General features: G+C 39.5%; 15 protein-coding genes and 1 non-coding gene across 17 annotated transcripts; 10 read left to right on the plus strand and 6 right to left on the minus strand.

Moving 5' to 3' along the window:
• The first annotated feature begins 7,979 nt into the window (after positions 1–7,979).
• si:dkey-33i11.9 (synapse differentiation-inducing gene protein 1-like) lies at positions 7,980–27,191 on the plus strand. The gene is made up of 3 exons (XM_053326647.1): positions 7,980–8,269; positions 9,252–9,479; positions 25,949–27,191. The coding sequence occupies exons 1-3, from the start codon at positions 8,132–8,134 to the stop codon at positions 26,093–26,095; spliced, it is 513 nt and encodes a 170-aa protein (XP_053182622.1). The 5' UTR covers positions 7,980–8,131; the 3' UTR covers positions 26,096–27,191.
• A 3,191-nt stretch (positions 27,192–30,382) lies between these two features.
• On the minus strand, positions 30,383–38,063 carry sdha (succinate dehydrogenase complex, subunit A, flavoprotein (Fp)). The gene is made up of 15 exons (XM_053326894.1): positions 37,988–38,063; positions 37,105–37,185; positions 36,672–36,833; positions 36,352–36,495; positions 35,860–36,024; positions 35,595–35,743; positions 35,330–35,454; positions 33,756–33,924; positions 33,456–33,651; positions 33,167–33,338; positions 32,708–32,826; positions 32,468–32,579; positions 32,234–32,364; positions 31,875–31,988; positions 30,383–31,768 (listed from the first exon to the last, which is right to left on the minus strand). Exons 1-15 carry the CDS (start codon positions 38,048–38,050, stop codon positions 31,682–31,684), a joined length of 1,989 nt encoding a protein of 662 aa, XP_053182869.1. The 5' UTR covers positions 38,051–38,063; the 3' UTR covers positions 30,383–31,681.
• A 230-nt stretch (positions 38,064–38,293) lies between these two features.
• On the plus strand, positions 38,294–41,511 carry LOC128366340 (coiled-coil domain-containing protein 127-like). Its single transcript, XM_053327020.1, has 4 exons — positions 38,294–38,395; positions 38,878–39,018; positions 39,836–40,080; positions 40,193–41,511. The coding sequence occupies exons 2-4, from the start codon at positions 38,889–38,891 to the stop codon at positions 40,643–40,645; spliced, it is 828 nt and encodes a 275-aa protein (XP_053182995.1). The 5' UTR covers positions 38,294–38,395; positions 38,878–38,888; the 3' UTR covers positions 40,646–41,511.
• Positions 41,512–44,803: 3,292 nt separating this feature from the next.
• LOC128366859 (coiled-coil domain-containing protein 127-like) lies at positions 44,804–46,135 on the plus strand. Its single transcript, XM_053327627.1, has 2 exons — positions 44,804–44,933; positions 45,657–46,135. Exons 1-2 carry the CDS (start codon positions 44,804–44,806, stop codon positions 46,133–46,135), a joined length of 609 nt encoding a protein of 202 aa, XP_053183602.1.
• Positions 46,136–47,783: 1,648 nt separating this feature from the next.
• Positions 47,784–48,507, minus strand: zmp:0000000930 (uncharacterized). The gene is made up of 2 exons (XM_053327195.1): positions 48,374–48,507; positions 47,784–48,175 (listed from the first exon to the last, which is right to left on the minus strand). Exons 1-2 carry the CDS (start codon positions 48,505–48,507, stop codon positions 47,815–47,817), a joined length of 495 nt encoding a protein of 164 aa, XP_053183170.1. The 3' UTR covers positions 47,784–47,814.
• Positions 48,508–50,475: 1,968 nt separating this feature from the next.
• On the minus strand, positions 50,476–53,205 carry mrpl32 (mitochondrial ribosomal protein L32). Its single transcript, XM_053327029.1, has 3 exons — positions 53,045–53,205; positions 52,621–52,811; positions 50,476–51,203 (listed from the first exon to the last, which is right to left on the minus strand). The coding sequence occupies exons 1-3, from the start codon at positions 53,145–53,147 to the stop codon at positions 50,952–50,954; spliced, it is 546 nt and encodes a 181-aa protein (XP_053183004.1). The 5' UTR covers positions 53,148–53,205; the 3' UTR covers positions 50,476–50,951.
• A 1,045-nt stretch (positions 53,206–54,250) lies between these two features.
• On the plus strand, positions 54,251–58,722 carry psma2a (proteasome 20S subunit alpha 2a). The gene is made up of 8 exons (XM_053326926.1): positions 54,251–54,309; positions 54,842–54,918; positions 55,679–55,811; positions 56,506–56,628; positions 56,714–56,795; positions 56,973–57,046; positions 57,542–57,599; positions 57,711–58,722. The coding sequence occupies exons 1-8, from the start codon at positions 54,269–54,271 to the stop codon at positions 57,825–57,827; spliced, it is 705 nt and encodes a 234-aa protein (XP_053182901.1). The 5' UTR covers positions 54,251–54,268; the 3' UTR covers positions 57,828–58,722.
• A 940-nt stretch (positions 58,723–59,662) lies between these two features.
• LOC128366529 (ATPase family AAA domain-containing protein 2-like) lies at positions 59,663–76,198 on the plus strand. Of its 2 annotated transcripts, none has more exons than XM_053327261.1 (30): positions 59,663–59,872; positions 61,441–61,595; positions 62,086–62,141; positions 62,285–62,471; positions 62,651–62,732; positions 62,863–62,944; positions 64,072–64,263; positions 64,963–65,083; positions 65,425–65,439; positions 66,605–66,706; positions 67,179–67,287; positions 67,378–67,493; positions 67,665–67,839; positions 68,092–68,180; positions 68,561–68,720; positions 69,044–69,134; positions 69,443–69,620; positions 69,759–69,895; positions 70,120–70,243; positions 70,694–70,880; positions 71,521–71,706; positions 71,786–71,921; positions 72,569–72,765; positions 73,064–73,223; positions 73,392–73,514; positions 73,943–74,116; positions 74,205–75,023; positions 75,298–75,431; positions 75,556–75,684; positions 76,037–76,198. In XM_053327261.1, the coding sequence occupies exons 1-30, from the start codon at positions 59,675–59,677 to the stop codon at positions 76,067–76,069; spliced, it is 4,647 nt and encodes a 1,548-aa protein (XP_053183236.1). In that variant the 5' UTR covers positions 59,663–59,674; the 3' UTR covers positions 76,070–76,198. The 2 variants fall into 2 exon arrangements, with proteins under 2 accessions (XP_053183236.1, XP_053183237.1); XM_053327262.1 differs by having other exon boundaries at positions 64,075–64,263.
• Positions 71,044–71,177, plus strand: LOC128367158 (small nucleolar RNA SNORA5). Its single transcript, XR_008321923.1, has one exon. It is a non-coding gene; the product is annotated as a small nucleolar RNA SNORA5 (small nucleolar RNA).
• A 3,848-nt stretch (positions 76,199–80,046) lies between the features above and the next one.
• On the plus strand, positions 80,047–85,586 carry LOC128366421 (zinc fingers and homeoboxes protein 1-like). Its single transcript, XM_053327129.1, has 7 exons — positions 80,047–80,254; positions 80,414–80,877; positions 81,605–81,808; positions 82,055–82,270; positions 82,761–82,925; positions 83,174–84,412; positions 85,240–85,586. The coding sequence occupies exons 1-7, from the start codon at positions 80,047–80,049 to the stop codon at positions 85,522–85,524; spliced, it is 2,781 nt and encodes a 926-aa protein (XP_053183104.1). The 3' UTR covers positions 85,525–85,586.
• A 12,733-nt stretch (positions 85,587–98,319) lies between these two features.
• LOC128366860 (snaclec convulxin subunit beta-like) lies at positions 98,320–99,861 on the plus strand. Its single transcript, XM_053327628.1, has 3 exons — positions 98,320–98,381; positions 98,660–98,805; positions 99,521–99,861. The coding sequence occupies exons 1-3, from the start codon at positions 98,320–98,322 to the stop codon at positions 99,859–99,861; spliced, it is 549 nt and encodes a 182-aa protein (XP_053183603.1).
• A 736-nt stretch (positions 99,862–100,597) lies between these two features.
• Positions 100,598–106,017, plus strand: zgc:101716 (uncharacterized protein LOC492784 homolog). Its single transcript, XM_053327122.1, has 8 exons — positions 100,598–100,779; positions 102,184–102,285; positions 103,277–103,420; positions 104,140–104,190; positions 104,326–104,470; positions 104,904–105,030; positions 105,132–105,264; positions 105,415–106,017. The coding sequence occupies exons 1-8, from the start codon at positions 100,675–100,677 to the stop codon at positions 105,583–105,585; spliced, it is 978 nt and encodes a 325-aa protein (XP_053183097.1). The 5' UTR covers positions 100,598–100,674; the 3' UTR covers positions 105,586–106,017.
• A 1,094-nt stretch (positions 106,018–107,111) lies between these two features.
• LOC128366861 (protein FAM83A) lies at positions 107,112–110,843 on the minus strand. Its single transcript, XM_053327629.1, has 7 exons — positions 110,552–110,843; positions 110,316–110,456; positions 110,066–110,184; positions 109,705–109,869; positions 108,362–108,486; positions 107,514–108,160; positions 107,112–107,209 (listed from the first exon to the last, which is right to left on the minus strand). Exons 1-7 carry the CDS (start codon positions 110,841–110,843, stop codon positions 107,112–107,114), a joined length of 1,587 nt encoding a protein of 528 aa, XP_053183604.1.
• Positions 110,844–111,825: 982 nt separating this feature from the next.
• tbc1d31 (TBC1 domain family, member 31) lies at positions 111,826–120,502 on the minus strand. The gene is made up of 23 exons (XM_053326784.1): positions 120,018–120,502; positions 118,852–118,992; positions 118,492–118,607; positions 118,028–118,206; positions 117,686–117,837; positions 117,414–117,573; positions 117,114–117,314; positions 116,842–117,006; positions 116,620–116,699; positions 116,348–116,494; positions 116,100–116,233; positions 115,871–116,004; positions 115,567–115,746; positions 115,240–115,472; positions 115,059–115,131; positions 114,893–114,972; positions 114,645–114,780; positions 114,106–114,198; positions 113,576–113,704; positions 113,232–113,426; positions 112,881–112,950; positions 112,610–112,768; positions 111,826–112,230 (listed from the first exon to the last, which is right to left on the minus strand). Exons 1-23 carry the CDS (start codon positions 120,086–120,088, stop codon positions 112,076–112,078), a joined length of 3,183 nt encoding a protein of 1,060 aa, XP_053182759.1. The 5' UTR covers positions 120,089–120,502; the 3' UTR covers positions 111,826–112,075.
• A 653-nt stretch (positions 120,503–121,155) lies between these two features.
• derl1 (derlin 1) lies at positions 121,156–128,438 on the plus strand. The gene is made up of 8 exons (XM_053326613.1): positions 121,156–121,468; positions 124,536–124,647; positions 124,746–124,810; positions 125,717–125,743; positions 126,524–126,619; positions 126,819–126,871; positions 127,092–127,202; positions 127,963–128,438. Exons 1-8 carry the CDS (start codon positions 121,316–121,318, stop codon positions 128,111–128,113), a joined length of 768 nt encoding a protein of 255 aa, XP_053182588.1. The 5' UTR covers positions 121,156–121,315; the 3' UTR covers positions 128,114–128,438.
• A 427-nt stretch (positions 128,439–128,865) lies between these two features.
• On the minus strand, positions 128,866–156,219 carry zhx2a (zinc fingers and homeoboxes 2a). Its single transcript, XM_053326612.1, has 13 exons — positions 155,939–156,219; positions 140,206–140,747; positions 139,140–139,859; positions 138,416–138,628; positions 137,477–137,740; positions 137,045–137,260; positions 136,746–136,830; positions 136,305–136,490; positions 135,001–135,407; positions 133,629–133,881; positions 133,332–133,488; positions 132,839–132,958; positions 128,866–131,198 (listed from the first exon to the last, which is right to left on the minus strand). Exons 2-12 carry the CDS (start codon positions 140,302–140,304, stop codon positions 132,841–132,843), a joined length of 2,718 nt encoding a protein of 905 aa, XP_053182587.1. The 5' UTR covers positions 140,305–140,747; positions 155,939–156,219; the 3' UTR covers positions 128,866–131,198; positions 132,839–132,840.
• Positions 156,220–286,827: the final 130,608 nt, after the last annotated feature.

A 286,827-nucleotide genomic window follows, 5' to 3' on the forward strand; every position in this document is an offset into this window, starting at 1 on the left:
ATGAATGCAACATAAAATGAAGACATCAAAAAACAGGAGGTGTAAACTAGATTCACACTTTGCTCTTTTTAAAGGTGGAATTTGAAGTGTATCTAAATGTCTAAATGAGAAGTATGAAAAATCAGGTTTCAAAGCAATAATTTTTTAGGTAAATATACACAGGACCCTGTCTGATACTGTATTGATGATTGATGAAGTGTATAAATTATTCTATAGATAGACACTTTTGATAAGCATCAGTTAAATGTGTTTGTGAATTGTGACAAAGATGTCGGCTAAGCTGAACATTTTATAGCTGAAAAGTGCTCTCTGGTGGACAAACTGTGTTATAGCAACACTATTTCTGAATATGTAATTTCTAGTTAACCATTATGCACACTGATACTGGTGTGCTGATATCAGATGATTTATGAAGCTGTCGCTGAATAAATAGACAGTAAAGGCTGTCTTGTTAGGCAAAGAGAAAATGGTTCATGTCTCTTTAGGAATTTTCAAATGTTTGCATATGTCACGCGGCGAGCCCAACCCACCTCCTGCCAGGTGATAGAGAAGATGCGAGCCAGGTGTGTGAGGGCAAGTAAAGGAGAGGACAGGACAGGCGCCAAAAGGCAGGAGGAGCGGATGGACAAGAGGAAAGAGCTTGAGAGAACCACGGGGTGCCCAGGAGAACGATAAGAGTCCCGGTTGGTCGACTGCACCAGGAAGAAGCAGCAACAGAGAGACCATTTGTGTCCGGCTGCTACGGAGAGGGAGACACGCGGGAAAGTGGAGGGGCGAATGCACACTTCACCCCTCCTCCAGTTAAAACTTGAATATGTAGAATATGTATTAAAAGCTATATTTTTTTTTAAAAATAATACAGCCACGGGGCGTTTTGAGGGGTACAGAATGAAAGTATTGCTTTTCCATAAAAAAAATATTTAGTCTGAATTAATATTTTTAAACATTTTTGACGGGTTCGACAATGACGTTCTGACACTTCTGTGTACACTGTACCAGCCAATTAGCGGCCGGAATTGCGGGTTGCCAGGGTTGTCTGTTGTTCCTGCGCAGCTACTGTAGGCTGGCACTGGGTGAAATGGAGTTGTAAACAAGTACAGCCGTGTTGGACTTACTAAAACCAGCGTTTTTTGCTCTCAAGTACAACTTTTCATCACAAAACTTCGAAGGTAAGACAGAATATCTGTTAGTCGCTGTAAATAAGTGGTTGTTTAACTTTGTATTCTTTGGCTGCTGGTTCACTGAGTTTTAAGCGCAATAATAGTGGTACTGCTGAACTCGCCAGGGTCTTAGCTTTCATATGAGATGCTATTTGTTTGTGTACCATGAAGTATCAAAACGGTAGCAATGGAAATGTGGAGAGTGGGTTGACTTTCTGACGCTATTCGGATTTTGATATTTGATCATTAACCTCTTAACGCACGCTGTTCCGTTCACGGGACAGGACGGATGTTAGGAGGTAGTCACGCGTTCTTCTGAATGTTTTAAACACCAACCCTTAAACATATATATTCTTGCCGTACATTGTTGGAAAGCTTAGATTGTTCTGATTCATTCAAGACCACTCACGACTTATATGGTTGCTCACAGCCGTAATAGTATTAGCGATTAGCTTGGCTAGCCACTCAGCTAAGTGAGAAAAGCTATAATGCTACATACCTTCAAAGTCTTCCCTTTATCCACAACGATCATCTTATGACTCAGCACTTTCTGTACAGCTCGCCAAGTATCCATTCTTGTGAAATATGAAATCCGTTTTCCATAAAACCGGAATACTTTCCTCAATATGTCCATGTATTTAGTCCAACACATAACGTAATAACACAAATAACAAACCATATACGGTCCGTTTACGTCATTTCCTGACCTGCGCGTCCATCTCAGAGTACACGTGACTAGATGTTTACGACCGTGAGCCTCTCCTGCTTCTGACGACACCACACACAAGCCAATCGGTGTTTAGGATTAGGCAGTACATGCAGAGACATTGCTGCTACTCCCACTGGCGTTACAATGTAATGTACCTCGGTGGTTTCAAGTCAGTTACAGCAAAGTCCTTCTAATTAATGTCTCTGGTTACAGCGAGGGTATGTTCGCTTCCTGTTTTCAAAATAAAAGCACCAACTCTATCGTTATGGTTTTCTTAATAATAAAAGGCAACGGGTGTTTTATTTTGTGAAAATGACCGGAAGTGCGTTACTCGCTACGGCTAACTTGAGTGGCTCCGAATTCGCAGGAACAAAACTTTAAGCAGATGTTATTTGGACAAATTAGCGTCACATTGTGGATCTAAAGGGCTACTTTCTCGCCTAAAAAGGTTAGACATGTGGATAAAGTGGTATATTTACAGAGTTAGAGCTAAAATAAAATCTGGCAACCCGACTGCTGGAATTACTTTTTGGTTGTTGCGACTACGATCTCGAGACATTAGATGGCGTTGTTCTGCTCATTCTACATATTCTATCTTTATAAATCTTCCTCTTCATTCTTTCTCTATTCTACCACTGACTATAGTGGGGTGCCTAGGCACTCAGTCATTTCAAATGTATGCAAAAGTTTTGTTTTCTCTTCCAAATTGAAGACACGGGTATATGGAACAATTTTGGTCCGAGGGTCAAGAAACCAGATAGAAAGAAAATTGTTCTTCCCTCCCTCATTTTCGAAAATGGCCACAATCGAATTTATGAATTTTTAAATTTTATTAAATTTGCTATGTAATATTATTTTTATTGCTGTTTCAAGTCAGTACTGTGTGGGGAATCAATATTATGGTATGGCAAAAATCAAAGATGGCTGCCAATTTTCATACCTTTTTCAAATTAATAGCTACAGTATTGCTGCTATGCTGAGGAAGACATTGCTTTCATTTTAATTCCTAACTTACTAACTGTACAATGTCCTGAGTATTGTGACTAAGGGAAGGTGTTTATTATTTATTCTATTTCATATACATTATTTTGGTATAATGTGTGTCAAGATTCCATAATCTTACAAAAACTCCATGCCCTTGAGTTATTTCTTTTGTTATTTCTGATTTCCTTATGTTCTCTCTTCTACTGCTTAGAAGAACACATGCATCTGTGTGCCTCATTTGCAAAGTCCATTCAGTCCATGCAGGAAGAGTGAATAAATGCCTGAAGAATACAGTTTGCCCTACAAATTTGCATCCATGCATTTTTACAGTTGCAGCCCTGGATAACCTGGATCATAATCCCACATCACGTACTGCAACCTCATCCTTCCATGGAACTGGGATTTCACTTTTTCAGTTTCCTACAACACAGAAGCCTGGTTGGACCAAGAATGTCTACGAATCAACTCACAGAAAACAGAGGCAGGCAGCAGTGGACCAATCCTGCCACGCTTGTATACAGTTGTACCTCCTGTGGCCCGAAATCTAGTCACCCAACCTCAGGTAAAACATATGCAGCCAGTGGCCACTGGTAAATGTTCTGTACTTATAAAGAGCTTTGGAGTGGTCCAACCACTCTACAATCTTGCAAAGAAAATGCAGTGGATCTTCCCTGACATCTTTGGGGAAGACAAGTTTGTGGTGATGCTAGGTGGGCTCCACATTGAAATGGCTTTGTGGAGCACCATGGGAAATCTCCTGCATGGATCTGGATGGCCTGAAGCCTTGAAGGAAGTTGGGCTACTAAAGTCAGAAGCAGCACTTCTGAAAGCTTCCAATGTAATGAGAATGAGATATGCCCATCAAGTTACTGTTGTGGTACTTGACTGCCTTCTGTAGCGAGCATATGAGGACAGTGGAACCAAGATGGCCCTTAAGGACTGGATTGTGGACGTTTCCGAAGAGAGCCCAACTTTAATGGCCTATGATTTTCTGTCTATTTTTGAGGTTATGCTCTGATACTGAACAAAATATGGCTTATATCGGCCATGTGCTAGAAATATCAGTTGCTACTCCTGATCCTGAATCAATACATACTCATTAAGTTCAGATCGCATAATCTGATCAAAAGTTATAACAGTTACCATATTCTGTTAAGGCTGTTGGTGGGTCGGGAGCCATCAACGCCCCCTAGAGAGCAATTTTTTGATTGGCTTGCTTGACCCTCGAAAATTGATCTATAGACCCTTACAATCAATTTAGAAGTGAAAACAAAACTTTTGCATCAATTTGAAATGAAAATGAGAAATTACCCATACATGGAACCCCACTACTATGCTCAACTCACCAAACTGCTAATTGTGTCAGAAGAGTTTACCTACCGAACTGAAACTAAAAGGGTAGGGCCGCTAGTTATTTGCATGTTTATTTTGGTGTATTTTATTTGTGATTTCTCTCATTAATTTACCTAAGTTTGTGTGACGATTTTTGCTTAATTTGTTTAGTGTAGCCTATATAATTTCATTGTGATTTAGTATTTTGTTTTTTTTTTTGTTTCACTAGTTGGCCTAACCCTAAAGTAGATCAAGTTAGTTCATTCTGTAAACACACCTGAAGATGATCATGAGTGAGTGAGGACTGAAAGGTCTGCTGATTTGGGTTCTCTCTCTCCTTTCCCTCCTTTACCTGCTAGAATAGAATAGATCTTTATTGTCATTGTCACAGGTACAACGAAATTAAAAGTGCTCTCCAGTCAGTGCATCATATATAAAATAAAATAACTAAAAAAATAATCAATTAAATTAAATTAAAATAAAATAAAATAAATATATATCTAGACACATTCACCCCTCCACATATACATGCTAGAGCCAGATGCTGCACGTGACAGTGGACACCAGAGGGGTATTGCACAAAAGTAGAATAAATAAATCCAGGATAACTGAGCAAGCGCAGCTTGATCTAGCCTGCCCGGCGCATCTTGGCTTATTCGGTTGCACGTTTGCTGAGCCAGGATGAAAAGGCGCGGCTATGTCAAGCCAGGTGTATATAGCTGGGATAAGTGCATGTTCACGGCATTCTCAAATAGACCCATGGCATCGATCACAGAATCACAGATTGGAAAATGGAAAGGTGTCGCACGTCATTCTTCACGGCCGCTGAACAACAGCTCCTGATGGAGTTTCATGATGAGGTTAAAGAAATGATAAGAAAAAAAGGCAACACAAGCACAAAGCACTGTAATCAAGGAAAGGGAGAAAGCCTGGCAGACAATCGCGGACCGGCTCAATACGTAAGTAGTGCAATTAATGTGCAATTAATGGGTTAAGCATAGCTCAGTGGGAAGAGCACCTGCCCCATGTGTTGCGGCTACAGCCCTAGCTGCAGGCGACCCCGGTTCAAATCCCGCACCAAGCACTCCTATCCTGCATGTCATTCCCCCTCTCTGTCTCCAGTTTTCCTGTCTCTCTCTACTAACCTGTACATCAAAGGCAAAAAGCCCAAAAATATACTTAAAAAAAAAAGTACAATTAATACAACAGTGCTCCACTAGAACTGTCAAAATTACAATTAAAGGACTAAAGAAGTTACTGTCCAAGCCCACTAATCAACAGTTGTACACTTTGATTTAAATGTGGCAAGTAAAAGTGCATGCTTCTCAGGAAATATAATTAAGTGCAAACAATTAATATAATTATAATTATTATATAATTATATTAGTGTAGGGCAGGGGGAAGGCACATCTGCAGCTGCAGGATGCACTTCTGCAGATGAGGAGACAGCGTTGCTGGACTCCAGGCTTGAGGTATCATGTCAATTTTATGGAACTGTCTTGCTCATTTAGCCCATAATGGATATGAAGTCAGTGATTAGGTGCTAATAGAAAATAACATGTGTAACAGGACCCAGATGCTGCTCAGCCTCAGAAGCAGCCAAGTAACATTGTGAGTATCGGCTAGTAAATAGTACAAAGTAAATCTACTGTACATTATACACAATAATGATACCACATGAATGACTATAAAATGACTGTTGCAATTAAACAGTCAACAGACTTTAATGAAACTACAATATAATTTATCTGTAGTATTTTAATGCAGGATAATTGAAATGATGCAACATATTTAGAAAGACCGTGGAAATGCTGTAAAACCCATTAATTTGTCACACGATTGACAGTAGAACTGCCAGATGAATCCCTGAGAATAATCTTAGCCTGGTTGTTAGCCTGGTCTGGAGCAGGCTAGCTGCAGAGAATAAATTACCATAGTAACTGGGCCAGGATAAATTTAACCTGCTTTCATGCAACCGATTTGAGGCTAAATTCAGCCAGGATACCTAATTTATCCCGGCTTAATCCCTTATCCTGGTTTCGTGCAATACCCCTCAGGCCTCCAGGAGTAGCAACCACACCATGGACTTGTAGGCACCTTGCACATTGGACCCTGGGACATTGTTGACACCCATTGGACTGGTTTTTAACCTTGTTTTACTCTGTTTTGTCATTTATTTATTCTCTTTTAAAATACAACTGGTCTCCTGTGAGCTGGCGTGTGTGTTTGAGTCAGCAAATCTCCCCAGTAGAGTTCTTTTTTTTTCTTATTATTTAAGGGAACTTTAACTTCTAGCCACCCTCATGGGTGTGACACACACGATATATTTGCAATTCAAAGTAAACCATGACATAACTTAGTCTGTTTTAGCTACTGAGCTGCTTACATTGGGGGCGTTTTGTTTATTTGCCACACAGTCCATCAGTTATACATGTACAGCACTGACAGAGGAGATCTAATCAGCCATGAGTGAAATCACCTGTGGGGATGACTTTGTGGGGGATTTTAGTTTGAGCTTTAACGTCCTTGTTTTTGTTTAGTCATCTATTAGAACGTCTTTGGCTCCATCTAGTGGACACTTATGTACCTGTATCATATCGGTGATGATCGAGTGCTGCCAGGATTCACATCTTCACACTTTTCATCCTCTTCCCGTTTGAAAGCATTTGCAGTAGTTAGGTTCATTCACACAGTCTCTATACAAAGTGTATAGAAGAGAGGCAGCAATGCATGACGTGTGAAATGTAAAATTGTAAATGAATCTTGAATGTAAGAGTCACTTTAAACATACCTACACGAAGAGAATTGAGCTTGTTTTATTTAATATGTTTTGCAGTAAATGGTCACTCCATTTTCTCGGAAGGCCCACCCTTGTCTCCCACGGCCCCTCCCTCTTCATTGATTGGATAAGGGGAAAAATAAGGGAATGACAGTCAAGCTAGCCTTCAAAAGCCAGAGCAACACCGGAAGTTAAATGTATTGAAATTAAAGATAAAAGCCTAAAATGTTTAATGGTCAGGTTTACTCTTATCTTTTTGTTTTGTTACATCTTCCAGTGTCTGCTGATGTGTTTCATGAAGCATCTTTAAATTAACTCAAGTTATATCCTGTAGTAAATCTGATATCACATAATCACATACAGCATGTTTCCATATACAGTATATTCCCATACAGTGGGACTATGGGAATATTCTTAAAACAACGCCTATGTTAATCAACCCAATGCCAGGTACACAAACACACATTGCCACATAGAATATTTTATTAAAATATATACAAAACAAATAAGTTATATAGGCCTAATAAAGCAATACATTATTATGATAAAAGTGAGTTTTCAAAAGCAATTTAAAAGATACTCGATTTGCAAGTCTGACATTCTCGCTTTGTTACAGTGGTGCAAAGACAAAAAAAAGGCTCTTCTGTATCCTTTTACCCCAGACCTGTAGATAAGTAGTACTAGTAGATGTAATCGGGGGCCATTAAGTGCTTCAAAAGTAAAACATAAGATCTTAAAATCAATGCACAGGCAGCCAATGAGAGAACATTATGCATTTAAAATATTTGATATAATTATTAAACTGTAATAATAGTGGTTATTGCATTTACACATTTAATTTCCCCCAATACAGTCAGTATTATTTAAGCTATGCAGTCCGATCAGAAACTCAGGCTCATGGTCCGCTTTTCATTTGAAACGCCCTACCGGAAATGTATCGTTAAAAACTGTGATTGTTGATTCACCTCCAATGAGAAAAAAAAAAAGTTGTAGCCTCTCTCTCTGCATTGTGACAGTTCATCGCTGACCAGCAGGAGACCAACACCCAATACACAGGGGGCGGTGGTGGAAATTTACCTGAGAAAAATTGTAAAGGAAATATATCTATTTTTTAAAGGGCAGTTTTCTTTGCTGTGACAACACAGAGAGAAAGCAAACTGTTGCAGGATGGACCCTAACAAGTCTGCGAGCGCTCCACCGGCGGGATGGACCGACGAAAAGGCGTCCATGGCTCATGCGCCCCCTCCACCCTACCAGGACTTCCCGCAGCCCGGCCTGGGATACCCACCTCAAGCTCAACCTCAAGTAAGCATGAAACTCCAGTTATGTTGCACAGCTTGAATGTTGCAGTTTTTCCATTAATTGAACCGAGTTAAATATGATACCTAATTGGAGCCACCGCCACTTTTAAGTACATTTTAATTCCTTTTTGTGTGTGTGCTAGAGGTAAAGATTTTTAAAAACCAGCGATTCTCAAAGTCTGAAGTAGTCTTTCAGGGGGTCCGCATTAAAAAAAAGAAAAAAAAGAAAAGAGGAATCATATATTTTCACTGTGATTCCATCCATAAATACCATAATGATATTAATAATATTTTGGTCATGGGTTTTAAAACATCTAAAGAAAAAATCTTATCGGTTCCCTGATCTAATTTGTATCAGTTTTTGGGTCCTCCATGTGAAAAGGATTGAGAACCACTGATCTAAACAATTTGAAAGGAATACAAATAACATTAGTATTTTTGTAGAACATTTTAAGCTCCTCTCCCCTATGATATTTAGTCTATTATCATGATATGTACTGTTAAAGCACAGTAATATGTGAGTTTTGTAAGGTTATTCAAATGCACCTTTAGTATCTTGGTGAATAAATGAACAAGCTGTTAATTATTAATCTGTTAGCCATGAACTTCCTATCAAAGGATACAACTTGTTTGTTTGTCTTTATAGTCTTTCACTGTTTGTGTAAAAAAAAAAAAAAAAAAAAAACCCACATCAGTTGCAGTAAAGGTGAAATTGAGGCCTGTTTGTCATTCTGATGATGAGACTACCCAGACCTCCACCATGCAAGCAAAAACATATTCACAGCAACTCAACAAACTGCCTATGGTGGTAAAATACACAACAGTAACATTAATACTGTAACATTCATAACTAAACACTCAAAATGTGTTCAGTTCAGTTTCACAGCTGCCATATCGGATGATCTCATCATCAGAGCTTGTGTGCCAAGTTTCTTTTCCCTGTAAATGACAAGTATTGCGTGTGTGTGTGTGTGTGTTGCCAACAGGTCTATGGATCCCCACCACAATATGCAGGTCAAGGATTCGGCCAACCACAGTACCCCATGGGTCAGCAGTACCCAGGACAGCCAGAAATGGTCACTGTGCAGCCCACAGTGTATTTGGCTAGAGGCCCACTGGCTCAACCTGTCAATGACTACCTGTGCTACTCCATCTTCACCATGCTGTGCTGCTGCCTGCCACTGGGAATAGCTGCCCTCATATACTCCATCTCCGTGAGTCAGATTAATGAGTATTTACAGTGTATTCTTTTCACGACCTGGTCCTGGCACAGCCATGGATACACAGAACAAATCAACCAGTCATTAAATCTTGAATATGTGCCAGTATCAGTGTTATATTTCCAGATCACAATCCCTATGAACTAAACAGACTGCATCATAATTTTTCTATAGTTTTTCTTTTAGAAAAAAAACAGAAGAAAAAATAACTAAATAAATAGCTCTTATAAATAAAAATAAGGATCGATCCAAGAAGGCAGGTCACTTTTCAAATTAAAAGACGTGGAAAAATATATTGTACTGCCACTAAAATGAAACAAATAATTCCAATTGTGTTAGTATAGACATAAGTGAATAAAGACAGTGGATTGATACAGAGTAAGCGGATGATGAATCCTCTACCATCCCGTGTCTAATGCGTCACAGCTGCACACCAGATCATGAGGTAAATGAAACCTCTTCCTCTTGCAATAACACACATTAAAGATTCAGGATCTGGTCGTAAGTAAATATGTACAGTGTAAATTCTGGTGTTGCGGACGCGATGTGTTGCGCAAGAGCCAAGTTTGGGGAAGTGATTGAGTTTTGCGGGAAGGGGCGGAGGTCTGTTAGGAAAGGAGGGAGAGAGAGAGAGAGAGGGAGAGGGAGAGGGAGAGTGGGAAGAAAAGGTTGGCAGGAAGAAAAACAGGTTCTGTGTTCCTGAATGTTGTGCCAGCTCAGAAGTACTTTACCTTTTACGTATCTGACCTTTATGTGGGTTATGCCCCCACCACCTACGCACACATACCTTCAGACATCATTTTCCTCTTCTTCTTTTTCATTTTCTTCTTTTTCTGAGATGTGGACCTATATTAAATTACAACATCCAGAGATAAAGTAACAAACACTTAATTCACTTTCACTTTTTAAATAAGCTTTGCATTGATTCATGTTTGTGGTTTTATGCTGTTTTGTATTATAGTTCTATTAGTAGCAATAGTTGATACTAATCTGTACATTATTATCAAGTTTTCTCTGTTCTAAAATAATTACAGTTGTGGGGAAATCAGTTATCAAAAGTTGTACATTACCTCAGTTTTAATTAATATGTAGTCATGTGTTTTCGCCCTGTGAGCTCATTGGGAGAGTTAATGAGTTTATTTTTTAACCTCTGAGTCATTGCAACGGCATGATGTTAGGAAAGCGTTCACTTCCCTTCGAGGATCGTTTCCATACTGTTGGCTTTAATCCTCACAGTGTGGAAAAAAAGTGTTCCGTGGCTTCCTGCGCATTTCTTCAACTAGTTAAAGCGCAAATCAAAAAATTTATTTGGCCTCTCAGCTTTCAAGCACCACCAACATTTACAGCGGAAGTTGACTTTTTTTTTTTAACAGTGCAGTGAAATTGCTTTGATATAGTAATTTTCTCATGTGGTTAGACATGTTTCCAGACGTGTGGGGTGATGAATACTTAAATATCAGTGACAGTTCAAACTTATTCTAATGTTGATCCACTGAAATGAGATGAGGTGACGTTTTCCCAAAAGCCTGTATATTTATATACTGCACATACATATGCGCTGTGTTTGATCTGTGTTTGGTGTGTGTGTGTGTGTGTGTGTGTGTTGTCAGGGGCTGTGCAGCTAACAAAGAACGTAGTGTGGCATACCTTCTATAGCAACAGATGTTAAACTCTATTTCAGGCTCAGTCCACATTTAGCATCCACTTTAGCTTGACGCATGAAAGTGACACACAGAAAACATAGTCCCAGTCAGTACTGTTCATGAAGCCATTGTTTTCTGATCATTGTTACAGTACATACCACAGTCAGTATATACCACAGTCCCTTCAGACCTTTAATGAACAGACCATGACCAATATGCACGCGGCACACTCCATTAGAAGACAGTTATTCTTAATTCATGGCCAGTGGATCGTCTGACTGGTGCCTGTCTGCATCTATAGAGCTGGGAGCAGTCACCAAGCCTGCAGCCTTATTTGGTCTCTGCTTCCAGGACTTTTATAGTAATGAACTGATCAGAGGGGTATTGCACAAAAGTAGAATAAAGAAATCCAGGATAACTGAGCAAGCGCAGCTTGATCTAGTCTGACCGGCGCATCTTGGCTTATTCGGTTGCACGTTTGCTGAGCCAGGATGAAAAGGTGTGGCTATGTCAAGCCAGGTGTAGATAGTTGGCATAAGTGCGTGTTCACGGCATTCTCAAATAGACCCACGGGATCGATCACAGAATCACAGATTGGAAAATGGAAAGGTGTTGCGCGCCATTCTTCACGGCCGCTGAACAACAGCTCCTGATGGAGTTTCATGATGAGGTTAAAGAAATTATAAGAAAAAAAGGCAACACAAGCACAAAGCACTGTAATCAAGGAAAGGGAGAAAGTCTGGCAGACAATCGCGGACCGGCTCAATGCCTAAGTAGTGCAATTAATATCCAGTCATTGGGTTAAGCATAGCTCAGTGGGTAGAGCACCCGCCCCATGTGTTGAGGCTACAGTCCTTGCTGCAGGCGACCCCGGTTTAAATCCCGCACCAAGCATTCCGATCCTGCATGTCATTCCCCCCTCTCTGTCTCCAGTTTTCCTGTCTCTCTCTACTAACCTGTACATCAAAGGCAAAAAGCCCAAAAAATATACTTTAAAAAAAAAAAGTACAATTAATACAACAGTGCTCCACTAGAACTGTCAAAATTACAATTAAATGACTAAAGAAGTTACTGTCCAAGCCCACTAATCAACAGTTTTGATTTAAATTAAATTAAACACTTTGATTTAAATCTGGCAAGTAAAAGTGCATGCTACTCAGGAAATATAATTAAGTGCAAACAATTATTATAATTAGGTGTAGGGCAGGGGGAAGGCACATCTGCAGCTGCAGGATGCACTTCTGCAGATGAGGAGACAGTGTTGCTGGACTCTAGGCTTGAGGTATCATGTCAATTTTGTGGTAATGTCTTGCTCATTTAGCCCATAATGGATATGAAGTCAGTGATTTGGTGCTAATAGAAAATAACATGTAACAGGACCCAGATGCTGCTCAGCCTCAGAAGCAGCCAAGTAACATTGTGAGTATCGGCTAGTAAATAGTCCAAAGTAAATCTACTGTACATTATACACAATAATGATACCACATGAATGACTATAAAATGACTGTTGCAATTAAACAGTCAACAGACTTTAATGAAACGACAATATAGTCTATTATATCAACATATTTAGAAAGACCATGGAAATGCTGTAAAACCCATTAATTTGTCACATGATTGACAGAACTGCCAGATAAATCCCTGAGAATAATCTTAGCCTGGTTGTTAGCCTGGTCTGGAGCAGGCTAGCTGCAGAGAATAAATAACCATAGTAACTGGGCCGGGTTAAATTTAACCTGCTTTTAATGCAACCGACTTGAGGCTAAATTCAGTCAGGATAACTAACATATCCCGACTTAATCCCTTATCCTGGTTTCGTGCAATACCCCTCTGGACAGCGCTGCAGGACTGAGAGACACTTTTAGATGAAAAATGCACCCATTTTTAATGGCAGTACTATAGACTGACATTGTCCATAGCTACTTAAACTAACATTGAGCAACTTTAGCAACAAGTGACTAAAACACATGAACTTCATCATGTGAACAGTTACTTAAGATGGCGTCAACAAACTGCACTCTGTATGTTTATACTGCTCGGTCAGGGTTTAAGTGATACACACTATCCCAGCATTTCTATTTTTACATTCTTACTGACTAACCTTCACATATTGATAAAACATCTGTGATAAACCAGAATCCATTTGTTGTTATCCAAACTTTAGTTTTGTTTACGAGTCAATCCACGGCCATGGAAATGAATGGAAAGTTAGTTCCTGTTTTCACTGTCATGGATGTAGAGATAACAGTCACTGGATTATGATTAGAGACGCCAGAGAGAAAGTCTGAATTTTGGGATTATAAGACATAAACACATTTTTCAACACATGTTTGGACATTAGTCTTCAGTGGAAAGAGGAGATACTATGATTACTGGAAAGATCTAGTTGATTTTAATCAATGTGTGTATTAACTCTGTCCTTACTGTTTGTCAATTTTGGTGCAAAGGGGTCAAATTACTTACTAGAAGAAGCTGTTTCCATGAATCATATCCTGACAATGCTTCTATAGAAAAGTGATGACATGCTAACCTATATGTGACTCCTTAATCAAACTTCCCTTTCGGCCACTACACACAGTACTGTGTGGGTGAAAACGCCTAATTTAGGGATAATCTATGAAACAATTTTCCATGGATTATCCGAAAAGAGCAGAGACTGGAAATATATAGTTTTTTCCATCCACCTCCTTTGTGTTGGGGTGGAAACAGAAAACTGAGAGATAAATATCCAAAATTCCTCTAAAATAAAGGTTGCTGACTCCAGTATTTACACATTCTTTAGTCAGCACTTCCTGTAAATGTTTCTGACCGTCTTAGACTTTGATTTCAGCAAAGTTCTTGTGTTTAGACAATATTTTACACTTGATTGAAAAAAAGGGGATTTTGATGATAATTTGATTATATTAAAAAAGTATTGAACACAGGCACAGTTGTTAGCAGCTTTGGTAAAAACATGTGGGAGTTGGTAATTGTTTTCTTCTCTTTCCTTCATCACAACTGAAAACAGCTCATCTGTGCTGCATTAAAACATGATTTTCACTCTCCCCACAAATGGCCTGGACCATGAACGTCACATCCTCCACAGGTGCAGTCATCGTGGAGGTCCCGTGCATTAAATGTATATCTCTGCAGCTCGGTTTGGGACTTTGGGAAAATAATCCGATGTTTAATCCTTCGGGGCATAAAACTAAGCCTTTGTGACTGTTGAGCAGACACGGCAAGATCAAACGTGTCATAATTGTTGGTGTACATCCAGCTTTCAGTTAAGCCTCATGGAAAACCCCAGTATAACTGACTTAGAATCTGGATACCCTTCTCTCCCTCTTCCAATCTCGCCAGTTTTATTTCTTCCTAAATGGTTCCTTCTTCTGTAGCAGTTATAATGTCACAGATATGATATGCAACTACGTTTCTCTGTGTGTCAACTTACCCAGAGAAACGTCTTCTATAAAAAATACTTCTTGCTTCTTTGCTCTCTCTTCAGGAACTGAACCTAAATAGTCAGTTTGAGAAATTCTATCCCAGTTTCAGATGTTATGATAACACATGACACTAGACCTAGTGTTTAGTTACAATATCTGCAACAGCATCAGCTATCACAAAGATGTCATTTATTGAAGTAGTCACTTTATAAAATAATTCATTTATAGGGTTTTATTTGTTTTACAACTGCTTAAGGCTATTGAAAAGGTCAAATACATTTCAGAATTCATATATGAACATTTAATTAAGACATTTAAATGATTTAATCGTTGTAGAAGAAGATTAGGTAAACATTAAAAACAAATTTGATGTAAAAATGTGCTACTGGGAATAAAGAAAGTGCTCGTTTTCTCCCTCCCTCTCTGTCTTATACACACACAAATGGCACTTTTCCACTACAAAGTTCCAGCACTACTCGGCTCGACTCGGTTCCAGGAACCTTTTCCATTACAAAAAGGTACCTACTCAATGTGGGCGGGGTCGTCATGGCACGGCTCAGCAATACTGCCATGACTTCGTTTTATACGCGACACAAACACATACACAATGGAGGCGATGGTGTACTTGCTGCTGTAGGTGGAAAATTGTGCCGTATGGCTGTTACGCTGTTGCCGGTATTTAAAAATGCCGGGTTTGATTCTTGTGTGGGACGGCTCATGACTCTTCCAGCGACAACTCTTCTGACCAATCAGCGGCCGGCAGTCTGTTGACATCACAAAGTAGCAGGTACCAGGTACTATCCCTAGTGGAAACGCAAAAAAACCCGAGTCGAGTCGTGCTGGAACTGTATAGTGGAAAAGCGCCAAAACACAGTTTCTCTGCAGCACTCTTTATCTCTTCACCCATCATACATGTTTACAGTAATGCTAAATTATCTGTGCCACCTTAAAAATAACTGCTGATACGCAGGTTTGTGAGTTATGACAATATTTACATTGAGACGAAAGGAGCCTCAACTAAACAGGATCTTTTCGATTTCCATTCTCACTACTTATCACGACGTCAACGGACAGCAAACTTGTACACCAACAGGTTCGTCGAAGGTGCCACGGCAACTCCACAGTCGACAAGGCTGAAGTCGTGCATGAAAACTGCAGGGAGATGATGAGGGAATGTGTCTGGAAAATTCACAGATAAGCTCTTGGTATATGCAGCAACAGACATACAGGCATGCTCTTATCAAATCAAGTGCGCACGTAGGCACAACACACACATTTTTGTTCTTTTGGTTTTTTTGAATGCTGGAATTCTTCTTCTATATAATCTAGCTAGTGATATGGTGGCCTGGCCCTATGTGTTTCTAAACGGATGTGGCCTTATTAAGTGGTTTCTACGACCGTGAAAAATGTCCCCTCAGTGGTTGAAATTACAAGAAAAACACCAAGATGACCTCAATGTTAAAACTGATGAAAGGACAAAGATTGTTGCAGGGTCCACCATCACATTGCCTTGTTGGAGCGGGAGACTAAAACACATGGAAGCATTTCCCAGATCTAATTACTTAAAAGGCTTACCTCATCTCTTCAGCTGCATGATTGAGAAGCAGAAATCTTTCAAAAGCCTCAACCTTGAGTCACCTTCTCTGAGCTGAAAAAGGACGGTGAGAATCGGTTCCTCCTTCACTCACGTCGCTTTGAAGCTGAAGAATAGATGTATGTCTGAACCCAACGCTAACAAGATGACCATATGTATGTTGGCAGTCCATTTGTATCACATTGCTTTCCATATGTTTCCACTCATTCGATGTACAGCGCAGATGTCACGCAGATAACTAAATTAAATTTGCAGTTAGCAGTCTGGGACATGAAGAGAACAATTAAAAAGTAAACACTGTGTACATATTGTATCTTAGCTGTTATGTACACAGCTGCAACAGATTGCACTTTCCATGATGTGTTAACACTCCATTGAGCAGCTTTCTAGCTTTCTCTAGATAAGACGCTATAAAATTGCATTTATCTCAGCGTTGAGTCGATAGCAACTGGAGGGCGACTGAGACTGGTAGGGAATCGATAAGAATATTTGTGCTAATTAAACGTTATTCTTTCATATTAGTTTAGAGATTATCTGGCAGTAGACTAAAAATTAAGAGTACTTAGATTTGTTCTTGATTGTGGATGTTGGATGGAGAATGTTGAATAAGCCACTTGTACCACCTGCGTAGTTTTCTTTTACGCATTTTATACTTTGCTTCATTCATAATTATTCTAGGAGACATTTTGCCACACAGGTAAAGTGTAAGCTGCAGCTGAAAAGTTGATCCCAGCTTATGACAATAATAACAGCATTTCAAGGTGAAACTTAAGGATTTAACTGCAACAATTGAGTGGTAGAGTTAATGATATATATGCAATAGTCTTCAGTATGTGCTACATGCTAAGATTCACACATACCTGGGAATTTTTCCTTTTTTTTTCCTGGGAAAAGGAAGAACCAGTTGACGAGAATGGCACTGTGCAGACAGTTTGTCTCCTAGCCTTAATTAGTCATTTTCATGTTGCTGTTGTGTTTCCTGTTGAACTCTCTCCTGCTTTTTCAGTCAGTCCACTCTGCAGATCTCAGTCTCCCTCTCTGCCGCAGTCTGTCTCAGTAAATTATCTGGCACACAGACAAGTCACCCACCCACATTCTCTAACATTAATGAGCCCACTCCGACACACACACACACACACACACCAATAAAGACTAAGCCAAGAAACGAAATGGATCACTGCAAAGAGGAAAAGACACCTACCTACTGCAAGTTCCCTGCAAGAAACGGCAACACAGAATTAAGTCTAATAATCTGAATCTGGTGCTTTAGGGATTTACGTCACGTTCATGCTGTTCTTATAACATTGCAAAAGTTTCCAGTGCACATGACCACATGCACCACATGAGAAGCACAGAAAAACAAACCATCTGAAAGTTGTCTATAACGGACGCAACAAACCAGCAGGAAGGATGAGACTGACTTCCTCAGTTTGTTCTCTTATCAGATACTCACTCACTAATCTGCTTCCTTCTTTCCAGTATAGTATTAACAGTGTATGGCAATGGAATTCCCAAACATATTTTTTTCCCGGGTTTGTTATTGCTTCGGAAAACAGTCAGCAACAGTGTGCAACATTCATTTTTCTGTCTTCACTGCAGCTCTTGGAACAAACACTGACTTTTCTGTCTTGCTGAACAATTTCAGCAAAATGTCTGAGCAGTGATCACATGGTCATGTTTAATTAGTTTGCCGGTATGGAAACCCTCTCTCGATTTCCCTAATCTTCTACAGAGTTATGTTGTATTGGTGGGCGTGGATCATTCATCTCTGTCACATGACCGTCTCTTATCACTAACTATCTTTTAGAAAGAGTCAGGTCAGGTCAAATCCTTCCTTCTTTATTTCTGTGCCAGTGCAGAGCTGCTCTGCTGATAAATAGTTTGAGATCTCCTGAATTTCAAGCAGGACTTGAGGCTGTGTTTTTACTCTTTGTGAGCTTTTATGTGTTAAAACTCACCCACAAACTGACAGAACAGTTGTCATTTATCACGCTGGAAGGAGAAATTTACAAGTTCAGGCAGTTAAGAGATAAGTTTGTTGAATCCCATGTAGAATTTGTTCTTATAGCCTCGGGCAAGAGCAAATATCTCTATATAAAGAAAGGAATGTCTATATATATATATGTCTATATATATATATATATATATATATATATATATATATATATATATATATATATATATATATATATATATATATCCTTTGCATATCTCAAGGAGCTGTCATTCGATCTACTTCTTACCTGGCAGGTGGATTGCTGGAGAATCAAGGAAGTGCGATGTAGATTGTGAAGTTGTTTGGATGAGCAGTTCCCCAGAAATATATAAATACACCTCGTAAACAATTAGCTTCTTCTACTCCTGCCTGTGGAGTCAATGAGCAGAAATACGCCACTCTGCTAATGCAATCCTCATTGTGGTCAAAGATGGTATTACATCTGTAGTGATAAGAACTATCACACAGAATGAATTGAAAAAGTGTATTCCTGTTCTTCACACGCAGGACCTTTGTATATATGTTCAAGACATAGTAATGGATGTAGCCTCCAGATATTCTGCATGTGAGGCGTTAATGGAGCATCTGTAAATATTAGCATCTACCAATTGTCTGCATGAGAGGCATTTAGGGGATAGGCACTGTTCTCTATAGGTATTGAAAAATCAGCCAGATCCAAATAGGCATGAGGCCCAATGTGCGTCCATTATCCTCCTGTAGGGTCACATAATGAGAGAGCTGGATGAACCGGCATGAGATAGAAGGATTAAGATGACAGGGGAAGAATTGAAAGAGAAATGGAGATTGATTGTGAAATAGGAGTGGACATGTAGAGTGGACAGAAAGACAAGAGGGTAGAGGGAGAAAGCATTCGGATGTGCCGATGCGTCATCTTGACAGTGTAGTTTGAAGGGCAAACGGAACAGAAGGCAGAGACGGAAACCAGATAGATTGAAAATAACAGGTCGTGGAGGAGCAGTGAAGAGATTTGGACCTCGCTGCTGGGAACTGTCTCACTTAAAATTCTCTATCTGACATTTCAAGCACGATGGCCAAGAGAGCAAAGCTACCACTACAACAACTCTATTTGGAAATTAACTGATGTTTATATCCTGTTAGGGAAAAGCTACATTTTCGACAGTGGAACAAGAATGAATCACTTACTAATCTGTTCCACTCATCAGCGACGTTGATAATGTCAAGGAAATGAGAATCATTTTCTTTTGGACCCAGGATGAGACTTCGAGATTTGGAATTTTGCTGGGCTGTCCAAACAAGTGAGGCTTTTGTCAGGATGAGACAGCAGCACCCTGCGTGACAGCACCATCAAACAGTTCTTTGTTCCCCACAACAGCAGCTTTTCCTCACAGCTTAGCTCTCACTGAGGATCACTGGGAGAGATACTTACAGTGTGAAGCCATGTTTAATACTTCCCGTCCTTCTGAAGAGCCCCTCGCCTGCAACAGTAGTGTTATTCATCATCAACAAGTGTAGGAAAATTTCTTAACACGCTATAATGTTTAAAAATCACATTTCTGATTTGAAAGTGATGATTCTACAGCCACTGAAAAACATTACTTCCATTTAAAATATGCTGACTGTTTAAAGGCCTGTTGATTATTGACAGATTAAAAATGTCTGGTAAAGTATTAATCAAAGTACATTCACACTCTGGAAATGATTAGATAAACCCCATATAACATTCCAGAGGGCAACTATAAATGCACTTAATGTGGTCATTTTATCATATTTGTATATTTAACAAGCATACTGTGATCATTTCTCCTTCTTTCCCTTAACACACCGCTCACAACAAATAGTGTTCTCGTGACTCACGGATAAACATGTGAGAAGTCAGATCAGAGTCATTTTGCAAGCAACACTTATTTGCAACAGCTGATGTTGACACCACATGTAAGCAGTGAGTGTAGTTTGCATGCTAGTAAACTGCCAGTTTTAGGGATTCAAGTCCAACTGAAGGTTCATGTGTTAAAACCACTGAGCTGAGAAGGCAGAACACCTGCTGCTTGCCAGTCAAGATGGCTGTGTGGGTCATGGAGTGCTGTGAGTGATGTCAACTGAAATACAATACAACTACATGGCAAGCTGAAGGTAAAACATCAGCCACAACAAAGTCTCCTGTCACCTTGACAGATAATATTTACCATCCAGTATTTATTTCAAATATAAACATATTTTACAGGCAACAGTGGAAAGCATTATGACATGTACAATGAACACGTAGCTGTGAGGACAGTAAATGTAAATGTTTATTTAATAGGGTTTTACCCGGCTCTGTAGAAGGTCAAAGCAGCAACTGGTTTCATTACGATCATTATGTGTGTTTTGAGATTTAAGAAATAAGTGCCTGCAGCTCTTCATGTGAGCTTTTCCTTTGGGAAAGGCTCTCCTGCAAACTGTAATTTCCAAATGTAGCTTCAGACTGACGTTGTGTAATCTGAACTGCTGCCAGTTACTATCAGATGACTCTTACTGTAAAAGCTGTAATCATTGCTCTTAAAAACAACTCTTGATTTCATTTTATTGTCAAGTTTTATAGGTTGAATAAACCACATTCAACAACTGAAAATCATCAGCTTATATTAAATCAAGTTCTGATTCCTTAGAGTTGATAAAAAAAATATGTTTTGGCAGGCCAGGTTTATAATTGGCAGAATGTACCAGCCCTTTTCATTCCTATTTATTAAACACAACGCTGACATATCATCACCTCACTAAGATTTTAGGGCAGCCCCCTGAAAGTCTATGAGTCCTATCATTCGTCAGAGACCCCTCAGTCCACTGAAAGTTTCTTCAAGTTTTTTTTTTTTGTTAGTCAAATCTTGAATTTCAGTTGTTTAATTTGTTACAGCTGGGTTGATGAGGGCGAGGCTGCGGGCTTCAAAACCAAAACAATGAGCCTTGGACTTAAAAACGTCCACAGAGGAGAAGAGAAACGGCCTAGTCTGATCCTAACTCTCTGAGGATTTGTCACAGAAGGCGACTTGTCATCTTTTAATGCATTGATACTACAAAATTATTTATTAATGCAGCTTCCACATAGGAGTTAATGAATCACTCCCGCCTGGCCTCTCATGGCGCCGCTGTTTAGACAATGTCTCATAAGATAACAACATGTAGCTTTCGTTTTTTCAGGATAGGCACCAACCAAATGCTTGTGCCTTCTTGTAGGTCTCAAACCAGAAAGCCAGACTATGATGAAAACCAGATGGGTGGGTTTTTTTTAAGACCTACCCAGTGGACCTTTGAAGCTGCAAATCACACAGAGCTCATTTTGAGGGAGCAGGCGTCTCTGAAATAGCCTGTGGCTTGAGAGGGCGGGCATCCCTGATATAGCCTGTTTAATCTGTAGTAACATCAGTAAACACGTGAGCTCTGGGGACCTAAAAAGTAGCTGCAGGACTCAGAACCTGTGTTTGTGCATCTGTCTGTTGTTGGGTTTAGTGTGCAAATAGCAACCTATGTGTTAACCAGCAGTGCAGAGCAAGATCAGCACTTCCCCTGTTGATCTCTCTATCAGCCAATAAGACAAAGTCTCAATACAGATTCAGGGTCAAACTGTGGGAGGGAAAGTTGAGGTGGGGTTGTGCGGTTGAGGTGTCAAGAAATGTTCCACCAGAGGTTCAAAGTGATGCTTAAGGTCAGGGAGGAATGACAGTTGGGGAGTGATAGATTCAAAAAACCAAAAACATTTTACTCTTAACTGGAATCAAAGTGTGTGAGTCAGGCCCTGTAGGCTTTTGAAATCTGTTTTTTCCTCTCTTTCGTCAGCTGTACTCAGTTCTACCCCCTGGTATTTTCTCACACGTATCAGCCCCTGCTTTCTCCTCCCCATCGTTCATCACAACACAGAGGGGCCCGCCGACCAGTCAGGAGCAAAGCCAGAGCAGGCAGATAATACTGCAGAGGACAAACAAGACAGGCAGCCAATTGGGCAACAGCAGGGAGCAGAGCCAACTGGAGAAGGCTCCTAATAAAATTTAAGCAGTGGTGTGTGTGAGGCAGCGTAATCTAATTTGAGGACATATTGGCCAGTAGGATATGAGGATACATTAAAGCAGCAATTCTGAAGAAGCACTTAACATTGACCAGAGCCAAGATTTGTATTTATTTATTTATTTATTTATTTATTTTTTGTATAATACAGCACTACTTCATTCCTAGATGCTGTTATTTAAAGCTTTTACATTAAGTCACGTCAGAAAATGCACTTTACAAAAGTGACTTTGGACTACATGAATTAAAAAAGGACCGAAATTGTGAGCCTACAGACATTGTTCATTGACTGATATCATAAGTTTGTTATAATGGAGAAGTCACTTTAGCAGAACTGATTACAACTGGGTTTAACGGTGGTTGTAAATTAACTTTCACTTCCTGAAAATTGATTGAAGAGGGTGTGCACTGCTTACAGGATTCACAGCAGCAATTTCACTTCACTGAATGTTTTGTTTCCTCTATTACACGATAGTAGTAATATTTGTAGACCCTTTTAAAGAGGCATGTTCTTGATGAAGCCAATTACCAAAAAAAATCCTTTAAAATGTTATATGAATATATTTCTTCAAGTTTGGTTTAATAAGTTGTTATATCTACACATACAAAGCACATTGATAGCACTTTAAGTTTTAAATACACTGTTAATGTTAGAACCATTTATAAAACTCAAAGACACAGATCACCAAACTCAACTACTATGTATACCATATGTTTAAGATTTTTAACTTATTCTTACCATCTTGAATTCAACTATGAAATAATTATAATTTGGAAGTGACCAAAGACACTCACCAGAGATTGTTTCACATGTTTTTTTATCGCTCTAGGTTAGATTATAGTTGCAAGTGAAAATGTGTGTGTGTAACTCTAGTCATACATTCATTGTGAAATATAGGAATGTAAAACTAATATGAGTTTTTGAGTGTAGTCACCTTCTCAGGGCGGTTTAGGGGATTTCCACAACCTCGCTTGTATGCTGTAAATTCATTCTCTATGCAGTAGTGATGCACACATGATGGTCTGTCTGTCACTTACTATGAGTACTTCATTCATACCTACCAGCATATCCATGTTAAATAAGACAACTAAGACTGAATAGCACATTGCACTTTAGTACTGAATAACTGCACTTTAGTATTGTACTGTATTTAAGTTGGGTTTTTTGTCCTATTGTCAACCTGTCTTTTTGTCCTGGGAGGGTGGGTTTATGGTTTGTCTATTGTGTTCTTGTTTATTGTAATGTCTCTGTACTTGTATCAGATGCACTGAAAACGACACAGAACAATTTTCCGAAAGGATAAATAAACAATCTATCTACTGGGCTTGTTGAAAAGACCTTTTAATAAGGTGCTGAATACCAGCTCCAGCTACCGGGCAACAGCTAACCTCTGGGGGAGCACTGGGGGGGGAGGGGTCAGACACCACTGATGAAGGTGTCTCTGGGACTTTTAATTGTGGATATGTGTTTCTGCATACATTTTTGAACATGATCCTAATCCTATTGATAATGTTCAAGTTTCCATTTTAACAACATTAAAGGCATTGTTTACAGCTGTTATCATTACTGTAAATCTCCATCACTGACTAAATATTGAAACTGAAACAATAGAAAAGAAAAGTAGAAAAAATAAGAGGTGGATGTTAATGAACAGGATTATGAATGTGGTTGTTGGTGTTATCTATAATTATAGCTATTAGAAGTGATTTACCAGAGCAGAATTAAGGCATTGACCACAGAATATATAAAACATCATTTTCATTTTCATTATTATTAGATAACGTGATGTTACAGTAAACATCCTAATTCTAAACAAGCTCCACACCTATTATTATTCCTTCAAAAGTTCATAGAATATATTTTCACAAAGGCGCATGGGGGGAAAAAAAGTATAAATTAAACATAGCAATTTGAACAAGTGACTCCTTTTCAAACACTGAAATGATTTAACTGTCAAATCTCACTGAAACAGCACAAATCATATCAAGATTTTTCATTAGCTAAAAACAACCGGGTGATTAAGACGATGAGAACATACTGTAGCGAACGTGACAGTTTAATGATCCAGCTCATATTGTGAAGATGTTATCAGCTTTTTGACATGTTCCAGTCCTCTGGTCGTTAACATGCTCGAGCATTTACGCTTCTGGAGTGACAAATGAATAGCGATTGTGTTTGTGAGTGTTGTTGGTACATCAGGCGGTACAGTTTTGATATGCGATATCGCAGATCAAAATACATGCAGTCAAATTTCTACTTTTCATATTTGAAGGTGCAGCCGTAGAGTACAGCGTTGCCTTGTACTGTATAAATCATGCATGGCCACGACGACAGTGCTGCAGTGTTTGGAGCAGCACACAACCGTTGCTGAACACGAGCCAAACAGCTGCTAGTAATCATGAACGGCTTCAGTACAGCAGACGGAGCCTTCTCACGACACGAACAAAACACACACACACACACACACACACACACACAGCCGTATGCGCACACTCAGATGCAGTCAGATACACACAGAGATGTTATAGGGTGTGGGAGTTTGATTTGATTAAGTCTGAGGGCTGCGCTCGTGTTAAAGGCACAGAGCTCCAGATATTCTCAGAATAGATCACGGGGCCTCTTGCTCAACTCAGACAGCATATTATGTTTCGAATAAATGATCATGATGAGAGTAACCGCTCTTATCATTTTACTCTCTCAGTATTGAGGTGTGCCCTCTTTCACTTTATCTCACAAACATCTGTATTTAATCTTTCTTTTACACCATTCACACACTATAAAGGCTCTTTAAATAATGGGAATTAAAACTTGCGTTGTAAAACTGACAAATTTCCTAAAAAAGGAACATCTAACCAGTGTCTATTACTTAGTTCCTCTTCCACCACTACACAATTGCATCAAACAGACACTGGTTGCACCCTCACTCTGTGTAATCCAGTATTTCTCCTGCACAGGTGATCCAGGTGATGGTTCACATTTCTTTCTATTTCTGTTTGGCAGAGAGCTGCACAAGCATGAAATAGTGATGACATCATAGGTGAAAAGTAATAACCACTATATCTGGGAAACTATAGTAAGACTGGAAAATCAAGTCACTGATGCAACATAATGTCGGTAAAAGTATTTCTCTGTCATACATGAGCCAACACTAACATACGTGTGATGAATTCTGCAACTCAAATGTTGTAAAAGTAAAAAAAAAAAAAAAAACTGAATGTTAAAGAAACGGTCTTATTATATTTAAATATATTTTTTATATTAACAATGGATCACGTGACTACTTGTATAGACAGGTTGGCTGGTAGTGCTGATAGCATCTTTCAGCTCATTGTTTTGGTTTACAGTCCACAACATTACTGCTTTTGTTTCATTCTCATTGCTCTCGTAGCCTTTCATTGTTTTTGGTGGCAGCTGTTCACATTGAAACATTGTCTCTAAAAAAAAAAATCGTGCTCTCCTCAGGAGAGCCAAAACAAGAGGTAAACACAGAGTAAATGTTGAATCATTAGCCAGAGGGTCAGAGACACAAGTCCAAATGAATGCTACTCTTACTACCTAAATGATATAGACTGTGACACCAGGCTCATACATACATACTGTACATACAGGATTTTGATCATGTGATGCACATTTTAGGTTATCACTGATTGCATTCTAACCTTACATCAAAAAACGTCACTTCAAAGAGAATTAGTTGGAATTTAATTTTTAAAAATGTGATTTAGTAGTTGATGTTTTTTTAATCTTCACTCCGCCATGAGTCCAATTTAGTTTTTTTCTTCATCTTCAGGCACGTGAAGCCAACCACGTTGGGGACCAGATGGGGGCTGAGCGGAGCAGCAGGATGGCGAGAAAGCTGAATCACGTGGGCCTGGGACTTGGCATCGGGGTCACCATCCTCTTCATCATTTACACAGTGGTTATGTCAATGGGTTAGGGTTAGGGTCTGTTTCAGCAAGTTTCCTATATTCTTATTTTTCATTCTACACCAGGTATTAGACCAAAAGGAACATGACAAGAATATGTTTTATTTGAAAATGTTAACCCTGAAGTCTCCTGATTGTCTAAAACAGCTTTAGAAAAGTTACTGATATTTCATCAGGGAAAGATTTTTAGCTGTTGACCACCTGTACTATTGATCTATCAGCAATCATATACAGTACATGTGGTGAGATTAATTTAAAGAGGAGAAGCTCTTTACATGTAATCCAATGACTTCAGCATGGTAGAAAGTTACCCAAAGATTCATATTTCATCTGCATTTTTAAAAAATGTTTGTTCGCTTTATATGTTACCACATATCAGAAATTTATATGATTTTTTACGAATAATTTCAACTTTGATGCCTTAAAAGTTATCCGCTGTTCAGCCTCTGTTCATTCTTGCTCTACCGCTCACGCAGATTTCAAGTATTCCACAACTTGTTAAAATAGAAAATTATAATCCATACAATGTTTTATTCTGGCGTGTAACCAAAAGAGATTTACCTGATTGTACGATGGGTGAAATATTGCTGCCCTTTCAACAGAATTTTTGGCTGTAAATGTGCACTAACACTTCCTATCCCTGTTAGAAGTATGCTAACATTAAATTACATTTTAAAAAAAAACATAGTATTTGGAGGATACTAGCAGAAGGAGAGATGTGGCTTTGTGAAGCTTGTGTTGAACAAGTTATTTAAAAAAAAAACTGAATGTGAGCTTGATTGTCATCAAAGAGTATCATATCTGAGAGTGCATACTATCATCTCTGTATTCTAGCTGAGTACCAAAGTCCTCCTGCTTTATTCCAGCTAAACAGGAATGCACAGCTTCTCATAAAATCAGTAGTGGAGCCAATATGGCAGCCAGTTGCTCAATCAGTGGCTCCAGCTCAGGAATTTTGAAAGCTGTAGCGTGTCATGTATCACTGGCCTGAGTGTTGTTTGTCATGCAATGTCTGTATGCTCTTTTCTTAACCAAAGCTGGAAAAGGAAGATTTTACTGCTTACCATATTTCTTTATAAATAAATTCAAAGTATATGAAACAAAAAACACTTGTGCTTTCTGGTATGTTTTACACAGTTTCATCAGACTAGTGCTATCCTGGAACAAGTTTTGTCCCACTACATGAGAACAAAGGTTGGTCACAAGCAGAGTAGTCAGACACAGTATATTCACATATAGGGGAATTTAAAATGTTGGTTCCTCAAGTTCTAACCTGACGTTTTTCTGCATAAACATGACACTAGTTTTCCCACAAAGTTAAAGTTGAAGTGAGACAACTGTCCATCTTTGATTTGCAGTATTCTGAAGAAAACCAGAGGACCTGCAGGTGTATCAGGATTTCACTTCCCTTATTTAACAAGTGCTGTATCTTCACGTCAACAAACTTTCAGCTGCACTTTAAAGTCAGTCACACATTGCCTTTAAATTCTATACATGAACAGTGTATAAACAGTGTATTTTAAACAGTTTTTAATCATGTGAATGCACCCTCCATGTTAAGTAAAACCATACTGACATTGTAACAGAAACAAAGACCGTTCACAAGTCATTAGGAGTTACTGTAAATGTTCCAAATCTGTTTCGGTAAATGTTTTGTCTCGCTTTCCAGCTCTCCTGGCCCCAACCTCACTTCCCCGTCACGCCGCCCCCTCTATTCCTTCCCCTTCTCTCCGACATCCTCTTTTCCCTTCCTACTCCTGGGCATACCTTTTCCTCCTTGTTTCAAAGCTGCACCTCTGTCTGTCATACCATCCATTTTCATTGTATCTGTCTCTCATACTACTTTGTTTGGGGCACAATTGGTTGTGTGATTTTGGAAGAAAAAAAAACTGGAATCCTTTCCTCTTTTTTTTCTTTTATATAACACTGTCCCAGTCAAGAGTATTCCCTATTCATTCTCTGTATGCTTCCCTGAAGTCATCCATTGCCACAGTCACCCACTGTAATACTAACTTGACCCATGTCCCAAACTGATGCCTCATTGATCCCTGTCACACACTATCCTCTCATTAACTGTTGGTTTTATGTGTTCCTTGTTGATTTTAATAACAGTTTATGAAACATAATTTAGTGTATTCATGGGTAATCAGGTGGCTTTCCTTTGGGTTATATCTAGTTTAATATTATATTTATTTTAGTGGTTTCTATTCAGATTGTGTTCATATAACTTCCTATAAGTTTCTATAGTTTTCAATAGACTGTATTTATTTTAAAGCCAATATGGGAACAAGTATAACAAATGAACTTAGGCTATAAATGGCATGATATGCTGCATGAGTTATCTGCTGTGGTGTGTGCCAAGGTTATTATAGTTTTGAAATTTTCTTTAGTTTTTATTTTTATTTAGTTTTTCAGTTTGCTTTTTTTATTTCAGTTTAGTTTTAGTTAGTTCATCAAGTGATTTAGTAGTTTTAGTTTAGTTTTTATTTTGAGGAATTGACTAGTTTCAGTTTAGTTTTTTTTTAGTTTTAGTCTTAGTTTTAGTTTTTCAGGTATTGAGAGAAAGCCTTGACTTGTAGAAGCTGAAAAGGATGAAAGAATGTGTGACACCAAATATGGTTTATCATATCATATATAAGTCCTTTTAATTTCATTCTTTAACCACGGCTGCTGCAGGACAGGAAGTAATCGAGGGAGAAAACGAAACAACAACTAAAACGAAGCTGAATTTATCTGCAATTCAGTTTAGTTTTAGTTAGTTTTACATTGTTCATATTAGTTTTTATTTAGTTTTCGTTTTTGTTTTAATTGTAGTTTTTATTTTAATTTCAGTTAACTAAATTAATTTTTCATTGCTAGTTTTAGTTTTAGTTTTAGTTTTCATTAACTATAATAACCCTGGTGTGTGCATGATTTGAATTCACTTTTCTCTCGCTCAGTGCTTTAGTGAAAGTGTAAAGCGCTGCAGTGGTTTGCCCTGGTGCCATTAATAACAGCTGATATTCTTTTTTTTTACCTTAAATGTTTTAGAGAAGGCCCTGCATCATATACTACACCATCTCATTTTGCAAGTGGGAACTGCTTTGCAATAAGCTACTGTGGTTGCACTGGGCTCACATGTTTTACGGTGTTGAAACTCGCCTTTGTTGAGTGGGTAGTGGCGATGTCATGTCTTTGTGGATGCTTCATGTCTCAACTTTGAGAAAAGCAAATCTGCAAGAACCACATTGTGGTGGGCGCTCTCAACCTCCACATTGTACTCTTCAGAAATACAGGGCTGAAAAAAAATCTCAGTGCAATAACATTTTTACTCTGTAGAGTGTATGGTTAAGTTAAAGAGTTTGAAGAATACATATGGTAAAAATAAATAAAATAATACTTAATAATACTTTTTCAGAATGCATACTCAACAATGCTTAAAAACTCAGTGGGTAATGTCATATGGTGAATACTATGTCATGTCATGACATTTTGTAGTTTCTGACTGTGTAGTTATGTATTTGAACGAGTTTCTTGGATTTAACCCAATCACATTATGGTAGACAAATCATCTACTATATTAGCCTCGCCCAGCTGGTCTAACCAGGTGAAAGCTTAACATAAAAATTCTCAGTCAAATTTTCCTCATGGAGATTATACTAATGCTGAGCATGTTACAGAAACTACCTGAAGCAGGTAGATAACTGCTGATTCAACAAGGGAGTGGCATAAAGGTGAGCAGAGTATTGTTTTTCCTTTATTTTCCCCTCCAACAATCCTTTTCATTAGTGCTGAAAGCGAGGGTGCCGGTGCCAACTGCCTCCATCCCTGCTAGCTCTGACCTTTCTGGGACTTGGCTTGTACAGCTGTTCAGGATATGAAACAGGCTCAGGTTACTTCAGTGTTTGTTTAGTGATTATTGACTTCCTCTGCAGCATTTCCAATAATTCACTTCAGAGCATGGCTGTTGGTTAATACAGAAACTGCACCTCCCACATTACCGCCCTTTATATAAATATATATATATTATATGCAAAGCAGTGACATGGCTTCAGCAGGATGGTTAACAGACAGCACAATTGATGAGCTGTACAGTAACATGTACTGTACACACATTTTTTACACTGCTGTGGGGCCTCTGAAACACTATTGTGCTTCTGCTGCCACCTGGTGGTCAATAATTAGACTTGGAATTAATGAAAGTGAATACTGCTAAACTCTGTGGCCTTGAAACAAAAAGAACTGGCACTTTCACTGCATAATCATGTTTAGTCTTCATTGTGTCTACACTGCAGTCATTAAACAAAGAGAAACACACAGCATAGTCTACAATTTATTGAACATATGAAAGTATAAATGGCAAAACCAAAAGTGAACGGTCTCAAATAAATTAACCCTTTGAGTGATACAGTACAAGCATGGCATTTGAATATGTTAAATACTTCAGGTGACAACACCTAGTAGGCGTAAGGCTTTCGTTAGTCATCCATCGTCATTTCCAGAGTTGCCAAACACATGGTGAACTCCAGCCTGTGGCCATTTCTCCGTCAATTCCACATCACACGCAGCTTTGTTTTAATGGAAACCACTCGTATCGCAGCTGCTCTTGAAGCACTTAAAGCGCAGCACTGATGTTGGTGCTTAGAATAATTCATTGTTTCTGGAAAAGACTTTTATCAGCAACCTAAAAAAGCCCCAATAAATCAAACAGCTTTGAGTGCTTCGCTGACCCTTGCTGGAATTCATCCCAGTGTTCAGTTAAAGCAACAGCAACACCTAGATTTATATAAAGAAGCCATTGTTTCATATTCAAGCACTGAAGTAGCTTTACATGGCTGAATAGATTTCAAGCTGCATCATTTTGTTAAGAATTGCAGAGTGAAGAGCTATAGAGCTTAAGCTTAATCAAGTCTTTGTAATAGCTTTGGACCACACAAATCACAAGCAGTATATACTATCCAAGGCCATAGTGAGTAAGAAAAAAAACAAAAAAACTACATTATACTTTAACAAGTACATACAGTATAATTCACCATGTTTATTGTACATTTATGCAATATTTACATTACGAAAACTTCCCTCCATGGCTTGTTAGTGACGTGTGCATTTCATCATTACAATCTCTTCCCTTCAGAAAGCCAAAGGAGGGAAGTTAAAGACGCATTCAAAGCAATGCAAAACTAGTAAATGAGAGTACGGTATCATCACGAAAAAGCTGAGCTTGAGTGGTGCAACATATGTTACTGGAAGATATTTGCCTTTTTTTTTCTCTTCCTTTCTTCTTTAGTTTAGATACTTCAAATTACTCAGTCACCCATGCATCTTGAGTGACTTATAAATATACAAAAACCAACTCAAGAACTCAAGAATCATCTGCTGCGAAACAGATTTAAATCAAGGCAAAACACACATGAAGGAGAGCAGCAGGAAGATGACACAAAGGGTTTGAGGTTGAAGACAGTTGTGTATTTAAACTATGCTAAGATGGATACAAATGTGCGACCAACAGCATAATTTGTTCGAAAATGTCAGCTCTATTATAGGAGCATTTACTAATGGGTAGGGAAGGTGTGGGAGAGGAGAGGAGAAGAAAGGAAAGGAGAAGAAAGGAGATCTTCTTAATAGGAGCGGATGGCAGGAGGGACGTGGGCGCAGTCCTGCTCATCCAGAGAGGTGTCAATAACAGGACGGTACTCCAAAGTCACCTGTGATTGGACAAAAGCAAAAAGATACGTCAGACAACATGGACATTTAAAGCTAACACTGTTCACACGATGTGATAAATCATGACAAACTGAAATAGGAGTATACCTTTCCAGTCTTGGGGTCAACGTATGACAAAGTGTGCTTCCTCCAGTGCTGTTCGAAGGGCTTCTTCTCCTGACCCTGAGTGGGCTTGGAGTAGTCGTACTCATCAATACGGGTCTGGAATATAATTATATCATGTAAGAGGCTGGCTGAAGTCAAGAGTGAGAAAATATACTTGCTTCATCGTCCACAAATTAAAAAGTACAAAGTAGGTTTGGAAAAGAAAAGATGAAAAGAGGAGTTATGAGTTAGGTGCTGAAAAAACAGAAAAAAAGCACTGAAAGCATAGATAGATAGATTGAAAAATAGGAAAAGAAAGAAATAGTGCACTAATTAACACTGATGAAATGTGTAACTCAGACCTTGAAGTCCTCTCTGGCGTGGGCTCCCCTGCTCTCCTTTCTCTGCTCAGCTGAGTTGATGGTCTGGACGGCGTTCAGCATCAGATTCTGCAGCTCCAATGTTTCCACCAGGTCTGTGTTCCACACAATTCCTGAAGGGAGAAAGAAAGGAGAGAACATTTTAAAAAATAGGAGATTTCAGCAGGAGGCAGAAGTGGAAACGGAGAGAACCTGGCTTGCAGAATGGTGCCGTACCTCTGTCGAAGGTCTTGACGTCATCCAATGTCTGGTAAATCTCATCCATCTTTTCGCATCCCTCCTTCAGAACTGGGCCGGTACGGAACACTGCAGCGTGGGACTGCATGTTCTGGATGGAGAGACGGGTGATAATGACAATGTGTTCATTTACATATGTTTCTGAAGGGCTTACTGAAGGAACCACACTATTACTATCAATAGATTTTACTTTGTACAGTAAATATTTATTTTTTTTACCTTCTGCATGTTAAGCCTGATCTCAGAGGTTCGCAGACTCCCGTTGGCAAACCTCAGCTTATCCAGGTTGGCCACAGACTCCTCTCCTGCACTGGACTTCAGAGGGGACAGTTTCTCACCTGAAGAGAAGTCATAACACCAGTGTCACATGAGGTCAAACAGGTAACGTATACTGCAAGACTTGAGAGTATGAAGGATCTGACAAAGTAGAGGTCTTATTTAATACTGAAAACAAAAGACTGTATTATTTTCCCTCTACATTGTACTGTAGTTATTGTCTTGAATCACTGTGTTTTTGATAACATTTAGTCGTACATTCATTTATTCAGTCATTTATTATTATGTATTTCCTCAAAAGAAGTAGGTCAACGTATTCAGAGTTCAAGATTTTCAGATATAAGACTGATTTATTAAATTACATTATTTATTAATCAATGGAGGTTGTGCTGAGGTCCTTACCAGGTTTGTGCTCCTCGGCGATGGTGAGGGCACAAGCTCTGCCGAAGACAACCAAGTCCAGCAGAGAGTTGGCACCAAGCCGGTTAGCGCCGTGAACGCTGGCACTGGCTGCTTCACCACAGGCGTACAGACCAGGAACCACCTTGTCCTGTCCATTAGTGTAAGTGATCACCTAATGGGAACAATGAAAGGTGTGTTGATTAAGCACATGTCATTGTTTGCTGGGGTAATGTTCACAATTAAATACTAGGTAGTGAAGAGGAAATGTGTGTGTGCACAAGTGACCTACCTGCCCCTTGAAGTTTGTGGGTACTCCACCCATGTTGTAGTGGACGGTGGGCAGGACAGGGATGGGCTCTTTAGTGACGTCGACACCAGCAAAGATCATGGCTGTCTCTGAGATACCGGGCAGCCTTGTGGCCAGCTGCTGAGGTGGGAGGTGGTGGAGCTGCAGGTACACGTGATCCTTGTCTGGACCAACTCCCCTGAAGGAATAAAGACAGACTGAATAACAACAAGTAACAGCAGTGCCTTACAGCACAAAAAACATAACATTTCACCTCACACAACACACAAACTCTGTTCATACCTGCCCTCTCTGATCTCTATGGTCATGGAGCGGGACACCACGTCTCTGGAGGCCAGGTCCTTAGCATTGGGTGCGTAGCGCTCCATGAATCGCTCTCCCTCACTGTTGATCAGGATCCCTCCCTCACCACGGCAACCCTCTGTGATCAGGCAGCCAGCTCCGTAGATCCCTGTAAGGATTCACGAGTAAACAAGGTAAGTTTGTACTACTCACATTTGGTTGACTGTACGAAATACAGTTCAGTTATTTACCAATGCATATATAGCACACAGTGACACCAAATAGATGTTAACAGTGATTTATAGGATTCCTACAAGTCCAAGAATGATAATCCATCAATTAAAGTCAATTTCGTGAACATAAAATCTGAAGACCTTTGATGTTCTGACACAATACTGCATCAATAAAAAAAAATGATAAGGTGCTTCATTCATATCGACCAGCAATAAGTCTATTTACTTTGGCATTTACACTGTAATTTCATTCCAAAAACTCTCTGTAGAACCAGAATAATGTTTTACTCTTTACCTTCAATTTTAGAAATTATTCTAAATTAGCATTATTTTAGTGCTCATATTAATTTAAGTGTTATTACTCTTTAAAGATCAATATAAACAGTAGTAATTTGGTTCTTTCTGATACAATACTCTAAAAGTGTCTTCTTCAATTAAAAAAACATTGACATTTTTATAGTTTACTGCTGTCAATAGCCAGGTGTTATTTTCAGTGTTGTGAGCTCACACAAAACAGTCTATAATTATTAATCTAGTCTTCACACTGAAAGGCTTTTATGGGTAGCTGATATAGCTTCATAGTTTATATCAAGATGTTCTGCATCTATGTAAGTAGACACTTCAATTGCCAAGTTGAAAATATTCTGTATTATTAACTCAACAACCTCAGAATGAATGACCGTAGATGAACTGTCACAGGCCACATCACTAAGCCCCTTCATACCTAACCAAAGAGTTTGGTGTCGAATATCCAGCAGGAACAAAAATAAAGATGACCACTTGACTTTATGTAAGTGAGGTCTATTATTGGAGCTAAATGTAAACAACATGTGGACTCAATGTCCAGCAAAATGTTTAAAACTTAAATCCTTTGAGTTTAAATGAGGCAGATGTGTTATTGTACCCTACAGCAGATGGGACAAAAGGAAATGTTATAAAACAATCTATATTCATTATCCCTCCCCCAATGTCACAAATCATGATATTTTCAGTCAATTTAGCAGCAAATTCTCACTATGTATTACACTACTGATAATAACTGCTTACATCTCAAAATTGCAACCCTTAAATTTTCTGTGATAAATTTACAATGCAAAGGAGATACTTCTGTTAAACATTATACATAAGGACAAACAGACTGAGAATGAAGGAGAGATTGCACAATTTAAATGATGTCTTATCACACCTATTATGTAGACGCAATAAATTAATAGACTAGAATAAGTAATGCTGCATGTCTTTCCTGCATGTATGTAGCTGCTGTTGAGTTCTCAACACTTTCATGCTTCAGTAGTAGAACTATTTTATGACTGGTTTAATAAGTAAATAAGTAATTCTCACCAGTGGGATGGAACTGTACAAACTCCAAATCCTGGCAGGGCAGGCCAGCTCTGGTCACCATTGCATTTCCGTCTCCGGTACTAGTGTGAGCAGACGTGCAGCTGAAGTAGGCTCGTCCGTAACCCCTGTGAACAAAGACATTTTTGGTTACAAATGCACAGTTGAAGACAGTTTGTGCCTCATGTGAACAGACAAGCTATGGTAGATAAATAAAGTAAGACAGTGTCCATGTTTTCTGTTTTTACAAATAGTGACTGTTGCCTACCCAGTGGCAATGACAGTGTTCTGGGCTCTGAAGCGGTGAATAGATCCGTCCTCCATGCAGAGAGCAATCACTCCTTTACACTCGCCATCTTCCATCAGCAGATCCAGGGCAAAGTACTCCACAAAGTAACTGGTGTCATAACGCAGTGACTGAAGAGAAAAGGGAAGGGCAGGTTGACACATGAAACACACAGTATAACTTCAGAGGGCCATGCAGTTCAATTGTACTCCACAGAAAGACAAGTTTGTTAATGCAAATAACTTACCCGTCCATAAAGTGTATGCAAAAGTGAGTGTCCGGTCCTGTCTGCTACACAGCAACAGCGGTGAGCCTGGCCTCCTTTTCCATACTTAAGACTCTGACCTCCAAAGGCCCTCTGGTAAATCTTCCCATCCTCAGTGCGGCTGAATGGCATGCCGAAGTTCTCCAGCTGACAAAGAGACACAGGAATAGATATATGATCTGTTCTTTTTTTTGTGTTTTGTACCATTATGATACAGGCTTTTTCAACAGTGTGATTCAAAAAGAATGGACATTTTGAGAAAAATCAACCTTTCAGCTCGGTCCCGAAAAAACAAACTTTACCACCTCTCTCTTAATTATTACATAGCATCTCCTTTTTTTGTTGATTTATGCCAATTGAAATTGTAGTCTTTATACTTTTTGATAACTGTATTTTTTTTCAGACATGTCTTATGTTCTCTGGATTTTCTTTAGTGAGAAAAAGCTTGTAATTTCCATGTGTGTAAGCTCTTACCTCCACTACAGCTGCAGGAGCCTGTTCTGTCATGTAGTGGATAGCATCCTGGTCTCCCAACCAATCAGATCCCTTCACTGTGTCATAGAAATGCCACCTCCAGTCGTCTTCCTCCATGTTCCCCAGAGCTGCATTGATCCCACCCTATGAACCAGGTTCATATTCATCAATTCAATAAAACTGAAAAGAAACAGCATTGCTACAATGTGTATTTACTTAAGGGCTTTGATATACATAATACATCTGTATCAAGACGCTAATGAAAATCTGCAAAATAAATCTACAAAACAACAAGGAACATATAAAATGTGTTGTCATACCTGTGCAGCGACTGTGTGAGATCTGGTGGGGAACAGCTTAGTGACACAGGCAGTGTTGAAGCCGGCCTCTGACAGGCCAAAAGCTGCCCTGAGTCCAGCTCCTCCAGCTCCGACCACCACAGCATCAAACTCATGATCCACTACTGGGTACTGAGTAGAGATCTGAAGAGAGCGAGGAAAACAAGCTACTGTAAAAAACTTCTAATTACAAGCAGTACGAACATAGTGGGAACTTTTAATCACTAACTGTAGTCAAGAAACGTTTTGAGCACCATAATTGTCTCTTATTAAAGTCAGTAACTAGGATATTAACATCAGATGCTTCAGTGAAACAAAAAACAGTACGCACAGATCACATTTCTACCTGCGTAGTGTGTACATAATCATTGCCCTATTTAACACCGATTTAAGTCAAACTGTAAATCTAACTCACATCATCTGATACTTTGGCACTCTTCTTGCCATAGATGGAGAAGTGAAAGTTCCTCGAACCCTGGACTGCAGCAGCAGGAACCTGGCAAAAACAGAAAATATGTATTTTTATCAAAAGAGAAATTCAAAAAAAGCTGCATCATTAGATAGATAGATAGATACTTTATTATTATTGCATGTTAACACAATGAACTTAGTCTTGGCAGAAATTCAATAAGCAGCATTTATAAATATATGTTAATAATATAATAAAAGTCATGATATACAAAATGTTATTGGCTGCTTAAAGGAAACATACTATATGAGCATTAAGTACTACTGTTTATTTACACGCTAAGGCAGATTTAATGTACATGCTTTAATGTACTTTCATAACAATACATAATAAAGCATTAATTTCCATAACTAATTATTTTAGGGTCAAGTTAGTATTTAATAGTCGGTTTTAATTATAAGTACTTCAGCCTATAACTGAATATAAACACATTTACACTCCATCCTTTCACAGAACACCCTGCTAACACAAAGCAGCTAACACTTCCCACAAGGACAACTGAAATAACTGTTATGTACACGCTGATAAATATGTCATTACTGGTGGAATTTCACTGGAAACATTAGTATATTTGTATAATGTGAAACAAATAGAGACGGTATAGCCACATACGACGCTTAATTGTATTCAAAAAGTACCATTTCTTCACGGTGTCACATTGAAGCTACATAACATAGGTTACGTTACGCAAGTCAGAAAGAGACGGTTACGAAAGCTGAGAGTGCAGCAAAAGAAAAAGTATTTATCTGTGTTAAACGGACAATATGCACACATGAATCCAGACTACAGACGTCTACAGAAGACATGAGATTCAATTGTTCATACTTACTGCTTTCGTACTGGTAAATATCCTTTTGGAGAGGAGTCGGGAGGCAGCCTGAACACTCGCCATGTTGTCAATTGAAGGACCGATTCTGAGACACGGTGGAGGGTCAGATATGCTGTTGCACTGGACCGTACCACCCTCCGAAAACGGGGGTGTGACGTATCTTACACGCAACGGCGGAGCTTTGATAACATTTAATAACGTATTCTTAATAGAGAAGTCTACTTATTTATTTACATTAAAATCGAAAACACACGTACAGATGCTAGATTTAACACCAAGGAGTCTACTGTGTAAGTGAGTTTCCATGAAACACCCTCGCTCGGTGAAGACGTTCTGCCAACACGTAAAATTGTATAATCTGTGGTGTGCAGGAACAAATGTATAAGTGACCTAGACTTTTCATTCAAGGTGAGATACAGCACCATATATCTTACAGACACACGCACGCTGACTTGTAGTCGGACTCACGAACCTGTTGTACCCCGTGTTATGTTTATGTGAAATACTCTAATGAGCACTAACCAGCAAGCTCAAATGACAGCTAGCTTGTTAGCTCATAGGTAGTCTCTGGGGTTAGCAGGGTTGTCAAACCTCCAAGTCATTGTTTTGATAAATGCTAATAAGATACATTGTCAACGAGCTTGCACATTTGCAACACTCTGTCTAAATCCCATACGGTCCAAAAAATCGTTTCGTTGTTTTTAAATAGCTTGTTAGTGATTTATAAATGAATACCTGCGCTTTCTTTGTATATTATATATATAGCCACACACAGTAATTTAAGTGAATAAACACCAGTGTGACAGTTATGCATTTAAAGGAGTCAGTTGTCACTAACTTTGGTCTTCTGTGTGTGTGTGTGTGTGTGTGTGTGTGTGTGTGTGAGGCAGCATCAGCCTCCATGAACAATTTGAATGACCCCCCCAGGTGGAACATTCAACCTGACCCCAGAGGAAGAGGCGCGGGGGGCGCCGATGGGAACCAGTGGAACTATGCCCTGCTGGTCCCCATGCTGGGACTGGCTGCATTTCGTAAGTTACACAAGGAGGCGTGTCTGGAAATGTGTTTGAGGATGACATAACTGACAGAGGGGAGTTACAATTTTAACATTTGGTTAATACATGTACAGTTGGTGAATAGTTATTACATGGAGAACATTCTGTACTGGTATTTTAATTTTAATTTGTCATATTGGAACCTTTCTCTTTGTGAAATCAGCAGTCTTACATAACCATACAATGCACCTCCTCAAGGTCTGTCTATTTTCTCATGAGAATGCAAAACGAGATGGGTAGGAAATGCTCCATCATCCCAACAACACACTTCTGATAACACCTGTGATGCAACATGACTAAACATGTTTTTTTAAATGTTTTAAAAGATATTCAAATATCTATATAACTATGCACTCTCTTCACTTAATTGGATGATTTGACAATCAAGTGTTCTGTCTCTACACTTTCGAACTTTCAAATAAAGGAAAAAAATTCCAATGAATAATCCTTGAACAGATCTTATCAGGACCTTACTTCCACACCACACACATGTAACCAATTAGTGAATGTTCTCATGTGTCTTTTATTGATACATTCTAGTTCACATGAATTTTGAAAAGAAAGGGGAAAATACAACAAGTTTACCGACTCATCCACTGACTAGGCCCAGAGCAAACAGATAAGACTCTCTTTCAAAAGCAAGCACATTTTTGTTCTTAGGCGCTGCCATTTGCCATTGCCATATAAACGTATCTAAGTCAGGAGATTCATTCTGAGAAAAATATGCTTCAACCATGATAATATAAATTAAGTATTTCCTGTTTTCTGCATCTTATCTTCATTGCCCCTTCAGGTTGGATTTGGACCAGGGAGTCTCAGAGAGAGATCCAGAAGGTCAAAGCCCAGTACGTAAAGGATGTGTCGACAATAAAAAGTGAGATGGAGGCACGGTACCGGGAGACTCTGACAGAGAGGCACAGGGCAGCTGCTAAACTGGAGCTGGAGCTGGAGAAAGAGAGACAGAGGGTGAAAGGCTACAAGCAGGCCCTGATCTCACAGAGCCAGCAGCTGATGGAAGAACGGAAACAGTTACAGCAGGTAAAGTCTCGTCTTGCTCCCTTGGTCCTTGGCCCTACACTGCTTGCTAATGTGCAGATTCTCCTTCTATTGCCTCCCCTTTATAAATTAAAACAGATGTTTCTCTTTCAAGGAGCGTGACACTTTGGAGGAAGAGAAGCAAAGGCTGGTCAAGTCCGGAGCTGCGGGGGCTGTGCTGCATCAAGCCCTGCAACGAGAGAACAACTGGTACCAGCGAGCCACCGCCACTCTGAGGGAACTAGAACATCAGCTTGTGGAGCGACAGAACGCCTTCTGCTCCCTCATCCAACCTCGAGAACAGCGGCTAGAGATGGAGAAGAACATCCTGCTTAAGGTCGTCAAAGAACCAATTGGAGGAGAACTGGATCTAGAGTCGGATCTAAAGGACATTTTTAAGAGAGATAAGCACTGTGCGGACCTGCTGAACATGGACAAGAGGAAGAATGGAAGTCTCATGTGGGTGTATCTCAAGTACTGGCAACTGCAGGTCACCGTGCAGAAACACAAGAGAGCCGAGGACGCCATTCTAGGAGGGATAAATCTCCCACAAAATGACAAAAGATGAAGAGAAGCTGGTGTCTTTCTTTGACTTTGAAGAATGCTGAAACTGTGTGGATCAGGAATGGAAAAATGCATGTTTTTTTCCTTCCTTCTATGAATTATCTTTATATGTCACATGATAGAGATGGTACGTAAACACAGAAGAGGTCATCTGAACAAGACAACGTTCAAAATCTATAAGTTCTATCCCTGATCTCAGAGTTTTGGAAAGAGGAGAGAATTTGTCAGGTTTAGCTCCAAATAAGACTCATTAGCTTTAAATGAATTATGTGATAAAAATGCACTACCATCACTCAGGTGATATCCATATTGGATACACAATTGATGATTAATAAATTACATGTCTATTTTTTCCATGTAAACCCTTTTGTGCCATGAATTAATGCCAGGTGACTGTATGTCTGAATTTGTGCTCATTTTATCTCAGATATGAATTTAAGGGTCACAGTAACTGTCTTCTCTATGTTAATACACATCTATCACTGTTTAAAATAACTAAAACTCTATCATTTACCACAATTAAATGAAAAATCAACCAATACTCATTATCAAGAACATTTTTCACACAGTTTTGATGGAAAAGTCATTGAAGTCTTTGATTTCTGTGGAATGTAGTTGGCATTCATATGTTTATGGTTTTTGCTGGGGATGTTTATTATTATAACAATGGAACTGATTCACACCTCTACCCACTGCTTGGTGTTTCCTGCACCTGTGATGTCTCTCTTTACTTTCTCTTTACCAGAAATGAAAAGTGTGTCTGTCTCTCATCATGGGTTTTACATATCTTGTCTTTGTAACTATCAGGGAAATGGGAATCTGCTGCATGTGAATTTGAATAAGGGAAAAGCTCACAGCTGCAACATCTCACCACATGAAAGGATTTACTAAATCCGTAGCGTTTTACAAAGCTGTCGAGCCTCTCTGCTCTGTTATGTTTTTGTTTTGACTAAAACTTGGTGAATACCTGCTGGATATGATACCATAATCACACTCTAATCCACTCAATCCTCCTAATAAATTTTGGTTCAAGAAGGTCATTTCTGGTTTGTTGTTGATTTCTCCTCTAGAAAGTAGCGCTATATGTGAATTTTATTATTATTTTTATTTATTTAGCATCAGTGTATCAAGTCAGTAATGATCCCTTTGCAATGTTGTTGTCTTGCCAACAGAGGGTGCTGCCACTGGAGGTCTACTGAAAAATTGGCTTCAACACAACAGGATGCAGAACGATAACATTCAAATAAATGAAAGAAGTTATTTGTTGTATTCTCTCTAAACGCGACAATTTCATAATTTAATTTAACTGCTGAAAAATCAGATGATACATTGTTGATTGACAATGATAAAATCATTTCCTCCTGGAACACAGTTTACAACTATCTACTAGAATCAGTGTTAGAATGTGTTCATATACAATGTGATACACTTCAGACATATTACAGCACTTAATTTGTGTTTTTAACTAACTTGGTAGTTTAATTTTTAATGAACCATCAGTGAAGCTGTTTTAACATTTTATCAGCACTGCACAGACTATTTTTTTTAAACTCTCTTCAGTCTATACATAGCATATTCCTCTGTAGGTAAGATATCCAAAGATTGTCAGGACTCATTTTTGTCTAAAAAGTAAGTGACTTAATAAGGATACTGTGATGTAATGATATGTAAACCACAAGAACAAAAGCTGTCTTTACACTTTCCAAACTGCAGTCTTAAAACACCTCCAGTTCCTCGCCTTACTCTCTCCTCTGCATCCGATGAGAAGTTTCCCTCGGTGATGACATTAAACTCGAAGGTCTAAAGTTCACTCTGACCGGCTTGGTGAAGCTCTGAGTTATGCAAGTCACTTTCTCTTTATCCACACACCCCCCATTATTCTCCTTTCTGAGTATGACATGGCTCTTTTCTTGTTGTAGCAAGATCTCCAAGCTGTTTTTGATGTGTGGGCTTAGAATATATCTATAAATCCAGATCCCTTAAGAGTTTAGCAGATCGAATGCACCCACTTTTTACTGCCTTTGAATTGTTACCCTCAGGCAGGAGGAGGTATCGGTACCCAGCCATCTCAAGAAATAGAACAAAACAGTAATTTATTTCACAAGTGATTAGCCACCTAAACAAACACCTGAAAAGTAATGGCAGGCTTTAATTTCTCTCTGAGCTTCTGTGCAGCAGGTCTGAATAATGACAACCCTTCAATCCCTCTTCTCTCATGAGAACATCTTGTATGTATGTATTGTATTTATTTCCTTTTAGTCTGAAGGCTTTTTATGGACTGATGCTATTTGTCTGTTACGGGATGATAATGTGAAGCCTGTCTTTTAACTTGTTTTGTTTTTCCTCTACTTTTTGTGTCTTGTTTTAGTGTATTATATGCCTGTACAGCCATGCCGGAGACCAACATGCTTACCCACTGAGAAATACTTTCCCTACAGGTACAATAAAGTTTCTATCTATCTAGCCTCACTCCCTCCTCTGCACCTGATGACAGAGCAGCACTTACTCTTCAACCTCAGCAGGGATCCACATCATTATAGTATGTTGAAACACACTGACTGTGACTGAGCATGCATATGCTGTAAAAGTCTACAATAGTCCAAATGAAGACCAACAAATATAGGCAAATAGGTCTATTGGTGGAAAAAACACTAATTGGCTGTTAATAATGACATAAAAACTAAATAAACATTACCCCGTTTTCCCAATTGAACAGTCTTGTAAGTAGTCGTTCACCTTTACAATACAGTTCTCTCCAGATGAAGGTCACTAAATAAAATGAATGTTGGCTCTCTGTAGTTGCCTACCTCAGTGCTACGAGCACAGCATCGCGGAGGCAAGCTTTTTGCTGTACGGGCGGGGGCGGGGCTAGGAGGAAACACATCTGGACAGGTAAACCGAGATTGATACAACAAGTGAAACCGAGCTCGATACAACACAGTCGTACAAGTGACCAAGACTTTCCATGCAAGGTGAGATACAGCATCTTATATCTTAGGCACACACACATGCTGACTGAGGTACTACATGTAGTCGTACTCATGAAGCTGTTATACCCAGTGTTCTGTTTAATAGGATACTCTAGCACCAAATCAGTAAACTCAGAGGGAATTAGCTCATAGGTAGTTCTGTTTGTGGTTAGCTGAGCTGTCAAACCTGTACTTCAAGCTTTTGATAAATGCTAGCCTACTAAGATTCATTGACAATATATATGTGTAAACTGATTAATAATGAGTTTGCACATGAATGTCTATATTTGCATCATTTTGTCTAAATCCCACATAGCCTACAGTCTAAACATTTGAGTGTTTTTAATGAGCTGTTGACTTATAAAAGGAAGCTTTCTTTTTGTGTAGCCTATTCAAACAAGACACGTCACCTTTAAGTTTAAATGTGATCGTGTTTACAAAGCCACACACAATAACTTCTGTGAATAAACACCTGCTAACAACTACTGCAGAAGTGTGAGAATGGGTCAAAGGAGTCAGTAGGGCTGGATATCGTCTAAAATGACCAGTACCATTCCAAGTACCCTTAAAGTGATACCGAAACCAGTTGAGTACCTACTTCATTCGATACCCAACATATTGAAGCATTAAATTGCATACAATGCCACCACTCCTCCAAATCTGAATAGTTTGATTTTTCTTTAAAACATTTTTTACACAAATGCATTTTTAAAGTCTTCAAATGATTATTTATTTGATTTTTTTTTAAATCAATAAAATCCTAATTTTAACACACAAAAGACGGGTAATTATGTTTACTAGCAGAAAAAAGTCCGCACACTGCAGCTCCCAATGCATCATTTCAGAGATGATCTCAAACGACGCTCCGGGCCTGCTGCCCTTCTTCAGACTTGAGTATACCTGCATTGGGAGCTGTATTGTGCGGACTCTTTTCTGCTGTTACAGATTTAGTTATTTGGTCCAGCACACACCTTTCTGATGAAGTCTACTAAACATTTATCTTCCCTCTGGGTTGTCAGAAGACACAGTGCCACCATCCGTCAGTTTTTTCCAGGTGTAACCAAGTATTTAATCATATTACTACTACTAGTGTTCTCTCGATTCCGCATTTCACATCCGGTCGATGACTTACCCATCCCTATTTGTCACTAATGTTTTTGGTCTTCAGTGTGTGTGTGACAGCATCAGCCTCCATGAACAACTTGAATGACCCCCGTAGGCAGAACATTGGACCTGACGCCAGAGGAAATTGCGCGGGGGGCGCTGATGGGAACCCGTGGAAATATGCCCCTGTATTCTATATGCTGGGACTGGCTGCATTTCGTAAGTTAAAGAAGGAGATGTGTCTGGAAATGTGTTTGAGGATGACATAACAGACAGAGGGGCGTTACAATGTAGCATTTGGTTATTAAATGTAGGCTACAGACAATGAATAGTTATTATGTGCAAGGTATAGCATGTTTGTGTGAGATTCAATCTCACACTTTACCTCTGCAAATGGTGCTTTTATTTTCATTTGGGGTTCTCTCTGGGGAATCAGCAGTCTTATATTTCTTCACTGTTTGTCTATGTTTTTCATGAGAATGCAAAACGAGATGGGTAGAAATGGTTATCTGAAACAACACACTCCTGATAACCAGGGATTAAATAAGACCAGTAATGCAATATGCCTAAAAAATAATCATATTTTTAATAATTAATATATTAATTGAATTGTCTGGCAAACACAACTCAATGCAGACTAAAAAGTTGTTTTTAACTTAGTAGAGTGTGTGCATCAATGCATTTTTGTTCACTTTAATTTTGAAAAGAAACCAATCCAAGGGGAAATCATAAACAATCAACACATTTACCATCTCACCTCTCTTAAATGCATGCTCATTTTTGTTTTTGGGCAATGCTGTTGCCATGTAAACTGATGTAACTCAGGAGATTCAGTTTGAGGAAAACATGCTTCAATCATGAATCATGATCCTCAATCTTCATGCATGATAATATAGCTTATGTATTTCTTGTCTTCTGTGTCTATCTTCATTGCCTCTTCAGGTTGGATCTGGGACAAAAAGTCTCAGAGAGAGATCCAGAAGGTCAAAGCCGAGCACAAGGAGGAGGTGTACAAAATAAAACGTAGCACGGAGGCAGAGACCCGGCAGCTCCTGAATCATGCCCTGGACCAGGAGGAAAACTGGCACCAGCAGGCCACCACTGCTCTAGATGAACTAGAAGATCAGCTTGTGGAGCGGCAGCATGTCTACTGCTCCTACACCCAACTTCGAGAACATCGGCTAAAGATGGAGCAAAAAATGAGGCTTAAAGTCACCGAAAAACCACTCAGGGGACAACTGTATCTAGAGTCGGATCTAGAAGACATTTTTCAGAGAGATACGCACTGTGCGGACCTGCAAAACATGAACAAGAGGAGGAATGGAAGTCTCATGTGGTTGTATCTCAGGTTCTGGCGACGGCAGGTCACTTTGCAGAAACACAGGAGAGCTGAGGCAGCCTTTCTAGAAGGGAAGGGATAAATCTCCCACAAAATGACAAAAGATGAAGAGAAGCTGGTGTTTTTCTTTGACTTTAAAGAATCTTTTTTCTTCAGTCTATGAATTATCTTTATATGCCACATGATAGGGATGTTAGGTAAACACAGAAGAATCTATAATTCAAATCTATAAGTTCTATACCTTATCTCAGAGTTTTGGAAAGAGGAGAGAATTTGTCAGGTTTAGCTCCGAATAAGACTCATTAATTTTAAATGAACTATGTGGGGGAAAAAATTAGTTTCTTTGTTCCAGATATGAATTTAAGGCTCACAGCAACTGTCTCCACTGTAATGTGTTAATACACATCTATCGCTGCAATTAAAATATCCAAAACTCTATTATTTACCAGAAAGAAATGAAAAATGAAATAAATGAAAAATCAACCAATACTCATTATCAAGAACATTTTTCACAGTTTTGATGGAAAAGTCATTGAAGTCTTTGATTTCTGTGGAATGTAGTTGGCATTCATATGTTTATGGATTATTGCTGGGGATGTTTATTATTATAACAATGGAACTGATTCACATCTCTACCCACTGCTTGGTGTTTCCTGCACCTGTGATGTCTCTCTTTACTTTCTCTTTACCAGAAATGAAAAGTGTGTCTGTCTCTCATCATGGGTTTTACATATCTTGTCTTTGTAACTATCAGGGAAATGGGAATCTGCTGCATGTGAATTTGAATAAGGGAAAAGCTCACAGCTGCAACATCTCACCACATGAAAGGATTTACTAAATCCGTAGCGTTTTACAAAGCTGTCGAGCCTCTATGCTCTGTTATGTTTTTGTTGTGACTAAAACTTGGTGAATACCTGCTGGATATGATACCATAATCCACTCAATCCTCCTAATAAATTTTGGTCATTTCTGGGCTGTTGTTGTTTTCTCCTCTAGAGTCTCAAACATACAGATATAGGTGATATTTATTTTTTACTTCGCATCAGTGTATGAAGTCAGTAATAATCCCTTTGCAATGTTGTCTTACCACCAGAGGGTGCTGTCACTGGAGGTCTCTACTGAAAAATGATGATTCAATACAACAGGATGCAGAAAGATAACATTCAAATAACTGACACATAACACTTGTCTATAGTCCCAACTGTAAAATAGTGCATGTGCATCAAGTTATTTGTTGTATTCTCCCAAAACAATTTCAATTTCATAATTTAATTTAACTGCCATGTAAAACTAGGAACAAAATCAGATGATACATTGTTGATTGATAATGATAAAATCATTTCCTCCTGGAACACAGTTTACAACAAAAAGAATCAGTATTAGAGTATGTTCATGTGATACACTTTAGACATATTACATTTACTTGACTTACAGTAATTTGCATTTTTAAGTCTTATTTTACATTATTAAATAATTTGGTAATGTAATAACATAGTAGTGTAATTGTTAAGAAATCTTCTAACAATCACCAGCACTCCTCAGACGAACTTTAACAGACCTTTTTCTTTCAAAGTCTCTTCAATCTATACATACCAAGTCCCTCCGTAGGTAAGATATCCAAAGATTGTCAGGACTCATTTTTGTCTAAAAAGTAAGTGACTTAATGTGGATACTGTGATGTAATGATATGTAAACCACAAGAACAAAAGCTGTCTTTACACTTTCCAAACTGCAGTCTTAAAACACCTCCAGTTCCTCGCCTTACTCTCTCCTCTGCATCCGATGAGAAGTTTCCCTCGGTGATGACATCAAACTCGAAGGTCTAAAGTTCACTCTGACCGGCTTGGTGAAGGTCTGAGTTATGCAAGTCACTTTCTTTTTATTCACATATGCTTCATTATTCTCCTTTCTGAGTATGACATGGCTCTTTTCTTGTTGTAGCAAGCTGTTTTTGATGTATGGGTCCCTGCTGAGGTTGAAGGGTAAGCAGTGCTCTGTCATGGCTCTGCTGTAGTTGCCCAGCCTCAGTATCTGGCTGGGATTCCTCTCAACCATGAAGTGGACCACCTGTTCCTGCTTGTAACTCTCTTTACGAATGTTGTCTTTCTCTGATAGTACCAGCCTGGAACACATAACATACGGCAGATAAATGATTTTTGATCCAGTCTCTTTCACACTTAAGTTATTGCTTATAAAATCCTTCAAATAGCTTATTGATTAGAATCAGGCCTGAAAGTTTCAACCCTAAGTCAGACTATAATATGTCTGTGCCATGTATTTACAGTAGAGAATACAACAGACTTCAATGAGGGCAACATACTTGTATTGTGGTCTTGTTTCAAGCACCAGACTCAGCCAACATGCTTCGTAGCTCTCTTTCCTCCTCTCGTTTTCCTCCTGAAGATCACAGTAGGAGTTCACAAGGTAGCAGCCTCCTCGACTCACACAGTGCATTGTGTGTCTTTGTGTGTGCGTGTGTGTAGAAAGAGAAAAGGATTACGTTGAGTGTGTGTGTTCGGATGCTGAGACAAACTTTTTTCACCTGTGTCTTACATGCCCAACTAATGCATCAAACTCAAGGGACAGATATTGTTAACAACCGTATTAGAGCATATTGTGTCTTTGAATGTGTTAACCAAGCAGCCTGAGATTTGTGTGTGTTGGGAAGCTTCTTAAATACCCAGCCTTGTTTCTATTTTTAATCATCTGCATCATGTCGTGGTGAATGCACTGAATGTCCCCACATTAGGCATCCTGGAGCTTGGTTTTCATTTGAAAACATCACAGGCTTCTTTCCATGAGGCGAGCCAACCAGATGAAGCTGAATTTGAACCCTCGCTGATTTCATCTATTGAACTCCTCTGGGTTGTAACATGAGTTTGGGGGAAGTGCATTATTACAACTGTAACCGCCCTTTTTATATGATCCGTATATTGATTTGTGTGAGTGTAGCGCACTTTACATTCAGATTATAGAATCATGTATGTGTTGACAGAAATATAAAATGACTAATCCGATTAAATGAGAGGTTCATCCCATCAGGTCACCCTCCTGCTCCTCAGATGTCTCTCACATAGTGCACATGTCACAGGAAGGAAACAGCTGAAGGTAATTAGATCACTGACTGACAGCAATAACGCAACAATTAATTTAAAGCCACATCAGCTCCTACGTTTTAGACTGCGTTTTTTACTTATAAACTTGCCCCCCAGATGCTCAAAAAATCATATTTCTTGGTGACTATGTGGATTTTTTTTTAGCCAGAGTTTACATATTGGATATTAAAAAAAGTTCTCTGACATCTTCACCACTGCTTAAAACTGTATGTGTATAGTTTTTCTAATGGCACAACTCTCTGCTGATGTAGAAGAACAAAGTGATGGGCAGTCACAGCTCACAATCAGCCAGTCTTCAGTTCAAACATGCATTTCCATCATGTTTCAATTGAAGTTGCACGATGGATAGATGTGGAGGTCAAAAACTTTGCTGTACTACACTAACCATATCCAAGATGACAGCTGCACCATCATGCAGAAAGATTATATTATAAGAGGAAAAAAGAAAATGATTAGTATCACTTTACACCCCGATTACCCTGAAGTGTCAAAGGCACATTGGCAACACCCAGTTTCGTCAAACGGAGGGTGAAACTGAATCAGAGGTTTTATGAGAGTGTGACTGAGGTATGCTGGACTCATCCCAGCAAAAACGGCCTGTTCCAGCGACATAAGAGCCAATATTATATCACTTCAACTTGACCCTGAAGACCGTTTGATAAATGTTGTCGTGGCAACACTGACATAAAATATGTTCTCAACAAGCATCTAATCATGTTTAATGGAGGGGCAATTACTTTTCCATCTATTCTTATATTGATGTATATTAATACTAATAGTCATATTAATATTTTAACATATACACCAATACTTTTGTGATTTTGAAAACACTAAAAAAATATCTCTTAATCCTTCCATAAGCCATGATTTTTAAAAGCATATGTTGTCTTTCAGCCACATTAAATAAGGTTTTTCTACTTCACGGGACTTGGACAGTTAATACAAGTATTAAATGGCTGGTTGAGATGCCATGACGACTGCACACCACCTGATAAAAACATGTTTTGTTTTGTTAGACACATTAATACATTTGCTTTTATTAGGCTTTTGTCTCATGGTTTGCTGGTTTTGAAATTAAACATACTTTTGTAGAGAAGAAATAAAATACAAAGGAAAAGCAACACAGAACCAACTAGTGTTGTACCATGCATGTCATTAAGTTCCTGTGATAGAAAAGCAACCTGTGAAAAACCCCAAACTGTATTATAAAGTATAGGGAGCAGTCCACCTTAAGAGTTGTGCATAAAACAGAATTATTTAACAGGTCTCTTTAAAACAGATGAACAAAGTGGATAAGTGATTTTTAATTTTCAAATAATAGATTTATTGTCAAACATAAAATAACATACAGTGCTTTTCTCTTAGTCAAAAATCGGACAGTCTTTGCATTCAGTATGAATCAGCGGAAACAAAATGATAAAAAAAAAAAAACATGTTGCTGTTTGTTTTTTAACCAACACATTAATTATGCAGTTTAGGATTCTCACAGAGATAAGTCAACCTATCATAACCTGCAGCACTGTTGCTTTCTATGTATTTATGTCTGATGTTCATTCATCAAGACTCCTGATGTCAGTGCGGATGTAACATGAACAAACACATCACTATATTGATATTGTTAATAGGGGAAAAAACTCATCAATCAGTCAATCTCACATTTACTGACCAACAGATCAGGATAAATATGCTGTTGACTATATCTCATAGAGAATCTGTGTGTATCTGACCAGACCTGCGTCACACTGAAGGTATGCATCTACGTACAGCTGTAATAACTCCGCATCATTGGCTGAACCAGGCAGGCCGCTTCCTGGCTCTCTCCACTATCCTCTTGTCTTTGTCCTGCTGGCTTGGCGTCTCACCGTCATACAGGACGACGGTCTCCGTAGCCGGCGCCCTCAGCGGACCACCTTCCATTGTATTAATCTGCTGGCGAATCAGTGCAGTCTCCCTGCACACCTTAGCGTAACAGAAGCCGCACAGGATATGTTTCTGCTTCAGGTGGCCACACTCTGGACACGGCTCGATGTTATTCTGAGAGAGAGACAGAGAGTGCAGACTGTGGGTCACATAATATGAAACTGCTGCTGTATCACCTCAAACATATCTTTGGCTAGTTGTTGTCCAATATTTACACAACTATTCACATATACATGATAAGCTTGTGCTGTTTTAATTAATTTATTTTTTTTATTGTTTATTTACTTGTGTTGTTTTGAATGTTTAGTTGTTTTTTTGTGCATTTTGTTTTGTTTTTTCCTTCTCTTTTTTTGGCTTGTCAAAAAAGGGGTAGGACTAAAAAAGTTATTTACTTCATCCTACACCCTTTTGAACATGGGATGATTATTGTTTTGTTGTCTGTCTAAAACTAAACTAACTAATATCAGTGACCCTCTACTAGAGATATGAACATTTACACACAGAGGGTCACTTTAATAATTGATTATACTGAATTTCACATGATTATCATTGACAGTACTGTTGTTAACAATGATTTCCTTGAGTGCTGACATATACATACAGTATACACAACAAGGGAGGAATGGGTCATGATGCTTGTTGTTTTATGAAACTTTTGTGGTATTGTTGTTTGTGTTTTGTGTGTACTTTGTAACTGAGATTTGTGCTTTAATAAATGCATATGTAATGTTGTGTTTTGTGCTTGCGTTAATGTATATACAATCACTGGCCTCTTTATTTGGTTCACCTGTGCAATTTAATTCAATCCAATACAACAACTCTGCTATACATTCTACATTTATCGAGTTTAAACATTTTCAGTTTTTGTTAACATTGTCAAGAAGGTGATAATTCTACTTGCTACATGCTTATTATTGAGGTCATAGTGGGTGATAGTGGTGTATTAGGGTGCACTGTATTGGATGGTGTTCCTAATATTTTGTCAACTACATTAACATACATGAGGGGGGCAAAATATTGGGAACATCATTCAATATATAAGACATCGTAGTACGCTACCACCACCTCAGTAATAAACAAAGTAGAATTACCACTACCTACTTTTTGACAATGTCAATAAAAACTGAAAATGTATAAACTGTATTGGACTGAATAAGACATCACAGGCATACCTAATGAAGTGACTGGTAACTGGAAGTATTGGTAAGTTTTGTGCTTTAATAATTGTATACAGTATGTAATGATTGTGTGTATTTTACTGTAGAGTCTCCATCTAGAGATGGGCACTGCAAAGTAGCTTAGGATATAAATACTGTGGTATGTGGCATTAGTTCATACTGTATACTTGTCTCTATACACATACACATGAAATAAAATAATGTCTGAAGAGAATAAAGTTGACATCTCAAAACATTTGCTAATCTATCAGTACAGACAGAGAAGAAGTCTAATTAAGACAATAATTGTTACAGCTGTGTTCTGATGTGAAATTCCCATTAAGAGGATCCATGAATGTCTCTATTTCACTTACCTTGACTTTAAGGAGTTTGGAGTCAGCTCTCCTCCTGGTCCTGTTAATCTCTATGGTGCGTCTCTTCTTTGGTGCTGCCATCCACAGGATGCTGTCCATGATGCCAGGAGGCTGCTCCTCCATATCCTCCTCCTCCACCTCAGGCTGGATCTGAGGCAGCAGACTGGGGCCATTCACTGCCAGAGCTGGAGCTGCACATAGGAGACAAACAGGTGAAAAACAACTCACCACGTCCGGGGTGAGCAGAACATGGGAAACAGGTATAGAAGGACAACTAAGAGAAGACAAAGCTGCTGATAACAGGTAACAATAGGTAACACTTTGTTTGAATTGAAAGGAAATGTGTGTATGTGTGTATGTTTGTGTCATAATAGCATGGTTAGCATTAGCTAACTAGCGTCCTAATGTCCAGCAGTCCACTCACCCAGCTGTCTGTCTATCGTCAGTCCGGCCGCCTGCAGAAGTCTGCTCTCAATGTGTAGCAAAGAGCACCTGAGGCTGTGCACTAACGCAGATAAATTCATCATGTCTATTGGCAGCACGTTTTCACTCCTTCTAACATGTCAAACAGCTCACGGTCATCGAGATACAAAATACGTCATCAAACACCGACAATAAGCTACACTTCTTCGTCTATTAATTGTCTCAGGACAAGACAGATTTCAGCGTTGTATTTCCATCTAGTGGTAAATTTCTATAACTGCACCTCAGTGCCTTCATACTCTTCTAGTCTATTCAACCAAAACCCACATAGTTTTCAAGTCAGCTAAACCAAGACAAGTCTTCTTTCTGTATATAGGCTGGCTCTAAATTATAGACATATCTATAAAGTCAACTAAAGTTATACATATGTTCTATAGTTCCATAGAAATCTATAACTGTCCATCTCATTATAGATTTCTATCTATTCTATCTATGGCTATAGAAACTATTTCTAACTATGGGAGTTATCTATAAAGTATACAAATTATGTATAACTATAGAAACTATAGCCTTTGCCTCCAGTTATAATATTTATTGGTTCTATATTATCACCATATGTTTTACAAATCTTGCTTGACTATGCTTGTGAAATTCAACTGGAACATAATCATTTTTTATCTTAAATTATGCTTTAGGGTGTTCTTTTAAAAAAAGACATAGGCTATGTGTTAGTAGAGAAAAATTTTAGATTTAGATTTCTAAAATGATATTAAACATATAAAAAGAGTTTACACAATTTATAATATCACCTTTTTGCTCTTTCATTGTATGACAACATTACTAAAGTCTAGTATACTAATGTATTGATGATGCTGAATAATTATTATAATAGAGTCTTTCCTTAATCCAAATTGTACTTGGGTTTGTGAAAGGCGCCATATAAATCACACCTATTATTATTTATCATTACTTATTTCATTAGCAAATTTACCATGAAATATGCGTGATTTTGTTTTAAGACACAGAAAAGATAAATCAGGTAAATGTTTAACCTTTTATTGGTTTATTTCAGTCTCTGGCTGTCGGGTGTAGTAAGCTACTTCACACCACGGATGAATTAATGACAGCAGGGTGTAGTTCCCTCGCCGGTTGCCAGGTGGAGATGTTCACTTTCATATAGATTCTCGAGCCGCCAATCAACACACAGTCGAAGAAGAAGAACAAGATGGCGGAACGAGGCTACAGTTTCTCCCTCACCACATTTAGGTAAACTTTGTCAAAAAAGCCATAAAATTGAAACAGGCATCCATGCTTTCTGGCTATCGTGGTTGTTTTTGAACAGCGGCTTGATAAAGCGAATGAACGGTTTTCTATTTAGTCTTAAAAGTAAGGTTTTTGGAGCCGTTGTAGTCGATGCACTGTCATTGCCGGATAATGAATCGGCTAAACTGTTAGCACGTTGGCTAGCGTGTTTTAAATGAAACCATGAAGTAATTCACTGCTGCTGTTATCACTGATAAATAAAACTTTATTAATGATCGAAGTTATGAGCCTCTTGTTGAACAGACCGAAACTGGTCAGTTTTTCTCGCTAAATATCCCGAGTCGTAAAGTTAGCTAGCTCAGATGAGTCAGTTGTTTTAGCTTTTGCTTTCAGTTTCGTCTTTTTTCCATTGTTATTACACGATCAATCTGGTGTTGCACCTGCAGTAATTATTTTATGTGCATAATGTGATGGTGTATTTCTCCACAGTATGGCAGCATTATAATTATGCAGCATCCTGTATTTGTCTCTGCAGCCCCTCAGGTAAACTGGTCCAGATTGAATATGCCCTGGCAGCTGTAGCGGCTGGAGCTCCTTCAGTCGGCATCAAAGGTAAGGAGTCAAATTCATATTAGGACCAAAAGTGAACTGTGAGCTTTTCTTTGAGGGTTATTGCACCATTGTCGAGAAAAGTCAAATGCTTTTAAGTTTAAAGCTTCAATTAAGTCTGACAAAAAACCACGAGTTCTTGATTGTTATCAAAGGATGCTGCAAGATGTGGTATAATACAGAGTTAAAGTCATTATTATCATTATGTGTCAGTATAAAGTGAAACAAACGGACTCACATTGGAAGTAGAACTGTCTCCGATGTATTAACTCCATTCTTCAAAGTAATCTCTCCTGAGTGTGCATAAGGACAAATGCAGAGGGCATTGGACTGTAGGTTAAATTGCTGCAGTTTAGAGGTTCTAACCTTAACAAAAGGAGAGTGAAAGTGATGAACTAAATTTGTTTAATTTAAAAGGTTGTTGTGTGCAGAAAGGTAGAAAAAATAAGATAAAAGCAGTGAGTTGAGGTAATAGATGGTAGCACATTAATCTAAGCACTCACCAGCATCTGAGAAATAGAATTGGCTAGGTAAATGTGATGAAGTGTAAAAAAGTAATTAAAGTTTTACCTTTCCATCTGCAGAAAAGTAAAATAAATGGGTTGAGATAACAGACTCCAATGTAGCAATCAAAGCACTCACCAGCATCTTTAAATGCTGTGTTTGACAAAGCAGGGGTGAAGCTGATTTGAGAAAATTAATGTTAATAAATTAGTTAGGATTTGTGAAATCACTAACACTGATTCTCTCTTTTGATTTTCAGCTTCAAATGGCGTTGTCCTGGCGACAGAGAAGAAACAGAAGTCCATTCTGTATGATGAGCAGAGCGTTCACAAAGTGGAGCCCATCACTAAACACATAGGCATGGTGTACAGCGGCATGGGGCCGGACTACAGGTGGGCTTTCCTTGTGTTTGAAAGGAGTGACAGAAGCAGCAGGTGGCGATAGACTGTAGTCTGTATCTGCAGCCACTTGATGCAAGATATTCCAAGCCTCATTTGCATAGCTGCTCACCAAATATTTACACAATGAGATTTGTGATAAATAATCATCAGTATTGTGCATATAACGATAAGTGGGTAAAAGGAAATAATGGAACAGACACAACAATCTGCTAAATTCAGAAAATGACATAATTTTACTCTAATGCAACCTTTAGAACCAGGAAACACAACATTTATGCTGCCTCACATTATTATAATATCCAAATTCTAACATCTATCATATCACAATATTGATATGATATCAATATATATCGTATTAGCACAAATTTTACGTTACTATCAACCATTTTCCAAAGTGTTCTATACAGTGTTTAGATTGATTACCTGCCTTTCAGTCAATGGTATTCTGGTGCTTCATTGTTTAAAATTTCACCTGCAAACCCCCCCATATTAATATGTGAAAACACATACTTTGGAAAGTGTTTTCCTCAGGTGGTATTTGTATCTACAGGTGTTGCAGTTAAGATCTGGCCTCCTCTTGTGCACACATTAATGTGTTGTATCCCTCCATGTTGTGTAAAGTCCACACAGTCTGTATGACCACTGATTCTCACATACACAAGGTTAATGAGTCATGTCCTCGCAGGGTTCTGGTCCGACGAGCCAGGAAGTTGGCTCAGCAGTACTTTCTGGTTTACCAGGAGCCAATCCCCACAGGCCAGCTCGTCCAGAGAGTGGCCTCTGTAATGCAGGAATACACACAGTCCGGGTGAGTATAAAAAACAGACAATAAAACACACACTGCTCATGGTCATATCACCAGATTTATTCAACTGTGTTGTTTTCTCCTCCAGTGGAGTGCGTCCATTTGGGGTGTCATTGCTGATAGCTGGATGGGATGAAGACCACCCCTACTTGTTCCAGTCAGACCCTTCTGTATGTTCTGATGTTCACTTTCTTATTTGCATATTATATCTGAATTAATTTGACACATATTCCAGTCACTCTGTCTGCAAGGACTCCAATGTAAAGAGAATATTATTTATAATACTGTATATGACAGAAGTGTAACTTGTTGCTGACTTTTTTTTCTCTTCTGTTGCTGATTGGCAGGGTGCATATTTTGCATGGAAAGCAACAGCCATGGGAAAGAACTACGTAAATGGAAAAACATTCCTTGAAAAAAGGTACAAGCTTAAAGCAAAATATATTTTAATTGTATTGTGTAGATAAAATGATACATGCAGCAAATGTGTTTATATGTGAATGTTTATCAATGGGCTGAGCTTTGTACTTGCTGTATGCTATTGTATATATTACAGTTCAGTTACATTCATCTTAAAGAGCAATGGCTCTGCATGTTAACCATGGCTATCTCAATAATCAAAGGTGATGAATACAGGTTTAACAAGACAGTTTGCTGTTGTATAAATTAGAGATATAATAGATTCAAAGTTGTGGTTCAGTTTGAAGCATTTTTAGCATTGTCAGGCCTTTTTGAGAAAAATCTGAAATAATACAAATAGTTTTTATTACTGATAGCAAATGAAAACCATAAACTAATATGATGTTGGTTCAGATACAATTCAAGCTTCAGTTTGATCTACAAATAAACTTTAAGAGTGTGGTGTTTAAAATCGGTAAAAAAAACTGGTAAAACCCTTTTTGTTTTCATTCTCCAGGTATAACAATGATCTGGAATTGGAGGATGCCATCCACACAGCCATCTTGACACTGAAGGTATATTGTTTGTTATAAAAAAAACAACCTTAAACATTAGAGTCTTTGTTCAGTATTGTAGTGTCTTTCCTTTTTATCAGTCATTCACACTCCCACGTCTTTGTGTTTCAGGAGAGTTTTGAGGGTCAGATGACAGAGGAGAACATTGAGGTGGGGATCTGCAACGAGGCTGGCTTCAAAAGACTCACCCCGGCCGAGGTGAAAGACTATCTGGCAGCTATTGCGTGAACACACCCTGCGTGGTGATGAGGGGAGGGCTCTCTGGCCACATTTCAGAACGGAGACGTGACAGCGCAGTAGCCAACAGTTACATGACACATCTTTTTTATACCACAAAATCATTCCATGACCATATTGTGTTATGGCTGCAGAGTTTCTGCCCTGAGAACATGAAAGTACATCCATAACTTCAATTACTAACACAATTATTCATGTGAGATAACATGCTTAGACATGTGTGCATATTCACTGAAGGCCTTTGTGTGTGTGTTCAACTAATATGGCTGCCACTCACAAATGCATTCACTTGACTCCCATCAGGAAGTAGCAACTAATTGGCTTTTTTGTCAAAAACATGTCTGTACTGTGAAATGTGGCAGTTGGCTACTGTGCATATGAAAAGTAAATGTGGGCTCTGATGAGTGAAATCTCAAGTCTTTTGTTGAATCCTTCAGTTTTCTTACTGTTGTTCCAGTGGCAATGCAGTTCTTCAAATCAAGCACCAGTGCTTTGTGCATTTATTAAACTGAGATAACTTGTAGCCATTGCTAAGTGTGACGGATGGCCTGTGGTTGCACAAGGAAGCCAAAATAAATAACTGTAGTTACAGGCCAGACAGATCCTTGTTGTGTGGGTGATTTGTTCTTCCCCAACTTGTTTCCCCTCAAAGCTTCTGACTGCACTTCATCGGCATGCCGCAAACACACTAGAAAGGAGGATAAACAAAAAGAGGGCAAAAACAGAGGATCCAATAGAAAGCTTGAGATTTTACTCTTAAGAATCTGGTTGCTTGTACAGCAATTTTACAAAATGTACTTTTTTTTTCAGACTAGAAACAATTCTAGAGTTTGTACTTTCTCTTCTGGTATCTGTCAGTTATTCAAATAAAAAAAGATGCTGAGTTCATGTTGTGTCTGTGTGAGTCTCAAAGTTAATGTACAAACATGTAAAATGTCAACATGCTGTCAGCTGCTACGTCATGGTCTGTGTACATCAACCGGAACACCTTTCCAAAATTTACATGTATCCCTACGCCCATGTTACGAATGAATAGTGAAAAACGTATTAAGAGTGAATACTCATCACTGACCATCTACATCTGACTATTACTATTATGGTTTAGAAACATTTATAATTTTGCAGGTGGTGGATCTATATTTTAAACAGGTTTATTTGAAAACAAGTTTACAAGCACCATGTGTATATAATTTGAATCTTCAATACATTACATCAGGAGGACTAAAGAGTGCGATAAATAAAGAAATAGTTAAATTAGTTGTAAAGTTTACAGTGGTCATATTTTTAAACAGCTTTTTGGTATGTACATTCAGACATTGAAGAACTGTATTCATCTCAGATAATTTTGGCTTTTTGCTTAAGAATTTGGATTTGTAACAATAATTGGCCAAAATAGTAAGAAGATAAATCAAACAGAGCTATAAACACAGTTTCCTGTTATATTCAATTAACCTAAACAACAGGTTTCCAAAGTAATACAAAGTGAATAAATATGATCAGCTATAAATCGTGGCGATTTACTCCATCGTTATTTTCTATGTGGACAATATGTCTCTGGGCTCCTAACAATGTTTTTCTTGGAAGTCTGCAAATGATCATTAGTTGGATAAAACAAACATTAAAGTATATCGCCGGATCTATTTTCCTGCGCGGCAACACTTCGATAGATACGTCACGACCTGTGATGACGTTTGTGGCGCCAGAAATCAGTTTAGAGGAGGCTGTGTTTGTAGGCTGGAGGACATTCGCCGTTATCTGTGCTATGTTGGCGGCACTGTGAACGCTGGGACACTTTTTAAAGGCGGGATATCGGCTGATAAGTCCGGTTTGGAGTCAAAATGGTGATGCTACGCAACAGCGGCGGTGTCGGAGCTGAGTCGGTGGCTACAACTCCGAATCGGAGGTCGGTGGAGTTGGACACAAGCTCGGAGTTTCTGTCGCTGCTTCCCGCCTCACAGAAAAAGTCCGCCCGGGTGACCCGCTCCTCCCGGCCGCTGGACGAAAGCTTCAGCAGCCCGGAAAACAACGCGGTGAATGTAAGCGTGCACATACAGACGGCCGGTCTTCTATCTCCACTTGTTTTGGTGGATAAACGCAAACTTTTCTGTCATATTTTTGCTAGCGTGCTAAGCTAACTACCCTAGCTACCCTGTCAGCTTGTCACTGACTGACAGATTAGTAATCATCACTCAAAGTCTCATAACATTTCACTTAACTCATGTCTTTCTTTGACATATTTTTTTCCGTGTCATATATAACGCCCACTTCTGACCTCGCCAGCTTAAAATAAACAAATCCTCTTAATATTATTGTTTTGTTCAGTGTTGTTGTTGTGTTATGGTCCTATTATAATAACGTTAGTACTAGATCGAGTTCACTAATCATGGCCTTATTCTAACTTAGATGTTATAAATGTCTAAGGTGGTGTGTTATGATGTTCTTGTAAGTCAGTGGTTCTCAAAATGAGGTCCGGGGACCCCTAGAGGTCCTTGAGGGGGTTCCAGAGGGTCTCCAGCAAAACATAGGGGAATCATTTGTTTTCAGTATAATTTCATCCATAAGTATCACAATGACAGGATGTGTGACTTTCTGGTCATGGCTTTCAATCACTTTCTGTAATAAAACACACAAATCTTATCAGATGTGGGAAAATCTGATCAAATTGGGGTCTTCTGTGGTCAGTAATTTGTAATTTGTGTCAGTTTAGAGGTCCTTGACTTGAAAAAGTTTAAGAACTACTGCTGTAAGTTGTGGGGATTTTATTGGAGGGAGGGAAATGATTTCATTCATGAATGCATTCTTTGATTAAGTCATTCAGCTTGGAAAAAATGTGCTTAATAGACTGTAACCAAACGTTTTACAGTCACTATTTTTTTTAAACTGTACAAACCTCTGTTGTGCACGCTTGACATGAATATCCAGTTTTATGGGTCATAAACTAATAGATGCATGATGTACTGTAAGCAAACTATTTGCCCAAGTTTTAGGACATTGTTCTTATTCTAAAAACAACACACTCCCTCAGATACAGATAACAAGAACCTTTATCAGATCGAGTGCAAAGGCAGTGATCAGCAGCAGCACCCATGGGGCAGATAGTGTCTTAGTGACTCAAAAGTCAGATATTAACACATTTGCCGCAGTGAGGAGAGGCCTTTTAGCTTCCAGTCAGTCCAGTCATGGGACAGTGACTGCTACCCAGCAGACCTGTCTCACCAGTTCGTTACAGATACAAAAACACATTGATGTATTTTAAATGTGTAATCCACGTATTTATATTTATAAATTAGATATCATACTTCATGTATGAAATATATGGAGTTAACATGTTGTAGGAGCATTTACAGATTTTAAAACAGAAATTTAAATTCAAGATATTAAAGCTGAAGCAACTTAACTGTAAGTAAATGTGGTTACTCATAATTTCACCTGCACCTGCACTCCTGTCGACTCAGTAAAGATAGTGAACTAGGGAATCATACTGGAAATGTCTATCCTATGCAGACCTGAAGTTAATACCCTTTAGGCTATAATTAACTTGATTTCCTAATTCAGTATAGTAGACACTACTGTAAATGATAAACTTATAATGTGACCATGCCAGGGACATGCTGATATGAAGCAGGAGGAGGGAAGTGTTCTCCATCACACCCCGAGGACCCGAGGAAAAAGAGTTAAACTGGAGGTCTCCTTTGCGGACATGGATCCGAAGACCAGCAGCCCTGCGAACGAAGACAAGGCCGGAGGCTGCTGCACCAGGTAATAACAACACAGTTTATAGCTGTTTGATAATTAGCTATATGTTTAATAACCGCTCTCCAAGACGTCATGGTAGGAGTGTATTTTCGCAGAGTAGTGAGATTTTCAGGTTAAGTATTACAAGTAGAAAATTGGTCACTCACATAAAATGAGCAATGGCTATTATATGTATATGTGTGTGTGGGTGTTCCCATTAAATTCCCATCACAGCTGACTTATGTAAGCAGGTCTTGTTATTTTCCCTCAGTGTTGGTGTCAAAAGAAAAGCAATTCATTCTCCAAGTTAGGGCTGCAACTACCAAGTATTATTTTTTATATTTTAGTCTGCTTACATTTTGTCAGTTAATCATTTGGTCTGTAACGTTTCAGAGAACGAAGCAGGAGGTTTTGCTTCAAACTGACTGAAATGATTCAGTGATTAGTAGTTGATATTATTATTATTATTATTTTTGGTTAACTAATTATTGATTTTATTCATCCTCTCTCTCAGGAAATCATCCAGGCTGCAGAGAGAGGGGAACGCATCCAGCAGCAAGAAGCAAGCAGGTACAGTGAACTACAGTGTCTTTCCATAGAGCACTTGCACTCTTAAATTACACAGTACGTGGAGCAAGTTGAATAGAAGTTAATATCTAGCAGGGCCCATACGACTAACAGGCTCACAAAAAATGTTTCTGTCTGTGTGGAAGATGTTCCTGATGAAGTTGAGGGGTCCTCCACTCCCAAGAGGAGCCGTTTTAACCTGCAGAGCCGGGAAGTGGAAGAAGAAGAGGAGGAGGAGGAGGAGGATCGCTCTGTGCGACGTAGTTCCCGAATCACCAGATACAAACTTGATTCCCGAAATCAGTCCGTGCTCTACGACCGCCTCATCACCAAGTGAGTTCAGTAACATTCACTCCAGTTTCTTTTGTCTCCTTCCTTCTTTTGTCTGTTTTTTTTTAAAAAAAGGTGATGTATCACTGAAAGTAGTACCCAGTTCACATATGCCAAGCTAATGAGTGATCTAAGTGATGAACATTGATAAAAAATCCAATAAATTCTTCCTCCTCCCTTAGCACTGCTGAAGCTGTTCTCCAGAAGATGGACGACATGCAGAAGATGAGACGCAGACTGAGGAGCAGAGACACCGAAGAAGAGGTAATAATCCACACTTTTTTCATTCAAACATGGCATTAAGCAACGGAGGGGATTTTGTTTACTGCACAACATGTTACGAACCTCTGTAATCATAATGTTAATCAGAATTGAACTTGTTGTCTGTGAGCAGCTGGGAGTGTACACCAGAGGCAGAATGAAAAGGTCTCTGAGGACAAACGTGGAGAATAAAGACACACAGGAGGAGAACCAAGGTGAGATAGTTTAGGATTAAAGAACACTTCAGGTACACAGTTTGGGTTCGAGATCAAAATATACTTTATTTGTCCACATGGGGATGGTTACTGTGGGGAATATTGAAAGCAATCTTGTGTATTTTTTAACCTGGACCTCATTTCCTCATCATTTTGTGTGATTAATGTGGATAACAGTATTTGAAACTGATCAAGTATTGAGCAAAAGCATTTCAGCCAGAAGCTGCTAAACAGGCTGCAATGTAAGTCTTAGGGGTGTTTGTTTTTGCCACTGACAGGCTCTGATTATTATACGCGTCTGACAACATTGTGGAAAGGACCATACAGAGAAATCATATGTTTTTCTTTACTTTCTTTTGCTTGAGCGAGTCTATTTATTGTTTTGGCTGACCAATTCTCACTCAAGGACAAGAATATACTTCTTCTTTATCTTTTAGATAAAACCAAACTATGCTTTCTGTACTCCAACAAAACAAACTCCTTCCTGCACTCCTCTCTCCAACTCTATCAAGGCTGAAAATTTAGCTGATATTTCACAGTAAATCAACTGTCAGTCACAAAAATAAGCACTTTTCCTGGTCATACATTCTCAGGGTGTCATTGCCCCAAAGGATTACACTGAAACCCCCTTTCACAGCTGCTGACTAAAGCACTCTCACTCAATACTGGACCTGTTTCAAAAACTATTGTTCCCATTAGTCACTTAGACACAAAAAGATGAGAAAATGCAGTCCAGGTTGAGGTCCCTGGGGGTCGCTTTAAGGCATGTTGGTGTAGCTCCATTCACTGCTAGAGAGAAATCACGCTGACCTTCATACTTCTCAAGGCACCAAGTTTGTGTGTTCTTCATCCTAACTTCTATCAAATCATTAAAAGCAGAATTGTTCTCATTTAGTTTTAAAAATTGCAATCTAAGCAGCATGATATTATGAATAATATTTTAAAAATTTTATTTAATAGCAATGATATGCTCCTGTGTTGAGTGGTCTAGGTGTTGGTAGTGTCTCTACACAACTCAACGACCTCACCGTGTACAAACTTTTAGCTTCATCTTTGTATGTAGTTCATACCTTAATATCTCTTTCTTCTTCTTATTTTTTTTAATCTTTTGTTTTTATTATTAACAGCAGGGGATGAGGATGAACACGATGAAGAGGAGGAGGAAGATAGAGAAGATGAAGATGATGAGGAGGAGGAGGAAGAGGAGGAAGAAGATGACGATGAAGATGGCGAGGATGAGGATGAGGAAGAAGACAACCAGAGGCGTTACGACTTCAGACAGCGAAAGACTGTGGTTCGCTACCAGGCCCCACAGGACGGTACTGCTTCTTGTTCAGCTCCATCAACAATAGACCTTTTTTTTATTTATTTATTTTTCTTATTTTACAGGGGCGAGGGCCATTTTTGACATGTTACAGTAGCAAGAACACAAGTGTGAATAATAATATGAATAATGGCTGAATTTCTGGTCCGGGTATTGTTCATGCTGTCATGGGACACTGGAATAGAAGTGAACTATCATTAATGTTATTAGTAACAGCTGTGCTCTTCCTGCTATAACTATACCTGCTGTGAAAAGACCTGTTGATAATTAGGTAGATAGATTCAACTTCATTGTCATTACACACAGTAGGCAGTTAGCATCTGACCAGATCAGCAAACAATAGTACCTGCTGCAAAGATCTTTTATAATGGGAGATGTGTCTGCATGTTAAACGTTTAAGATACAAAAAAGAAATAAAAAAAGGCAAAATCCAGTAGTTATTTCAACTTACTTCACAGCAGCGCTTTGGCATGTAGGGCTACTCTATAATATGCACCTACAAAGTAACTGGATTATTTGTTAGAATGATTAAAGCAGATTTGGCACAGGAGGGGCCATTAGTCATTACAGAGTTGAATATTTTGCAATGTGAGCATTTAGCAGCTGTTACATACTTAATAAGCATCAATACATTCACCTGAATATCTGCTAGCGTTCCACTGAATTTGACATTTTGCATCAAATGTTTTGTCAGAACCCAGAGAGCCCAGGAAGCGCAGCATGTACTTCAAGGACCACTCATCTCCTACCAGACGCAGGTTCAGATTCAGCTCAACGGCCCCAAGGAGCCCCTACAACAGGAGAAGAACCAGCCTGTTAGTATGACAACTCAGCCACTAACTTACTATAGGACACATTGTACTGATTATCTTGAAGTGTGACTCGCACAGTTAATTTCATCAAAGTTTATTCTGTAAGAAAACAAAATATTTAAGAAGTCAAACCTGACAGCTTTTATACTCACTCATATATATCAAACACTCACACAGACAGGGCCAAACCAGCATTACATTACAACAAGTTGTTATTTCTTTATTCTGTCCTGGTATCATAGTGCTGTCTCTAATAGGCATTAGAATCATCATTGCATGTTAAATCCATCCCAAAACTCCCTTTTTCCCCTCTTTTTTTCTGATTCTCTTCCTCCCACCCTCAGGAGTAGTTCTGAGAGGTAAGAACCTGAACTACTTATCTTTGTTGGTGTTTATTAGTCTGTAGTTTGTTTGGGATATTGTCTGTCTCTGCTAACACCGTGGTTGTGGTGGAGTGGTACTGTGGTTCAAGTATTGAGACGGTGAACCAACATCATTGATTATACAATCAAAATATACATGTGTCTAAATGGTTAAATGAGAAGGCTTTCAGTTAGTTCACACGGTAGATTGCAATGTCTCTGTTGCAAATCTGAAAATGTGGAATTGGCAGCCTTTCAAAAGTTAAAAAAGGGGACAATCTTGATTTTTGATGTGATTTATTGATTTTCTTCGAATCATCAAACAGCAAATATCACTAACACTGAATTCCCATATTTCCATTTTTGATTGGACACCATCTTCTTCTCATCATTTTGTGTTAGTTGATATCTTCCTTTTTTGAGTTTTTATTTATTTATTTTTAATATGCATCTAATTGGGAGATGCACCGATACTGACATCAGTCCCCAATACTGACTCAAACAGCTGGATTGGGTATTTTATATATTTTTATTAAACAACAGTTCAGTAAGTTTTGCAAAGTTAGGAAAGCAATGTTAAAGTCAGGCCTGATGTTGTCTTACACATAAAGGAATGATCCCAGTCTCTTCCACATAGTGAAGCATACAGCTTATTAATTAAACACTGGTATCGGATCACTAATTGATATTGATTAACACCCCAAAGACCAAGTATTGGTATCAGGACTGAAAAAGTTTAGATCGGTGCATCTCTAGTCTAATTGGAAGCGTCCCTCACATTTAAAAAGATTAACTTGTCAAACTGAACATTTAAAGTCAATTCTGTAAATCAAGCACACTTCCTGTATTGTTCAGGTAGTCTTTCAATCAGGTGTCATGAATGGTGATTGTGTTGTTTGAAGTGGTTGGATGTGTTATTGTTGCACATAACGCATAATCAAATACCATCTTTCTTCTAAATCCATGGATCATTACTGTTGTTTCAACAATGTGTTTGTATTCATGACAAACGGATACATTCTAATCAGTGAGTAATGATGGCGTGTGTTTCACTTACAAGTATTGACTCCTGTATTGTTGCAGAGAGTGACATCAGTTCATGATACACTCACCACCAACAGATTAGATTTAACAGCTGCTTTTGCATCTTTCGCAATAACAGACGGAGACACGCCATCCACAGTAGTGACTCCACGTCCTCCTCGTCAGACGATGAGAAATTCCAGAGGAGGAGAAGTAAGAACAGGAGCCGGTCAGTCAACAGGTGAGAACATCTGCAGCAGCTGTCAGAAACACAAGTACAGCTGGATAACAGCTGCGTTCTGAACACAAATGTTGGCAACAAATGATTAAATAGAAGATACTGCATAACAATCCAATAGATAGATCAAAAGAATTGGTGTGACATTAAACTTTCACCCAAAAAGTTTTACATTTTATTAGTTTATATCTTAATTACTGCATTGTAGGGTTAGGGTTAGGGTTAGTGTGGGTGAGTAAAACACTTGAAGCCTGTTTTATTTTATTTTATACCTTTTATAGATAACTGTCATAACCAATAAATTACACCTAATTACTGATGTGACCTCTCCTATCCATCGTCTCATTTTAACAACAGTTCTCTACAGATCAATGGGATCAGTATCTTAATGTGTTTCATATAATTTACTCTATATATTACCTCGATATAATGAATGTGAGAAGTGATGCTCATGTGTTCCATGTGTCTCGTGCAGATGTCTGCCAATGAACCTTGTTAAAGAAGACCTGCTGGGAATCCATAAGGACAGGATGAAGATCGGAGCCAGCCTGGCAGATGTGGACCCCATGCAGATAGACAAGACAGTAAGCTGCAGGGACACAGACAAAGTTGAATTAGCTGGACAGATCAAATAATGAGAAAATAATCTGAAATAACCCTCTTTGTGACCTCAGGTGCGCTTTGACAGCATCGGAGGTTTGAGCAGACACATCTCAGCGCTGAAGGAAATGGTGGTCTTCCCTCTGCTCTATCCAGAAGTCTTTGAGAGGTTCAAGATACAGCCACCCAGGTAAGCTATGTGTGTTTGTGAACAAGAGCAAGCGTTCATACTTTGCAGAGGAAAAATGGCACCAGTTATAGTTTTCCATTTATTTTAAGTTCTGTGGCTCAATATTTCATTTAGGTGTACTTTTATATGCACTAACATCTGTATCTCATCTGTATTTGTCTCTGTTTTTAGGGGCTGTCTATTTTACGGTCCTCCAGGCACGGGGAAAACCCTGGTAGCCAGAGCGCTGGCCAACGAGTGCAGCCAGGGTGAAAGGAAGGTGTCGTTCTTTATGAGGAAAGGAGCTGATTGCCTCAGTAAATGGGTGGGAGAATCTGAGAGACAGCTGCGCCTACTGTTTGATCAGGTAAACCAAAGTCCTCATCAGTGTACAACGTGCTTTTAAGGATGCTTTTTCCCTCCCTCTAGTTTGTGGTGGTTTGGATCTTCTCAATTGAATCCAGTTAGAGATTTTTTCAGAAAGCAGATACTTTCAAACCAACACGCTATATTTGAACACATTAATGTTATTAACAGAGTAAATCAAGTTAATGTCTGTATCCTTTTCTGAAAATAATGCAAATTTTAACTAATTGAATCTGAATTGAATTCCTTACAGGCATACCAGATGCGTCCATCCATCATCTTCTTTGATGAAATTGATGGTTTGGCTCCAGTCAGGTCCAGCCGACAGGACCAGATCCACAGGTGAGCAGCACTCCTCTTCTGCAGTGTGTGTGTGTGTGTGTGTGTGTGTTTGTTGAAAACTCTGACATAAGACATTTACAATAAAATGAAATATTGCATCTTGATCATTATGTCAGTATTTAACATTGATCCTCTTGTGCCTAATTCATATGACAACAATCACAATTAAGTGCATGCATCAATATGACATAACCTCCACAACTACTGAATAGAACAACTGCATATGTAAGTCATGCTTAATGTTGTGCACTAGCAGGGATTTGAAACATCTACAGCTTCACAAATTCCTAAAAGTCACTACTCCACCCTGAATGAAACTTTCATTTTCCTCAGTGTGTTGCAGTTACAGTGAGTGACAAAACTTAAATCTGTCTCTGTAGCTCCATTGTGTCAACCCTCCTGGCTCTCATGGACGGATTGGACAGCAGAGGAGAAGTCGTAGTGATCGGAGCCACAAACAGACTGGACTCCATCGATCCAGCTCTCAGGCGACCAGGACGCTTCGACAGAGAGTTCCTCTTTGGCCTGCCTGACAGAGAGGTGAGATACTGTAGAGAGATGGCCATGCTTCTATTTATTCTGCGTCCTGAATCATGAAAAGTACTTTAATATTGGTGAAATCACTTTTCTACTGGACTTTTTATAGTGTTACATATTTTATAGTGAACAGCTCCTCTAAGTTGTAGTGGAAAAAAAGCAGCAACATGGCATTAATAGTGGACCCCGAGAGCATTCTCACAAGTTTGGGCTGAGGTAGTTGAGGGTTTTCAATTGATACAGCTGGTCACTGTTAATATTCTTTTTACCCTGTCAAGTATTGAACCTGAAATTGAAATGCAGTGATCTCTCTTTTTTTATGGCAGGCGAGGAAGGATATTCTGAAGATCCACACCAGACAGTGGACTCCTCCACCTACTGACGCTTTTCTGGAGGAACTGGCAGATAAATGTGTTGGTACGTTTGCATATACACAAAATACACATCTGAGGTTGTTGCTAAGCTTCTCCTTGCATTAGGTTACAATTGTCTATACAGTATAATAACAGGTAAGGAAGACGTTTTTATTTTGCAGTAACGTACCACATGTTACCATCAAGTAACTTCTACCAGAAATGATGTGTAACCTACCCAAAATGATCTTCTGCAGCTCCACTTAGTGAAATTCTTCAGGAAACACTGCACAAAGCTTTGTACACCTAAAACTAAAGTTTGCTAATAGTCTTAGTGCCATTACCAACAGGCTGTTTGTCTTTACTCGGTAGGTTATTGCGGAGCAGACATCAAGGCAGTGTGTTCAGAAGCAGCCCTGTGTGCATTACGGCGGCGCTACCCACAAATCTACTCCTCATCTCAGAAGCTTGTGCTTGATGTCAACTCTATCGCCATCACAAACAAAGACTTTATATCTGCCATGTCCAAGATGGTTCCCGCTGCCCAGAGGTATGTCCAAGATAACTTATATATTTTTTTTTCTTAGTTTTTTTTTTTTGTGTGTGTGTGTGTGTTACTATTCTTACACCCTTAGGGCCAGTTTCTTGCATGTGGCTGTTGAATAAATGCAATTCTTGTGATTGACAGGGCTGTAGTGTCACCAGCCAAGGCCCTGATACCTGCCATCCGTCCTTTGCTGAGCGCCGCCCTGCAGAACCTCCTGGACACAGTGAGCAGAGTGTTTCCGCATGCTGAGCAGGGCTTAAAGAGGAAGAAAGAACAAGGTGCAGTCCTGCTTCATCTTTTTTTTCCTCCCATTTTGACTTGCAGTTACTCTGGCCATGTTCATGCACTCATTCATTTAATTTACCAAATTAATTGGCTGCTATCTCCATAAATTACTGACTAGATCACACCTTAAATTGGTTATTTGACAACCTTTTTTGATGCTTCAGTTAGACATCAGGAGTCACTCTGTGTGTGTGTGTGTGTGTGTGTGTTCGTTCAGATCAACCCTGTGGTTTGTCTGAAGATGATCTGATGTTCAGTGAAGACGAAGACTGCTCCAGCAGACAGACGTCTCACTCTCAGCTCCAAACACCTTCTGCTAAAGGCCTCCTCAACCTCAACAGGTGTGTAAGAGATAATGCAGAAAGGAAATATATCATTTGTTGATCTACCCTTTCAGATTTTTGTTAAGTATCATTATACATAATTTCTAGATCAAGTCCTTTTTTGCATTACTGTTTTCTTACTATTTTTTAAAAGTTTAAGATGTAAGAAACAGCTAAGAGGAAGTAAATATTAAATTAATTTGAAAAATCTTAAGGTAGTGGCAGAGCTACAGGATGGAGGCTATACCTGTGTAGTTCTGGACCTTTTACTGTGCTTACTTCACCTCCTTTTTTTCATTTATCTTAACTTGTCATCTCTAAGTTCTGCAAGTGTTTGCTATCTCAGTGACCCAGATCCTTTTGAAGATCATTTGGGAAACTTAATTAGCCCTCGAGTTCAGTTCAGTGAAAATGAGTCTGAACTCCCCAACCACCTCACCCACCTCTATGCCATCCCTCCATATGTAGAAGCGTGTTGAGCCAGCCAACCTCCTACCGTCCCAGGATGCTTTTAGAGGGTCGACCAGGTTCAGGTCAGAGCTCTCATCTGGCTCCTGCAGTCCTCCATGCACTGGAGAAATTCACTGTGTACACACTGGACATGGCTGTGCTGTTTGGAGCCAGTGCAACTGCACCAGAAGAGACCTGTGCTCAGGTAAACAAAATACCTCCGTGCTAAACCGAATAAGATATAGTAGTAACATAGAGCAACATTAGATTTGAGTGGGGTGCAATCTAAACCAGTATTTACATTTCATATACCCAAGATCCATAAAATTACGACTAATTTAGATTCAAAATGCTGGAGTTTTGGTTCTTGCAGCCTTGTCAAATTCAGTGTGTCCTTCTCAGTGGACCTCACTGGCCCAAGTGGCTGCTACAGAGAATGTAGTTCATGGGCCCCACCTCCCTCTGCCATGGGTACTGGGGATAATATGTACTACAGACACATACTATTGTGGAAAAGCTGTGATAATAGCAGAGGTGAATGAGCATCAGTGTTACCAGAGCTCAAAACTCTGTCTTTTTTACCAGCAGTTAAACAACCCTAAAGCATTTAATTCATGATGATGAAATACAAAAAAGCAAGCAAATCCTCAATTTTAAGAAATTGTCGCCAGCAACTGGAACTGCAACAATTAAACTGATCCTGAAATCTACATGTCTTGCTGTCTGTACCATCTTATGTTTATAAATGTATAATTCTACTACCGTCTGTAGATTTATGTAAATCTCTTTATTATTTGTAAATACCGATACCATAAGGTGATATTTCCATGTCACATGCTCTGCAGATTTTTGTTGAAGCCAAACGAACCTCTCCCAGTATCCTGTACATCCCTCACATCGGACAGTGGTGGGAAACAGTGGGTCCGGCTTTAAGAGCGACCTTCCTCAGCTTGCTCAGCTCCATCCCTGCCTTCGCTCCCATACTGCTTCTGGCTACCTGCAATCTACAATACGCCCAACTCAGTATGGAGGTATGGAAATATAGTAGTGGAGTCACACACTCATCTGCAAGAACGCCCTTCCCTCACCTCTCACCTTTTCTCACCACAGGTTCAGGAGTTGTTTCGTGTGGAGTATGGGGAGGTTTTCCACGTCCCCGTCCCCACCAGCAGGGAAAGAAGAAACTTTTTTGATGACCTGATCCTTAACCAGGCTACCAAGGCCCCTGCCTCTAAAAAGAAAGCTGGTGAGAAATAAGTGTGTGTGTGTATACTTGATAAATGTTGATAAATGACCTCGTGTGTCACATGACACCAGCTTGGCTTGGCAACAGAGGAGGGTGGTGGTGATGCGTCATGTGATAACACCCATTAGCCACAGCACAGCCAGCACTTGGTGTGGTTAATCTGACTGTTATTAAAATGCCTGGCAAATGTTCCTGAAACTGGCTGTGGGAAGAGGGAAAATATGAGGATGGGGTTACAAAAGTAGTAAGATTATGTGTTTGTTAGACACTTTTTTAGAAGAACAAAATAATTAAGTAGTGTGTGATACAGGACGTTTCACGTACAGGATGTCGGAGGTTAAATACAGAAAATAGGGGAAAATGTCTCTGCAATGAAAGTCAATGTAACCTTAATGACTTAGCACTTTATTTTCAGTGCATCATGTCAAATTCTCAGTGCGAGTAGACAGCGAGATCATCCTCATTCATGACCAAAATGGACTTTATGCAGCAGGAGAGGTGAATGCTGTGGTTCTTGTGTGTGTGCACTTATATATAATATAATATATAAACTAATATACTGAATAAACATACATGTAGTAGTGTGTGTTAAGTGTGAGTATGTGCGTGAGGATCGAGTGCTTCTGTTAACTCTTCTCTCTCCTCAGTGCTCCATGCATTAGAGGTGCTTCCAGTCGCCCCTCCACCTCCCCCACGTCAGCTGACAGAAGAGGAGGTCCAACGATTGGTGGAGCAGGAGGAGAACACCCTCAGGGAGCTCCGCCTCTTCTTGCGTGATGTCACCAACCGCCTGTCCCAAGATAAACGCTTCAAGGCTTTCACAAAGCCTGTGGATCTCGAGGAGGTAGCTGTTTTATTATATTCGGTTCTCTCCTAATCTCACAATGCCTCATAGAAAGCTGACTCACTGTCAGCCAAGCTGAGAATAAAATGTTTGTTGTCCTCCATCAAGTAGGTTTCTGTTTAAGTGTGCCACAGTGTCTTCTATTAAACTCCCACTGGGGGGCGCCAAGGTCGAGATTTTAAAATCCTACAAATACAGATTTAAAAACAAAAAAAAGTGTAAAATAAATGACTTGATTTTATCCATTAAAATCCCTTTATAGCAGTACTCACAGCAGCCTCTTTGTCACATATTTTAGGTTCCAGATTACGCTGAGGTGATCAAGAAGCCCATGGACCTGTCAACAGTTATCACTAATATCGACCGTCATAAGTATGGGACAGTCAAAGAGTTCCTTCAAGATGTGGATCTCATCTGGCAGAATGCCCTCGAATACAACCCAGACAGGGACCCATCAGGTACACACACACTCCCCACACTCATGCAGAATACAGTTTATTACATACAATAACTAATTAGATGGTTTAACTGTTTAACAATTGATTTAGTTTTAATTATATTTCGTCTGATTAAAGAATGATGAAAGAAATGCTTATTTTGCTTGTGTTTGTTTGTGTTTCTTCTAGACCGCCAGATCCGCCACAGGGCTTGTTCACTGAAGGACACTGTCCACGCCATCATTACAGAAGAACTGGATGAAAATTTTGAGAAGATTTGTGAAGAGATCCAAGTGTCACGCAGCGGGAGAGGTGAAAGCTTTGTGTGTGTGTGTGTGTGTGTGTGTGTGTGTGTGTGTGTGTGTGTGTGTGTGTGTGTGTGTGTGTGTGTGTGTGTCTTAAGAGGCAAACGTCACATGATTAACTTTGATCTTGCCTTTGGGATAATTTATTTTATCACTGACATTCTGTGTTCAGTTTTCAAATATCAACCAGGGAAGATAATTTGAGTTAGTGAGGGCTGACTTCACTCAGTGACTTATTTAGTTTGAAAACTATTTTGAAATATTTTACCAAGCTCATGTTTTTAATTTGATACTACCATATTTGCCTTTTGTATGTCACTCAAACTAATATAGAAACTGCACAATTGCATCTACTATTTAAATCAGGCCACTAGTTTCAGAAGATTCATGTTTCATAAAGCATTTTTTGTGTGTGTTTTTTTCTCACCACCACAGGTTGCTCCACTGCACAATTTGCTCCCACCTACTACCATGTTCTTCCTAAACAGCCCAATCCTCCTGCAGAGGTCAAGCTTAATGACATGACCCCACAAACTGAGCCAGCCGGAGCCAGCACTTCATTCACTCCCATTACAACTGCCTCAACTGTTACAACACCTAAAACCTCAGGTAAAAAGTCTCGTAAATAACAAAAAAACTAATAATTCAGGTTCAACAATTACACCAAACAATCGTTTATATCTTTCTGTCCCTCCAGCCCAGAAGAAGAAACGTCGGAAGAGTCGCTGGTCTGCTGGCATCTATGCAAAGAGGAAGTCTTCCTCCTCTCCTCACGTGTCCAGAGATGATGCACAGTTAGACTCTGATGAGGATGAGGAAGATGGGGATGATGATGAGGAGGAGGTTGAGAAGGGAGGAGCGGCAGAGTATGATGAGGGAAATGGAGGAGAGGAGGTAGTTGATCTAGAGTCAGTGCCTGCAGCAGGTCAAGAAGGTAGTTTTGGGTCCTCTGAAAAGGAGCAGGTCAGCCAGGAGGAGCGTAAGGAGAAGGGGAGAGAGGAGAGGAGTCGAGTTGATGAAGATGAGGTTACTGTGTGTGCAAACGAAAAACCAGAAGGTGACAAGCAGGGACAGAACGAAAAAGAAAAGGTGGACAAAGCTGTCACAGATGAGTCGGGAGAAAACAAAAAGCAGAGAGAGGGGGGAGACGAGAGCAGTGAAATGACTGCAGTGAACACTAATGAGGACAGCCGCACTGAGACTGAAGCAGGAAACAATGGACAGTCCAGCACAGAGGACTGTGATGAAACTCACAGTGAGAAGCGGACAGAAACTGAGACTGAAAAAAGTCAAACTGTAATACAGGAGGATGACATGGACTGCGAGGTGGCAACAGTAGAAAAGGCCGAGCAGAAGAGTGAGGCTGCGACAGTAGAAAAGGCCGAGCAGAAGAGTGAGGCTGCGACAGTAGAAAAGGGAGAGCGCAATAGTGAGGCTGAACCAATGGAGGTGGACGCATCAGTAACTTCCACAGACCCCTCTGCAGCTGTCAGAGATGACAGTGGCACAGCCTCAGGTAGGATATTAACACTGTCTTACACTCAGGGCTATAGGACTTTATGAGTGGCTTGCAGGGTTCAAAATCAACTTTTTTGCCCACCAGCCACTTGTTTAATTTTAGAGCATTTGGCTGCTGATTGCTGCTAATTTTGGGTCCTGGTGGCTCGTATTTGTCTAAAAATGTAGAGAAAATAGCCAAGTAAATACATCAATCATTAAATCCCTATTGTTACTAATTTATTATAGTGGCATGAATATCTTATATCTGCCTATATGTGTTTGTGTCTCAGAGCGCAGCGGGAGGCGATTGACTCGGGCTCTAAAGAACGTTGTGCAGCAGCAGCAGATGATGGATGTGGGGAAGACTCTGCAGATCCTGGACCAGGAGCCTCCTCCTCTGGTGGTGGACAGAAACAAATTAAAGGTGTGGAATTTTATGCTCCTCTTCTTTTGTCCTGTACTTTGGGGGGTTTCTTCAGATTGTAGTATAAAGCTTGACAGCTATAAAAGCATTGTAATCTTTCTGTCTTTTTTTCTTGCTTCTCCAGGAGCTGTTGGAGAGAGTTGTGGCCAAGACTGATGGCTATGAAGTCGTCAAGCTGGAGAAACTCTACGCTCTGCTCTGCCAGAGCATCTACAGACACAGACGAGATTACAACAAAACTGCTCTAATACAGGTTAGTATTGCACTGATTTTTGTAGAGCGGATATGAACTAGAGGAACTTTTTCAATGCACACATTTGACTTATTCATACCAGGAAAAGCACAGGTATAACTAATGACCTGAATGTTGGTAAGTTGTGTATATAAACATAAGTTAATAATTACACCTGTACTTTTTCTGCTGAGATGTTTAAAAATATTTGCAGTATTCTATTTTTCCCCGTTTTTATTCTTACAATATTCTATATTTAGTATTGGTTACATTTCTATTTCATATTATTAACATGGAAGGTTTTTTTTGGCCTAAAGTACTTTAATGTCTCTAATCTATTGTCTTTTTTCTCTCCATCTTTTCATTTAATCAGGAATTGGAACAAGAGATTGAAGACTTCTGTTGACTTTTCAACAAGAACAACGTTTTTTAAATAATTGTGCCCGTCATCCTTACAGCTGTGTAAATATAAAAACCTTAGTTATATTTTGGTAGAAATCCACAGGCACATCTTTTTGTGCAGGAACTAAATCTTTGTATTTTACCTCTTTTGTCTATATTTAAATAAAACTTCTTTTTCTCTCTGAAATGGTTCAGTATACCTTTGTGTGCGCTCCTCAAGATGAACACTACTAGACTAACTCTGTAAAATTAGTTTATGATATGAGCTTTGCTATGAATTTTAGCCAATCCTGACTAATTTCTTTGTGTCATTGCTCTTCCAGTATTTTGTCAATATTGTTTTTGGCTTTAAAAAAAAAAAAGTGTCTATAATTGAAATGTTGCTTGTCAGAAGTCTGGGCCAACAAAACCTCACTGATGAAATTAATAATTGTCCTCTACATATAGTGCAAGGTGAAATAAATGTTTGTAGTTTACACCCAGTTAATAAGGTACTCTCTCTAATATATATATACTGTGTTACAAGTTATTAAGCAGATGACTGTTTTACTGTCAAATTGCCAAGCATTTACAAAATATTTAAAGTCCCCTTCCACTCAAACATGCTTCAGTATGCAGAATGACTACTACAGTTTGACTACTAGTTTTCAGATTCATCTGCTCACTGAAAATCTGATTTTAAGGGGCAGATTTGAGACATCACAAGTAGTTTAGATGCTGATCTTGGTCCAATAATCAATTTAGTGTGATGTGGAAAATGGAAGCCTCCAGTGCACAAACACTAAGACATCTTGTATCCAGCAGGAGAATTTGCGAATTTGAATATTTTAGTAGATTTTTGAATTTATTGTAACAAAGAAAGAGAATACACATCTTGAAGCATGTCTGAAGGGGATCTTTAGGCTGGCTCCAATTGCTAAAATTAATTTGAACACAGCTATGGTGAATAATACGGCAGTGCAGTGTTGCCTGGTTAAACAAAAGAAAGTAGAAATGGTTGATTATGATGAACAGAAAAACGAAAAAAGCGCGAACAGCGGGTGTAGTGATGCGGAGAGAGAGCTCACAGTCAAAGTTGTCCTCAAGTAGCTTCAAGCTGCCCTCACAGGTCATGTAAGGACACTTTGGCACACAGCCTGTTCGGGAAAACGCTGAGTCTACGGCCTTCTTCACGTCAAATGACACCCCATACTTCTTCCTAGACGCTGTAAAAACATTTCTATCACAACCACAGTTATATATTCTGGGAAAATAGTCTACTTTATTGCTCCAATTTCCTAAAAAATATATATTTAGAGCGCACACAGCAAGAGTCGCCGAGGAATGACGTCAGGACGTATCACATAGAATGATGACGCCGTTTGATCATTATTATTAAAAAAAAAAGCCGTTAAAAATATCTGAGAAATAGGTCAGCAAACTAAAACTGCACCGGACAGATTATCAATGTGACTGCTCTGCTTGTGTTCATGGAGCCTTTTTAAAAGACGTGACCAGGGCATGAAATAACCTGTTTCCAGAAGAGGAGAGAGAGAGGTGTCCGGTGTTTTCAGCATCTGCAGCCGGGAGCCGGAGCCGTTAGACCGGTCTGTCCGTATGTCTGCCTCCGCTGCGGGGCTCTTTTAGGAAACCCGTAAGCCCCAATAACGTAAACGCTGCTAGGGTTGGGGCTGAATGGTTTAGCCGGGGGAGAAGGAGAGACCTCGACAGATACTACCAGAGGCAGGAAATTACTCCTCGCCTCGTTTCGTCTCGTCTCGACAGCCTGGTAGCAGCACAGTCACATTTCTGTACTTCCAGTAAGTTTACCGCCAGACATGATCAATAGTAATGACCGGCCCGGCTAACATTGGCTAGTTGGCCCCAGCTTATACACATGCTAGACGCTGTAGAGCTCTGTTAGATATCCTTAAATGTGTTCATTTATGGCTTGGATATACTTGGATGATAATAATAATAATAATAATAGTAATAATAAATCACCGTAGCTAGCTCACGCCTCCAAGTGATTGAGTTGCTTACTGTTAATGATCTCATGATGGCAGTGCAGCATAGCATACTACTGTAAACTGTCTGTGTTATTGTTAACAGGTTTAACTAGCAGTAACGACAAGTTGAACCTACTCATATTACACTGTCATACAAGTGGGTATTTTGCACATTTTGCTTTAGCACCCATGTCACAGTAAGTGTAAAACATAAAGCAGTTAGCCATCAAGTTAAACAATGACCGTCACTGATTATCATTAAGACACAGATGCAAATTAAAATCAAATATTTGCTTTTAGCAGACATTTAGTAAGTTCACTCATGGTGTAAAGAAAACAAATTATATTATGATGATTAAATGATATTGGTGCTATTACACTAACAATGCTGGATGAACCTGCTGGGCCTCTACTAACACCCCCACCCCCCCATTCATTCATTTTTTTCATTATGTGCAGTTTTCCTGCACTGGAACTGTACCTGGGCCTTCAGCTCTGCTGTTTGATTAAACAGGGATATATTCATGGACATGCATAATGTATGCACAGTATCGACTAAGATAATGAATGTCTGAAAACTAGATTTTGAGACAAGATCCCTTAACAAGACCGGGGCATGGACATCAACAGCCTAATTATGTCAGTTGATATTGTTTTTTAGTAGTGCACCCTCCCAAATTCCCACAATCTAATTAGTTTAAACCAGTTAACACACAGTGAGCCTGGGGCCTACCTCAGAGTGTCCGGGGCTTTTGGCTTCTTTGCATAGTTGGTTATTCAGTCTGACCTGCCAATGTCTCCATGTGGAGTTACCCTCTGATACACTCAAGTGCATGGTTGATAAGAGGGGGTTAAGACATGTGAGGCTGCAACAAACAATTATTGTCATTATCAATGATTTTCATGATTAATTTACATTTGGTCAATAAATCAGAAAATGGTGAACACCCATCACAACATCTTGGTGACATCGTTAAATGACTTCTTTTGTCCAGCCAACAGTCCAAACCTCCAAAAAGTTTAATTTACAGTAATGTAAGAGCAAGAAAACCAACACATACCAACATTTTACATCCTTGAACCAGCTAATGTTAAACTTACTACTTTAACTCTTATTTGATTATTAAATTAGCTGTGTCAATCAACTAATCATTACAGCTCTAAAGACATGCATTAATGTAGGCTTTCAATTCAATATTTGTTATTTTAGTCATATGAATTTGCATTTTCTCATGATTTTTAAAAACGTTTGTAATTCCAGGGATGCAACTAATAACAGTTTTTGTTATAGCTTAATTGACTGACCAATCATTTAGTTGTCAATGTTAATAACCTTTCATTTTGCATTCCTTTGCCATATTATGTGCTGAACATAATCAAAGTTGGGGGGAAGAATCCTTGTCATATATCTTGTAATATTGCCCAGCACAGTGTGAAACTACATTTATCACAGATTTTTGTTATGATTACAAATCTCGTACGGTTTGTTAAATGTGTTTAAAGACCCACATGATTCATTCTGTTAGTCATCATACTGAAGTATGTAATTATATATTCTCCCCCTGAGCACTTCATCTAATCCAGTCTTGTGTTTTCTCTGCAGTGTGTGGTTGTTTAGCTATATGAACGCCAGGCTTTACACATGACACGTTAAATAGTGAAATACAGTAGCATGCATTTGAGAAGCAAATAAGATGCAATATGTTGTTTTTTATATGAATGCACACTGTATGGTGTTATCGTTCTATATCATAGTTATAAGCAGGACTGCAACTAACTTTAATTTTCATTACATGTATATATCTATGAAAGAAGTATTTAAGAATAAAATATTTTTGTACAATTGACTCTTTTTGTTCTGTTTCTTCCACCAGAAAATCCTGATTCAAGGACTCTGTCATGTAAGCACAACCACCTAAGACATGTGAGCCTCGATACTTCTGTCACAGATCTTCTTTTACCTTGAGTAGAAGTTACCAGCGTTTGGGTGACGATGTCGAGCCGCCGGAAGTCAACTACACCTTGTATGGTGCTGCCGTCTGACGTGGTGGAGCAGGAGGAGGTGGAGGAGAAAATAGAGAGGACAAAGGAGGAAGAGGCAGAGGGGGAGGAGGGGAAAGTGAAGGAGGGAGCAGAGGAAGGCCCGACTGCAGAGGAGCTAGATCAGGCGGTGGTGGTTGTCCCCACCCCACCAGACACGGGTAAGAATCTTTCTGGACCATTGGCTCATATGTAGATGACGATCACACCTGACAAGCCTGACATAAACATCAACTTGTACATACATTTACTGTAAATGTCAATTAACCTGAAAGAAATTGGAAATATGTGCTACAATGAATGTTGTATTATTATTATAGATGAGCCCAGTGTGTCCACTGTAGAAGACAGTGAAGTCCTCACTCCCTCACTGAAACGCAGCGCTACAAACCCTCCTGACGATCCGAGTGGTGACCAGTTGACCCAGGACCAGCAGTGTGATATTCCTGAGGAGGGAGGAGCAGACCCTGCAACTGTCGCCGCCATCTCACTCAGCAAGACCCCCATCATGAGGATGAAGACCAAGTCTGAGCCCAAGAGAATCGCTGTGTCCCTGAAATCAGCGGATGAGGCGGCAGAAGGTTTTGGAGGAGGTGGCGAGGGAGAGGTGGGAGGAGAGCAGGAGCCCATTGAAGCCCCTCTGGGGCCGATGACGCCTGTGGAGATGCTGCTTCATGACTCCATGAAGCTCGGAGGAGGCGGCTTGCTGGTCGGCCAGCAGTTGGAGCAACAGAGGAAGTCATCCATTTTAAACCCCACAGTTCTTCCTGCTGGCCTGGCACAGGTATAGAGGCTTTTTTTTATTACTTTATTGAAGTACTGTTCCTGCTAGCAAATTCACAATGGACCACAGTCTCTGTTGTACTCCTTTTTTTTCCTTTTTTTTTTTTTTTTTTTTTACAGACAGGAGACAACAAATAAGGCAACAAAACATACACAGAGACTAAAAAAAAACAAAAAAAAACAAGCAGACAAATAAATAAATATGTAAAATGAAAAATAACAAAAAAAAAAAAACTCCAGAGGATATCTACACTGTGTGTAAGTGTGTATATGTGTGCCTATGTATGCATGTGTGTACGTGTGTGTGTGTGTGTGTGTGTATAGCTATCTGTCTACAGTATGCACTTATTAGGAGGCTCTGATTCTTCCAGTTATATGCTCTGGATATAATTTATTCCATTTTTCTTTTTGATTTCTAACTGTTAGAGTGAGTTTTTCCATTTGCAGTGTTTGTTCTATTGTCCTATGCCATACCTGAAGATCTGGGGATTCGGCTTGTTTCCAAAGTCTAGTCACTTGTTTCAGTGTTATTAAACTAAGCAATTTAAGGTATAGAGGCTTGATCATACAGTTTAGTAAAAAATCTTTGCAAGGCCCACAGCTGATAGATATTCACTGTCTTGTTCTGGGACGCTTGAGCAGGACAGCAGTTTGCCAGATGGAGTTTTTGCCACAGTGTATGAATTAACAATCTTTCTCATCTCTCTCCATCTCCTCCTTTATTCCAGGTGCTCTCTGCTTTCCAGGCTCAGCAGACTGCTGCAGCAGCTCAGCCCCAGCTGCTAATTCCTCTCAGCAGCATCCCATCTTACAGCGCAGCGATGGACACCAATCCCCTGCTGGGTAGCATGTACAAGAAGTTTCCCTACCCCTCAATGGCCGAGATCAGCAGCCTGGCAGCACAGACACAGTTTACAGAGGAGCAGATCAAGGTAGATGAAAGTGGGCTGAAGTAGTTGTGGATTACAGATAACAGAGGATGTTGTGGTGTCACCTCTGTCTCTGCTCCTTATAAAATATCTCAAAAAGCTACAAGTATTCGTAGTCTTACTCTGTATATTTTATTGGGTAAAAAGTCCTTTAATCTTACTTCAGAATCTAAGTCTGAAGTGTACTTAATAATGACTTTTCGCCAATTGTGTAAAAGATATAGATAAATGTTTGTGGTCTATGCCCAGGTATGGTTCTCTGCCCAGCGGCTGAAGCATGGTGTCAGCTGGACTCCAGAAGAGGTGGAGGAGGCCAGGAGAAAACAATTCAATGGCACAGTGCACACAGTGCCTCAAACCATCACTGTCATACCTGCTCACCAACTGTCAGCAGCTGCCAATGGCCTGCAGTCCATTCTTCAGACCTGCCAGATAGTGGGCCAGCCCGGCCTGGTGTTCACACAGGTAGGTAAGGAAGGAATATGTGTTATATTTGGCAAGGATTGGCTTTGACTTTCCCTTTGAACCCATTCAACCGAAAACTGGTTGACTTCAACATTATATCAAGTAGGGTTGCTTGCCCTGGTTTGATTACTAACTGAAGTCAGCTTGAATGGAATTGAAGTGACTCTTATTTAATACACTTGATTTGACTGAAACAGTTTGATTGACTATGATTGTATTTAACCTTTTTTATGATTGGACATTGACATAATTTTGACTTCTCCTGCTTGCACTATGTCTGCCACCTTGCATCAACTGTGTTGAATCAGTTTAAAGAGGCATTAATGTAAGTGAAGCCATAATAGATACATACAGTACCAGTCCAAAGTTTGCATACACTTTCTCAATTAAGTGAATGGGAAAGTGTGTCGAAACTTTTGACTTTTGGGATTATACATATGGAGGATATAACTCTGGCTAGGTATGTGTCTGATCTACACTATTTTTCTAGGTTGGCCCAGGGGGGAACCTTCCAGTGACCAGTCCCATCACCCTGACAGTGGCAGGGCTACCCAGCCAGTCCCAGAGCTCCAGCAGAGTTTCCTGCCAGCCCACCCCGACAAACAGTGAGCTCAAACGGGCTACCACTGTCCAGCCTCCCTCCCTTTCCCCACAGGTGGGAAAAAACTCATTGATGCCTTTCAGACAGAGTACTGTTTGATGTTGTGAAGCAGGATAAGGATATCTTGAGTTCAGTTAGTGAACAAAGGTAGAACACAGTGTTTCTCTCTCTCTCTGCACATTCAAAAAGAAAAGTTTCACACATCACATCTCTAGCCATTTTGTCTTCTTCTTAGCAGGTATTTGGTACTGGCACTGAAGAAACTCATGTTTAATGTATAACTTTGCCCTTCTCGCTTTAAGGAGAACTCAGCCCTGAGTGCTGACACATTCAGTATGCGGCCTAAGAAGTCCAAAGAGCAGCTGGCAGAGCTGAAAGCCAGCTACCTTAAAAACCACTTTGTCAGTGATGCAGAGATCGCCCGTTTGATGAAGCTCACCAACCTGACAAAGGGAGAAATCAAGAAATGGTTCAGTGACACCAGGTACAACCAGCGCAACTCCAAAAACAGCCATGTCATCGTTTTCCATGACGGAGGGGGCAGAGGAGGCGGCAGCTGTAGCAGCACTGCTACCACCACCATTGTCATAGACTCAAGCGACGAGACCCCCACATCGCCCCATCCTCCCCGCACGCCTCCTGTGAAGGAGAAGGAGACACGGCCTAAAACATGGAATCCATTCCCAGACTTCACTCTGCAGAAGTTTAAGGAGAAGACGCCGGAGCAGCTGGTGGTGCTGGAGCAGAGTTTTGAGAAGAGCAGCACCCCATCGGATGAAGAACTGAGCCGCCTGAGGACGGAGACTAAACTGACGCGGAGGGAGATCGATGCCTGGTTCACCGAGAGACGCAAAATGCCATCTGTCAGCAACTCCTCCCCAGATTCTTCTGAGGGAGGAAAGATGGAGACAGATGGAGGAAAAGCAGGAGAAGGTGGGGGGAAAGGTGGAGTCGCCTCTCCTTCTCCTTCTGCTTCCTCTTCTCGTAAAGGCAGTCAAACTCCTCCCGGCGGCCGCAGTAAGCAGCTGCCCACCACCAGCAACACAAACAGAGACTTGAGAGATAAGAGTAAAAAGTCTCCAGAGCAGCTTCATATTCTGAAAAGTGCCTTCGTGCGGACCCAGTGGCCCACGCCAGAGGAGTACGACCAGCTGGCAGAGGAGAGCGGACTCACTCGGTCCTACATTGTCAGCTGGTTCGGGGACTCTCGGTATTCTTGGAAAAACGGAAACCTGAAATGGTTCTTCCAGTACCAAAGCGGTAACGTCGAGGGGCCAAACGGTGGAGGAGGCAATAAAATGGCAAGCGGCGGCGGCGGCGGTCGAAAAAGACGGGGTCGCAATCGTGGTTGGGGGCGGTCCCGAACCCGGAAGCAGCCAAGAAGGTCTGCCTCCTCCTCCGCAGATGTAGACAAATCTCCACCATCGAAGAAATTCAAGACTGGTAGAGAAATCCTGAAGGAGTACTACCTGAAGCACCGTTTTCTAAATGAGCAGGACCTGGATGAGCTCGTCACCAAGACCAACATGAGCTATGAACAGGTAATGGAGTTATTTTTACCTGCATGTGAGTACAAGTTGGCATGTGTCATCGTGTACATGTTTTAGTCTCTGTGAAGTGACATGGATGTATAAATAAAACTAAACTAACACACACACACACACACACACACACACACACACACACACAGGAACATTTGATTTGTGCAGTTTATCTATAGACGACATACAAACCAGAGACATTGCAGTTTATGTCCCTAAGCCTCCCATAAAAGTTACACTTGATTTTAGGTTTAATTTATGCTTAAGATTGCTTTCTTACGCTTGCTTCCACTCAGTTTTCCACAACATTTACACTTTGTGATTTAAGTATTCTTTTGAAATGGAGGACAGCTTATAGACAGAATGTGTATTAGGCAGCCTCTTCAGTACCAAAGAAAGATCATGATAAGAAGGACCTTAACTCGGTTTTAGGTGCTACTCTGGAAAACGTGTTTGCAAAAAGGTTCTTAGAAGCTTGACCCTGGAGTGTAGCTATGATTTTAGAAATGCTGAACGCCAATTCCCCCAGTAGAGCAGACAGACAAGATTTGACATTGCGTGTTGCGTTAAACCATTCATTCATCTCCCTGCATTATAGTCTAAATGTTGTGTCAAGGTCATCTCTACACTGTCAGGTATGGAATAACAGCGAAGAAAACTTTTAAATCCAATACATATATATGTGTGTGTGTTTGTAATTGTAGAATGTGAACTCATCTTCATGCCATTAAAACCCTGAAGTGTTAAAATAAACATGACCTTGGTGAAGCTGCAGCCCTGTTGCGGCGGACACGTAGTCAATGTGTCTCCCCTCTCTCTTGAATAAGGTGAGGGAGTGGTTTGCCGAGGTCCAGCGGCGCTTAGAGATGGGGTCAGATCCCTTCCTGGAGCCGGCTATAGGAAGGACGGATGCAGAGGAGGGAGCGGAGGAGGAGAGACAGGAGACACAGGGAGAGGCGTCGACGGCCACCGAGGAGCAGACCGGCACTGGGATGGGAGACGAGGAAGATGAGGAAGAAGATGAGGAGAATGACGGCGATGATACGGACGACAGTGAGGTTTGGGAGCCGTCACGCAGCGTCAGGAAGTCCTTGTCGGTATCTGAAGACTAGCAGATACGGAAAGCACGGCGCATCGTTACAGAATGTTACACAAGAAATACTGTCATGATTAATGCTGGAAGAGATGTAACAGTTAGGTGAACCGAGTCTTCGTTGCCACTGATTTGCATTTGTAGTCATTCGTAACTTTATTTTGTAATGTTTCTAAATCATGTCTACATGAGAATAACAGACGATTTATTAGCTTCAGCTCCCTTTCTAAACACATACCTAACTGCCGGTATATAAGGGGTAATATTTGAGAGAATCATGGTAAAGAGGGAGTATTTAGCAAAACCTGCCAATCATAAATTACACAAACATAAAAAATAAAAAGTTCAAATGGAATACCATGAAGTGCAATCTGCACCCACATACATGCATACATCCTTCTTTAGAAGCAATTAATGGATGCTGACTGTTGGAGGAATTGGAGAGTTTACATGTCCAATAAGCCTCTTGTTAAATTTGCACTCATTTTTCACACAGACTGATGCTGCATTGTTGAAGTGTTTGTTATGTATGTCGTTGTGAGCAAAGGCCTAAATTCGAATGCAGATCCTCAATCTTACAAAAGTTTCATCCCCACTCCCAAACTGAAAAAGTAATCACAGCAAAGATGTCACTGCTGAACAACGGTTTTGTGCACATCTAGCATACATCTATTGTGGAACTGCTTTTTCTAGCTCCTGTGAACATCATCACAGTAGTTGAAAGCCACATTCACCTAATAGGTTTTTCTAGCTGACATGGATGCATAATGACATTGAAAGTTGTTGTTTTTTTTTTTCATCTCTGAGATAAACTGTGATATAAGACAAAGTACCTTAATGCAGAATGAATGCCAATGTGATACTTTTAAACAACACAGGATGTCTACTCAAGTCTTCCCTTTATAGCCTACAAATGAAATGCCCACAAATGAAAAAAAAAACTGATGGAAAAAGTCCACAGTGTTAAATATGCACTGAAATTAATGTTTTGTAAAACCAAGTTCACACTTTTTTGATAGAACACATCCTGTGCTATTAAAACCTTTTTAAATGAGGTTATGTATGTATAGACAGTTTGAGACTATCGTGCCAAAGTTGAATGTGTTATTTCCTGAGCAGTCAGCTACAATCTGAGGCAGAGGCACCGTTTGCAAACTGAACAATGGCCACTGTGAGGCAGACCTCAGTCCACTGAAATAATAGCAGAAATACAGTATTTCGCTTCGAATGTGCTCTCGGTGGGCCTCTGATGAGTTGAATGGATGAATTTATTTATGGGGGAAGCAACTTAAGAGTTTTCCCCAAACCATGTAAATGCTACTGTAAGCACCAGCTGCAGCTCCAATGTCAATTTAGAGCAAATCAATTCACAAGTTCATTACCAAATCACCAACACCTTGCCTTCAGGCTCAGTGGAACCTAACTGTTCATGTAAAAACTGAGGCCTGTGAATCATTTTGGGTCCTGACCCGTACTTTAAGAAACACTGTTTAACAGTATTTCAAATATTTCAATGATTTAACTCCAGTCTGCACTGAAGAGAAAAATCTAGAAGCACCTGAACTAAACTTTTTTTTTTAAAAAATGCACTTTGTCCACTACATGGTGGACTAACTCCTGATTAGGCACCTTAATCTCTTATTATACCCTGAAGTGGCTCTGAGAGACCAAATCTGTTTTATATGACTACAAACTGAACCAGTATTTTGCCTTTTTTAAAGTCCTTAGTGTGTTTGCAAGAGGAGGAATCTTACCAGTTAATCCATTTTTCTAATAATGTCTTGTTCAAGAGTTGGATGTTTATATGGCTTGAAAAATCAGAACAATCACCCACCGCTTTCTTTTGCTAAATTGCACAATTTGAGCCCCTTTTTTAATCTATGGTCCTTTTGAAAATGTGCATGCGTTATGTTTTGTATTGTTGCTTTAAATCGTGGGAATTGTCTCCCATATCTTCTTCTCTGCTTCTACATGATGCTGTTTGACCCTTCCCCTTCCTCCAGTCCCCTGATGTAAAATGAATGCCTAGACTCATGATGTGCACTTCCCAAGACATGTTTCTGTGTCCTGTCGGTTTCTCTGTCTCAAAACGGACAGAGCTATAAGGACATCTTCAAAAGCCTGAAACTACATGCGTTCAGACAGTCTTGGGATGTTTAGCTTTCTGTCGTTGAAGGAATTGTTGTGATGCCTGAAGAAACAGCACAGCTTTCCGTCTGTGGTGGGAAGTCTACCAAATGACGTTCCTCTTTCTTACTCTTCTCTTAACGCTTTACTGCATTAAGATGGCAAGGACAAAACTGTCTCAACTACAGTTCCTCAATAATGGGGGAGAGACTTTGATGAAGCTTTGCAGATAAACCTATGTGCCTCCATGGCTTGTATGCTTGTTTAAACTGAATTTCACCAACTTTGGACAGATTAAGACGAGAGAGAATATGTGAACACTTTGGAAATCACATACTGTTGGGTGATTCTTAAAGAAGGTTGTTCAAACCAAGTTGCATGACTGAAGCTCTGCTTTCCGCTGATGCTAAAAGATACCTAGTTACTGAAGCTGACATTTCAAACTTCTGTTCTAAGTCCTCAAATGAATACCTTGGTGTTTTGAATTTTATTGCATTTTATCACCAGGCACTTGTCACATTACATGTCGGCATTACATGTTACCTTTAGATACTCAAAAGAACTGTTTCTGTACCATCTTCAAAAACAATATTGTCTGCTAGGTTTAAGCTAACTAAGCAAGCTAGTTTATAGTAACTGAAGGAGAGCTGAAGCCTTTGTAAAGTGACATGTGCCTGGCCATGAAAAATAACAAATTCAAAGATATTAAGGTCTACCTTTTGTCTAATACTGCATGCAATAACAGATGAACAACTGCTCATTTTGTACATACAATATGTGGGTTGGTATACTAGATGCCTAATCTGGGCTAAACAAGTTTTCTTGGTGTAGCTTTGATAGTTCCAGTTAGTAGTCATAACCAAGGTGACAGCAACCATGGACCTGTATTATTATGTTATAAATCATGGACTCATTTATTTAAGCCTTGTCACCTTTACCCTGGAGAGGGTAACTTAGCTAGTTCCATTTTGAGTGACATTTTAGTCGGAGTACTTTACTCTGAACTTCACTATCACTACCAACTGCAGTCATTCTGCGGCAGCTGCTTTGAACCTCTTTGTAACCATTTGGTTTGAGGTGTTTCATGTGTTTATTTCAGCACATGCTACAAAGTGGCTGTCCCTAATAAGCTTGTTTTAGTTCCCAGGTTAGGCTTAATCCTGCCCCCAAGTATCCAGCCCACAGTCTTTTACAGTGTGCTCTTTCTTTACTATAGTCAGTCTGTTTTGAATGGTTTTATATGTTTCTATCTATGAAAACTGTGTCTTTACAACTGTGTCCAAACATCAGTGGATTGCTTCTTGACAACACAGACTCATACAATATGTACTATAGAGTAGTGTTTTTGAAATAGAATCAGTTTTAGAATTCAGCCAGTGTGTGGTTGTAAAATATATAAAATCAGGACTCAATAGAAAAGACGTGCACTTCATTGAAATTGTAAAGCAAATACTAAATGTCTGCTACAACCTTAGAAATACTTTTCCTTGCCAATAATATGTCTATATTTGAGGCTCAACATCAAATTTGCTTTGTAAAAATACATGAAATGTCACACATTATTTAAAACCTTATGAACAACAGTTTTAGTTGTTTAAAGGGATACTCCACCAATTTTATACACAAAGTTCAGTTAATTCATCATGAGAAGTACAATTCAGCCTGTGAAAACAGTTATTTATTGCCTTCTGTAGCCCCTGATGATGTCATCAGGGTCATCTCAGATTAGTCTTGAGATTTTTAATCAGATTTATAACCATGAATCTTCATTACAAACTGGAGATGTGATGTGGATGTTTAGAAGGCAGGGGGGGTCCAATGAAAGATAATAGTGAGTTGCATTATGGGAAATGTAGGATGCAGTGTTTTTGGAGTTTGACCTACACTACACACCAAAAGTCAGGAGATCTAGACCTCTGCTGCACACATTTTAACCAATTTTTTATCTGTGTCTCTCAAACCACCCAGTTTAATGGAAGTGTAATGCCAAATCCATGGATCACCCCCTTTAATGATTTTATGGCCAATGTAAGATACTTTATCCACCTTTTAAGTTAGTATTGGCTCCAAATTAGGTGAATGATGAGAATAAAAATGCCATTCTGTTTTAAATAATCATCTTTGACGTAAATAGTTTCCCACGTCCACTGAAGTGCCATGTCTGCTCCATGAGTTGTGAATTTATGTCCAACACTCTTCATGTATCCCAGTTAATGTTGTGCAGTAGAGCTAAGCGCTAACATTGTGACCCGAGTAGTTTACCTGCTGTCCTATAATTAACACATACTGTATGTCATATCTGTATCCTTCGCTATACTTCTGCAATAGTCCTCACTTGTTCTCTGTATTTAGACAGGTAGTGGTTGAATGTTTCTTACAGCAGCCAGAAATTCAAATGTTTTCACTATACAGCAGCCAGCTTTTTTTGGGCAAAAAAATACACCATGTCAGAATTGTAATATATCAATGTGATTTTATTTACAGTGGAATTTTTCACTTTCCAGTTTTTCTGATCTAATCCTTGTCTGTTGACAGTTTTAACCCAAGGTTGTTGCTTCTTATGGGCGTGCTTTGCTTTTGACTGTAAAGTGAACAGCTTTCTCTGTGTTCCTGCTTTAATACAATTGACATTACCAGACATGTTCCAATGAATGACGACAGTGGTCTCTCAGCTCTTGCATTACATTACAGTTGGGTCCCTGGATGTAGACACTGTGGTAAGACTGACACAATCCAGTTGTGAGTCTACCTTAAATAAGAGGTTCAGTGTTGAAGATATGAAGTTGAGAAGGATGAAACGATCATTTCAAAACTCCAACAAATATTTACTGTGTCATCATAAAAATGTCATCCCTGACTTTCAACCTGCAAACTGAACTGTCTGAGTGGTTTTACTCTGGGTGTCTGCCTTTACAGCCCTCTGTGGAAGACAGTTTCTGTTTCTTAGTCCCAGGTTTGTTTGTTTGTTTGTTTGTTTGTTTGTTTTTTTCAAATAAGCTGTGATCTCAGCCCTGTAAAAATCCACTATCAGCTGGTACGCCTGGTGAATGAAACTGACTTACTAGAGGTTGGACTGTTCGTAAGCTGGAGACGATACAACAAAACAGTTGAAATTGGTGTTATACTGTGTCTACGGAGAAACTCCTTTCGTGGCAACGGCAGTCGTCAGCTTGTAGCTACCAGCTGTGAGGCAGACAATTTGTGCAATGTTAATTTAAATCCCAGCTGTTGTTGAGGCTCTGGCTTGATTTCTAGCTTGATTTAGAAAAGATTTATATTTTATACTTGTTTGACGACAAAACCCAATAAATTTTGGTCACAAGATGTGCACTTGCGAGCAGCATGACGAGTGTTTTTTTTAAAACATAAATGTTGTATGGACCAGTCTGGGCTGAATGCAGATGCAGAGTGGAATTCAACACAATTAGATACAAAACAAAATGTTCCTGCTCACAAGTTCCTCTTGATGAAAAAGATGTTGCAGAAATACAAATATATTTGCATGTGCACTAATATTCATACACTGGTAAATAGCTCATCTTTGTAGTTGAAACTAGATCTAGTCTAGAAATAGACTAGGTTTACTGATGCAAATATTATATAGATAGAATATTATTACACTTCGTGCAGCAAGCAGGGGAGATGACGTCACTTTGGATCAGTGTATTTTCATATGGGCGGCTGTAGGTCAAGGTAGTTGAATACAAATGTTCAAACATAGCTGTACCTGCGAGAGGGCATCATATCAAAATCAATTTGGAGAGAGACAAAGCCTGACAAGGTGAGTGACATCAGTACAGACTCACAAATTCTGCTCTTTTTATGTAGGATGATACATTGGTGCAATGTTAGAGAAATTGAACACTTTATTTTCTGATCTCCATTCATTAGCCTGTGGCCGTGTTTAAAACATTTGAACTTGTCTTTAGCCAACTGATGTTGCCTTTTTTTCCCTCTGAAGTAAAGATGCTGTGGAGTCTATTGTTCATCTCTCTACTTGGTAAGTGGATCATTTTATGCATGTGCACGTCTTTCCCTGCCTGACACTGCAATACTATTGCTATCTTGTTCTATCCTATACACAAAAATCTCTTGCATGTTTGTCCTTCCTGGAAGAGGGATCCCCCCTCGGATCGCTCTTCCTGTGGTTTCTTCCTTTTTTTCCCCCATAAAATGTTTTTTTGGGTTGAATTTATCCATCATTACTTCCATTCTTCAGTACTAAGCAGTAAAGAATGGGTAATAGTGCCCCCCACCCCAATCCTTCCAGACTATAAAATAATAAAAAAGATGGGAATGGGAACAGAAAAGCTTACTTAATCCTTTGTCTTTTCACATTTCACAGGAAGTGCACACTCGGATGTAGCAGGTAGGACTGCTTTTAGAATGTTTATAATATTCATTAGCTTCATTTCTGTTTTTAAGGCAGAAATAGATATTTTTATGCTAAGCATGTAAGAGATAATATTTTGAATTGAATTGTTTTTCAATATTTTTCTGTTTTCATCTACAGATTCCTCCAAACAAAACAAGATCAACTTAAAAGGCAGACGAACCTTTCAGTCATCAGACTACAAAGATACAATTCCAAACAATCCAAGTGCTCGCACTAGAACACAGCCCAACTCCTGGTGGATGATTGACCTGGATGTTGTCTACAATATTTCCCATATTTCTATCTACATCATAAAAGGAAATATTAATATGGACAATGCTAAGATCCTCATCGGAAACTCTACTAACACCCATAGCAGTGACTCTCACATGTAATACCTTCATGTTATTTTGAATTGCTTTATTTCACATTTTCCAGATTCAGCATGTCCAGTGTTGACAGGTTTTACTCATAATTAATTATGCGTGTGTATTTTCATGCACACATTTCTAACTCACAGCTTCAATGCAAAGGTGTTGTTAGAACTTGCTTCCACATCTTCAAATCAAGTATATTGGAAATGTAATCTCACAAAACCACAAATATCACACACCCCGTCCTTTCTGTCCCTCTCTGCATTCTGTCTGTCCATGTTTTTCTTTCTTCCAGGTGTAAAACCATAGAAGACTTCAAATTAGGCGAGAAGAATTACTTTGAATGTGATGAAGCAGTGTTGGGGCGATATGTCCATGTGTCTTATCGACGAGAAGAACATGTAGTTCTGTGTGAAGTGGAGATCTACGGAAAGCCACATGGTACAATAATTGTTTTCTTGCCTTTTCAGTGCAGTGCACACATACAGTCAACTACTGACAGTCACAGAACAGTTAATACTTTACTGCAATATCTCCTTTACAGTTAAATGTGGACACATATTGATATTCATGTCTCAAACTATATGCTCAGAAGAATATAAATTGATTGCCATGAAATGAGATTGACAAACTAATCACGACAAAGATTCTCACTTTTCTGGATTGTGTTGGCCACAGAGCTGAAGGAATTCAAACCACACAGGGAAACAACAAAATCACTTGAAATTTCAAATTATTTCACTCCACAAACGTCAGGTGGTTCTACAAAGAACCGGACAGGCTAAGCTGTAATTGAGAAATGATGGGACATGGAGTCATTTTATTATGCACTTGTAGAACAACAAGTAGCAAGGACCTATGTTTTCTCACATATTTATATTACAGACAAATCTTTCTATTTCATAACATGTCATCATTTGGGTTTTGTTTCATATTATGAAACTCAGAGAATAATAGCTGAATAATTGACTTAGTCTACATATCAAGGATGATGCCATTATCAGTGAAATTACATGTTTTTTCCCGATGACTAAGTTCATTTGTTGAACCCTTTGGAAGATGATTACACACAGTTTGCACATGTTCACTTATTCAGTTTCATTTCACCTGAAACATTTCACACTGATTTTTCTTTCTTTTTCTTTTTTTTTTCTTTTTTTTTTTTAATAGGTTCACCCTTTGTGCTGGTCAAAAAGAAAATGACATGGGAAAATGCTCTGTACTACTGCAGGGACAACTACATGGACCTGGCTTCCATCACTGATAATGAAGCCCAGGTTTGGGCTAAGCTGGAGTCTCAGAAAGCTGACACTGAGTTCGTGTGGTTGGGCCTTCACTACACTTGCACCCTGGAGTTCTGGTTCTGGGTCAATGGTCATGACTTAAAATTCGATAAGTGGGCTCAAGATGGAAAAAAAGAAGACTGTGGCATGAGTGCTGTCATGGACAAAAATGGGACATGGTTCACTGGGAATGACAATGACATGTTTAATTTCATCTGTGCAAAGTAAGAGACAAATTTGACAATATCTCCTCTAATCTAAGCTCAGCAGTTTACCAGTTGTTGATGCATGACTGAAGCTCTGCTTTCCGCTGATGCTAAAAGATACCTAGTTACTGAAGCTGACATTTCAAACTTCTGTTCTAAGTCCTCAAATGAAAACCTTGGTGTTTTGAATTGTATTGCATTTTATCACCAGGCACTTGTCACATTACATGTCGGCATTACATGTTACCTTTAGATACCCAAAAGAACTGTTTCTGTACCATCTTCAAAAACAATATTGTCTGCTAGGTTTAAGCTAACTAAGCAAGCTAGTTTATAGTAACTGAAGGAGAGCTGAAGCCTTTGTAAAGTGACATGTGCCTGGCCATGAAAAATAACAAATTCAAAGATATTAAGGTCTACCTTTTGTCTAATACTGCATGCAATAACAGATGAACAACTGCTCATTTTGTACATACAATATGTGGGTTGGTATACTAGATGCCTAATCTGGGCTAAACAAGTTTTCTTGGTGTAGCTTTGATAGTTCCAGTTAGTAGTCATAACCAAGGTGACAGCAACCATGGACCTGTATTATTATGTTATAAATCATGGACTCATTTATTTAAGCCTTGTCACCTTTACCCTGGAGAGGGTAACTTAGCTAGTTCCATTTTGAGTGACATTTTAGTCGGAGTACTTTACTCTGAACTTCACTATCACTACCAACTGCAGTCATTCTGCGGCAGCTGCTTTGAACCTCTTTGTAACCATTTGGTTTGAGGTGTTTCATGTGTTTATTTCAGCACATGCTACAAAGTGGCTGTCCCTAATAAGCTTGTTTTAGTTCCCAGGTTAGGCTTAATCCTGCCCCCAAGTATCCAGCCCACAGTCTTTTACAGTGTGCTCTTTCTTTACTATAGTCAGTCTGTTTTGAATGGTTTTATATGTTTCTATCTATGAAAACTGTGTCTTTACAACTGTGTCCAAACATCAGTGGATTGCTTCTTGACAACACAGACTCATACAATATGTACTATAGAGTAGTGTTTTTGAAATAGAATCAGTTTTAGAATTCAGCCAGTGTGTGGTTGTAAAATATATAAAATCAGGACTCAATAGAAAAGACGTGCACTTCATTGAAATTGTAAAGCAAATACTAAATGTCTGCTACAACCTTAGAAATACTTTTCCTTGCCAATAATATGTCTATATTTGAGGCTCAACATCAAATTTGCTTTGTAAACATACATGCAATGTCACACATTATTTACAACCTTATGAACAACAGTTTTAGTTGTTTAAAGGGATACTCCACCAATTTTATACACAAAGTTCAGTTAATTCATCATGAGAAGTACAATTCAGCCTATGAAAACAGTTATTTATTGCCTTCTGTAGCCCCTGATGATGTCATCAGGGTCATCTCAGATTAGTCTTGAGATTTTTAATCAGATTTGTAACCATGAATCTTCATTAGAAACTGGAGATGTGATGTGGATGTTTAGAAGGCAGGGGGGGTCCAATGAAAGATAATAGTCAGTTGCATTATGGGAAATGTAGGATCCAGTGTTTTTGGAGTTTGACCTACACTACACACCAAAAGTCAAGAAATCTCGACCTCTGCTGCACACATTTTAACCAATTTTTTATCTGTGTCTCTCAAGCCACCCAGTTTAATGGAAGTGTAATGCCAAATCCATGGATCACCCCCTTTAATGATTTTATGGCCAATGTAAGATCATTTATCCACCTTTTAAGTTAATATTGGCTCCATATTAGGTGAATGATAAGAATAAAAATGCCATTCTGTTTTAAATAATCATCTTTGACGTAAATAGTTTCCCACGTCCACTGAAGTGCCATGTCTGCTCCATGAGTTGTGAATTTATGTCCAACACTCTTCATGTATCCCAGTTAATGTTGTGCAGTAGAGCTAAGCGCTAACATTGTGACCCGAGTAGTTTACCTGCTGTCCTATAATTAACACATACTGTATGTCATATCTGTATCCTTCGCTATACTTCTGCAATAGTCCTCACTTGTTCTCTGTATTTAGACAGGTAGTGGTTGAATGTTTCTTACAGCAGCCAGAAATTCAAATGTTTTCACTATACAGCAGCCAGCTTTTTTTGGGCAAAAAAATACACCATGTCAGAATTGTAATATATCAATGTGATTTTATTTACAGTGGAATTTTTCACTTTCCAGTTTTTCTGATCTAATCCTTGTCTGTTGACAGTTTTAACCCAAGGTTGTTGCTTCTTATGGGCGTGCTTTGCTTTTGACTGTAAAGTGAACAGCTTTCTCTGTGTTCCTGCTTTAATACAATTGACATTACCAGACATGTTCCAATGAATGACGACAGTGGTCTCTCAGCTCTTGCATTACATTACAGTTGGGTCCCTGGATGTAGACACTGTGGTAAGACTGACACAATCCAGTTGTGAGTCTACCTTAAATAAGAGGTTCAGTGTTGAAGATATGAAGTTGAGAAGGATGAAACGATCATTTCAAAACTCCAACAAATATTTACTGTGTCATCATAAAAATGTCATCCCTGACTTTCAACCTGCAAACTGAACTGTCTGAGTGGTTTTACTCTGGGTGTCTGCCTTTACAGCCCTCTGTGGAAGACAGTTTCTGTTTCTTAGTCCCAGGTTTGTTTGTTTGTTTGTTTGTTTGTTTTTTTCAAATAAGCTGTGATCTCAGCCCTGTAAAAATCCACTATCAGCTGGTACGCCTGGTGAATGAAACTGACTTACTAGAGGTTGGACTGTTCGTAAGCTGGAGACGATACAACAAAACAGTTGAAATTGGTGTTATACTGTGTCTACGGAGAAACTCCTTTCGTGGCAACGGCAGTCGTCAGCTTGTAGCTACCAGCTGTGAGGCAGACAATTTGTGCAATGTTAATTTAAATCCCAGCTGTTGTTGAGGCTCTGGCTTGATTTCTAGCTTGATTTAGAAAAGATTTATATTTTATACTTGTTTGACGACAAAACCCAATAAATTTTGGTCACAAGATGTGCACTTGCGAGCAGCATGACAAGTGTTTTTTTTAAAACATAAATGTTGTATGGACCAGTCTGGGCTGAATGCAGATGCAGAGTGGAATTCAACACAATTAGATACAAAACAAAATGTTCCTGCTCACAAGTTCCTCTTGATGAAAAAGATGTTGCAGAAATTCAAATATATTTGCATGTGCAGTAATATTCATACACTGGTAAATAGATCATCTTTGTAGTTGAAACATAGATATATTGTAATAGACTAGGTTTACTGATGCAAATATTAGTCTACAAGTGCTTTATCTATTATGTACTTTGTGCAGCAAGCAGGGGAGATGACGTCACTTTGGATCAGTGTATTTTCATATGGGCGGCTGTAGGTCAAGATAGTTGAATACAAATGTTCAAACATTGCTGTACCTGCGAGAGGGCATCATATCAAAATCAATTTGGAGAGAGACAAAGCTTGACAAGGTGAGTGACATCAGTACAGACTCACAAATTCTGCTCTTTTTATGTAGGATGATACATTGGTGCAATGTTAGAGAAATTGAACTCTTTATTTCTGATCTCCATTCAATTAGCCTGTGGCCATGTTTAAAACATTTGAACTTGTCTTTAGCCAACTGATGTTGCCTTTTTTTCCCCTCCGGAGTAAAGATGCTGTGGAGTCTATTATTCATCTCTCTACTTGGTAAGTGGATCATTTTATGCATTGGCACGTCTTTCCCTGCCTGACACTGCAATACTATTGCTATCTTGTTCTATCCTATACACAAAAATCTCTTGCATGTCTGTCCTTCCTGGAAGAGGGATCCCTCCTCGGATCGCTCTTCCTGTGGTTTCTTCCTTTTTTTCTCCCATAAAATGTTTTTTTGGGTTGAATTTATCCATCATTACTTCCATTCTTCAGTACTAAGCAGTAAAGAATGGGCAATAGTGCCCCCCACCCCAATCCTTCCAGACTATAAAATAATAAAAAAAGATGGGAATGGGAACAGAAAAGCTTACTTAATCCTTTGTCTTTTCACATTTCACAGGAAGTGCACACTCGGATGTAGCAGGTAGGACTGCTTTTAGAATGTTTATAATATTCATTAGCTTCATTTCTCTTTCAAAGGCAGAAATATATATTTTTATGCTAAGTATGTAAGAGATAATATTTTGAATTGAATTGTTTTTCAAAATTTTTCTGTTTTCATCTACAGATTCCTGCATACGAAACAAGATCAACTTAAAAGGCAGACAAACCTTTCAGTCATCAGACTATGAAGATGAAGATACAATTCTATACACTTCAGATAGAGCTATTGATGGGGATTCGGAAAGTTGTGCTCACACTGACACACAGCCCAACTCCTGGTGGAAGATTGACCTGGATGTTGTCTACAATATTTCCTGTATTTCTATCTACAACATAGAACAAGAAAATATTAATATGGACAATGCTAAGATCCTCATCGGAAACTCTACTAACACCGGCAGCAGTGACTCTCACGTGTAATACCTTCATTTTATTTTGAATTGCTTTATTTCACATGTTCCATATTCAGCATGTCCAGTGTTGACAGGTTTTACTCATAATTTATGATGCGTGTGCATTTTCATGCACACATTTCTAACTCACAGCTTCAATGCAAAGGTGTTGTTAGAACTTGCTTCCACATCTTCAAATCAAGTATATTGGAAATGTAATCTCACAAAACCACAAATATCACACACCCCGTCCTTTCTGTCCCTCTCTGCATTCTGTCTGTCCATGTTTTTCTTTCTTCCAGGTGTAAAACCATAGAAGACTTCAAATTAGGCGAGAAGAATTACTTTGAATGTGATGAAGCAGTGTTGGGGCGATACGTCTATGTGTCTTATCCACGAGGAGAACATGTAGTTCTGTGTGAAGTGGAGATCTACGGAAAGCCACATGGTACAATTATTTTTTTCTTGCCTTTTCAGTGCAGTGCACACATATAGTCAAATACTGACAGTCACAGAACAGTTAATACTTTACTGCAATATCTCCTTTACAGTTAAATGTGGACACATATTGATATTCATGTCTCAAACTATATGCTCAGAAGAATATAAATTGATTGCCATGAAATGAGATTGACAAACTAATCACGGCAAAGATTCTCACTTTTCTGGATTGTGTTGGCCACAGAGCTGAAGGAATTCAAACCACACAGGGAAATAACAAAATCACTTGAAATTTCAAATGATTTCACTCCACAAACGTCAGGTGGTTCTACAAAGAAACGGACAGGCTAAGCTGTAATTGAGAAATGATGGGACATGGAGTCATTTTATTATACGCTTGTAGAACAACAAGTAGCAAGGACCTATGTTTTCTCACATATTTATATTACAGACAAATCTTTCTATTTCATAACATGTCATCATTTGGGTTTTGTTTCATATTATGAAACTCAGAGAATAATAGCTGAATAATTGACTTAGTCTACATATTAAGGATGATGCCATTATCAGTGAAATTACGTGTTTTTTCCCGATGACTCAGTTCATTTGTTGAACCCTTTGGAAGATGATTACACACAGTTTGCACATGTTCACTTATTCAGTTTCATTTCACCTGAAACATTTCACACTGATTTTTCTTTCTTTTTCTTTTTTTTTAATAGGTTCACCCTTTGTGCTGGTCAAAAAGAAAATGACATGGGAAAATGCTCTGTACTACTGCAGGGACAACTACATGGACCTGGCTTCCATCACTGATAATGAAACCCAGGTTTGGGCTAAGCTGGAGTCTCAGAAAGCTGACACTGAGTTTGTGTGGTTGGGCCTTCACTACACTTGCACCCTGGATTTCTGGTTCTGGGTCAATGGTCATGACTTAAAATTCGATAAGTGGGCTCAAGATGGAAAAAAAGAAGACTGTGGCATGAGTGCTGTCATGGACAAAAATGGGACATGGTTCACTGGGAATGACAATGACATGTTTAATTTCATCTGTGCAAAGTAAGAGACAAATTTGACAATGTCTACTCTAATCTAAGTTCAGCAGTTTACCAGTTAAATGTGATGTAAATACTCTTCGACTTTAACAGCAGCAGTATATTTAATACACTATTTTCACTCTGGATGTTAGACCATGAATGCACTCTAGCTCTGTGACATTTCTGTAATATGTTTGAAGTTGTGTCTATGTATTCTTCACTTCTAAGTCATGATATGATATTTATATGTTACTAAAATTAGTGCTTGTTTTTTGTGATATAATCATGGACTTTAACACTTTAATGTGCAACCCTCAGTGTGTATCCTATATTTGATTGAACCTTCTTTTTGTACTTATTTATCATTCTTTTCTTCTTTCTTATTGATGCTCTTCTGGGTTTTTTTTTACTGTCCACTTGCTGGAAAATGTCTCCATTGTGGGACTAATAAAGGAATATCTTATCTTTACTGTATATACTAAATTTGGTCTGAATGCAGAGGGTATAACATAATTCATGTTGGCCTATAGGTTGTTTTTTAAGGTTTGGGGCGTTATCAAAGCTCTTTCACAATGTATGTGTTTGTGATTTCAACGACATATCTACATTAAAAGTTGGATGTTATTTAAACAATGTATTCATGTCTTAATTTATCGGAACCTTTCTGCCCCGGAACTATAGTCAGTGCACGGTGTAGTCGCCGTGCCGTTTAAAGTACAGGACTGTGCAACAACCACGGGATGTAAACAACCGCAGCACATGAGCAGAGATAACGTAACGCCTGTTGGACACGTTTATACAGTGACAGTGTGTGATTTAGTAGCATTTCTCTGCCTCTGATGGAGATTTTAGGCAGCACGTTTGATGACTCGGTGTTTTCGGAGGTGAGAGACCGAGTATGTGTGTCTCTGTCCTCTTACAAAGCCAAAGTGTGTGAGCCTCAGGTGAGTCTATCCAACACCAGCTGACTGACTGATATGACGGAATCATTTTCTGTTTTCTAGAAAGTTCCAGGAAATTATTAGGCAATTCAAAACCTGTAAGATAGATACAGTAACTGTTATACTTTACATGAAGTCTAGAAGAATGAGGTAGCCAAAGAATAAACTACACAAACAGGGCAGCATCAAATATGGTGATATCAATATTGTAAAGATGACTATTTGGTTCTTTCACTAAATTGTTCCATAATGAGGTTTTTGATAAACAATCATCATTAATGTGGAACAGTTACAACAGTTTGGTAAGACAACATTTATAATCATATCACAATATGCAATCTCTATCTAGTCTCATCACAATATCCATTTGGTATCATATTGCTATATCCAATATCATATTGATTAAATCCAAATACATGTTTTGGCTGCATTTTAAGTCAGTGATATTTGCAGGATAAGTAATGTGTTTGCTTCTAGTTTCAGTGAAACAGAACTTGAATACTGCTTTACAACATTTACTACTTACTACACTCACTGATCACTTTATTAGGAACATCTGTGCAATCTAATACAACAGCTCTGCCATCAATTTGTCATTTTTTACCAACCTTATACATTTTCGGTTTTGTTGATATTGTCAGAAAAGTGATAATCCTACTTTATGTTTATTATTGAAGCTGTAGTGGATAGTGCTGGTGTACCGGAGTAGAGCCTGACAGATATAGTGGTCATTATCGGCTGATATTGGCCTATCATAGATATATTGGTATCTATGTTTATACCATCCAATATGTACCCATTCTTTAGATTTAGAGGCAGCATTTGATGTATATTTAATCCTTTTTCATTATCCAGTGTTTATGTATACATATTAAACTCCCAGTGAAGTTTACTGTTTCATAGCACTAATGTCATTTTTATAAAAATTAAGTTTATTCTTAAACTGTAAAATATCACATTACATATCTTTGGTAACCACATTCGGGGAAAAAAGTGTATTTATGTACATATTCTGTATATATAAGATTATTGGCTGATATATCTATACAAAATGTTTCTATTCCCTACTATCCATATAGGCATCAGCCCCAAAAATCCAGTATTGGGCCTTATACTGGAATACATTATATTGCAGTGTTCCTAACCACCCCATTAACATGAAACATACATGATTCATACATGAAACCTCCCACTATGACTTCAATAACAATCGTAAAAAATAGATTTATCACCTTTCTGATAATGTCAACGAAAACTGAAAGTGTATTATCTTCGTGAAAGTAGAATTGATGGCAGAGCTCTTGTATTGGACTATATTAGATAACACATGTGTTCCTAATAAAGTGCTCATGAATGTAGATGTGACTGAGTATCCGGTATTCTATTTCTCTCTCTCTCTCTTTTCAGTGGTTTTGTGAGAGTGCTGCTCTCGATACGGATGATTCTCTGGAGAAGCAGAAAGTCTACAAGTTCAGAGGTGACTTGGCTTTGAGGCAGGGCAAATACCAGGTAACATAACATAACATTTCTATTCATCATCACACATTTAAAAATGTGGCCCAGTAATGTTTACAAAGGACAGGTGAAGTTGCATTTACATTTTGTGGAGGCTGATATGCAAAAGAGTAGCAGCGAGAGATATAAACACTATTTGAATGTTTCTGTAGAGCTGCTGTGGAGATAACACCAAACAGCACTGACTCGTTCTCACAGCCACATCAACACTTTACAACTGTCTGTCAGTTTCTGTCACGTATTGACCACTTTTTATTTGGGTTGCCATTACTTATAGGGCTGGGAAGGTTACTTTAGAAATGTAATACTAGTTACCCTATCCAAATTGTAAGAATCAATGTAACTATTTCAGTTACTTAACCAATGTAATGTTGATTGTTTTCAGCTGTTTGGGTAAGTGTACCCATTAAGCACCAAAATCTAAGTCCAGGTGTTTTTTATGGATACTGACATGATTATAAGGGAGATCATTTCTTATGAAGCAAGACTTATCTCTCATTTGAAAATGTATTCATTAGTTCATGCAGATGTTGGAATATAAAATAAAGATATTTAATGAAAAAAGTCAAAAGTCATGTTCAACATTTAAAAATAAGGGGAAAACCCTCCTGAGCAAAATCTTAAAGGTCTGACTTCAGATGTCACCCCCTTTCTGATCATCAACACTTACAAGTAACTGTAATTTAATGACACATTTGTTTCTCACTAACTGTAACTGATTATAGTTACATTTATTTTGTATTTAAATTATGTAATGCCGTTACATTTAACTAGTTACTCTCCAACACTGCTTATGACATGGAGAGTTATTACTCTCCTTTGTCATTTATTTATTATAGCCAGCAGTGTGTGTCACTGAGACATTTCCTGACAGCATTGAAATGTCTCAGGAATCACATTTAACTATTTCACATCGGAAGTCGGAAGTTTTTGGGTTTTTTTAAGGCTTTATTTTCTATCCTGGTGGTATGTATGTGTGGTATAGGAAGCCCTGGATGCGTACAGCAGCTGCCTGGAGTTGATCGCTGACAACAACCTGACCATCAGAAGAGATGTGCTGGAGGGAATGGCTCGATGCTACACCAAACTGGGACAGACAGAGCAGGCGCTTGAGTTGGCTGACATACTGGTAATTCTTCTGTGGGTTTTTCCATGCTGAACAGTGTCCAACACATGTGACTGTACCTAGAACAACCTGCAGTCAGTGTAAAAGCATTTGGATACACTGATTGCTAAAAACATCAGTGAATGGTAACAAAATACCTTAAATTTGTTGTACTTGATAAATAGTTACTGCAGCCATGATCAACAAAAGATTTAATCCTGATCTACATTTCCCATCTTGTAACAATTAAAGACCACCAAAGTGCAGATTTCATTTAGTATGTACTTAAGTTAGATTCCTTTTTCATTTTATTATTATTATTATATTGCCTTAACAAAAGAAAAGTGTGTTATAAGAAATAACGTTTAACAAAAACAAAATGCCATAAACTTAACATCACTGTTGACATTTCTTTAAGTGTACCAGTGTCTTAAACATTTAGTATCTTGACCTTTGGTTGGTTTTCATTCTCCTTTCATGGTGTGAAAATCAGTGTGTTGAGGCTTGAAACTATGTGAAAGTTTCGACCGAGCAGCAGCAGAGTCCACGTTTCAGCTCGTGAACGCAGTCCACACGGGCGGTCGCCTCTTACGTCTTAGAAGCTAGATTTTTCCCTACAGCACATGAACACACCACTCTGGAAGACTTCAAATTAATCTATGAAATAAAACCATAGCTTTGATAAAATGAGAGTTGACATGTCTTATGTACTGTTTCTCTATGTTGTGTCTCTGTCTCTCCAGAGCAAAGAAGCGTCCAACACCTGCCACCTGACGGGCCTCCTGCTGCTCAAGGTAAACACTGAGTAGAACACACACACATTTTTACCACTTTTGTTGACTGTGCTACATCTATATTTAAATAACTTGACAACCAATGCAAAGGGAGCTTTATTGATTATATGCAACATATATTTTTTTTTATTAAAGGTCAGCATCTACCAGAATTTCAGAGACGTAGGATCAAAGATGTCTTCCCTGCAGCAGCTGTGCAGCCTGCTGCCCTTTAACCCCTGGCACTGGTGCACCCTGGGGCAAACCTGTCTGCAGCTGCTAGAGAGCGACAGAGCCACAGGTAGGATGGAGTTCACTTCCTGTCACATTTAATAAAGTTTTCAGACCCTTTTAAGTTTTCCTCATTTTGTTGTGTTTCAGACTGGATTCAATTAATTTCTATCCCATCGGTCTACTCACAGTACTCCTTAATGACAAAGCAAAAACAGGTTTTTGGAGTGTTTTGTTAATTGTTATGACACTCACAGTTGAGCTCTGTTGCATCTTACTTGTATCAGTGCTCTTTTGGACATTTCTACAACTTGATTGGAGTCTTGTGCCTAATTGACACTGACAAAAAATCTGAAGCATAACAAAATGTGGAAAACTTTAAAGGGTCTGAACTTTCTGTATAGACTGACGATCTATCACTGATGATCTATCAATGAAGACGTAGGCTGTAAATGTGATTGACTTATCCTCATAACGTGATCTCCTTTATTTACCTTTACTAGGATCCTCTTCTCCACAGAAGTGTGAGCCAGCAGGAGAGCAGAAGGATGGAGAGATTGTGGAGCAACAGGTGGAGCTAGATGAGGACAGGATCTGGCTGAAGGCCTGCATGTGCTTCATCAGGACGAGGTACAGCTCACAAAGGAGAAGAGCACTCTCAGATCTGATGTGTTGTTTGTTGTCTGTAAGACAACATGTCATGTCTCCTTGTCTTGTATTTCTGTCTTTAGACTCTTGTTGAGAATCCTTCGGCAGCAGCAATCCTCCTTTGTGCTGCAGCGCAGTGAAAGCGCCCTCCAAACAACAGAAGAGGCGTTACAGTGGTTAAATCCCAAAGAAACAACTCTGCAGGCCATCACTGAGGTAAGCCAAGAGCTCCTGCTTTTGTGTAAGAATGTTATCTAAAAGGTAAAACGTTTTGAGGTAGGCGAAGGTGAGGGGCTGAGACTACGGATAGTATTTACACAGAATCACACTTTTCAATATGCCTGATTTTTTTGTTTCACCTCCCAGGTGATGTCAGAGGACCTGATCCCAGAGAAGATGAGGGAGGACTACCAGGACGGGGAGAGTTTGGGCAGCGTGTGTGTGCAGAGCTTCAGAGAGCGCTGGTGGAACAAGGTCTTACTGACTGGAGTGCTAGAGACTGATGGACGTTCACATCAGACAGACACAAAGTCCTGACGCTCTGGTGTTAACTGTTTACAGCTGGCGGGAAAAAAATCACTGTACATCCATCTAAGAGGAGAGAAACACACAGTGACAAACCAGATCCAACTCCAAAGACACCACTCCCTATAAAGTACCAACTAGTGACATTCTGTTGTAAAATCAGGGAACAAGAACTGCATTTACTGAAGAGCCATTTCATAGTTACACGTCACACATCGTTCCCCAAAACATATCACATATTTTGTATGTGTGTTCCTTTATGTGAAGCACAGTGAGAGCTGCACACTGGGGGTCAATCCCACAGCACCAAGCACTGAATGTGTCACCTTGGTATATAATTGATGGCAGTGATCCTACTCTGCATTGACAAAGGACACAAAAGGAGACAAAGTCAGACATTTTCAACTCTTTAATATTCTCCTCAAATGTAACTTGTGCCATAACATGTTTCATATCTTTTAATAAAACATATTTTGTTTTTACATTTGTTTGATTTTGAAGTTCATGTGTTGTTTCACAGCAGATATTTGTTTGACATGTTAGAACAGGGAGATACCTGGTATAAATTATAATGTTAATAATGGCTGCATCCCATTTATTATACCAGTGTCAGGTCCTTGCTATTGTGCAAATTGGGTTACTAGCACACACTAAATCTAACAGTAAGGCTTTTAGTTCCAGCTGTGTTTCTCCTAATATGACAAGTTTGAGTGACTGCTGTGAAAGTATAGTTTTAGATGCAGTCACTTCTCATTTGCATATTTATCTTCACAGTTCAGAAAGCAGTCCGCCTTCATTATTAACTGTTCTCACATTTCACAGCTGGTACTCCACTCTTAATAGTTTGACATTTTTGTTCTAAAATAAAATATTCACTGTAACCGAACAATAGTCAGGTGTTTTTGGGTTACATAGCAGAATATTGAACAAATGTACTGGATTCACTTTATACACCTACATTTCATTTTCACTTAATTGCCTGATTAGACCTCATCAGGACTATGGGTGTTTACAGACTGTGCTTCTTCTCTGTTAGTTCTGTTGTATCTGTCATGACGGGACAATGACACCTTCTAATTTTGTTAGAGTTTGTATAGAGATCAGATACTGTAACTCCAACCTGAGCAGAGGTCTAATCAGACGAATAACTGATAAAAAAAAACAGTGAGCATATGCAGCAAAGACTTTAAAAAATTATTTGACTGTTCAGTTGAAATATTACATTTTAAAATCAACATTATTAATGAAAGTCTAAAGTTGCTCCAGGTTTTGAACCACAAACCTGACTGTTAATTAAGATGATACCACCACATGTAAAATCTGCTTGTCCACAGTCTGGATATTGGTTATGTTTGGTTCAGGTCTGCTGTGTGTCAGTCACTCTGTCATACTCTTGCTCCTCACTAATGATGCCGTCCTGCTGTGAAATGATCTCCAGCCCAGTTGTCCACCTTTCTCCTGTCCAATCCCATAGGTGCCGCTGAATGAGCTCTGTCGAACTATGTGTCTGGGTCTTTCAGTGTAAATCCAGTTTAGGTTCAGCTTTGTTCCTGTAGCTGGTAAGAACCCTGGAGACTCTGTGGTTGGGTGTAACTGAAGGGGGGCCTGGCGGTGCCACTGTGGCTGGTCTTGCCTCCTGGTTCCAAAAGATAAAACTTGGGTTTCTAACCCAGATGTGTGGCCTCTTGGATGGGCTACAAAGTCCCCCTTTTGCATTAAGTTTAATGGGTAGCTCCATTGTCCTCTTTGTGCGTTTAAACCTGTAATGATCCCTGTAGGTTGTGTCATCCAGTGTATATTTCTTTGTTGAAGGAAAAGTGCTTCAGTACCAACATTATGGTGATCAACATTGAAAGGGGATTGATAATGGCCAGTGTTATGCTGTGCATGTGTCAGGGAGCCCATAGTGTTTGACTCTTGAAGCTCTGCAGCTTTTTCACCTGTGTTGGTGGTAGTGGTGGTGGTGGTGGTGCGACCAGTGAGCTGAGGTTGAATGTGTGAGTTGTCAGTGTGACTGAGAAGGTTTGAGTGACTGTGGATCTTGTTTTGAGCCTGAGCTTGTGTCTGGTTGTCATTCTTCTGTACAGATTCCATGTTTGTTTTTGCATCATGTTGGTTAAAGACAGCTCCTGCTGTATGCTTAGCTTTTTCCATAGAAACACTCTGCGTCATTCCTGCTTGAGCCACAGTTTTTGGGCACAGCTGTGTTTGGATTTGGGTTTGTGTAAAAGGTTTTGCCTCCGTTTGTGTATCTGCCATGTGCAGAGGATGTGTTTTACTGGTGCTGCTCTCAAATTCTGCATTGGGATTAGATAATCCACTACTTGGGACATCTGCAAGCATTTGCGCTTTTGTCTGAGTGTTTTGAACATCTTCAGGCTGACTGCAGTAAACTGTTTTGTTCTGGCTTGATTTCAGCTGACTGACGCTGTCATTTGATGTGGTGAAAAGAGGGGAAGTAATGAAGACGGGGACAGGTTTGGAGCTGCGGTAGAGCCTTTGGAATTCCTCATGGAAAGGTATGACTGTGCCACCCTTTAAAAGAACAGCAATACTCCGATGGACCTGCCAGGACAGCCAGGAGAAACTGAGGACACACACCCATACAAACACACCCATACAAACACACACATTAGGGGGCTACTGAGACCTGGTAATCAAAGAAAGCAGACAACGCATGCAAATAGAAATATACAATTTTTGCATATTAATCCCATGTACTTAGAAAAACCACCTCCGAAATGAGGTATTTCTGTGTGCACAAACAGTGTGTGTGTGTGTACTGTACCTGTATGAGCCAGTCAGCACCTCAGTCCAGTCAGTGATGATAAAACTCTCAGCAATTTGACCAGTCAGCTTCCTGCCTGTCTTGGCACAGTAAGTCTGTCCATCAACACTGCGAACTGACAGCTTCTACACACAATCACACACACACACACAAGATTGAATGAGTTGCACTTCAGGACACAGTAGAAATATCTGTCTGAAAAAGGGTCAATAAGTAGGCATGAAAAAATACAATGTGTCCAGTCATTTAAAAGTAGATGTGAAGCTTATATGAGGCTTCAGCAGTCTGAGTTAGTCATATGAAGTGGATATCTGACACATTTACAGTCTTTAAAGCATCAAACTCCCTCTTTGTGTTTGATCAGACAGTGCTGTGGTATAGTATAGTTACAAAAAGAGGGACTAATATTGAAAGATATCTACTTGATTTGACTCATTTGGATGTTTGAAGCTTCATATTAGATTCAGATCAACCTTTACATACATTTGTGCACAGAAGCAGGACTGTGGATTTTGTCCTCCATCACTTACATTGTAAGTGCATTATGAAGGGATCATTTAATGGTCAGCATGAACAGGAGGAATGATAACAGCAAGAAAAACCTGTTCCAGTGTTCATTCGGCTTCATGATATTTGTTTTAAGACAGACTTGAAAAACTATGAAGCCATGAAGTCTTTAAAAATCTAATCCCTGCAGTAGCAAATTAAATTAAAAAAAGGATTTAACGTAGCACTTTATTATGATTTTCTACTGTAGCGGATCATAAGAAACACACGCTTACTGTACATTGAATTGTCCAGTGACACATTTAGATCCTGATTCCCAATCCCATTATTCAAGAACCCCCAGATGGACCAATGAGCTACTGACACACGTCTCCTGCTGTACAATGCATAATTTAGTAGTATTAAGATTCAGATTTGGTCCTGACTGACTCTCCAGAAGTCTCCTGCTTTTTCACACACTTGTAGGCTTGTGCATAAAGCCTGCTTTTGCTCTCGTGCACAGTTTGCCCAAGGTGCACTCCATGCTCTCTGTGAGTCTACTGTTAGCATTTGGCAGGCAGCCAGACATCTGTGCTGTGTGCTGCTGCAGGGGTCCAACTGTCGTTTGATTTATGGTTGATGGTAACAGAAATAAGACACTAATTAAATTAATAATGATGCAGCAGGTTTTATAAAAGCAGCAAACATTAGACTTTTCTTTAAAAAAAACCCAAATCTCAGGTTTGACCTTTTTTATTTTATAGCTCAGTAAGGATTTGAATGGTATGTAAATAATATCAATAATAGAACAGAATTCAGACAGGTAGGCGGTGAGACAGGAAGACGGGTACACTCACAGGGAAGTTCTTGCTGTTGAGTTTGATCTCCTGCCACATGCTGACAAACACGCTCAGGTTGAGATGATCCAGCAGCAGATGAACGGACACGTTCCTCCTGCTCGCCTCCAGAAGATCACACAGCAACTCCACATCGCTGAAGTTGTCCATCACTATGAGCAGGATCTATACACACACACACACACACACACGCATGGTGACAGATCACTAAAGCCATCAATCATGTGCACAGACAGATACCACTCACTGTGCATCTGACCTTTTTAGCACACAAAATTAAATATTGACATTTTTCATATTCCCCCAAAATGGATAGCATGTTGTTGTTTTTTCCATTTAATGTGATGGCACCCCAACATACCGTTTTAGCCTTTCTGATGAACCCCCTCACCACATCTTTCATGCCGGCTCCCTTGCTGTCACACTGGAAAAAAACCTTGAGGGTGGGCCTGTCCTGGATTGGATCACCCCACTTCACATCTGGAGAGGGTCAAAATATTTGTTGAAATTCTGATTTGCCAAAAAATACCCCCCCCCCCAAAAAAAAAAGAAGCTATATTGAGTTGTCTGTACTTTATTTGTATCAGAGTAGTATCATGCTTCTGGGATACCTTTCACTCCAGGCAGCTCCAAGGCAGCCACAGTAGTATCACTGTTCGTGGACACTACAGGGCGTCGTGTGGGCGACTTGGAGTCAGCATGTGAGCTTTGCAACTCTGTCTCATCATCATCATCAGATGGACCAGAATCAACTGTGTAAAACAATCATTTAAAAAATACTTTATGATGCTGGAAATAACAGGACAAAAAAGAAGAAAGTTATAAAAATGCAAAGACCAACCTGTACCTGTGTTTGCATCCCTCACATTCTCCTTGATGTAATTTTTCTCTGCATTTGACAGAAAGTCCACCTCTCCCTCTATGTTTAACATCTCTTGGTATCCCTCTAAGCCCTGGTTGAGCAGACAGTCCGCCGCCAGCCGAGCACTCTCATTGTGGCTCAGATCCAACGAGGGTCTGCTGGCCACAAACTCATTGTAAGAGGGGGACGGGATGCGGAGGTCTTGAATCCGTTGCCTTAGCTTTCCTGCACGTTTTGGCGTCCTGTACCACACTGAAGAAACACTGCTGGCATCCATGGCAGCTGAATTCAAAATCCAAGTCTTGTTTTCTGCAGTTCAGTTAGTGGAAGATGTTAAAATGCCTCAATCTGGAATCTTGCGCACCCATAATTTAGCAGGGAATAAGTGAAACCATAAAACACCAGCAGCTGTGCGATGATGCAGCTGTGCCTGCTCCTCAAAGCCTGAACGGAATAATTCTCCAAGACAGAAGTGCAGGTGATAACAGAGTAGTAAACACAGTAAAGAGAACACGGGACCCGCCCAAGCTTAAGGCAAGGCATGATAAGACATGATGACAGGTGACAGCAGCAGTAAATGAAGGCGTGTTGGCAGATGAGAGCAGAGGGTGTGAAGTAAATGTTACTCAGTGAAAAACAAAAGCCTCAAGATATTTCTCTGTTTCTTTTAGGCATGAAGTTTGGTGTTTTTATTTGTTAATAATCAGGTCAGCAATGATTAAACAAAATATGTCCTCCAGACACCTAAGACAGGTGGATTCCAGGCAGGTTAGCACTGATGAATGATGGGTGGAGGGAAAGAAATGAATGAGTGACAGATATGTGCATAGCTGTCATTTCAGATCATGTCTAATCACACCTGGATGCTTAGTGGACCCGAAACTGTTCAGAGACAGAAAGTTCTTGGCACATTCATGTAAAGCAGAGGAGCAGATGCATATCAATCCTAATCAGTTTTTATAGTCATCACACTTTGACATCTGGACTTCAAGATTCCATCTAACCTGATCTGTGACTCTTTCACACATGCATATTATTCAAACTGTCTCATACAAGCAGAAACACAACCCAAGCGCCCTGAAATAAACCCACCAAAATGTTCAATCCAAAACTTGATTCATCTGATCTACACCAGCAATTTCATGCTTTTTTTATACATGAAATGACAGTAGGAGCTCATTTCCTGCACACAAATATATTTGCATTCAGTTCTTTCAAGTACATTCGGCTAATTTAAAAAAACACAATGATATGGCAGCTTTCAAATCATTTTTAAAAACATTTAATCTAAAACAGGTTTTATAAATAAGACAAGTCATTAAAATTCATTACAAAATTCAAAATGGAGCAAAAAAAAAGTCCAGATAAATCCCAATGAAACCATCCAATATATATGTTTTCATGAGATAACAGCCGCTAGATAAGACGCGTCATCTTTCCTGTTGTTCTAGTTTGCTCGAGACAAAGAATATGTTGAGTGACACATTGCGGACGCGGAGCAGTTTGTGGTCACTGGGAGACAGAGGACAGTGTGTGGACAGACTGCGAGGAGGCAGAGCTGCCCTCTCTGGCTCTGGCTGCCAGCTTCTGTCTCAGCTCTCGGACTTCCCTCAGCAGTTCTCTCTCGCTGCTGTCCAGCTGGGCGCGGCCTCGGTCCAGAGAGACTGACAGGAGACGAGAGGGAGAAGGACAAAACAGGAACATTATTAATATAAAAACTTAATAATCCTAATCCTCATATTTTTTTTGTTTGACTTTCTAGAAAGAGTGGAAGAATCTTGCTATATCCACATATTCACTTTGCGTTTTTTCCAACTGATCTTTATCTTTCTCTACTGACATTTTTTGTCACACCACCACCACCACCACCACAGATGACACCAATTTTGCATAATTTCCATTTGTTTGGTCAACAAAAACAAATGTCATTTCCACAGACAGAAACCCGTCAGACAGAGCCCGTCTTTAAATAAGGAACAAAAGAGGAGAGGAGCCAGAGGTTGTTATTTTGCCTCAGGGGAAGTAATATTTTCAGTAACTTACAGTTGGTGGAGGTGCTCTCTGAGGGTGATCTGCTGTTCAGACACAACATGTTGGTGCCAGCATTGGATTTGACTGCTGGACAGGCAGCCGTGCTTCCAACATCAACAGCAGTGTTGGCATTTTGTCTCTGAGGAAGTCCTATAGTCTGTCTCTGGCCGTCTGACACAAAACAAACGCTGTTACAGTCCATCCATGTTTGGATAACAGATCAGCTCACAAGCCACAAACAAAACTGATGTGTGTGTGTGTGTGTGTGTGTGTGTAGTAATACCTGTGTCTGCTGAACACCTTGGCAGACGCTGCTCCTGTAATTGGGCCCTCGTACTCATCACTTCATCCCACTGCAGCACAAAGACACACACACACACACACACACACACACACACACACACACACACACACACACACACACACACACACACACACACACACACACACACACACACACACACACACACACACACACACACACACACACACGGATCAGATATGCTTTCTTAATGAATAAAACAAATCGAACTATTTTGTGCTACTGATGTCATACTGTAGTGATTGTACATGTAAGAGTGAAGCCAACGCATCCTGTAAAATTGATTTGTTGGCACTCTTTCGTTGTTCTCACCTTCCATCCAGCCACATCTCTCACAGTGTCAGCCAGTCTCTCCTCCTCTGCCAGGGTCTGCCTGTGAAGCTCTGCCAGTCTCTCCCTTTTCCTCTCCTGCTCGGCGTCGACCTGCCGCAGGCGCTCTGCCACCTCTCTCTGCCAGTCCGACTCCAAGCCCAGCTGGCACGCCTCCGCCAGGGACTCCTCAAGGGCCTGTTTGAGTGTGTGGAGAGAAAGAGTGGCTTTGATAGTTTCGTGTAAATATAGAAACGATAAAGTGCGTCGAGTTAAGGTTGCCAACATATGCCAAAATTATAACATTGGCTCTTCTCAGTGCGCTGTTGGTTGATTTTCACTCGGACCTGCATGTTTGCCTGAACGCTGTGCAGCTGCTCTGTGTAGCTCTTCTCCTCTCTCTCTGCCTTCCTCATCCTCAAGTCCACTTCTTCTTCAACCTCTCGTCCCATGCGCTCCTGCTCCTTCAACAGGTTCTGAAGGAAACAAGAAAAAACAAGTAGAAGAAGAATGTACATACACATGTTAAAGGAATAAAGCGATAATATCAGCAGGAAGACATTGCAACAATCTTTAAGTGGTTATTGCATTAACTTAACATGTTTTATGTATATTTAAACAATCATTTTAATACTGTGGTTATGTCTCTGTTTTAATTGCTTATGACCAAAAGTGTCAGTTTTAATATTGAGTGAAAAAGCTCTAAAGATGACCAACTGATCTGTGATTACTGTCATATGTTTATCTAATGTCTGGTAAAAAACAGGAAACAGGGGTAACTTTTAAAGCTTTCAATTACATAAAAAAGAGGAAGAGAGGGAACTAAAAGTGAAGGCTGCAAGAGAGGAGTGAAGGCTGAATACAAGGTGTGTGTTACCTGTTCAAGTCGCCTCCTCTGAACCTCCAGCTCCATCTGTCTGACTTCCAGATCTTGGACTGCTGTGGCTGTTTCTTGCTCACAGAGATTCATCTGCAGCAGAACATGACAGTTATTATGCCCAAGAAAAAAAACAGATAACAGCCCTGTTCTCTAACATGATCAACCTAATATTGTGATTTTAATAATATCACTGATGATTACTACTGATTTATTATGACTGTGTCCCAAAAACACAGTTAAATGTTTTAAATACTAAGAACTGTTATGAATGAACTAGTTAGACAACTAATATATTCAAAGTAACTGTCCATACCTCCATCAAAGCTCAACAAGGAAACACTACCTGGGGGTAATTATGTAATTTAAAAAACTGTAACACTGGAAAACATCCACATCATTTGACCTAGTTTTTGCATGGAACGAGAACTGGATTGTGTGACTTGGTGCATTAATTGTATGTTTAGCTCTACTCATAAATAAAAGAACAAGCTATAATATACATGTTGTATATGAGCCGTGAGGAATGCTGTCGTCACCTTTCTACCGATCTCCTGGTCTAGTCTTTGTATCTGCGAGGCTTTCAGGTCCTGCTGGTGTTTGAGGAAACGTCTTCTAGTTGCATCTAGCAGCTGTAACTCCTTCACCTTCAGCTCCCTCTTCATGGCTGCCAACCTGCAGGACAGAGCACCAATTCTAATAAATCCCATCATTATTTTAAAATGTTTTATTTAACACTTATGACTTAAACTGCGGATGTGTGCGTGTGTGTGTATTCTGTTTGTACTTTTTCCTCTGTTGTGTTAGTTTTTCTTCTTCTTGTGCCAGGATGTTTCTGCGCTGCTCCTCTGCCTTTTGCAGAAGATCCTGCATTCAAATCAAAGTAGTAACGTGAGGAAGAAATGCAAACACTGGGTTTTACATTTAGGTGGCATCTCAAAAATCATTTTTACCTGTTGTGTGTAGTAGGCCTCCTCTTCAGCTTGGCGACGCACAAAATCTGCACGCATCGCTGACACCTCCTGCCTGATGAGACGATGCACGCACAGACTTTAATCTCTCAGTTGTGCTATCTAACATGAATTGTGGTTAAATAACATTTGTTTCTGCTATTGTAACCATCTGTAGCCTCACCTCTCGCGGAGGTACTCCATCTCCTGCAGCCGTATCTTCTCCCTCTCCCGGCTCTGATACTCCACTATGAATTCTGGGTAGTGGTTGAACACGGGGTACTGGCCCTTGGTCAGTGGTATGAAGTCAGAGAGCATTGTCCGGGGATGGATGTCAGCTGGGGTGCCGCTCATCAGCCTGTACGCTTCTTTTATCATGGCTCCCATGTCCAAGTTGTTACGATGGTGAAAAAAGTACTGAGGAGGGAAACAGGGGAGATGAGAATTTTAGAGAATGTTTTCTGGCTGACTCTGTTTAGTTTTAGATGTAGGAAAAGAAGAGGAGAGTTACCTCAAAGTCCTGTTTCTGGGCGCAGAGAAGAAGAGGTTCACGGCAGCAGGTGATGTAGGCCACGCAGGCCATGAGCAGGAATGATGGATGGTTGGAGAAGACGTTGTCAAAGAGCCTGAGCCACTCATCACGAGTTAAAACCTCTGAGAACAAGGTCTCCAACAGGGGCCACACATAGAGCTGTAACGGACAGACAGAGTCATTAAATGTGTAAACTCAAAACGCCGTCAGCCTGCAGTTCCAGGACGACCTGTCCAACCGCTAGTCCCCCCTTCACCTGCAGGTTCTATGTAGCTGTAGTTACCTGTGATGTAATGCCACAGTCCGTTAGGTGCTGCAGCAGCTCCTTGTCATGGTGAGCCAAGACGTTCTCCGCCATACTCAGGATGTTCAGAGGAGGGTTGGGGAAGTACTCGAACCAATGCTGACACCAGTTCACTGTGACATAACATAAAACATATCTAAGTCAATAAAGCTACTGCTAGAATGTATATCAAAATGACACTACCACACTGATGTAAATGAAAAAGTACCTATAACTGTGACCACCACCTCGAAGCAGAGCATTGGATTGTTCTGGAAGAGTTTGACAAAAGGGAAGGCTACCAGGGGAAGATACTCCACTTCTCCAAAAATGGATGCCCAGTGAGCTAATGCAGACAAAACTCTGTGGAGGGTGAATGGAGTGCTAAATTACAGATGTGTTGGAAAATTTGTGTTCAGATTGAACCTCGAAATGTTGTACTGAAGCTGTGAAGGGCAAAGCGGGTTGTGTAATTACCTCTGCAGCCCCCTCTGCAGCTTGTGACTTTTGATGGGGTACTTATCATGCAGAGTGAGGTAGGCTGAATGCAGGCCTTTATCTGTCAGACTGCTGTATGCTGCGTGGTTCTCTGGTAGACACAACAAGGAACGCCACACAAACATCCTGCAATACACACACACACACACAAATGTATCATGTAAATAAATACATAGATACCAATACATGCAAACATGTTAGGGTCATGAGACGAAATGCATGAATCCTCCACTTGTGACAGTAATCTTTACCTGTATTTAGCAGGATATTCTCCAAATGCTTTGAGCAGAGCCACCAGTCGCTTCTTATTCAGACCAGCAGGGAGCTCATTCTTTTAGAGGAAATACACAAACATCTTTATAATGCATAAATAAAACTTTACATCATTCTAAATAAAAGAAAGAAAAAAGAAAGTACTCCAGTAGGAACTTAAAAAATGAACAGCGGCATATGTGTTTGTATGTAGCTCCTACCTCTTTATCCTCAGCTGTACCAGAACCAGCAGGGGGTCTCAGTATCTTAACCTGTGTCCGGCTTTTTGCTTGTCTCTGAACGGCCTCTGACTTGACCTTGACCTTAAGGTTTGACAGTTGATCAGCTTCAGCATCAGAGACTACAGCCACCTGGGAGGGAGGAGGCTGAGGAGGAAAGTTAACTACATGTTAGGTTAATATTCACCATGTCTCATATGCGGACACATACAGAACATGCTTAACACCTGGTGCATCATTTCATTGACTGTTACCTTGTTTAACTCCTGTGTGAGACTCTGAACACTGTACACATTGATGCTGCCATTATCCATGATGGCCACGACGTGTCGGCCGTTGGGGCTGACTGACACTGTGGTGATGGCGTCGTCGTGGGAACCAATGTGGAAGAGAAGCTTGCAGGTGTGAATGTTGATGAAACGCATCATGCCGTCCTGGCTCAATACACCGAGCGTCTACAAAAAAACGAACATGAACAAATGAGATTCCATAGCGAGAGAACAGAGGAGATCAGAGGGGAAAACAGAGGTCCACTGGTCCTGCTGTGTGTGTACCTGGTTGGCTCCTCCGTCAAAGCTGTCGGCCAGGAATTCCAGCTGTCTGACGGTTCGAACCTGCGTGGGCATCTGAACCACCCTGACCAGCTGCTGACTGTCCAGACACCACAGATGCAGCAGGTTGGAGCGCCCACCAGCAGCAAGGCTCTTTCCATTGCTGTCAATGTAAAACAGTTACATCAGTGCTCTGGTAAAACGTTGTGAAACACAGTCATGAAGAAATACACTAAACTTCTATACAGTCACTGGCTGGGGTGTAAGAGACCCACCGCGTAACAGCAAAAGCCTTGTAGGAGATTTTGGGTCCACAGTCAGGGACAGGCAGCTGGTATTTGCAGAACAGTGTGTCACTCTCCCAGGCAAAGATGGAATCATCGCTGAAACAGCTGAGGATGGTGTTACTGAGAGGCAGAAAAAACACCTGCAACACAAATAAGAGAGTGGCATGAACATGAAAAGAAGCACAAAGCCAAAATCAGAGCTACCTTAAATTTAATTGATAAAAATCCTTAGCTGACCAAAACATCTACACAAACTACATGAAACTTACTAAATTACATTTTTCTTTAATGAAACTGGCAGCTAGCTAAGCAGCATGTTTGCATCTTTACCCTCTGTATGCCGACAGACTGCTTGATGTTGAGCTTCCTCTTCCTCTGGAAGGTGTCCAGGTCCCATAGCTGAGCTGTGTCTGAAGACGTGGTGATGGCGTAGCGGCCTGAGCTGTGGACAGAGATGGACGAGACTGCTCCCTCATGACCACGCATCCAACTGACCAGCTGCTTTGTGTCTGAGCAAATAAAGAGAAGGGAAAATAGCAGAGAACAAGTTTAGTTACAGTTAATGTGGTGGTGAGTGATGAACAGAAGCAAATGACACACTTTCTTGGCTATACGTCAAACTGACCAGCTGCTTTGTGTCCAAAAGAAAGAGAATACTGACTTTTGTTTGTTGTTTAAAGAGAGAATATAATGTTAGGAGTATAATTTGATCTACACAAGAAAGCATCATAAAACAAAAGACAATAAATAAATAAATAAAACGCATATAAATAGCAACTTTATTCATTCACTACCTTTGTCAAAGCACTTGATGGTGTAGTCAGTCAGAGCCACAAGGAACTCTGTGGTCCTGCGGAGGCTGAACGCCAGAGCTGTGCAGGCCTGTCCTGTCTTCTGCACCAGACGAAATCTGTCCAATAAGAACAAAAAAAGAATAAAATTGAAAAAGTTAGAGGTGTGTGGATATTTTTTGTGCTCTGAATAATTTACATTTAAATGACTATAGCAGAACATACGGGCACAGTAATGACCATAAGATCTATAGAAATGCTCCCATGTAAACATACATATACAAAATAATCCAGGTGATAAAACAAACACCCAAACCACAAAATTATTCTGGGGCTTCTGAGCTGTAGCATGGAGCCAATCACCTGTTTCTACTGATGTCAAAGACATAGATGTTGCCATGGTGATCGCCAGCAAGGAAGGAATCTCCTGTGGTGTCAAAGGCCACATGGAGGAAACGCACCGTCTTGGCCTGCTGAGCAGTGCGGACCACAGTCACTAACACACTGTGAAAGACAAACAGCACACAATACTGTACTCAGATAATAAACCACACATGAGTGAATCATGGCTGCTCTCTAGTGGTTACAACTGACCCTGAGAGAAATGGCTGAACAGTTAAGTGTTGTAACTAAACCGTTTGACCCAATTATGCATGAAAAGATACACATGGATGACAAATTAAAAGGAAAAAGTGTCTCTGTAAGACGTTCAACCAGAATGACCCTCCGCAACAGCCTCATTGGCACCAATTCTTATGAAGTCTATGGAAGGAAACAACACTATTTATTTATAAAGGATATGTTTTGATGATGGTAGTAAAGAGCGCTAATATGTCAGTCTCATTATCTATAGATGTTAAATGAGATGTTAATGAGAAACTTGAGATTTGGCAGCTGTGAAGGCTGTGGATATGATTCATTTTCATTAAACCATTTAGAGACCTCCTGTTTCCTGAAAGGAAGCATGAAGATGAAATTGCCCACCACTATTTTAAAACCACAACGACGTAATACTGTCACGATGAAGAAATATCATATCTTGTTTATTTTTATTATTGTATTGAAGAGGTCTGGTCCAACTGCAAAACAATTGGTTCTTAAGTGGGTTAATATTAATTCATATTCATTTTACTGTATGAGTAGCCTCATATTTTATCCATTTAGCTACATTTGATGGTAAACTATCTTTCCTGGACAGACTTTTAATTAATTTGATTAACCTTTTCCTCCAGTAGACAGCGCTGCCTGTACCTGAAATTGAATAAAATGTGCATCCGAGTTTCTTACATGACCTGCCAGTGTTTCACATGTCGAAATCAGCTGGCTCTCTGGATGCACAAGTACTGACAAGCTCGGAAAGTGTGACTAATCTAAATCCAATTCAAATCGCAAAGCAGTTTGCTACATTGCAAGGTTATTTTAGGTCTAAAAGTCTATCACAGAGACATGTTGCAACACCTCCCTGCAGCATCAGGTGCACAAAACAAACTAATGAAGCAGCAAATACAGATCAACTCAAACGTTGCTACCTTTTCCCCGGTGCTGGTTTTCGATGCCAGACTTTCCCCTCCTCTTTGTTTCCGATGTCCGTCACCTCCATTTTAAATAGGTTTGTGGAAACTCGGATGATAAAAAAGTTTAAAATGCGATGCACTTTAATCAATGTAATATTTCGTTGCCGGTTTAGAGTAGCGGTGCTAGTTAAAGTGCTAGCCAGCTAATCTCTTTGCTGGCGGAGCGAACAGCGCGAAATTTGAAAAAAGGTAACATTGAGTCTATTTAACTTCATGTAAAAACACAGAAGATGTAACGAGCGTCGAGGAAAGCTCACAAATGTTTACTGTTCATCAGAAAAGTGAAATTGTCCCCCAAAAGTTTCACATTATGTTATCAATTTTGTTCAACTTCAGTGTTTTGAGGTCGTTATTTTGACGCCTAAAGTCGACGTAGTAGGTAAACAGAGAGATGCATATTGGGAGTTGTAGTTCAGAACGTCAACAATTCTTCCAGTGCGTAAACTAAAAATGCATTCATTTTTATTTTTTATTTTTTATTATTTCACTACAGTAATTTTAAAGAAAAGATACTTCGGTTATGAAGTATTCAATACAACATAAACCTAAATGTTATTGGTACGCCTCTTCACAGGAAGTACTAAAATAATCCAGAGAACAAATTGCGTTGTAAACTAATACGACTACATCCGGTTCTGGCATTCTCCTTCAATCTAAGAGCATGATAAAAGTCTCCCACATATTTATACATACATGTACAAGGCATCTACTGGTAAAAAGTAAAATTAGAAGTTAGCGTTAATTGTTGTTGTTGATGGGAAGTGACCTTTTCTTCAGGCCATTGTACAAATTTGAGTCAAAATCAATCAACACTGGTTATTACATCATAAAGTATTAGTTTGAATACATATAATCTTAGCTATTAATCGTCCATCTCTGCATTATTTAGGCTTAAATGTCCATACTATTAGATATTTTATTTATACAGCACATTTTGTTACAAGTAAGCTAAATATGCTTTACATTGAAAAAGAAAATATAAAAATATAGGCATAAACTTAAGAGCATCACATAGTCGCACATGTAACTTGCAGTTACGTTTGGTTTCACTTTGAAAAGCTGTTCCGGATTTGTCTGCTACGTCATTAACTTCATTTTTGTGAAACTAGCTCCAGTGATTAGCCACGTCATGTAAACTTAGCAGTGGAGCATTTCTTGTTTCAGAACAACGAGGATTCGCGTTTTTTGGGGGACTATTAGTTATTTTCAAAGCGTATTTCAGGGTTGTGAACTGTCAGAAACCCTATGGAAAGATGTCAGACATCGGGGACTGGTTCAGAAGCATCCCGTTCATCACCCGGTCCTGGTTCGCTGCCTCGCTCGCTGTTCCCTTCCTGGGGAAATTTGGGCTGATTGATCCCAGGAACCTCTTGCTGGCGCCGGAGTTGTTCTTTAACAAATTTCATGTAAGTTTTTCTCGGCCTCTGTTGTTCTGTGTGTGTGTCGGAGGAGCAGCTACACTCTGTGGCTGTAGTGTTTTGAATGTGCTGGCTCAGTTAGCAGGTGGCTAGCTGCAGCAGGCCTGAGCTGTGTGACAGCCAATCAGAGAGCGAGACGCAGCAGGGTAGGAGAACCCCTGCTAATGTCCCTGAATATAACAAACCTAGTTAATGTCACTGAATATAACAAAGTAGTTAATGTCACTGAATCTAACACAGCCAGACATTTACAGTAGGATGAAAATAGTAATAGCAAAAAATAAGACATGTCAGTGGAACAAGACTTATTGCAGTATAGCAGTAACCCATTAATAACCCATTAATAAATCTTTTGAATGCAGGACTTCTGGTATTTTTACACCTGTAGTATGGCTGCTTTCACTTTGTGTGGAATTTCTCCTCGCACTGGTTACTTGAGCTGTTTCAGTACATCTGTTACAACCTTTGTGCTGTGAAATGAGACAAAGAAGCTGGCCTGTGTGCTGTTTAACCTGCTGACAGCTCCAATAAGTTACTGATCTCTCAGAGGAACACAGGCCGTGCTGCAGCTCAGTGATGGTGTATCATAGTATCATCCTGTTTGCCTGTTAAAATGTTGTTGTGTTTTTAGACACTTGTGTTTTACATACCCCACAAGAGAAAACCAGGAAGAACATTCAGTAAGATTCGGACTAATTTTTTTCTAAACACAAAAATACAAAAAAAACCACTGTAAGAAAAAAATCCTGCCTGAATCCTGCCTCATCTTCATCACAGGCGATTAAAAAAATCTTCTGGAGCGATGGATCCAGCCTCCAAAAGCCCCCACATCGACATCACCACATCCATACTTCATTACCTGGAGAAGAGGCGAATGTGTGAGGGGATGGCAGTCAAACACCTTCCATCACCATGCCGAAAAAATCAATTCAATTGAGTTTAGGAATGGTGAATATAGGGGAGGTATAAGACAATAAATTGTGGGTGGTTGATGAACCAGTGGACCAGACCAGGATGCCATGTAGTGTGTCCAGGAATGGGATGAGAAGTGCGGTGTTGTAGGGACTAAGGTTGGCATGGCGATGGAGGACACTGTGTTGACTAACGGCTGTGCACCTCCACGCTGTCCAGTGACATTCATAACGCCACGGTGGCCAATAATGCTCCATATCTCTTCTTTTGGCTGGGTTAAAGCCAGCTTCATCAGTAAAAAAAAATATATAAAGGTGCTGAACTGCACTCCAGCTCCAAGACTCTGAAACAGACAACAAGACAATATAAGAAACAGTCCAAGATTGCAGTACTGTAAGGTGTCTATATTGACCTCTGTTGTGGTGTGAACAGCCGGTGTCTTCCACCAGGGCCCGCTCGTCTCTCAGTTCTGCAGATCCAAAAATGTGACATGACTGGTTACAGTAAGCTCAAACATTCTTTCAGTATGAAATGACATCACTGTAACACTTAACATACATCTCCTCAAAGGTCAGATCATAGATGCAACCATGTTAGCAGCTCAGGTGGGACTGAACTCTCTTCCCAGCCTCTCTTATACTGAGTGCAGGGTTGAGCATACGGGTAACCAATGTGGCGCTGATCTCATCTGAGACAACTGTCCTTCCTCATCCTCCTCCTCTTCCTCCTTGACCTCAAGCTCTTGCGTCAACAAGCATGCTCGACCTCCATTTTCCCCCAAACCCAGGAGGTCTCATCTGTGACCGTTTTTTTTATAACGCTAAAGCTCTTAGCTTGTGGTGCCAGTTGGTAAATAAAGCTCTGGCATTTTGATTGGCGTCGCTTCCGAAAGGAACACAAGAGGTTGAAGTTTGAATGTCGTGCCTAATTTAGACAACTGCGTGTAGTGTTATGTGTAATATTAGAATTGACAACTCCGTATGAAGCAGAGAGTTGGTTTAGGGATTTACTACATGAGTTTCAGGTTTCAGTGATTTGCGTTTCGAGTTCTAATTTTAGTCAAATGTGAAAAACTGTCATCTGGATTTGTTGTTTCCTGTACACATTTGTCAAACCTGACCTATCAGAGAAAACCACGACTTACTCCAATATTGTGAAATATATAAGTATTGCATAACCTGAATATCATTTCCAGACCCCAACCATTATTACCCATTTAAAAAAACAACAAAAAACTAACCATGGATGAAAATGTACTCCAAATTCAGACAGTATCAGTACATATCAGTAGATGTTGATATTCCTGTTAGTTTCAGTGAATGAATACATTGTTTAAGCTATAAAATGTCAAATACACAGTGAGAAATGCTCATCACAAGGTCTCATCACACGAATGTATTGTTTTGTCCAACATCCAAAGACAGAAAAGCATCAAATCCTCATATTTGAGGAGCTAGAACCCCAGAGTGTTTGGCCTTTTTGCTCCATTAAACAGCTGAAACAATTAGCCGCAGTCGATTACCAACATTTTTACACATTACATTTCTGTTAAGGGACTATTTAATGAATTGACTAAAGCTGTTGCTCCCATGCATTATATCCAGCTACAACCAAAGCACAATTACTCTGTATTACCTCTTGACTTCGGCATTGTGTGCTGTTATTGTATCCTGTCATGTTTCCCTCCATTAATAGTCATTTCCCACAGAAGATGCTTCGACCTTAAAGTCACCTCTTAATTGCTGTATTGATCCTACTTCTGTTACAATCAAACCAAATCTTTGAATAGAAGTGACACTACAGAGGAGTACCAGTTGTCTGGTGCCACTTTCTGAGTGCTTAGAAGAATTCATTTGCAATCCACATGAGATTTCATATGTGTTACCAGCCTTGAAAGTCTGGATCAGAAAGATAGAAGAAGTAGCTGATGATGTGGTTTTTTGAAAACTTGTAATACAGCGAGTTCTTACACAACCCATAACCAGGCTTTACTGTAACGGCAGCTTCAATGATATAGAATTGACCCCATGTTAACCCACAAACCCTCTCTGGCCGGTAGATGTCCTTCTTGAGGTTCTGAAATCCCCAACTGCCAAAACTACATTTCTAGTAGATTAATCTGTGTCTGCTCTGTTTGTTTCAGCTCTGGAGACCAGTGACGGCCACCCTGTATTTCCCAGTATACCCTAACACCGGGTTCCTGTTCCTTGTCAACCTGTATTTCCTCTACCATTACTCCTCACGGCTAGAGACAGGTGAGACAGGCCGCCTCAGTGGTTTACACACACGCTCCCCGATGTTCCTTTTTGTCATGCTAAGTGTTTCTTTGGTGTTGGCTCGTTTTGTCTTCCAGGGGCGTTTGATGGCAGACCGGCAGACTACATATTCATGCTCTTCTTCAACTGGATCTGCATTGTTGTATCCTTTTGACCGGCATCATAAAATACCAAACGCCCTTCAAACCTTATATATCATAAAGTGTTATCTCTGCTGCTTTCTTTGTCCCTTCTGTATTTCTCTTTCATCTGTCTTTCCTGTACCTCTCTCTCTCTCTTTTACACTCTGCAGCAGTGTACCATGTCAGGGTGGCTCTGTGCCAGTGGCCCAGTGTCAGTCTACCCCTGCAGAGCAGAGAAACCTAATCTAGGTCACATGCAGCACCAGCAGTACAACTTGGCGCACATCTCAACACTGCACCGTTCTGTCGGGGGAGCTCAGCTCTGATTGTCGGCTTGTCTGGATTTTCAGACATTTCTTGTTGTTGTTAGAAAACAAATTTAGACACAATCCTATTCTGCTTTAACCTTCTTTTTAAAGGAGCAGTGTGTAGGATTTAGTAGCATCTAGTGGTGAGGTTGCAGAATACAACCAACTGAATACACTACTCCCCAAGCATGTAGAAGAGCCTATGTTGGCCATGAAACTTGTGAAAAAAGTGGCCACCATATGTGTTGGTTTGTCTGTTCTGGGCTACTGTAGAAACATGTTGAAGAGGTCTCTCTCCCTATGTAGATATAAAGGGCTCGAAAACGTACTCGAAAAACACAATGATTCTTATTTTTAGGTGATTAAACACATATGATTCTCCATTTCTGTCTATTTCTGAACCTTAATCTTTCATACTGGTAAGATTAAAAAAAAAAAAAGTGTGTGCCAAGGTCAGGTGCCTTGCTCAAGGGGATTAGGCTAGAAGTGGCAGGTTAAAGTCAGCTGGTGTGAGGATTTGAACTGGCCACCTTCTAGTCAGCAGCTGCTCTAATGTCACGACTCTGGCTGTGAGTGCACTGAGCCACAAGGTGGTTGTCCTTGACTCTGTAGCTGTAGATAACTGGGCTGCTGATGAACATGCAGGTGAGAATCCTCTCTCTCTCTCTCTCTGAATTTATACCACACCACACATTTAAGACCGCTGTCTAGTATGTATAGAGTAATTGTTTGCCATTGTTTAAACCTCGAACTCTGAAAAGATTGACCTTTTTTTAGAGAAATATGATTATTCGCTTTCTTGCCGAGAGTTTAAATGAGAAGATCGATACCACTTTGATGTCTGTACGCTTAGTATGAAGCTACTGCTGACTAACCAGTTGCCAGGCAACCAGTGGAGACTCCAACCAAGAAATAATCCAGTTCATTACCCTGCGCTTTGTGCACAGGTTAAACAAACGAGATTCCATGTGTTAGTGATCTTTAGAGTTGCTGGTTGGTAAATGTCAGGCTAGCCAGTGGTTTCACCCAGTGTTCCACCTCATAGGTTTTCAGTCTTACATTTCCACAGATATGTTCTAGTCAGCATACACACTTACATATACATACAGTCGATGCTTGGAATACATAGACATTTGATTTAATGACTAATTCCAGAAAAACAAGTCATTCTTAAACCTGGATTGAATGAGCCTCCTCACATTAGCTCTTATAGTTAGCTTTATGAAAAGTCATGAATCAGGCTCATTCAAGACAGACTTCACAACAAGCCCTGCTCTACTGAGTCACATTTCTCAAACAGCTCTCACATGTTTTGTGGTATTGCATTTGCAAAAGTCATCAAGACTGGTCTTGTTGTGACTGAACATTTAAATAAACCTCAAGCTTTAAAAAAAAAACCTCACTGGATGTTAATGTTGTTTTCAGCTGCTGATGATTCCGTTGATCATGTCGGTTCTTTACATCTGGGCTCAATTCAACAAAGACACGATTGTGTCCTTCTGGTTCGGAACGAGATTCAAGGTACTAATGTCAATGTTATTTTACAAATGTTCTATTTATACGGTGTCAGGTATCTAACATGTCACAGTGATAGTAGAACAAATACTAGAGCATGTTTTTAATGTTAGACTTTCTATATTTAACCTAACCCCACCTGGGTGTGAATCCTTCTTATTACTCAACATAAAAATGATCCTAATACTCATATTATCTATTTCAGGCACATTATCTACCATGGGTCATCCTCGTCTTCAACTTCATCATCGGAGGATCGTAAGTAACTCCTCTCTTCTGTCGTGTCTCGTTTGTTGACGGCAGATTTATTTAGTGTAACTGTTATTTCAGTCAGCTGAGTCACAGTCTACAGTGATACGTTTAACACACTGCACTGTAAATGTAAACACAGTGTCTTGAATGTGTTACAGTAGTAATGATCACACTGTCATGTTGTTACTGTGATGTTTGATTCACCTTGTGTTCTGTGGCTGTGCAGGTTTGTGAATGAGCTGGTCGGGAACCTTGTGGGTCACCTCTACTTCTTCCTCATGTTCAAATACCCCATGGACCTGGGAGGACGCTCATTCCTCACCACACCAGAGTTCCTGTAAGTCTTTGTATATTGTGTCCACGCACTATTTCGGTCTTGCCTCGCAATGACTCCTTCATGGTTTGTTTTCTTCAAGGAAGGAAGAACAAGTTTAGAGAGAAACTTGTGTAAAAGGAGTATTTGTTTCCCAACTTGGGTGTAACTACTTATTAATACATTTCTCCTTTTTATAAATAGAAAATTTGTCAGCAGTAACTCTCATGTCAGTGCCCTCAGAGTTAGCTACAGCTTTATTAGGTATGGTATGACCAAGGTGGCAAATGTTCACTTATGATTTCTAACTTAACCATAACTATTCTTGATGTTTTTGCATTTACAAAAACTTACTTACACTAACTATAAAAGTGCATGGAGCACCTAATTAGTCTATATTACCCAAGCTTAGACACAGACAAATGTTAAGGCCATCCAGACTGTTAATGGTCATTAGATCTTTCTGCTTCCACTTTAACCATCTGTACTCTGCTCAGGCTTGCAGTGATTCGCTTGCAGTTTTGGTTTCACCTCCAAAGTGGTGCCGTTATTCAAATATAGCTGCGTGTGTTTTCCCTCATTTGACTTACTTATGTCATTAAGCAAGTACGTGGGCTGCCATGTGTCCACATCTAAGTAATTTTAGTAATTAAAAAGTAATTTTTCTTTCAATTTTGAAAAATAAAATAGGAATTGTTGCTTTATAACCAGTTTCTTAAGGATTTAAAATGCTGAGATGTTTTTAAAGAGCATTATTTTAACACCTCTGCACATCCCTCTCCAGGTATCGGTTCTTCCCTAACAGGAGGGGAGGGGTGTCGGGCTTCGGAGAACCTCCCAGCAGGAGACCAGCTGCCCAGGAGCAGGCGGGTGGAGGAGGAGGAGGAGGTGGACGCCACAACTGGGGCCATGGCTTCCGTCTGGGGGGTGAATGAGAGGAGAAAGCTGCACCCCCCCCCCACCCTGTTTGCTCCCATTACAAAATAGCTGTGCAGTTGATGTTTCAGGTTAAAATGTTTGCTTCTTCACATTTTTCTCTGTTTGAGTGAGCCAACAACCCAAACTTTAATTCACATTCACGTTTAGTTTTAAAGAATACAACAAGATGAAATTTGAGGAAGCATACATTTTAACCACGGAAGCACAGCAGGACTCAAGACTCTGGCTCAATTCACCAAGTACAGCCAGCTATGCTATACTACTACTGTCCATGTGAAGCAGATAGAAGGAAATATGAATAAACAGATTTCTTTTTTTTTTTTCTTTTGGTTAATGTGATGATTCTTGAGCTTTCCCCCCTTTTTCTTTTTGTCCCCCCTCGCTACCCTTCTCCTTTTTTCTACACCCTGCCATTGGACTGTCAAGACAGGAGTTGCTGCAGCTGCACACCAGTAATGCTGTCGGTTTTTATTCTTGTTCCCTTCCCTCCTTTTTCTCTCCCTCTCTCTCCTCTCTCTCTCTCTAAGAGGCCATATCAGATTACTTTGTAATTACCAACGTACTGGGAGCATGCTGTCAGTTGCCCATTGCCAGAACACGGGCAAAGCTATTTAGAGAAGCGCTGTTTCCAGGTCTGAATTTACATGGGTGTAAAATGTTTTGTTTTTTTTAAGCCTCTGTGGCACAGACCTCATCTTTCTATCATATGATCTGATCTTCACCAAAAGAGTTGAAGATGGGATTTAGCTTTTTTCTTTTTTGTAAATATAACAGTTGTTTATTGAAAGGATGAACGAGTCTGACTGTTTAATTATCTCACTGTTCACATCTGTCTTCAGGAAGGTGAAACACTGCAACTTACAATAACATAAGTTAATGATGATGGGGAGGTTTCTGTGTGCATATATATATACACACACACCACATACATACAGCTGGAGCTTCTATTTAACCTGCAATTAGCAACATACTACAAAAAGTGTGCCATGACCCCTGAATGTGCAGTATTTAGAGTTGCACTAACATGTTTCCTGTTAGACTCTCGACTAAAATATTGTGAGATTTGATTGGCTTAAGTGTATTTAATAAAAAATGTTGCATCACATCATGGAAGAGGAAAAGTAACTGTCACACTTGCCCAAATGTAAAGTTGTAAAACAAAGTGATCTGCACTGTTTCGCTTATTTTATACAAAATCATTTTGTACTTGAGTAAATAAGAGATCCTTAACCAGTCTTCCTCTCCAAATCCATGTTTCTGATTTTGACACATGCCGTTGATACTGGAAGAACAAGACTTTAAAAACAGTTGGTTGTGTGTTTATTGAGTTACAGCAGACCTAAAGTAGAAAATGAAAATGCAAGCGGTATTCCATACAAGCCAACCAAATGTACAGTATCTCAGATACTTGTCTGAACATGAAACTAAAAACAGCAGCAATAGACATTCAGCCAACAAACAGCCAGAAACCTGCTCCTCAAACCAGGTCAGTTCAAAATGACAGCTGAATTTCAACCTTAACTCAGTGCTTGCACGAACAATGCAAGGGGGTTTGCAATTTGACCGATAAAACACAGATATCCCTTTAAAATCTTTAAATCTGTTGTTTAAAAAGATTAAGTTGTGAAGCTCATGCAAGCAGTTAATGATATCTGCCAAAAGAATTCAAATTCCTTCGTTTGTTTCAGGTTTGATCATTTATCTCTGCAACATAAAACTTCATGATCTGCCATTTCACTTATTTTAAACGGACTGTACAGAAATAAAATGATCCTGCTTTGTTGAGAGAAAAAACCCAGAAAACAAAAAAAAGGACCTACTGAAAACTTGGGAGAGAGGACAGGAGGTGTGTTCACAGGTCACAGCTGAGCAGAGTAGTGGATATCTGAATCAAAAATGAAAGAGCTTCGGATATTTTAACATGCGTGAAACATCTGCACCACAATGTTCTTGGCAAGTTCAGTCGAGAGATATTTCAAGTTGTTTTTTTAAAAAAAACAAAAGAACTGATAAGCTGAAACCATTACCGTCATCAGCTTGTATTCGACCCAGTTCTGAGGCAGGCAGGACATGTCAGATAAAAAAAAAAAAGAAAGCTGAAAAAGGCAGCGCGGTGCAATCGAACAGACACTCTCTCCTCTATGCGATTAATCATGTCTATATCAGAAGAAGAAAAGAACATTCTGTACTGTTCAAGCCTCTTGAACATGCGCCCGGTGCTGATGCAAGAGCACACCAGCTGATGAGAGAAGATAGAAGAAGTTAGGACGTACAGTGCATTAATTCATTTGTTCGCCCTAATGCAGTTTGTCTTGGTCTGCGTGCGTGTGTGTGTGTATGTGTATGTGTGTGTGTGTGTGTGTGGCTGCTTGTGTTCATTCTCTGGCTGTGCACTCTCAGCACATTCACTCTGACTTCTGAGTGATTTCCACTCCTTTACCAGCACGTTTTTTTATGAGGGCGAGTCAAAGTGACGCAGCAAAATCTTTTTTTTTAAAAATAACAATTTTAACAGTTTGAACACCTAAGCTGGAGATCCAAGTGGCCTAGCATGAGAATATCTATTACTACAACGCGGATAGATGCAAGTGCCATCAATTACTACTCACAGCGAGTAGTGACAAATTATGATTTTCAAAAAAATAGGACTGATTTTCAGCAAATAACAGACTATTATACACTTTGATCTTAAAACAACAACAAAAACATTCCAGGGTTTTCGGGGGCACCAGTCACTCTTTTTCCTTTAAAAAAATGTAACAAAACTCGCCCTCCCAGTAAAACTGTACAAACCTTTTTTTTTTTTTTTTTGCAATACAGAAAAATATTTACATGGATGTTTCTTTAAAAAAAAAAAAAAAGTGTAGTAGTAGTAAGAACAATGCATCAAGTCCAGCTTTGGCACTCCTCTTAATGTCAGCGTCTGCACCACATGTCAGTGCTTTCAAACAGTGGAACTACAAAGTCCCTGGCGCTTTGTGATGACATCACAGGCAGACTGTTACGTCACTGGTTCCACTTTTGGTCATCTTGAGTTGTTGTGTGCTGGTCGGTGACTCAGCAGTCAGTGATTTACTTTATCTGGAAGAGAATCAGACACGTACAGGGAGTCACATTAACACTTGAGCTCTTGAAATGTTTTGATTATGATTGTAAAGCATGTCGATCGACCTGTTCATCACCTTGAGACACCTGCTAACATAACAAGTGCCTTATGAACATATTAGGACTAGTAAATGTACAGACAATTGATTCTTTCCAGCCAATAGATGAAATTAGAAGATTTCTCCAAGTTTTCAAAAGATGTAGTGTTTGGTCGTTTCTGTGAGCCACTGTTTCATCATTGGCAAGTTTTTTCCACAGTCTAAGATTCAGTGTTTTTTGACAGTGAACCAAAAATCTACGCAGAAACTTTGTAGTTAAGCAGTTATCACATAGGGAAGTTTAACTGTTGATATATTAACACTTAAATCTTCTTTCCCTGCTTCATCTGTAGCCTGTGTAAAGGAGGAGGTTGAGCCTTGGTAAAGCATTGTAAATGATTATGACCTCATCCCGGGGAATAACACACTCATCACGTTAATCTGGTATAACTGTGACTAAGTTTGGCAACAAAATATTTTCCACAGGAGATTTTGACACATCACAGCAGTGCGGGTGTAAAATAATAAAATGAATGATGTCATTTTGATGCTGGTATTGTGCACGCTGTCATTTTGCTTGCTGGCATATATGAATAGAACAGAGTCATCGTTAGGATTTCATCATTTTCAGGCTATTTCTCCTGCAGTTGTTGAAATGAGGTACTATAGTTGTTCCTCCAAGGGAAATCAGCAGTTGTTATAATATCTGGATTTTTCAACTTAAATGTCTTATCTGAAGTAAACGGAGAAAATGAGTTGAAACAGGAAGCAGAGAGGATATTTTCTGCACTTCTACAGTACAGTACATGCTGCTTTTACCTGTTTCCACATTTGAATGGTGTTTTGAACAATATCTTTAGTAATGGATTTTTTTTCCCCCCCAGGAGGTGAGAAACAAGAATGTACATGTATAATTACAATTTTACTAGTGCTAAAAACCACACACTACTTAGCCTTTTGTTTGATAGTCACTGAGAAACTGTGACGTTATTGGCAACATTAATGGCTACAGAGGAAGAAAGAATATGTCTACATACACTCAGATGTGCATCCTGTGACAGTAACAGTGTGTGTGTGTGTGTGTGTGCGTGCTAAATGATGGTGCGGTCCAAATATCATCCTGCCGTCCCAGCATGCCATCGGACTGAAGGGCCAATCAGAGCTAATTACACACTAATAACTTCCTGGGTGGATGGAGGCTGCAGCTGTGGCATCTTACAGGAGCAGTTTTATATCATGTATTTATCTATTTATTTAAGCCAAGTCCCACAGTGAACACCACTCATCAACATATTCTCTACAGTCACTAATTCCTGTTCAGGGTGACAGGGAGCTGGTGTTTCTTCCAGCATGCATTGAGGCTACACAGCAGCTACAGTATATCTAACTTCAATCACAATTAAGCCTTTTGTGATTGGCACAGATGTAATAAAATCTATGTTAGCCTTTAAAACTGCACTAATCAATGTATCCAATGACTGATGTATTATGAAAGCCATCCTTTAGATTTCAAACTTCCAATAAACTAAAGTCGACATCAGTTAATATTAAAAGGAATATTTCACTGATCTCACCTACCATCAACCAGTGACCCTCCCAGGCTGCTCCAAGGTCAGAACGTCAGTGTCTGTCGCAAGCCGCTGTTTTTCTAATCCTCCTTCACTCTCATCCCCCACCGCCACTGTCACCTTTACCCACCTGCCAAACAGACAGACACTAAGTTAAAACACAAACAGATTTCTTCCAGGAACAAGGAAACAAAATGAAAAGGAAGAATGTTTTATAGCGTCTTTCACAGAAATATTAAAACTGCAAAACATGAATGAATATCTATCTGATGCAAGTGCAAACACTGGAGTAATTCAGCATCCACAAATCAATCAGATATTATTTCAGTTACATGTCACAATCACATTTTCTTTAAGTGTTCAAATCCTGATATGTCCAAACAGAGCTGTGTGTTCTCAGACAGTCCTTTGAAAATCTTGTAATCTTGTCTTTGTAACATATTTATCACACCATGAAAGAAATATAAGATAAAATATCAGCTCCTCTCCCTTTTTCCACCCACCTCCCTTTGTCAGCAGTGCTGGAACTGGTCTGGTCTGGTCTGGCCCGGCTCAGGTCTGTCACACTGTGAGCTAGTCTGTCAGTTAACCACTGGACTTTGTCTTGGTCGGACAGCTTGGAGTGCTCTGTAGCAGCTGCTTTCTCACCAGCCTCTCCCACTACACCAAAGATTTGTTGGATTTAAAATGTACACAGAAACAGAGAAAGCACAAGGTCAGACACCGATAGAAAATGTGTGTATAATACATAATATGAAACATATGATGCATATTTTAAAAAAACACTATTTAAAATGTACCGTTTGCAGCTTTGGCTTCCGAGGAAACACTCTGGACTTTCTCAGGACTGTTCCCATTCTGCTCCTGGCCTGTTTTCTGCTGCTCAGTGAGGTTTTGGTTCTGGAAACCTTCCATCCAGTCCAGGGTTTCACCGTTCCTCAGTGCTGAGCGATGGTCCTTGAACCAGCGGACAATGTCAGTACGTCCCAGACTTGTTTGGACCTCCAGCTGGCTGTACTCCTCAGGAGAAGGCCACTGAGTTCGACAGAACATCTGTCAAGACGGAACATGGGACCAGACACCGAAATGTTAACGTGATAAAAAGATGCTTTAACTAACTGATATATCATTAGAACACAGTGCTTTATTAAGCCTACAAAATAAAACTCAGTGCAGACATCAGCAATCTGGGAAATCAAGAAGTTCAGCACCAGTCAAACGTTAAAACACATTTTCTCATTCAGATGGATGGCAAGGTGTGTCCAAACTTTTGACTGGTCCTTCATGTCCAAAAATATACATAAATTAACCCAGGTTCCACCTACTAACTTTTATCTGAACTTTCAATTAAATCTCATGACCTTCCTCTCTATATGCAATTTGCTCAGTGAGCAACAATGTGAAAAAAAAATCTGGTTTCAAAATGAAAGAATTAACTTTCACACTAATGTCCACATTCTCACTTCATTTTCTATAAAGGGCAAAACATTTGAGCTTATGGTAAAACACACACTTATAATTTATCAACAATATGAAACATCACATGTACATTTTTACTCAAAGCACTTTTACAAACAGTTTTTGCTTTTCATATTTATAGGCTCTGCAGTTATGTGTCAACAGCAGACTACTGTAGAGAGAGTAGCTGCCATTGTTACTATTTAGTTGGGACTCATTTCTCGTTAGGACTTAGGATAATGATAGGTTAGTAATAGCTTAAATATATGGCAGACTTTTTTAAGGAAAACAACTGATCAGCAGCTTGACGTAGATGTAAATCATGTTCCATTTAAAGATTTTCAAATCCTGTAGGATACTTTTCTAAACAAAATGCTGCTTCAACTACTTCCTTCACTTTGTTAGATGTGACCTACAGTCTTATCTCACTTGTAATATTCCGGTATCAGCCAATCTTATCAGGCTATGTCAATCATACTGCTTTTCCCTCAAGCACCATTACAATACCTACTCTTGATGAATCACTTCATTTCACACATTTCACTTCAGAGTCTATTAAAAAGGCATCACCTCATCAAGTAATCTCTTTAATGTAGCAACTCATTAATCTGATGATGTCATTACTAACCTATCTGCAATGAAGAGTGCTCAACTTCTACCTTGAAGTCTACTTTAAATCATTGTCATGTAATCTGTGGTGAAGTTCAGTCTCACCTCTCTGAGCAAGGTGAGGGAGCGGCTTGTGATGGGAGCTGGGCTGGTGGAGGCAGACAGGATGGGAGGATGAGGAGAAGAGGAGGAAGATGAGGTGAGGATGGGAGGAGACGCAGAGGAGGACAGGGTTGGCGGATGAGGGGAGGAGGCTGCGAGCACAGGGGGGGAGGAGGACGAGGAGGAAGAGGAGAGGACGGGTGGATGAGGAGAAGAGCGGAGAGGTTTCCCGTCCTGCTCGCGATGAGAGGCCCCGTTGAGCAACGCTCCGGGTCGTTCTCCTCTGTCCTCGGAGTTCTTGAAGGCCATGGTGAGTAAAGCCTTCTCCATGTTGTCCCTCAGCGCCCTGCGCTCTGAAAACCAGCAGTCCACCTCGGTCTTGGACAGTCTGGTCTCCTGGGCCAGCTGGTCTGCAGCGGAACAGAGTTCAGTGGATCAGATGAGCAGGGTTATCTATAAGTGGATGTTTTTTGGTAGCTTGGGAATTCAGTCTCCCTCTTGGGGACTTAAAATGGGCTCATTAAAAACATTTCTGCTATTCCTGTCATGCAGGCGCCTGCCGGAGACAGGCCAGCTCCTTTTGGGTGAAAGAAAATGGAGTCACATGCTGTGAACTGTTATAAATAGAAGAAAACATGACTGGATTCCCTTAAAGTTATTTAACATCGAAGTTACAAAGTGAGAATTTTGGACTTGGCAAGAACACAACCAATTGCCTTTGACTCTTATCCAATTTGTCTTACTTCAAGTGGAAAAGTTTCTGATAAGTAGTTTGAAAGTTTTGTAAAGACTCTTCTCAGCATCTTCACAACATAAAAGGTGCCTAAAAAGAGATGCAGTATGAGCAGCGAGCTGATTAGCTGCTGAAGTGTAGCGTGCCAGTCTGTTGTTTCTGTCCACAAAGGAGAATATAATTCCCTCACATAAAGCATCTGAATTTAGAGTAGAGATAAATCCATCAGGAAAGTAAAAAAATAATGTTTCAATGAACAGATGAGCACATAAATCCCTATAATTTGCTTCTTCTCCAGTTTGTAGCAAGTTACATTAAATGTCAGTTCTTTCTAAAAAGGATACTGTTCCTTATACTGTAGTTTCACATGTGGAAATGATTGTGACTACTGTTGACTAAACAGAACATGCACAATGAAATTTCAAAGATTCAATTTTCAATCCTCATCTGCTGATACCTCAAAACTGTCCAAGTCCTAGCCATCACTTTTATTTTAATGACATCTCCCTCTTCCACCTTTCTTGCCACCCAATGTTGTATTCAGCAACTCAAGCTAACAGGAAATCTGCTGTACCTAGCTCTGTTTCGGTTGGAGAGTTGCTTCTCTGGAAACTCTCCTCCAGTGCCTTCAGCTGTTCCGATGACTTCCCCTTCACCCTCTCCAGCAGTGGGAACTGGCTGGGGACCGCCTTCTTCACGGGGCCGTCTTTAGGTGTCGGTGTCACCTCTGCTTTCACCAACACGGGGGGTGGAGGAACACCTACAAGAGGTAACAGAGGCACAGGGAGACTTTAAAGGCCAAGAATGCTTTTTTTGAGACAATGCATTAATGTGTGTGACCTGACTAAAATGACAGCAGCACAAACACAGATCTTAAAAATCATTATTAACCCATTACAGTTTACAGTTTGCTTTCTTAGTGTGACTGTCTTCTTGTTTTGACTGCTTTGCCAGAGATTTAAAGTCAGCTTGTTTTTCATCGTTTTGGATGTCTGGCACTGATCGCACCAAATACCTTTGAGATTAAGGAGCCTCTGTTCACTGAACCACTTCTTTATCTCTCCTCTGGACAGCCCGGTGGTCTCGATCAGCCTGTAGATCTATCACACCACAAGATGCAACATGAAATAAAACCATAACCACAGGTGTTTACAGTCTTGTGTTCTTTGCTTTTAAAAGGCAGCAACACTAAATTTGAACAAAAAAGCTGACACATAAAAAAGCAAAAAAGAAAAATCGCCCTGACTAAAATCCTTCTATGCTGGACTTATATGGCAAGGCACAAAAATGATCATTTCACTCACTTATTCTTACCTCATCTTCCTCAGGGAAAGGACACTGTGTGTAGCTGGATCTCAGGACCGTTAACTGCTCAGCTGTTTTATTGGGGTCAACAGTGAAACTCAGCACTTTGGGTGACGCCAGCTTGGATGTGGGCATAGGCGCGGAGACGGTTTGAATGATGGAGGGTCGCTTACTCTCTGTGGCGATCACAGGAGACGGCAAGGGTCTTTTGAGTGACTGCGCCACCTGTGGTTAACAAAAAATTTCAATACCTTGAGTTGATGATGGGTTTTTGGAAGTCATAGGTCTGACAACATTTAAAGTGGGCATGTCTCAACTAAATCCCTGTTCTATTCAGTTTACATGCAGGAGATATAGATTATTCTAGATGGGCTAATGTCTAAGGTCTAAATGTCTAAATTGTTTTCTGTTATGTTGTTTGCAGGAATATGGCTTTTGTACCTGGTTAGCCACAGTGAGTGCCAGTGGCGCACATGTGACTGTGGAGCCGTTAGCCACAGGAGTCAGCACCAGGCTGGTCTGTCCCAGGAGCTGACAGGGGAGGGACTGGAGGACAGAGGCTGCAGACTGCATGTGTTTGGAGGCTGAATTGTGAGCAGACGGGTTGGTGGATGATTGGGAGTTGAGCTGAGGAGTTACGACGGTGAAGGTCTGAGGCACAGAGGAGATTGTACCGTTGAACATTTTCTTCCTGGCCTCTTCCACCTGATACGGGAGAAGAGTATTTGTTATGCTTGCATGTTTAAATATATGTGTATGACTGCTAAACTGTACTATTCTGAACAATTGTATACTATAATCCTGATTATTACTTTACGTTGTTGCTCCTTTTCAACAATTTGACAGTTTTCAATTAACACTTGATAATCAAAAGGTTGCATGTTTACTAAATGGACAATATGGTAATATTTTTAATTGACTTAATTCTACATTAAAAATTGTAATTTACACTGTAATATCATATCCATTTCATATTACTGTGGGTCTGTTGGTTATTTGTTTTTGTTAAGTGAAATGAAAAGTGGAAATGATCTATAATTTAACAACAAGTGTTAGCAATCAATCAAAACCCCACTCTCTGATTAATGGTTATCACAAAAGACAATTAGCCTACTTCTGCTTTTAGCAATACGTTTCTGATGTAGTATGGCACATTTCCTAGCCGGCCTAATATGTAGCACAGGATAATAATTCTCAGTGTTTGAAATCTGAATGCCATGATGTTAATGAAGAGAATTTCAAATATAAAGGTGCTGGACAAAAAAACAGCTGATACCCTGTTTGTACTTCTGAATAACAGAGAATGACCTCAAAAAACACAGTAAACACACAGAAATGGAAACAAAGTGCCAAGAATTGTATTATTACTACATTTCTTACCTCCTCAGGTGACCAGCTAATGCCCTGTTTGAGCCTCTGTGTGGTGAACCAAACTTTGATTTGCTCCTCTGGGTGTTTTGAGACAGCGGTGAGCCAGGAGAGCTCAGCCTGTGTTGGGTAGGGAAACTTGTTGAAGGAAGAGATGAGCGTCAGGTTGTCGTCCAGCGAAGGATTGTATTTGGTTGTGTTGAGGGGCACTGCAATCTTCGGCACCTGGAGTAATAAAGTCAGCAATGACAACTGAATGGTGATTTTTTTTTAAACCCCCCCCCACCCGAGAAATATAATGACTTCTGCAAGCACTGTTTTGAGGTGTTGTGTTCACAAAAATTCATAATATGGTGTAAGGTGGTATTCAACACATGGTGCAAACTAAAAATAAAAAAAGCAAAAGCAATGGTACACCTTTTTTAAATTGTTTTAAAAACAGGTTTGTTGTTGACAATAACTATAATTATGTTCTAACTGTGTACTACCAACAAAACCTAAATGCTAATTAAAAAAAAAAAAAGCTAACTCCACTTTGCAATGACAATCTTAGCATTGGTCAAATTAGAGGCAAAATACAGAGGCTAAGCTAACTGCCTGTTGGCTCCACTCTCATATTTGGAGAGCAGTACCAGTCTTGTTTCAGCAAGAACACAAACAAGCACATTTCATGAAATGATTCCTTTATCTGCACAGGAATAGTCGATAAAAGATGAATTTGTCGATTATGTCCCACCTGGGTGTAGTTTAGAGGCCGCTGTAAGGAAGGCATGATGTGAGAAAGGCTGTCTGCTTTGAGCAGCGTGGACTCTGGGATGATGACCGTCCCGTTCACATTAACCGCTGTGATTGGTTTCTTGGCCAGATCGGTGGTCAGCTTACCCAACTGAGACTCTGTCCTTTTATTATCTGATGACATTATTTTTGGTTTACCGATCTTGACCGTGGTGGGTTTGCTGAGTGGCAGATTGCCTAGTTCCTCTCCTTTGCCAGAAACGGCACTGGAAGTGTTGTAAATGACTGCATTGTTACTGTACCCCTCTATCGTCTGTTCCAAGATTGTCTGATTGTTCATTTTGATGCGTTTGAATTTAAAGTTGCTCTCCCCCGGGTGACACCTCTCATTGTGTTCTGTCAGGGTGTCGAACTTCTTTGTGTTGAAGTTACAGACAGCACACAGGTAGAGCGGGTTGAGGATGACGTTAGGGTGGTTGGCGTCTACGTGTTCTTTGAAAGTGTTGAGGTTCTGTGTGGAGAAGGGGCAGTATTTGCACTCGTAGCCCCCCTGCTGCCTCCGCTGAGGCTTGGAAATGTCTGGTGGCTCTGTTACTGGGTTGTCTGGAGCTGCAGGGGGGTCAGAGGCCTTCCCTGTCAGGTCTAGGTCCACAGATGGTTCTGGCTCTGTTGAGAGATCTGTCGCCATGGCTCCCTCCTCAGCATGGTTCTCTGTTGTTGTCTGGCAGAAAAAGACGACAGTTTTCAGACTAAAAAGGACATGACTAGAAATTCTATTTTCAAATCTATAAGCATCATTCACACATTGACTCCATGGCAAAATCAATTACAACAACACATTTATACAAGACAAGAAAGGGATGAAGATAAATGAAATGGTATGGCATATTACACAACAATTGCTTAAAATCTCAAGATAGGTAACATTTTTATGATTTTGTATATTAAAAGTCCACCTTCCCACAAATTGTATTGATTCATTAATTGTCACATAAAAAAAAGTGGAATATATTTGTAAAATAAAACAATGAAAACAAGTCGTATAAGAATATAAACATTAAGTGTACCTCCATGTTATGTGATTCCTCAGCCTCATCATCCAGCTCCACCATGGTCTGCTCCGGCCGGATCATACAGGGGATGGAAGCCTTCCGCCGACTGGACATGATGATGGTGGATAATGGGTTTGTCCTGGTGGACAGCCGCCCTCACTTGGTGCTTGTGCTTGGCCAGGGATGTTGTGAAGGGGACTACGGCTGAGGAGTCCAGGATGCAGGACCACAGTCAGAGTGGTGGGTGAAAAGACAGTCTAAGGTGCCAAAGAATAGCCAGGGGGCCTGGCTTGTACTGGGACACAAGTCTGGACTGTCTTTTATAACAGGAGAGGTAACAACCACAGGACCAGTACCTGGGATGGGACTGAGCAGCCAAGGAGTCAGAGGAAAAGTCCTCCCCTGTGGGCAGGATTAGCGGCTGGAGAGAGAGCAGGGCAATGCGAGGTGAAGGTTTGGTAGAGATGGGACTGTAGGAGTATAATGCAGGCCGGTCTCGCTGACAGTGTCAGCTCCACTGCTGGCCGACCTCCTGGAAATGCATGACAGGACACTACCTAGATGGAAGAAAGGAGAAGTAAAACGAATTTTAGAAATATCAGACAGAAGTGGATGTAATCCGTGAAACCAGTAAGAGGTCACGGTTCTCACATGGATTCACATGGTCACTCAGTACGAATCAAAAGGAACACAAATGGACTCAATATTTTGTATGATGTAGCCAATGCAATTATTGTGCAAAAGTCCATGTAAAAACTATGATCCAAATAACCAAATAAATCCAGACAAAAAATACCATTAAAAAAAATATGTGAAAAAAGAACAAGCAAAAAATAAACATGGGTAAAGAAAAATCTAGATTTCCTTTTGAAACGCCTCGAAACCACGAATGGTTATAGCAGGTACCAAACAGGCTGGTTTGAGCATGTGAAGAAATACAACCTGATGGGTTATTTAAGCTCAGCGGTGTCTCATGTGTATCTGCAGCGAACCACAACCCCAAAAAAAAAACAAACAGGTAGAGCCAACTGTTGGCCAGTGGGCAAAAATGTCTCAAAGATGAAAAAAGGTCAAAGACGGCTGGCAAACAAACAAACATTGCAGCATAGCAGACAGTCTACATGTGGTCAGCTGACTCACAACACTGCTGAAGCATAGACATGAACAAAAATGTTTCATAGCCAACAATCTTACAAAGAATTGGAAGCTAAGTGCAGTGGGTTAAGCAATGAAATCACTGGAGATTGTAGGACTGAAAAAAAAAAGCTTGATGAGTTTTTATGTTTCATGCTAATGGAAGGAGAGAGCAGTGTGTGGATGTGTGGACTCCCTGGCGCACCAGCAGAAAGCTTTTAGCACTGTGGTGAGACTAAAACTAGAAATATTGCCTCGTGGTTGTATGCCTCAGCCAACCAGTCAAGTTGCAGTTTACATACATATCTGTCTAGACTCATATAGTAATTTGTAGTGATGTCTTGGAAGAAAAGTAATAAAACAACATATTTCCCTTTTATGTGAGCCGATTCTGTCAAAAAGCCATGACAGTAGACGATGTTTCATATAACATTGACGGTGCAAAGAGGCTACAAATTCTTAAACGTGGATGCTTCACAAACATCTTCAACCCAGCAGCACCAAAAGTGAAATATGTTCACAATCTCCCCTTCTGATCCTGAGTTACCACTTTGAATAATGGTTAGAAAAACTGTTTCTGCAAAACATTATCTTGTCATACTGAAGTTGACCTTTAGGATATAACATATCATCACGTCATCATTTTATCCTATGAGACATTTGTGTGAAACTTCATCATAATTAGCGTACGATTCAAGCCAAAAAACGTGTGTCGTGAGTTCTCAGTGACCTTTGACCGCCCAATTCTAACTAGATCATTCTTGACTCCAAATGGACGTATGTGACATATTTGAAGAAATTCCCTCAAGGCATTCCTGAGATATGGTGTTGTGAAGAATCAAACAGACAACCTGAAAACATAACGCCTGCAGCTACTAATCTGTCACCGGTGCCGAGGCATAAAAACCCTAAATTTAGGCTTATCTTTCTTTTAGATCTTTCCACATACATCCATTTCTTTCTGTTTCTTTCTCATTTCCTGTCATGTCTGTTCAGTCGGTTCTATAATGAAGGCATACATTCTCCCCAAAAACTAATTTCTAAAAAAGTATGGCTCAAGCTTCAAACACACTGCATACTTACATTCCCATAATGTAACTCAATAGCACTTTAATTTGAACTCCCTTGTCTACAGAATGCTCTAAACACTCTGAGTCACAGAGGACACTTACAACTGTTCACACAGGCTGAGTTGGACTTGTCGAGTAAGCTGAATGTCTGGTGTAAAATTGGTGGCGTGTCCCTTTAAGTTAATAACTGCTGCAAACCTCCTGACACTGGAATATGTTTGAGTGGCACATTGAGTGTGTATTATCATGCCCGCTAACAGTGATACAAAAACACACACAGTATGCATATCATTTGTATAAAATAATATTTACTATCAACTAATCAGACAGTCATCTGTGTGTAAATGAATTTAACACTACAGCATTTATATCAGTTAATAAAATAATTACAGTATTTGTGGTGGACAAATAAATGAATAAAAAACCAACAAGCAGTTACACAACAAATGAACAAACCTGAACCCTCTGGACTTTGCCCACTTCCAACACACACCTGATATAATTACAGTGTTTCACAGCACAGTGTTGAGGTGGCTGAGAGTGAGCATGCAGATAACTTTGTGGACCAGCTGTTTTTCTCACTAGATACATTTAATAAAAAAAGAACTCTGCTGGCGTCTACACAGAGTAACTTTTATCATCAGCTTGATGAGTCTGATTTGATGACACTGCTTGTATGCAAATACATGCAGCTGACCGGTGTGCAGCTGTCAGAAATGCAAGTTGTGAGAAATATTGACTATTGTATTAAATCAGATGGTCCTGCAGAGCGTGAACAGAGACAAGGCAGCTGTTAGATGTGCCTTTTTTTTTTGAAAGCTGAGAGCTTTATTTGGGGGTTTAGTGAGTTGACTCTGACTTCCGTTAAAAAAATGCGGTTAGGAAAAAGCTGAGGCAGAGTGAGCAAAGGAAACTTTCCCAGGGTAATATTGTAATGAGAAGAGAGAGAGAGAGAGAGAGAGAGAGAGAGAGAGAGAGAGAGAGAGAGAGAGAGAGAGAGAGAGAGAGAGAGAGAGAGAGAGAGAGAGAGAGAGAGAGAGAGAGAGAGAGAGAGAGAGAGAGAGAGAGAGAGAGAGAGAGAGAGAGAGAGAGAAGCTTATCTGACTGAGAAAGTTGATTGATATTCTGGAAGCCTCACGCTGAAGCTTCATACTCATATTCACATGAGTAAAAAAATCAAACAAGTCGATGCGGCGATAGCGCTCTTCTATTAGGACATAATTAGGTTCTATAAAACCAAATCAGCAAAGAGGACGAGGTAAAGTCTAAAAATTTAAATCTCCTCCAAATATGTTATGCTTATGAGTAAATATGGACAGAAGAAATTAGTTTAACCCCACCAAACACTGAGGCTATTTAACACTCCAATCAAACTCATATTTTAAACTAAATTACACTGCAAATGGGCGAGGCGGCGGTTAGTATGCGAGGAGTAAGACGTCAAGCTCAGCGGGTTAGGTCTGAACTCTCCAATCACGCCGGAGTGTCGCATATTTAATCTGAACCTCTCCGTCAGCTACGCATGAATCAAATCAAGGCTCGGATGCTGTCATTCTTTAGTCTTCTTATTGTCCCGAGATATCTCAACTCCTCAAACAACCCACTGAGGCATCATTAGAATGCAGACTCATTACCATGGTGTCGCTATAGCAACTGTGGACGTAGAGCTGTAATCAAGTGGCTGCTATATCCGCATCACTGACAGAGACTGTACAGTGATGACCTGACTGCATGTGGGACTGGATTTGGTGTTTTTCATAGGCTGGGCCTGTGAAGAGGACAGTAGCTAAGGCAGGAAAAAATTAAATCCTCTAGAAAATAGGAATGTTGTAGAAATATCTGACAGGGTGAGTGTGTATGTGTGTGTGTGTGTGTTGAAAGCCTTAAAAATCTCATTCCTACAGGATGCACAGGAGTGGTACCTGCTCAGTTTCACTCACTGTCAGTGTTGACGGGGAAGGTCAATGAACAGCCATGAGGAGAAGAAGAGGCTCCACTTTTTAGAATAATTAGTTAGTCATGGGCAGCATACAGAATAGATGTCTGCTAGCCGGAGAGGTTACAAGGAGGTGTGAAGCTAGCTCATTATCCTACTAACCCACACACACACACACACACACACACACACACACAAATGTAGAGTTGTATGGCATTGCTGGTGCACACGCTTGCTCTCCCACTCGCTGTCTCAGACTCCGCCTTTACCTGAAATCAACCACTGTAACCAACATCTGGCGGAGGATGAATTGAGTGAGCCATCTGCCAGCTGCTATGTGAAGTGCCACTTTATGTGACCTGCTGCACTTCTGCTTGCCTGGCTTGCTGACACAGCCCTCAACACTTTTTCTTTTTTTTCTCTTTAGGATGTGCTGATGATGGGTGATAGCGCCAGAACGGTAAAGGAGGAGAGACGTAGCCGAGCTGTAGCTGAACTTTTTACCTCCCACTGGTGTGCTGAACCCACACAAGCTGAGCAGTGAGCGGATGAGCAATCCCATTTATGCAACATCCATATTAGTAAGCTGTAGACAGAAGCACTACACAACCTAATAAAGTCAGCGTTGTCAACTTTGGATGAGGAGAACATCAGACTTCGGTTTGCATATTAAGTACCTATTGAGTCATTTATAGAAAAAAAAAAGTGTAGATTTTTGAGCAGAGGCTGACTCAGAAAAAGAAATCTCTTATGCAATGGCTCTGCGGTTGGAAGTTGTAGCAGTCGAGTTAAACTTGTGGGTGCCGGCTGTCTCAAATGAAGAGAAAAGTCTGTCTAAAGAGTGCTGAACACTGAAGGATGCACTGGCATCAACAGCCTCTTCCTCTCTCTACTCTATCATTTCCAGTGGAGTGGAGGGAGGGGCCGCTTCTCTTGCTGCCTTGACTGGCTGCTTAACTGTAATGGAAGAAGCACTGGTGCAGACTGTGAGGCTCATTAAAAAAGGTAGAGTCAGTGATTCTGGAGAAAGACAATGTTCAATGCACTTAATGTCAAATGAAGTGAATTTGACAAAGGTGCTTAGAACGCTAGTCGTCCATCCTGAGTGTGCGCTGAAAAAACAAAAAACAAACAGACCAAAAAAAAGGTGTATGTTCATACATAGCACTGGCTCTGTAAAGGGGAAACAAACTAAGCCACACAACACTATTCTAGCCAATCAGAAAGGGGCGTTTATGCTTGTCCACAGGTTGAATGGTGGGGTGACGGCTGCTGAAGTGGAAAGAGAGAATAGATACGTTTCTATTTTAATAAATGTATGAATCCATGCTGAATCTGAGACAGTCTCACGGAGTCCCATGGAGACTCCCCACACTTTCTTACGAGTTTGTCTTCTGATGTCCAATCTTATGACAATGAAGAAGTGGAGAGGGCACAGAGAGACCGAGAAGTGGCGGATGGACGATTGTGCTTATGAGACAAAAAAAAAATTCCGAGCTTGAGATAAAGTGTGAAAGGAACAGTAGTCATTATGGATTCTGCCATATTTCTCTTTTGGTTATTGCCTCAATGCACATCCATCAATTTTTTTTTCTGAATGAGCACAAAGGAAGGGGTGCATTTGTTTGAATCCTTAGTTCAAATATTAATCTCTCTCCAATCCCCTCTCTCTCGGACTCTACCTTTAATAACCACGGTAAAGTGTAGCCCCGTTCAACACTCATTCCAAGTCAATGTAATAATGAGCTGTATAATAGGTTCTGGTCTCATGGAGTAAAGGGCACACATTAGATGTCCTTGAGAGGCAGATTCTTTCTGCCCTAAGCTGTTTGACTGTGAACATCTCAGCTGTGGAAGTGAAAGAAATGTGCTCCAAGTAATGTTTCAACTGCCGGCCAACTGTGTGAGCTTTCTGCATAGTACATTTTACTTTGTTTCAAACACAAAAAAAATGTTAATTAATGTAGACTTTGTACCCAAACGTAGCTGCTTTGGTAACACTGAGTCTTCCACCTGTTCGTTAGTGTGTCTAACCTCGTCAGCCAGTTGGCGTCTATGTGCAGAGGGAGCTCTGTGCTGGAGCCACAACTCCCTACTGTCTGGATGCTCATTAAACTTGTATGAATACTCAGCCTGGCAGCCCCTTGCCTACCCGTCTGTCTGTACTTGCCTGTTGTCTGGCTGTGTGTCTTTCTGATTGGTGCATTATATTAGTAGAGCCATCTTTCTGAAGGAGTTACCTTTGATGCTGCCAGGCAGCAAATACATTTATCAGGCCTGGCAGTAAACAGTTTAGGCTGCACATTGGCATATACTGGAGAGAACGCAAGGAAATCAATACAAGTCCTCTGTACCACTGAGCCTGTCTAATGTACGAAAACCAACGGATGATGTAAGGTAACAGAAACATACTATAGTGGTGCTATAGGCAGGAGATCTATCCAAACGGCTGCGAGAAGAGAGCGACAGTGAACAGATGAGTCACAGCAGCACACTCCACTCTGATCCTATTTCTGGGTATCATTAACGTAATTTGAATCTAACAGGATAGAAAATTGATGGCTCAGATTCTTCTAACAAAAACTGGAATCAGAAAAAGCTGCGTCACGGGGACCTTCTGTTCCAGATGTGAACAAAATGACTATTATATCATACATGCCAGCTTCTCAGCACCTACATTTTCCATATTTGTGGTGTGCAGTTTACTGGCAAACAGCTCGGTTTATGGATCACTGTGGTTACTGAAGTTGATATACACACTGCTCAGGACAAATTTTACTACTTTCTACAATCTGAACAGCATTCTTTTAACCTGACATTGTATGACTTTTCCTACAGCGACTCAGAATATACAATAACAGAAAACTTTTTTTTTTTTTCAAATTGACCTAAAGAATTGTTCTTCACATTAAATAAAATTCACTGAAATCATGATTTTTTGCTCGTTTTAGTAACATGGGACCATAAAATAGTGCGAGTTTGAATGGTTTTCTCCATAAATTCATGTGTAAAACTTAAAAGAAAATAATCTCTCTGCTCTCTGAAAGCTTTATTAATGATCAATCACCCATTTATGGATTCAAATCTTATTCGTGGTTCCATTTTGGTGTCATATCAATACAATGTTAGAGACACTGTAAATGGCCAGGTTATAAGCAGTATGTAAAGGGTTTAAAAGGTAAAAGGTCACGGTTCTATTTTTCTATAAGAGTAAAGAGGGGGGAGTTAGGTTTAAGGCTAATTAATGTTTCATGTAGAAATCTACACCACAAAGAGCATATGGCTGTATCATACATATAAATAAATGATATGAAATTGTTTAAAAAGGCGGCCAGACTCATCAGGTGCACTGGAGTCTCCTGCAAGGCCAAACACTGAAACAATACAAGCTGTGCTGCCGCTCTTTCTGAGACAGGCTGAACAAAAGAGTGAGCTGAACAACTGGCAGAATCTAGTGGCTTTCTTTATTGCTGCTTAAAGAAAGAAAGAAAGAAAGCTGGGCAAAAAAAAATGGAATCCTGCAAACACAATCAGCCTTGTGCCAGACTTTTCATGCATGCAGTCATCATGGCAAACACAAAAGGCGTATGAATGGCACACCACCTCTGCGGCTCCTGCACTTGAAGCCATGCATGAAGTGCAAAAAGCAGCCGGTTAGCTCTGAAATAACAAGCTCGACACGACAGAGGAGCGGCGTAAAAACAAGCCACCGGCTGGAACGCGGACTGCAACTGTGACACGACTTTGCTGTTACATTAGCTAAAACTTTGAAGCTCCGTCACACATTTTACATCAACAACACACTGCACAGAGAGGGGGGAAGAGTGTGCACGCTGCTTTGCTGGCTTTGCTGTATGGGGTGTGTTTCTCTCTCTTCCCCTCTCTTCCTCTCTCTCTCTCTCTCTCTCTCTCTCTCTCTGGCTGTTTTGAGTGTTTTTCCCCTCCTGACTGCTTGTTCCACAAGTCAGCTGCTGTAGTGAGGAGGACAATGTAAGCTTCTGAATTGTGTGGGTGTGGAGGAGCACTACCTCTATCAATACGCGTTCCAGCAGGGGTGTACGAGACGGAATTTCGGACCGTCGCAGAATTAATTTAAATCTCATCACGCAGCTCCTCTAGAGCAAATGCAAAGTGCTGCACTGTGTTTGAGTGCTGGGTATGTTCTGCATGGCAACAGAGCACAGATACTTTCGCTAGTGTGAAATAAAAACTGAACATCGATAAAATGATGAAGATGATCATTTTGCTGCTATAGCATGACATTTTTTAATTTTTAGACTAATGCCAATATCACATTTCTAGTTTTTTTTTTCATAATTGTGACCAAAATATATAATGAGCAGCATAGTTTTCACTTGTCAGGTCTCTCTGGTGGACAAAATAACATTTCTGATGTGACTTCTATTAGCTGTAAATAGTGTACAAAGCACAATCTCACTTTCTTTAGTTTACCACTTTCTCCTCAATTCAATCAAGTAAGTTGCAAGAACACAGGAGGGGTTTTGCAATATCACACACACCCCATCAGCTTTTGTGACAAGTTGCCTCATTTTTTCCAGGAAAGTTGCACAAAAAAAACCAAAAAAAACTAGACTGAGCGCTGTAAGAGACACAGTGGCCTATATAGCAAATGATGGAAAAACTGTCCAGCTGGCTACGGTTCATTCCATCAAGAATCTTTCATTTAATCTGCTTCACGTAACGCTGAGCACGCGCGCTCCTCTCACATTGCAAGACCAGTCTCCGCACCGAACGCACACAAAAGGGCGAGCTATAAAAATATCCAAAGTGTCACCCACTCTGCGGCTGATGGTTGCGTTACCATGGTTACAATGTAACCAACAGAAAGCGTGCGTGAGTATGTGTGTGTGTGTGTGTTTGCATCCAGGAGTAGAAACTCTGCAGAGGTCAAACAGTGTCACGACAGAAGCGGTGTTTAAAATCAAGCTCAGCTGTACTTTTTCTTCACAACATGCGGACACATATCCAGGTGTGTCTGAAGGACAAATTCAGAGGGAAGGAACCATGTCTTCAGACAGCTTGAAACATGTTTTTCTCATAAGGGGCAGAGGGGCCAAATTTCTGGATATTTCCAGTCCAGCAACAGACTTACACAACTTCCAGCAAACACGTCAGTCCAGCTGCAGTGGGTTCAGATTTTACGTTGCCTGTTAGATGTCAGGAACAGACACATATCCAGCATACATACTGTCATAGACGCTATACAGCTGTTTCTGTTCTGTTAGTTGCTGCAGCCCCTCCATCCACGCTCACACAAAGCAACCCTGATGACCATAAGCAGCACTAGGACATCATGCTTGGGGAGGCTAAGGGGGCGGGGGGGTGGTGGTGGGCAAAACACACTCTAAAATGAGAATAGCTGGTCAACTTTAAAGGTCGGTCCACTTTATGTGAGCCTGGTCAGGTTTTTGCCATCTTCGGTGCTATCTAACGTGTGACAACTGCTGAGACAAGCATTTTTATTACATTATTTCAACTTAAGCAGTATGCAGTATAGAGTGCATAATAGCCAGCAGTTAATTTAGGGATGGTTTAGCCTGTTTGCCTGCAGTTACTACCCCCCCCCCCCCCCCCCCCCCAAAAAAAAAATCATATTTTTTGAAGGTTACATTTTTTCCAGTGATAATTGTCTTCATGCCACCTATGCCGATGACGAAGACGAACGCGTCAGCGGGCTTTCACTTGATCTGGCGGCTGAGTGGGAATAAAAAGCAGATGGGCTGCGCGGGCAGAGTTTCATTACAGGCAAATGCAGGGTGAACTGTCCCTGTTAAACTGTTTTATGTAGCTACCATAATGGCCACCCCCTTGTCCCATTTTCATCCCCCCCACCCCCAGCCGATACAGCTCTCTGCTCGTCTCTTTTGCTCTCCCTGATGGCCTTGTGTGCAGGCAGCCAGCCACACTTATAACAGCACATTACTCTCCCGCAGAAACCTCGTACTCCACCATGTCAAGTTTTGAGAGCTTAAAAACACTCCTAAAAACCGCTCTTGTATCTTTTGTTTGGGCTCGGTGTCATGAATGTTCAGTGAGATGGGAGGGGGGGAGAAGAGAAAAAAAAATCTGCTTCTAGTTACGGCAAATGAATGCAAACGCTGCAACTCTGGGACACAAGTGGAGTAGGGGAAGGGTCATCTTGCACCCAACCAGCAGTCTGAAAATTAGGTCAAGAGGCATGGGATAGGCTGTGCACAATATCAAACAATTACCACACTCTGCAAATGATCTCACACTGTCCTGCAGTCCTTTATATGTATGTGTATGTGTGTGTGTATGTGAGCATCAGTAGGAGAGGAGGATCTATGTCTCAGCTGTCTCCACAAGCCCAAATGAGAAAGCACGGAGACTTGGGAGCTCTTTTATTTTGTGTTTGTCAGAGACTCTGCGATCGTTCAGTGTTCCTGCGCGGCCACATTTCCCACCTGTCAATCTCTGCCTTCCCTGCAGTGGGTGTGGCTTGTGAGTTGCCTCCAGCTTCTCCTCATTGGTCTCAGGCTGGCAGGAGGGGGGCGTGTCTGTGCTCTGCCAGTGGCTGACGTGGTGCAGTGCAGAAGGCCCTTCTCAGTAAGCTCCCTCTCTCCCCTTCTCTGCTTTCCCCCTGTTTTCCAAACTTGAGATTTGGAGGACACAGTGGGATGGGTGAAGAGGAGCTATCTCTCTTTCTCTCTCTCTCGCTACACACACACACACACACAAACCAGGACATACAGACGCTGATAGTACGCAAGGAAAACAAACTTTTCCCCCTCCGCAGCTGGTTGTTAGAATCAGAATTTCACCTTAAAATTAGATTCATAAACCTCAGAAGTAGCTCCAGCTTCAGAGAAATCAGATCTGTGACTGGAGAATGATGCACGCCGAGGAGTTTCATACATGCTACGACATGCAAACTGCTGTACAAACACCCATACGCTTAAGTAATAATCAATACAGCAACGAAGCGGTGAAGCCTATGATGAAATCCACAGTGAGGCATTGCTTATTGTATTTTTTTCTTGTTTATTTCACAATCACTGCTAGACCATCTGCTGTTTCTAAGTCAGACTGCTTCCACATCCTGACTCTAGTGGTTTCTCTCTTTCTTTTATCACTCGCTGAGTCGCTCTGTGTCACCTTTAGTTCTATATAAAGTCCCACAGAAGTATCTTAAATTCTTTATATTCATCTACCATTTTTTTTCTCCAGATATCCAAAGGGATCTAACTTGGTGACATCATCTCCAGTGTAACACGAGACAAGAGGATGTCCTCAGGGGACACGTAAAAAACCATCGTATGGAAGAACGTTGTGAGCTTTACCTGGAAATGCTGCCGGTTTAGTACCCGCTTGAGTTGTGGCGGGAACATTTCTGGGAATCCAGCTAGGTCCTGAGCTGGCAAATTGCTTAATTTAACACCAAAAATTGATGTGACACCAAAATAGAAGACTGCTTTTACAGTGTTACAGCGCATGAGGGGGCTTCTCACTTTCTCACTTCTTTCTTCCTCTCTTGTCACTCTCGTGCAGCGTCACTCAACTGTCTCTTCCTCTGCATCACTGCTCCTCTCAGACATCATTGAGCTTTGATTTGGTACTCCCTCTCCTCCTCCTCCTCCTCCTTCTATCCGTGTGTAACTCCTCTGCCTCTGCCTGTCTAATTGCCTCCTTCCCTCCATCACGCTCTCCCTCTCAGCCCCACCTACAGGTGATGAGCTCATCTCAGCGGTTGCCTTAGTCACCTAACAACACGGCCGAGAAGCCGGGGGAGGCACAGCGGAGGGGACCTGAGTCGAAAAAACCCTGGAACAAAGCGTGAGCGTGGATGTTAGTGACGTCATCACAGAGCCAAGCTGAGCACGACAGGCCAGGCCGTGATGACAGCAACCTCCATCCTCCATTCCAGTGTAACACCAAGAGCACGGACGGCCATTATAGAGCTCAGGGTTGGATGTGGAGTGTGTGACATGCAGTCAGGAAATGCTGGAAGTTCCTGATGAATGTGAGAAATGTGTTGAAACACCCTGTAGGTCAGCTAACAAGACTATAAATAACAGCTGAATATCACAGAATAATAAGTGTGAGTGCAACACAAACACACAGAAATGTGGCACCAATAAACTGACGCAAAGCAAAGCCAACAACAGTAGTAAAGTTTTAAAAAGGAAGCATGGGTTCACTGCATTGTAATCATATGAGGCTACTTGTGAGGCTTTTTATTTAACAAATAAATAAATAAAAATGTGTTAGTGTTAGTCTTGTGTTTCAGGTGAGCTCCAGTGACTGTCAACAATCAGATCTCAGTCGCCAAATACTCCTGACACAGCTATTCCTCTACCAGACTTTCTTTTTTTTTTAACTTTCATATCACTTGAAGTTTGAATTTTGAAAAATACGAGCCATTAAATTGGACGTTAACATTCTCAGCCTTTGGCTCAGATTTGGGAAAAAAAAAAAAACAAATGCACAAAATCAATCTAATAAAAAGATCTTGCTGTGTTTTTGATTCGATTCTCGTCTTACGATACGACATCCGTTTCTGTGATGTGCTGCCGATTCGCCGCTTAAATGAGATCTGACAGAATTGAGTCTTGTTCATTTTCCACCGTCTGACTACAGTAAAAGCTAAAACGCCTGTAGGAACAAATAGAGCAGATCATCTCACAGCTGGATGTTTTTGGCAGTGACACTCTGAGAGGTCACAGTACATTGAGAAGCGCTGCACGGTCGGGCAAGACTCGGAAAAATTCAATGAAGGTTGAGTCATTTAAAAAAAAAAAAAAATCACACTTTTCTTATATACACACACCAAATGATTTCCTGCTCTCTCTTTCTCTGTTGCCGTGACAGTAAAGTGATGATGTGACAATCGCTGATGTTATGAACAAGGCAGGACTGTGACATCTGTGTGTTCCTCTAATCCCTCGAGCAATAATGACAAAACGACAGTTTCCCCAAAAATATATTTAAACACAGACTTAATCTTGCATCTGTCCAAACTGTGAAAACAATTCAGTGACGCTGTCCTATATACCTGACACAATGGGTAACAACAGGGACAGGAAACTCATCCTTTATTCACCTGTTTTCTCTGATGGTAGCTGTCTATTTGTGGCTTTTAGATGAGACAAAAAACATTCATAATTCAAAACAAGTCTGGTGTTAATTACACTAGGTGGATAGATACATTTCATAGATATATATAAATAAAGTAAGATGTTTCATGATTTTACTGTGTTCTCTACACTAGTGTGCTGCTACACAGCATCCCAAGCAACCGCATGATTTGAAATGTAAAGGTGTTCTTTGATCAATAGAGGCAGGTAGACGCTTTGATTGTTAAAGGCACCGATAAAAAAAAAAGAAAGAACCGAGCCAGTCGTCATTCCAAATTACTGAACATTATCTGTGATTTGGCAGATCACAAGTGGAACCCATGTGAAGAACAAACATGAGCCAAATTTCTCTTCACATGGAAAAGAGCAAGAGTGCGTGGCTTAGTGAACGAAGCCAAGTTTATACCCAGAGGAATTACTGGTAACGGGCATGACAGAGGAGGAGGAGGGGGGGGTGGGTGAGTGTGTGTTTGGGGGGGGGGGGGGGGGGGGTTAACTGCACTTTGATCAAAATCGCTTACATCTCTTACTGATCTGGGTGGCCCCTGCTGAACAGAGAAATGTTTAGAAATACAAAACATCACGTCATGCCGGTGTGAATGGGGATGCTGTCTAATGATCACGATATTTCATCAGAGGGAGTTGTGTGAATACAGACTATGATCCAAATGACTGGCTGACAGCTTTACTTAGAAAACCAGTATGCAGAACAGACAGTAATGCTTTTCAATTAGCTGGCCCACCTGTAGGGATCGACTGTGTACACCTGTCAAAGGTCCGAGACTGCGCCCCAGAGTGAACAGGTGCTCTGAATAACTGCATCTGTGTCAGGGACTGTTTATCATAACCGGCGCTGTGTTAGATACCAAATGCTACTTTAATATCAACCGCCACGCTGACACAGTCAATATCCAATCACAGCCGTTGATGAGATTCAGTTGGGGTTCCTGTGTAACATCCCTTACAGTCTCAGTTCCTGGAAATGTCACATTCATGCTTTACTTTTTAAGCACGTTATTTCCATCCTGCAGTGAGAATACAATTACAGGCCAGATTAATGATGCATGTTTAGTAGTTTTACAACAAAAACATGAATGTGTAGCTGAGTGTAAATGTTGCCCAAATAATATCATAATTCTAACAAACAAGGAAACAAACTCAGCTTTAATATGGCATCCTAAAGTCACATGGGGTCTCCTTTATGTAAAGTTAGTGAATTTACAGTATGGACTTTGGATTTACTTTATAGCACAGTCTCCCAGTGTCAAACTATAGCATACATGTACTATATTACGGGTGTGTTATGTGGCTGTTATCACATGATGATGGGGGGAAACTAGGATATATAGTATGACATATGCAGGATGATATTCACGTGGCTTTGTCCTTAGAGAAAGCAGAATTATATGTTTACGTGTTTCATGTTTACTATTATATCATATGCTGTGTTCAATGTCTGTCCTGTTATCTGTTTGTTTACACTTCTGCTTATAGTGACTTCAAGAGGGAAGCAGGACCATGAAATTAACCACCACTATGCCTCCTGAATGCACTACAGGGTGCATTGAGGACACATTTGTGTTGACTCTGCTGCACAGTCTGACTGCATTTACTCTCACACGACCAAAGTTATAATATCCTAATTTTTTTTAATTTTTTTTTTAAGAGGACCACGCCTGACTTTTTTTTTTTTTTTACAGCAGTTACAGGCCTGCTGCAATGAGAGGACAGAAGAAGTGAGCTCCTGTGCTACAGCACCGTCTGCCCATCTGTCTGCATGCAGTAGCAGCCGCGGTCTGGGGAGGGGAGGAGGCATCACCAGGGGTAACGTTACGCCTACATCACGGAGTCGCTCAAATCAAAGTCTATAAACAACGCCGGACTCGGAAAGTTGCACTCAAACCCCTGGTGAGGCTGAAATGTGAGCGGAGGCAGCTCGGCAGTGGTGCGGAGTTGAACGACCGTTTCCACTGTGGCCAACCCCGAGATGTGACAGAGGGGCGCAGAGAAAGAAAAAAAAAACACCCTCTCCCCAAATGTTCCCCCTCTCGCCATCGACGTAACAACATGTCGGCAAAGGACGGCCATGTTTTGCTGGTTATGTCGACACGGGGAGGAGGAAAAGTAGACACGGTGTTTCTCCTCTCTGCTGTCTCCCTCCGCGGTCACGATAATGTAGCAAAGTGAAAGTTAAACGCCGGCGGGGGGGGCGAAAAACGTCCAATTAACAACTTGGCGGACACATTGTCTCAGGACGCAGGTGTAAACGGCAAACTTCATACGGCGAGACAAGTTAAAATAATTCTACGAAGGCGTGTGGGTGTTTGGGAGCTACGCAAAGGCAGGGCTAGCCGGGAGAGAAGCACAAACAAACAACTACATGCAGTTTTAACTTGAGGGAGTTTTGGGAAGGAGGAGGCGGAGGAGCAGGAGGAGGGAGGCGGGGGGGAAAGCCGTTTGAAAAACAGAGGAAGAGTTGATCCATTTCTTACCTGCCCACCGTTTTGGCGCGATGCTCAGGTAGTGTGGTACAATCCCAAAGCGACTGCTAACCCGACGAAACGAGCCGAGGCTGTTTGAAACACTCCCACGGCGGTCCAATAGCCGAGCAGACAACAGGCGACAGGAAAGGAAAAAAATTGGCGATCACAAGGAGGATCTACGCCAAAAGCCACATGATCGCCGACGTCAGAGTACGTATTTGCATGCCGTACCGGAGCGCCGGTGTCCGTCCATAGCGGGTCCATAGTGATCCAGCCGTGAAAAGTTCAGAAGCAGGCTGAGGAAAGTGGAGCAAGTGTGTGTCCAGGAGGCAGGAGGAGGGCTGCAGGCTCCATGAAGCGTGCCTGCCGGTGTTAAAATGAATGAACTGCATGTTGTTGCCGTCAACTTGTCCCTGTGCTGATGCCTGCCTGCGTCTGTTTGAAGCTAATTGGATATTAAATTATCATGGGGGGGCGTTTGTTACCCCCCGAAAGTCCCACCCTCCCTATATTACCCCGCCCACTCTCTCTCTCTCTCTCTCTCTCTCTCTCTCTGCGTGTGTGCATGCTGCTATGTGAGGTGAGGTGTGCGATTGCTGCAGTGCTTTCTCAAGTGGAAGCTGTAGTGTCTTACTTCAGTGAGTCTCAAACTTTTTCACACCAAGGACCCCTAAACTGACACAAATAAGAGCACGGACCCCCATCTAATATGATTTTTGCTTTTAGATGTTTTGTTACAGAAAGTGTATGAAGCCCATGACCAAATATACTCGCATTATTCAGTCACTGTGTTATTTATGGATGGCATTAGACCTATATGCAAAGTAAGTTATTCCCCGTTTTGCTGGGGACCCCCTGGGAACTCTCTCAAGAACCCCTGGGGGTCCCCACTTTGAAATCCACTGTCTTACACAGTAGGGAGAACCTGAACACGTCACTTGCTTTCATCACACATCTGGATACACAAAGGTGAGTCTAAGGTCAGCTGATACTCAGTTTATTTGGGTGAGAAACACTGCACTGAGTGACACAAGACAGCTCACTGAACTCGCTCACAACAGTGACCTCCACTGGATCCACTGTGGAACTGATTCTGACCTTGTCGCCTGCATACATGCATCACATCAGTTGAGTAGATGGCACAAAATTCTGTCATTCATTCAAAGAACAGATAAAAATGATACTTTACTGAAGTGGGAGGTTTGTTTTTACCTAGACTCCTGCACAGAGAGGTGCTGGTTCAATAAGCAAAAGAGTAGAATGCCTGGGGATATGGGAGGTATTTATTATTGAGAAGTCTTTATTTTAAAGACAGTCTTAATGTAACAAGCCAATGTCATTTTATTGCTTTGTAAGTAAATACAGGTATGTGAGTGAAAACAAACATCAAATGACTTTCAGTTTCAGAGGTGTTTCTTTTTCTTTTTTTATTGGGATATTTTGAGAGAAGACACTCAACAAGAATGATAAATGGTGCTGTATCTATGTAGGACTTATAGGGTCAACTGGGGCCTTTGGTTTGTATGTGACCCATTTGTTTGTATTTACACTTTCACCCAAAAACAATGACGTGAAGGCCGGGTATTAATATCACTCCTACCCTTGCACTGCTCTTAAATAGTTAGGATGTATCATATACAGGATACATACTGCAATAAAATATTATTATGTATAACTGACTGACTTTGTTTATTAGTTGGTTGAAATGAACATAAGTGACAAGTATTTGGGTTTATTTCATAATATAACATGTTGGTGATTACGCAATTTTTACCATTGAAACTATTATACAAAGCTAGCTTCTGTATTTGTGTGACATTGTCATATTGTGTCTCAGTGTGTGTCCTTGTGTAAATGAGAAAATAGTGTATAACTGACACATGTTACTTAAACAGACTGGCTAGTGGGTGAATCCAGGCATAAAATAGAGTTTCCTAATTGATTTCCCTCAAGACTAATGGCAGGAAAAGAAAAAAGAGATAATAGAGATAGTTGAGACATCATTCACGCAAAAGGGAAAGCTAATTAAATATGAACGTGTTGCATAAAATGTTGTAATGTTTTGTGTAATCTAGTGCAGTTTGGTTTGTACGAGTCACAACCTGTTTCCACAGAGCACACACTTTCACACTAATTTCAAGCACAAATCACATTAAACAACCCATGGTCAGGAATGCCTGCTGCCTATTACAAAAAAGGGTGATAAGATCATAAAATAAGTGGTTGTATGTGCACGAAAAGCATGTTTTTATAAATCATTTTAGCATTTATATATTACTAATTGTTCACTACTATAACAAGTGCTCCTTGAGTCTTTTTCAGACTGGAACATGAAGATAAAGACTCGTCTTGGCAACAGCGAATGAAAACAAATATAACTGGTAAACTGATAAATTGCATGTCCCCAATAATATTATGAAGTGAAAATGCTGAAACATCACAGAGCTATAGATCAAGTGCAGTTTATTCCTCAAGTCCTGTTTTGACAGACTATTAAATCCAAAATTCTTTACTGTGTTATTGATTCAGGTTTTCATGTCTCTTCTAGTCCACGCAGCAAAGCCTCTTAAAGGTTAAGAGTTATTGATACTCTTCACCAAACAGCTACAGGGTATACGATTTCAGGCCTCAGCTGAAAATAAAGATGTTCCTTTAATGAAGTTGTGCGCCTGTCTGCTCAGATCTTGTTCAAACATTATTCCCTTACAAGCTATATTTAAATGACTTAAAGTGAGCAATTTATCTGTTATCACCACATGTCACTTCCCTGGTGTTTTTCCAATCCTTGCAGTGGTCTTATCTCCTGTAAATTCTTTGATTCAAAGATGCCTGCTTTGATCATCAAACAGGCAGAGCACAATTCCTCTAATGTAGATCGTCTTCTCCTTTTAAAACTCTGGGTAGACCATGTGGACCTTTTTTAAAGGTGGGTGAAAGCATTTGAGTTGACAAGGTGTCTTAAGAAATGCTCAGTAGGATCCCACAACCAAAATATTAAAAGAAAAGGTTTGAGTTCAGTAATTGGGATAATGAGGGCTACTTTTTGAAGGAGTCAGAATCACACAAACTTAAAGCTGTTCCTCAGAAATTGAGACCAGACAGAGCATAAAAAAGATGTGTGACTGAACAATTTTGAATCATGATGGCTTTAATGCTCTGTAACTCACACTGCACCAGGACTACATTACTCATAACTTTGCAATAATAACAGTTTAATGTGTTTCCTAAAGCAAATATTAAGGGGGAGACATGTTCTCAAAATCTTCTGTAACTCAGGCTCACTGAACAGTTTGGCAGCATTATAGTGATAGTGGTGTTAAAAACTGGGAGGATGTATTTTGGGTCTGGAATGAAAATTCACATTCAGTTTCAGCATAGACAATATTGGGTGATTGACAGTTTGAGCACTACTTACAATGGTTAGATTGGCATGACACAATCCTGGTTGAATCATCAGTACAAAAATGAAAAGAAAAAAAGTGTTATTTAATGAAAGTCAAAGATATAAGCCTATTTACATAAAAACACAGAGGGAGCTTAACCTTGATTCTCAAGGTGTATTTTAATACAAAACATCCAAACACTGGGCGTTAAATGATGTTGCATGTGGTGCTAATAGCTTATCTAATTTATGTGCTAAGTTAAGCTTTTGAAACCTGTAAGTACTTTATATTCAGCATTTGAATCCAGTTGAGGTTCAATTTCTGGGGTCATTTTGGATGAATTCACCAACTCTGGTGCAGTGTTTTTTCTTCCCAACTGCAACAGAGAAGCATTTTGAATGGCCCCTGATTTATAATAGCAATAGATGCAGACGCTCATGTGTATTTCTCAAAAAATATAATAAAAGTAATTACCTCATTGCACACCTTTGTATCATTACATTATCCACAAGACATGTTCCTGTGTGCACTGGTGGAAATCAGTGATCATGAACATAGGACTAAACTGTTAAGAAACACAAAAACTGCACTTCTTTTTCTTTTTCCAAAATTCACATTTAGCCTACAAGTTGGTAAAACTTGATTACTAGAAAATATTGACAAAGGAAGGAAGCAAGGACTTTATAAAGACAATGATGGCCTCCAAGGGTACATGAATTTGTGTTACAGACTGACTGACAAGGTTTTTTTTTTTATCTTTTTGCTGTAATTTGATTTTAAAAACATTCAGTCCTTACACCTCTTAACCATCAAGAAGCTTTAGGACAGAACAACAACATTTTTTACACTTTGTTACCACATACACACACACACACACACACACACACACACACACACACACACACACTTAGTTTCAAGATGTAAAGAGCATTGCCCTTTCTCTTGATAAATGTGATTGAAATTAAAGGTCACTAGATGGTGCCAAATGGCTGCATGATCACTTCTAAGTTCCTGAGTTCCTAAACTTCTTAAATGGGAGTCAGCTGAACACATTGTATGCTTGGTGCTGATGTACTTAAACAAATGGTAAAAATGCTACTGACTTTTAAGGCATCTAATAATAACTTTGGTTATAAAACCCTCCTGGAACAGGCTAACAACCATTATCCTCAAAGGGAATTATCATGTACATACAGTATTTACAATAAAGAGGAATGAGTCTTTAATCTTAGTTCATCCACTTAAAAAAAAACTTTTGTAAAAACAGCACTATGTGTGATGTTTTTTCTTGTTCATTCACTTAACAACAGGGCAGGATTAAAAGCTCGAGAGCAAATCGACTGTTGAAAAGAGTTTGTGAATAAAGTTGGAAAATATAAATATAAAGACATATAGAGAGGAGGGAGGAATCAAAGAGACTGAATTAAAGTAGAAAATATTCAAACTCAGTTGTTTTAAAGTTAAATTGCCAGTGTGTGGTCAGAAGGAAGTTGGCTTGGCCCATAATGAATGTCATGCACATGAACAAACACAGGGAATAATTGAATTGGACAACCTCTCCTCTACATTTGCTCCTAGTTTAACAGTGGAGGGCTTTCCTGCTGGTAATTCGTTGAATTATTTGTTTGTGCAAAATGTGTTTTTTCCCCCAGACACTACTGATCAGATTTTGACAAAACTTTTAAAATGATCCATCATACCACTGTGATAGACCCTCCCTGGTGGAGCTGATGTCCAATCATATCTCAGCAACTGCAGGTCTGTCAGACTTTGGATTTGTGAACATGTGCATGGGACACTAGTAAGCAATAGTTGGTATAGAAAGTTGCCATACATCCATGGTTTGTTTGCCCTGTACTGGCTTTAGTGTTCTGGCTAACAAATGGACACCTACAGGAATCTTGCATTGCTTTCAGGTCAAGGGGTAACATTAGCTTTACATTTTCAGGTAACATAAGTAAAATCACCATTCAGGACTAGTATCCAATAATTGGGACCTGGTCCTAGGTGGTAAAGTTAGTGAGTCTGTCCTGCTGTCCTGCTCACTCGTCACTGAAATTAAGTTTACCCAAGATACATTTGCCAAACCTTTACTCTTATAAGTTTGAAAATACTACTGAATTACATTATTGTACAAGAGAAATTAAAGTTTGATCTTACTTTTCCCCCCTGTCTCTACCTTGCAATGCAAATGTTTTACATGGATCATCAACTCATGAGTACTGACTTTTTGCCCAGACCTTGTAATAGTCTAAGTCATATTTGGATCATCACACAATGCTGAGTTAGCATGATGTCATCTGATGTCATATTTTTAAAAGATGTTTATGTCCTTTCTTCTTGACAATTGAGTGTGTAGAGGAACAGGAAACGGGAAGTGACATGCAACAAAGCTCTATGACTGGGACCACAGACGGATGTTGTGGTAATGTGGTAGTCAACCAAAACAAATTCATATTTAAAATTTTTTGGGATTTTAATTTCTACAGAGTCAACCAGAAACTTTAAAGTCAGCTAAAGACAGTGTAGTTGTTAATTAACTAGCTATGTCCAGCTGATACAATCTGACAGCAATAGTCGCCATCTAAAATGTGACATCTGCTTTTGTCCTACCAGTTTGAAATTAAAGACACATTATGTCAAAAACTGCTAGAATTTGGAGTGGTACCTGCAGTTTCTGTATGCTGCTTATATGCTGGGCTAAAAGACAAAGCTTGATAGGTGTAGCAACAGTAACCAAGGAGGGCTTAGTGGATGGTCAGTTGACCTACTAGCTGTTCTACATTACATTAATGATATAATATGGTTAAATATTTGTTGCTTTACTGTTGCCTTGCTAAATGGTCAGCTTGTATTGTGCAATGATGGTGAGTGTGGGTGTGTTGGTGAATGGTGTGTCTGCAGGTCGTGCGTGTACTTCCGCGGCATGCAGTTTTGGCCCATTCATACAGTAGACTGTTGGAATGTAACCAAGAGGCTGTTTAGTAAAGAATCATTCACAGACGACTCATGGGGATTTATAAATAAGTGTTATCACCACAAAAACCTCAAACTGACTTCCCTTCCCACGTTCAGGTTCAGTGGTGACGCTGCTGTTGATTCAACCATGATATAGCAATGAAGAGGAGGATGTGAAACTGTGAGGAGGGAAGAGAAGCCAACAGGAGAGTAGGAGAGGAGTAGAGATAAAAGAGGAGAGAATTAGCATCAAGGAGCTTGATACAAATAATCTTGACTTTTCTCTTTATGTGTCATGAGAGTACTATGTGAGCGAGGGGATGACCCTGATGCTTGCAGAAACAATCCTGTCACAGCTGTGCTCCCACAAAGACTACATTTTAGCTATGTGGTCTGGTGTATGAACTCTCTCAGTCACTGGAGAAGAAATCTTAATTAAGTCCAGAGATTCTGGAGATCAATTATGTTCACTGGCAGGTAGATTAGTAAATACACAGAATCACTGAAGTGTAGTTTTACAGAGGACAACACAGCATTGTGTTGGATTAAGTTATTTTACAGTGAAGTTCTGCTTTTTAAACAATACTGAAAAGCCTCCTGTTGGCTGGGACGAGGAGCTCGAATCCAAGTCTGAACTCACATTTCTCTGCCATGTATTGCTCAAAGAAGTTCTCAGCTCGTTTCATGGCGTTCCAAAATGATTTCATCTAATGTGAGAATATACAAATACACAATTACGAGTGTTTTTTTGAAGCATCTAATCTCTGTCTATTAACTTGACAAAGAAAAATGCATTGTTATTCAGTCTGAAAATCCAACAGGTCATTACGAGGAAACCAGATCACTGTTCTTCCTCTTCTCCCACTCCTTCTACTCCCACCTCTCTTCCTTTTTTTGCCTAAGCTTTCTTTGATTTCAAATCTATGCCATTCTTTTATTTTACAAGACAAAAGCAGCATTCTTTCTAATTGAGCAAGGCAGCAGCACAATACACAAAGCTTGGCACTGATGTGTTTTCCCAAGGCACACGAAAAGAGGAAGAGAGCCATTTACCCAACGATTCATCACCCCACTTCCATTTCTGTGAAACACTTATCCTTGTGGTTTTGGGTATTGTCACTTCACAAAACCATGATATAAAAATATTTACCGCAATGACATGAATTGGGAGGAGAGTCATTGAAACTGCTTCCTCTTTATGTTTGAAATGTGCCTCTTCTGTCTAGATTGCTGGCATGATACACATGTATGTGTGTGTATGTGTGTGTCTACCACCTCTACGTGTTACAGTCGACTTTCTCAGAGTCTGACAGAGCTGCCACTGTAATCATCAAACACACACATGGTCATAATTAGACCATATGGCTTCAAGTAACAGAAGGAGAGAGAAAAAGGAAAGCAAAGAGACAGATAGCGAAGCTAAAACAAATTGGGTGAAGTTAGAGAGGTAAGCCGGGGGAGATAGAGAGGAGTGGAGAAGATGGAGAGGTAGTGATAAAGATATTGGTGTCGAGATAAGATCAAACGACAGAAAGATAGAGAGCAAACATAAAAAAGAGAAATGAGGGATATTAGAGAAAGCAAGTCCAGGCAGCTTTGCTTTTAAATCCTCTCTTTACTTTCAAGTGTTCAAACTGTAAAACCACCAGTCTCTCTAAAAGACAATTAACTGGCTATGTTTGAAAAACCCTCGATTAATAACATTTTCCGGAGTCCCCAAAGACTCTTCTAACCATCTGGATGAAAAAATATTCCGTCTGCTGGATGATAAAAAAAAGAATTTAAACCTGTTTCCTAATCAATACAAACATTTCAGCCCACCAGCTACTTGGATAGGACACAGAATCATAAATTTTATCATCCAGATGATGAAAAGTCTTTGAGGAGTCAAAAACTACCATGAACACAGCTGTGTTTTAAAATGAGTTCTTATGAACATTGCAGGTTAATTATCTTTTAGAGAAGTCAATCCTTACCTCTGTAAGCCAAATGTAAGCTAATATAGGGTTAGGGTTCGGCACAAACTGGGGCTTGGCTGGGGAAAGGTTGTGCTTTGTCACCAGTTCACTTTATGCAGATGATGTGGTTCTGTTGGATTAATCAAACTGTGACCTCCATTGCAGACTGGGGCAGTTTGCAGTTGAGTGTAGAGCAGCAGGGATGAGCGTGAGTAAGTCTGTCTATGGTACACTACTGGAAAACTGTAAATTGAGTTAGTTGAGAGCGAGAGAAGGCATTCATATTTTGGGGTCCTGTTCGCAACTGATGATAAAGGTAGGGCCATGGCAGAATTGATATAGTTCCTACAACATATTGTCTGATGGCGTCGGAATTGTTCAAAAGGGGATAACACTGCACACTTTAATACAGTCTTTCCCGGAAGGCACTTGTAGAGTTGCACCTGTTTGTGAAAACTTACATAAAAAGTTGTGTGAAATGGAAACTTGCACCCCTATACACGCTTTATTGCCAAAAGCAGGATGTAAGACTTCATGTTGTCTGCTTCCTGTGCGAAAGTGTCCATCCAAAGGTACCATTATGCTGAGAGCAAAAGAAACTCCTTAGAGATACAGTGAATTAATTAAAAATAACTGTTAGGGTGATGAATGTGGGATGATTGTGACATTTGCAGCTGTATCTACAAATATTGACACTGAAGTTCATACAGCATCTGTTTCATCCAACATCAAATGTCTACTCTGGATATTGAAATAAAAGACAACTTGCTATTTGTGAATTCATCTCAACTTCTCCAAGTTCAAACCCCTATTTCATCATCAGAAAGGTGTAAGGTGATGACCTTTTTGATGATTTTTGACCATCTGACAAGCACAATTGACCATTCGTTGTACGAGCAATTGATTCCCTATGTAGGTATTCCAGGCATGGTAGGAGATCCAGTGGCAGACCCAGGGCACTGACAGGTCACATGACTGATTACATTTCCCATCTGGCCTGGGAACAGCTTGGGCTCCCACAGGCAGAGTGGAAAACAGGGAGATGCATGTATTGCCTATTTTACCTTAGCCTCCTGCAGTGAGCTGTACCCAGATAAGTGGAAAGATGGATAGATGGACAAAAGTAGTGTCCAGTATTTGTTTTTTTCAAAATATGAAGGATGAGGAAACCACAGTGAATAAGGGGGACACAAATGATGATGAAGAAGAACAGTAATATTCTCATACTGTAAAAATCACCTTGATTTACACAGTGTGACAAGACATATAACACATATGGTGTAACAAATGTTTAAATGTATATTAGCTACAGGGACTCCCAAGACCTAACTTACTTCATTTCTCAGTAGGGGTCCAAGTGCAAGAGGAAAACAACCTGCTGCACACAGTAACAATGCTCTCCTTGTGGCTCGTATTTAGTGAAGTAATATAGACATGCCTGACAAAAAACAGTTTTTGGTTAAAGTGTATCAGAACGAATCAAAATAGGCACATTATTCTGTTGCACAAGTATCCTTTTCGTCACTGATATCTTGTTCCCTGCACTAGGTCCAAACACTTGGACGTGCATGTACAGTATCACTCTATTCTCAGTGGTTTCAGCGTCAATCTGCCTGGTTTACATACGCATGATGCACTTGGGCTGTCGTTCTGTAATCAAAGTACACAAAACCAATGGCTGTATATGTTTGCCCTTTCATTTCTGTGTATATTGTGTACCTTGCTTGTCTAGTAGGAATTTAACGTGCATCCAGCAGTAGGATTAGGACAGAGCTGTAAACAGTGCAGTGGGTACATTTAGTAAATACAGAGCTCTGTAGTTTAGATTCAGTTTTTTATTGCAGAGCTATAATCTCCTACTACATCATCGTGGCGTTTCTTCGTATTCTCTGTCTCGCTGTTTCCGCCACTCTTTGTATACACTATATTTCTTGTTGGGTCATTAAAGTCATTCTCCCTGTCTTCCTCTCTACTCTGTTATTTAGAGGCCACAGCATTTTTGAGTCATTTATCTGTTTATCTGTTTCATCATTTTGGTCCCTGATTAAAGATGACTTGACTCTTTTTTTAGTTTCAACTTTCACATCCGATTTCAGTGACGTCACTGCACAAGATGTGAGAAAATTGGAGTGTAATTAAACACAGACAGAAAGACAAACCAACCTTTCACTTTTTATGTCTTGTCTATATTAAATGAACAAAGCTGGTGTTTAGCAGTTTAGGAAAAATCCCCCAGTAAGATTATTGCAAATTACTGTGGGATGAAGATTGAAAACAACACGAACATTCTGCTTCACTGCCTCGCTTCCTTCCCTCGTCCCTTCCCACTCCTCCCCAACTCACTTTAACTTTTTCAATCTCACCTTACCTGACCTTTCTTATCCGGTGTTCCTTCTCATTTTTCTGTCCTTCCTTTCACTCCTGATGTCTTTTTCATCTACAGTAGCCTACACCACAGCACTGACAGCCTTAACCTCTGCACCAAAACATGGGCATGTCAGTCTTCAATTAGTATGCCAACACCACACAATAGTAGACTATGTAATAAATACAAGATGAAAAAGAAGTTAAAAAAAACAAAAAAGCCCACATCTTGTTCTTTTTTACTGTCTTTCTCTCCTTTTCTCTTTCTATGTTCTGTCTTTCTCTTTTTCACTCTCTTTACAAAAATCCAAAAATGAGCCATCCAGCTGGGTGTGTTGCGTGTAAAAGAAAGTTAATTGGCCTAAAGTGGCTTAACGACCCTACCGGCTAATGGTGTCCGTTTACAGCCAAGTGAAGCAAACCCAGCAAACGAGTGAATGGGGGCACTGCTGTGACCGCAGTCTGTGCCGGTCAACTTGAATTGGACTCACCTGGGTAGCAGGATTTATTCCAGCTTGATTCACTCAGATTTACTTGTTTAATTGAATGACTGACCCATGGTCACGGACACGGGTTAAACAACTTCCCAGAATAACGGTCGAGAACAGGAGTGAATGGATGTGTGGTCAGTGAAGGGGAAAATTGTTTGAACCCTGAGAACATTGTTTGATGTCCAGTATGGGATCTGGAGTGCTACCTGATTTTGCTCTGTTTTCTCTTGGTGTTTCGTAACAACTTCAGTTTTGGCTGGTCACCACAGTGTAAGGTCAACTTGCAGGCTTTTATTTGTACAATAGGTATGATAGTCATTGGTATAAAGTCCTGGATCAAGCATATAAGTGGACCTTGAGTGTAAATTGTTTTGTCCACTGCTTTTTCAAATGTCAAGAATGATCTATCAAGCTCAAATTTTAATCTAACATGATAAAGAAGTCTTAAAAACACTCAAAATAATTCAAAGTTTACAGTTTCATGACAACTGAGCAAACTAAGACCATGTGATGAATCTGAAAGCCCCAGGACAAATGAGTGAGTGGACATTGAGTAGAGACTGTAGGTTTTTACTCCATGATTACTTTTTCAGCCCATTTCTGCCTCAACAGATTTTCTGACATTTTGATGTTCTTGGCAAACTTCAGTTATTTTGATAACCCTAAAAAGTTATGCATTATTTTTTTGTATGCCATGATGATGCTGTTATTGGTTGGGAAATGTACTATAGGGTTACTGCACAGCGCAACTGCAACCAGTCCTACAAAATATGGTGTTTTAGACAATATCTACATTTTTCAAATATCTGCATTATTGTCTTTCAATGTCTTTATTTGGATGCTACACCCCCCCCCCCCCCCCCCCAAATACATCTTAACAACAGCTGTGACATAATATGTCTGTAACTACTGGCATGTTTCAGGGCCCCCTGCCCACTTCTGAGCCCCTTGAATGAATCAGGACCCCCTTCAACAATTCTGAGGTTTTCTTTCAGTGAATATCAAGTGTTATACATCATATGATTGCAGGGAACCAGCACTTTCCTTCTGGTGCAGTGTAAATCATGCATTACCTTTGTGTGAGAAAAAGCAAAAGAAAAGCACCCAGTGAACAAATGTGTGTTTTGCTGAATAATTCTATAGTCTACAAGGGAATTTCTTTTTTTTTTTTAAACATGAAATGCTGCATGTGAAGTTTGGTACAAATCCAACTTTTCAACAGTGAGTTAAAGCAACTTATTTGCACATTGTCCTTGGTGGGTTTTTTGTAGGCAATGTGATAACATATACATTTTGGTGCTGTCTTTATATTTTGGTCAATATCACCTCTGAGAGTAAATGTCAGTGTGTTATATATTATTGGAAAATACACAACATAATCTCTTGCTATATGGCAGACTACACATGTTTACTTTGTGTGCAGCGAATGCACACAATGACTAGAGTCAAGCCTGCAAGCAAGCAAGCTTCTGTTCCTATATCAGGCGATGGACCATAAATTGATGGCCCTGGTGGACGTAAAGGCCAAAAAAAAAAAAAAAATCAATATCATAAATGGTTCCAAAGTTAATTGATTATTTCTAGAACGTGGTCTAATGTAGCATCAATGCTATGCTAGGTTCCAGGACATATCCACAAATTTGTGACAGGATCTGAATATTTGTGCATACTAAAAATTTTACTAACCCAAAACTGAAATATAATCCCTCATAAATCTGCCTGGGAAACTGAGACTGTAGGCTGCTGTTAAGTCTTCTTGTAAATGTGACCACAGTCAGGCCCCTCCTCATCAATTTTTTTAGTGGCATGTATGTCAGCCCTGTAGTGTGTGTGTGTGTGTGTGTGTGTGTGTGTGTGTGTGTGTGTGTGTGTGTGTGTGTGTGTGTTTGTGTGGTGCAGCCAAGGGAAGTTGAGTGGCATTCTGGTTTCCTTTCTGCGGCTCTATAAAAGCTGGGAGACCATTTGTTAACTGTCAGTTGGTTAGCCTCTGTCCCCACTCTACCCCGACATAAAAACCACTGGACATCTGTACCAGCTTTGAGAAGGTGAACCATGCGGCTGTACCTTCACCATGTGCAGGCTGAAGCATTTTATGCCCTGTTGGTGGTTACTTTGATCCAAAGTGCTTTCTCAACAGTGAGTTAACTCCACAGGCAATCCTACAGTTTCTGAATCTTGAAACAAGGACTTAACATTACAATGCAGAGTAATTCACACTCCATATTTGGTTGAAACTATAACGGTCAGCCTCTGGATAATTATTACCAAACATGATCACCATTCATCATTAAATGTATTACTAATAGCAGGAATGTTACCAGCTTCCTGTAAAAGTTTACTGTTTATAAACCACAGTTTGCTTGCCTAAGTCATTGCCATGGATGACTTAGCTTGTGAAAGTCGTCATTTAAAATAGACATCATGAATTGTGAACTCTTCCTTTTCCTGACTAACAAACCTAACCCTGGCTTGGCTTTCATTGACAAATGGCAGTTGGTCTGTAAACACTGCCAAATTCCTCCTATGAAAAAGGATTTAAATATTGTAGTGAAATGAAAGGAAACCATTGACTGTCTTGTGCATACATTGATCTAAAATCCTCTAGCAATGGAAAGTACTGTATGATTTGTACTGTATGGCCTCAGGAATGCAAAACCAACACCATAGCCCTGATGGCACTTATATATGATATAAATGTGAACAATGTATCAATGTATCAATGTATCAGCTGGACTCAATTGTCTATCCAGTACAAACATCAGAGCCCTGAACACAGCTTGGGATTTATGCCCATTACTTATGAATTATTAAAACCTAGCGTGACTGTATGCCCCACCTGCCTCCAACCAACTGAAGCTGGGTTTTGTTTAGCAACTGTTCATCTTGTTGTTGGACACTGCTGACCTGCTTAACTTCCTCCACAGCTGTTCTGTCACAAATAAGAGATAAGTAAAGACATCACTAGACACAAATCCCCAAACCAGATACACCAGGCACCCTCTAGCTCTTACCAATGACAGTAACCACAGTAGGAGAAAAACTCTGTAGTTGTATAAAAGACATATGAAACAGACCCACTCTACAGTGTAAAGCATTATAAAAGGGGCGATGCAGCTTATCTGATCTGTATCTTGTGAAGAAGTTCAAAGGAAGCATCCACAAGTAAGCATCCTGTTTAGGGGTCATTCATTCATGGAACATCTGCACAGTCCACAGACTCACTTGGTCATGTTGTCATGTATGATCACAAAGTACTTTGCAGAATATTTTGCAAAGGGTGCCTTAACATGAACTCAATGTTAGATCAGCAGCTAAAAAACAGGGATGTTAAGTATATTGTATATCTGGAAAATAAAGTACCAAAAGCTGATATCTTTTTCCAAATGTTTTAGATTATTTGTTAATTATTTTTTAGTTACGCTAGCAGCATCAGCAGTGGGTATAGCAATGTCAGTCTGACAGTCGGTCCACCACTTTGGCCTTGACTGAAGGCTGGCCTGGCCTGGATGAATTGTCATGGTTTGTACAGACATTCATGTTCCATTGAGGATTAAGCCCACTGATTTCTCCTGATCACCAATTCATTCCTGTTGTGCTGCTATGAAGTTGACATTTTTGGTTTGTAGTGAAATCTATTCTTACTATTTTTCATTTAGCATAGTGGATCAAAGTTTTAATTTGTGGACAAGCTTTGGTGTGTACAGTTATGACCAAATACCAGCAAAACTCACAGCAGTAGGTTACTTTTAGTGTTAATTCGCAAATGTTAGCAGCCTAACATGATAAGCTGAGACCGTGAAAGTGGCAAACATAACCTGCCCAACATCAGCATGTCGGCATTGTCATGGTGAACATTTTTTGTCTATGATGGCAAAGTCATGACCCACCCTACTCTGCCTCTTGGCTAGTACTTGTTGCCTTTGTTGGAAATCCTAATAAGAAAATATTGCTCTGGGTATATGTTATTTGATGGTATTTGTGGTGATAGATGTCATTGTGGCACGGATGATGCACATGTCAGGGTTTTATACCTTTACCCACCCAACCTGTTATGAGAGCCTATCCGTACCACCCAATCCCAAAATTATGCATCAATCAACCACCCAAATCTGACCCAACATGCAAAACGCTACCTACGTAGAAAATACATTATGAATATGAACACTTAGGTGGAAGTATGAGGCAAAAAATTACCATTCAGTCGGTACCACAGTGGAGAAATGGCTGAATAAATAACAACCATTAATAATACCCCCCCCCCCCCAGAGTTCTCCAGAGACACAGTATGGAAAATCATACTTTTAGGATTTATTTTAGAATATTACCCTTTTTGGTAATATTAAATATTGGATGGGGAAAAGATAGAGGAGAGGGAAAGGGTGTGATGTGCAGTAGGAGTCATGCACAGCATTGTGTGGTCTGACAGTGTATGAACTCCAAATGACTCAGTAAGAATTCATCCTAAGGGGACCCTTGGCCAATCAGAGTAAGTGCAAACACCAGTGACCAAGAGAGCATCTGAATTAATAACTGGACCATACGTGTGTGTGTGTGTGTGTGTGTGTGTGTGTGTGTGTGTGTGTGTGTGTGTGTGTGTGTGTGTGTGTGTGTGTACAGGGTGATGTCATCTTAATATGGAGCAGTTAAAACAATCACTGGACGCGTCATGCAGTCACGTTCTGTAACACAAACACTCACATGGAGAAAGGTATTTGATATTTGAACTGAGTATGATGGCATAATGATTGACCACATGTATAAACATGTGAAATGGTGATGGTAGAATTGCAAACTTTTCATTATCAACTTGTACAAAACACCAATGGTATCAAATTAATTAAGTGTCAAATGTAAAATTAACTAACTTTTATCAGCATGGCAAAGGACAGTGCTGTTTCTTTAATGTCAAAACAAATCGCCATGGAATGGATCTCTTGGTGTAACATGTTAAAATTCCCATAAGTGCTCATCATGCCCATGCAGTTAAAAAAATATGTAACCATTTACAATCCCCAACCCCTCTGCAGCTTAGTGTGCTGCCTGAGTAACTGTGGGGGCTTTGTTCAGTCTCTGAGTGTGTGTGCTTATGTCTTAAAACAGACAGGGGGTCTGCCTTGGTGGTGGCCTGTTATGGAAAAAAGCAGCGGGAGGCTAGACACACACACACACTTACACACACTTACACACACACACACACATTGTGTGATTCCAAATGGATGCAGATACACATGTGCACGTACTCCCTTTTTTCTCTTGAACACAGGCAGCCTGATCCGAAAGGCTACTGGAGGTAATTGTGTCAGAGATGTATGGTGTAGGAAGCAGAGTGGAGGGGGGAGCTGGAAAGAGAGAACAGAGGGAGGCAGAGTAGGAGGGAGGTAGAGAAAGAGGAAGCTGGAGCTAGAGGGGGCTGCATGCTAATTGGAGCCAAATGGGCAGCAGATGAACTGAAGTGGTTTGCGATGTAGCCTGGACACTCTCTCTCTCTCTCACACACACTCTTTATTCATCACTTCTTGTCTCTATATCTTTTTCAATATATTTCTATTGAATTAGTTTGAGCTTTACAGTTTGTGTACATTTCCTCTCTCTCAGGCTGTCTCCACATTATATAATGAGAAATGTATCCCAACAACACAAGAGCATCTCAACCTCAGCTCAGTTCAATTCAGTATTAAGTATTCATTTTTTTAATATCTTTTTTTTTGGCCACTTGGGGGCAGCACAACAACCTGACGAATGTAAGTCTATTCACTCTCATTTGTTGCACTGATTTGTTCTCCTCCTGTTCCTGAGGAAACATCTGTCTCTCTGTTTGGCAGCTAAATGCTCAACTGTGTTCGATTGCTTATTGCTAACTTTGTCTGCCGTTTGATGCTGGGAAGGTAGCGCACATTAGGTTTATCAACACTTTTGTCGTTGCTTGTTGCTGCTGGAAACCCAGTTGGAAAAAATGGTGAGAGTAAACCAAAACAGTCAGCTGAAAGACACTAAAAAGCTCTGTAGAACTGAGGGGAACAGGAAGAGGGATATTTTTTTTTATTTACGAGTGACACCTTTTACTGAATACAGCAGTCAGTTGTTAATATAAAATGATTGTACAGTGCAGCTTTACCTACATCTGGGAAGAGTCCTTGTGAGAAATTTGGAATCGATAACGAACTTTCGATATCAGGATTGTGCTGTTGTTGAAATAAATCACCCGGTAATTAATGTCTGTGTCAATTCGTTCTTTATTATTTTTGTCTTTTCTGTCCTGTTGGTTTTCGTCAACAACATTTTGATTACATCCTTAATCTGGATAAGATGTAATAACTAACTGGGCTGCCTGGAAAAATTTAAAGTGATACGTCACTTTTTATGTTATATGGCCACATGTAGTCTAAAACACACAAATTTATATTGAATCAAGAATCGGGAAAAATGTTTGCAAACAACAAATAAAGAGGGAGATCATTACAGCTGAGATATTTAGCTGTCTTCCAATAACTGACTGACTACATTGAATTCCCCAAAGATAGTGTGTTTAGGGATGTTTTTGTTTTGTTTGTTTGTTTTTTTGTATTTTTTTATAAGAATTCCTAAAACAAACAGACAGAAACAGAACAGACCAAACAGAGCAGGCAAGGAAAGAAAGGTGATAGTCTTTATTTAAGAAAAAGAAATTGAAGAAGAGTAAAAACAAAAACATGAAAATGTAGAGGAGAGAAAAAAGGGAAACCAGGGAGGAGAAAGACCACTAAATAGAAGACATAAGTAAGGGGTTGTAAAAACAGTCAAGCCAGAGAGGTAGTGAAATATTTGACATGTTGGTTATGAAACTGGAGTTGAAACAGGATTTCCTATACACTCCAGCTGTCAACAAAGCACTTAACTGACTCTTTATCTTAACTCCATTTAAAACTCTACGTAGTCAACACGTAAAATTACAACCTTCTGCAAATCGCATACAGTACCTTATCATCAACCTTAAGTATGACCAAAAGTATAAGAATGAGATTTAAGTCACAGATTATAATAGTATGTGTGTGTGTGTGCATAGGATTGTGTATTTGTCTTTGACTCCACACACAGGTATGTATATGTGTTTGTATGTATTATTCTGTGTTTTCATTTGGTCCTAATGAAATTTAGTCGCAATTCAACGCATGAAGAAAAACCTTCAACATAGTAAGAATGTGACTAGCTCTGTTGATCCAATTAGCTGTTGGCCTGCCATGTCAGAGCCAATCAGGACAGAGTGCCATGTGGTCGTTAGAGGAAAAACTAAAGGCCAAACACTAATTAGCCCATTAGCTTTTAATTCTAGCAGTCTCTGTGTGATGAGGAAGAACAGGCAGCGATGCTAACATAGCTGATATGCGCACGAATAATCAAATAACACACACACTTCCTGTTGCACATAAACGCACACACTTGAGGCAGCGAGTGCGCTTACACAGCAGGTGAATGCTGTGTGATTTCTGAGAAGCACGCACCTGTTAATGCTTGACTTGATGATCAAGGTGAACAGCGGAGTGCAGTGGCCAAATCAAACAGAACATCTATACAAAATACCCCACTGTGGCTAAATGAAAAATGTCAAAATTGTATAAATGAGGCCACCTTTTCTGGGTGTGAGAGTGTAAGCAGATATCCTAATGTTTGCTGTGTTAACAGATGCCAGTAATACAGAGTGCAGTGCAAACTGAAAGGTCTACATGTAAGTTCTGTGGATAAGTTACAGTCTTTGTTAGCTGATGTTTGTCTGTAAGCAATATTCACATTGAAACCAATATAATAAATTAATTTACAATTGAATGCATTTGAATTGTGATTAAAGTACTTTAATCTCACCAAGTTGCATGAATCCCACTGCAGTCAGAAGCTGAAATGGTACTGAGATCAAACTTTAATTATCCTTAGCAGGAGTGTAGCTGTTTTTTCTCTCCATCATGATTGGAGCTACTGGCTCATTTAATAATTTGAAATAACTAATTGGATTACCAAGATGCCAGTTCATCAAAAAATTCTGTTCATTTACAGAGATCACTTATAATCAATAAGTACATTTAGTTTTAGATAATTTTTTGCACTGTTTTGCACTTTTTCAAAGCTGTTTTCACAAAAATGTCTATGCATTTCTATGGCCAAACATCAGTCAGTCAGATTCAGGTCAGTTTTTATTCTATATTGCTCAGCATTGCTCAATAACACACTGCACTGCAGATGGATATTATCTGATTTTGATGTAAAATGCAACGTTTTTGCCAAAGTTTCAATTTTCCTTGACATAGAGATCTAGCTCTAATGTAAACACCTTTCTATCCACTGCAATGAGGAACAGCACCGTAATGGCTGGCTTCAGCTTCAACATATGGGATTTATATTTCTTACTGTGACATCAGTTTCACAATAGTACAAAGGTGATAAGAACAAATGATCTTAGTGAATCATAGACTTTCTGGCTTTTCAGGTTCAGTGTATAAATGTAAAATAATTCACAAATCTAAAAGAATCACTGGGTCTTGTGTAACAGAGTATCTATTGTTTTCCAGCTGCTGATGTCCTAGATGATGAAGTCAAGACAGACTCTGGCATGAAAAAAAAGAAAAATCAAAATGAATATATGATAATTTGGGCAATGAAGCCAAGTTAGAAGTTCAGTGTTTCTGGCAGCATACGCCTCATGATGAAAAAGCTCTCTAAAGTTTTACGTGCATTATTAGTGATTGATAAGTGTTGACAAAACAAAACAAAACAGATGTAGGGTACACGTGTATGTCTGTGTTTGTATGTGTGTGTGACTGTGTCGCAATAGTCTTGATTTATGACAAACCCATCAACTTATCAACGATTTTAGCAGACGGATTGTTCATATTGTCATGCACATTACACTAAAAGGCATTTGCAATAATAACATTAGTCATGAGTTTATACTAAAGTCACATTTTTAGATCATTGCCTGAATGTCATTTTGAAATGTTCTTAAACCTACACTGGATGATTTTTGGCCACTAGGGCTCAACTCAGAAAGCTGTAAGGAACTGAGTTGCTCTTGACTTAGCAGTAAATATAACACAGACATATTATCACAGCATGAAGTTAATATTACAGACATCTTAGCAAACAATTGCTCATTTTCACATCAAGTAGACAGCAACAGCATTAATGTAGTAAACAGTTCAACCACTACTTTCTATTCTCAAATCCAACCAATAACATTGTCCATAACAGATTCAGTGTTGTACAGCATGTTCCTGTGAGGCTGATAACTGCTAATATTCTGCTGCTCCAGCACTTGAATCCTCAACTTGACCTTACACTTCCCACCTCTCAGCAGGCAGATGGTGGCAGGTAGATACCAGTGCTGATAATAAATGCTACAATAATCTATAGCTCTGTAGGTATGCATTAGATTTAAAGGATCAGTGCAAAAGAATAAAAATAAAATTCCCAACAATAACCAAAAAACCTAACATATTTTGCAGATAGATTTCCACTGCAGTACACATGAGGTATGGGGAATTTTGGTTAAATTGCTTAAATGAAAAATCTGCAGCAACAATGTCCCTTTGTCACCCACATGTCAATCATTTTTTGGAACTATTTCTATCTGGCTAAAGTAGGTACCTCTGAGGATAAGTAAGAATATATGCTGTTTTTCGATTTTGAAGAAACAACCTTTTTTAACAGTGCAGGTTTTATCCATCTCGTTGCACTCGTGTGCCTCACTTGACTAAAACCTCTCTCTGAGTTCACCGAGGCCACTTTGCCTCTACAGGGAGATCATTAGTGACAGTGCCAGTCTTTTTGTGGATACATTTTCAGTTTGAGCGTTTTATGAAATAAAATACATCACTTCGTTTCAGCTGTTCACAGATGACATTGGTGGGGTTTTTACAGCGGTTTAAAAATTGCACCGGCTATAGCAATAATGAAATCCTTCTGTGATTGAAGTAGCATAATAAAATCTCCATTCTCTGAATTTTTTGGATACAAGTGCAGTATTTAAATCATTTTCCCTTTCAATGTCAACTCTGCAACACTTCAGCATGGTGATTTGCTAAAAACCATCATTGTGCACAATTAGGTGTAGTTGATGAATAAGTCCCACAGCTGTCATTGTTTGCGTTATCAGCACTAGGCTTCACACGCAATATGAATTGTGGCTGGACACCACCAAGACACTTAACCACTTTAAAATAATAATCCAAATTATGATGGTGGTGATTCCATCTCTTCCTCTTTGTCTCCGTTTCTCGCTCTTTCTCAGTGTGTCCTTTGATGTCTAAGGATGCATGACTGGCTCACTTCCCCAGTGTCTCAAAGAAAACATCCAGGACACTTAAGCCAATTACATGCTCCCTGACTTTGAAACAAAGATACAACCCATGGAGGAAGTGTAATAAATCAAGTTAAATACTCAGAATTCTTAGACTCTGGAAAGAAACTATTTTGATTCAAAAACCAAATGATTCACAGTGACACATTAGCAGCAATATAAATGTGTATAACCCACTGACAGAATTTGACTGAACTCTTTTAGAAACTGCAAGTCTCCTCACATCGCTGTTAAGACTGACCAAGTCACCTTTTGGGCATTAGGGTCAGTTACATGCACAGCAAACAGTTGTATTTGCTAATTTATATCTACAACCTTGGCCTTCTCTGAGTGTGTGCATGTGTCACCTTTACGTTATTGAACAGTAAGGAGAACATATCAAGAAATGTGTTGTGGACCATTTAACCCCAGGAGGCCAGTGAACAAGGTAACTGATAGACAGAGGTCACTGTAGCCGAAGTCTAATGTTCATTCTTGAGATTTAAACCTCAAGACTTATGTCAACATGGATGAAAAAATGAGCAGTGAAACTACTTTTACCCCAATAGGAGCACATACCTTTTCAAAGGCATGCCACTAACCCAAAAATGGCCAGTGTTTTATGTAATATCAAAGAAGACTGTGCTTGCAGGTTTACTTAAATGTGCTGCTGACGTTCATAGATACCCACCACATCTAAACTTTGCCAGTGACATGATGATGAAGGATGTTGTGGGAATATGTTAATGAGCGTGGGCACCAAAGTGTACAGTGGTGAGACAGCAATACACAATTTAAGACAGATGCTCTTGTGTGATGGGGGCTTTTGGGAATGTCATGAACGTCATTGGTACCCATGGTACAAGAAGAATTTCTAAGGAATGAGAAACTTAATGCATTTAAGTAAAAAAAGTTGTTTTTTTGGAAAAATTTGAAATGCTTGAAAGTTAGGATTTTGTGCATAATGACTGGAAACCACTTTTCAAATGGAATTCATTTCCAGCACAGTTTAGTTGGACTTAACAACTAATATGTTCTAATCTTTTTTTAACCAGTCTTCATAATAGCAAATACCAATAAGCCCTGCTGTGGATAAGCCACTAATGATCATAGTTAATGATGCAGCTAGGGCTGGGGGGTCAGATAATTCCTGGATGCCAGTAATTTGCCGCTAAGCAGTCAGACAGACAAATATATTGTTAAAAGCTAGAACCAGGAGCATGAGGTTTCAGAAGAGGGTACACACACACCGCCTGTGTTTACATCATGATCAAGTCTGACCGGAGGATTAGTAACTTCCTGCAGAGACTGTGGGAGAGGGTGGGTGGTCATAGTGTGTGTGTGTGTGTGTGTGTGTGTGTGCGCCTCGGTACTTGCCATTAACACCACCTGGGTATTATTCTAAAATTATACCATGAGTACAAGACTGTAAGTGGAAGTCTTGCTAGTAAGTGAAATATTTCATTCATTCTTGTATACCTCATTTGCAGTTTTGATAACAGTGGACAAATTTGCTGCTTTAAATATTTATCACCTTTTGAAACACTTGCTGGCAGATTTTATCAGCTGTAGTTAATTCAGCTGTTTTTAGCTCCAGTTGGTTGAAAATGCTGTCCCCAAGTGACTTTCTTACTTTTTCCAGCTGACTCGTCTTGTAAAAAGACTCCTTGTTGGTCCATGCACACCAAAATGACACATCGAAGCCTTTTCTGATCTGATACCCCTAACGGCAGCAACCGGCTGGACGACATTTGTCAATGCCTTCCAAAACTGTTACAAATCACTGCTGAAAATGTTTGTTAGGCTTATGCACAATGAATGTACTATGTACTTGGCACCATTGTTTTCATGGTAACAATGAAAACCACATGGTTATGGTTAGGGAACGATTGTGGTGATACAACTGTAATCTCCATTCATTCACCCATCCTCCTCCATACACAGACTTCGTCGACTGATTCCCACCTTTGTTACCACTGTAATTACTAACGTCTGCTTGAGGGCTTCTGTCACTTGAATGTAAATATGTCATTTTGTGGCACTTGCTTAGACGACTGATACTGTCAATTTCCTTGCGACTCCTTTCTCACCAGTTGATGATCCTAGAGGAAATGGAAATAAAGAAACAGCATTGTTCTTGTATTGCTGTGTGTTAGTTTTAGTGTTACAAGTATGATACAGCAAAATGATTTTGTTCTAATATAACCCTGTATGGTATGTTATCATCAATCAATTAATCAATCAATCTTTATTTGTATAGCGCCAAATCACAACAGAGTTATCTCAAGGCACTTTACACATAGAGCAGGTTCTAAACCAAACTCTTCAGGTTTTAACTTTAAAGAGACCCAACATTCCCACATGAGCAACAGTGGCAAGAAAAAAACTCCCTTTTAACAGGATGAAACCTCAGGCAGAACCAGACTCAGAAGTGGGCGGCCATCTGCCTCGACCGGTTGGGGTTTTTAATTTTACATGGTAGGAGGATTTTAAGGATGAGGGCTAACTGATGTGCAACCATCATGCCATCTCAGTTCATCATTAACTATTAATAATTGCAGCTTATGCAGATAAACACATTGTTCAATCCACTTCTACACTTTTGGTCCTGTGATTTTGGTGATGGAGGGTTAAAAAAAATGACACCACCTCCAAACTTACTAGAGCCCAGCATACATCGCTTCCAAAGCTTGACAGACTTTCCATGCTTAGTCACAGTTATTAAACTGCAATTAGACAATTGCTGTTCGAGGAAAGGGTTTAGCAAGTTCTGTGTGTTACTTCCATGGAGGTAACTGGTTGCCATTAATCTCTACCATTTGGTTTGTTTGTTTTCCCATGAGGGAAATCTTAGTTGGGGTTTTTTGTATCTGTTTGTGTGTTTATTTATTCATGTGTGTGTGTGTGTGTGTGTGTGTTTGTCTGTGTGTGGTCTACTCTCTTGTTTTGGAAGTAACACTTCAGAGGTCATTAGTTATCAGACAATAGACAATCGGCCATTGTAAGGTGATCACTTTTATTTCTATGTATTTGTTGCTATATGAATGGATGAATCAGTTCATTATAAACCTCATCCATAAGACACATCGTCACATTATTCACTATTCAAAAATGAACAGCAGAGGAGCAGAATTACACAATATAATTAGACATGTTGCATGATATACTTGACAAGCAGAGGTGAATATTATTGTGAATTATTCTTTCAAAGGCTTTTGCCATATAAAATATCTTTGCACGTGAGGCCAGTCAACAAAAACACCATTGTGTCAACCTAACATATTATTCATAGTAACAATAAAAACACTAATTTACATGCAGCTGCGGTTCTATGAATTTCCTACAAAGACAAACATGTCATGTCAGTGAGAATGATTTTAATACAGAGGTAAATGGGCACATTTGCAACATATAAACAACGTATTTGGCAGAGAGCATTAAAACTTTCTCTCTCTGGGCTCTCTGCTTATGTATGTGTGTGTGTGTGTGTGAACATGTGTGTGGTACAGCATTGTGGACCATTAAATAGATCTGGACTCAAGCCTGGTCTCCACTGTATGCAGCCATGAGAGAGAGAGAGAGAGAGAGAGAGAGAGAGAGAGAGAGAGAGAGAGAGAGAGAGTGAGCGAGAAAGAGAGAGAGAGAGAGAGTGAGAGAGAGAGAGAGAGAGAGAGAGAGAGAGAGAGAGAGAGAGAGAGAGAGGGGAAGCCAGGACGGAGATAATGGGAGGGGTAATGTGAGGGCTTACAGACGAGGTATTGGGATAGTGAGGTAACATTTGGCTATGCAGCAACATTTGAGTTTACAGTTCAGTTTTGTTTTTATAATTAGTGTGTTATTATGTAGAAACAGAAAGCGGCAACAGCTGGTGCAACGAGTACAGAAGACTGTACCTATTTGATTACAGCATAATTGTTCATAAGTCAGATATCTACATATTGATAACTATTTTAATGTACCTTTTGTACATTCTGGCAGAGAGTTAGCTGGGAAAATTGTTACCAGCCTTCATGTTTATATGGTAAATATGAGGCTGGAGCCAGTAGACTTTAGTTTAGCTTAGCATAATGACTGGAAGCAGGGGGGGACATATCTAAAAGCCAGTTATCAGTGACTGTAAAGCTAATTCCAGCCACTTAAAACAACAATTTGTCATTTTTATATATTTTTTATATTTTTCTATGGATTAAACAAACACGATATAACTTGTTAATTGGTGAGGTGCCAGGAATATGTATTTTGCCATCACACAGGTCCAGGCTAGCCATTTCCTCCTACGCTAAACTAACAGGACATGAGAGTCATATCGATATTCTCATCTAACCCTCAGCAAAAGTGTATCAGCATATTTCCCAAAATGTTAAACAACTCCTTTAAAGCAAAAGTAAGTATCATTTCCTCTGTCATATACCGTTTTTATCTCCCAGTTTGAACTAAAAACTAATCCATGTTCACACATTTATATGTGCTGTTATGACACTGAAAAGGCTGGTGCTCTGCACTGGATTACTCCTGCGATTTCTGTCAGCCAAACATTTCCTCACTACATGGAGTCGAGACAAAAAGTGTCTCTTTGGTCATTTCATGGCAGTCACAATCTGTCAGCTGGTCATTTAATCAAATTTGCATTAACAGTTACACCTCTGGAGAGTCAGCTTTCAGTCAACATTTGTATAAGCAGTTTTTATTGTGTTATCTGTGCACATGAAAAATGGTGGTGAAGCTATGTATAAAATATATGCAGGCATCCAATGTACACAATCACAGAGCTTATTTTCTTTTCCCTTTCTGTTGTTTGTGTGAACACATTGTGTATGAAACAAACATGTATCAACATATTTATGAAGTAATTCCATAAACTATAACTTCAGCACTTTAGCAGTGCAGGTATTTCCATAACACTTCTTCACTTTAGATATTTGGATCAAAACATGTTCACATCCAAAAATACAACAGTACACACTTTCTCTTCCTGGCAGCTTCTCTGAATGTGTATTTAATCCACACTGGAGTGCTCTGCCATGATTGCCTAATGTTGAGTTTGTGCAATAACACACAACAGGGCCCTCAGAGGACTGGCCCTCACTACCAACAATAGAGGGACTCACACTGGTTTCCATACAGTTTAATGGGATAAGAAGACTGTAACCACTCTGTGTATACAACCCACTCAGAGAGAGAAGGGTGGGGAGGATGAGAGAAAGAGAGTAGGAGGTAAAGTGGGGGTGAGAGAAAATGTGTGTGTGTGTGTGTGTGTGTGTGTGTGTGTGTATGAAAAAGAGTCATAAAATTAAGGGACGTGTTACCCATCAGTCTGCCAAATAAGGCAAAGGTGCTTTCACATTGTTATCAAGTAGTCATCTATTTTCTGCCAACATATACAGTAATGAACATTTACTATTGTGCAACACCTCATGAAAAAGATTATTTTGGGTACTGGCACCAATTATGAAAGTAATCTGCTTCATGATGTTTGGTTCAGTGTTGGTAGATTTTATATCCTCTACATTAGTTCCTCAAGATCTTTTTGATTTGTTTGTCCTAGGTTGGAGACTTATATTCTTTTATATAGAATTACATGTTCAGTTTAGTGTCAACACCTCATATAACTTACGGTATGTTTATCATATTAAATTTTCATACACAAAATGTTCTGAAAAACTCTCACATGGAGTTGTCAGATTTGGATGGGTGGTGTAGCAATAAAAAGCTCTATTAAAATTGACAGTGAAGCTGAACCTGTAAATATGATTGCACACCCTCCTTTGTGTCAACTGTAATCTCTACTGTGTTGAATACAACCTCACCACAGTAATTGTTTATAAAAACAGAGTAACTTCTTCTCTCTCTCTCTCTCTCTCTCTCTCTCTCTCTCTCTCTCTCTCTCTCTCTCTCTCTCTCTCTCTCTCTCTCTCTCTCTCTCTCTCTCTCTCACTCTCTCTATCTGCTCCTCCCTGGTAATTCAATCAGCGGATTCAATGTTGCAACATCAGTTCTGGCTTTGGATAAAATTCCCATTATCACTATGGAGATGGTTGCTTGATAAACAAAGGGAGAGAGAGTTGGCGTCGCCCTAAAATGTCACACACCACCTCATTTGCTGAGACTGAATAAGAAGGTGGAGGTTTTTTCAATACTAATATTGGTGCATTTGTATTTCCATGAAATAGAAACTGTAAACTTCCTGATCAATAAACAGTTTTGCAATATAGAGCTACAGACTAAACAGTGTCTCCTTTAATGATAAAGTCCTCATAAAGACTTCTCACTAATTCATATGTAACCTTGTTATGGGGGGCACAGTAATTGCAGTTTCCTCTTGGGTCATTTTGTGTTTTCACTGCTGGAAATCAACTGTGAAATATATTATTTCTGTGGTTTTGTGTAAAACCAGAACATCAGAGCTTGAGATGTCTCAAGTGACATACATATGAATGACCAAATGTCAATGCCCCAGGATGGCGTGAGAGCAAATAAGCCCTAAATGAGAGAGATTTCACCAGAAAAACAACATCACTTATCATTTGTTTAGCAGCAATCTGTGTTTATCTGTTCCTAAGAAGTGACCTCTTTGTGTAAATATTGTCTGTCTCCTCCTGTTGGAAGTTGGAAGTAACGTGATGTGTTACTCTGTCACCAAAAGTCTTAAAGAGGAAGTTGGGGTGAATGGTTGAGCATGTATGGTGTGTGACTTTGACTTAATGGTTAATTAATTATTCATTAGGGTAACTGAATATTACTGAAATGAATGGGCTGGGTTGTTTGGAGGTACTCGTCAGCTTGCACCTCCTTAATAACTTGCATTATATTAAGGAAGTTCTAACTTCATCAGTGTAGCAATGAACCAGGTGTGTAAATATGTAAGCTTTGTGGTGTGATGTCACTATCACAGTGCAGAGCATCTTGTTAACATCTGGGTTTAGTTAGAAATCGCTGAGTGAGCATTACACTGTGGAACTGCTCAGAGATAAAAGGTCAAACACGGCACATCCACAGCCACCTACCTGCATGCGTTGTCATTCTCACCACACCCATGAGTGTTATTTCGATGGCTAGACACAGCATTTGTTTTTTTTTTGTTATGTAGCATGTGGGAATAGCAGTGCATGCGATTCAAATACACTGATAATGACACATAATGACAAATCTGCACTTCATGACACAACCTTACACAGGATTTAAAAAAATCTACTGTACTACAAATGACAGAATATTTTATTCATTTTTTATACATCCAAACTAATGGCCCGGCGGTCTAATACAACACTGGCAGTGTGGCTCTCAGCCTTAGGCTTGTTACTTAGCCATGAGGCACAGCCAGAATCCAAAAGGCGATCCTAAAGAAGCAATTCCTCTAACAGCTGCTAGAAAATGAGAAAGAAAATTCAAATTTTTTCATGAGTCAGTTTTTTTTCCACAATAAGATAAGGTCTTATTCCTGAGGCTATTCTTGTCTGAATCCAAACTTCAAAACATCCTATGTTTGAGTTCTTCTCTGCCCATGAATAAGATTCATTTTCCCCTGAAAATGAGTGGTGACTCTTGTCATGTAGGGGACGACAATTTTGGGGGTCTTGACCCTTGATTACAGAAACCAGGAGTGAACTAAAGTAAATGGCTTCTTTGTTGACAGCCTTTAGGAGGCTGAGTATAAATGAACTCCAAATAGCCTGTTTTCTGACAGGGTTAAGAGCACTTCCTTGTTTATCTCCCTCTTTTAAAAGCTCTGCACGCTACTACATCCTCTACATCCTATGATGTGCTAAACAAAATACACACAGCCACAGCAATGTAGAGCAGGTTTACATGATGAATGTGGAACAAGTGTTATGTGCAGAGCGGTAGGCTACAGGCCAGCTACTCTACAAACTGCTTCATGTGAAGTGACAGTTAGCTGGAACACAGTCAAAGACCACAGTGGATTAACTCGTGATTTATAGTGAACGGCTGAACTACAATGTAGAATGTGATGTTAAATTCATTTGTCTCAAAGATGGCAGATGTAACTGTAATCAATGCATGTTTGCCTTCTTATGTCTCCCACAGATACAGTACAGTATGTCGTGTGTAAAAAGGGATTGTTGGGCTGTAATGGACTGTAACAGGCTTTTCCCTCCCATAGTAGTGGCTGCCAATGTACCCTTGAGCAGCATCCTCCTCACAGGCTCTCAGGAGTAAACTCTGTATAAATCTGAAGCAGGGTGTTGCTAGTAAGAGATACTGTTACATATTAAATTCACCATTGTAGAGTTTGTACCATTGGTACAAACTCTTCAGGTGTAAAACATGAACTTAAGTCACACAATTGATGCATATGGTGAAGACATTGATTAATTGTTTTCTATGAAGTAACACAACATGCCAGAGGCGCCCTGAATTCCACCACAAAAAATGAAGGAGCGTGCCTCACAAGAGAGATGTGATTATGGATGAGCACTCATTTGTAGAAGACACTCCTTGGATCTCACTGTAGCGCAGTGCAACAATGTAGCAACTGAGTGACATACAACAGACTGTCCCACTAATATAACACTACAAAATTGGAAAATGGACAACCTTGATAAAAAAATATAACAGTATTTTAATGCAGGTTTCAAAGAAATACATCTGGTTGCAAGATATGTCAGAAAACTGCCATATTATTTGATTTTTATCAGTTGCTGTACAAGGACTTCTCAAACAAAAAAGGTCTAAATATGGTGTACATTTACAGGATTATGGTTCAATCAAACCCACAACAACAGCTCTGGGAAATACAGTGATTTTGGCATTTTTGGCACGCATGACATCACAAGTGGCATGACCTCATTTTGTGCGACCACAAATCCATTCCTCAATCTCACTCTTAATAGATCAGAAGTAACATTTGTGTAAAAAATCTGGCTGAAAGCTTTGATTTCTGTCTGCTCTCATTTCATTTACGATTTTGTGCATCTTCATCCTTGTTTCTAAGCTGCTTTGATCTAATATTTATAAAATCAGAGCCTTTCCATAGCTCCTAGTACACTACACATGGTGTGGAACCTAAATGATGATTCACAGTTGTACGGCCTTGAGAATTTAGGACTCTTAATGGATCGCTTGGAATTCAAAGACCACAAATATTTAGGCCCCCACTTTTCTTTGTCTCCAGCAGTTCCTCAGCAGCATCAGCATCAGTCACTGTCACTGTATTAATCCAGTTATGGGAATATTCTTTAACGTTGGATGCTTTTTACTGCAGTGGTGGTAGTAATGTGAGTGAGTTTGTGGTTGCTCAGTCACTTCACAAGAATGATGTTCATGTGGCCCACCTGTGAGATAGCACACATTCACACACGCACGCACGCACATTTCCTTTGGAAATCTTTTTTTTTTTTCCATTTCTCACATTTTTTCTCACTTGTACTTTGAATGTGAGCCAGTTAAAGCTGTAGTTCTCGTCAAAGAGCTTATCCTACACACACAGACACATGCACGTGCTGGGTCATGGAAACTAGGGCAATGGAAAGCCCCTTTTTCTCCGTTCACTCTCTCTTTCTTTGTCGTTGAATCGACTGCAGCAATATCACTCTTATGCATCAATACTGCTGGCAGTAATGCCTTTTTGATGTGATTACTGGTGCAGTGCTCCTCAAAGTTAAACAGGCCCCAGAGTTAACTGTTAAGTGTTATGGTATCCTATGGTATCTATGGCATCTATTCAGCTTCAATTACACTGCTATCATAGTGGAAGTTCTCCAGCCTCTATCGGTGATACAGAGTCCTCGTCAGCATGTTGCCTGTGTCGTGTTTCCAGCTGAGATGTGAACACAGATTTTATGAAGAATTCCTTTGTGAGGTTGGAGAAGTTCAACATATACAATAAAAGAAAGACATACAGTGGTTACATATGTGTAATGTACTTCTATAGTGCATAAGTAAAACAGAATGCTTCAGGCACTTACATTCTTCTGCACAGCAATGTATACAGAGCCACAAAAATGTATGGATATGTGGTTTCTCAGCAGGTCTTTAAGAAAAATGTTATTAAGTTTTGATTTCAAATCTGGTTCATTGCTTTTGTTCTCCTCTCTAGTCAAATGACTTGAGCTAACCAGATATAAAACCACACATAAAAGAAAAAATTGTAACAGATATCATGTTTTTATGCTTTTATCTCTGGTAACAGCCTCTCTCTCACAGTGTGCCTTTGAATCCTCCCATATGCTAATACTGAACCAATGTTTTGGCACAGAGTTTTGTGGTCAGTGTTGTTACTTTCAACAGATGTTGAGCAACATAAACACGCACAGAGAACGTAACAGTTCCATATGTGCACCCTAACCCAGCTTTGAGCCTCTTCTCTGAGTGACAAAGCAAAGGATGCCAACCCTTAAAACAACAAACCACACTGCACTATCGTCCAAGTGTGACGCCCCCGTCGCTAATGGCTTTATAGTGACTTTGATTTATGATAGAACATCACTTAATGAACCTCACATCTGCTTGCTGTGGCAAACTTCAGGTCATTATCATTTCATGCCACTTCCTGGAACTTCTTCACAGTTTTTATAATTAATATTAATAGCAATTTTACTGTTTAGTTAACATGTAGCAGTGGGTGATGAAATGAACAGTACTCTTGTGAAATACAACAATAAATCTTTATTCCTAAGCTGTAAATTTTCACACACACAGATTTTTTAAACAATACCATGATGTCATTATGGTAATTGTGGCATGAGATTGTGCAGAACTTGTATTTTTGTTCAGTGATGCCAAAGAGCTGAACCATACACTGTGAGTCAGTAATATTCACTGAGCGCTGTTGTAATAAAATAGACTCATTGTTCAGACCTTTGCCTCCACTTTATCAATCACTTCCCATTCAGAATCTATGAAATGAAATGCAATTGTAGATTTGACCTGATTTCCCGTTAAATGCATGTGGTTTTTATCATTTGTTTAGTCAGTGTTGCTTGTTGCACTATCGTAACCAGCTTATCGCACCATTTCCTGTGACGCAGCGTAAGCGGTCAGAGGTTGGGAAAATCCTATCAACAGTGGAGTCATTATTATTTATGCAAGAATGAATAATGACACCTTAAAGATCGATATCTGATGTCTTCTCTGAGATGCGTAAGAGTCTGAGAACTGAGAGAAAGAAAGAGTCACCATATTCGGTCAAGTACAATAAACTGTCTGTTAGTCAGTTGGTTTTTCCCTCACATACTGAAGCCTCCCTTGGCTGGTTACACTATCTGTGGATGTTGCAGTTGGCTTGATTGTGCTAAAAAGAATACTTTTTCCCACCCAGTTCTCACAGTGATAGATGACAAGGTTTTAAGAAACTCATCTTTTACCCAAAAGAACACAATACATCCGCCGTGAGGAAGACTTCTGATGCTGAAGCCAATTTTTCTCAGTTCTGTTACAGTATACAAGCAGAGCAAGGTGAATACTCTGTGTGTTAAAGAACAATTCAACAATGAATGACACACCACAGAAATTGACTGCTGTGGGTCACTTTTATGGCCACACCCTGATCAATGACATCACAACAGGTGTTTCTCCTTTAACAGCTGATGGGAAAAACCTGTAGTCCATCACTTAACTGAACTGGGTGTGATCACAAGTCAGTTTTTCTGCTCTCTGTGATGCAGTGTTGATTTACCCTTTAAAATGGAGACTGATTCATACCAACATGAATCAGGTGTGTTTTCCTGGCAAGGAGACAGCCAGGGAGACTTTCACATAAATCTCATGATGCATTTCAGTTTATAGAGTAGCATATGGTTTCAAAAATCTTCATCCATATTGTTATAAATGTCTGCTTCTGTCGTCAGGTTTTAATCCAATTTTGTGTAGTTTCAGTCATCATAGTACCTCAGAGGTGCTAAGCTACTGCCTCTAATATAATTTGTGGCAAAAATGTGTTGATCTGTTCATACTGACTGAACTTAACATTAGGTGGGTGTTGGAAACGGTGACAGAGCACTTACAGTGACCAAACAGTTGTGATAATTAAATGAACAATGAGTTTAAATGAAGTACTGTCAGCTGTCTGTCAATAATCAACCCGATATCCATTGTGAAGCCAGTCATGCTTAGATTAGAATAGTACCTCTGCTTACATATCATACATTATCAGTAAATATACAAATTAATTGTACATGGATGTATCAGCCAGAAAACCACTGCATGAACCCTAAACCTGGTCAAATGTGCTACTAATAAATTTCATCTCCTTAACTAAACCAATGTGATCTTCCAAGTAAACAGGCCCGTTTTCTGTGAACCACGTCAAACTACACAAAGACAAATTACCCTTCATTCTTTTGGCAGCTTCTCAACATCATATGAAGGCTGCAACCTGCCATACATTTGGCTTGTTAACACAGAAGGGTATTGTTGTAGTGGAGCAGTTGCTAAATCTATTTCTCAAAAGAGAAAATGAGAGGGACAGAAGGGGAGAGAAGATGAAGACCACTGCCCTTTTCAAGATGTGGATTCTCCACTAACATGTGTTTATTTATTAAAATATATCAGACTGTGACTCTTTTGTGTCTTTAGTTCAAACTTTTATTGACCTCAGTAACTCAGACACATACAAACTAATAAATTTCAGGATTACAGGTCAGTTAAACACTGAATCACTAGTGTCCCTGATGAGATGACTCTAAAGCCATTCCAGCCACCACCCACACAGCCACATTAATCTGTATTTTTGACTATTTCTTAGATTGGAGGTAGCCAAACGGATTTATCCAATATCCCAGGGCTGTGGTTTAGAAATCCCCATTATTAAACAGACAGGAGAACCAAGTTTCATCATTTTACCACATGAGACAACACACTTACTGACAACTTCATCCATTGTAGGCCACAACCAGAACAATTTTAATTGTTTATTATTCATAATCACATAGAAAATATTTTAACTCCCAATCTTTGTTTTAAGAGAAAGGACACTGAGGTTACAAGAGTCAGACATGTTATGTTTTGCATAATTAGCACATATCAGTGCATGATGTGTGCTAATTGTGTTAAAGCCCCTACTATCTTTATCCTTCACATGTTTTCCTTGTGTTTCTAGGTCACTGGAGAGTAAGTGGTACCTCCATTCTGCCACTATCACTTATAGCATAGATGTCTCATGATACAACTCAGTGACCCACAAAAGGCACCTGTGGCACCTGCAGAGGGTCACAGAAAGGGTTAACAGTTCACTGCTGCCCAGGGGGGGAGCAAGCACCAAGACAAACTACTGTCAAGAAACTACAAGAAGAAGCCAGTGTTGTTTTTGTGCAAATGGAGCCATCTCCAAAATGAGAAATCAGTTATTAAGTGGTGATTCCCCCTCACTCAGCTCATATACCATCGGCCAAGTGTTCAAAGCAAAACCAGAGAAAGCAGAAGCAGAGGCATTTACATCACAATAGTTACCCATTGCAGTGTATTATATTCTGGGGATTTCCACCGCTGCCGCTTTCCCAAATAATGCACATGTTGCATCGTTAAAATCGATCAAGATGGTTTTCATCTTCTTTGAGAAACTCCACAAGGAGCTTTACAGTGTGACTAATCTGTTTAGTTCTGATTGCTCGCTCTCTCTCTCTCTCTCTGTGTACAGTTTATGTGACTGTAAATACAGTACATGTTAGCATTGAATTAAACAGATGTATCTCATTAGAATGATTCTTCAAGGCTGATATATGCAGCAACAAGGCTATTCTCTACATAGAAACATTACATTATCAGATGTCCTTGTGTGTCAAAGCTACAGTTAAAACAGCACAGAATACGGCATTCAAGGTTTCATCTACTAATTCACTAAAACCCTGTTTGTATGTACATGCCCTTCGTCAAGGTTCTTTATGGTACCTCCAAATGGTTCACCTACACACTGTAAAGCTTCTCATAATTTTGCTTCTCTTTCATAAACCCAAAACACTGAAAATATATGGGATTAGCCTCAATCGTATAAAACATTTCTAGTGAAAAAGGCCCATGTTGTATCACTTAAAGATGTCCACTTTAAACAATACAAGCAATCCTTACCATGATCAGATACAGCAGGAATTTGTTAGTATGAACCCCAAAAAATACCATGATGGTTCATATTTTCAGTTAGTTAGATTTTCTCGAGAACATAGCATCTAATGGCCCCCCTAAGTGGTTTGTATGTTGCGTTGTACCACATGCTGTGTGCTGGAGTCACATCTCATTGTTGAAAAAACCAAGACAGATGTATATTGTAAGTATTATATATGTAATAGGAAAAATACTGTATAGGCCATTAGGCCATATTGTTTGCTTTTGGTTTCATTACATTTGTTGATTTCTTCTTACATTAAGACAAAGATGGGCCAGAACACATGCTTATCTGTGTGAATACGCACTAATGCATTTATGCTAGTGAAAGGCAGACACAGTGATTATGTGCACACACATTATTCTCTGGTGTTCATAATACACATACTAAATCAACTGGCTTCTCCTCATCATTTTCTCTCCTGCTCTTGATGAATCTAAGCCTTTCCCACAATTCAGTTGGACAGGTCAACCGCGGTCTTAAACCACATGAATGGGGTACACTTTCATACTTCTGGACATGTGCATAACACCGGCAGACATGTCACTTTGAATGTGAGTGAAGTCAGGCCCTTGGGTGGGTTTTAACACAAGTGATGGAGGAGAGTGAATCATCAGGGTGAGAGGTGCGTCACTACAATAGCAGAGGAAACAATAACAGCACCGCGCTTCAGCGAGGGAAAGAGAGATAGTCTGTCACTGACACCTTTTTCCAATTTCAGTTGCTGTTACCAAAATGTCATAAAGTCAAACTGTTACCTTTGTCACTTTGACAAACGCCCATAAACTCTGCAAGGTCATTTCCATTTAATTTTCACTCTCACATTTCTCAGACGATATTACCAGATCATACATCACAGAGGCAAAACAGGTTCAAATCAGGTTGTCGACGCTTATGAGTTCAATTAAACTCATGTGTAGCCACATACAGTAAGGTGTGGCTAGACTTCAGCTGACAGTATATCTACCTTTGGGTGAGATTAATACCAAGTTTGACAAATAGAGCATCCCTGGACAGATGGGTCCCTCTTGTAAGTCAGCTGAAAAACCTGCAGCACAGTTAGTGTTGGGTACAGTATGTAGTTCATGCAGTAATATGTTTTATAATGCTACTGTTGTCTCACACAAACTGTAGAATATGTTTTAAGTTGTTTCTGATCTTTTCAAGCTTGAAAATTAACTCCTGACCAAAATCTTAACTGAAGATTCATTCATCTGATTTTTTTTCTGGTGCTTTCTATTGTATCTTACAGTTTTCTTTGAATCCCTTTAAATATTATAATAGACCATCTCAAACGTTTTCCTGCTAAGTTATACACCAGCTTTACTGAAACGTTTATTAAGAATAATTTAACAGCCAGGTATCAACCATTTATTTCACATGTGCTTCGGTGGCATCTCCTGCTGTTTTATGCTGTCAGACATAATGTATGTTGTGCTTGCTTTAGTGAAACACTGTTGTTTCTTTTCATGAAGTATTAAGCTGTTCATAAATGTTTCAGTGAGCAGCTGTGGAGCCAAAGGCAGTAAAAATAATGAATACACATGAATACTATTATAACATATATTATGTTGTATGCACACAGACACATGTACAGTAGTTATTTGTGAGGAAAAGTAAGATGAATTTAACAATGTGCAACATGCAGACCTGTGGTTGTTAGCTGAGTCAAGATTTTTTGGCATAACTTCATCTACTTCCAAGGTGCATGGGAAATAGTCTGAAGAAGTCAAAACTCAAGCAACAAAGAACATCTTTATTGTGAGAACAGTGTGTTTCGTCTTGTGGTCTTCATGAGGGTCACCCTATTATTACATAGTTACTGTATTTTGTTGGCTGACCGTGTTTCCAAGGTCAACTCAACCCAACAACTCAACCGATGATGACTGTAAGTGAATCATTTTTCAGGTTTTTCTTTACTTAACTCAAAGTCATAATAAATAATTAAAACTAAGCAATCAAGCGGGAATTTTCTGAAATTGTTCAGTACAAATCAAAACTCTATGTGGGTCATTAACTGAAAAAACCCCGCGGCACATGACTAGCTCAGCAGTTTAGAACAAATAAAGTACAATCTATCAACAACACAATTTAACGCAATAAGCCCCACAAATTTCAGAAGAGCTAAGGAGAGTTGTTTGGCAGAATGCAGAGAGGGGTGCCTTAAATAATAATAATTCTCTGCTGATTATTAACATTTATACAGGGTGATTATTACCAATAATTGCGCAATTGTTAAAGTAATGTTCAGTTTCTCCAGTAAGATTTCACATTTATGTCCTGTCACTGACATGATTTCTCATCTTAGAGCTTTTGTATTGTGGAGCTGCACAAGCAGTGGTTAGTGTAGATTGTTTCTATTATATCTAACATTAGGAGAAAGAAAAAAAAAGTTCCCATCATGTTGCGGTTACATTATAAGCATCTACCATTGATAACTACTAACCTAAAGCTGTTGCCACTTGACAGCCATATTAATTTTGTTACAGTGTAGAGTAACCAAGTGACGCTGTAACAAGAAAAAAAAGTTACATTGTTAACTTACCATAGATTGAGTGTGTAGTCTGTTCCCTTTGGATGGAGATAAAAGGCTAGTGCTTTGGGCAGCAGCAAGGAGAGGTATTTGTCCAATGAAGCGACAGGATACACTTCCCATACAGTTCCCATGCTTCTCAAAGATAAATTCTCGAAGACTTTCTTTGTTTCTTTCGCCAGTATTTTTGTGTTTTGGTTTTGGACAGTGTTGTATATGTCTGACCGTTCTCGTCCTGGCTGATGATAAATGATTCAGGCTTCAGTTGGTGGTCGCTCTCTTTAGCTCTGTGTCCCATATGCAGTTGCACATCAAACTAGAATTTGTTGACCAAACGCTTTGGTGTGTTTGGATTTAGATCCTGAAAGTGCTTGATTTAATGCTTGGTGGTGGGATGTTTTGTTGCATCCTTCTCGGCAAAGTTTATTCACTACTCCAATGAAAATGTTGGTAGTGATAAACTCGGGATCTGTGAACAAACACCAGGATCGGCTGATTGGTGGATCACTGATGTACTGGTTATACCCCACACGTAGGCCAACATAACTGCTGACGCCATCAAGTTCACCTTTCACCTTTGATTTACAATCAATAGCCAAGTCTGAAAACAGCGAACAGATCAGATAAGATCAGATTATCTGTTAAATGGTGCCAGTTTGACTTGTTTCTTGACTTTTTCAGCTTTCATTAATATCAGCATGTCTTCCTCCTTCATCCTGTCCATCTTTCCACCACTCATCCAGGTTCAGTAAATCCAAAATCTGACATTTTGAAACAATTTGTTTGGCGCAGTAGGACTGTTGTAATGTGGTCACAGGTGTGTGTTTATTGAGTATTTTACAATGGCTTCAAGCGCAGCTCAGCCAATCATAATTACGGACTGTTTTATAATGTAGCTTTTAACATTTACACAGCAGGCCTAAAAGGAAAAAAACAACTTCATGCAATAATAAACATTCATTTTCTTACTTGAAGACACAACAATCGATATTTTCTGGCAAGAGCAACACAAACTTGCAATTAAATGTCATTCAAATACATTGTGATAAGGGGACCTAAATTGTTTGGTTGTTTTAGATGTTTTTAGGTTGAAACTGAAAAAAGAACTACTGCCAGCACAGAGTATGAAATGACTGCATGAGGTGAAGTAAATGCAACTACCTCATACAGTAACTGCATTGTTACATTCAACACAATTCTTAACTCATAATTAGCATTTCAACATATTGTCCTAAAAGAGGGGTTGATAAGATTTATCATGAGTTACGTTATGGATACTGACATACATTCGCTCTGTTGGACCACATTCACAATAATACCATGTCATAGTTGTCAGTTAGACACTGAGTACACTGGCAGTTCATTAAAGCAGCATGTTGCTCATATGAAACTAAAAACCCCCAATGCTACTAGATCAAGATAATTAAGGGCAAAAATCTGCTCTGTACTGACCCTACTTCTTCTAGTTTTCCCAGAGGAAAAAACACTGCTCATTTTATAAAATGCTAAACCACTTAATCATTTCCAGCCACTGGGTATGCTCTCTGTACCCTCAGGGAAATGAAGTGATTTTCTTTCTTTCTTTTATGCCTCTCTTCAATACCTTCTGTTGTCTTACCTTACCTGTAAAATGAATATATGTCTGTCTGTGTGTCCTGTGACTTCCCAGAAGTAATCTCTTTGACTGACAGAGCACTGCTGTAATTATTCACTGTTTCCTCTGCTTCTCCCTCTTTGCCCCCTGCAGAGACATATTTGGTACTGATGGGAACCATATGGTGGGATCTATCAGTTTAGACAGGGACTTCAAAGTCACTTTAACTTTCTACCTCTGAGTTCTATGCAATTATCAGGCGTGTGATTGGCAAAGGACAAAAAAGCAGGAAAATACACAGACACACACACACACACACACACATGCTCACACACACACAAACACACATGCACATACACACTGGGTAACCCTAACCTCACGTTTAAATTATTTAAGCTTTAAATTGATAGAATTAGGTTTGTGACCTTTCTGTTGTGTTAAATAATCAAACATTATATATCAGACAAAACAAGCAGGTTGAAAAAGTCACCTCTGACAGTTTTTTTCTGACCAAATGATTGAGATTGATCAAAGATGATAATCATTTGTTGCAGCTATAATCTGATTAGAATTATATTCTTGATTATAGTTGTTCAATTGGAATGGTGACAGGAATCACTTAAAAATGTCCATCTCCATCTCCACAGTGATGTGTTTGAATGCCTTGTTTTATCATCCAACAGAACAAAACTCAAAAATATCAGTTTACTATATAAAACCTGACAAAAGCATACAATCCTCCATCTGGAGACAGTTGAATCTGCCAATTTTATAATTTTTTGTCTTGGAAAATAATACGATTAATTGATGATCAAACAGTTGCCAAATAATCAATCAACTAATCAATTTCTTAATTATTTGTTTCAGCCCTAACACATGTTTTAAAAGCACTCACTGTGTGTGAAACTGCCTTGTTGATATAACTTATGCACAAAGTTTAGACAGATATTCTTCCCTAAAACTACAAATCATTTCTACACATTAACATTAAAAGAGTTTTTGACAGATTTAAATGACTTAAGACATATTTAACCTTAAATTTGAGAAGACTAGACAAACTGTTTGTAATCTGGTTCACTGTAAACTCTGATTTATCAATCTCAAATGACTCAAAAATTTCAGCCTGAGCTCTTTCTACATCTGCAACATCTGTTAGTCTGGAGGTTTAAACTCATGCCCTCTCATAGTGTCGGTGATTAACACCAAGACCACAAACCGCATGAAAACTGGACTTTCAGCTACATCAGAGAAAACTCTGCTGAGTTCAGACTGTTTACTTGCAGCACTGCTACGCTAACAGATAACCAAGCCTCCTACTTGCCTGTGAAACAGCAAACAAACCATAAACCTTTTCTTGACAGTCCGGATCTGAGTGGAGTCCTGTGGGGATCAATGGATGTGAAGTCCTGCGGCTGCTCGCCCTGCCCGCATACGGCTGCTACAGTTCAGCGGCTAACTAGCGGAGCTAACTGCTAACAGCCACTGCTGCAACCAACAAACTCCACAAATCCTTTCAACGGCTCCACCATCCATAGACACAAATGGCAGCTTATTTACTGCCTAATTACAGCTAAAAGCTTTCCTTCGACTCCTTACTGGCATTGACCAAACAGCTTCCGCTACGAGGTTATAGGTCCCCGAACTCTGGGTCACATTTTCAGGTCAGAAGAAACAGAATCCCAGATTCATCTAGAAAAATCTCTGAATTATACACACATAACACACATAATTCACACTGGTTATCAAGTTAAAGGACACATTTAGTTGAAAATGCAAAAACGTGCACCTTTTTAACGAAATTCTGTTGACAGTGTGAAATGTAGTCAAGTCAACATTGTAAATACATGTTTTGCACAAGTCATTTCTCATAGTTTGACATATCTTTTCCAGCTTCACTTTAATTTTCACTCAATCTTTATGTCAGTTGTGCAACACAAAGCCTCAGTGATTCTCTTTTACTGCCCCACTATCCCTTGTAATGACCTTGACCCTAAAGACACTAATGAGTTGCATCCTCATTCTGCAGCAGCTTGTCAAGACAATGTAGAGTTCATTTTGAAAAGATCAAAAGATTGATATGAATCTGCCATAACGCCACAATTGACAATGACAGTTGATATGTCATTTTAGGGGTTAATTTGATGATAGTAGCAAATGTGCAGTTTTCCAGACAGCAGTAATGGGGGCTATTGCAGGAGTCCAAGCCGGCACCAGCGTTGTTTTTATGGGTGAGTCATGACCTTAAAGCAGGGGTGGGCAGTTTTCTGGGAAAGACAAAAAAAAAAGGAAAAAAGAAAAGAAATACAGCCCTTTTCCTGCAGCTCTCGTCCTCTTCTTGCTGTCCTGAGCCCCTCCCGCCAGACGAGCATGGGTATTTGCACGCACTTCATATGCACAGTGTTTACTACTGCTCTCAATGACTCATGCACATGACTTTCTCTTAAGGCACAACAACATAATCAACAGTAAACGGTAAACAGGACCGCCTGTCACCTGTTTGAAATCCAACACTAAAGTAATGTGTGTCTCATCTGCTTGCTTGAATTCAACTGATATTGCATCATTTTCATTGTCTGCTTCCAAAACCTCCTCAGTCATCAGTCTGTCAGAGATCTGGACCTGCTGGACCTACAGCTTTGAGAGTTCCAGAGTGATGAGTTGCACCAGAGTGGCTTTTCACTTCTGGGAGCCAAGTTCTACTAAAAGTTTCTCGCTCTGCATTGGTGATAAGATTATGAGCTGTTCTGTTTCACTATAATACATATAAATAATATGAATGTTGCTTTTTATTCTGCCTCCTGTTGATATTCTCGTCTTTTTAAAATATCCGTCTGCAGTTCACGCATCTCAGTACTTACCTGGCCTCCAAACATGCTGGAAAGCAGTTACGTCGGCCAAATGAAATGATTGAACAGGATTATTACAGGACTTTGACAGCTGCCGATACAGATTCTTTTTCTTTTCATTGTAAAAGATAGAAAGACATTTTTAACACTTTTAATAAAAAAATGTCTCTAAAATACATTTACTACCTCAGCTTTAAAGTGATTGATGTCACAATTTAAAGTTGCATTAAATTAGTCATATTTAAAGTGGGAACCCATTTACAACAAAACATGCAGTATGCTAATAATGGGAACTATACTTCTGGTACTCAGGAGCCAGGTTATAGTGGAAAAGAACTGCGTTGATGCAATGTTTTGTACAACCCCGACAGAAGGCAAAAGTCTCTATAGATGTTTAGAAGGTCCACACATGAGGGAGGCGAGAGAAGCAATCATTTATAGGTATAAAAGATATTTCAGTCTTGACCAAACTTTTTTTTTCTCTCCTTATTTATTTCATGTTTGTATGTTACACATTTTATGTTTGTATGTTTATACTCTTTCTATATGGCACCAGAGGAGGACTGCACCTTTTCAATTTCGACAATAAAGTCATTCTCATTCTGATTCTGATTCTGATTCTGATTCTGATAAACCAACTGACATTGCTAGAAAAAAGGATGCTTGTTGATTTATTTATTTATTTTTTTGCACATGTACACATCCAGACACAGGCACATACTGTGTGTTCTGTAGCGAGCACAGTAAGATAACAGTCTGAACCGATGTTGGTTAGATCTTGTCAGTAGTGAGGAACATATGTAGACTCTGTAGTGCACAATAGCCTTCACAGCAGGGTAAGTCTCTTCAGGGTCAGCACTCTGTCTCTCTCATGCAAACATATCCACAGGGTTCACTCCCTGCAAAGAGGAGTAGCAGAGTAGAAATCATTTCACTATGTAGAGAAACCAAACAATGTTATAATTCATTGGAGAGAGGAAACAAAACCCTCATGTCATCTCTGCGTATGGCCTGCTCCTCCTTCTCCTGCATCTCATTCTTTATCTTTATCTGTGCATAATCCATATGTCATAACTCATAAATCAGCTATCCATGTTACAGTTTCCTGTCTGTCTTTTCTTTTTTTGATGTCTCTCTCTAACCCCTGTGTCATACATACATACATACATACATACATACATACATACATACATACATACATACATACATACACACATACATACATACACACATACATATACTTTTTGGCTATGCACTTAGGTTGAAATAATCTGAATGTTGAGACTAAGTTCCTCAGGGCTGTCTACACATGCTACACACACACACACGCCCCTCTCAGTCTCTGCGCTCACTGTCGAGAAAAAAGGAAGTTTGGTTGTAAACTAAACTAAAGCGGGAATATGGGCCACAATTTAGCATGAGGTCACCCTATGGTTTGACTCACTTTGGCTGGAAAGTGGAAGCCATAGGAAAGACTGCAGATAAACACTGTGTTTGCTGATCAAAGGGAAAAGTTGTTCATGTTGTGTTGCGGAATGTAAATGTGAGAGCCAAGACACACTGTGTGTACATGTTAAGAATTAGATATACATTTGTATTGTAGCAAACTATTTACTAGTAAAGAGTGAATTAATGGTTTGTATGGATAAATGAATTACGTGATATGTACAATGGTGTCATTAGGTGAGCATAATATAGATTGGGCAATAAATGGAAGTAATGCAGTTACACAGATGTTTTTGGAGCTTTCTTGGAGAGTCATTGAATTAGAAGCAGTTCTGCAAGATAACATATGGACACAATGAGACAAAGTCCACAGGATCATAAAGGCCTTAGCTTTGTCACATGTAGATTATATGCATGTTAACATACAGCAGACTACAGGTCATTTTTTCAGATGCCCTTACAGCACTGTTGATATCTGCAGTGACCAGAATGAGTGTCTTCTCATCTCAGAAAGTACTTTGTTCATTTTTACAGATTTTCAAAATTTTGTTTTTAATTGTCTCTTCACTGCGCCTAATCCCATTCCTTGGACTCCTTACTTCTACTGAGAACCAAATATCATTGGTCTTAACAATTATTCATTGTTCACTGTAAGGATACAACTGTCAAAGGAAAAACCTCAGATTTACTGAACAGTCTCTGGTCAGAGATATAAGTGTCTCTGGTTTCAGTGTTGAATTAGCTGATGGCAGACCTAACCAAAAAATGACTGTGCTACCAAGGGAATATTGCATCATACCAAAAAAGTCTGTTAAATGTTTTTTCCACACATAATCATGTGTAAAATATACACTGTCATGATTATGCATGTGCTGTGTCATTAACTTTATATTGAGGTCTGCAGGTTTTTTGTTCAAAGTAAGCAAAACAACAACAAAGGTAACACAGTTTATTTGGCCATGTCAACATGAACAAACTATGCCAGTTGGCCTTCATCAGGCCATGGGAAAGAAGGAGTGCTTTGACTGACACTGTTTGGGTTATTTAAAAGAAAAAAAACTCCTACAATGATGAGTGTGGCTTTAGCAAAATGGGATAATGTAACAGAAATAACCATTGCTCAACTAGTGTAGATTTATCATGTTGGTATCATTTATCATCTATGACCACTGGCTTCAAATGTTATCACTTGTAGAAATAAATCTACCTTAATTAATATACAGTATAACTTTGTTTAATGGGAACCACTTCCTTAATGTCCGGTAGAAACATTAAACCCTGAATTCAATTCTAAAGTCTCAACAATTCTCAAACAACAACTTCTCAGGATAAATAAAGTGATTTTTATGATGTTTTCCTAACCCTACAACCCCCACAAGTGCTTTTTGTGCCTTAACCTAACCAGACCATAACCACAGCATTGTCACATCATAAACCATAAATGTATTGTAGCATAATGTAACGTAACATAACATAGTGGCATATTATCTACAGGTGGTTATCATGGTCCCATTCCAATAGAAGTGTAGCAGGCCCCTTCTAACCCATATCTCTGAGGCTGATAATGCTGATAATACTGATAATGCCCATTCAATTGTGTGATGCGATCCAAAAGGGGTGCTTTGATCCAGTGGTGAGCCCATAGGTGTCATTTTCCTGCAAGTGTGTGTGCACAGCCTAGGAAATACATGTTCCAATTGGTGCACCACACACCCACTCTCGGTTCAACACAGCTGGGTCCCTGTGGGTCAAAGCCTGACCAACAGATGCTCACCTTCCAGCTCCCTTCCCAGGCCACGAGCAGGACGTGTGGGAAGGCTTTAATAAGATTACAGTGTACACCCTCAAAGGCTATTGGGAGATTCAGGTCTGTGATGTTATTTCAAATATCAACAAACGCATAATGTTAACTAAGGGCATATGTTAGACTTTAGACTTCATGTTAGACTTCATAGATATTCCCAAATGTGTTTTTCTCCCTCATCTTTTCTGTATCATCTATGTAGAAAAGCCAACCTGATTCATCATCCAGTGCTATTCTAAGCTTCATTTTCAAATGTCCACTGCTGGTCAGCTTCTGGGTTATCATCTAAGGTGTGGCTTCATATAATTTGACTGTGATTTCACCAAGCTGTTTCACCCAGTCACGTCTTCCCACACTGTCAGACTAAACATTTTAATGAGTCTCTCATGACTCATCCTTTTGATTTCGCCATCCTGGCAGACAAATGGGAACATCAGGTTAGCCTTTAACCTTGAAAACAGAACAGATCTTCTTGGTGGACAAGCAACAAATATTATGACATTTAAATTAAGTCATAAATATAAAAGAAACCATGGCTGGGACTACTTGGAACCAAACCTCAGAACAATATTTTAATGTTGTTTAGCTAGTTTTGCTGGAATTACATCTGCAGTAGTACATTCATGAGAAAAGGAAGGCTGCAACAGGTCTCCATTACATTACACTCCATTACACACACCTTTGGTCTTGGATAATTTGTACCTGCACTGTACATTGCAGTTTTCACCAGTTTTTACCACAGACGATTGTAAAAGGTGAGTTGATGCTTTGGTTTACTACAGTATCTCTCCAGTGAATCTACTACTAATGAGACTCTTCTAAACAGAACACAATTTCCATTTTCTTCTTTGCTCCATCTGAATAAATGTATGAGACAGAAAGCAGAAGGCAGAAAGACAGAGTGAGAGAGAGTCAGAGGTGGGCAGACAGTCTGCCAAGCAACCAGCCATGCAGTCATTCATCCAGACGGCCAGACAGACAACATGCCCTGTTACTGTTCACCCTCCAGGTGAAAGAGGTCAGTGGCCCGGTCCTGTTAGTGTGTGTTCCACAGAGACCGTACTGGAGAGAAAAAAATACCTGAGCGAGAGCATCTGGAGGTTTGTGCTGCTCACTGAGCAACAGACATTACAATGTTGTGACAGGGTTCCTGAAGATCTGCCCTTCACTTAGACCAAAAATACTTTCTAAGCGGTCTTTTCACTGAAAATTCTCCAACCGAAAAACTATTTGGTTCTTGACCTGAAGTATTTCACACGTGTTAAACTCTGTCTACCCCGGGGCCTGTAAAAACACTGGTGTTATTTCTCCTTAGCTAAGTCGTTAGAAGGTGTGCTTGTGTGACCTGGGCATGCTTTTAATTTCAATGCAACAAGCTGTGAAAGTGAATAACTTCAAGCAATTAACTTAAAAAAGGTTTTCACATGTTACAGAAACAGCATTAGCCACATCCAGCACTTCAGTCCAGCAGATGTTGATTGCTATTATCTAAAGCACTAGTGTTTGGTGGCTGAAGAATCTTTATATTGATGGGAGCGGGTATCCTTCCAGGGTTTATAGTTTATAAGTTTTAGCTCCTGCCTGAAATGTTGACAGTATGTGTCTACTCAAAGGAAACACCTGCGTGGTGTCTATGAAGGCCTCAGGGGCCACAAAAGCCCTTTGAAGTAGTGGAAACTCACACACAGTCACAGAGAGAAATATATACAGACCCTAACTCAATGCTAATCCCAACACTAACCCCAAATCAGTTTGTTTCATTGTGAGGACTGAGGAAATCCCTCAGAGGAGGAGTATTTGTATTGTCCTGCTGAGAATTTCTGGACCTCATAAAAAGAGTTAAAACTGATACAGAGACAAATAAACATGTGCGCATGTCTCTCCACTGTATGTACTGTATACAGTATATGCCAAAAACATGCCAGATTACATTTGTTCAAACGAGTATGGTACTTACTTAAATAGTGTGATATTCTTTATAAATATAGATATACTTTATACTTTATACTTTAAAAATGTATGGCTATTCCAAACTTTAAGGACTTTGATAGTTTTGACACACATGGAAAAAAAAAAACAACTTCCTAGTAACTTATGGATCAATGCATGTACGTTGTTACGCATGAATTAGAGATTGGATTTTATTGTTTCTTTTTTGAGTTAGATTTGGTGAACAATACATAACAATTCAGAAAAACTACTGGTGTAACAGACTTAATAACAGTGATATTATATGACATGACTTTGTGCAGATACATATGATCTTCACTGTTTAAAGCAATGTCGGCTTCACCCTCAAACACCTTTTCATATCATTAAGTCTCCCCTTATCACTCCTCTCCTCTCGGTCAGTGGGTCAGGGCCCCAAATTGTGCTGAGCAGTAAACACTCTCTCCAATTTGTCTTCAAAACTACCAAAACATGCTTCAAAGCTCTGATAATAAATGATAAGAACCCAGTAAACACTTCACTTCCACTTGTCTCAGTTTAAAACAACAGACTTCCTTATATATAAAACTCAAGAGGAGCTAATAAATACTTTAGATTTGTCTCTTTGACCCACCCAATAAACAAGAGGTCATCACAAGAGGAGATAAGCAAGAGAATTCTTTTCCTTTTGACACTAATACTTGGACCTCTCTAAAGACTTTATGCAGTGAGTTTATCTCATGTTTGATATCTTTTACTAAACAGCAGGATTTTTCACATTTAAGTTTAAATTGATGAAATGGTGAACGGTTATGACTATCAGTAATTAGTATGAGTTAGTGTTTTGTTTCTATAAATTTGGACAGCATAGCCTGCATGTATTTAATCCCATAACAAAAAAAAAATGCATTTGTAACAGCAGCTTAGCCTTTCTAACTAACCACTGAGGAAACATATTTAGGAATAGGCAATACCCATATAAAGGCTTTGCAGATATGTCCTTCTCCAGCCAAATGTGTTTTCTAAGTTACACAAGCTGTTATAATCAAAATTTCTTTTTCATTCCTTAAAAAATTGATAAATTTGCTGTTAAAGGTGTCACTTGTATACTGGCAATCCAAAAGAGTGTTATTGCCCGCTCAGTATATTGTTTTCAGTTGTATGGCCTGCAAATGTTCTGTTTCTTTTATATAAGCTCTGATAAACCCACTGCACTAGTTGTCTAACATCCACCACTATATCAACATGAACTGTATAAAAACGAGGTGTCACCCATTGGTTTGTTGATTTGTGTTTTGAAGCCTCGAGTTTTGCATTTTGACTGTCACCATTTTGGATTTTTGGAGCCAGAAGTGATGAGAAGTGACCATATTTAGATGAGAGATTACCCTAATGCTAGCTGCTAGTTTGGTAAGCATGATGCATTTACAGTCTATGGTTATTTTTGCTAGTGAGAAAATGTACTTAAAACCAACCAACTAGAGATTTATACCTTACACTCATTAGGAAAGTGTTTACTGAGGTAATAAATCAGTTGAGAAGTAGGGTCATTTTTTTCATAGACTCCCATACAATCTGATTTATTTTTTTGAGCCAGTGGTGTCACCCTCTAATGGCCATTAGAGATAATGCAGGTTTAAGGCACTTGTGCTTTGGCCTCAATTTTCAGAATAACTAAACTAACTTAAATCTTACTCTAGAAAGTGCCTTGCTGATGGGCACTGAAGCAGGAGTTCTAGAGGGAGATGAAAGGACCTCTAGCTCACGCAAATCCACTTTTCCAGCTATTCTGGGAATTTTATCCAACAACGTTCCCTGTAATGTCTCTTCTACTAATCATTTGGCTACTGCTGCACCTAAAAGCATTTCAGTACTTTGTTGCCATCCTGTGATTCAGCCATTAAATAGAAGCCAGAAAACCAGCTGGGATCTGCAGAGTCTTTGTAAAAGATCAAGGTTTTCCATGAGCTCACCAGCCTTTCCAAGATATGTTAGAACCAAAAGCCATTACATAAAGCACCTCATGTCAACCGTCTGCTAACATCATACAAGTTCAGTTTCCACTGTCCTCATTGCGGCCATTATACTGTCATTTCAAAGTTTGGATTAGGAAAGTACAACTGAGGGTTGATTGCACTTTTTCATTCAACAATTGGCTGTAATTGAGTCTAGTGCTTTGTGTTCATTTTCCAGCAATAAAACCCAGAGTGTCGGCCTTCGATGAGTTCTGAGGAGCTCATAGTGTTACCTGTGGTGTTGAAATAGGTTAATAATTCAAGCTGTCCCACAACTGCTGCAGTAAAATCTTTATTTAAGCCCCAATGGAAACACAGCTTTGGACTGTCTACATTTAACACAGCTTCAGCTGAGCGTGTTAAAGGCCATATCACATTTTATTGCTTTGACCAGAGAGGAGATCTGGTGTGTGCAGTGTTTGTATGCTTTAACTGACATCATTTCCACTGGCTTGAGAGCATGTGCACGTGCGCTTTACAGTATTCTCGGGAGGGCCAAACGTCCTTATGTGGACTTGAAGATATGCATTAACACGCTTGTGCTTATGTGTGTGAGTGTAAATGGGTTTGTATGTGAGGATGGCTGTGTGTGTTTGAACCTGGATAGCCTCAGACAGAGGGGTCTCTTTCCTCAGTGTGGGGTTCGGAGGAGGAACTCCTGGGAAAACAAGGGTGGGGACTACAGACTACATGTTCCCACCCTCTCTGGTCCCTTTTACACTATTCCTACTACGTTAACTGTGACAATGCATCACACATAATGACTGATTAATTAGACTTAACTGTTAAAGAAAGGCTAAACTGGCACAAATACTGAAAACATAGTCAATTATATGGTCCAAAAATCATAAAAAACTTCATAAAAAACTTCATAAAATCATAAAAAATTCGCCCATGTGCCATGTGTCAGGTTAAGGAATAAACTTAGTAAACATCTTTTAATATTGGCCCAAATCTCAGACAATATATTTTTCTGGATATTATGTTTTAAAAAGTGTTATTTGTAGCCTTAGTGCTGCTATGGCTTTACCTCAGTTAGAATAGCTTCTGATGGCATGTGTAAAACTTTTTGCTGCCATGGAGGAAATTGACTCATTATAATAAAAGTGAGTTAAAAGCATCTGAACTGGTGGAGAAAATCATTCTTAGAGTTTCAAAAGCTTGAACGTAGTGTGCGACTTTATAACTGATAAACAGAATAATTAATAGTACCTGTAAACATACTTGGGGAAGCTACACAAATGTAGGATTTATGCTCTGCTTTAATTGAAGCAGAATGAAGCATGTTTCACTTTAATGAGAGAAATGCTTTCAGTGATGATGATCTGAGGACATCTTATGGAATACTATCTCTGGAAATATCTCATCTTCAAAAAGTAGTGTTAGGTGTTAGAAAATGCTAATACACTCACATCGACAAGGCTAAACATACCGATGTTTAGTAGGTATAATGTTTCTCATCTTAGTTTTGTTTTGCTTCGGCCTGTACAAAATTTAATCCATCCAACTTGTTATTGAAGATTTTTCAGTCTTGAGCAATAGACAGACTGACACTACTACTCATCCACCCATGCTGCTAGTATTGCTAAAGCTATAAGTATTATTTTCCATTCACCATATTGCTAGTTTTAAAACTACAAAGATAGTTCAAGCACTCTTAACAAATATATAGCCCTAAGTATCAGCACTTCTACGAGCGTGCACACTTGCACGTGTGCAGGCTCTCAGGGCATGGGACATTAACCTTCAATGCACAAAAACAGTGAGCTGAAGTGCTGCTACGTAATGCTGTAATCAGTAGGAAGAATTTGACACAAGGTTATGTAAACTACTCAAAACCTCCAGCAGACAGTAATATTCAACAGAGTGTGAGGAGGTGAATTTTCTTCTAATGACCAAATTAGGCTTAAACAGAGCCTGAGACTCTACAGTGTGGAAGTGAAGTGACAGTAAGAATGACATGAGGTTGCAGTAATTCTGTTATTCTGGCCTGTTTTGTCATTGTGAACAAAGAATCTGTGGGAACCCCCGACATTGGAAGACAAGGGGGGGATCTCAACACTTCAAGCCTACTCATGATCAGTCTATTTTAGTTTTCCGTCATTACATTGTGGGAAAATTATACATAAGTGGAAAAAAATAGCCTGGAGTATTTATACAAATAGCAACCAATGAATAAATTAAAAAATCCAAAGCAGAAACATTTTTTGAACAGAAGGTAGTGAGGGCCTGCAAAAATACATGAAGTTTTCTTCTATTTATTTATGTAAATGATTCTTTCCATTTATACTATATTTTCTTAAAATACTAATTTACTCTTTAGTGGAAGATTTATGAAAGCTAAAGAAAGTGGGTCATCCATGTTACAGTAGCTTCAGCTCATCAACGTATTTTAATAGTTTTGGACGATAACGGAGGTCTACAGCACAGATGAAGAAGATAGGATACACACACACACACACACACACACACACACACACGCATGCTATTGGGTACACAATACTTGTAAAATATAAGGAAACCGTCACCTTTATGTGTCTTTAGTTGAGGCATGATGAGAAGCAACTCTTGGCTGGCCGAAGCTTCACTTGTTTTTCTCATCTCCAGGGGAGGACTAGTGACTGTAGAATATGAGACCACCTTTGACCTCTTAACTGTGCCACACCTCAGTCCCTCAGCTGAGCATGATCACACACAGACAGCACGCAAACAATTACACCAACCCAGGATGAAGCTATCTTGCACTTGTACATGGATAAATAAATTACATTTTGATAGCTTACCCCAAACCCTACTACTCTGTTATACTCTCTGTAAAATACACACACACCATACCAAAATCCCTCACGCACCTACAGCCCTCATACACACGACATGTGTTACGCTAAGCAGACGTCAGCCTTGGTCAGGTGGTGTCAAGGAGCATAAAGACGGTGAGCTCATCTGGGAAAATCATACAGGAGACAGCTTGACGTCACAGAAAAAAACATTAAGGTTTCTGTTCAAGTAAAAAGGCTTGCTTTTGTGGCATTTCACAGAGGATTAATAAAACAAAGCCATGCTTTTTAAATCTTCTCCCCCAACCAAAAGTGAAGTAAACTAAAATATGAAAACATCACGTCAAACATCATATAGCATTAAGCAACACCTCTAGCCCAGGGACTCAAAGAGGTTCTCCTTCTCAGAAGTGATACGCCATTGTGTTTTCCTGGGACTCTGGGTAATGTAACCATGACAACAATATATTTGTTGTGGTAGCACTGAGTCCAAATCGTCAGGAAAACACTGAAACTACAGAGAGACACAAGAGGGAAAGAAAAGAGGTAAAGAAGCATTAAGAGGGAGAGGTTGGCAGGGTGGAGGAGAATAGCTCCAGTGTCAGTTGTGTTTCAAACACCTACAACAAGCTGAACTGCGTCCTGCTGCTTTGCACTGATTAGGTGATGTTCTTACCACACTGCACAAATATGAGGAGAAATGGGAGCAGGTGATGTTTTATTTTAGAATATGTTGTCATTTTTCAACCTGAGAAGAGAAACCTGCAGAGAAAGAGACAATAACAAAGAGCACATATATATGATGAGGATATTTAGCCTTGTCCTTGCCATGTTAAACACGTGCTCTTACTCAATATTACAGACAGCAGAGGTGTGGACTCACATGACTTGAACCCCAGTAAAAAGTCTGTTTTCACTCAACTAAATCAAACAGAGTCATGAGTTGGAACAAATTACTATAATCTGAAAGCCCAAAGATTAAACATTTATTATAATATAAAACTTGAGGTTATTAGAAATAAAAATGATGTTCTACACAGGCTGAGTTCTACATTTACTCCCAGCTCACTGTTGATATTTTGCGACTCTCTGAAGTTCACAGTCAATGGTTCTAACCATCAGCACTGAGCTTTAAAAGGGATTTCACCCATGGCTTAGGGGTTAAGATGCTGACCATTAACCACAACATCCTGGTTTAAGTCCAGCCTTGGACCCTTGTTGCATGTCTCTCCACCAGCTGAGGAACTGGAGGAATTTTAGACAATATCACCAAATTAGAAGCTTATATTGACAGAATAATATGATTTTTTTTCTTGATTTTAGTTAAAAATCTTACAGTTGCCCTATTCAGTGTTTTTGAATCATTGTCTAAATATTCATTATTCCCAATACAACGAAATTAGGGTCTGTTGATAATTTCAGGTTCTGAAAGCACTATTTTCTGGTGTTATTGGAAAAACATGCTAATATAGGTTAGAATCATAATATTCTGTCAGATGTTTCCTAACAAATAATATAAGGAAGGTTTATAAAAGTGATTCTGCTGACCACATCTGTCAGAGATGCTGGGATTGATATGAGACAGACTAAAATGGTCTAAATGGACTGCACTTATATTACGTCTGTCTACCTTTTTGGATAGACCACTTTGCAATTTTGGCCTCTCATTCACCCATTCACACACACACACACACACACACACACACACACACTGATAGTGGCAGAGCTATCGGAGCTTCATTTTCTTGCTCAAGGACACTTGACAAGAAGAGCCAGGGCTTGAGTCACCAACCCTATGGTTAGTGCCACAGCTGCCTCAAAAGGGTTGCCCTAAAGGACCATAGCAATTTTTTTGTATATTTGGGCCAATTTTCTAGAAATCAAACGCTGTACAGTTTAAAATGAAAAAAGTCAATATACTAAGTATCCAGTAGGAGTTTAGCTTTTTATTCATTTTTTTTTAAATTAAGATTACAGAGAGCAACAAGGTATATTTTTCATGGTCAAGGTCTTGGATCAGTACGTTGTGGTATATTTCATAAAAATATCCTAAACTTGAGTGTGTGCGTGTGTGTGATTGACCTTAGGGGGTTTACAAAAAACAAGGGTGGGAATGTTATTGTTCAATGTGATGGCAATAAATGAAGATGTGCGTACTGTATATCAGAAAGTCCTGAGTATCAAGTATATCAGTGTTCGTGTACACTTTTATTGCTGTCTATGTACATTCAGCTGTGCACTTGTGAAGGCTCTGCGCTGTGTGTGCTCTTGTTTCATGTTTTTTGTGTACACACAGAGGTCTTGCAGAGGTCCAGATGTGAGGATTTACTTGTTGGTGACACCCATCATAAATCAAAAAGCTTTAACTAATGAAGAAACGGAGGAAACGGAGAAAGAGTCTAATAAACAGAATCAGACGGCGGGAGGAATGAGGTAAAGAGAGAAAAACTGATGAGTGTAGAGGCAGTGAAAAACATAAAGAGAGACAAATTCAGAACTTGGTAGGAGAAGTGGAGGAGAAGGCTGTCAGTGGAGAGAGAAAAAAAGACAGGACGGCAGAGAAACAGAGGAGTAGGAGTCAATAGCATTCATCCTCATCCTCACAAATCTCAGTACAAAATATCATGACAGTCCTGCCAATAATTTGTCTACATTTTTCACAATGGACTGGGGAGGTGAAGACAGTAAAGTGATGGAAGAAATGATACTACCATTCCTTGAGCACAATCCGTCATGTAGGGAGTTGGTGTATATGTAAACATTATTTATTAAATAATTGATTGATTGATTAATTGATTAAGGGAAGTATTTTTTTGTATTTTGACTGTCATGTTGTGTATCTGTACTCTGCTATGCCTAACTTTGCATTGCTCTCTAGGGGAGGAACCCCTCCCTTGCTCTCCTTTCCCCACACCATCACAGAAAATGAGCTCTAGGCCTTAAATGTGGCAACTACTCTGCATATCTGTCACTGTGATTCAGCATCTCTGCCACTCTGCCTATGAATTGATCACGTTTTCAAAGTCAGCTGGTATTATGAACGTTTACTTTGTGGTTCTGTTTGTATTTGGAAGTCCAGAAATGTGGATGTTGACATCTTTGACATGTGAATTTATGAATGAATATGTATGATTTCCTCCATTCACATGATAAATATTTATGTTGGTCGTGCTTTGGTCTAATGGTTGACTTGAGAGACACTGACAGTACAAACAAAACTGACATTTATGCCCACATTCCCCTGCCATCATGACTATGTATATGATCACTACTTCACTCTGGGGATTAGCACACATATGCAGATGTACTTTTCCTAACTTCCTAAAACTCCCAGGTTGCACATCTGGTCATGGTCTTAGGGTATATCATTTTATCTTTTTGTTTTTGTTACACATTCTTAAAAACACAGATAACATTATTTTCTGTTATACTTTCATGGTACCTCTCTAACACTCTATTTCTCAAATAAACCAACAAGGATTTGTTGACAACAAAGACAAAAAGCACCTCCATTAACTTGATTTTTGTCCATTAGAGCCAGCTTTAGATGTAATTTCAGGATCACATTTCACTTTAAATTTTTCCATCTTCAATTCAAGATAAAAAAAAAACAGCATTAAGAAGAACAAAAACAGCTTCAGGGCCAATATTTATAATTTAGAGTTGAGCCATTTTAAGGTCTTTATATTTTAAATGAAGGTTGGCAAAATGCTTGCATTAGGGCTGGGTAATATATTGATATTATATTGATATTGTGATATAAGGTATCGTGTTATATCAACTTAGATATAGGATATAGTAATATTGCATAAGTGTTGTCTTTTCCTGGTTTTAAAGGCTGCATTACATTAAACAGATATCATTTCCTGAACTTAACCAGACTGTTCTAGCTGCTCTATTATTTGCCTTTTACCCACTAATAGTCATTATATCCACATTACTGATGATCATTTATCAAAACTCTCATTATGTAAATACTTTGTGAAAGCACCCATATTAATATATAATATCAACACACAGATATTATCCCTGAGGTTATAGCATCGTCACTGTCACTGTCTGGAACGCAGCTTGGGTTTCCATCACTTCAAGCTGAGTGGTGGGAAATAACGGAATTTGCACATCATTTGAGGCACTGTAAGCATGCTTTCTTATTGCCAGAATTATTGGTTCTCACAGACTGAAATCATCACTGTTGTAAAGCTGCATCCTTCTTTTTGCCAAAAAGACTTAAGGTTGTAAGGATCTTGGTTTCTGCGGAGACAGCATGTGTTTTTCTTGTTGAGGGAGTCGTTGCATCCCACAGAAAGTAAGTTTATCACACATATTAATGCTAAGCAGGTTGAGTATGACATGTGTTCACGCTACAGAAGTGACAAAATAAAGTCTACTCAGTCTCATGCACTCTAAAAACACCTGATTACTGACTATGCTGTTGGACACTATTCTCTCAAAATGATTGAAGTCTGATTGTACAAGTATATGACAGCACTTTACAGTATACAATTAGTTAATAGTATGGATATTATTTGTCTGAATTTTGAATGTGGTTTTGCACACCAGGTCCTACTTGGCAATGCATAAATGGAAATGGGGGAGATGTTCCCAACTGGAAATAGTTAAAACTAATTTCTGCTGTTAGTGAGACAGCAGAAAGAAAAACAAAAAAATAAATAGTATTTTTGGAAAGACATTTTAGATTCATTTGGAGTAGTTCCAAAATCTGTTTAATATCCAACTGATGTTCATGTCTTTTTTCATTTCCCATCACAAGATTGCATGTAAATGTCTCAAATAGTACTAATGTATGTATATCAGTCATTAGTGTATTAGTGTTATGTATCATTTGTAATTGAGATGCACACTTCATTATCTAAACTACAGAACACAAACTTCAGTTTTATCCTACCTGTGGTCTGGGTATGTAGTGTGTTTTTCCTCACCTGTCAGTGCTGCCCTGCCTTGTGCACACCTGTGCTTCATTACCTGTCTGTCATTACCAGCTGCACTACACTGCTAATTAGGATACAATACTGGCTATAATGGAACGTTCCTAAACAATATTTGAAAATGTTATAGTACAAACAAAACGGAACAAAAAAACCCAACCCCACAACAAACAAACAAACAAACAAACAAACAAACAATAAATTAATTCACTGCAGTCCATAGGGATGAATGTGTTGGTTTTGTCAGAAATCTGCTCATGTTTTTAATAAACAACATATTTGCAAGGTCTTTATTAGTCATGTACTAAATTAATGAACAATGGAAATGATCAATGACTATGCTGTGTACAATTTGTGAGGAATACACAATAATGAGTCCCATTTCCAAACAGAACTAAATCATCCATTACAGGAATCCCATATAGAGAAGCAGAAAACCCTGAATGTAGACTAGTAATTTATACCTACAATCATTAACATTTTGGTAATTCTTGACTGAAAATGATTGTGGGGAGTTAGTCAATTTTAAGTAATAATAAAGACAACAATTTATTTACTTAATAGGACATTAATCTTAGGTTTTTTTTTTCATTTTGGATGTAAAAGTCTTATTTTCATAACTGTAACGAATGCTCTATTATTCGGAACAATACCCTGTTCCAGATTATCAGTAGCATGATAAGATATGCCATTAAAATACTTGTATGGAAAGCATATGGAGCACATTTTCATTTCTCATGTTGTGTTGCGTGCCTGAACTTGGCATGTGTCATTCAACAAGTTTCAGGCTGTTTTCTTCAAACTGTCAGTGTGGCACCCCAGTGAGTTTACCACATGATCTTTACCATCATACTACATTCCTATGCTTCCAGCCTGAGGTATTTCACATTGTCTTTCCTCCCACAAAATCTACATTATATGCTTACATTGCAGCCTTTCATCGCTATAACGTGCCACATAGCCAATTCCCACTGTATGAAACATCTCTGTGGGCAATTCAATTGCTCTTTGGGGAAGTTGTTTTGAAGATGGTGGTCAGGAATTAAAATGAGTCACATGAAGATGAAGATTGTTTGTTATTTCTTTTTTGGTTTGCACCTCAGCATGAAACATAAAAAAGATGAGATCAGAAGTAATATTAAAGAGGTCCCTACACAGCACTGTATCACATCATCAGCCACTTTTCACGTAAGTAAGTTAGGTAAAATTAAACAATGCACAAAGCAGCTATCAAAAACAATTCCTGTCTTTCAAGTATTTGATACAAGCTTTTGGCACAGAACCCCAGCATTATTTTGAAAATGGTTGCCTCCTAGAAAAGAACAGTACGTACAGTATATAGGCCATTGTCACGGACCTTAACCTACATTTCTGCTAAGAATTACCAAATCTCACTGAACTCTGCCATGCTTATCAGACAGACAGGATGTTGAGGCTTTTTACTAACTAATGAAATCTAATTCCCTCTTAGAGGGTCCCTCATCGGTGCACTGTAGCCCACCCTCTGCTGTAGCCCACCACATGTTTCTGATGCATTGATTTTCACGGATCAGGTTTAAGTCAGAGGTTTGTTTAGAAACTAAACCAAACATAAGTTCCAAGGTATGCTGCATTATCATGTGAAGGATGCTCATGGCGTCCTGCCAGCTTGGTGTCTTAGGGCATGTACCATGTACAGGGATCATCCAGAAAGTATGCCTTTTATGTAGCAAGGCAACTAAGGGTGTTGGGGACCCATTCCAAACCCTGTAACAGACATGTACTTAACATTCAGCTTTGTAATAACTGTAACCCTACCTTTCTCTAACCTTAAAAAAGTGCTTATTTGCCTATTCCTAACCATACCTTAACTATAGTTTGTCATAACCACAATATTTCCTTTACCATAACTAGATTATAGTTGCCATGAGCACAATTCATAACAATTTGAAAAACACTTGCACTGGAATTACCTGAAAGGCGCCCAAGGTTTTGCAGTATCTTCTACTATCAGCATTCTTGTGTGGTGATGGGTTCCTGTAAATGGTACCAGAAGTAAACAGCACACTTTCTCAGGCTCTATGCTGTGGCTCCGCTTTCAAGGTTTCCATAGATAAATATTGTTTGTGCAATATCTCCCTTCCTTCTCTGTAATCTCCAACCTTAAGTTTGTTGATACCGCACAGCCTGGTGAACAAAGACACGCTGCATTTACTTTATAAAGGATTTTACTTTGTACCACCAAAATTCGACATGCCCCAATTCTCCAAAGCATTGTGCGCTGCATTAAGTGTAACCAAACCAGAAAAGGAAACCCACCTGCTGTGATCTGTGAAAAGCCTAATTTATTCTCTGTCCATGGATATGTGATCAATTAAGAGTTGCTGATGGCACTGATGGGGTGATATGATAATGATGAGAAAGTTCAAACCAGTAACATTTGCTCCCAGCTATGATGCTGTGATAAAATGGCTTAACAGCAGCCAATACATGAATGTTCTCCTCACAACACATCAACAGGGTTAAAGGTCTCTGGAGAGATGAGTGTTTTCAACCAAATGTAAAATAAATTCTATGTTTTTACAGGTGTGTAGTTATGTGGCATACATTTCAATATGTTTTCCTTTAATTTTGTGGTTTGATACATGATTTTACCCACTTTTTTCCACATCATCTGCATTTTACAGTGTAAGATTTACTGGCCAACACTATTTTGGCAAACCCCTCCTTTCTCATAATGCAAGGGTGTTGCTCCACCCCAAAGATTTAGATTCCGCCATGCAAAGAGTTTTGTGTCTGGCATGCAGCACTGTGGAGCATGGGCACACATACATGATCAGTCTCTTTTATGTACAATCAACACCTCCCACTGAGAACGTGCATAGTTAAAAAAAAATGATGGATGAGTTAGATGGTTGTCATGGTTTCATGAATGAACTATGGGGTGCCATTGGATACTGAGTACTGACAACAGTATTGAAGTAGATGAAATATGTGAAAGACAAATCACTCCAACCTTCTAATTAAAGATGGTGAACAGAAGGCCTGTTGAGTTGATCAAAGCTTTTCATGATCACTGTCACACACCAAAACTTATGACCGATGAATTACAGTCCTTAATGGGAAACATAACATGTGTTGAACATGTGTCTAAAACAAATGGTGTGGCTTAAAATAGTGTTCATAGTATGGATTTTAGCTTTGAATCTAAAGCCACACCATATAGTAGATTCTGTATGATTCAATCCATATGATAAGGCATTTCTTTAGCTGGAATTATTTGCAAGTAAATGCTGTGTCTGCTTCTCATTGAAGATAATTTATGAGAACTCAAGTCATCAAAGGTAATCTGTTATGCTTGTTGACATAAAGCCTAATTAGGGAGGTCATCACAGAACAATCAGACTAATTATTCCACCCTAAAGGAGAACTGCGACACTGATTTGGTGTCCTTCAATTAGTAGAAAATAGCACACAGAGCAACAATAACATGATTGCGCAATGATTTTACACTTTTATATCATACAGTAAAATATGAAAGCTCTAAGATCAGATGTTAGATAAAAGTGCTCAAATCAAAACTTAACAAACAGAAAACTATCAAGCTGACATTTGAACAGGCTCCACAATTGTTGCTTAAAACCCCAATCAGTTGCACCACTGGTATACTGTGTACACAAATCATACACACACACACACACTATTCAGATAAGCAGAGTACATTCGAACAGAGGGGAAAAGTTAGTAAAAAAAACAGAGACCCACAGCGTGAAAGAAGCTTCTCTCCATCACCAATCCCCCCCTCGAAGATCAGATTGCTCAACTGTTTGGGCAAGCCCTTAATCCCCCCACAGACTCATACACACTTGTACACACAAGAACCTTCACACAGAAACACTCTGACAGAGACTCCTAGGCTCTCCCTTGTATCTGCTGTGTGGGCGCTCTTGACTCATGAGGTGACACAGTCACCCAGGGCTGATGATGACTGCTCATGTGTGTGGTTTTGTATGTCAGGGTGTGTGCATCTTGGAAGTTACCCCAAAGACTTTTATGCTATCCCAGACAAGGGTGGATTCACACTTTAATTGGCCTGCTGTCAATATAGTTTTAAGAACAGAAAAGCCTGGATAGAAAAAAGCCCACCAATCAATCTATCAATGAGTTCTAAATACAGAGCACATTATTATATATAAGCACATTCATACTCCCAGAAGATTGAAACCCCTTTTTTGGACACAAATAGCATCTTTTCAAACCATATTTAACACAATCTATTTTGCAGATTGCTGTAAAAATGCACTGAGCATATTTATGTTTCAAAGGGGATACAATATTTAATATGATAGCCATGTCTATAAAACTTCAATACAAACTTCGCTCTAGATGCCATCTTTATTTGCCTTACAAAAAGCATAAATCTGATGACTAAAACTGGCCATTAAATATGTTAATCGCATTGTACATCGATTCACACAATAAAGACTGACAGGTTGGCAAGCTCTGAAGGATCTATGATGTCACTATGGGACTGAGGGGAGTGTGCACCAAATGCAATTAATCTGGGTGACTCTTTCTGCAGAAAAGACTCTGGCAGTGCAATCGTTAATGGGCAAATTAATTTCCATAGCAACCCTGGCCCAGGCAGGGTCTTAAATCCCCCATGCCACCCAGCGGTCTCTTCAGATGTTCACTTCAAGGACTTGAAACCAAGTAAACCTCACCTGTGTGTAGATGACCAGATGTAACCAGAATGTGTATTTTAACTGTTAAAAAATTGTTGTAAGGTTATAATGATGTTGTTAAATTTATTAACTCAACCATGTGGAAATTGTTAGTCTTCATGTGGCACACCCAGTCTTTTAATGAAGGATGTACCCTTGTTATGTGGACTTCCCCTCACTGCTAAGTACTGAGAGTTACTTTATATGTTATTTGTTCATGCTGGTTACCTTATTATGATTTGGAAAGTAATTCTTGTGCATTTCTTGCTTAATTCCATTAGTAATGATAATTACTCTTTTGTTTTAGGCCTTACACAAACCCACCATCACTTCCCTGCATTGTGGCAAACCAGTGTCTGTCCCAACTCATTTCTGTGATGTTTTCTTGTGTTGTATTCTGCTGAATGTATTTCAGCCAAATCTAAGTCCAATTACTCTGACTATTGCTTAATGCTGGTGTCTTTGGCATCAGAAGCCTGCATACAGTAAGACCTTGGTGCCATGGGAGACACAAAGACTTTTCTTTATGGAACTCAATAGCAACATGTTGAATATAATATAGTATATAAAACCAAACCAACTCCATTACGACACACAGCGTAATACTCAACTCAGCAGAGTTGGAATTACAAAATATAAAGTTACAGTTTTCTTGGCCATGGTCCGAATGTTTTTGTGGAGAGCATACACCGCCACTAAAAGCTTTCTGTCTGTTTCAGTGACCACACATCTTATTCAGCAGAGAGAAGGCTTTTCAAAGTGATTAGCAATACTGGAGGTCATTGACTCTTGGATTACTTGGACATAGATTCCTGTGCCTGGGATTTGAGCCATTGTTGGTTTAACATTAACACTGGATTGATTTCTGATGCATTTAATCTCAAATGTGGCTATGTTGTTGCACATTAAAGTGATTCTTTTTACATTTACAATGCTAAACCTTTTCAAAAGTCACAGCATGTAGTGGATTTGATTTTCAAAAGTCACAGCATGTAGTGGATTTGATTTTCATTACATACAAAGGATATTGGATGGACACATTCATTTTTGTGAATTTCCAAATGTATATAATGTAGAATAAAATGTCAGTAGCTAATCATTTTAATCTCACTATAAACACAGTCAGTGCCAGCCTATTTGTTAGCATGTGTCCAGGACGATGACTACTCATTTACGATTGGCCCATGCCCTGGATTGGACCTGAGCCCTTGTTGGAAGCTGGAAGACTGAAGGCGGGCTCACACCCACCCTGTGGTGAAGTCACACTGTTGACAAGTTGTTTTTCAATTCTCTCTCTCTCTACACACACACACACACACACACACACACACACACACACACACACACACACACACACACACACACACACACACACACACACACACAATCTGCATACAGTACTCTCTTTGCATATTTCCCACTTCACTTAAGTTCCACAGAAAAGCACTTTTGCATTACATGTATGCATAGACAAAAATGCACAGGTATTCTACTCCCACAACTGATCCGCATCATAAAGTGCACATGTGTAACTGCACTTAGGCAGCTGAATGTCTTTCAATTGGGGAATTCAGAATAATAAAAAAGGTTGCACAGCAGGAAATGTAGATTTTATATTGACAAGGCTTTCCTCAGAGTGGATGAATGTTCTATCAGAGCAGTGGTAAAAGGTTCTGGGTGTGTCCCACTCCTGTGCAGATGCAACTGGCATTTTGAAGAATTGTATTAGTGAAGATAGATAGAAACAGATAAATAAATAAACCAAACCCCTCTTCAGTTTTGCTAAAAATGTTTTACACTCAGTTGAGGTGTTTTTTTTTTGCCTTTTTGGGAGAAGAGTTAATGTGCTAAATGGGTGATGGAAGCACCATTGCCAAATAAGTTCTGTTGAAGCCAACATTTAACTCACTTAGGTGATGTTTTCTCTGTATGAACATGATTCTGGTGTTTTATTTTGATTGGTGTTATATGTTGACTATTTGAAATAAAGATTAAAAAATAAATGTATGTTCCTGCTCCACTGAAGAGACAAAAACCAACAGCAGAGGGAAACAGTAAATCAGTGGGGAGAGATTAGGGAGACAAACAAATTCAAGTATCATTTTTCCATCATGTTTTATGCAGTATTATTTATTGTTTGAGGCTTGACTGGTGCTTGTTTATCTTGCGTCCTCTTCTTTAGTGCTATAATGACACCTGACTGGAGAATTAGTGCCACCTGCTTGACAAACTAACGTGTAATATTCTTATAACACAAGTGAATGGAAACGTGCATACATTTTCCTTTGCCAATTTTCTGAAAATTCTGTTAAAATTTGACATATATATGCATGGAAACCCAACTAGTGATGACACGACATCAGAAAGTCACTTCTCCCAGCCATGAAACAACTGTAGCATGTAAGTCATAGTAAAACCGTGACTTCTTGTTTTTATCATTTCTGTTTATGTACAAATTAAACAAATGAGATACAATATATTCATTTTTTAGTTTAAGGGGGCTTAAATTAGTCTGCCTTCCCTATATCCAGTGTTTTTGTTAAGCTAACCTAATTGCCCAAACTTCATATCTAGCATATAGATGGGAGAACGGTAGCAATCTTCTTATCTAACTCTGAGCAAGGATGTGTATGAGCCAATTTCAACATCTTTCTATCATTGAAGCACTGATGGTAAAAACAATACAAAGAGGGGGATCTTGACATAAAGTTAAAAACATCCCCAAAACAGCTACAGATGATAGGACAGAGCATTTAATTAAGAAGTTTGTTTTTCAAATGTTAATATTGCATTTGTCTCCCCTAGAAACAGGCGATATTATACTGAGGATTGCTTTATGATTCATTATTACATCATTCGTTGATACAAGTTGGACTTGCGTCATAGTCTTATGATCCATTTGCAGAAAGTTGATCATTTGTCAGTTAGTTAAAAGAATGAAAGTGGTCGCCTTATCACCCCTATATTTTAAGACCACAGAAATCTCTCTTTATCTTAATATCAGGAGAAGCTTTCACTGCCTATCCCCACCAAGGTTTTGTTAAATCTAACCCTGTATAAAGAAATATACTGTTGGTGTTGTAAAGAATCCCTGTTCCATGAACCATGTCAGCTGTATCTCAGTGAGCAATGGTCAGTTAGATAAGACTGGATGGCCTCTCTGTCTTCTCTAGTGGAACAGAAGTGATTACAAGGGAGCGCAATCTGGTCTGGGAAGAAGGCGGGGATAAGATGCCCAGACAGGTCAGTGACAGCTGACGCCCACCACCGTAAACAATGTCATGGTTCTTAAGTGGTGTGGCATGGAGTGAAATCAGGTGTTGGATGTGAGATCTCAGAATGTCTGAGAATATCAAATTAGCTGCATCTTCAGAACATTTAAAATTGGACTTACAATATGGTGTATGTGCATGTGGAGGTGAGATGTAAACAGGTGGAGTTGGAGAAAGTGAGAAGATGTTGTGGTCTGTAAATATAATGAATGTTATTGGAGGAGTCATATCTTAGAGCGGTCACCCTTTTATCACCTCCAAGACAAAAACAGGAAGCTTCAGTGGACCATTAAGTTTCTAAGTGTGTTTGTGTTTGTTTGTGTGTGTGTGTGTGTGTGTGTGGTATTTGAAGGTGGGTGAGTGAGGGAAACCATCCTGGCTCTTTCTAAAATTACATTACAGATGGAAGTGGATGACACATGCACGCACACACACACACACACACATATACATCCACCCACCCCCACACACACCCACCCGCCCACCCACGCACGCACACACACACACACACACACACACACACACACACACACACACACACACACAGACAGATAGGTAGCCATTGTGACTCCGTTCCAGCCAGTGATTAGCAGAGTCGGAAACAGTCAAGATGTTGGAGCGTCTTTAGTCTTTACATACACACTCCCGTCTCGTGAGCTAATTTTCCAGTGAAAACACTTCCTCTGTGTGTCTGTGAGCCTCTCCAGTCTAGATCAGAGTGAAAATTAAGATCGGCCTAGTAAACTGTACATGATGCACTTCTTATACAGTATGTGCAACACATCATTGTTTGAGTGGAGAGAGATGATTTTAAGTTCAATGAAAGACAGCATCTAGCAGTTTTTTATTTATCACATCTTAACAGTCCTCTGACAGCACCCATGTCAGTGTGTTTTGAGTTGTGATTTAACATTGATTTTGAATAAGAATTAACACAATAAAAACACTGCTGACTGATACAGTTGTTTCATGTCTGGCATGAATAGTCCTGGGCAGCGAATCTCTACTGCTCCAAACACAAACACACACATACATACACACACACACACACCATTCCCTTGTTCCCACTGCTTTATTGAGCATCTGGGCTCAATTTCACACTTCAAAAACATTGGGAACAGTGTTGGCCAGCAATGTGTGTATGTTTGTGTGTGTCTGTGTGTGTGTGTACACTATGTGTGTGTGCTGGACAGCGGTCTTCCCATTGGAGGGAGATTTTCACTGTTGATATTCTCCTGCTTGTTCCTGCTACAGGGACCACCGCCAACGATGCCAGGGACCAGCACTGGCACTCGGATATAGAGCAGTTGCAATGTAGGGGGTGGCCTTGCAGTACATGTGTTAGAGCCAGAGGGTGTGGAGGCAAAAGGTCGGCTGTCAGATCTGCCACCCACCAACTCTGACCAGCTATACAAATGAACTTAAGAACACATATGTACAAAACAGGATTTCTACCTTTATCCCAGAGAAGCAGTACCTGTAACGCATACCTGGAATGTCCATATGACTGGCGCCGATGTAATCTTAGCATTAAGAAGAAATAGACGGACAGGTAGACTCTTATGTTGTTAACTTGCCTCAAGCCAATATGAGGTCTAAGTCTTAACATATGAGTCTTGCTGTGGGTCACACGACTATTTACTTTAGGATCGACCTTTGCCTGATTTCTTCTTTGATCAGTGGATCAGTGATCCTCATCATTATTTTTAATATTATCTTCATATCCACATCATCATTATTCAAAGCCGCTCTGTGAACCTCTTTCCTCTCAAGCTGCTGTTCATGTTCATCTCCATCCTCTCCTACTACGACCTCTGCAGCTGATATCCCAACATCATCCTCACTTTACGCTGTCAACATAATTTTCATTCTTCAGCGCCGTTCTCTTCTTTTTCCTCTTCAATGGCCCTTTAAAGTTAAAGCCCTCATGTAATCAGCTGTGTGGCTCAGAGGGGAAATCCCCTTCAAATTGCCACAGGAACTACTCCAAAACTAATCACACATTTGGTCACAGGAACCCCCCTGCCTTTCACTCAATATCTCTTTCTGGTTCTCTTCTTTCTCTGGTCAAACCAATCACCCTTATCTCTCTTTTTCCAACCTCTTTTTGTCTTTTGGTGTTCTCTGTAGGTCTATTTAACTCAACATGAGAAAATCTGTCAATTTAGACATTGATACATGCATTAAACCAGATTTTGAAAAATGTTGTTGTCAATTTGTCATCCTTTCACAAATGTTTCCTAACAGAATGAATCTTCTTCCCTGTAGGCTTAAAAGGTGGGTGTGAAACGTGGCAGGTTTTGTCCTTTATGGACAGCGGCTATGGCCAGCTTGAACTCTTCTTACAATGCTTGTCAGCTACAGTGATGACCTAATTTCACAGCAAAAAAAAAGAGAAAAAAAAGCCAAACATCCGTAGAGACTTCCCCAAGCACTTCTCTGCTCTCCAATTGTGTGTTCAGTATGCTCTGATCACTAATATGGAGCTAATTCTCAGCACAAATAAACAGTTCTGCTTCCCCCAAAACCAGATTTCTGACAACAGCTACTGAATGTGTGAAGGCCTCACAACTGATGCCCTGATAATGGAACACAACCAAGTGCATAACTGTACAACCGTCGGAAATCACTGTGGCTTCAATACAACTATAGACAACTTTTTGTTGCTCCACCTTGTGCTGTAATTGCTCAGTTTAAAAGCTACAGTATGTCAATACAAATCCCACAATATACTGTAGGTCTTGTCATTCAAACCCTCTTTTTAAAATATCAGAAATACATTTTATATAGATTTTTCTACAAGAAGAATAACCTGGATGTCAGGCAATGAACTATGAATCACCAACTGGTCAAAGTTATTGTCAGTTTCATGTGTCAAATACACACCTCCAAATTGAATTGCACACAGTAAAAAGTGAAAAGTTCATTTTTTAACCTTAAAAGACACTTGACCCTGAACTAGTTGGAGAGCCTGAAGGCAGAGAGAGCCAGCGCTCAAACAGCTGGATCTGAGAACCAGCTGGTGTTACACACAGACACACAAGCATGGATACAAACACTTCTACATGAACATGCACACATATGAACCTACGACTGCATGCTTATACATATAAACACACACATGCCCACATACCAAGCCTCTCCAACCATGGGGATCAATTCTGAGCATGAGACGACATTTGAGTGTGTATGAAAACCATTTTCATTTTTAGAGGAGAGGAAGTAATCACACAGAAAATTGCAGCCATGAAAATTAAAGGGCTGATCTGCAGAATCAGGCATTATGGGTGGAGGATGTCAAGCTCCGGGGTGAGACACATGTTTTCACTGTTTTACCTGACTAATGTCAACCTGGTTCACAAGTCACTTAACTTAATTATATAATTTTGGGTGGGTGGCATTTTAGGAAAGATCCTTCTAGGAAAAATATAAATTAGTTCTAGGAAATTGTGCAAAACACTGCACTACCAACAGTGTAATTTAACATAATAATAGTGGTAACAGTAATATCCCTGTTGTGATTATTCACTGATCTACAATTAGTGGGCTCATATACTTCAGGTTGACTAGTGTGGCTTAGTGTGACTTATTAGGTTTATACTTTAAGGTTTATTCATTGATAATTAATGCTTTACAATATAGTCTATATTTATACACATGTCTGCAATACCATCAGTATAAATTATAGAACCATAAAATATACATTAAACTCTTAGAGAGGATCATGAATTAAATGATCAAATTTTAGTCACAAAAGCAAAGTTGAATCTCATCAAAGGAAAACAAATACTGCACCATTCATGCTAATGTAGAACTGCAGTCTTGTGTCACAATATTTGCATTCATCTTCTGAATTCAGTCTCCAGGATTGTGATGTATGAATACATCTTACATCCTGAGAGACACTACTTGGAAATTTAAACCTCAAAATATATCTCTGACCTGGTTATTTATTAGCCAAAGCCTGGAGCCTGATATTGCATGTAACCTTATATTGATGTACAGTATCTGACAAGAAGACTTTTGGGTCCCAGCCCAGGTTGACTATTGCTCACTGTTGATTCCTGTCAGTTGTGTCAAATGAGATGGACTAAGACCATTTCTGGCTTGGATGGAATCAACAAAGGCACCACATGCATGTTGTGTTTCATTTGATTCTTTATTTATCACAGCCACCAGTTGTCTGCTTCTCCTTGTAAAGTGAATATATGTATGTGTGTGTGTGTGAGAGAGAGGTAAACATACTAGGCGGCCAGCCCAATGGAAAAGTGATGCTCCCTATCTCATGTCTCACAGAAGGAGATATCGTGATGTTTTTGTGTGTGTGCTTTGGTTTTGCTCCCAGGGTGGTTATCAGGTGCAGTAGGCGGCAGGAACAGCTGCAGTGACCCTTCACTGATATACCACTTGAATGCAAAAGGGACAAAATTGGACACTGTGTTTTGTGTGTGAGTGGGTGAGTGTGTAAGACAAAGAATATGTGTCTGTGGGCTGGCACTGAAACAGGGTTATTTCTGTTGGCACACAGTAATTAGCTCTAAGAAGAGTCAAAGTGCTGCCAAAAGTTGAAACATCCTGTGCTTCTGGAAACTTTCAGGCTTTAGCAATTTTTACACCCCTCACTGTGCCTCAGTACAGTTCTATCTCAGAGGTCTATGTTGAGTTTCTTGGACTTGTGGCTTTGTCACATGTACTCACACATGAACAGTGTGACAGTATCAAACAGTGCGTGTAACTACTCTTTAAATTCATTTTTTATCAGTATTTCTACATTAGCAATGGATCAAATGACGTCATAACATGATGAGTCACTTGTAATGATGATGCACAGACTTGTCCACTGGATTTTCTCTCAGCTTTACTGAGATTGTAGCATTTTGGGTTATACTGTTTTGCAGCTTAACTGATTTCGTTCATTCTCACTGCCTTAAACTTAAACCTAAAGCTATAAACAATGCATAATTCAACACTGTCTCGAAGACTTGGTGTTACACAGGTACAGGCACAGATTCTTTCCAAATACATTTGCAATATGAGTAATGGGTGACAAAATCTGCAATCCTTGTTTTGTGCAAATATGTACTTAAAGGTTTTTCTGAAGATAATATGCTTCTGCCATCTGAATTAGTCAAATAAAGTGGATGACTCCCACAGTTACAGATTTTTTTTTACAAAAAAATCCCCCTTTGTGTCTCAATGGACAGTGTTTTCCGGCTCAGCTGCAGTGGAAGGATCCTGGGAATCTGGCACTAAAAAGACAGTTACATTAAAAGATATTGACTTGATTTAACTAATATAGATGACTGAAGTTTCATATCAGTTCGGAAAGGAAGTCTGCAGATTTTGTCCCCCATCAGAAATGCGAAAATGCATTATGAAGGGATCTTTTAATGGCCAGTATCAACAGGAGGAATGATTACGGGGGAAAAAACCCAATCCAAAACGTGCATTTGGGAACCTGAATATTGTTTTAGGACAGACTAGAAAGTATGTGATGAAACAGAATAGAAACTTTCAAATGAGTTCAGTGCTGCTTACGTCAATGACAGAGAATATCAGGGAAAAATTTAACGTCTTAGGAATTACGTTGTAAACATGTTGACATGATTTGATGGTCTGCATTTGAGGTTTTACTCATCATTTCTTTCAGTTACACTTGACCGACAGTCAGTGAAACATGCCTTTGGCTTTAGCACATCCAGTTCAGAGAAGACAGTGGGGTTTTATTGTGTACTAGTGTTGGGAAATCTCTTTTTCTGGAACAAATGTGACTGGATCTTTTCTGATCCAGCTCCATTTTTAGCATTAATCACCGACCTGGTTGCAGAATAGATTCAAACAGAAGATTTCAGGGAAATAAATCTGGCTTTTCAGAGAGCTCTTTCTAACTGGGGGGCAATTTCGATTCCCTGAATTTGCATGCATGACCTTTTTATACACACAAAAAGACGCACACACACATGATTGCTATCATTTGTAATATTCTACCCGAATAATAATCATCTGTTGTATTTTGATGTAGTGTGTAGGCTGCAGTTAACCACAGACTGGGTGACTAGTGGAAAATCTTACAGCATTTAGTGATAATGAAAAGCCACATAAAGGGCTCTTTAATTCACAGTCAGGCAGGTTGTGGTTTTCCTTCCGATAACTACGACATTGTTGTAAAGCTCAACCATAAAGCACAGCTATAATTACAACCAGTGCTGCCGTGGAGCTACGTGTGCATACGTAGCTTTTAGCTTTTTGGCCATGGGTGTGTCACAGGGTGATGGTGTGTGTGTGTGTGAGGGTATGTACTGTATGTAATGGCTGTTCCTGGTGGTGGGCTGTTTTGGGGTGTTTCAAATTGACACCTTGATTCAGTGTGTTGTGATTGGTGTACAACAGATTCCTGAGAGCTAATAAAGGTGTACAGGGCAGGTGTGTGGTATGACAGAGAGAGAAGCACAGCTCAGAGATGTGATGGAGCAGTGTATAAGAGACCTAGTATGGATGGAACAAAACCTAAAAATTAAGGTAAGATGGAAATTGGCACATGTGGCATGATGCACCCCTAGGCCCCTGAAGGAAAGAGGGAGATTTGTGGGAAAGCAGAGGGGTCTTACGTCCTGCTTTCATATTTGCTATTGAACCATTGAACGTGAGGATGTGGTCCATACAATAACCCCATACATTTGGTTTATTTGCATGGATACTTTGGTTTTGGTTGCAGTGTATCTAGTTAACCAATTCTTTTGGCTTAGCCCTATTAGTTAACATGGCTGGACTATTCTACTTTGCGTTATATGAACTCTTGATACAATTATTTTCATCCTCTGTATTCGCCAGATGGAGACGCCAACAAGCGGTCAGGGACTGGAGACCACCCGTGTGCTGCAGCCAAAGACATTTATATCCTTTAGTGAATTTCTTCACATTTAGCCTTTGTTATAAATCTGTTGTTAATTTGTGTTTTAGCTTATGATTAATTAATTTGTTTTCAACCTCAATTTCTGTCTGCGTGCTGTTTTGGGTCAGGACAACTCCCCAGTGGAAATGATTGAATTTTTAATTAATGTTACACTCCGCACCCATGAAAGGTGGCTCTCATCACATTTGATGAACACTATTGAGTATTTGTTTTTGTTACTTTCGACACAATGCACAGTGAACTCACAATACAAAGGCTTACTGTACAAACACTGCACTGATATGCATCTCCATTAAATTCCCCTTTATTCATGTGTGACCTGTAAACACATGTGAAATGTAAACCAGAATTGGAATCACTTGGGAGTTGCAGAGCCATGATAAACAATCAGTTGAACTGCTTAATTCCTCAATGCAATTATTAAACACAAACAGTTACTATGTCACTTTCTGGTTCACAAATAAAGATGCATGAATGGTCACGTCTCTGGTGAAGATGGGGTGTTTAAAATGACTTAATCAAGCCACAAACTGTTCAATGCAGATGGGACATTTTGATGACAGATTTCTCCGCTGTGCTGAGAGAGAGAGAGCGAGAGGGATTTATTTGCTAATGTTGTAATTTTTACACTGAAAATCTGGACACAGTCTGGTTTTCTCAATCAACCATGCTATGTATCTAAATTTAAAAAGGTGTAGGGTCAAAAGGTTTAAACAACCCACACTGTGAGTCCCTAAATTACCATCTTTGCCTCTCAAAAAGCTCTGGTACTTAACCTTGTGTTTGAGGGAGGTCAGGCTGTATCAGGACATCAGAGGCATGAAGGGTTAATGAGGTTAGTTTTGGTTAATGTATCTCTTTTCTCTCAGCGTCCATCCATCACAGCCAGTTTACTGTTGGCTGCCTGGTGACAGGAGGGTGGATGCTAACAGAAACTGGGCTGAATTATCACCCATTCGTTTTGGATTCATTTTGACCATGTTAAATCTGGATTAGTGCTGCAGTTTGAGACTTAATTCAGGCCAGGGATGGATGTTGATAGATACCGAACCAAAAAGAAACAGAATATTGGCTGAAACAGTAAAACTGAGAGAGGATGAGAATAAATTGACACCAAGACTAAAAGAAGTAAAATCTTAACTTCATCCCAACCCATGTTTTGTGTGGGTCTAATGTTGCCACTTCAAGAAAGTTGCTGATGCCATCACTCCATAAAACATAAATATTCTTTAAATATACATCTAAATATATATTAAATCACAAAAATGTAATTATTTCATGTATTTTTCTTCATTATAGCGGCTTGGATAGATTTGCCCAAACTTGCTTCTTAAGGTTGGATACAAATACTGCGTCTCTCTCCTAAACTGCAAAATGCAACTCTCATCAGATTGATCAGACTGAAGTCCTCTACCCTCCTGAAATCTATATCAGTCAGTCGAGCAAGTCTGTGTGAGAAAGAATACATTTTCTGATAATAATGAAATAATAATTTTTTTCTCTTTTAAATAAAAAATGTGCTATTTGACAAGGCAGTTTAGCTGTTCATCTTCAAATTCACTACATAATACAGCAAATCAATGTTCAAACCTTATGCACAATCTGTATATGTATTTGTTTATATATTTATCTTCAATTTGCATTTCATGTTATCCACAGTAATCACCATTCTTGTACTGCTTTTACTTTTTTACTCACCTGTATGGTCAATCACTTAACATTTGAACAACCCCCATTAGCACATACTCTACTGTTGGGACAGCGCCCTGTAGTACTTGTAGGTGGTTAGACTATCACTTAACTCCTCTATATTTTTTTATTCTCAATACTCTTGTTTTATTATATTTTTGTGTACTAGTGTTTTGAATGTGTACTGTATAAGCTACTGGATGACTAAATTTCCCTTGGAACCACCTGCATGTCTCTTTTTTAAAGATCTGAAATGTGATCTCTTTACTCCTCTACTGCCACAGCTACTGAACAAATATAGCAAAGATTAATACAGTGTATTATATTTCAAATGTGTAAGGGAAATTGTGTGTATGGTGTATTATTTATTGGCCTTTTGGATTTACAGTGAGGTTGAAAACATGGGCATAAACTTAAAGTGACCTTTTCATGAATCAAAAGATGGGACGACCAGATTATGCCAGCAAGGGTCTGAGTGATCAATTTCCACATTTTTTAGAACAATTTACAGCACCTTTGCTCCCATACAAAGCACCCACTATGACTGAGAAAGGGAGGAAATGACTTACTGTATGCAGTGTTATCAATCTGAACAGACTGTTTCTATTATTTTCTTGGATCCTATGGGACGTTTCTTTTCTCATTCGTCGACACATACACTTCAAGGCGCGGCACTGTCTGTAGCATCAAACGTGCAGGTGGTTCAGTAGCAATGATTTAAGCTTCATGGTTAAATACTGTATACTGCTCTGACAAGTCATTCAGAGGCCAAAGAGGCCACCATTCAGATAACAAGAACAGACATGGTTCAACAGTTAAATTGTCTGTCTGTTATATTATTATTGGTCTTAGTGTTGTTGTATATTAGGTTTCAGACTGCTTATCATTCATCACTTTACCACAAAAATGCAGTAGCTATCTATTCTGCTTACTAGAGGCTGATCCAATGTAGTAGGCTGCAGGTTCATTGCAAGGACTGCAAGGCAACAGTTTTTATCTCTGGGTTGATCCTCTCTCTCTGTCGAGGTTTAGGGTGTTTTAGCCTGGGACACACTGCCTACCTTTAACTCAGCAGTGTGTTTGCATCGCTGAACTCCTGTCCAGTTTCCACACAGACAGTTGCTGTGCTACTGCTGCCATCGCTATGTTTCTACATAGAGTTTTATCCTTGGATAAGTTAAGAAGCACATGCTTATTTGTAAGTTGTTAGGGGCTTTCTTTCTGATGGGCATGATAAGGTCTGTTTGGAGCCAATTCTGTGTCAGTCACATACATACCTCACACAGGACATTAAAAAAAAAAAGTTTATATTGATTATTCTGCCAGTTAAACCCCCATTGTTACCACTAGTGAAGAAAATCCCTCCGTGACAACAAGTTCCTCAAACAAGTCAAATACAAAAACTAACTTTCAGGAGGGAAACAGACAACAAATAAGGTAAATAACAACACCAAATCTGTGTCTGGCTGTTTCAGCACAACTACACAATACACTCTGACAGCTTTGTGTTTCTGCCTGGTGATCAGACACTGATAATGTTTACCTGACAAAAGAACTAAAATAATGTGTAAACTACATCAAGGCAGAGGACCATTACATGTGAAACATTATGTTTATTCACTTTACATGGAGCTTAACAATGAATAAATGTTTTTGAGTTGTAAAGAATAATAAATGATCTTTTATACAGTGGGACGTTTCTCAAACTATTGGGGTTTGGAATAATGGGTCGCTGGACCAATGGCATGGCACCATAGCTTTTGCATGACTTATTAAGGAAAAGCAGACTTGCACAATTTTCAACTCATTAGAGACCATTAACCATATCATGCTACAAATAGTTTTATGCAGCACTCATAATCTTTTCATATTTACCTTATTGTGTTTTTTCTTGGTCACAAATAGCATCTAACAATCAAGCCTGTTAAAAATTCTGGACAGGAAACCAGTAAGATCACATCACTGCCATGTTCTTAAGAAGTTAATATACTAAGTTTTGTTCATTTTATTAAATTTGCTAACTGCTCATCTATAAATAGCTAAATAAGCAGGCTCCTCAGGTGCTCTGTAACCTGGTGGTACCTCTCAGGGCTTCTGGTTCAGTAACACGAACCAGAATTGCTGGGAAATGTGAGGTGCCCTTTGGTAAATTCTCACTTGGACAGATGGGTTTTTTCTGTTCAGGGGATCAACATGTGGAACTCTTTACCCACAGAACTCAGAATGGATCACGACTGGGAACATTTTAAACTCAAACTGAAACAGCTTTTAAAGAGGGATCAGTCATGTAGTCACGAGTTAACTGGTGTTTGTTGTTTTGTAAAATTTTTATGGTTTGTGAGTTTTGTTTTTGTGCTGCATTGTGTGCACTTTGTTGTTGAGTTTCTTGTTCTAATGTGTGCATGTGTATTTTTGAGTTTTGTGATTTGCACTTAAAATGTATGTATATGTATGGTTGACTCAGTTTCTTACATATTTTACAAAAAACAGGCACATCTAGGGGCAGGCATTGCAAACTAGCTTAGGCTATAAATGCTGTGGTTCATACTATATACTATACAAATAAACATTATGTAATTGAGTCAACTGGGCCATATTATCTAGTCATAGACATTATGACTTATCTCCATGCACGAGAAGCACAGGTGCAGCTGATAATGTTGTGCTCATATTTATGTTATACAATGATTAAGAAAAAAAGAGGTCACAACATTAATATAATAAAAAGTAAAGAACATTTGTAATGGACCAGAGGATGTTTAATAGAAACAGCTGGACATGATAACGGCATTGTGCTATCTTAACAAGGTGTTTTATGATAGCGGTTTATTATTAGTAGTTCTTTTCTCATTCTCTTTGAAAGTTTCCTTCAACTTTTCTGACATAGTATAAAGAAAAATAATGATCTGTCATAGAAGTTTCTGTCTAAAACAGTATTAAGGTTTTAGCAAGCAGTCGTAGCTAGCTGAGAGATGCTAAATTAATTAATGCATTGAAACTTATGTATATATTCACTGCATTTTCAGATCAGGACTTCTCTCCCTTCAGAGAAACTCAGCCATTTTTTGTATTTGTGCCAGGGGTGGGGTGTGTGTGTATGTGTGTGTGTGTGGGGGGGCAGACACATGCACTGATAACTAAATGCAAAAACACGGGAGACTCAACACACTAACAGGGACAGGCAGGATGTAAAAGAATTACAAGCACATGCACACACACCAACAGATGTGCTGTATTTTATTATAAAACAACGTCACAGTATGACCCCCACCCCTGTTATTAATTGATCCAGAATGTCTTGGATCTGCATGCTTCCAGACCATGGCTTAAGACAGAGGTTTGTCTGTGAAGTATTGTGCTACACTTAGGAAAATGAAAAGCCAATTTTACGTTAAATCACGATAAGTGTTTCAGACCTAAAATGGTTTCCTGCATTATATGTGAGGTTGAATCGTTTCATTTGCTTGATCCTGAGATGAGACTAAATACTTTCAATGAGGATTCTGGGCTAAAAACTCATGCATTAGGGGATTTAAGAAAGCCTTGAGTAGTTGCCGAGTGATATTGAGTAATACCGAGTATTTCCAGGAATAACACTACCACTAACAACAAGAAGAATTTGAAGTACATATTGTCAAAGCAAGATGGAGGCACACCCCAAATTTTCTTTTTTAAGAGCATCCAAAATCTGATCTCTGTGTTCCTCTGTCACAGCTACTGAACCAATACAGCAAGGGTTGTGTATTATATTTAAAAGCCTCTTATGTAAGGGAAGTTTTGTATATGGGGTATTATTTATTGGCCCTATGGACAGAGAGGTTGGAAAGATGGGCATATTCAACTTACACTGACCTTTTCATGAAGATGGGGCGACCAGGTTATGCCAGCAGGGGTCTTAGTGATCAATTTCCAAATCTTTTTTTTTTTCCCTACACAAGCGCCGACTATGTCTGGGAGAGGGAGGGGATGACTTACTGTATGCAGTGATATCAATCTTAACAGGCTGTTTCTATTATTTTCTTGGTTTCTATGGGAAGTTTCATCCCTCATCTACACCGGCACTTTCATGGTGCGGCAGTGTCTGTAGTATCAAACATGCAGGTGGTTCAGCAGCAATGATTTAAGCCTCATAGTTACTGTAATACTTTATACTGTTTTGACAAGTCATTCAAAGGTCAAAGGGGCCATGACATAGATAACAAGAACAGTTATGTTTCAACAATTATATTGTCTACTAAACCTACTGAGAAAGAATCATCTTGTGTGGAAAATGTTTGATTTCAGAGGGTACAACCGACACATGTGGCTCTGTTTTAGTAGAAGTGGTTTATGTCTCAAACATGTGGATGTGACTCAGTTAAGATGATAGATGTGTCATGGTGAAGTCTGATCCTTGAGCAGGTCATTCTAAGGTCAAAAAGGTTAGAGCAGATCTTTCGTGCTTAATGTGCCACATCCAAAGTACAACAGGTTAACATAATGTGTGAAGACAGAACTTTTCAACCGGAAAGCCCAGGCTAAAGTCCTCACTGATAGCCATGACACGAGGCATGCAGGAACAAGCAACAGTGTTTAGATGCAGCTGCAGTAAGCAGATGATTTGCCTCCCCTAGGAGTTTGGTGCCGGGGCTTCCACAAATCTTCCACAAGTTGTGGATTGGCAATGTTCAGTACCAATGTGGTATGTGAGCAATGTAAAGTAGTATGGATACTGTGCAGTTTTACTCCATCTGCTAAATTAAGATGCACTGATAAAACTGTAATTATGGTAGCCCAATCTAATCCAAACAAGTGCTTTTGGCTGCCATAATTACTGCATTAGCAGCACAAATAAAAAGCTTGATTTTGTTGGCTCGTGGTAATTTTCCTTGATTTTAGTGCTTCTACGCGGGGTCAGTTAGTGTAGTTAAATGCTTTCTTTAAGTATCTTTTTAAATCGTGTTTGTTGCTAAAATACAAGAGAGTCTGCACAGGGCCTTTGAAAATAGACTAGGCGTGTATTTTTAGCAAAGTGTAGAGCCACTTCTGGGACACCTCTAAAACGTTCTGCAGTGTGCCCAATGCGATCACAATTATTGACTGGAGTGGCACTGATCAACTCCAAAGGCTGTATCAAAGCATGCGCACCAGGTGGAATCAAGCCATAGCAATACAAAGATGAACAAAGAAGAAGAAGATTTACCAATGAAGGCACATGTAAGTCGTGTGTTTGTACATTGGTGGTGTCTTTTCTGTGTGTGCTACTTTCCTGTCATACCATCCATACTTCCCCGCCCGTACCCACCTTTTAATCCCCTCGAGAGACATTTCGTAATACAAGATACTGATACTTATTTAAACCAAAAACTGTGGAAAACAAACACATTACATTGTAAAACAGCCAAGGTCTCTATGTTCATACTATGGGGTGGATGATTAAACCCAACTTCAGTACATCTGTACAAATAATATGGAATCTAGGTCATTTTATATGTTGTAGGATTTAGGAATAAGATGTAGAAACATCATTTCAACCCTGTGGTCTTTGTTAGGATGTGTTTTTACTTTCATAAATGCAAACCAGAGATCCGTACAAGCTCTATTTATCAGTAAAGGCATTAGCGCTGTGTTTTTTCTCCCTTGGCCTCTTTTCAGATGGTGGTATCTCACTGAGAGAAAAAGAGAGCCTTCAAGGATAAGAGGAACCACACCGCTGCCCCTTCTGATATCTCTCTTTCACTCAGCAACCCCTCTCTCCCTTATATCATCCTATTCTATCCCTCTGTGAGAGGTTGACACAAATTTTATGTAACTGCACATGGTTTCAATTTCCCCTTCCTTCTTTAGCTCCCAGCCTCCTGTTGCTGTCTCCATTTTGACCCCCTTCACTTCATCCACCTTGACCTCAACTAATGTACGTACTGTTTTCAGGTCATTGTGTTTTTCTCAACAGGTCTTAACCAACAAAATACAGGAAGGTGTCCATCACTGACTTCCGAAATGGTAAGTGACAAAGGTCCCGTGAGGAGTCAAAATGAAAATTACAATATTGAAACACTAATTCTGTAAGCACAGGCGGAGTGGACATTCAAGCATAAACAACCTCATCAGAACAACCTTCTGTCTATCATCCCTGTACCTCCACCTGATCCATCGCTTCCCCCAACATTTCTTGCAATGCTAGTTACCCCTTTTATTGCCCTATGCTGCATACAGTACCTCCTGCTAAACCTCTTCTACCCCATCTATCTTTCCTTGCAACCCCATCTTTATTCCACATCTCATCCCCACACCTCTCCTGATTCACTGCTTCCAATTTTCCTCTTCCTTTCTGACCCTTTTCTATTCTTGTGTTAACTCTTACCAACCTTAGAGTCATATTTACCTATCTCTTTTTCCATCCTTAATGGGATATGTAAGCCAAGCCTTACGGTGTGTGGTAACACAGAAGGCAGCTTAGGCCCCACAAATACATCAACCCGTCAATCTTGCTAACTCAATACAGGCAGCCTCTTAGATCGACAAACTGATATGACAGGAAAAACTAGGTCATATTTAGGAGCGTAGCAGAGTTATTATGGAACCAATATACACTAATAGTGTTATCCTTCAGGCAGGTTGAGGCCGATCTGCATGGGGAAAGTGCGATCTGACAGTTTGATATGAAGATCTGGGTCCACAAAGTGAAATGGATATTCTTGGCCCCATGATACAAAGCTGAGCTTATGTATAGGTTACATAACACAAGGTCACCTGTGGTCCATTGGCTCCACTCTTGAATATGGAGGTCAACATCAGAAGAACCAGTGACCTTCATTAATGATTTCTAATGAGGTTGTTTATGCACATTTTTTAAACAGCTTTGGGAATGATAATGTCCTTTTTTTAAATATCTTGGACAGAAACATCTGTGTTACCAAAATATTTCCTCTCCACGATAATCTTAAAGTTGAAATGACATTTGAATTCACAAATCTTTTATGAAAACAACAAAATAAGTAGGTCTTAAAATCGAAAGTATGTGCTGGCTGTTAGGATTCTAGTCACAGTGACTGACATCTAAGAGCTAGTGTTTCTATGTGATGCGCCATCAACTTCCATGGTGCACTACTGGAGCACATTACAGCTCTATTTAGACTATGAATACTGGTAAAAGTTGTTTTTCAGATTTTGTTATGTACCATGTAAGACGTTACAGGTTAACTTGGTAACTTTGCACTGATTCCTACAAAGTGTTACTTCATGTTATTTTAACATTTAGTGAGTCATTGGCAGCTGTCACACACTCAGTGCTGTATTCATCATACATAGAAACAAAGGAGTCTAGCCAGAGTTAGTGATCTGTAAAACTGTAATAATGCAAATAGACCAGACAGTCAAAGCTCACAGCAATGGGTAGTCCTGTAGACTTTAGCGTTCTATACGTTACCCCATGATTCGAATCACATCACAAAGTAGCTAACATTACTGTCAGAGTGAGTGCTCGCATGACAGATGGTACAAATACCAACATTAACAAAATTAGCCCCCTGCTGGTCAGCTGCCTGTGTGGCTGTTGGTGATATTACAAGCTATTTTAGTGCCCGCCCACACAGACAACATAGACATCCAAAAATGTTACGCCCGCCCGCATGGCAGACAAATAAAAAATAACATACTTTTCTTTTTTTTTTTGGTAAAACCAGCTTTGACAAAATAACTACACATGCCAAAGCACACCAAAAATGTGCGTACTAATTTCTGAGCAAAAAAATATTCTTAACCTTTCATTTCTATTTCTAACTTTTAACCTTGGAAATGACCAAGGTTTAAAAAATAATCCCATTAGTATTTTGTCTCTCCCTCAGGCTAACATTATAACTTAGGTTCACTGTTATCTGAACTCTTAACAGTTAAGTGTGGGATTCTGCTCAAGGCTGTGTTCTCAAAATACTGCTGCAGTGTTGTGTCTATGCTCCTTGGTGCTCCTCTTAGTTCCTCCCTATTTCTGTCACATAATTTCATAAGGTCTCCTTTTCACTGCCTCCATCACACATTCATTAGTGCTTGCAGCTCTCTCTGCTTTCTCTATCTGTACTAGATTCTATGATGGAGGTCGAGCCAGACAGTTTGACTTTGATTTCGTAAACATGTTCTAAGTTACCGGGACGTTGAGGATAATCAATTTGACCATGACAAGGTGGAAGGTAATTCGCCTCAAATGTCATCATGCTGCGTCAGATTACAGTTGTGGCGGAGCAGACCTGGAGGTTTGTGTTATTTCTGTCTTTCTAAAAAGGCTGTTCCATTCATCAGATAACCAATACTCTTTCACTCTCTTTCTTTGGCCCTCCCTGCTTTCTGTTTTGGTCTCAAGTTAGGTTAAGTACACACATGTGTACAATAAGACTTCACTCAACACCCAGTGTACGTAATACACCAAGCCTGTTAAATAAATGTATTAAAGTCAAAAACTCACAGTCACACACAGACACACTTTAGACCAGTGAGCCTGTTTGATAAAGATTCTCATGTAGTTTTTCTCACACACACAAAGTTCTAAGTAAATGTTTTTTCTTTAACACGTGGCTCAGTGAGCACTTGTTGCTCATGCTGTTCTGATGCCAAACTGGAGCTAAATCTACTATAAACCAGATTTTCTGCTTCCAAAGTATCTTCAAGAAGTAGTGCTTTTTGTTTAATGCACATATGCAATAGATATACAAGTCCCTGTGCTGAGTCTTCATGCATCAGGAGAATAATACACAGTGCAAAAAGCTGCAGTAGTAAAATACCAAACAGTATACTTTAACTATTTAATGTCAATACCAGTCTTATGTGAGGACCACTGTTGCAGCATAAATGTTTACAAAATTTGGTGATGGTATGAATCATTTGTGGAAATGGTCTGTGGCAAAAGAATTAGCGTCGAGTATTGTTTTTATTATGGCAAACTGTTTAGTAGTCCATCCTTCACGGTCACTTTTCATCAAGTGTGAAATCTGCTCAGAGTCTCAAACTTTCTCAGACAAATCACACCGTCAAATTGCCCTTAACTGTTTGTACCTATCTAAGAATGATAACTTAAAGCTTAAATAAACATGTGAAGCAATAACATGTATCCTGTGTGCTACAATGTGAGCCAACCTAATCCAGTCTGAAGATTGTGGTCAGGTGGGGGGTAATGGAGGTCTGGAGTAATAAGTGCAGTACGGAGGAAGATGAGGAGCAGACGTCTGAGCAAAGGACACAGGATTAGGTCTTCTCATGGTGCACTGAGCCACGACTGTACAGGATTCTTGTTTCAGATGCAGGAATTTGATATTTTTCACCGCTCACTGATTTTTCTTAAAATGGTAAATGTTGACAATTGATGTGGTACTACTAACATATACGGTTGTAATTGGTGCCTATACTATGTTCAGAGAGATACATTTAAACACAAACTGCATAATAATATTGTTTTTGTTGTATACTTTATCAGGTCAGTGTGTATTTAAGAATATAATTCACACACAAAATGCTGATCATCACAACTTTATTACTTAATAAATATGAATAATTTGGCAATACAAATAAAAATACATGAAAAAAAAGATACAACCTTCTGAGTTTTATAAATATTTCTTAATCTGTTTAATACCATATATCAAACCTCCTCATTAATCTGTATCCCTCACAAGTTAGAATACATCTCTCCACTCTTTTGTAGAGCATTACCTCCTTGTAAAGAACAACTTTAATGTAATTATACTTCATGTCACAGCAGTCAGGAAATGTGTTGTTCAGGATCTCCTCAGGGCTGAATAAAAATAGCCACAATTTCCCCACAAAATCACTCACAACTTTCTAATCTTCAATCCAGACTGTTATTGTGGGCTGGATGAGCCATTATGGGCTGGTTTCCCACAAGAGGTGCTGAGCTGCTGCTCTCCTCACTTACTTGTCTGAAAAGATCTTAACATCCTGAAAACTTAATATGTAGATCATCATAAAAGGAATCAATGTGCATGTTGTTTATTTTTTTCTCCTAATTTTTTATTCCTAGAGCGCTCCAGTGATTGGGGTGGTTAAGCCCCCTTAGCTGAGAGGACGCAGTTCGCTGACCAGATACTGATCGTAAACCATGCAGACGCACACAGAAGCTGTGGTCAGAGTACTTTTGAAAGGGAAGTCTGTAAAACATCGTTCAGTGGGACTTTAAAAAACCAAAAGGCCAGCAGGCTACTTACAATAAGCTCTCCAGAGAGTTCTGTGACTCAGTCAGTGTGTCTGTAACTGTTTCTGTGTGCATATATACATACGTATATGTGTGCATGTCTGTGTGTATGTGTGTGTGTGTGTGTGTGTGTGTGTGTGTCTGTGTGTTTGTGTGTATCTATGTCTGTGTGCGTTTGTCACCTCTGGTCAATATCAGTTCCTCTTTCTCAGTCTGTCTTTCTTAAAAAACATTTATCTTCCCTGCTGTGTTCTTTCAACCCAGCCCAGAGCCAGACCAGGCCAAATCAAACAGTTTAAATCTCCTTATCTCCTGCTACTCTCCTTATCATCACAATTCACTGCTTGCTTGGACCGCTCGCCTCACAGCTGGCTCTGCTGATGAAACTCTTTTTCCTACAAGCCACCTCTGGCCTATGATTGCATTTGTTGTTTTATCATAGCTTTACATGATGTTTTATACAGAATCTGTGTTTTTCTAACATTTGTTTCATGTACTCAGTAGGTGATGACGAACTGGGTACATTTTTTGTTAGAGTCAGATAAATGTATCATTTGGATCATGATAAATAAACTCGAATCTGAGCAACCAAAACAGTCTGAATAAATCTAAGTGGACAAGGCTGCTACCATCAGTGGCAACCTTCAACAAGGCTTACTAAGGACAAAATCAACAAGAGTTGAGGTAATATTGAAATGTTAAGAAGCTCTATTAAAAGCTATTCCTGTGTCATGAGGGAGGAGGGGTTCCAGATGTGGGCTTTGATTTTTTCCTGGCAAGGAAAAACAGACACACCCTGCCTGTCTTTAACCTCAGACTGACCTCTCTAAACCACTTTCTGTTGTCTGTTGCTGTCATCCTAACCTACATCTGCCAGTGTCCTGAAGGCCAGCTATACCAACAAGGGGTCAACATAGAAGGTCCTTCACCACTACCAACTCCCCCGCTGCACGTCCTCAATGGGTGCTACGGTACTTTCTACAAGAACGCAGATTTTAGCTTGACAGAGTGAACCTGGATCAACTTTGTTCTATAATGTCTTGTCCCATCCCATTTTGTGAATCTAAAAATCTAATTCCACGAAAATGAGAGGTAATTTGCGCTCAAAAACCTGCATATAAATGGTAAAGTCATTGACAGGCTGGTTGTCTTGAAGGGTGTGGTGCTACTGCTTCCACAACCTGGACTGAATGTGTATGTGTGTGTGTGTGTGTGTGTGTGTCTGGCCAACATATGTAGAGGTCTGGCAGAGAGATACTCACCAGGGTGTTCCTCCCGGATAACTGTGAGAAAATCCAAAAAGCTGGAGACAGACAGTGTTTCTCAAACTGTGGGTCAGGTCAGGCCCCGCGCTCTGACGGCATCTACTGCTACCCTGGCTTTGATTTACACGGGAATGGTGCTCAAGGACACTTCATTGAGGCCTCTTTGAGAACAAGATGTGCACTTACTGATTGGCTTAATAATGCCTTTTTTTAAAGCCATTTTGATCCTCGTGATTTTGACCGCTTTTAGACAGTGGCTAGACATGATCATTTCTTGGATGTGTTGAGGTGTTGTTAAAAATCAGGTTTCCTCTCTGCAGTGTTTTAAGTTGTGAAAGAAACAGACAAATCAATAATGATACATGAATGTATATATATATATATATAGGATATTTTAGGATTACAGTATTTCCTAAGAAAAACATTCTATGTTTAAATAGCCACTTTCAACACAAAACCAAAGGTAGAGTTTAACACAGGTCCCCAAAGGGTTAACGGTTAGAGTGAAGACTTGCTTTTAGGGTTAAGGTTAGGGTAAAGGTTGGCGTTTGACATGTATTGGTTATGGTAAGGGTAAGTCTTCAGGTATTGAGTTTATGTCAATGCAATGTCCTCCTAAGTGACAAAAACAAGTGCGGGGTCTTTAACCTCAAAGTTGTGCACCATGTGAACTGTGTGCACACAAGTGTTGCATAATCTCCTGCTGTGTGATTGGCTATCTTGGCTTCCCATTTGTGTTTTACTGATCCCCAATACTGATTTGTATTGTTGGACGTGGTTTAAAGCTGATCTGTGAAAAGTGATATCAACAAAGAGCGGTGTGCGGGCTCTGACTGATGAGACTATAGGGAGTAAAGCATAAAACTAGGTCATGAGCAAACATTGGGAGGAGGGCAGTGGTCATGTGTATGGACTAAAACATGGTGTTTATGACCGGAATTCAGCATTGGGACTTCTGCTACTGCCAACCATGTAAAAATGGGTGTAGACATGACAAAAGAAACCAGTTGAAATGCCTTTTACCCAGTTAGTTAACACTTTATGATAATGGTCAGGTGACAAATATGTTATACATTGTGTAAAAAATATGAATGATGAAGCAACTATGAAAAAAAATCATTTATTTTCACCAGTAATCAATGAATAAACAATCTGTTGGCATATTGTTGATGTAATTTAAGTAATTTAAAAGCCATTAGAAGTAATCATGAACATCTGTAGATGAGTGATAAATAAGCATTTGGTTGAAACATTAACAAATGATTTACAGGCGCATGCTATTATAAAAGTAAACCATTGCTTTCTGCTTCACCAAATTCCAACAGGATATAATAAACCTCCAATCAGAACAGAGATTTCACCCTTGATTGCAGTAAACTCATAAATTCAGTTCATATCACTTGTAGTTTTATCAGCCAAATTACACATTTTAATTTCCTTTAGTCCCATAACTCTCTCCTTCATAAATAACAATTCACCAGTTAATGACAGACATAACAGTGGAGTATCATTTGGGATATTCTACATATTGTCATATTCGGAGTGAAAGTCCAAGTATATTTTGTGAACTATGTGGTGTGTTTCTGTGTAAATTCAGGCTTTACCATTCCTGATTGCTTCTGCCCCACTTCCAAAGATCACATTCATTTTTTAAAATAAATTTTAGTCCCTGTCATCACCATTACAAGATCCAGGACCCTTGAAAACCCCTGAAAGCTCTCAGTTAAAATAAATATAAGAAAAATAAGGACTGACACAATATCAGTGTCACTCAGTAAATCCTTGTCTTCATCCTCGGTCTTCAGTTTCATCCTCTGTGATGAAAGGATGCTGTGCAAGTGATTGTTGTGGATATAAAGACGCTGAGGAGGCTGTTTGGCCAAAGCTGTGCAGGGACTCTACAATAACAGACAGCACACGGCTCAGGGTCAACCTGATCTCGCTCTTACAAACACTGATCCAATGGCAGCCTCCCCAGCTCACTATCTGGGTCCTATTAAAGAGTCAAAGCTGTCATTTCACTAACTTCAGCTGAAGGAGCTAGCTCAACACTGGCTTCACTGAGCATAACATTGGCCATCTCAATAACCAGTACTACAAAGCTGCCAATCAACTAGCGGTGCTGTTAATTATGACAGGCCTCATCAGAACCATGAATGAAGTTCATATAATATGAGATGAAACAGTGATAACAAGTACCTGTGGAAACTTTTGTTTTAGGGAAAGCAAAAAGTCATATTCAACCAAATGAAACAGCCTGTAACCATACAACAGAAGAACATGTAGAAACTCTAGCAATAATTTCCACATATTAAAAGTAGGCTAAGGCCATAAAATATATGTAGGATTTATTATATATGACTTAAGTATAGAGTGATTTTTTTTCTGTTTAGTTGGATGATGAAGAAAGCATCTGAATATGTCACATAAAAATGTAAGTAATGCCAGACTGTTCCTGCTACTGAAGCAAAGAGTAGAAAAGTGGTTAATGACTGATGGAGTCTGTCTGACCGCAATGTTGCATTTATAATCATTGTAGTCAATTACAAGTGTGTGGATTATTTTTCTTATTAAAAACAATCTTTTGTGTTTATTTCCAATTATAATAACACAATTGTCTTGTGTTATTCTACTGCAGTGATGGAGTGAGAGTGTAAAATCATCCACACTGTCAGCTGTCACTCCAGGGATAAAATAAACTTTGTGTTTAGTGTCGTGAACAATCTCTCCATTTGTTAAACGCTATGTTTTAAAACCAGAGCGGAAATGCAAAGCCTGGAACAATACAAATGTTTCTACTGGCCTATTAAAAGTATATATTGCTCTTTTCTATTTGACATGTTATTGTAAACTCAGGACTTTTGTCCATGCCAGGATCCTGGAGGAATGATGACTGATATTTATTTCAAGTGATCTGATTGGTCAGTGGTCTGGGTGTTGACAGGTTGTGATCCGATCCTCTGAAGTTCCGGCGCAGGTTAGCTCAGTATAAGTTACCATGGCGATGTGCCCCAGTAAAAAGTGAACCACTGTCCTAGGCCTGAAAACTCAGACTTTAACCGGAAGTTACCTCACTAACCTCAAATCCAGCGTCACAGTACAGGCCTCTGGAGACACTGATGAACATGAGGTGTTCTGTTGCTAACTGAATTTTCAACTTCATTACATCCCTCCCCAACACACATGCACTTATGTTTATAGAAAAACAAAACAAACAAAAAACAGGCACACTCAGACACACCGATGCCAACCCACCTACACATACAACAGGCAATAAAAGAGACAAAAACATTTCCATATGTAACAGAGATGGATGATATGAGGTGACGGGCTGGTGGAACATCTCCAGAGCTTGGATGGACATGAAACTCTTCGGTTTAAACAATCGTACAAGAAAAGTGCTGGTTTCTTGATAAAAAATTGAAGATACAAGCAAGCAAGGCTTTCAGAAAACAGCTGTTACATAGCAACAGAGCAGATGAACCAAAGTGCGAACACAGACAGGCTGGAGACAGAACTGATGTAAACCAGTGTTTATTTTCAAGATAACAAATTTAGAGGTTAAGCCAGGTGAAGTCCAGAGAGTAGTAAAACTTGGTGGGTCCAGGTTGGGCAGACAAGACAAAATGAAGTGTAGGACACAGAGGCCTGAGTGCAGAGCTGAAGGAACAGCGTGGGAGAGAGAAACATGGCCGAACAGAGGCTACAATCTGGAAGGGTGAAAATGGCAGGGGTGAACATTTGTTGAGGTCTTTATTATTTAAATAAGGTACAGCTGGTGTGACTCTGCTCTGACTCCAGCACACCTGCAGACAATCACACACACACAGGGGGAGAGACACTGAGGGAGTGGCAACAGGTTAAGGAGATACTGAATTGGAGGTAGAGGGCATGGCAGATGATGTTCCAGGGACAGATGTAACAACAATATCAATGAAAAACACTTACTTACTCCAAGCCACAACAGTTTAATGACGACAATGTTGTGTATGTGGATCTTCATCAGGCCAGAATGACAAAGAGCCATGTAGGGTAAAAACCTGAAACTAATGTTTGAATGTGGAAAATATCGATTAGATCAGCTTTAAAATTTCCGCCAAACGTTGAGATGAACAATAAATTCTACTGACAATTTTTTTCACAATTTGACTGCATCTGTTAGATGATGACTTTAACTGACTGTGACAGTACTGGCAGAGAAATACGCTACATGATCTGACCAGACTCCACCAAAGTCAAAATCACATGTGTCAGCAAAATGACTAGTGCTTGTATGGTTGCGCCTGTTCTTACTGCAGTACATAATAATCTTTGTTCATCCCAGCAGAATCAGCATTAATATTGTTTAGTCACTGTGATTTTTAGCAGCAGTGTGTTGATGGCAGCGTAATGTGGGACTATGATGTGGAACATGAGTCCCCCCCTCCGACCCCCCCCCCCCCCCTCACAATCTTCACAAACATTGCAGTTAGTGTAAGCCACTCCATAAATCTCATACTGAGGGTAATTACTGCATTACTATGTCAAGCCAGGAGAGAGGAAGGGGAGAAGGAGAGAAGGGATTGAGGGAATTATGAGAGAAAAAAAAGAGATGATTCCCCAGTCGTGTTAGTAATGTTTTGTGTCTGTTGGGGTTTGAGACGCAGCCATCTTTATTAAAGTGTAAACACACACAGACACACACACACACACAGGCTTATGTCCATGATTTCTTATAGTTTCTGTGTGAGCCTCTCCCTGTGGCTCTCTCTCTCTCCCTCTCTCTCTTAACACACACTCACACCGAAATACAGCCGGTGTGTTGGTTTTGGCTGAAGTCGTCTCCTGCACTGTGAGAGGAGAGGGGAGCCTAATGCCTGCAGTATGTTCATGGAAAACTGAAACCCACATCAAACTTGCACAGCTGTGAATGTGTGCACACGTATCTGTCGATGGGCTTCACGAATACTTGCATCTGTGAAGTAATTTCCTTGTGAGTGGACTGCATGGGTATGATAGATGCATCCAAGCTGATGTGTCATAGTCGGACTCTGTGTATTTTATGGCTGCGATACAACGACTTCCATGAATTGCTGGCAGTTACTGGAACAGTCTCAGAAACATAATTACACACACATACACACACACACACACACACACACACACACACACACACACACACACACACACACACACACACACACACACACACACACACACACTTACATAATATCTATCATTATCTCATAATGTGTCTTTTATTCAGCTCCAATACAAAAGAAAAGAAAGTTTAACTTACCTATAGAGATAACGTGGACAGAATGGACATTCTCATTCTTCTGCAACAAACATGAAAACAAAACAATTAAATACTGAAGAGATCTGTGACACATTCATGCAAAGCTTCGTGTCATAGAAAGCCAGTGAATGTACACTATGTAGGAGCATTTGGAGACTACATTGGATAATTAGCAGTAATTAGTTAACCACATCCACAAGTTAAATGCCCCCTGCTTCAAGACGAGTCATGTGGCCATTTAGATGGTTTTAAGGCTGCAGAAGCTATTAAAGTGATAGCCTACTTCTCGTGCCTGTGGATAACGGCAATGACTCCAAAATTTATGACAATGCTTGTTTTAGATGTAGACTGCGTGTGTCTGTGCACTGACTGCTCAAGTATAAACATGTTTGCACTCACCCAATATAGTATTCACAGAACTTCATTGCTGTTTCAGGTACCGATTAGACATTGATACATGATCCAGGAAGGTTAGTTTTAGTGCTACATCCATGAGTTTAAGTGATTATCAAACATTAAACACTACACAGCTGTTCATAATAATATGAGGCAAGATTTAACAACTATTGAGAGTTACAATGACAGCAAGCATTTAATAATGTCATGACAGCCATAAGGTAAATAGTAAAAATACTCACATTGGTATCACAATGTTCTCTTGAAGGGATCAAAGTAAGAATATGTTAAAATTTTAGCACACAATTCACTTATCTAGAATACATATAAAACTCTTGTATTAAGCTCTATATTAAAAGAAAGTACAGTATAAGATGACAAATTGACACTTACATAATGTTAAGTGTTTATGTCCCATCTGTTTTATATTCTATGACGTTTTGCATTTTTATGTCTATGTAGACTGGTTTATGAATCGCCTGTACATTTCACAGTGATTTTACAGTACACACTGAAAGCTGTTTTCATACACCTTGCCCGACGCACGCACACGCACACGCACACACACACACACACACACACACACACACACACAGGTGGTAATGATTGTGAAGTGGGTGATACTCAGTACTATTATTATAAACTTTGGGAAAGTTCAATGTATCTGTGCAGCTGATGTTTAACTATTACCTGATCATAAAATATCTGTGCCTTATCTGAAATATGTAAAAGTAGTGTAAAACTGATTCCAGTGTTTTTAATTTCGCATATCCACTCACACACAGGCATATGTGCACACACTCAGTATATATAGAGGCTCACTGAGTATTGTCCAAGAATGATCTCCTGTAGCCAATCAACAGCATGATGTGATCAAACTGTAATCTATGAAGCTCTGTTTGACCGAGTGTGTCTACTCCCATAGCAATCCCACCCACACTGAATTGAGTGTGTATGGGCAAAGTGTGTGTGTGTGCATCTGTGTGTGTGTGTGTGTGTGTGTGTGTGTGGTGAATTATTGCGTTCTATTGTGTTTTACATATGCTGCCAATCTATGTTGTATTGTGATGAATGCCAAAATGAGCACATGGGGAGCTGATAAGTTTTTTAAATTTTATTGTTTATGATGGTTTGATAGTCACAGTCGATGTGGATGTAAATAATGTGCTCAGATGCTTGTGTGTGTCCGTGTGTGTCTGTGTGTGTCTTTGTGTGTAATACCTCCTGTGGAGAAGAAGGAAGGTATTTTTCCCACATATGGTAGATGACAGCTGTGAGTGACAAGACAAACACACACACACAAACAAACATACACACACACCTACATACAATACATCCTCCCACCCACCCATCCACACACACACACACACACACACACACACACACTGAAAGTGACATCACCGCCTCATGCACACAATTCAGATAAACTTTACATGGTGAGAAATGATCCAAAGAAATCAATTAACACTGAATGTGAATGCTGCATTACGTCTACACAGGGAAGACTGTTACCCTGTGATTATTTCTATTGGTTTGAACACACACACACACATACACACACACACACACACACACACACACACACGCACGCACGCGCACGCAAGCAAGCAGATGCACACTCGCCAGCTGCTGTGCGTTTTTTTGCCAGATGTTTTCTATCGTATTGTGATTGTTTTTCAGGAACCATAACAAACAAGTACCGCACCCACCAGCATGTTCACACAGGAAGAGCAAGCGTAAGTTTGACCTTTACTTGTACTCGAGCTCAAACAGGGTGTCTTTTGCTTTAAAATCTTGGAAATAGAGCATTCATTGTTCAGCATAGGCCAAATCATATACAGGTTGATATAAAACAATACTATCTTCAAGAAAAAAATTAGCTATCACTAAAAATGAAAATTAAATCTCTTAATTCATCTCGCTGCATAAAAGTGAAGAATTAAAGAACTGAAAATGAGAATAAAAGTTTTCTGTTTTCTGTGTTTCCGTCTTTTGGCAAATACTTATCTTTGTTCCATTTGGTAATGAGCTCAGTCTTGAGTCTTGGTATCACGTGGTCAAGGTACTGTAACAAGTTGCATGGTTTCCATTAGAGCACCGGTCGCAATGGACGCACATACTCCTAATTGTAAATTTAAATGGTGGATAATGGGTCTTGCGGAAGGAAACGTACCAGTTAGGAAGCTGTGAGCAAACGTCATTAATGTACAGCAGCGTCTGTGCACACGTGTTAGTGCAGCATATGGGCAGGATTACATATGGACGTACCATTCACATGTACATGTTACTGCATCTGTGTGTAAATGTTTGTGTGTGTGTGTGTGCGTGGAGCAGGCATTCCTCATGTTGTGAGGACGTAAATCTCTTCATGCAGTCATGTTGTGAGGACTTCACTCCCTTATGGAGAGAAAGATTAAGTCTCCTTAACATAAATCATTCATTTTGGGGTGAAGACTTGGTTTAAAGTTTATGTAAGTTTAGGGTTATGTTAAGGTCAGGGTAAGGGTTAGGCAAGTAGTTAGTATGATTAGGGTTAGAACAAATCTCTGGGAAATCAATCTGAGTCAGTGTAATGTCTTGAAATGATACGTGTGTGTGTGTGTGTGTGTGTGTGTGTGTGTGTGTGTGTGTGTGTGTGTGTGTGTGTGTGAATGTGTAATCTGCTAATATGCACATGGGTGTAAATACTATACATGATCATCGATGTTCTGCTCTGCTTTGTGCCCCTAAACATATAACCTTGTTGACCAGACTCTAATGTAATGTGGCCAGATTCTAGGCATTACAAGACTGTTGATTACATTAATCCCAAAGCAGCACAAATTGATCACATGCACCTCTGACTGGAGACAATCTTTGGAAGAAAGACAAAAGACAAAAAGTCTTTGCATATAATGACGACTTCATGCAAAATAAAACAAATGGAATCCAATGTCATGGATTCATTTATGCAAGAGTGAAGGAGCCCTTTTGGGGTTTAATGGGGTTAAATATTCTAATACTTTGATATTGGAGAACTTCAGGACATTTAAATTGACATTCTTAAAATTCTTAAGGGAAAGTAAATGTAAAAAGTAGGTAAAAGTTGCTTCTTTTTTGTTACATCCCAGCTCTTTCTGGTTGTTTCCAATCCTGTTACGTATTTAGTGCTCCACAAGTTCTCTACTTTAGAGCTTTAACTCAAAGTATTCGTACATACTGTATAGAAGAGCCAGTGCTCTTAAAGTCCATCAGTGTGTAACATTTAGAGGTATCAGTTGGCAGAAATTGAATATAATATTGATAAGTATGTTTTAATTAGTGTATAATCACCTGAAAATGAGAATTGCTGCACCACCATGTTTCTACAGTAGCCTAGAAGAGACAAACCATGCAGCTATTACATTTTTTGTGAGTTTCGCGGACATTGTACTGTAGGTTCTCTGACATACTTGGAAGGGGAAGGGGAGTGGGAGTTTAGGAGATTATTCAGTTGGTTGCAATCTTCAAGCTCATCGCTAGAGGCCACTAAATCTCGCACACTGGTCCTTTAAGTATTAATATTGAGGCATTGACCTCCCTCATCTGAATTTATGTAAAGCACATATGACCTGTGCTAAAACAGCTGCAGCATATAAAACCACTAAACTACGAACAGCTGCAGCAAATAAAACCACTGTCAGACAATAATGGTATTTAAACGATACAAATTCCTCCCAGTCATTCCCAGTGCTTGACTTTACTGTCTCGATCCTGATGAAATGGAATGATCATCCAATGGGAGGCATTTATTCACACAATTTCTTCTTGAAGTTTGATGAAACTCTCCTGGCATCTCATGATACTGTATCTATTCTGACAGGAAAGTGAGTCTATCTATCATCCTGTCCCCCTTCAAAGGAAATAACCCTTGAGAGAGGTGCTAACTTCTCAACTGTCCAGTCAGAAGCCAACAGCAAAAGACTGTAGTTTAACTGGGAAACTCCCGCATGTGAATTTAACTATAAATGGTATGTGGCTTGTTGTAATATGGGTACATTTCTTTCATACAAGTAAATAAATTGCTTTAAATGTGACCAACAGTCTTTAATTCTTAGTTATTCACAGGTGTAAACGTATCCAACTGAGCTTTTGACGTAATGAGCATCATTCTACAAACCATTTTAAAAACCATAAGGAACACTCAAACTTCTAAATGACCAAAATTGAAGTTAAGAATTTTAATTGACAGAGACAAATTAAGTAATCTTGTGGTAGCAGTTTGATGTGAACATGTGTTTTTAATATTGTTGAGGATGCAGCTACAAATCCCTCCATTTTTTAAATCATCGTTTATCATTACTAAACATCTTTAGTCCTTTTTATCCTTCCCCACTCTCTCTCCCTCTGTAATTAAAACCCATTCACTTTGAAGACCAAAAATTTTCAGTCAACCAAGAGTTAACGTAATATTGACTAGTTGGAGCATAGCATGCATGCTCTACATAGAGGATAAACACACGTAAAAAAGAATAAGAGAAGAACAAAAAGAGTTAAAGAGGATGCAGAAGGAGAGAAGAGGGCAGGAGATTGGATCAACAGCTGGCTCTGTGTCCCTCTTATGTAAACTCAGAAGTGATGTTTAAAAACCCAGCATTTTTTTAAGCTGCAACACTTAAGCATCATCTGCTCTCTTGAGCTCCTCTGTCCTCTACTTCTCTTTCTTCTTTCACCCACTTTAAGTATCTTTTTCCTACTCTCAAGTGCAAAACATGCCAAATTGGTAGAGTCAGAGTAAACACCATTTTGGGCTGTCCTTTCCCACTCAGATGAATGCAGATAATTTATGAACACAGTTCGGGGAAACAGCTTTAACATAGAAGTGAGGAGACGAGTGATTTCATGGACGGTAATGGACCAGCTATGGGTGAATTAAGGTAATATGGCCATGAGATGTGGTTGTAAAACATGAAGTCAAGACGTTTCTGTATGTAGTCTGTGAGTGACAAGTGACCGAGAAGAAGAGACAGTAAACGCGGATGAAAGGAGCTGGAAAATGATCCGGATGTTCCCTCTGAACCAGACAGATGGATTTTACCGATCTCACATTACTTGGTTCAACTGTTTCCTTGCTGCAGTAACCTTCATGTTGGGCTCATCTCTCTAAGCTGCATAATCATTGAAATATTGTATTGCATTGTAGAACTGGTCCTTTTGGGATGAACTACAATAAGCATTGAATGCAATATCCATAAACACAACACAAGTGTGACCAGATAATACTCAACACACAAGACCAAGAATGAACTTGAGCTACAGACTGCTGTACCAAAAATACCAAATCAAACACCAAACAAAGGCTGACATCAAATGGTGTCTCAAGCCCAGATGAGCTTCTAGACCCTTTTAATAGACTCTGCCCCTTGCCTGGCTCCTAGCACTAAACTGCCCATTACCTTTCCTTCCACATAAGCAACAAGTGAATTCAGTTAACTGTAAGATTTAGTTTGCTAGTAAGTATTAAAACCATGGAACTGCTTTCACATTTAACTAAGTATGAAAAGATGAAAAACGGGCATTTTAAACAAAAAAAACTGTCCTGGTTGCATCAATTATCATTTAAAGATGTTGTCTGGTGATCACATTTGTTAGTTATTTGTCCTTTTGTTGAGTTCATCCACTTTTCTTTTGAGGTAAATCAAGTTAGTATCTGATGAACTTAGAGTAAAATTGGTGCATTCTTTCAGTATGTGTGTTTGAGATGGGACCAGTCCAGGTGAACTCATTCCTACCATAAGGCAGATAGTTCATCCAGCTGTTTCAGTAGTAATGAAGGTCCAGGTTCCTGGGATTCAAGCTGGGTGGCTCACCATACTGGAATCATTGGATCTTTTTCCATTATAATAAAAGACCTGATCGAGGCATGTGAAGTGCAGCTAATTAATATGAAGCCGGTACTTCTGCCGCTCTCTTTGCCTGGAAATCTTTTCACTGCCATCTGATGACTGATTGACTTCAGTAACTGTGTTGACTTAGCTCTTACTGTTTTTCAACTTTTTTGAAACTCAACACTATTTCACAGAGCACATACTTTTAGCTTCTAACTTGAAATCACACATGCACTTCACAATGTGCAGTGCACATACTGTAGTATGGGAGTATTTGCCATCCATTCATCCTGAAATGAATGTGATGCACATACATAGGAGTTTCCTGATAAGCATTCATCTCTCAGGACTGTGCAGGTGTGCAGTGATTGATTGATCTCTCACACTCTCCTGTTAGTCTTGCTTCACTTGTTAGATTGAGACAACCTTCACCTTTATCATTCTTATAGGTTCATGGTTTGATGACCTCACATAATTGTCACCACAGCCGCACCCATCATCAACCTGAGTAGAGGTTTAAGCCACAATAACTGAAAACACCTGTGCGTGTGTGTGTGTGTGTGTGTGACTGTTCACTGTCACTAGAGGTAAATGTGCTCAGTAATGGAAAAAGTGATCATAGTTACCATTAAATTCATTAATTAGCTGTGGGATTAAGTCATGTTAGGAAAAAGTGCAATACATGTGCACTTCACTGTGATGTGTCACATGAGTCAAGCAGCTGTATATGTTATTGCAAGAGCAAACACAATGGAAGTCTGTGACTTTTGGAGTCATAGCAAACCTGCATTTCATCCTGATGTCATATGAAAGACAGTTGTAGCCTCTGACTGAGGCTGAATTGGTTTAGACTTGTAATGGGCCGTAACGACAGAGGGAGAAGCTTAAAAACACACCAATGTTATCTTTGATTGTGAGGCTGCAAATGTCAATAGTACCTCAGCTATATCATTGTATCATTGTGAGGACTGCTATTCTGAACACCATAGGAATGCATGTGAATTTTCTGTACAACATGTTTAGGTGTGGTTTAAAGTGAGGTTAGCCATATAGCGCTGAGCTGAACGGAAACACTCCAACATGCACACTCTGCAGTATGATGAGGTGATGAGGAGTTGGTGGTTAGTTTTTCACGCTGCCATGAGATGTTGATGGACCACATCATTATGATAAGCGAGGCTTACATCTTGACATTAATAGGCAGCACATGCTAGCGCTAACCAAAATGCTCATAAGTGATGCATTGTGGTTGTGTTCTTCTATCAAAATTGTTATAATGAAGCTGTTATAGTTTTATTGAGAGTATTTCCTCACATGCAAATCATAAATCACGTCATTGATTGGAAGCATGTGTCTGCAATAACTGCATCTATGGTGCATTGTACTCAAGCTATAGGATTTTTTATATGAAATACTAGTTTAACTGATGAGTGAAGTTTATCAGCAGAGCAAGTGACTTATGCTTATATAAAGATTCATTTAATAAAAATCTAAATGGAAGAAAGTAAATAAAAAAAGATTGTGATCATGTATCTATAGAAATAGCCACACTTTTAATGCTCCTTTCTTAAACCAAAATTCAGATTATACAAATAACTGGTAATTCTTCCAGTAGCACAATCAAGGACAGAAACTTTCTATGTTCTGGTGTGTGCTGTCAAAGTACAGGTGGAAATAATGAGTATGTACAAGTTGAAACATTTTCCTCTTTTTTGAACTTGAAGTGGATCATAAGCACAGTAGCAGAAATTGAGTTGACTGTGTTCCAAGCTTGCCCCAAGCAGTGTAATACAAGTAGGAGGAATTATAACCAAAGCCTTGTCATCTTGAAGCATGGCCGACGTTGTAAAGTTACTCCCCATGTCCATGCTGATTAAATGGAGCTGAGGACTTTAGCAGCTCGACCTTAAGCTGCATGATTGCTGTAACTCATGAAGAGGGGAGGACTTGGTAGTGAGATCCAGCTCCGTCAGCTACTCCTACTCGAGTAAGAAAGATTAAACCATTAAACATCACAATACTGTACATGTGTATCTTATCCTCCAACCTCCACCTACTTGTGCACTGTGTATCACTACAGGGTTCGATGGGTAGACCCTGACACTACAGTGGGTGATGCCGTGTCTACACAGGTGGTAGTGTAACCAGGGTGCAGTAGAGCATCAGTAGCTTGAATCCTGTGTCAGTGTTTACAAAGGATACACTCACACTTGGGATGACCTGCAGTTTGGCAGCAGTCAGAGTCCAATGCACAATGTATTTGCGCACGTAAAATTGAAAAATGCTGACTTATAGAGTTCAAATACATTTCAGGTAAGTGAAACACTTAGTCAATACTCATAAATTATAACTTTTTCCTTCAGCTATATCAGGCATGTCGATTTTTCAAATTGTTTATTTTTCCTTTCAAAACCAATGCAACATACGGTAGAGTAAATTAAACATATGCAAGTTTCTAGAGTACTGACCGCTAGCAAGGAGGTCAGTAAGAAGAGGTGTAAGTTAATAACCATTATCAAATGACTTTCCAATTTACCTCGAGCCCTAACGAAGAGCAGATGTGTGCTGGCACTGGCTGTCCTCAACTGGTAACTGTCTTAAATTTGATACATAGTCCTCTGTCATTTTCCTTTTTCAACAAAAGCTGCAAGCTGTTCCTTTTAATTTTTACACATGTAGTCTGAATTCATTAAAACCCCTATAAAGTATGATCTAAGTGAGATAATGACTTTCAAATTTGATCCAAGTGTCACATATATTCACATGCTACATTTAAACAGTATTTAAACAGGAGCATTGGATTTGGAAGGAGAACTTCTAGCTTGTTACTCACTATCAAAACCACTCTACTTTATCTATCTATCTTTTGTACTACATAGAAAATATACCAGATGGATTGTATGAGAAGATCTGAATGGCGTCCTTGTCTTATGTCTGATCTCTCCTGTATTTCCCAACTATTAATGTTATTGGTGCCATATGTTTGGCTCCTGTTGCTACAGTTCACCATGATGTATGCTGTCCAGGCTTGAAAAAACCAATAAATAGCAACCTAGCTGGGAAACTAGGGATGACCTAATGTTGCCTCTATTACAGAAATTGAACCAATGGCTATATAATCCTGGACAAACAGCCAAACATCATTGGGATTCACTGCTTGTAAAAGTATGTCTCTTCAAAGAGTCAACTTTTCATAGAGAAATAATAGATAAAATGGATGGATGGATGAAGTCTTCGTAGAGAAATGTCCCGGCTATGATTTTATTTCATTCATACGTCAGCATATAGTCAACATATGGAACATATCCCAGCATAACACATTATTCATCTGATTTACATCCTATGATATATCCTAATTTCAACATTGACTTCCAATAAAAACTATATGAAGAATTTACAGAAAGGTACAAAGTTTTATGATACCTTACAGCAAGAAAAACATTCTCCATTCTCTTAACACTCTTTAAAAATGGTTGATATCATCGAAACAGTGATAATTCAATAAGTTCAAAAGCACATGACTATATTCACAGAATACCCTAAGGTAATTAAAATGTAAGGGATATACCTTTATATCAATTTTCTTATACTACAGTTATTGATTTATGGCCTTCGGCTAAAGCAATTTTGAAGGATTTCCAAAGTTGATGCAAAAGAGGTGTATAAATTATAAGCAAGATGTAAACCAGAAATCATAATTGCTCAAAAGGATTTTCACATGGGGTTTCAGACTCTGGGAAGGTTTCTAGAAAAAGAATGTTTCTGTCTAGACAAGTTGTGAAGCAGCAATAGGAGAAGTACAACTGTTTTATTGGCTGGGCAGCCATTTGCTTCCTTGTTTTGGCTTGTGTGTCTCATGGGAATACGGATACACCTGCTCAGAGTGTTTGAATGTGTAAATGTAGTTGGAGGTGTGATTCTGTGTCTGTGCTGCTGGCATTCATGTGTATATATGTGGATATGTGGCTCAGACTCTCTCTCTCTCTCTCTCTCTCTCTCTCTCTCTCTCTCTCTCTCTCTCTCTCTCTCTCTCTCTCTCTCTCTCTCTCTCTCTCTCTCTCTCTCTGTGTGTGTGTGTGTGTGTGGTCTTCTATAGTGGTCTGCTAGGTGTTTGTGTGTGTGTGTGTGTGTGTGTGTGTGTGTGTGTGTGTGTGTGTGTTCATCAAACTGTCCCTATCTAGAGGTCACTGGAGCTAAATATACTGTAGCATTTATGGTAACAAACTCTTTCTTATCTGACTAACTGCTGTCCAGAGGCAGCATTTCTTATTCTACTTATACAAATATATAAACACTGTAGCTTCTGACACATTGTGGAGATATCTCTTAACCTTTTACATCTGGAAAGGAAGGTTAACACATTTGTAAGTTTTACTGAAAAACAGACATACATACATACTGTACATACCTCAGCTACACAATACATCTAATACCATTTAGAATATGGTTGTATAAAAGAAGACCTGATTTATTGCTTGCTTAACAATGAGCAAATTGTACAGTACCTCTGAAAAGTGTAAAAAAAAACACAAAAGGAGGGCATGGAGTACTATTCCACCCACTGTGGTGATGGAACACTGAATACAGGTCACCAGTTTAATCTCTGCAACAGACAATGTGCACATCCACTAAACCATTTGAAGCAACATTGCAATATGTCCTGCTCACTCATGGTAAGTCACGCTGGATAAGATCATGAGCTACAACTGACAACTACAATACAGATACCTATCAAAGTGCTACAGTTTTACACACACAAGAGTCAGAGCAAACACAGAGCTCTGCAGGTAGACCATCTGAAGACTTGAAAAAGAAACATCTGGTGAATAGATGTGAGACTTTAGTGGAAGCACTGCTGCTTGTTTGAGAACAAGGTGTAACAAAGTGTGACAGGAGCAGCCATTTGGCCAACTTGTGCACGTGTATGTCTGTCTTTCTACAAGTGTCTGCATGCATGTGTCTGTGTGTGTGTCCAGGTGTTAGAGGAGGAGAAGACAGTCACAGGAAATTCTTACTGATAGCGAGAACCAAAAGGTGTTGACTGACTGACCGGCTGGCTGGTTGAGCCACTGATTTGTGACTTGCTCTTTGGGTGGTTAACTGTCTGAACAACTGGCCTGCTGTTTGGCTAACAGAGTACATTATCGATGACTTGGCAGCCAGCTGATTGGATGGTTTGGACAGATACATGCTGGTTGACTGATGACGTTTGCAGGCTGTCAATCAGCCTGGGAACAAAGAGTGAGATGGATGAAATGGCAGGGATGTGTGGTGGGGGTGTGACCCAGCCCTGTGTGTTGTTAACAAGGCTGAAATAACATGATCACCCACTTTGTTTCCTCTCTGTATCTATATACAGACAAACCTTCCATCCTGAAGAACCATGCAGACTTTATCTAAAAGATGACAAACCCAGTAAAAAGAAGGCCATGCGTAAAGAGTTAACAATGGAAATAGTGTACTGGTTTCCATTTTTGCATCAAATTAGCCATTCCAGGAAACAAAGATGTTAAGCTTTATATGTTTATCAGCACAGCAGTGGGATTGGAATTATAGGTGTCTTTATGTCTAATGTATGTGTTAATTAAATTAAATTAAATTAATTTACTCACTTTACAAGTGTTACTGTTTTTGCTGTCAGGGCATCAGGGCAAACATATAAGTCCTGAGTAAGACTTAATGTGACAGTCCAGGCTGTAAAATGTCATGTTGTAAAGAATTAATTCCTGGCAGAAACTTCCATTTCTCCCTCTGGTTGATTGGCTGTAAGCAGAGCGTAACATAAAGCATACATAAACGCTCAACTCTGACAAAATGAAATAATGATAAAACAGAAAATTTGACAAAAGCAAACAAAGGCCTCATGATTTGTGTGATGGATTATTAAGCTCAGGGAATTTACAGGTCAGTGGAAGTTGTTTTTCTAAAGTGTAAGAAAAAAACAAATGGCTTCTGAAGGCAAAAAATGAGCTCTGGTATCTCTAGGAGCAAGAGAAGACAACGGAGTACTGGGTGAACTCCTCCCCAGAGCAGTGATTGTCTAATCACATTTTAGCAGCTAGCTAGGCACATTGGGCCTAACGCTCTTTGGGTTTCTTCACATTTTAAATTGGTGTGCATGGTGCTGAATTAAGTCAGATACTCAAAACAAAGCACATAGTAAAACTGAAAGGAAATGATTAAACAGTGTGTCAGCTCTAATATAAGTATCATATAGTATATCATATGTAAAAAGAAAAATACTAAAAAAAATAATTCATGAACAGCACATGTATTGTGTGAAAGCTGGTCCAATGTTACTATATCAAAGTTTTGGCTAGCATCAGCGGCTCTGTCATGCTTTTTATTGGATGTGGGGAAGTTTAAACTTTATCTACACCAACCACACTCCATACATGTCATGGCCATTATGTTTGGTTAACAAGTAAGTCTAAACAGGGTTATACACACTGTAGTGCAATAGCAATGCTGTGCCTTTATTGGCATGTCTTCAATGTGGATCATCAACCGGTAAGTTAATTTTTTTTCCTTGCATGGAGGTTTGACCTCAGTGTTTTGTCACCATAACACACTGTATATGTAGCCATCAAGTACAAGACCCCTTTTCATGGTTCTAGTATTAAAAACAGGCCAGCCAGAGGCAGCATTTTCAAACAAGTCCAAGGGCAGTTGTCATTTTGACACAATTAATGATTGCAGATTAGAATTGGGAACCTGTTTTTTTCAAGTTCTGTCTCATATCAGCGACCTGCTGTTTAAAAAATTACTATTTCGAGTGAGAAATCTGCAAGTAAATATATATGTAGAGAGGTGTGACATCACCAATTGGTTTGCAGTAGAGCATGTTTGAAGCCCAGTGTGGCAATTAAAGAGCAACAGATTAACAAAGTCAGTCACAGCTGTCAATCAAACCTCACATGGCAGACATGAACTGTAAGTAATAATTTACAAAATGACTACCTGTGCACTTATCTGCCACAGAATTTAGTGATTGAGATCGCTTTTATTGACTCAGTATTTCCAGAGATCTGGGAGTCAATTGGGCCATCCGTCCATTGGTTGCACTGACCATTGGTTTCAGCCTCAAACTGAAGCCAATGGTCATTGCTGCTTGGGTAAATCTGCCACAGTTGTCACACTGCATATGAACTGTGCAAGGATGGTAACTGTAAAGGCTGATTTATACTTCTGCATCGGAGCGACACCGTTGCTATGCCATCGGAGCAACGCCATCGTTGTCCTTTTGAAGTTCTGCGCCGAGGGAACGTGTTGCTAGGGGGGTGTTTGTGTGTGTGTTTCTGTGTGTCTGTGTGTGTGTGGTTTCAGAGGAGTCTCTATCTGTATCCTTGTTTATCTTCCGGTCACAGTAGCATGTAGCAGTGCGCTATGTGTGCTAGTAACAGAAAACACATACGTTTTGTTCATTATTAATAAATAAAGCAACTACCGGAGGAACTGATGCTTTGACTGGACCAATTACAGCCCTTGTGGTCCGCATTGCCGTGGTGCATAGTTAGGATTTTTTGGAGGTGCACGTCAGGTAGGTACACTATCGTTCTGATGCAGAAGTATAAATCAGCCTTAAGAGATAACAGCTGTAACAGGTAACAGTTGCAACATCAACATGGTACTATACTTTAAGTGCAAAGTAAAACCAACCTTTGATCTCACATTTGTTATCCGTCCATCCTAAATGAAACTCCTCTTAATTTGATTCAGCAAATCTATTCCCTGTTATGTGTTCGGAGGGTCAGTTGTAAAGTCCAAGTATGACCAAAGTAATCATACTGAAAGAACCGCTGACCACAAATGAAAATATCTTTTAACAGTCATGAACTTTTTTTTTTTTGCTCAGAATCATAACAATCCTAACAAGTTGGTTCTCTTGTAATTCCTTCATATTGATTTGGCAAAACATATTTCCTCCTGAACTGTGAGGCTTTTTCCAGCTGGAATTGGCTTCTGTCTCGTCTGCAGGGAGAAACACAAATTGAGCTGTTTTAAAGTTTCCCACTGCTGTTTTTATTTGAATAATAACAGATCTAATTTCTCATTCTGGACAAGCTCACAGTAAGCTGACAAAATGAAAATCGCTTCAATTTGTCTGCGTCTTTGCTTTTCAGAGTGGCCGCCAGTCATAACACACCGCTTGATGAAAAGAAGAGAATGGCCATATCCCTGAATAAATACAGCGACATAATGGAGTTTAGTGTTGGGTGGATATGCAAGCCTAAAGCTGTTTAAATGTGAAATAGAGATTACAAACTGTGTCACTTCAATCAGTTAGCGGTATAACTGTAGCAATGCTTCAAATTTCTTCATCAGGAAGCAACTTTTTGTTCTTATCAAACTTGTTGACAGCTGCAGTGTTTTCATATCAAGAAATACATCTCTCCTGAGGCTCTCATGTTTACACAGGGAAAGCTGTTGTCTTATTTTTTTGTCTCTTCTGTTCACAGGCTGCTTTGTTCTTCCTTGAGAAACCATGTCAAACATCACTTTTTTCATCGAGAGCAATGACATATGATGCTAACACACTTACGTACACATAACAGCCTTTAATATTTATATCTTATAAATCTCAACCAAAGGAGTTACAACTCTTGAAAGGTTTATTCATCCCTGAACTAGAGGACTCTACAGACTCTCCTCTGTGATAAGAGAAGGTGTGATGGGAGCTTGAACATGTGTTTGACTAGACAGCTTACTTATTTAGATAAATTGGTCCAGTCTCTGCTGATAAGATAATGCAGCCCCACTCTCCTCACTGCAGTGGTTCTTTGGCTTTGTGTGTGTGTGCATCTGCATGGTGCGGGTGTCCATGTTTGTGTCCCGGTTATCAGATGCCAGCAATTAAGAGCTGTACGGGCCTCCTTCATTTCCTCTGAGCATGACGTGGTGTAAGAACAACAGGGGTTTACTTTTGGCAGCTGAATGCATTTAGAGGGATGAAAGGATGTGTGTGTGTGTATGTGTTTGTGTGCGTGGGTATGACTTTGTGGTAGTCACTTTCAGGGATACAAACCAGACTTAAAATCAGTTGACTGGGAATAGTTTGTGCAATTGTGGTCAAAAATTGCATCCCCAGTTGCTAAAATGCTGATTTTTGGGTGAGCGTTAGGTTTAGGTTTGGATAAAGTTAGGATAAGTCTTCAGGAAATTAATGTAAGTTGTGTTTAGTATCCCAAAGGGACTGAAGCACACCTGGTTTTACAGGACTTATTTGGCATACTGTTACTGTGCTTTGAAGCTAACCGCTCAAAGAACTGTCATAGAAAGAATACTGTATACTGTTGCATCATGCTCTCTCTGCTGCTACTGGCTGACTCTGAACTCGTGGCAGGTTACAGAACATTGTAAAAACTTAAAAGAAAGAAAACTGGAATAGAGATATGAAGTGAACAGTCATGAGTAAGGGTTTATTTTAAATGGTTTTTACAGAAACAGTATCTGTCTGCCTTGTCAAATGAAATATATGTTACCTCTTAGTCCAGTGGTCTGGTATTGAGTGTGTGTGTTAAAAGCAGTTTAATTGTGCTGTAAATTCAAGAAAGTGATGGGCATTCATGTTAACGTCAATAATTAAAACTGGCATAATTTGGCTCACTTGTGAAATTCCAAAAGGATTTCATAGTGCACAAGTCTTGGTGCAGAGGAGGATGGAGAAGTTTACAGGTACATTTAAAAACTGAACAGCTACTGTCCTCCTCCAATAATTCGAAGAAAACTACTGCTCCATCTATGGAAGTATGTGAGACCTGGCACAGATCCATGTAAAACATACACACTGAGACAGATGACAGTGGGATCGCTGCCCTTTAACATGTTTTATCTAAATGAGAGCTGTCCAAAATGTTACACTCACTATTTGAGATAGCAATATAAAAAAGGTGCTGGTTCTGTGTCAAATGTGAAATGTGATCCAAATACAATAGCAGATCATAGATGGAGATTTATTGGCTTTGACATGTAATAGAAAACGTGTCGTCTGGCCAGGGAGCTTTTCATGTACACGGTGGGCATGATCCAAGTACAAAGGTACATGCAAGAACATTTTCATATTCTTTTCCCTAAAACTCTTACTTTTTTCTGTGAGGGTTGCTCGTACAAGTGTACAAGTCGGATTCAACAAACTCAACATGTTAACATAAATCACTCGTTTGAACTTGATAAATGCCACTTTCTCATTACATGGTGCATATCTGTGAGATTTGATCATTGAATTAAAGTTTTTGGGTCTGCTTCACAAAAAATGTTTACACAGAATAAAAACAAGAATTTCACACTCAGCAAACAGCAGAAAATCAGCAAACCAAAATATAACAAACTTGAGTGTCAGTTGAAGGAGATCCAAAACAATTACAAAATGTTGATGAAGTTAAATGATAAAAAAAAAGCATTTCAAGGGATGTGACACACAAAAATTAGAAGAGAGAGACTATCTGTCAATTCTTACACCTATTTCCAATTTTATTTGAATACAAATACAAATAATTTTGTTGATACAAAATGATACCAATACAAATACACATTCTGGGCTCTCTGCACTTCCCTACTCTCAGGGCAGGGTAGGGCTGAACAATTGCAGACTTGGTTGTGCTGGGGCCAGGTTAGGGCTGGAGTTTATGGTTCTTACAGGACTCTAGATAGTGTGAGTTGTCCGCTGTCTGAGATAATTATGTTTTCTGACTTTGATTTCATGTACTATTCTTTTGTATTCTCCTTTGGTTTTTATCAAGCATTGTATTTATTTCTATAACAAATAATAACAAATAATTTCCTTTTGCTTCTGTTATCAACAGCACCCGTTTCTATGCAGTCCAACTTCGACTGCAAAGCCAGAACTCCTGGCACCAAGCACAATGGAATCCGGGCTCCTCCCAGCAATCAGGTTTTCTGTTGCACCCTACACCCTACGCCCTTGTAGATGCACCACTCTCAATCTCCAGCTCTGCACATGTGAATCCTGGTTTTCCCCGCCGGGTTTTAACGGGGCCTGAGTTCAACTGAATGTCGCCCACTAGCTATGTCAACAAGAAGTACATGGCTGCCTATATCCAATTGCATTTTTTTGTTCAGAGTTGCCGGGTGATCTCCAGTGTCGATGTGCAAATTCGTGCCAAGTATACTGAAGAATATAGTGTAGTAACCACAGCCAAACTTGTGAAAGCTAAAGCTCACTGGGAAGAGTAAATGTGTTTCTCACTGTGGCCGTGGTGTGCTAACAGGTGGCTAGTACATTAACCATGGGCAGGAGCAGCAATATTATGCATGTGAGTAGAGATGGCAGGTGAACATGTGGTAGGTGATTTAAGTAGGTAGTGATTTTGTGTTTATCACAGTATAGCCAGTACCATTTGAAGTGACACACATTTGGTCGAGATGGCATATTTAAGCATATAATGTTGATAAGTAGAGGCAACACGTCTAACAAACAGCATTTGTCTGACACTGATTCCATCACTTGCACCATTTTGAGATGACTCAACACCCAGAAGACACACAGTATTTGGATAACATCCCGTTCCTGGTATGTATCCATATGTACCCATAGTTACAGGTTCAGGTGCAGAACATACATCTGGACATAAATCCTGTCTATCAATGTAATCTCTCATCGCGCCTCATGTGGAGAGTGGTCCGACATGCTAAAGTATTCAGAAAAAAAAATATAGCAGCCAGCAGGATATGCAGTGCACACTATACATCATGAGTGGTTCACATATGATATTCACACCACAAGATATCTGACTCCACAGAGAGATAAATGACTCCATAAATGGTACACCGGTACCTGTCATGTTCTTCATCTCATCATGAAACATCATATACAGCATTATTTCTGTAACTGTATGTCTGAACAGGAAGACAACCATCGATCTTTCAATCTTTATTCTATGTCTTAAGCATTCCAACATGACAGGCATATTTTTTGACGCCTGGATCTCATGGCCTTTTACAAACACCTGCTACACAGATCACTGACATAACAGGACAATGAATTTGTAATGTTCAAAGGTATTTTATTTTCAGCACCCTACAAAATTTTTATATCTGTAATTTTTGCCTGACACTGCGTTATGGCACTGCCGCTATTGTACAGCTGAATGTTTCCTCAATCATGGATCATGTCAAGGGTGCAAAATGGTCAGATGGGATTTTACCACTTTACTCAATGTTTTAAAAGCCCACTCTTCACACAACGCATTTAGCACAAGGCACAGGGAGTAGAATTCAGTGGCATCTAGCAGAATGAACTTGGCAGAAATGAAATATGATATTCACAAGTATATGTTATAATTATTGTATAATGGCCAGTTGGTTGCAGTCTGTAGATCCTACTAAATCCTATACACTGGTCCTTTAAGACTTCGGCGTGTGAAAATGCAGCACATGCCAGGTCTTACCATACTGAAGCACTGATATATTTGCTTTGAGACAAAATGATCCATTAGTGTAACCATTTTATGTAGCTTTGGTTTGGATGCTGACCACCAGCAGATGCTTACTGTATCATTATCATCAGCACGGCTGTGGCTCTTCATGAAACCTTTTATAACTTGGCCATAGGAAAGACTGTCCTCATGTCCAAAGAACATAAAGGCAAAACTGGACTGAAACAGATCTATGATTGGCCACACACTGCTGGTCATAAAACGTGTAGAAGGAGTTAAAGACTGTGGTGAATTATACTCTAATTTCACCAAGAGACTGATGTGCTTCAGTGTAGGAGAGTGAATCTCAGTCTGCCAGATCTGTAGGAAAGCCAAGTGGGTGGCTAAGTGCTGAAATTATCTTCTGAAACTGTGCCACAAAGTCTTCCATTGTCAAATGTCCCTGTTAAGATTAATTTAAGGCAGATATTGCTAGGAAAGTTTATGACTTTCATTTCTCTTTGCTAAATACTCATCATTAACCTAAAACATTGAAGTTGCAATACTTTCATATGAATTCAATTTTTGGACAAATAGTGTAGTTCTCGATCTGATCGCAAAAGAGCTTTAAAACTAAATTAATTGATTTACACTCAAAGTCACTGTGTCCACAAAAGAGATATTTTTTTCCCGCAGTTTGGGCCGGAAATTCACAAACACACATTTGTTCAGATGTCTGACAGCACCAGAGGAAATGAGACAGAAGCAACTTACTTAACATTCACTAGAGAGGAATGTCGAGATCGAACACTCAAGAAAAACTTGGCCCTAAGATGAGTTAATCGTCAAGTTCTTGGAAGTTACAACAAAATAAATATTTCCAGAATATTTAATCAGTAATTCATCATATTATTAGTTATCAGTCTGACGTAATTTGGGAAACATTCTTTGCAGGATCCAGTGTCATTATTTCTTGTGAATGACAAAGAGCAGTAGCTACTGTGGTATCGCTGTAGGAGTCTTGTTATTACTGTCAGTTTATTACTTATCAATTGAATAATTCATTACAATATATTTATTTATTTTTCATATCCAGAGCACTTTACTTACCCACGTTTCCTAACAAGGAGCATCAAAAATCACCCAAATCTGTATCCCAAATCCCTGTCAGGAACATTTCCTTCATATGCATTTTTTTCTTATTGAACACACAGCATTACCTTTTTTTTTTTTATTTTTTTTATAAAAGATGTATGCATATCTGAGATATATACATGGGGAATACCATTACATCATAGCGAAATACTTGAGTTTTCCCTATTGATGACTTAAGAAGTGTCTGTATTTAAAGCAACACACTGTTATGTTTCTTGGCACCTACATTCTCAATGTAATTCCCTGACTCAACTTTGGCTGCGGTCCCAGAAACATATGCAGCATATGGTAGACACAATGATGGAGCTGAGGAATACAGCATGAAGGAAGTAAAGAAGAGGAAGGAAGGGATGGTGGTGGAGTAGAGACAAGAAGGAGGGGAAGAATAGGTAAGAGAAGAGTAGTGAAAAAGGATAACTCAGTAAATATGAATATATTTTGAAAAGTTTGGATATATTTAGAACAGATTCACATTAGACACAGTGTAGGCTTCCATTTTGGCATACTGTGCACATCGCGCTTTGCAATATCAATGAAACCTGCACCTAATCTACAGTACATTTATTTTGCACAATTTCAGTTTCACATTATAATGGACAGTTATTGTCTCTGTGGAAACATGTAACATCAGCATGTGTAAATGCTTCTCTTGAAACGTAGCATAGCCGCAAGCTCAGTGACTGCATCTTTGAATACACTAACAAACGGTGCATTATGTTTGCCAAGATACTTGGAAAAATGTCTTAGCTTGAGCTCAAGTATTACCGTAGCTAATCCAATGCAAGCAGCAGATGCTACTGTTGCCTGTCCAGCAATGTTCTCCATGAGGTCGGCCTCTAAACACCCAATAAAATTAAGTATCTGCTGGTTAAATAATGTTAACATCAAATCATGAAAATTAGTAAGATTTCTTACCACTTACTTGGCATATTTAGCAATCTATTCCCAAGTGTATTGTTATGGTGTTGAGCCTGCTATGCTACAGGGAGCTGAAGGTTAGTTTTGAGGAATTTGTTGCGGAGACAATTTGAAAGAGTTAATATTCTGACATATCAAGTGTTACAAGTACTGGTCTCCTGGGATTGTGGAATACATTATACACACATTATTCACTTGAGAAGTCAAACTAATCATGCAATTTATGTATCTAAAAAGCATAAAAGAGTCGCTCGGGGCACAACATACACAAAGACAACATACATACACACTGTTTATACCGCAGACTATAAGGCAGACTTAATCAATTCATCCAATGTAACCAAATAAAGACCATACTAACACAACCGTAGATAGTTAAATGAGTCAAACATGCTCTGATGAAAAATGTGAAAGTGATTTGGTTCTTATTGTCAAATCTGTCTGTCTGTTTAACTGCGTATCAAGATCAATTTATCTCTCATTGGAACACTCTGATGTCACTCAAAGCAGGAGTGAGAAATAAGGTACTGAACAGGAACAGCTGTAGTATTGTAGATCAAATAAGAATATACTACCTGTATTATTTTAGAAAAACCTGGACTCTGTGTGGTTTCATTAAACAAGATCAGCAGCTTAACCTTAAGGAGCCATTGAAAGCTTCTGCATTAGACCACCCATTGATCTTCTTGAAGGCTAAGAAGACTGTTTACAACAAGGGTACAAGGTCGCCTGGCTTCGACTCCGAATCCTAGATTTCTAGTTTTCAAATAAAATCCTGCTCTGATTCTAAAGAGAGGAATGTTTTGATTTTACATGGCTGAGGCTCAGACATGGATTTGATCAGTGATCATGATGGATAGAGGGTTAGGGTTTGTCTCTCTATGTCCCCACCCCAGGGATCCTTCTCAGACAACATCTATCAAAAGCACTGAGAATGTGATGAAACCTGGTGCTGAGAGTGGATTAACATGAATAAGAAGAACTGACATTTGAAGAAAGTGCATCTGCCAACAGTTAACAGCTAATGGACAACATGACATCTGGCAAAGAGCATAGCTGGTTGCGCAAAGTTGCCATTTGACACACTTGATCCTTTTGCTTGTCTGGTTGAGGCTGTCGTGACTGTAGCTTGCTTCATATTTGCTACTTTTTAATGATCAGAAATTGTGATTTTAAATGGACTTCTTTACTTTTAACATTATATTCAGTTTATAAAATAAATATATACATTTAAACATTTCTGTGTGGATTGTAGAGACTGAAATGTGTTGGTTGCATAAGAAGATGGCATAATGCCTCCAGAATTGTTTCTGATGGGGATGCTCAAGTGCCTCTGAGTAGGACACATAATTCTTGTCTTTTTGTTGATACTCCAAATGGGGTTTTTTTGCGATGTGACAGTAGTTGTTAGTCCATGTGTGTGTTGATGGGATGTGTTTGTACTTAGTGATGTGGATTCACAAGAACTGACCAAGTATTGCAAAATACCTTAATAAGAAAATAATCGCTGCCTGGATTATGTTTACATAACATTTTTAAGATTGAGGGAAGTGATATGTTTACGCCAAGTGCAGGTCTTTGACATAAGAAACGAGGATTTGCATCCTGAATACAGTGTGATGTTAGGTTAAAGCTGGAAAAGATCATGATTTTGATTAATTTGTTATAAATTAAACATGCTGTGTGTCATGCTTCAAGTCACTTTTGACTTTTCCTGGATCTAACCAAGACCACAATCTTCCCTAAATCAAATGCTGTGCTGCACTCTGGTCGATAGGCATCTCAAGAAAAACAACTACTGAATATTCTGAGTGAATTATATTCATTTACTGAGAAGGAGTCAGCCATGAGCAACCATATTAAGGTCAAAGAGGAAAATCAAAACTAACAAACAATTTGAAAAAAAGGAAAAAAAAGACAGTGAACATTTTTCATTGAGCGCATAAATAGACTTTCCTAGAAAGAACAGCCAAAAGCCCTCATGCACATAGAGCTCATCTGCTATGTAAATCAGAGTTGAATAGAAGGACTGTGCGTGGGCAAAGGTGAAGATTCTTGTGCAATATTTGCCTTTTCAAAGTCGGTCTTGGGGTTACCCTGCTCCCCTAGCAGACCTGATGAGAGAGATAAAGACACAAGTGAAAGGTAAGAGAGAGAGAGAGCGGAGAGAGAGTCAGGAAAAGGGGGAGAGCATGGATGAGTGAGTGATGGAAAAGGAGGGAGAGAAACAGAAGGATAACAGGGACATGGAGGATTGTGGAAGAAGTGAAAATGTGAGAGGGTTAACACAATTTATGAGAGGCAGAGTAGGTGGGGGTGGCACAGGCAGGAAAAGGCAATGTGTGTGTGTGTGTGTAACTCATTGGTAGCAGGAGAGTAACAGATGTCAATGCAGGGGGTGAGTCTTTCTCCAAATTGAACCACCCCCCACCACATTGAACATTAGTTTTTAACAGGCCTAGAGGAGGTGGTTGGGGGTGACCAGAGGGAGAAGAGGTGAGGGAAGTAGAAGAAAGGGCAAAAGGAAAAAGGAGGAGGGAGAAAATAAGAAGAAAGGGTAGGGTAGAGGCAGAGGTAGAGAAGAGAGGAAATTAGGGAGAAAGACAGGTTTTAGGAGAGAAAGAGTACGTGGAGGAGGTGAAAGGAAAGAAGACATTAAAAGAGAAGATTACAGGAAAGGATGTGGCCTCAAATGTGGGGCAAAAGTCACAGTGTTACTCTGAAGATCCTCCAAGGCAGATGCATCTATCATTGGGCTAAAAGGTTCTCACAGATACCCATATCAAATTTGATTTGTCTGAAAATGATTCAAGAAGGATCCATGGTGCAATAGGTTTGAATGATATGCTTTCCAGATGTCAGAGAAAAACATTTGTAATTTAGCCATGATTTCAAAAACAAATACAGGTAGAGCAGTCTGAGATAGCAAAAGTTCAGACAGGAAGACCATCTTTTTTGTATGCTCATATATCGTAGTTTTATTTCTCACTTTCTGGTCATTGTGATCCTTCTCACAGCTCATGATTTCCTTGTGATCATTTATGGGGCATCAATTAAGACGTCAGCTGTTCACATCAAGTGGTCACATCTAACCAATTACACAGTGACACACCTTTTTTGTCAGGCTATCATATTGCAGCTGTCTTTTTACGTTTTCCCTCTCTGCTCAGGTGTTTCCTTGATGCTGTTTTGCGCGGCCCACCACCTCCCCATCACCACCCAATCTCCAGATTCGTCAGTGCATCACTTCATCAACCTCATCAGTCCGATCAGTCTCAGCAGAAGTCAATTTGAAGTCGACTGTCACTGCGTTCTCTCTCTTCTCTCCCTGTTCTCCCTTTCTACCTCTCCTCTTCATTTATCCTTTCTCTCTCTCTCCCCTCAACCCAACCGGTCAAGTCAGATGGCCGCCCACCTTGAGCCCAGTTCTGCTTGAGGTTTTCGTCTCATTAAAGGGGAGTTTTTCCTTGCAACTGTCGCCAAGTGCTTGCTCATGTGGGAATGTTGGGTCTCTTTGAATTAATCAAAGAATACGATGTAGACTTGCTCTATGTGCAAAGTGTCTCAAGATGACTTTCATCATGATTTGGCATGAGATAAATGATTGATTGGAGTATTCAGCCACCACCACCAGTACCTGGACTCCACGGGGGGGATCTATCTTGCTGCTGCTCAGGACTGATGTCCTTCGATTCTCCCTGCAGAATCCAAGTGCCTACCTAATCATTTTGTGTTTTATATGTATAACAAACATTCTTTTTCACTCCATTCTCTGGTGTCTCCTGATTGAACTATGTTTGAAAGGTATAGTCTTAGGAGCTGCATGCTAAATAAGCAAATAACTAACTGTCATCAAGGTGCATATTTAAAAGAAAAAACCTGCAGATACATTCATCTCTGGACTGTCACTATGAGACACTTTAATTGATATACACAATTCCACTTTAATAATCAGTTTAGTTTGTGTTTCATGATCAGACATCAGCCTGATATCTCTAAAAAGCTGTCTAGAAAACATTAGTTACCTTTCTATATGGTAACGGTAGATTTAACAAAATGAAATATGCACAGTGTTTAATTGAGTCTCATGGCTTCACCCTCCCTGAGAAAATATTAGGTTAAAACCGGAAACTAAGAGAGACAATCCTTTCTCAGCCTTTGTTTTGTCGATGCCATCTATAGATTGCTTCAAAACAACCACAGTCAGCTAGATAAGAGTCTGTCTCCACATACGCTGTAATACGAGATATTCTACTCATTGAGTTTTTTAAATTAATCTAATTAATTCCATTTTACCAACAAGTCCTCTAAACTAAATCAACAATACATTGTTTGACCACAACCAAGGTGTTAAGGTTAGGGGACTCCACAGTGTCCATGGTGATGCAGTGGTTAGCACTGTCGCCTCACAGCAAGAGGGTTTGGAATTTGCCTAAGCTAATGACTGATCTTCTGGGTGGGGTTTACATGTTCACCTTGTACCTGCGAGGGTTCTCCCCGCTACTCCAGCTTCCTCCCTCAGATCAAAAACATGCAGTTTAGGTTAATTGGTCATTCTAAATTGACCGTAGGTGTGAATGTGAGTGTGAATGGGTGTCTGCTTACACTATGTTAGCCCTGTGATGTACTGGCGACCCATCTAGGGTGTACCCTGCATCTCGCCCAATGACAGCTGGGATTTGTTCTAACGCCCCCGTGACCCTCTTAAGGATAAACGGAATGGAAAATGAATGAATGACTGTCCTTGGCTGGAACAAGAACTGAATTGTGGTCTCCTGTGGCAAAGTCCACTCTTCTATATAATCATCTGAAATGTGCAACTACTCACTCAAATGTAATTATATGTCATGTTTCTGTGACTGACATTAAGACCTATTGTGTCTTTTTTCTCAAATGTACTTAGCCAGCTCTAATAATGATGAAGATAGATGACAATTGTAGTGATAGATAGTGAACAAAACCTATTACACTCACAATCTTTTTTTTTTTTTTTGTGATAACCTTTTCTGATGTGTTCTAACAGCAACTCGTTATTTAGCTGGGTTTGCCTGGACAGCAAGAGTTGTTTCCTCAGTCATGCCTGGATTCAATAAATGTCTGTATCAAAGTATCAATGTAGCACAACGGTATCAAGATTTAGTGCTACATTGTTTCCAAAAAGAAGTGTTGGGGGAAAGATGATTGAGAGATTTCCACAACAAGAAAGATTCATTGCGTTTACAGAAAATATGCTTCTGTGCTGTGGGTGATTTTGGCTCAGAGAAGTTATAATCACCTGCTTTCTTCCACGTAATCCCTCATCATATTTTACTTCTTCACTCCCGTTGTGCAGATGACTATAAACAGTTTCTGGAAACTTTGTTTTGACCAAAGACTCATAGGCAGACGAATCTAGTTGACAGCTCCCATGACAGAAAATGGGAAGAAATCTGTATTGAAAAAAGTGTGTATCAGTCATGAACACATTCCCATGCTGACCAAATAAATTTCCCGTTGGTGAACAACGACCGTGAAACCACATCGTCCCTTCAGAGGATTCCTAGAAGCTTTAACAAAGACAAACTTCTCAGAAGTGTCTATGCAAATTACATGGCTTACATTGTTCTTCAGTGTGGCTTGTGGCAATCACACCAATTTGTCATAAATCTGCTCAATTTGTGATTGAAAAGAGACATTTAGTTCATGATATCATCCAGCATCAAACTCACTGAACAACAAGGGGGATCTAATTCATTCAAGTCAGCATTATGTTTACTTGATCTCCCAGCAGACTGTGAAAAAGAAGTGCTTTTCTGCCAAAGGAAACATCAAATAAGAATAATCATTAATACAGTAGTTTACAATACTAACAGTGGAGAAGTTGATAGTATCATTTTCTACCTAATTAGCATAACAATTCATACCTCCCTATGTTTCTTATTTTTGGCAAACCCCCCTCCATAGCAAATGGATATTCTCTGACATGAATGCAGATGTAGTTGAGGGACATATTCATATGTGCTTTACATGCTTTCTAAAATAATTCATCCATGCCTTTAGTTTCGTGAGGTGGGTGGTATGTGGGCAGATTGTTGCTGCAGGGAACATTTCTAGAGATGAATTTGGATCAGTTTATGACTGTGAAATGAATCCTCTGGATTGAATAATTCAAAATATTTTGTCTACTAATGGTAGGTTAACTTGCCTAAAGGAGCTTCTACAAATCCTTCTAATATGAAAACAGTTTACAAGTAGTGAGCATGTAGAAACATACAGGAGTAGCAGGAGTGCAGTGTTGACATCTATCTGAAATTAAATGTCCTATTTTATTTATCTGCTCTATAATTCACAAAAAAAGGAAATCAAATCAGAGAATTGAATCAGAGAATCATTGCTCTTCCTTCCCCTGGTAGTGACACACTATCTGTCCATGACTAGCTACAGAAGTTTGTTTACTTCTTCTCCATTCTACAATTCTGGTGCAATTCTGCAAGCTAATGTCAATCAAATAAGCCATCCAACCAGTGGAGACAACAAATATATTTTAGAACTTTTTTCTCCATTTAAATAATAGTTAAAGAAAACTATTAACAACACATAAAAAAAATGCTGATATTATTTTTGACTGCAGAGTTATACTATAGGTTGCAAGTATGACATGAGTTGATAAAAGGGACATTCAAAACATAACCTCAACACTTCTTTTGCTTAGTACACATATTGGTATGAGTGTAGTTGTATTTCCATTACATCATAGATCATCAGTAGCCTACACACATGACCAACATAAGGTAAAGCAAATTAAAACAAGTGGTATAAAAGCAACCATGGGAAATTTCCATCGCTCATGCTTGTCCAACATGTTTTATACCAGGTAATGGTGAACTGTTGCCATGACACGTACAGCCCTTCTGACCATGCTCCACGCCCTGCAAGAAAGAACAGCTCAGCACGTAACATATGGCCTCAAAAGATGTCATGGACATTATAGCAAGGTATACTATGTCAACGCATTAGAGACCCATCAGTAATCTCATGCCTGAACTAAAATGATTGTGCAACAAAAACTTGTCAATCAAATTCAGTGCACAAAAAAAGCATTCTTGGAGCCGCATCAAATATGACAAGCTGAATCACTGATGATAGATGGAAACAAGCAGCGCAGTTACCATGGTAACAAACAGTTTTGCAAAGTGTGGTGGAAGATATTGTATGAATCATCACACACACCAGACTCCTGTACTGTCAGCATCCAGTGTTACACTTTAGGACTAAAAAAAGAAAGACTCTGAAAGGTCCATACCAGACATATTCATACCAAGATTGAATCATTTGTTGATTAATTCTGTACTGAGTCAAGGCTATAGTTTAATTTAGGTAATGTACTTTTTTTCAGACTATTGAATTTGTCCAGGGAAGCAATTGCAATGTTTAATTTTTGTTTTTAACTGATGGGAATGGTGATTAGTATTTTCATAAAAATACACACTCTTAGAGAGAAAATATGTTTGATTAATATTACCCCAGAGACTAGTAGCATTTGAGCTGTACCAGCAATGTCTTCTGAAAATCACAGAGCTTCATCACATTTTATCCCATCAAGGCAAGAATTTTAGTGCTGTTGTCACAATTGGGAGTGACATGATGTGGACAGAATATTATTAACAAATATGCTGTTGACATTATGCTTAATTCTTAGAGTAAATGTTTATTCTTTGACTTTGTGAGCCTTTTTCATGGGAGACATTTTGACATGTTGCCGTAGGAAACATAACACAGTTGTAAATAATTAAACCACTGATGGCTAAATTCCATTTATCTGCTTCAGTTTCATGCATGCTGACTCACTGTAAGACTCTCACATCTTACTGCAACATATTTGGATAGCCATTTTTAAAATATTTTTCTTACTATCAACAAATCTCATGTATAGAGGCAAACCAACAATGAACTCATCCTATTTACAAGTATTTCATGTGTATCAAAAGCCTGATATATTTTCTTCCTTTGTGCTGTAGATCTCTGTTGTGGTCCAAAAACTATTAAAAACACATCAGTGAGCCACAGTGCTGTACTAACTGACATGTTCATTCATCCCTGAAGAGAGTAGTTTCCATAGCTGGTTTAGAAACAGCTCCAAAGAGTAATAACAGCAAAATGATGGTAACACCCAGGAGAGAGGTACCTAGTATGGCAGACGCCACTGTGCTCGTTAACTTGTTGATGATATGTCACATCCTCTTGGCTTTCTACTTAAGTTCTGAGAATTGTATAATATGGTACAAAGTCTGAGTCATTGTCAATGTTATTAGTAACACCTGTGCTTTTTCTAGTAAAATGTTGTATTGAATCAAGGTGATAATAGTCTTTTTACAGGTCCTGCAGGGTAATCAACTGAATGGAATCGGGTGTGTAGATTAGCCTGGAGAATAATTAAATTACACCTGTGTGTTGCAGAGGTCACAGAGGCAGGACATAAGCCTGCAATAGTGTAAGAGGAGTATGGACCACGTGAAAGTGACTGATTCACATTTGATTGCTGTTGAAAATCTGTGAATAATACCATGTAACAGGACAATTTTATTCTACGGTGTCCCAATGAGACACACTAGTGTGAGTGATCCAGCAGGCACAATACCAGGATATTGAAACTGAAGCAGCTCAAGGAAATTTAGCCATCATTCATTTAACAACTTCTTTTAATTGAGTGGCTACTGTACAGAAGCCTCACAGTGACTCGATTTTGCAAACAGTTTATGTTTGTGGTGACTGCATTGCAACAGTATTCTGAAAATATTTGAAGGATTGAAATTAACAGAAAAACTGAAAGGTTTTGTTTTCAGAGTTATACACTGTTTTAAATGAGTGCATCAACTCTGCCTACTGTAACTGCTTCACTGACCTTTCTTTATCTCAATCACTCTCTTTTCTATGTCTCTTTCACTATGGCTTCACTCAAACTCAATCACACACGCCCACAGCTACCCACCCAGATGCATGCTGACAAAAACCTTTTAACTGTGGTGGGAGCAGCTGAGCTATGAGAGACATACCACCGTACCGCAAGGTCTGTCTAATCCTTTAAAACGCCTGCTTCAGAGTGTGCTGAAAGCCTGCTGGAAAATGTCTATCTCAACATGCTGGCCTGCCAACTGTAGCGCCATGCCCTCGTCAGAGCCGTGATTAGCAGTGTAAAATGAGTGAGATTAATGATGTGATATAACGCGATTTCAGCTCCAGGAGTTTTAGCCTCCGATCCATTCATCCTGAGCAGGTCCAGTGTTTCCACCCCAGGCCATTTGGTTAGGAAGGTACCTGGATGGTCACTGCTTTAACTCAAGCTGAAGAAAATGATCTGGGATAGAATGTGATGTGAAATTCTCCAACAAGTGCTGTCTGTAATGAAGTCAGAGCCCACTTTAAATCAAATAAAATGAGTGAATTTGCTGGTTCTTTACCTCTTTTATATCCAACATCATCAGGGCCAAACCAATCCTAACAAGCCAAACCTCAAAACCCCTTCCCCCTTTTGAGGTCTTGCCCTTGAGCCCCTGTAACTATTTGCTTTAAGTGCCCAAAGCCAGAACCCAAGCCTTCCCTCTTCCCACCACCAAATCAATCCCATCTCCAGCTTTAGATGCTCTGCCTAGCCTAATAACCTTTGCTCTAGCCCCAAGTACCCCAGACCTAAAATGCCCCAGCCTCAGGTCTGGTTACATTCTCTTAGTCACAGCTCCAGGTTTCCTTCCCCATGATCCTCCCTTCAGCAGTATTAGTTTCAACCCGGCCCAATTCATAGCTCAGCCCAATTCAAACAAGGCCCTAGCCAGTGTAAAACAGGGTGCACTTCATAAAAAGGTGATGTCAGCCGGCAGTACGGACAGACAGGACTCTGTACTCCAAACATGTGACCGTATGTGTCAGTGCACGCTTGCCTGGATATGTGAATGTTGTGTATTTGTGTCACTATGCTCCAGTCTCCATCAACAGACAGTTTTCAATGGGCTTCAGCTGACTTTGAAGTGATCTCATGGGAACCATTAGCCAAAGCAACAGGCCTACTAGGAGAAGAATGGCATCATGGAACACACAGAGGTGACAGCATTCAACAGGCACTTTTCTGGATGACAGAAACATTAATTACTGATTACAAACTGTCTGGAGCTTGCACAGGCATTTTATTATACTAAATTACTAAATCATGCATTGCAAGCCATATCCGAAACTGATTTGCACTTGATATTATTTACTTTAAGAAAGAATTCAAACTTTTTATTTTACCCTTAAATATGTTCAAGATGCTCAGTTATTGCAATGTGAGCTTTATATTTTTGCTGTATCTAAATATTATTTCAAGCATGCACTGTGAACATCAATGTGTGTAAAAAATGCAGGGGTCTGAATTGGTTGGGGTGTGTTGCTTTAGGTCCAAAAGAGACAATGAAATACAAGCTCAGTTTTAACAGATCCTCAAATTTGAAATCTTGCCAAATCTCTGGATAACCCTTTTTTTATTTTGCCTTAGCCTTCTGCATTGGGAAACCTGCTGTGCCAACACGGGTCTTGTCCTTACATCCTACATTAACTGTTATGTGAGTGTTTTTTTGGCCACTCTGGGCCAGTGGAAATTAGCTTTAGATACAATTCCACACATTATAAGTTATAGGGTAACTTGTTTGCAAATCCCTGCTTATTTAAACATCCTGTACTGTAGGCACAGTTTCTGGAGATCTGGCAAATGCAATATTTACTCTCCTTTTATCTCTGTTTGGTCTCCACCAACTCCTGAGGGAAATATCTGGCTTTTCAGCTGCTAAATGCTCCACTGACTTTGACTACTGCTTGGTGCTGGGCAGGTAAGTGTACAGTGAATTTACCAGAGCTTCTTCACTGAAAACAGCTGCCCAATGCTGCTCAAAACAATGCTGATGACAGTAATAAGAGCGAAGCAAAACAGTAAAGCTGTGCTCCATAAAACCAAAACAAGGAGCTGAAAGTTGCTAAAACACTTACTGTAGGGGAACTATACAGTGATTTTTCTGTGTAAGGTCAGAACTGCAAGCAAGTCTTTTCACATTCAAACAGTTATTTGATCTATTTTTAATTAGTGAGTCAGAAAAATGCAATGTTTGATGAGCAGTTAAAAAAAAAGATGTTAGTGATTTAAATCCAATCAGTCAATTAGTAAATATAACAAAAACAATAAGCATGATTCCTTCTCCCTTTCTGCCTCCTCATTGTTCCTCCTATCTTCTGTTCTTCTGTTTCTCCTCCCCCAATCCTCCTTACTTTTATTCTGCACCCCAACCCCAATCTCTCAAACATACTGTGGCACACAGATTGAGACTCACACTCTCTCTTAAACACACACACACACACACAGACATGCAGTTACAGATAAATACACACAGCGATCAAGGCACCACACCCTGGCGGAGTCACGCCTTGATGCATTATGAGGTTACACCCCTGTTTGCTCTGGCTCATGTTCGAATTGGACAAAGTGGGCAAAAACCCATTTTCCCATCGGGTGATATCGATGAGGGCGATTTTGAGCAGCACCCACACACACACACACACACACACACACACACACATATACACAATGAAGATTTACTGACAGATGAATCATCGTATGTGCCAAGTTGCTCTGAGATTCATTAACTCGTGTTCTCCGCTTCATTTTTTTTTATGTGTCTTGTAGTTGGCTCAGTTCTGCCACTTTGTTCCAGGATATTTTTCCTCTCATCGCTGCAAAATAAGTCTTCATTTGTACCATGGTCAGGGAGTTTTTATTAAAAAGTTGCACACATATTGTCTTCATCTTAACCCATGACAGCTGCAAAGATGGATTTTGTTTTTTTAACACATGCACATTCTCCTTTCATTGTTTGAGGTGAATTCTTTTTTTTTTAAATCTAGTAGCTATTCTCATTCTTCTATATATTCTATAGTGTATGGCTTGGTGTTTTCAACTTGTGACCCCATGTTTGATCTTCATTTTATTACAAAACTGCTTAATTACAGAAATATGAGAGGAAACTTACAAGAATAATCACCTCTTACTTTGAAAAAAGATTTTGAACGCTATTCACTGAAGAGCAATTTCTGTTCTTCAAATAAACCAAGGAGAAACAGAGAGTGCCTTTATACTGTAGAAGTGACATACTTGAGTGTGTTGCTTTAAAAGTCTTGGTAAGCTCGTAAAGGTTGGAACTGTTATCTTCTTTCTAAGAAGTGGGAAAGGTTACAATTATTTGGATCGCTCTGCTCACAGCTGCTGCACTGCCGGCACAAGTAAGTGTGTGTGTGTGTGTGTTAGAATAAACACAGATTAATGTGCATGCATATTGGAGGTTGAAATGTATTTGGATACTATGAGGAATATTTATGTATGTACATCGCTTTCTACCCGGATTGTTTGCATTAGCATGTCTAATGTCAGTGTGTGCATCTCCACATTAGTAAGCGTGCGCGCACTAATGTGTGTACAAGTTTCCACCCAAACACAGAGTTTCCTAGAAGGCTAGCTAGCTGATGTGAAGTGAGGTGGTCTGGCTGTTTGGGCTGAGAGCGGGGGATTTTCCCCAGCAAGCCAATTAGACCCAACAATGATGTCATAAGGCAACCATGGGTCACTGTTGTCAAGACGACAGGTACTGTGTAAACGCAGAGCCACACAGACACAGTCTAGTTCAGCGATTGCAGTTTGCAGCCTGTGTTAAAAACACTTTCTAACAATTTTATATTGAGAGTATTTCAGGTCACCTGCTCTTTACATCCTGCTAGTAAACTTTTGTGATGCACTCTGTGTTATGTAATGTCACATAATGAGAAATGATTCTGTCTTAAGTTCATGAATCTTTCTAGGATTTCAATCATTACCATCATACTACCATGATACATACATAGAAGCGATATATTAGTATGCCATGTGAAATTATGCGTATACTGGTTGCCCAGCACTAACCTATCCACTTGAACACTCCCATGCATAATAGTAGGTCAATCAGAAACATGCACACATACACTGTACTGCAGGATGTTTGTGTGTGAAAGTCTACAATAATTGCCTCAAAACAATGCTGTCTTTCTTTGTGAGGAGGGAGCTATAAAGGATGCATGGCCAGATGTGGCCAGGGTGGTTGTCTACCAGTTTGGATTTTTACACACATGCACGCGCACACACATTGTTTTCTCAATGTGTTCCTCATTTGATCAGGCAGTGACATACCACAGACCCACTATCTCCATTTAAAGGCTCACACAAGACGCATGGATGAATAAGCCCTCTGTCCAGATTTGTTGAAAGTGTGTACATAAAGTACACATGCATTCACAGAAAGACACATCCCATCCACATTCTACATACAGCACTTATGTGCCCATACGTATTTTATTTCACATGATGTCAGTACAGAGTTGATGTTCCAACCATCCTTTTCCTATTTGATTTAATGCCAGTGTCCTGTAAAGAATAGGAGCCTTTCACAACACAAACTTTAAAGCACACATTGACTTGATGAGCAATATCTGTGGTGATTCAGGCCTTTCCCAATGCTGTCTTATGGGAAACAATGTAAGCTGTCAAAGATGATGGCAATTCTTTAGCGATACATTCACAGTGGAGAGCAGGGACAACACATCCATTCACTTCAAAAAGCAAGAAAGGCAAAGGACAAAGACACATTCAACACTGAGAGAATAAAGCAAAAAAACAAATAAACAAAAAAACATGAACACTAGAAAAAGCGTGTAAACCCTCAAAGAGGATACAAAATGATTAATACTTCATTCAGTGACTAACCACCAACTGAAACTAAATGAGATTCTGGGAAGAGAGAAGAGGAAGAGAGAGTACTGTTTATCACCCAAATACAGACCTGGCCAACAAACTGGAAACAACCTGGTAGTGATTTTACTAGACAAAAGGTAGTCTGTCTTTTCCTTTCACAGTTTAAACTCTACTGTTGAACAAATGTGCAATGCAGTATGTACATGATGATGATGATATAATAGTGTAGCTGGAAAGTAGAGAAGAGTTGGCTGTGCGTGAGAGGAGACAGAGATGGAGAGGCGTGGAGAAACAGATATGAGTGTTCCCGGGGAGATGGATGGGAAGATGAGAACTGGAGGGAGATAAATGTGAAAATGGGAGAAACTCAAAGAGTTTGCGGAGATGCACAAAGGAGAGAGATATATAGCATGAGAGGATTTGTAAAAGATGGGAAAATTGATGCAGTGGGGAAAATTGTTGGCACTGGACTAACATTTTTGTGTGCATGTGTGTATAAAGATGCCAACCTTCTACAAGTGATGGCAGAGAAAACGTGCATCTATCAACTTGTATGCTGATTTGTTGACATGCAGCTTAGAATAAGTGAATAGAGGCATTATATGAAAACCATTCACTACATTTATACTCATTAAACAAAAATAGAAATCCTTGAATGCCAGTCATGTTGAACATTACTGTTGTGAAACTTTTTAAAACAACACTGTGTCAGATCTGACGCTGCAATTTTTGAGGCTCCAATTTAGGTTGTTATTGGATTGAATTGCAATATACTTTGTGGTGTATCATATTTGTCATGGTAGGCTACGCCTGATAATCAGGTTGTGGGTGGATTTTGTTTTGTTTTTGTGGAAAGGGTTGCTACACTGGGGGCAGTTAACTTGAGAAAATACTTAGATTTAAGACTTGTTATTTCTACAAGTCAGCTTACAGTAGCTTGTACAGCTACATCTATCTCCTCCATGCTCCTCAACATTTTTATGTTGCTGTCTTCCTAGATGTAGCTAGGTAGCTAGTTAGCAATGAAGGAAGATGATGTATCCATTCTTAATCCCACCCACAAAGCTTTGATTGGCAGTTCTTTTCTATAGTGACCAAAAGGCACCCATAGCACCCGATCTATAGGAATTGCTGAACCAATCAGAGGTGTAGGTAGTGATTCTGAGTTTTGAAGCCAGGCTAGTCAAATTCAACACCACCTTTATAAAATTACTGACTTTAGTCATGGGAAAACAAGTCTCAACAAACACAAAATATTGTATTTAGTTATCTTTTTTTTTTTTTTTTTACAAGGGGATTGTATTACATTGCAAACATGGTGCAGCTGTTTCTATTTTCCTGGTCATTAAGTGTCAAAATCAGCAAATTAGAATAAAAATGCCTTGATCACAATAAAATGGCCCATCTCCAGATAAGTTGTACTATTTTTAACCTGTTGGACAGTTACTACGTACATGTTGTATCCATTGTTTCCCATATGATATCTTCTAGAAACCACAAGAATATTAGTGTAGTTTGCCCATGCTGGAGTGCTGGATTCAGAATTATATGCATGCCAGAAACCTTCATATTAATGACTTACTGTGAAGTATGTAAACAGGATACCTTATCCCATCATTTTATTCAGTGGTCATGTAAATACTTTTGTGGTAGTCATCAATTATATTCGAACAGAAAACATTTGGCTCATGTAACCACAGCAACTGCGGAGTTGTTTCACCTTCTGAAGCCAAAATGAGTAAGCTCCGTGTATCCTGGGACTCCTGGGTCATTAACACTTGCTGAAACCCCCTTGCATGTTTGGCCACAACACACCCACGTGCAAACCTATCATTGCTCTCCATGTGTCTCCCATGTAGGAGCCCTGGGTTCACTTACGTCCGCGTATATTCTACACTTCCTGGCATCTGTAATGTGTCACCTTTTCAAGAATAGAGGAAAAAGCTGCTCAGTTTCACCGCTGACCTCAAAGATTTTTGACATGGGACAATGCATCATCACTGCACATGTGATGCTGTGAAACATTTATTTGAAGTTGGAAATCACATCTGTTGTGAATTCAATTAAAAAGTAATACTGGTGGTGGACGTTGGCATATGAGGATACTGGCATTTAATTGGTTTCCCAATGCATTAGCTTGTCACAAATTAGCAGCATAGATACCAGATTAAGATGTTCTAACAGGGAAATTAAGCAGGTTAAGGTTGAAATGGCCCCGAGGAAACTCTGCGGTGGTCGGGTCTCTCTACGTAAAATAAATAGAGACGGAAGAGTTTATTTTCACTGTGGCTAAATAGGGGGAACTGAGAGAGAGAGAGAGAGAGAGAGAGAGAGAGAGAGAGAGAGAGAGAGAGAGAGAGAGAGAGAGAGAGAGAGAGAGAGAGAGAGAGAGAGAGAAAAGAAGAGAAAGTGGTTTATTTTCACTGTGGCAAAATGGGTTTGTTTTAACTCTGCAATGTTTGGAGTTGGAGTTATCCCCTGTGTAAGCCAGGCAGAAAGTCAGAGAGAAACAGGAACAGTAGAGTAGAGAAGGTGGACAGAGAGACAGGAAGGTGTAATACAAGAAGGTAAATGTGGAACTTGAGGAAAGGTTGGGTAAGAATGAGAGAAAAAAGGGTTTGTGAGGCTCATATGTTCATGCTTAGTGTTGAGAAATCAGATATCCCAAGTGTTCCACAGCAGTGCAACAGCCTATTCTCTTTAATACCGAGACCCTCTATTAGTCTCTGTCTCACTCTGTCACAACACACACACCATTTCCCGGGTGTGAATGACTATTACCAAAGGCAACTCTGCTGTTGACGCATTCGCAGCATTGTGACGTCACTGGTCTAATTGATCCCTGCATCTGTGCACAGAAGAAAGGGTCTTTTTTTGCCACATTCTCAGAGACATGTACTCTCATGAGAATAAAGGTTTTTTTCTTTTTAAATCAAATAACTGTAACTGTTGTTACAGTTATTGCATAACATCTGAGATTTCTGAGATTTCAGATTCAGTTTTGCCTTTTCATGGCAACAAAATCAATACCATTTTCACAGTGGATTAGAGAGAATACTAATACTATAAATGTCAAAAAGCCAAGCCACATACTTTTTTTAAAGCTATTCTTAAAGGCGCAATGCTTACCATAGAACCTGTCATACAACAAACTTATACCAGACATTAATATTTGCTGTGTATCTGAAAAAAAGCATGTTGTGCATTAGTGTGTGCGATAGCACATGCTGCCTGGGAAAAGCTACAAGTATTGCAGAAGCTAGGAAGTCTTCTCACAAAAGGATGATAAAAAAAATTAATTATATTGCACTTGCTGAAACCTGTCAGCCCCACTGACTAAGTTGTATATTGAGATCCAATAATAATGCAGAACATTTGTAATAAGGAGGGGACTTCTTAATAGAGATGTAAATGCTAAGACTTGTGAACTCATTATAAAGATCACAGATCACATGTTAATATCAAGTGTATATGGGGCCATAGTCAGGGTAGGAGTGATATGTGGAAGTACTTGTTGGTATAGGAGATCAAGCATGCCATCAAAAACGTATTAGGAAACGTTAAGTAGTTGGATTTCTGTGTGAGTGTAGTGCCCTGTGAACTCATTTCTGTTGTGGGTATTACTCGGATTATAATTTCAATTTCCAATTTTGGTCAAACTCCAGTTTATTCTCTGAGAGGACACTAATACTGTCCATGAGGTGACTTTTGAACAAAGACAGTGATGGGAAAGAAGATGTGAAAAAACAGTGTGCTGGGTGCCAGGAGCTCTGCACATTTTCACACCAGACTTCATCAGGTCAGTTACAGAAAGAGCTTGTGTGGCAGTATTGTCAATTTCAGAAAGTTACAAAAATTAGGTGACAAGAACCCTGCATCTGACCTTCTGAAATGACCTTTTTATTTCATTTAATTTGTTTGAATGAGCAAAACTTTCTTAAATGTTCCTGTTAAACTTCCACAAAACAGCTAAAAACTATTTGTTATTAATGGTCAATTCCTGGACATACGGTAAGTGCTTTTGGCTGAAATGTCACATTTGTTTTTTGAATAATGCTCTCATGAAATACCTACCTCAAAGCAGAACCCCTATTGCTCAACATGATGTGTGCTTAAAGATATAGTTTCGACAAGTTATGGTTCTAATTATAGACGATCATGATGAAAACACTATTGCATAACTTAAAAAACTGCTGTGGTTATGAATATCCAGAGCTGAGTTACTCTCCTGGACAGCCAATTAATTCCAGGTAGTTCACATTTTCTCAGCTGGTGCTCATGCTTGGATGTGACCTTTAACTCCTGCTGCACTGCTGGATATCCCCCAATGCCATGACCCCCTTTTCCACAATCTGGACATTTTTTTAACTGTGAAACAACCAGCATAGACATGTCAAGACATCCTGTATGCAGAGATGCTCACTGTGCGGCCCTTTTCAAAGAAGAACACTGGAAAAGACTCTTGTGTTTATAAAGTACGACGGGGGTGAAGTAAGGTTACCAGAAATGAAACATACTAATGTCTGCTGGCCCCAGAATGTGATTTGCCCACATTTTGACTTGATCCTAATCATTATGCATGAAGAGGCGAGTAACAATAGCCAGGATACTTGTCAGGATACATTACTTAATTTGCTGTCATCCAAAATGGAAATGATAGCTCCTTAATGTTCCTGGAATGATCTTGAATCTGCGGGTTCTACAAAGAGTAGAAAGTCATTAATCTTCATGTGCTACATCTGCTGAATGACACAAATAAAGCAACTGTTAAGCTGAAAACAATCAGACCATAATACATATCCTGAGGTTAAAGAACGGGCTGGTTGCTGTTCTCAAAATGCCACATGGTCTGGTAGAGATACCCTTGTGCTAACAGACACCTTGATCATTCACAAACAGTGTGCATGCAAAAATATGTGCTTAAACCGTGCGTACGAACGTTTGATGCACAAATCTGGGATTCATCAATATGTTCTTACCTACATGTGTTCATACTAAGACCATGTGTACGCACAAATGATGGCAGGCCTGCAGTGCTCTACGCCTTAATGCAGCATCTTTAATGATGGTAGAATGCCTTATTTCAAAATATATGCATATTATTCACTTTTCCTCATGGGTTTATCTTAATTTTTCTGAAGCAAATGGCACACACACATATTGAATCATGAAATTTGTAAGGACATCCAATAACTATTTCAGTGTTTCATTAATATTTTCTATTGCGTCATCCAGGCCTACAGATGATATTCTTAGCCTAATTAATTCACTTTTGCAATCAGCAATGCTATTTTCATTTAAATACAATTGTGTTCTGATTGAATTGCACTCGTTAATTACAAAAGACGCAAGGAATTACAAATATCATCTTAACAATTATGAACTAAATGACCTTGTTTTGGATGACATCACTTTGTCCCTCATTCCTTTTTTCTTCTTTTTTATTACATAGTCATTCCACAGGACACACTATGGTAAAGTGTGCCTTTTCTGGCTTCCACTTCAGACACAATTATTTCAGTTTCAGCTATTGTGAAATTCTTCAGATTTTTACCTTATAACTCAACTTCTTTCAGTTTCTCTGTTTAGCACACCACTCTCTTCTCGATACACCATGTCCAGATGTCGTGGCAGTATGCTGATTGCAGATAGCGGACACGCGGCTGTCCGTTTAAAATGATTCTGATTCACAAACATGTAAACGCATGGTGGTGAGAACAAAATTGGTCGAT

Source organism: Scomber japonicus, chromosome 10 (assembly GCF_027409825.1).
Source record: "Scomber japonicus isolate fScoJap1 chromosome 10, fScoJap1.pri, whole genome shotgun sequence".
Lineage (NCBI taxonomy): Eukaryota > Metazoa > Chordata > Actinopteri > Scombriformes > Scombridae > Scomber > Scomber japonicus.

What these genes read in the sequence shown, in the direction of transcription:
- si:dkey-33i11.9 (XM_053326647.1), top strand. Translation starts at nt 8,132, where the DNA reads ATGGACCCTAACAAGTCTGCGAGCGCTCCACCGGCGGGATGGACCGAC. An exon ending in CACCTCAAGCTCAACCTCAA is followed by an intron (nt 8,270 to 9,251) that starts GTAAGCATGAAA and finishes TGTTGCCAACAG; the next exon opens with GTCTATGGATCCCCACCACA. An exon ending in CCCTCATATACTCCATCTCC is followed by an intron (nt 9,480 to 25,948) that starts GTGAGTCAGATT and finishes CTTCATCTTCAG; the next exon opens with GCACGTGAAGCCAACCACGT.
- sdha (XM_053326894.1), bottom strand. Translation starts at nt 38,050, where the DNA reads ATGGCGAGTGTTCAGGCTGCCTCCCGACTCCTCTCCAAAAGGATATTT. An exon ending in CGCCGAGGAGCACAAACCTG is followed by an intron (nt 32,827 to 33,166) that starts GTAAGGACCTCA and finishes ACTTCTCTTCAG; the next exon opens with GTGAGAAACTGTCCCCTCTG. An exon ending in TTGACCCCAAGACTGGAAAG is followed by an intron (nt 31,769 to 31,874) that starts GTATACTCCTAT and finishes GTCCAATCACAG; the next exon opens with GTGACTTTGGAGTACCGTCC.
- LOC128366340 (XM_053327020.1), top strand. Translation starts at nt 38,889, where the DNA reads ATGAACAATTTGAATGACCCCCCCAGGTGGAACATTCAACCTGACCCC. An exon ending in GCTGGGACTGGCTGCATTTC is followed by an intron (nt 39,019 to 39,835) that starts GTAAGTTACACA and finishes TTGCCCCTTCAG; the next exon opens with GTTGGATTTGGACCAGGGAG. An exon ending in AACGGAAACAGTTACAGCAG is followed by an intron (nt 40,081 to 40,192) that starts GTAAAGTCTCGT and finishes TTCTCTTTCAAG; the next exon opens with GAGCGTGACACTTTGGAGGA.
- LOC128366859 (XM_053327627.1), top strand. Translation starts at nt 44,804, where the DNA reads ATGAACAACTTGAATGACCCCCGTAGGCAGAACATTGGACCTGACGCC. An exon ending in GCTGGGACTGGCTGCATTTC is followed by an intron (nt 44,934 to 45,656) that starts GTAAGTTAAAGA and finishes TTGCCTCTTCAG; the next exon opens with GTTGGATCTGGGACAAAAAG.
- zmp:0000000930 (XM_053327195.1), bottom strand. Translation starts at nt 48,507, where the DNA reads ATGCACTGTGTGAGTCGAGGAGGCTGCTACCTTGTGAACTCCTACTGT. An exon ending in GAAACAAGACCACAATACAA is followed by an intron (nt 48,176 to 48,373) that starts GTATGTTGCCCT and finishes TATGTGTTCCAG; the next exon opens with GCTGGTACTATCAGAGAAAG.
- mrpl32 (XM_053327029.1), bottom strand. Translation starts at nt 53,147, where the DNA reads ATGATGAATTTATCTGCGTTAGTGCACAGCCTCAGGTGCTCTTTGCTA. An exon ending in GACGATAGACAGACAGCTGG is followed by an intron (nt 52,812 to 53,044) that starts GTGAGTGGACTG and finishes TCCTATGTGCAG; the next exon opens with CTCCAGCTCTGGCAGTGAAT. An exon ending in CCAAACTCCTTAAAGTCAAG is followed by an intron (nt 51,204 to 52,620) that starts GTAAGTGAAATA and finishes TCTCTCTCTCAG; the next exon opens with AATAACATCGAGCCGTGTCC.
- psma2a (XM_053326926.1), top strand. Translation starts at nt 54,269, where the DNA reads ATGGCGGAACGAGGCTACAGTTTCTCCCTCACCACATTTAG. An exon ending in TCCTTCAGTCGGCATCAAAG is followed by an intron (nt 54,919 to 55,678) that starts GTAAGGAGTCAA and finishes TTTGATTTTCAG; the next exon opens with CTTCAAATGGCGTTGTCCTG. An exon ending in CAGCCATCTTGACACTGAAG is followed by an intron (nt 57,600 to 57,710) that starts GTATATTGTTTG and finishes TTTGTGTTTCAG; the next exon opens with GAGAGTTTTGAGGGTCAGAT.
- LOC128366529 (XM_053327261.1), top strand. Translation starts at nt 59,675, where the DNA reads ATGGTGATGCTACGCAACAGCGGCGGTGTCGGAGCTGAGTCGGTGGCT. An exon ending in ACGCCCAACTCAGTATGGAG is followed by an intron (nt 71,707 to 71,785) that starts GTATGGAAATAT and finishes TTCTCACCACAG; the next exon opens with GTTCAGGAGTTGTTTCGTGT. An exon ending in CCCAGACAGGGACCCATCAG is followed by an intron (nt 73,224 to 73,391) that starts GTACACACACAC and finishes TGTTTCTTCTAG; the next exon opens with ACCGCCAGATCCGCCACAGG.
- LOC128366421 (XM_053327129.1), top strand. Translation starts at nt 80,047, where the DNA reads ATGTCGAGCCGCCGGAAGTCAACTACACCTTGTATGGTGCTGCCGTCT. An exon ending in TTCCTGCTGGCCTGGCACAG is followed by an intron (nt 80,878 to 81,604) that starts GTATAGAGGCTT and finishes CCTTTATTCCAG; the next exon opens with GTGCTCTCTGCTTTCCAGGC. An exon ending in TTACAGAGGAGCAGATCAAG is followed by an intron (nt 81,809 to 82,054) that starts GTAGATGAAAGT and finishes GTCTATGCCCAG; the next exon opens with GTATGGTTCTCTGCCCAGCG.
- LOC128366860 (XM_053327628.1), top strand. Translation starts at nt 98,320, where the DNA reads ATGGACAATGCTAAGATCCTCATCGGAAACTCTACTAACACCGGCAGC. An exon ending in GGCAGCAGTGACTCTCACGT is followed by an intron (nt 98,382 to 98,659) that starts GTAATACCTTCA and finishes TCTTTCTTCCAG; the next exon opens with GTGTAAAACCATAGAAGACT. An exon ending in GATCTACGGAAAGCCACATG is followed by an intron (nt 98,806 to 99,520) that starts GTACAATTATTT and finishes TTTTTTTAATAG; the next exon opens with GTTCACCCTTTGTGCTGGTC.
- zgc:101716 (XM_053327122.1), top strand. Translation starts at nt 100,675, where the DNA reads ATGGAGATTTTAGGCAGCACGTTTGATGACTCGGTGTTTTCGGAGGTG. An exon ending in TGAGGCAGGGCAAATACCAG is followed by an intron (nt 102,286 to 103,276) that starts GTAACATAACAT and finishes TGTGTGGTATAG; the next exon opens with GAAGCCCTGGATGCGTACAG. An exon ending in AGAGAGCGACAGAGCCACAG is followed by an intron (nt 104,471 to 104,903) that starts GTAGGATGGAGT and finishes TACCTTTACTAG; the next exon opens with GATCCTCTTCTCCACAGAAG.
- LOC128366861 (XM_053327629.1), bottom strand. Translation starts at nt 110,843, where the DNA reads ATGGATGCCAGCAGTGTTTCTTCAGTGTGGTACAGGACGCCAAAACGT. An exon ending in TCATCAGAAAGGCTAAAACG is followed by an intron (nt 109,870 to 110,065) that starts GTATGTTGGGGT and finishes GTGTGTGTATAG; the next exon opens with ATCCTGCTCATAGTGATGGA. An exon ending in TCAACAGCAAGAACTTCCCT is followed by an intron (nt 108,487 to 109,704) that starts GTGAGTGTACCC and finishes GATTGTGTGTAG; the next exon opens with AAGCTGTCAGTTCGCAGTGT.
- tbc1d31 (XM_053326784.1), bottom strand. Translation starts at nt 120,088, where the DNA reads ATGGAGGTGACGGACATCGGAAACAAAGAGGAGGGGAAAGTCTGGCAT. An exon ending in CATCAAGTGCTTTGACAAAG is followed by an intron (nt 118,207 to 118,491) that starts GTAGTGAATGAA and finishes TTATTTGCTCAG; the next exon opens with ACACAAAGCAGCTGGTCAGT. An exon ending in AGAGGAGGCGACTTGAACAG is followed by an intron (nt 113,705 to 114,105) that starts GTAACACACACC and finishes TGTTTCCTTCAG; the next exon opens with AACCTGTTGAAGGAGCAGGA.
- derl1 (XM_053326613.1), top strand. Translation starts at nt 121,316, where the DNA reads ATGTCAGACATCGGGGACTGGTTCAGAAGCATCCCGTTCATCACCCGG. An exon ending in TCAACTGGATCTGCATTGTT is followed by an intron (nt 124,811 to 125,716) that starts GTATCCTTTTGA and finishes CTGTAGCTGTAG; the next exon opens with ATAACTGGGCTGCTGATGAA. An exon ending in GGCTGCTGATGAACATGCAG is followed by an intron (nt 125,744 to 126,523) that starts GTGAGAATCCTC and finishes TGTTGTTTTCAG; the next exon opens with CTGCTGATGATTCCGTTGAT.
- zhx2a (XM_053326612.1), bottom strand. Translation starts at nt 140,304, where the DNA reads ATGTCCAGTCGGCGGAAGGCTTCCATCCCCTGTATGATCCGGCCGGAG. An exon ending in GAGGCTCCTTAATCTCAAAG is followed by an intron (nt 136,491 to 136,745) that starts GTATTTGGTGCG and finishes TACCTCTTGTAG; the next exon opens with GTGTTCCTCCACCCCCCGTG. An exon ending in AGCACTGCTGACAAAGGGAG is followed by an intron (nt 132,959 to 133,331) that starts GTGGGTGGAAAA and finishes TCTGTTTGGCAG; the next exon opens with GTGGGTAAAGGTGACAGTGG.